Source organism: Anser brachyrhynchus, assembly GCF_964034855.1.
Source record: "Anser brachyrhynchus genome assembly, chromosome: 3".
NCBI classification, from domain to species: Eukaryota; Metazoa; Chordata; class Aves; order Anseriformes; family Anatidae; genus Anser; species Anser brachyrhynchus.
In genome coordinates this window covers 4,576,438-4,863,376 of record NC_137696.1, presented here as the reverse complement: position 1 = coordinate 4,863,376, position 286,939 = coordinate 4,576,438, and the positions used below count along the sequence as shown (strand labels likewise).

The following is a 286,939-nucleotide window of genomic DNA, read 5'->3' as shown; positions in this document are numbered from 1 at the left end:
AGGATTTGCCCAAGTTCAGCTCTTCTTTTCTGTGTCCAAACTCTATGGCAGCTGTTTGCCTTGTATATTCAAGAGAAATTGTGCTGGTCATCTCCATCTCCAACAATATTTTCCAATTGGCTTCCTGCTTTTTAGGGGAGCATTTCCTAACTGCCATCCACATCGTAGACTTTGGTCATCAGTTGATTTAGTGGATCTCTTTAATAAGTGCATCCAACACACCTGCTCTACTGCAGAAATACTTTACTTGCCTAGACACAGTGGGGCTGTGGAGTCTTTGCAGTTGTGATAAAGCCCCCAAAGGGTCCCATAAAACTAATGGGGTAAAGAGAGTGTCACCCTATGCAGGTACCCCCATTCCCAGTTTTGTCATTTGTTTCTGTTTAAGTATTATGTTTAGACTGGTAGCAATTGCTGTAGTTCAATCACTGAAATGTACCTGTGATTAATAATTGCTATAATATAAGATGTGTAAAGTTTTACCACTATGTCCTAGAGGGCTTGTAACAAGAATGACCAGTTTAAAGCTGAAGCCAGGAATGTGGTAATGAGTGCATATATTAGAAATGTTAATTAAAACACTCTAAAGGAGAGAGAGGGGAGGGGAAAGCTCAGTGCCCCATGTTATCATGTGATAACCCTGTGCCCATTCACAGAAAAAGAGAGACAGGGAAGCAGGAAAAAAAAAAAAAAAAAAGAAAGAAAGAGGTTCTTCTGCTTAGGGTGAAGCTAGCAGCTCTGAACAGGTTTAAAACACATCTCTTTGCAGCAAGATGAGCTCCCATCGGTCATGTACATAGGACTAAGAAACACATCCTGTTATGAGTGCCCCAGGGAAAGGCAGCCCTGGGTGACTAGGAGGGGGCAATTAGTCCCACAAGCTGAGCAGGAGGAACAGCAAAAAAAGGATCATTATCATTAAATATCTAAATAATGTGTTGGGTTCTTCTCTAACTTGGTCCTGTCATTGAAAATCCACACTTTCTAAAGGCATATTATTTTATGCCTAAGACTTTTCTAGTGATAGCAGTGGCTTGGAGTAATCTGACAAAACCAGGCGACAGTGTGCCTTTGAGCCCTGGGTGACCTCATGGTAGTGTAAGGCCCAAGACCCTAATGCATTTCTCGAAGCTGTATTAGAAGCACCTCCCTGAGGTGTGCTGGCTGGTTTAGGAGCTAGTATGTACGAATCACTGTTAGAGAGGGGATTTGGGATATCTGGCATTCATCAGAAAAGCCCTTTGGATTATAGAGGAAGTGCCCTAAGCCCAAGGAGCCTTAAGAAGTTTGGAAATGCTGCCATCGTTTTCTTGCTTCAGCATGGCCCTAGCAGGATGCATTGAGAAAAGCAAGAAGCTGCTTTCAGCCACTACAGAAGGCCAGAATCAATCAGTCATAGAAATTTTTAATAATTTGTAGGGGTGCAAAATGTTTTCCAAGATAGAATGGTACCTGAGAGCCTTCTGTTCCACTGATGAGATCACCTCTGAACCTCAGTTGCCAGAATTCAAAGAATCTGGGGCTTTTCAAAAGTACTTGCTTCTCAGACTGGAGAGTGGAGATGCTTGGAAAAAAAACATGTGAAGCTGATGTCTAATTTTAAACGAGTCCTTTTTTTTTTTTCTTTTTTCCCTCTTTCTTCTTTTTTTTTTTTCCTTTACTTGATTTTCTATTTTCCTGTATGAAAAAAAAATGACATCCTTTAACCATATTTAATAGAAATCCTTTCTTCAAGTAGTCTCTACTAACTTCAGGTTAGTATTGGTGCAGTTTATTCAAACTTAATTTAAATCCCATCTCAAACACGGACAGAGACTTTGAGTCCAGCAGCTACCTACACATCTTGCATGTGTTCCCTCCTCTCATGGTAGGTTCCAGTTCTGCAAAGTTCAGAACCGTGGCTCAGTTTAATGTATGTGCTAATATCCAGTTGCAGTGGATTTCAATATATGCTCAAAGTTAACTGTGTAGTTAAATGCTTGGCTGAATCATGACCTGTATAAATTATTCATTTAATTATTCTCTAGTTAGAAGAACTCCAAGTTTTCTGTGATTGCTTGCAGTTGTGTCTGAAAGTAACTGTTGTGAATCCAAACCTTACAGAGAATTGTCTAAGCCAGTTAGTAGCTACTTATCTCCTGCCTCTCCCTGTAACATCTGGATCGGTTTCTGGTAATATCATGCTAAACGAGGGTGAGAATCCTGAAGAATTAAATTAAGGGGAAGTTATAGAAGTTTCCTGGACCGCACTTTGTTGCCAGATGGTGACTCATGTTGATGAGAAACAACAACAACAATAGCAATTATGGATACATCCCGAGCCAGAAATTAAAATCTAGGCAGCCAGGTTTATATTCTCCGATGAGAATGATTTGAATGATTTGAATCAGAAAATGGGCTATTCAAAAAGAAAAGCAGCAAGCATTTCAAAATTCATGTCAGTGTACGTGAAATGTTTCTCCTGGACCCCAAATAACACAGTGGGATGTAAAACTTTCAGCTCTGTGTATAAGGTTCAGTCCTTTGTTCTCTTCCTCTCACATAGGATTTTGTAAGCCAGTTACTCAGAGAAACCTGAAAGTGTTTCCTAGGAAAAACACTGCTCGTGTTGCGCATTAGGAGAATAAAACATCTATGGTTTTCAGCTTGTGCTTACTGATTACCCGTTAAGGTTTATGCAAGAGTGGAGTGCCATAACCCAAATCCCACAGATATAAAGACATTTAAAATAGGTTTATGTGAAATTAATTTTAGTTAATTTTTATTCCATGCCTTAAAAAACTCTTCATTTCCCAGTGAGGCATGTAACAATTTAATTTAGGAACTCCCTAAGCTGGTTAGGAGACATTGGCTAAAGCACAGGTAGGATGTTTTATAGCATTCGGTACTTGATTTTATGGTACCGCTATAAAATGGTGTTTTATACTTTATAATTTTCAAATATATATATTTTTTTATTTATAGTATTACTACTAAATGGTGAGCTTCTGCCATCTTTGCACCTCATCAGTGGGAGCAGTGGCTGGTAGGACCATTGTGTTTCGTTTTCTGTGGGGTTCCTAATACTGCTTAGGAGTCATAGGCTGGACAAATGGATGGTGCAGTGGGGCTGGGTTATCATCCTGCTCCCACATGTTCGTTCTTGAAAGCGAGGAAATTGTACTACACTGAAGTTTCATCTTGATTTTTGGCAGAGACCAATGCTGTAGATTATCAGCAAGGATAAAGGTAGAAGGCAAATTGGGGCCTGTAACACAGGGGGATTTTTCCTCTTAATTTCCCAGTCTGACGGCCTTGTTGTAGTTGCATGCTGATTTATCTTCGGGGAGGAGAATGGATATGTGCCTTCTTTTTTATAATAGCTACTAAACCTTGGCCAAACATCTTAATTAGGCCTTCATTTTACCTTGAAGTCTTGGGAATGAACTTCACTGTGTCTTCCCCTTGAAAATTGCTTGGTGATGCCAGTGATTTTTTCCAGTTTTTCACAGTTTTTTGGAGTTTTTCTTCTTTATTTGCTTTGTTCATGTCTGCCTGTGTGTACAGTGATGCACTATGGGCCAGATCGTCGTCTGGTTTAAGTAAGTCAGTGAGATTTGGCTCAATGAAGTAAAATTTTGACAAAGTTTTAGAAGGAACAACTTCATTGAAAAATCGATTCACATCATCCCACTTAAAATACTATCCCACTATTATTTTTTCCTCTATTTTTTCTTCCTTTGGCTCAATTTGTGCATTATTATATTTATTATATGTGAGAAAGGACATAATATGAAGCAGTCTGAGGAAGATGTTAGTGAAGAAGTCTGGAAGTGAAAATCTTTCATGGTTTCTTTGCTTTTATGTCTGTAAGGCTGCACTTCTTCAGAGATTCGTGCTGGTCAGCTTCTTAGAGAAGCTGATGAAGATACTGAACATCGTTAAGAGGGAAATAAAGGGGGAAAATGTAATAAATACACTGCTGCAAGAGAAATGTTGCTAAGATGAAGAGGGCTTAGCTGACTGGTTTTGCTATCTCTTTTTTAAAAATGGCAAAGCTTGCACAACTCTACAAAATAGATGTGTATTCTTTCACTTTATTTCTGCTTTCAAATGTTCTGACTACTTTGAAATTCTACTCTTTCTGCGTTGGAAAAATTGAATTACAAAATATATATGATGATCTTGTAAAAATTGCTCTCTGGCTTCATGGACATCTTCATGCCTTTCACAATAACATCACAGGATTTGCAAAGATGCCATATCACAAAATAAAAAGCCTTTTTTAATTAAAAAGAGGCAATATCTAATGTGGCTGGGTTAACGCTGAGGATTTTTGTGGTCTGAATTCCAGCTGATAAACCTTTGCACTTTGCATAACGTTGGTGATACAGAGCAACACGTCTGATACAAAATGTCACCTCTTCTCAACCTCTACATGCCAGTAAGTTTAATAAGCATCATCTTTCAAGTTTTAAAAGCCAGCATGTTAATCTTTAAACTTACTGCTTTGACTAAAGTCTTCTAAAGCTTTGCATTGTGATATACTGATTGCAATTTAGCTAATGTGAATATACAAGTGCCCAAGCCTGAATTTCTTCCTGACATAGGCTTTGCTGGCATTGTCATGTGTTGTTTGTGTTATATTTTATTTCCCTACATGAAAGGATTTGGGCTAGTCCTATGGCCTTAGTGTTAGTACAGATATGGAAATAGATGTCTCAGCGATTGGGTAGTGTCAGGTTGTTCAGCAGCTCCTGAATTGTGATCCTAGCTATGGCATTTACTGCTGGGTAGCTTTGGGCAATTCATTTAAAACTAAATTATGCTCTCCTTAGATGAGTAACCTCATTTAAATACGTAAGTAATATAAGCGTTATTGAAAGAAGTGCTAGTAGGATTTCCCTCTGAAACAGAAAAGTTGTCTTCTTATCTGTAAAATGTAACCAGTAATAGTGGTCAGCAGCCCTGCAAGGATTTGGACTCTCTTTTTTTATGTAAATAAATTTAGTAAGAATCAAATTCAGTTTTAAATATCAAAAATTTAAGGGAACCACGTCTACCTTATTAGTGGCCTTGCTTGCTAGAACTTGTAATTTTGTCATCTGATTATTCTGATCCGTAAACATGACTGCTACTGACCTACTAAAGAAAATACAGCTTAAGAAATTCGGTGTTAAGAATCTATTTGTACTCCCCACAATAACACAAGTATCTGAGGTACTATACTTTAGGTTTTGCAATATTACTTATAAATTCCCTCAAAATTACATGCTTTATATGAAGGAATGAAATTGTGCAGCACACTGTTTTGGGATTTAGGATGATGTTGCACCTCATTACTGAAATATATCATAAGCCAGTGTAACCTCGGAGAGCATCCAGAACAATTCATAGCAAATTATTACCATAGAACAATTCGTAGCAAATTATTACCAGGTCAGGCTTGTGAAGAAAAGATTCATCTTTCACCTGATCAGTTCTTTGAAAAGATGCTAGCAAAGAGTGTCACAGGTGAAGTTTTATTGATAGAGTAAGTGGCATTTCCTTTCTGATATATTCCCTGAACTGTGCAGAAGTATTGCCTGTGAAGGAGGGTGGAAAAGCTCTCTTATAAGTCATGTAGACCTTGACATTATGGTTCATTTCCCCCAGGAAGATGTCAGCTGAGAGAAGGAGATGGGTGCAGGGACTGTACAGGGATGGCAGGAGAGTGAAGCTTTTATGAGCTTCACAAAAAGTTTGGGAAGCAAGTAGGAAAATCCCTTGGGCATCACTCTAATGATAATGGAGAGAAGCAGAAGGGAAATGTAGGGGACACAGGAGGGAAAAGGTTGCAGGAAAAAAAATGTGTATTGGCTGTGGTACAAGTAACCAACAGGACCCAGAGGATGAAGAGCTCAGCTAATAATTCCTGGTGCCTTCTTACCAGTGTATTTCCATTGGCGGTTTTGGGTGTTGCATGTAAGCCAAATTCCACTGTGACAAATTTATACTCTTGGAACTGCTCTAGCTTTAACAAATAATGTACCTGTCTCTGCTGGTATGCTGTAAGGGCTGTCAGCAGGTACAGTGTTGCTTTTCCACTCATCTGGCTGAACTTCATCTCATGTGGAGGAAAGATATTAAGTCTTTCCTGTTCTCTACATATTTGATTTGTCATAAGGCAAACGGCAAATCAAGTGCAGATGGTGGCTCATGAAGGGAGTTACATAAATCCGTTATTAGTATTTCTTTAAGGTTGTTTCATGTTTTAATCATTTGGTCTTCAGCACTGTCTCCGTAACTGTCCTTATGGCGTGCAAGAGTTGTTGACATTTCCCTGTCTGTCGTGGCCCATTGGACCAAATTTTCCTGTCTTCGGTGACATGCAGACAGTTTCAGCTTATCCCCCAGGCCTCTACAAAGAGTGTATGAAATGGGAACAATGCATTTATGTATCTGAACATATACACACACACATATGCACAGAGCATCAAATTCTGGCCAGTTCTGTGGCGGTTTGTGCCAGCACACAGGGCTGCCTGGCAGAAAGAACTGCTGCAACAGAAACTGGCTGCGACTTCTCAGGCTGGTAACGTCAGGGCAGGGTCATGGCCAGAGCACCAGGTAATTGTGCTGGTTCACTGCGTTGCCTCAAGAACTTTAACAAACTGACAATTGTCTTCAAACAGGAGTGGAAAGTAAAACCGGCACTGCCTGCCCTCACTATAGGTTGACTGCACCTGGTAGGCAAATAGCTAAACCCCAACACTGTGTCTCACTCAAGTAATTTGGAGCTTGGCAGTGTAGTCGTAATGTGCATCATTAAATTGTGAGTATCTGCTTATTAATACGGAAGAATAAGTAGTGGTAGTTAGTTGAGAACCCATAAGATGTGTTTCACGAGAAGAGGATGACACAGTAAAGTTTCTGAGTTCTTGCCAGAGCTTCCAGCAGCTCCAGGACTTGAAGGTATCTTTACCATTTGCTATAGAAGTCTGGCATGTCAGCCTCCTTACTAAATGCACCCTGAACCTGTATACATATCAACAATACATCATAAAGGGAAAATAGAGCTACAGATCTCATAACCCTTTTGTTAGTTATCTAACCTGTATTACCAATAGCACAAACAGGAACTATATGAAATTCGTTCACTAATATGAACAAAATCCTCCAAGCCACTTCAGTGCTTCTCACTGTTGTGCAGGCAGATCTTTGTTTCTTAGCAGAAGATGGTGTAGGAAAGTGTCTTTCATAAAATGTGCAGCTAAGAGTGTTGAGTAATGCACCTATTCAAAGAAAGTGATTAGTAAATGTCTGATCATGGATAATAATAAAAGAGGATTGCTTTTTTTTTTTTTTGACTAAGTTGTTCCAACAAACATCCACCTCTGTCTTTTCAAAACCAGCTGAATTTATTTTGATTTGGCAGAATGATTCGATTTGAAGTTAGAGCTCTTGGTATTTTTGGAAGAGGCTAAAAAGCATGTGGGTACGAGGGGTCCAAAGAATATACATCGGATGGATTCCCAGATTGCTTTTGATAAGGTTCTTCACAAAGGTTTTTAAGAGAAATGAAGCATGAAAGGGATGCTGCTGGCATGGATATATAATTGGCTGAAAGAGAAGAAACAGTAAATGGCTGTAAATAGGTGTTCTCGCAGAGAAAGTCCATAGTGGGGTTGTGGAGGGGTCTGTGCTGGAGCAATGAGATGACAAATTTGGTGATGATATAAAGTTATTCAAGTTGGTAAGGAAGAGGAAGGACTGGGTAGAACTGGAGGAGGTTCTCACAGCAGCATGTGCAGCAAACTGGCAGACAAAACGCAGTGCCGATAAATGTGAAATGGTGCATACAGGGAGACACTGTCCTACTTTCCCATACAAAATGGTGGGCTCTGAGCTGACCATTACTTCTCTGAAGCAAGCCCCCAGGGTTGTGATAGCTAGTTCCAGGAACACACCAGCTCATCGCCTGGCTGCCTTGAGAAAAGCAAATCAAATGAAAGGAGCAGAGCACAAAACCAAACAAATCAGTTTGCCATCAGTTTAGCTACATCTAAAATACAGCCTGCGTGTCTGGGACTCGGAGCTCAACAAGAATATAGCAGAACAAACAAGATTAGAGGAAAGCACGATATATGATGAAAGTTTTGGAGTGGTTTTTCATGTAAGGAAGGACTGAATAAGCCAGGGTTCCTCAGCTTGGAAATCAGGCTTTTTGGAGGGGGTAGCAGTCTGGGGAATTCCTTGCCAGGGTTTATTGTAAATTCAAAAACTTTACATAAATTCAGATTGAACAAGTATTTTTAGAACAGATCCTTTGAGGATTTCCACACTGAAAAATCACAACAGGCTCAGAAAATCACCTGGGCTGGAAAACTGTAGCAGAAAACAGAAATACAGTTTCACGTTTTTACACAATACAAAATTTTTTTCTTGTTACAGTAAAACTGAGAAAAATTGCCATGAGGCAAACAGTGTTTTCTCCTGTCTGAAGTGTTTGCTTTTCTTTTGGTTTTGCTTTGGTATTTTAAAAGTTATAGATAAATAGAATTGATTTTGTTTTGGGATACACTTTTCATTTTGATAATGGGCAGAGCTGATTTCTTTTCCCTGTCAAAAGCTAGATGTTGTCCAGGAGTGGAAAAGCATAAGGAAATCATTAAAAGCAAGGAAAATAGCCTTGTAACCCCGCAGGGCCTTCTGAAAGTGTAGTTGGGTAGCGGGGCATCTTTGTGTTTGAGTGATGGAAATGGATGCGAGGAACTCCCCGAGGTGCCTGTGACCTGCTGGTCTGGGACCTGCTTGAACAGGGAACCTGTTCTCTGTCCATCTCATCCGGCCTCGAGCAGACACGTGGGCTCCCAAGGCTGGTCGTGACTTTGTGCCAGGATGTCCAGGTTTTGTCCCCTGTTGGGGCAGGGTCTTGTGTGTGGGCAGCCCTGAAGCTGCACGAGCTCCCGTGGTGGTGGGTGGCCAGGTCACTCTGCTAGACCCATGTGCAGGTTTGCAAAACCCTAAGTTGAGGGAGTTTTCTTGCTGTGACTACAAGGAACAATCTCAGAAATGTGTGTGCTAATAACTGATTAGACCAACCCATATTTTAGGGATGTGGGGCGTCCCCAGCCTGAATTTAAGAGGCAAAATTAGGAATTGGGATGCCTGGTCTAGCTACCAGCTGCACCACAGCTCCCTTGAAGGACTTTTGTGCCTCATGCCTAGCATGACAACTAACTGCATTTCTTCAGCCTTGTTGTTTTAGCCTGTGATGTGTTTAGGGTAATGCATGGGGCTAGGGATGTCCTTGTGCAGAAAGCTGCACTCCTGGCTGAGAACTTGGGGCATAACAGTGAGCATAATGTTATGTAAATATTGAAGTCAGGAAAAGGTCTTTATTGCACTCATGAGTCTACCCTGGAGGCTTTCTCTTTGGCCTAGATTTGATGAAAGCATTATCATCTGTGTTGCACAGACCTCCAGAGCTTTACAGTAGCTATGTCTAGGGGGGAAATAAATTTCAAAAATAATAATAAAAAAAAATCCTGACTCTGCAGTACTAATAGCAGCAAAACTGTTGATGGTGTCAGTGGGAGTTGTTCCACGTGTCTGTGGTGCAGAGCAAAGTTGAAGTTGCCTGACATTAGCGGTGGCTGTAAAACAACAGCCAGTTACCTGTAAATCACGCTTGGCATTCAGACCCGCGCCTCCTGGCCCGAAAGACTGCACCGTTCACCACCAAGGGAAATACCTGCCTTCTGAAATTACAGAAACGTGGTAATTTAGAAGGGAAACTGAGCTCACAAAAGCCGAGGCTAATGCCCAGGCCAGGCTATCATTCACGGGGCAGGGCTCCCACACAAAGCCCTGCCAACAAAGGCATCCTCGCAGGGCGCTGCAGCGCATCGCCTCGCGCCGCATCCCCCAGCTCAAGGCAGAAAAGCTGCCTCTTTGTGCTGCGGAGAGGTTTAGAAGGAGGATTTGCAGAGTAACTGTAAGCTATACCAGGGGCATCTTGGCTGTAATTAAATCCTTTATTCATTTTTCTCCCGGCACGGGCCATATTAGTAGCCAAATGGCATATTCTGTTGAAGGGCATAAGCAATATTTAAACAGTGATTGGGCTTAAATGCGAATCTAGGAATTCAACAATTTGGGTTGATTTTCTTCCCATGCCCAAAAAAGAAGAGACATTGTGGCTGAGGTTAAAGGAAGGCCGATTTTGCTATTCGGGATTGCAGGGAGACTGGAGCAGGCTTTCTCCTCGACCCCAAAAACGCAGCCTTCGTGTGTGAACATCTTTCTCAGCACATGCAGCTCAGTAGGGGAGGTTCCCTGCCTGGGCTGGGCTCTCACCGTATGCCATGGCTGAGCGAAGGGGCTGACGCTTTTGTGTGTGTCCCACGTGCGGCTGCCGTCACATGAATCCCCAAATCACTCCTTCAAACTCTTTTTCAAGCACCTACTGTGGCTTGCCTGCAGAGTATTCGGGTCAGCATATGGATGACCAGGTGAAATCCTCAGCTTCAGTTATGAAGATGAACTTAAAAAATCTTGAGTTAATCCTCTTGGTCTTTGAGCCTAGGACTCCAGCAATAATTTGTTTTCCAATGGAGTTGGTGGTTTGCTCTGGGAGAGACTGTGGCTTTTGGTGAACAGCAGGTTCTCCTTCTACCTTTTCTAAATTGCCCTTAATTACCAAACTCCCTAAGTAGCCAACAACAGCGAGATCCCCAGGAGTTCCAAATAGCTGCCATGCGTCTGTCTCTCACACTTGCAGGGCTTTAGGATGTCTGCCAAAGGCATGCAGCAATAAAGAAGCTTAAACGTATTAAGTGAAATGAAGTGCCATCAAAGCTTGCAGTGGCCTCTCCTCTAGTCCTGTTGCCTTTCAGGGTTTTTCTCTCTGTCCTAGCTCACTCTGCCTTCATCCCTTTTTTCTTTCATTTGGAATCGTTGGTTCTTTGCTTGCTCTCTTGTTTCTTTTCTCCTTCTTTTGGGAGGAGAAAAAGGCAAACCGAGGGAGCCCAATCAGCTATCTACATGGTGTCCTTTGATGTTGCTGTGCCTTGTCATACATACCCATATAGCACTTTGCATTCCCTCATTCGTTGCTTCATCCTTCCTCCCCTCAGACCTACATCCCCCATGCTTCGTTTCCGCATATATTCTGTATTTCCCTCCATATTTCATCCTGCAGATATTTTCCTCAGTTTAGAGCTGCTAAATCCAGTGTCAGCTGCATGCAGGGTACACGAGAGAGTGGTTGATAGTTTTGCACATGCATTTCTTTGAGTTGTCTGTTGGAAACCCCAAGTGTGTGCATGCGTGTGTTGAGCTGCAAGTGTCTTGCCTCCCTGGCCTCACGGTGCTGCTGGTGCTCCCAGCCATGCTCTGCTGTCTGCAATTACCCTGATTACATGGGCAGTTGTGGTAATTGTGCAGTGCACAGATGACTCATTAGTTCTGCAATTATGCATTTTCCTGAAGAGTTACTGTGGATGGTGGCCTGATAATAGCTTGGCAGGCTGAAGTCTGACCCTTGCTTGTTTATCATCTCAGTATGAGTAGCTCAAAAAAAAGGGAGGCAAAGCAGTTCTTTTCAGCACCGAAAACGAAGCGTTTTTGCTCAGGCTGAAACTCAGGCCACTGACAGTTGTCACAGCTGTCCTGCAGAGCAGCTTCACACGAGGGTGCAGATAAGGGGGCCGGATGCAGCCTCTGTTGGGAGAGGTATGTGCGCCTTGCTCAGCGCACTTGAGTTGTCCCACTGAAGTCAGTGGAGCTATTTCTGTTTGTAAAGATCAACAGCGACTTAAGTACCTTACTGAATGGTGACACCTAAGGGGGGGTGACAGATTTTCTTCCTGAAACAGTCGGCTTTCTTATGACACAGCTGTTGCTGGATATGAAATCACTCTTCTTCTCTCATCCTTGTAGGAGGCTATATGGAAGGTGCCCCTATTTACCTTCCCCGCTGTTACATTGCATTAGTTGTATAGGGGAAAAAGAAAAAAAAGCTCACCACAAAGGATTTCAGAGCCTGTCATCCAGATTTCCCCAATTGCTCGCCTGAGTGCATCTCCCAGATCCTGTATGAGAGCAGGAGGGGAGAGATTAGTCAGGTTACACTCGCTTTGAAGTGAAGAACAGCCCTGCGCAAAGATGCTCCTTGATCAAAAGGATACAGTGATAAGATAGGAGACGCTGAAGTCTGGAGAGATGGTGCAGACACCTGCACCCAGATGGGAACAGAGCTAGATGTCCCAGTTGATGCAAGGGTTTGTTGCACATCTGATAAGCAGGGAAAATGGAAAACAACCGCATGCACCTATTTTCAGGCACAATTGAGCTGTAATATTATTAAGGAACTTGATTCAGTCTTTTCCAGAGTGGGGTTTCAGACTGCAGTAAGGTCAGACAGAGGAGCTCTAGTGAGGAAGTGGAAAATCAGCACTGAGTTTGTAAATTTTATCTGTTTGGAGGGAAAAAGAAAAGAAATGTGTAAATTTTCAAAACTTCTCTTTACCCTCAGCTGAAATGGAGAGGTGAGAAAATGATAAATGCTTATTCAAACAAGTTTCCATTTTACATGAATGGTCAGGAGTGTGAGAAGATTGCTGCTTTATCCGAGCTAGGTTTGTTTCAGAATACTGTGCTCAGCATTTGCAGGTTTGACAATTTCTGGCCAGAGATTTTTAGAGGACTTTGGAAGGTCTGTCTAGTTATTTTGAGTGTACTCAGTGATTTGGATGTAGGTTTCAAGTTGTCTTTTGCAATGGAGGTCAATATCTTAATGGCACAAACCAACAATAAAATTAAAAAAAAAAAAAAAAAGCTTTTCTTCCTGGTTTTGAAAACTAAAGAGGCACATTTAGGGAACCCAAACATCTATCTACACTTTGTTCTTTGAAGTTGTATTTCTTTTCATGCATGAATATTTATTCCTTTGTACATAAAATAAGGTTTAATGGTTTTGTTTGAAAATTAACCTAAGATATTCCATACCACAGCATGAAAAATAAGATATTTGGACATTAACAGAATCCCCTGCAATTCTTACTACAGAACAACATTTCATTAACTTGAAATGTTTCAGAATAGACTGAATTTCATCTCCTACTGGAAATGCTTCTAAGCTTTTCTGACCAGCTTTTATTAGCTTACATCCATTAAAAATGATCATGCTGCACTTTTCCATGTTACAAAGCTTGCAACAACTGGCATCGATGTCCTGTTATTCCAGAATACAACTATATGAAGAAAATGGAAGGAAAATAGAAACTTGAAAATAATTTGCAAGGAGAAAGCATTTGGCAAACCAAACCTAGATTTATTTTTTGTGTAAAGGGTCGGTTGTTTTATTATTATTTGTTTGTATACCGAGAAACCTGGACCAGGGCCTCCAGCAGAGCCCTCTTGTGGATGCTGGTCTGCCCAGGCCATGGTGCACTTCCAGCATAAGTCTGGTTAGAAAGATGGGGGAGAAAAATTCTCTGATCCAGAAAAATTAGGGAATCAGCAATTGCTGGCAATTATGTTAAATGAGATATAGCATTGTTTTTCCTATTAGCCTCTTCCAGATTACAGAGCCATCAGAAATGGCTTCGCAAGATGATTAGAAGTGAGAATAATAACCTGTGGACATATTTCAGAGAATATTTTGTGTATTCCTATAATAGAAATGTTGACTATTGTATAATAGAAATGACAATTATTGTTTTTGAAGTGCAGAAAGGCTTCTGCATGTTCAGTATGTTACACACACATGGGGAAAGTATACTTTTTTTTTTTATTTTTTTTATCTTCCTCAGTGTAAATAAGTGCGGGTGGTGATCCATTGACTGTTTTCCATATCTGGTCATCTGGCTTTTGCTTCCAGTTTGGGTTCTGTATTTGGACAAGGAAAAAATGATTTTTAGCAAATTCTCCCTGTCCTTTGGGAAAATTATCATAACTCCTCCATGTCCAACTGGAACAATTTTTTAATGCTTCTAGGGTTTCTCTATTAGAATTTCTACACAACAAGTTAATCTACTTTTATGAACAATTTACAGTTCCCTACATACAAATGTGAGCAATCAGGAGCTTTTCCCAAAGGTCCTCTCTTGCTTCTCTTATTACTTCTTGGCTTCATGAATCTTCCCTGTCTTCCTAGCCTTTTCTCCATGAGGCTGACTCTGTGTCTCAGTGAGTTTTGGCCAGAAGTATCAGCTCTTCCCTTAGTCTCTTCTTCAAAGAGAGAGGTACAGAGAGACACACACCACTTCTGCTCAATGCCCCAACTCCTTCTGGGCACCTGGCTAGCACCTCTTTGGGAAAAGTCTGCCTGGGTAAGCCAGCTGTGACAGCACCTAAAACTAACGAGCAATCTGTTCACTCCCTAAAAACCTTTCTGTTTCGAGCCTTTGTGTCCCAGCCTACATTCCCTCTCTGTACTAATTCTTTTGCTGAAAGCATGGCAAGATACTTTGTAAAATGAAAAGTTTTTGCCTGCATCTGGCGTTAGCCTGTCTGTGAATCACTAGGTACTAAGACATTTTCATGGTAGACATATCTTCCCTCCCATCTTTATCCCCATGGATATGTGCTAATCATTTGATTGTTGAAGCCCTGGCTTTTTGGCTCCCCCAGTATCAACCGACAAAAGACACACATTAGCATTATCCTAGATTGTGTCTGTCACCCAAGGTCACGCAAGATAAGCCGCCAGCTGTCCGCTCCACCAAGGCACGGTACATTGGACATTAATTAAACTGCATTCAATACGGTTCAGATTGATTCAGGATGCCAAGATGCCTCGGCTGAGTGGTGCAAAATGTATTAGCTCAAATCGCTCTGCCAGGACAAAATGCATTACAACAGCATCCAAATATTTTCAGAATCTCAGACATGAGGTTTAATAAATCAGAGGATAACCAGATAATTGATTTCCGACATATTAGAGAAAGGATCCAAGTGCCTAAAGGGGCAGGTATTTGACCAAGGGAATGCTTATTTTTTGTGGATGTAAAACCTGGTTCATAACAGCCAAAAGCCGAGTATCCCTGGATCATGAGAAGTCAAATAGTAATCTAGTATTCTGCAAAATATTTTTCATTTCAGTTAACTGAACACAAAAGCAATTTGCTGTCCCCTTCCTTCCTTCCTTCCTTCCTTCCTTCCTTCCTTCCTTCCTTCCTTCCTTCCTTCCTTTAATTCTTTCTTTAATTCTTGTGGAAGAATCAAATTATTTTTCTCCCTCTAAATGAACAGCAGGCACAGTAAGGAAAAAAAAATACTGTTTTCGCCAGGAAATGTCATCTTTGCTGTGGAAATGCTTAAGTTTCTCCGTGAAAATGGAATTTCCTTTCAGAAGTAATTTAGCAAAGAAAAATAACAGTTTTGTCCAGTGGCTGGAATTATACCACCTTCCATGTGAAAAGCTTTTTGGCACTATGTCTTCACTACAGAAAGCTGAACAGTGCCCTGAGGAAACCTGACAGTTGTTCCTGACATGAAAACAAGTTCCTGGTTCAAGGAAGGTTTGAGTGCCTGTTCACATCAATCTGTGTCGTGAAGTCTTCAGGGGTTTTATTTTTATTGAAAGCATAAAAGAAAGGCAAATGCTGAACAGGTATAGGTGCCATGCTCATCCCATAGGCTAACAAATGGCTTATCAATGAGGACATGCTGGGATCCGTCACGGGGCTACGGAGAAGGAGGATGTACCCTGCAGTACCCTTCATCTACCAATTATTAACACCATTACAGCTGGCTCTGAAGGCTCCAAGAGATAAAAGTCATGCCATAGTAGGAGATGACACACAAATGGTCCTTGTTCCCTAAAAACCTGGCAGACTAACAAGGCAGACAAGTAACAGGAGGAGGAAAGTATTCCTGTTATCAGTGTGTGGGTGGAAGGGGAGTGCCAAAAGCTTCATGGATTTGTCCTGGAGGCAGAGCTGGCCACAAGACCTGGATTACTAAGGGGCTGCCTGTCTCTGAGTTGGGTTCCTTGTACTTGACTCCGGATTTTCTAGTACCATCGGTTCATCTTCCTCAAGAATTGGCCTGAACAGCTAAAACATGTTTTGTAATGTCTTTTTATGCAACTAATTAACACTAAGTACCCCTGCTGCTATGCTGTCAGCCCCAGTTCCCTTGACTTTTTTTGTGTCCTTCAGAGGAAAAACCTGCAGCCGAAGGAAAGAACATTTGGGATGTTTCCACACTAAAAGCTTTCCTGAGACCAAGAGCTCATATGATAACAGTATAATCTGCACATCCTGATGGCTTTATTCCCTGCCTCTCTCCATGGGCTGTCCAGATGTCCCTACTTGCTGCTATAAATGAAGGTTATTACTCCCACCCTGACATTAGCCATTGATTGAAGTGTGGTTTTTCAAGCTGGAGGGAGGAGGAAATAGCAGAGAGCAATAAAGCCATAGTTCATGGTGTTAAAGCAGTGCAACATCTCACTAAGAACCAGGTGTGAGCTGAATGGACTGAATAATAGGCCCTAGTTAGCACTCTGTGAGCCCTCTGCATAATAAAGTTAAGACAGGAGGCTGGCAGTCAGCATCGTGTATTCATCTAGCACAGCTGGCTCAGAAAATCTAGTATGGGAGCATCAATAATGTGTCCAGAGTCCACAAACCCTTCAGTCCAAACTCAGCTTTCAACCTTCCAGGTTTTTTCAAAGCAGTAAGATTTTTCTCTGAACTAATTGCCCTGTAGGAGAATAAAAAAATCTGGAGTTTTTCTCCAAACTAATCTCATCTCCACGTTTCAAATTACAGAGTTATTACATGAAAAAGTAGTATTTTGTGATTCTTTGGCACCCTTACTGTTCAGAAAGGAAGTTCAATGGGAACTTCAGCAGTCACATACAAATAGATATGCGTAATCATACAGTAACTCTGACTTTTTTTCCACCCTAAACCACAAAGGTATTAGCACTTTTCACCACTTCAGACCAAATTTCAAGTGTAGAATCTGCCGTGGAAAGACAGATCCTGTTTACACAGAGGCAGTGAACTCTGCAATAATATTATCAAACTAATAACCTGGGAACAGGGGCATATCTGCTGCACCAGCATAGCTATTTAGGCACAGATTTCCCTATTGGAAATCTTCATCCTCAGTTTTCAGAAGGGACCGGTCCTCTGGGGATGTCAGCAAGGCAGGGAGCCCCACAGAGGCAGTGAGAGTGGTGGGGTCCCACCGAGGAGCCCCCAACCCCTCCAGAGCTGAGCAGTGGGCATTAGGGGACCCTGGCTCCACCAAGCCCATGAGGAGTTATGCTTGTAAAGCAGTCACGATGTATTCCAATTTAGCATTAAAGTCCTTAAATTTTTATGAACATAAAGCTTGAAGGACGGAAGTTTTAAACTGGCCAAGGTCTCGGCTATGTTACCATTATAAGCATAAAGTATTCATGGCTTAAATCAGTCCCACTGCTGAGGATAGGTCCTAAAGTCCAGACTGCTCACAAGAGCCTACCTTATTATTTCAGTGGTTTTGTCTTCACGCCTTCTTTCTTAGCAGTTTGTGCTCCATAATCTCCTGTGAGAATCTGCTTCTGTATGAGAACAAACTTAATGCTGACCCATGCTCACAAAGGCTGCAGTTTTACTGCTGGGATCTGGTATCTGTGCTTGCTCAAAAGAAGTATGTATTTGCTGATATTCTGGGAATATTGCAGAGATAGGAATTTTAATAGGGGTTTTGGCGAGAGCTGGAGTTATGCTTCCTGGGTGCGATAAAGATGGCAAAGAGTCTCTGAGTGTCTGAGTTGTGGCCTAGACAATTACATCAGTGCTGTTGCTATTTCTTGTTTTGATGATGGTATGGATATTTTTTTTCCATCTAATCTTTAAATTCAAGTAAGGAAAAAGAGAAAGTAACATCTTCTCTGTTCTACATCTGTACCATTAGAGATGAATCAGGTTCCTCAGGAGCTCTGCAAATCCCAAGTGGCGTGTGACAGCCATGCCCTTGTGTTAGGTTTACTCATCTGTACACACACAGTACAGCTGTTTACTCACTCTGATAATAAAGACAGAGAGTCTTAAATCTCAGCCTGGTGCTTTCACTCTCCAGTTCTGCTCATGTTATCTACAGGGAGTCACCTTTCAGACCAAGAAACGCCCCATGTGAGGGTGACGAGTTTTAAAGTGCCAAGTGATCATTTCCAAATTGCCACAAGAGGAGCATCCTGGGCCAGGGACTAAGTTTTTTAATTTTTATTTTTACTTAGTGCTGCATGTAGCACAGAGTTGCCCAGAAAGCAGAGTGAGAAGCAGGCAATTATCAGCAGACATCGGGTAGCTCTTCCTAGGTCAGAAGTACAGAAAAGGAAGGGTCATGATTAGTTCATATTTCTTTTGTCCTGGAACTAAGCAGGCACGTTCATTCTTCTGCATTTGATGCTTCCGGCCAAGGACCATGGGATTTGCAGCCGATGACATGATGTCACTCAGGCACTAATTCAGTCATCATTTGGGCAAACACTGTCTTACCAAGTGATGCGAAGCTGATGAACCAGCCCTGCACAATGCTGATACACGTGTCTGAGCAGCCAGCTGGTATTAGTTGCAAGTACTTGTGTCAGATGCTAGCCAAAACATCCCTCTCCTTTTTGAATTGCAGGCTCTGTTTTGTCTTTTGACTGCCTGTAGTTAAAAGACAAAACTATACTATGTTTCCATACCACTATTCCATATTTCACACCAAAGAAATAAAATCACAAGAAGCAAAGAAAAATAAATAAATAAAAGGGGGGTGTACATCTGTTATACAACTGGGATAGGCATGCATCTTAACTTTGTTCTGAACTTCATACCATTGGCACAAGAGATGATGTACACCTACTGTGCCGAAACTGCACCAAATGGGAAACATGACTGATTCCCTTCTTCAACCACCCCTTTATAGATAGCAATTTCCAAGTGCTGCAGCTGTTGGTAATGAAATCTGATCATCCAACAGTAACCTCATCACCTCGCTACGTGTTCTTTACAGCCTGACTAGTCCTTGTCCCTTCAAAAGCACCTACTTCTACAGTCCGTACATGTGTACATCACAGCCATCACCCAAGACATTCAGGTCAGTGTTGTATAACCTCACACATATTTGTAGCTTACAACATATTGTAGCAATTCTCCCAGCCCTTGGTTCTCTATCCAGCAATGTGTGTGCGTATTCCCCTGTACTCACTTGCCAAACCAGCCAGGACCACACTCGTGCCTCTTCACAACCCCTTTGCTGAGTGTTTATAACTTCTGCATGCACTTATCCACCCACCCAGTGCACAAATTATCTTAAGCAGCAATTTCTGTTAAATGCATCTTGGAGCAGAAATCCACTTTATTAAATTAACAAAGGTAGATCATTAATTTTTACTTCTGAGGACAACTCTGCCTCACACAACTGGCACCTCTTCCTCTAGAATCATTGCTTATATTTTTCCTGAAAACCCTAGCCAACGCAAAATGAAATTTCCTTCTCTGCTTACAATGTGCTTTATCACAGGGTACCAGAGTACCAGGGGAACTTTGTTCCAGGAACCTGTGTAGTTTTATTTCTTTACTGTATGGGGATAGCATCTAGCAGACTTTCTCATGAGTATGTCTCTGGGCAATGGCACTTGATTGACAATTTTGTTTGTTGTTTTATTTTTTGTTTGTTTTTAAAGACATTTTAAAGTATGTCACTGATTTTCATGAACCTCATCACCAAGATGACACCCAGGAAAATATTTCAGCTGAAGTGTTCAGGGATGCCAAGAGATATACACCATTATTTCCAACTTGGTACAAATTGAGTGCCTTACTTACATACTACTACTTACCTACTTACTTACATAGGCTCTTGAAAATGAATCCCAGCTTCTTGTATCAAAGCCCAGGGCAAGATAAAGGCGTAGGTACCCTCTGGGCTGGAAAGAGGGTGTGTGAAACCAGCTTTCAGCCATATTATTTTATGTGCCTGGCCTAAGTAAACATTGTTTAACTGAAAAATCTGTTCCCTGGGAACAGGGATTGTCAAAATATTAAGATTCTGCCTATATCTTCAAGAGAATTGAGTGATCTCTCTGAAGGATAAGGACTGACTTCAAGACTGTTTGGGCTATTGTTTGCCCAAAGAAGCAGTTCAAAAAATATATTAGTTCAATAACTAGAATAACTTTTCTGGTAGCAGGTTCTAATTGTAGAAAAGTAAAATATGTAATGTAGTATTTACTCCTCCCCCTCAAAACGTTTGGAGGGATCAAAAAGTAACATTGGCAGCTTAATTCAGTTGGACATGTTCTGTACTTTTTCTTCAAGTTCATCCTTCTCTAGAATCTTTTATGAAAAAGAATTTAACTGATTTCTCTGCACTGATTTCAGTAGAGATTTCTGGTGTGCATGACCTCCACCACAGTAGGTTGGAGGAACCTCAGAAACAGTAATAGATTCGTTACTCTCTTGCAAGGTTTGGAAGAGCTGCCACAGTGGGCCAGTCTTACATGAAGTTTTTCCTTCAGTGATAGCCAACAAATACAGAATGAATCTTCTGTGGTAGATCCTGGTGGGATTTTTCATTCAGCAGGTAAGAGGATTGCTGAGACAGAGGTTGCATCTTAGAAGTCAACAGGAGTGTCATTTTCTGTGAATTTTCCATCTGAATTCTTTTGGAAAAGTGTTTACAGAGCTTTCCAGGGTCACATAGGAAAGTGGTGGCAGAGAAGTTGTACACTTTTCTCCCTGATTGCAAACATGGTCAGTAGCTCTTGAGTGCTACCTTTGCTTTTGATTTCAAAGTGTGTATCTTATGGATGCATTACTGGAAATTTTTGATTTTACTGTATTTTGATTTTACAGTATTCAAAAAGGTGCCATTGCCTGCTGTGGTGCAAAACATTTCAGGTATCTTCCAAGTTTCCATTGGTTTTAGTGCAGTAAACCAAGGGTAGAGCAGCAGGTTCAGAACAAGAGCAGTGATGAAATGGTTAAAAAAAATCTTTTGAAACCTGAAAGATTCTAAAAGATCTTACTGCTTAGTTTTAAATTTTATGTGTTTTAAAGTGAGCACTGTGACTGGTAGAAGAAAACAAAAAGAAAAAGAAGCAGTAAGATTAGTTATTGAAAAAAAAAAAAACACCACCAAACCAACAAAATCATTAAAATACAAGGCTAGGTGTGTAAAAGAAATGATGTGTTAGGCCTTGGAGTTAAATGGTTCATTTCCTGATTCATTAAAACCTTCCTTCCTCCAGAATAACTGGCAATTGCAAAAGTTCTGCCCTAGAGGGATGTTCAAGTAATAAAGGAGAAAGGATCCAGAGGCAAGTGAAGAAAAGAGTTACAAGAAAGTCCTCCAAAGCTACTTTGCTTGTTTACACATTCAAAAAGGAGGTTGGTTGCTTTGCATTCACAACTCTGCACACACATGCACAACATGTGTATCAGACAATATTCAGGACGGTGCAGAGTGTAGAAAGTAATCTGAGTAAATTTTAATAGCCTCAAAAATATTTTCTTGGGCTCCAGAACAGATACAAAGAAGAGTATCATGAAGGCGCACTCTGTTGAAAGGGTCAGAAAGGAGGGGCATCATACTGCTGTTTGCTGGTTCTATACAACTGAGGTGAAATATCTAGTTTTAAAACGTTATTGCTCTTATGTATTCATTTTTATAAGTAAATTGACTTCATAGCATTTAGCGAATTAGATTAGCACTGTTATTCTGCTTGTACCTGTTGGAAATGTTGAGGAGTAATACATTTAGAGCCATGCAGCTAAGGCAGATCCAAAAGCACAAGGGGCTACAATACACATGGCCATAACAGTAAATTGAGTTAAACTTTACATCACTTAACTGTCATTAAGATGTCTTGTTATAAATAAAAATTAGGTTCTTCATCACCAGAAGCAATATTGCTTGCTAAGAGTTATTCCATGTAAATGGAAAGGGGTTATCCATGCTTTTTCCGTGTAGCGAGTCTAGATTGTTAAAGGGTTTTAGGCAGCTGAAGCTGAAATAAACTATTTAGGGATTATTGCCTAAAAGCAGATAAAATTTTGGCCTGGGTCCTTTCATGGCATTATAAGTCAGCTTCTGGGCTTGCGTATCCTTCTTGGCCAAGATGGACCAATAATGTTAACATTTAGTCTTTGATTTCTCTGTTTTCTGTTCAGCTTAAACTCTCAACTTCTGTAAACTTTCGTAAGATCCATCCACAAAATGATGACAACACTGGATGAGAACAGTGACATATTTATACTTTTGCAGGGGCCAGACCTCGCTGCCTTCAGTGGTCTTTGGCTCAGGCTTACGAACGTTTGTGGAAAACATACTGCACTAGTCACCCAGCTCCAAGAAGAGATTGTTAAACAGATTACTCTGATTTTCTCAAGGTTCCTGGTTTCTCCAGTGTGTCAGAAAACAAACATTGAGGCCTCTTGTGCGAGCAATCATTGTGTGTATGGAATGTGAAACATTTCCAATTTGTACAAGAAAACTCAGTTGCATATATTGTACAAGCATGCACACACAAACACCATGTGGAAATAATAAATGTGTTTATGATGGAGATCTTTGCTTCCTTTATTATTTTAGGATTTTGTCTGGATTTGAAACAATTGTTAAGAACATTAGCTTCAGTCTTTCATTACTAACACACTCATAATACTGACCTCACCTAATAAGGCAGCTGTATTCCTCCATCTTAAGGTATATCCAATTATTTTTTAAGCATACCAGCTGCTCATACACAAATATGCAAGATTTAGAAAGCTGAACAGCCAACTGAGATCTTGAAAATCCTTTGGTTCTTTTAAACATCAATTTGTATTCAAATTTTGATTCAAATATATTCATATACTTGAATTTATGAGTAGTGAAGTTGTCTGGCTTGTAAACTTCTTACTCATACAGGTAGAAATTATACTTCCAGTTCTGAAATGAAGGTTCATATTTAGTGTAGCTCCAAAAGTACATTTGTAATACATTGGCTGTGTCTCAGTTCCTCCACACCTGGTAAATACAGGGGTGTGCAAGACCCTGCAGCTGAACTGGAGGTGCATTGCTCATGTCCACAGTGGCTCTTTCCAGTGTTGGGTATTTCTTCTTACCTGAAAAAGTATTTTCCCATATTTTCTCCATTTAAACATAAGGAATGACTAAACCTGGCTAATATAGCTAAAACTTATTTTCTAGAAAAATTGCATCACAGTTCTTTCAGCTGGATTTTAAAATTTATTTGTAAAATGACGACATCTTGAATGTAGTGTTTCACTTTGGATTAACTGCAACACTGAATTTGCTCTGAAATTAACTTTCTTCCTTCCATTTTCTTTCTTTCCCACAAATTAAAAAAAAAAAAAAAAGTCTGGATTCCTAATTCAGACTCAAGCAGTCAAACTCAAAGCAGTTTGTAAGTTGTCAGTGAGTGAAAAGAATCAGTTACTCGCCCAGCAACAATAATTGCCTATTCTGTAAAATACTTCGATAACGTTATTAGTGTGGAGGCCTTTACAAAGTGCCAGCGATTCTATGATGAAAGAACTGCTGAGTTTTTCCAGCTAATGGAGACTTTTCACTAGCGCGAATGAGGACAATATGGGCTTTTAGATATAAAATAGTCCTTGGTCTCTGCACAAGTATAGTACCTTCCTTCTGCTGCCTGCCCAAACTCACCTGTGTGGGGGGATACGGGAAAAGCAGAGACCTCAGCCTGATTTTCCCCGAGAAATGTATGTAAAACAGATAGGACAGTGGAACTACAGGCTGTTTAGAAAGTAATCTGAATGATGCATTGGAGGTATAAATCAGATGCCTATCTTTTATAAAGTGGATATATAATTCCCCCATATAATCCACCTCCTGCACGCAGGAAACCTTGGAGGGCCTTGAAGACAAAGGACACTAAGTGCTCCTAACTGGGCACTGCTTTCCATCCGTACACTAAGCACCCACTAAAGAAACTCCATACAAGGATTGGGGAGAATGATGAAGTCCGTTTTTAGGATGGGTTTATTTTTATCTTTTTTTGGAAGAGTTTATCATCCCTTTTTTTATACCTCCCTCCAATGAAAGTTTGGAATGACTGAAATAGCACAGTGTGTTGGAGCCATTTTTTCCCCAGGAGACTGATTTTGTTTTATTATTATTGCTGAAGAGAGCAGGAATTTATTAAGCCTAGAAAAGTAGAGGAATTGGAACTTTCCTGCCAAGGTAGATGAATTCCCAAGCTTCTCCAGCCACTCCTGAGAAGCTCTTTTACTGACTTTCCCGTGTAGGGGAGAGGCACTATTATGTCCATATTATCAGCTGACAAATAAAGCAACCAAATTCAGAAAGGGGGAGGAGAGGGGAAATTTGCTCAAAAAAATATTTAAAGACATGAGCTTTCCTGTAGAGGAGTTTGTTTGGTGAGTAATGGATCTCTTGCTACAGACTCCAATTTAAACTGGCTGACCCAGAAGGAAGAAAGTGCCTGGGAAAGAAGCAAAAGCAAATAAATAAAAAGTAAAAAGCAAATAAAAAAATAGGATTTGCCTTTCCCAGTTTTCAAAATTGTGTGGGTATGATGGGACTTTTCTGCCCTACCTCTTAGAGAGGCAACAGCTTTATGTTTGTGCATACCACGCAGCAAAGGGCACAACAGGAGCCTACTACACAGCAGAGTGTGCATTACTCCTTCTCCCTGGCTGATACGTACTAATGATATAAAAATTAGTTAATACAGGCAGTTGATGTCTACCACTGGTTCAGAAAATGGAAATCTCTGAGGGTTTCTGGTCTCACAGCTACAGCTCTACCTCCATTTCCACTTCTTGCTCTCCAGATTCCCATTTCCTCTACATTTACACTCCTCCCTTTTCTTTTCCTTCCTTGCCACTTCCCCGTCCATCCATCTTTCATCCCTCAGGTTCTTACGCTTGTCTCCTGCAGTTCCTGTTGAAACAACTTGTGGCCATAGTGGTGGTGATGATGGGTATGAGGAAGGCAGAGCAAGATAAGCTGTAGCTGATGAAATATCCCTCCCCTTTGTAACACAGGAATGGAGAACTTGCTTGGCTCTTAAAATGGAATGGTCTTGACCTTAAAACAAAGCAGAAATTTCTTCTATATTTGAAATAGCTCAGATGTAATTAATGTAAGTAATTTCCCCTTTCCTCACTATCTGGATTTTCTGTTTTGTCAAAAAACACTTAAAAGACTACTCATTCATGCTCAGATCTCACGAATGTTAAAGTTCTGTTTATATCAAAGCAAATGGACCCTGGCAAAGCCTGTGCTGCATTCAGGCAGCTGGCAGGCATCAGCATACCTGCTCTGGCTTTAAATTGCCTTGCCTGGGTGTGGTGACAGGGGAATCGAGGTCTGGGGAGTTGCTCACTGGGAGCTGCAGAGCTTTTTGGCTAAATACCACTCACCCATGCATACAGATCCACACTGACACGGTCACCTCTGAACAAGCTGGATCAGGGATGTCTGTCTGATATGCAGTCATGCCTTTGAGTTGCAGTGATCTGCAGAGTTCACCGAGTCAACATCTGAATGGAAAGGCTGATTAGTGCCCTACCCGTTGGGCCACCTCATTTCAGTTTCTGCAATGAAGAATGAACTACTGAGGCAGTGATAAATATGGGGGTATGGGAATAAGAGCAATAAGGGGAAAATAGTAGCTCTGCATTTGTCTGGAGATGTAATTTTCAACCTTTTATTATTATTATTACTGAAAGCATATAGAAATTAGGAACGCAGCTCTGTTATTCTAAATTGTTGAACTTACACAGATTTTCTTGTCTGTGTGGGAACGAGGGGTCATGAACAAGGGATGGATGTGATCCTGACCAGCTTTGCAGTGATTTCAGGAGAAGCTGCAAGGCCAGCGGTAACGCTAATCCCTAAGACAGAGGGAACCAGGGCAAAAGAGCAGCACCCAGACTTGCCTTCCCTCTCTTGGTTCCTGTTACACTGGCCTTGCAGAGTGCCAGCTCTCTAGAGGACTGACCTGTGAGAGCACCTTCAAGCACAGAGAAAATATTCTTTCTAGTCATCACAGTGCCTGCAGGGGGATGGAGGGACTGGGGGGAAGCATTGCTATAGGCTTTCACTGCCCTGCTCTTTATTAGGGAGCTTTGGTTCTCTGCCCAGTGGATATAACTGTTTCATATAAAAACTGTTAGGGAAACAAAAGGGAGCTGATATCAATTATTGCTTGAGGTTTCAGCAGCCCTTCACCTCCCTACAGCTGAGCAGTGGCTAATGTGTAGATGTTGTTTGGAAGCTAGGCAACCTTCTACCGGAGTAAGACACGAGCCCTTTTCAATATGTGAACGTGAAGGGAGGTGGGAGTATAAAAATATCCTGCCTTGTGGTTGAGATGGGAAATAAAGTTGCAACATCTGCTTTGCTCCACAATTTTTTCCTATACTGTGCAGCCTCTTTCCCTTCCAAAAGAGATATAAGATAAAAGGGGAGAGATAATAAACCACATTCTCACTCTTTTGTTAATACAAATGCTTGAAAATGACCAAAGGGCATATACAAGTCAAATTAACTGGAAGACAAAAAAGACTGGAGAAGCATTTGCAGTGAGATTCAAACCCCCCCACTGAACACTGCTTTTCCAGGGAGATGCTGATGTCTCCCAGACAGAAACCTCAGCCCAGGAACAGCTTCTTTGTGAAGGGCGATGCAGTGAGGGAGAAGGGTTTCCAGCCAGGGGTAAGGATGTATGTACGAGGATCTGTGTGTCAGCTGATTACCAGCCTTGGATGGGATGGCAAAGTAGTGATGAGAGTTGTCACGGAAACTGTTAACACGGGGTATTAACTTTTTGCCTATGGAAAAATAATTCAAGCAGTATTGTTGTTTATTGCATGGGAGGAGTCTTGTCAAGGTGCTGTTGTAATTCTTAATTCATTTTTAGAAGGAGCATACTTTCGGATAGGTATCTCTGAAGCAGAGATGGGACCAAATTGGAGTTTTGTATCTTCCCAGCTCCCAGAATGAAGGGTGGATTTGTTTTGGCATGTCTGCCCAGATTTGAGCTTGTTTAGAACCCACAATGGGCTTATTCAAATCATAATAATAATAATAATAAAAAAACATCCAGAGGCCTCTTTTTGCTTGCTTTTTGGATGCAGTCCAAAATGGCAGAGCTTTTGCAAGACCAGACTGCCTCCAAATGAACTTAGGAGATTTCCACTGCTGGGGCTGAATGGTGGCTCTGTTGTTTGTGGGATGCTTATGCTGACAGACCCAAACCCGAACCTGGGTCCAGCCTCAGACCTGAACCTCTCTGTTTTGACCGAATCCTATTCCAGACAGAAAGTGGTATATCATGATTTTGAGCCATTTTAAACCTTTTAAAATCTAGCTTAATTTTCAATGTAATGGTGCCACAGGTCTTCGTTTAGCGAAGGCACTTAGAAACATGCCTTAGCTGCGTTAATTCAGCAGACTTTCAAGTGTATCTGTACATCCAGGTTTTGGCATTTGTGCTTTCTGATCTGCATACATGCTGAAATACCTGTGAAAAAGAATAATGTAGGAGGATGACAGCAAGGTAAAAAATGATACCTGGTGTTTTTCCTCAGCTAGAGGTAATAAAGCAGTCCGCGGGACCTTTGTTGTGATTTCACAGTACACGCCAGAAATTAATTTTGGTTTGCGTGTGGGTGTGCTTTTTTCTGTGCCCTCCACCCTCTCCCCCATTATTCCTCTTCCTTCCAATTTTGCTAAAGGTGGTATCGAGATGAGCATTTCTTCAGTGGCTGTTCAGACTTGCCCAAAACGTGTGTGACGGCGCACTCCTACCCACACAGCCACCGGGGCATCGGTCCCCCCCACAAGCCTCAGAGCCCAGGGCTGTGCCCTCACCCCATGCTTCTCCTGCTCCTTTCCAGGTCACCCATCCTGCTGTCTTGGCAGAGAGGTTTGGCAGCCTGCCCTGCAGCCCTTGCGAAGAGGATGGCGAGCCACAGGCCGGATCTCTCCTGCTGCAATATAAGCATCAACATGACTGGTGGCTGTCAGCGTAAGCATCCTTAGTCCCTGGTGTGAATGTATGCATGCCTACCTGAGCTGTACACTAATACTCCTTTCTCATGCCTACCATCTTTTTTCTTTCTCACATACAGCACCTAGCACAAAGGAGACAAAAGTTTCAGATTATTGAAGAGCAAATGTAATTATAATACACGGACAAAACTGCTTTCTGATGGCAGTTAACTAGGCAGTTTATTGCCTATGAGCACCTTCCTGTAACAGGCTAGACATCTTCTGGATAAATAATGCATTTTTAAAGTTGCTGTTATTTGTATTACATGTTCTCAAAACTTCTAACAGAGACCCTATAATTTCAGGAATTAGTCCAGGCATGTAATAAGAGCTAGTCCTTCTGTGGTTGATTTATGGAAGAAAAAAACACCCTCATTGGCAGTCTTTGGGTGAAGAGATTTGGATATATACACAAAGTTATTCACTTTGTGTTGCCATAGTCTTTCATTAATAGTTTGTGTGTGGTATTTTGTTATATGTAACATTTCTTTTTCAAGATTTGGGAGTACATTACATGAGAATGGTTTTGCTGGTAAAATCAGACATATCTGTGGTATTAGGAATTATTCTAGACATAGTTAAGTCTTGTTGCAGTTGTACTTGCTGCAGTGCACAGCTGGGACTGCTACATGTCACAGAGGGCAAACAAGAATGACTTTTCCTTAAAATGAGTATGGAAAGACTCCCATAGGAAATGCCTTTTTTTTTTTTTTTTTTTTTAAATCTGTGTGTGGCATAGGAAAAGAATGGGTGGAAGAATGATAACAAGAGAGAGCATGTCTGTGAGAGAGATAAGATTGAAAAGAGCTGGTAAGCAAAAGTGCTCAAAGTTGAGTCCACGTTTGCAAAATTGTGCAGCATTTAGAAAAGCCAATGCTCATTCAGTCATGTAGCTGGGTACTGAGGTCCTGAAAAACCAAGCCCTCAAAATCAGTAAAATGGAAACCTAAATTCATTTTTTTTTCGAACTCTATGGTAAGGATTCTCCTTTCTCTGTGTTAAAAGTTATGAAAACAAATGCTTGATGGGCACTGATTTTTGGGGTTTGCCCTGACTCTGCTTTTCCAGAGATTTATACACAAGCCCCATCTTGTGCTTTCCCTCCAAAACATCGCTCCGGCTCTGAGAGCAAAGTGGCCCAAGTGCTCTGCCTGCAAAAAGTCTCCTTGCCGTTAACAGCCCGGAGAAAACCAGAATGGATGATGGTGCCTGGCTGAATGACCAGCTGGCTTTTGAAGTACAATATGCACATGCTTATGTGTGTGTGTTTATGTATATGTGTATTAAATATATATACATGTATATACTTTGTGTTTGAATAGACATCCACCCTTCAGCTCTGCTTTCTATGATTAACCTCTATTAGCACTGCAATTACAAATACCTGGTCAATGTCCTCCTTTGATCTAACCTGCCTGTCACTCAATAGTCTTTTAAACTCCGTATTTCCTCTCTGTTTCTTGACGTTCGTCATTGTCTTCCTTCTGAATGCCTGCCTTGCTGTTCTCAAAAGCTGGCCAGAAAGCACGAGGAGGGTAGATTGTAGTATCAAGTACCACGCTTGAGGCCCAGAGGCAGCTGCCATGTCCTAAAAGGTCTCTTTATTCTTTGCAGGCAAAGCTTTGCAATTGCCCAAATAGCAAATATTCACTTCCCTCCCCTTTACCCTTCATGGAAAAAAATCCCCTGGAATAACAATAAGTTCTTCCCTCTTTCCAGCCTAGCCCAGTGTACATTAATACACCTTGTAATTGCTTGTCTCTATTGATTTTAGTCCTTTGCCCTTTTTCTCTCCTTCTTTTTGTATTACAGCTTCATCATTGATCCTATTCACTCTGTTCCCAGTGCTGAAATCTAAGTCCCAAATGCAAGCAGAAAATACTCAGCCATTCATGACAAATTGAATGGCTCAATTTAAGGGGAAGATAGCACCTCATCTACTGTTACTATTCACTACAATAATCTCCATCACTTGTTCACTGGAGAAAGCAGTTTGTCCTGGGTTCAAGTACAGACTATGCTGATCATCTGCGGCTTGAAAGGACTAGAAAGAGCCTTGCATATGACAGGGAGTCACCTTTCTGCCTTTGAAGGTTTTTATGTATTCACATCAATACAATGGTCAACACTACTAAGAGCCCAGGAATGCCATTCTCTTCACCCCCGCCCTGGCAGGATACCAACCCGCTTGCAGCAACACGCCAAAAAATAAGCCAAGAAGGCTAAAATAAGGCCAGATCCTCAGCTGGTAGAAACATGCTGTCAGTGTAAACACTTCTACCGTCGGACCAAGGAAGATTCAGGAGAAAAAGCAAGCTTCAGCATTTTAGCAAACGCTCCACCGAGGATGGCCTCATCAGATGTGTGTACGTGTCTCATGGCCGTCCGCTTGCTGGCTGACATAAAGTCACACATGGCATAGGACCAACCGGTGGCACAAAGACAGAGTGCCAACCTTTCCTGGGCCCATCAAAACTCCTATTGCCAGAAAATGAAGTTTGCAGCTGAACGAGGATGTTCACAGGAAAGAGACTGAACTCTTGAATACTTCTTGGTTTTGGAACTTTTCATAAGATAGCTGAAAATCTCAAAAAGTTTTCTCTGAAAACTGAAAAAAAATCCATTTGATGGTAAATTCTGCCCATAAGGATCTAATTTTGGTATCTCTGTGCTGAAAATGTTCTCCTTCTGGCAAAATTTAACTAAAAATTTTCAGTCAATGAAAACATTTTTCCATTTTTTTCTTGTTAACAGAAATTAAAACATTCATTTTTTTTTCCACGTTTGTGCTGCTGGATAACTAAACAGTTACTGATACAGGATTTGTTTTTGTTTTTCCCTGTTAACTTCATTAGCCATAGCACAATGGATAGTAAATCCCCATTTCCCTGCAGTTTGCCAGCAGTGGAACTGTGTTGCTCAGAGTGGAGATAAAATTATATTGGTTACAACAGCAGTGCAGCACACTGATTTCCTGAACCATTCAGGTTTGATGAGCTTTCACATCCCTGACACCAGGAAGGTTTGTGGTGGTATTATTCCCATTAGAGAAGGTTATGTCTTGGTGGGGTAAATTCCAGCCTTTCTCCAGAACCAGCTGTGTGCAGCTATCCAGCTCCCAGATGTTTTGTTTTACCCACAAAAGTTAGGAAGAATAGAAACGCATGCCTGATTTTATCTGTTTTTCAGGTGATGGTATCTCTCCAGGTTTTGATAGATCCTGGCTAGCCAGCAGACTTTTGGGGGGGCTGTTATTTCCTTGCTTTTCCCAGAAGAAGAGAAGCCACATCTGCCTGCCAATTACCCTATTGTAGCTCCCACTCAAATTATGGATGCTGCAAAGTGTGAAGAAGCAACCAAGTCAAAGTGCAGAAAGAAATGCTAACACGGGCCAGAGCTGACTGGAGGGCTGTCCCCACTACAGCCCAGCTCCCAGCAGCCAGGGCCTCACTGCAGAGCTTGAGGTGTCCGAGTCCAGATAGCCCTGAGCTGACCTGTGGTGGTTGGAGAGCATCTGCTATGGCCCATTGTACTCTGAGGTTCTGCAGCAAAAACTCATTTCAAGAAGTTTTTCTTCTTGTTGTTAATACTGTATACATTGCTCTCCAGGCTTCACAAAGGACCAGCTTGTGGTTCTTGCCTCTCTTTCAAAAAGGCTTTGAACTGCAGTGAATCATTTAATGCGGTGTTTTAGCTCCATGCTGCATCTGATCAGAGAATCCTGGTGAAGACTGACAATCAAACAGCCAGTAAAAGGAGGAAAATGGTAGTTTATAGTTCTGTTTAACCCAGAGATTTCTTGTAGGTCTTGGCTTCAGCTGGGTTAAACACAGCATGGAAATAGTATTTGTCAAGCTACCTCACCATCTCCAGGCAAAACCACGAAGAAGTTTTATATTTATATATATAGGAAATATTACTTTGCTGAGAAAAACAAAATAAAACATATATTAATTAAACTTTTTAAAGATTGAGGAATATGGCTTTTGGATTATGACCAGTTCTTGTTTTCTCTAGACCAACTTTATCCTCTACATCTCAACACCATTATTCCCTGTTTTGTGTAACTCAGAATGACATCTGAAATGTCAGCAATGGGAGCAAGAGGTGAATTGGTCTTTATAGATCTCACCATGGCAAGCCCTAATTTTTTAATTAAATATTGGATCTTAATGCCAATATAATGCACTATTCAGTAATACTGTTTTCTTGTTATTGTTTCTTGTTTTCAAACTTGTGGGGTAGATAGACGCTGGTCACATTTGACAGCATTTTTCTACCATTTTGAGGGCTGGAAATGTGTTTATTTATTGCAATCATGGCTAAGATTCTTACATAATTACGTGTCTCTCTTTAGTCATAAGTTCTAATGCCCTGGGTATATTAGCAGCTAAAAAAAGGTTTAAAATTTTAACTTTTGCTTAATACAAAACTACCACTTTTTCGTGAAACTTCAATCCCCCCTCCTTGGTTCAGAACTAAGATTAAGTTATTGTAGCTCCCCTGAAGACAGTTAACTTGCTATTCCTATTGAAAGAAACCCTGAGACTGCAAGCCAAAATATTAATACTGAATTACAGAAGACGTTCCTCGGCACTAAGTCCTGGTTTGCATTGCGGCTTTGTGAAAAGGGGGAGGAGAATGGCAGCCTTTTGAAGGAGATGACCAAATTTCTTTTGATCTGTTTTTAAGAGTGCAGAACTTGGTCTAAAGGCCATCCTCAGGCATCACAGACATGACCAATGAGAAACACTGCTTCAAAGGGTGTAGAAGATAAAATTATAGCATTGCTTCAGCTCCCTGTGCACTGAGTTATGCGGGAATGGGTTGCTAAAACTCATTTTATGTTGTCTTTAAATTAAAAATAAATACAAGGGATGGATTATTTGGCAAACTAATTGAGGATTTTTCTTTTGGGCAATTCCTATGTATATTGTGCTTTCTCTTTAGCTCTTTTTGAACTTCAGACAGAGAATTGTAGATTCTTGAATACAGAGCCTGGAATGACTCTCTTCTAACCTGTAGTGCTTGTCTCAAGGCCCCCAAAAAAATCTAATACAGCTTCTGCACTGAGCCCTCTAACGTGTGGTGGACGTGATGCCAGCCAGGAAGGAAGACAGCCAGCTAGATGGATGGAGTCCAAATGAGGGAAATTCCACAGCATCCCTGATAATCTGCTCTAATTTGGTCATATATGGGGCTGTTGATATCCAGCTAAATTGGCTAGTCTAGCATTAAGATGCATTATCTTTGTACCTAAACAAAGTTGTTGACATTACAGTGCTGCTAAGCTACCAAAACACCCTTTAACAGAGAAGAAAATTCTTGTATCTGAAAGTTTCCTCAAACCTGAGTACTAAAAATTGATCAAAACGTATTATTAGGAATAATTTATATTGAAAACCTTCTTGCAACCCCATTGTTGAAGTTATAGGATTCTCCACATGTCACAATCAATTTTATCTCATAACATCAGATTATTTTTCTTATTAAACTTCATTTATTGTCTTCAGAAGTGGATTGAACATGAATTGAAACAGCTAGTTTGATTATTTTAGTTTTAGAAAATTCTGATATTTCTCATCTGCAAAAGCTTTCCTGTTAGCGTTGCCATCCTCTTCATCACAGCGGTTTGGTCTACTAACTGCTAATGTGTACCATTCATAGACCTCAAGGAGCTGCAGCAAGCTGCTTTAGCACACTGTGCCTTTTGTAAACCAAAAGCTGGGGTCTCAGCTGGTGTGTACTGAGTTAGAAACAATTAGAAATGCTTTAATTGAAGTCAACAGATCTACCTAAATTCACCACATTTGAAAACCCCGCATAGACTGAGCAGCACTTGCAGTTAACAGGGCTCAACTGCTGATTATGACTCATGTGCAGACTGAGAAAATAGGGAATTTTTAAACAATATCCCTTTTTGTGTTGCAAGCAGGTCAAATGCTGTCCTGCTTTTACGATCCTATGGGGAGATGGAGTTTAGGAACATACAAAAGCCTAGAAAAAGAGTTACTGTTGAGGTCACATTTTCATACCCACATTATTGAACTATACCTTTGAAAGACAAAAGAGCAGGCGATGTCCTAACATGCAGTTGTTGCTTAATGATTGTGTTGTTGGTCTGGAGAGGGCGGAGTGGTAGGTTGCTTAACAGCTCTACATTTTCCCATGGTATAATACTGGTGATATGGTTAGCTATAATTAAAGGGTTATATAAATGAGCCATTGGGAAACAAATTAATTTATTTCCTTGGTGGGGCTAGTTATGTAATTTGGGGCTTACACGTTGCTCTGCTTTCCCTTTGAAGCACTCAGCCCCCCCCCCCAAACCCGGTCCTCCTCTCCCAATTGTTTTAAAATAATTTCAAAACATGTCAAAGGAATGCAGATGTTAAATGCGCTGCAGCTTGAACTTCCTTGAAGCAGCAATGCCCTTAATGAGAAAAAGCTGGAGAGCAGAATGAGACCTGGCTTGTAAAACAGCTTTATGGTATGTTTAGTACTTTATCAGGAAAGGCCTCTGAACAGACCGAGTGGAGCAGCACGTGATGCGGGGAGCTGTCGGTGCCAGTGGGCCACTTCTTGAAAGCAGCACAGACCTGCTGGCCTGCCCCCTTGAAGGCAGAGAAGGATCTGTCGGATCTCATTTGGGGCAGCTTTATTGATTTTGGTGGTGCTCAGCCTTTCTATATGTACTCGGGATCTGGCCTGGTGCTGGGGATAGCAAAAGGAAGGTTAGGCTGGTTCCTACCTCAGTCAGAGAAATTGCCATTTACCTAGGAGATAATAAGATGCTATTAAAAGCCCAGCTTTAAAAGCAAAGCATAACACTAGTTTTTCCTCTCATAAACTCTTATGCCCGTGCTTCTTTTATGAGCTTATAACTAACATCATTAAACTACGTCCCATTCTCTGAGCAAATCTTTGTCTTTTTTTTTTCTTTCCCTTCCCTAGATACACAAAGCCTTGAGCATTAGAAATTTGAAAATAAATTCCTGAAGTTTAATTTTGCATACAAAGCTGTAGTACAGAAAACAAACAATTTCCATGAATGCTATTTGTACTAAAGGCTATATGAGTTTCCTGTAATAGACACCATTTTGGCTTCACAAGAAAATAAAAGCGGAAAAAGTATCATTAAAATGTCTTGACATAAAGATCATGGCTAAACTTCAGACAACTCTTCCAGGCCCCAGCTGTGAGAGTCAAACAAGCTTCCCCAACCGAAGGGAAATATACTTCTTTGATATTTCTAGTGTTGAATGAAAATACACAAAGCATTAGATTAGCTGTGGAACACGCTCTCCTGCCTCTCCTCCTCTGACATACATGCCTTGTGGCAAAAGGTCTCAACCCTAACCTCTAGGACTTGTGGCTGTGGAGGACCGTACTGATGAAGGGGAAAGGCAGCGCTGGTTTTGTTATAAAAGATTTTAAGATTTTTAGTCTCAGGATAAATCCAAGTCCCAGCTGACTACAATGATTTCCTTTTAATATTTTGCTTAATGTAGTGCAGTAACTTCACAGCAGGTGCCTTATGAATGAACACCTACCAAAACTGCTGATCGTGTTTATCTTACACTACAGGGAAGCCACTGATCAAAGCAACACATATTTTAATCAAAACTCTTCCCAAAGTGGCAGCTTCCACTGCCAGCACACTGCCAGTGTGCCTCTGCTAAGGCTGCCCAAAGAAGAAAGAAAAACAGTCCTCCAGTCCTTCCAATTAGCAGCAGTCTGGGGGCAGATTTGAAGCCCTCCAGCAGAGCTTTGCATCACTGCAGTGCGTATCAAGTTGAAGTCTAGGGTAAGGTTAGACTGGGGCCCAGAGTGTGTTTATCTCTCCCTTACAGATTTAGGAGGAAGGGAATCTGGATGCTTGCTCATAAGTTGTCTGTTATTTTAGCATTTTGAAGACAAATGGCTTTGATTTTCAAATCCTAATCCCAGACTGCAAAGAAGAGGAAATTATTGTGAATTAATTAATAGGACCGTGTTGGTCTCGGCTCTTCTCGGGGGAGTTGATTAGTTGTTGGGGGAGCTTCCTACTGTTTGCAGTCAGCACTGGGTTAGGCACTGTGTGTGAAGAATAAGAGGTATGAAAGTTCAGTTCCTGATTCTTGTATCACTTTGTAGTAGTGATCAGCCAGCCCCACAGCTCTGGTGTCTAAGTTTACCTGTGCCCAGAAGTCACCTTGGCCAGCTCTTCTCAGGAAAGAAGATTTTTTGCCAGTCCATCCCAGTCCTCTCCTCAAGCTGAGGCTATGTGGCCCCATTGTTCCCTTGCTTGGGTTTCCAAAAGGGAATATACAGAAAATAGGCAGAGTGTCAATAGTGGAGCAAGCCAAACGACAAATTTTACAGCATTTGAGGGGATCAGATTGGGACTTGCGAGTTCAGAAATGGCGGTTTCCTATAAAACTTGCAAGTAAATTTATACAAATTGCTTAAACTTTCTGTCCTTGATTCTCAAAATTACCTAAACATCTGCATCAATCCATTTCTCCTCAAGAAACAACTTTAATGATAGTTAACTTCAATCATGCACTTGTGTCCCAATTATGCTAATAGCTCTCAAGCACGTACTTGAGCGTTTTGCTGACTAATGTTCTTCTGAATTACAATTGCAGTGTCTTCCATTTCCAGGGATGCTGCATTTCCCCTGGAGGAGGAGAGCATGTTAATGTGGCTGAGTAGCATCTACAGGACTGTTTATGTTCATTAAACCCTGTTTGGTATTTTCAAGAAACAGACCTTCTCATGGGGTCCAATAGCACCTTTTTTTCTTTTCTTAAAGAAAACAGAAAATAATTTTTAAATAAGCCAGTGAGGTGCTTAAAAAAAAAAAAAATCAAAACTTTTATGATTGGGCAAGGGACTGTGGATCCTCAGTTGAAAAAATGAAATGTTTTTTAAGTTACTGCTGCAAGAAAAAAAAAAAAACTATCTCAAGGTGCTAAACATCCTTTTTATTTGCATTTTGAAACTTAAAATGACTTTAATGTTTTTATTGAAGAATCTGGAAAATAAAACTGCTCTTTGTCTTAGACCTTGTGGTCACGTTTCAGCATAGACTAAATTTTGCTGCTGACTTTTGGACCCCTGAAGATGCTGCTGTGCTTGGACTCCACATGACTCTCCTCCTACAAGAAGAGTAGCATTGTAAGCCATACATACATACGATGTGTTTTTCTATTTGCTATCGAGAATCTACTTCCAAAGGAAGAGCCAAAAATATTTCAAGCAAGGTTCTATTAGTTTATATAGCCGATTAATACTTGAAGCATTATTTCTTTGTTGAAATAGTATCCACTATCCATCACAACAGCCCGCCTAAGCTGTAGGGTAAATCACCCTCTTGGCAGCCATGTTGTTAAAACTGAGCCTCACACTGAGGTGAGAAAATAAACCGAAGACCCTTTGAGGAAATTTTTGAAGACTGTAAACTTAATATCTTTATTATTTCTTCCTACAGCTGACTGGGTCTCCAGTTTTGTATGTCTGTTGAAACAACAGCACCGGCAAGTTTGCTGCTGCTGATCCTCGCTGTCACACAGGAGGAACCTGCTGGGGCAGTGAGCGGCGACGTGGGCTCTTTTGGCAATTCCCAATGAGATCTGAACTTTTGATCTTCTGACCTTTAAAAGGGGGCAGTTTTTTAAATTCACAGCAAATACTGCACACCTATTAGCCATGGGCAGATGTGACAGTGACACAAATGAGCTGCTGCCTTCCTAGGCGGTAATTATCATGCGCCTCTCATTGTGCAGGTGGCACACAACACGAGAAGATGCGCCCTCAGGAAACGTTAGCCACGCAGGATGGGTCATTGTCCATCAGCAGTAACTGAGACTCCCTCTGTGGATTGCAGGTAGGGCAAAACAGAAACAAGGCAAAGAGCAAAGCAGCTAGTTATTCAAGTTGTCTCAAAAACCTCTATTAATACACAGCACAGCAGGGAAGAAATGGGTACTGATTATAGCAAAGTCATTTGCTTCCTGTACTGCTTAATATGTATTGATGGCTTTGAATTCTGTCCTCCATTTCAGCATCAGAGTAAATAGGCTGAATATTGCCAGATTTGGTCATTTGAACATTATCCTGTTTAACCTGCCCAACTCCCTTTCTTACTCAGATAATGTTTTGCTTTCAGATGCTGTATCAGCAAAAGTCCACAGAAAGATGGTGCTTGCTGTAGAGTCACATCAGCCTCAGCAGGACCTGCAAGGAACCAGCTGTGGGCCAGTGGTGATCACCAGGGCTGCACAACCTTGCACAAGTGACAGGTGGGCTCCAGACAGAGAGACCTGCACAACAAGCAAATGCTGTCCTGGTATGCCACAGGTGAGGAGCTCAGCACCCAATGAATGTCGTTTCAGTAAGGACCTGGCAGAAGTTGTCAAACCTTGTAGGTGACATTTTCCCATGGCAGGCTCAGGTAAACGACTAGGACCCAAGTCTTCAGATATGTCTAGTAGTTCTGGATGCTGTAATGTTTTGAAATTAATTTGCCAGGTGTGGTGAACCACATAAGGCTGAAATAACCTTTCTTCTTTATTTCCTTGAACATGTTAGAGGTCTTCTCTCTTTGTCTCCTTGAATCTTCCCAAGAGATCCAGCCTGGCCACACTGGTTTTGTGCTAACTGATGCCTAGAAAAATATAGAAGCAGTAAGTAAGTATTAAGCTTTTTTTTATTTCTACATCAAAGATATTTTCAAGTCACAGTTACAAGTCTCTGTTCCATTTTGCCCTGCCCTATATTTCCAAGAGAATTCCACACCAAGTAAAACATTGATTTATTTAAAATACGACTAATGAGCTTTCTTTGTCCTCTCTCTCATGGTGGAAAATCCCACCTGATCCCTAATTAACAAATTGATTTATTAAAAGTATAGCTAATGACCTCCCTTTGTCCTTTCCTCTGAGCTGCAGAATCCCACCTGATCCCAGATTGATATGGCCACATGGGCAAAGCATTGCCCATGTCCAGTGACCTTCCTGCCTCACTCAGGCTAGGCAGCCAAGAAGCATCAGCCAGAACAAGGGGAGCAGAGCAGGACTTGCATGCCAGGGCTGGTTCACCTTGGGCTCAATCTCTTGTAAACAGTTTGTGGCAAGCCTAGCAGAGTTTGGAAGTGTGTGTGGGCATAACAAGAGCTCACAAATACCACGCATCAACAAGATCTGACCTTGGACTTGCACTGATATGAATATATCTGCAGGCAACACGAGGCCATTACGTCTTGGTACGTAAACACTGAGGTATCCTTGGCCCTCTTCCCTGTGGTGCTCTGCAGAAACAAGCAGTGGGTCATTCACTACAGACAATGCCTCCAGAGACAGGAACTGAAAAATAATAGGCTGTTTTAGACGATGCAAGACAGAAAGACGTTGTTTCTGGCAATAAAGACAAGTGGTCACAGGTTACGAGAATTTCAGGCATTAAAAGAAACAGCAAAGAAATATCCCAGATTGGTGTGCCAGCCAGATGACCTCCCTGTAGCATGGTGCAAGTAGCAGGTTCCCATTCCATGCTGATAGCTGCTCCAGCATGTATCTCCTTTTTCTTCTGACCTGGCCCTTCAGCCCTACCTTTTCTATGGGCAAGAAAAAAATAAAATCAGGTTAAATTCAAATGTGAAGAAAAAAAGTATGTCAGGTACTACTTGTCCCTTCTGCTGACAGACCTTGTCCTCAAGACTGACAAGATCCCCACATCTCAAGAGCTTGTTGAGTTCACCAGTAACTCAACGAGCTCTTGAAGCTCTTTCTGACTAGCCTCCTTCACCAGCGTTATGCACAGCAGCCAAGTTCCAAAGGGACCTGAACAAGACCCCGAGCCTCTTCAAGGGAAATACTTGAAGCAGTGTCTGAGATAAAAGATCTGAGGTGTCAGCCAGCCTTATTGAGCCCTTGAGTCATTGAGCCTTTCACTTAATTTGGTCAATGTCTCCTCTCAGTATCCTAATAGTAAGATCTCTTTAATTAATGCTGTCGACCTTCTAATATATCCCTTCCAGTCTCCTAGACCCTCACAGGTTTATTTATTTAATATTTGTAGCTGTATTGCAGTTAGCAGTTGTTCCCCAACACATTAGGAAAAAATGCCACAGTCTAAATAAAAATTAGCAACAATAGAAAAAAAAAAAAAAGTGAAATATCCTGTTTACATCTACTTTGTCACATAGCTTAGCACAGTTTGGAGCAGGTAAGAAATCTCATTTTATTTGTAAGCATGCATAACAGTGGCAATAGCCACTGCTTGTTCTATCATATTTATTTTTTTACCCCCACTCTGAAAACAATCTACACACATCACAGATCAGATAAGAGAGGAAAATGCATTTCCCATTTCATAGGGGAATTTAGACACTTGAATTCCCCGCACATTTGGCGTAATGTCTTGCGCCATTAGGACCTAGCTTTCATCTGCCTATTTGCCATCATATATCCTGCAAGGTTCCCAGCTAGCTCTTCTGGCAGGTAGCTTTTTCAACGGAAAAAAAAAAAAAAAAAAAAGTGAAATGAAGAGCTGCCTTTGTATGTAATAACCCATGGTTAGTCAACACGAGACCGGGGAGCCCCGGATCTGCGGCTTCCTTGCCTCGGGGGTTTAAATCCATATCTTGTGCCGGGCTGTGGGCTAGGCGAGGATGGGTGTTTTTCCCAGCTCCGTATGAGCTGTGCCACTGTGCTGAAGAGGTGAGTAGAGCCAAAAAGGAAAATTAATCATGGGTGATGAGGGATGTTGTCTGGGAAAGGAGGCACTGGCGACACTTTGTTTTGGTTTCTTCTCTCAGACTGTTTACGTATTTGGTCTGAGGATGATTATGCTTTAAATTCATAATCATTTTCTGGAGAAGGGTCTAGAGGCAGCTACAGTCATTCCTGGATTCTCTTCCCCTCTCCTTGAAACCTTATAAAGAAGATCCCAGGTGCCACCACCAGACACTACTTGTATGTAGGCAAGGACCCTCTCGGGTGCTTGAATTTTCACCCCAACCTCTTTTACTGTGTGTGAAACACTCATCTGTTATTACAACTAACAAGGAATAAGCTACAGCTAATTTAAAAAGTCACCAAAAGCATGAAAGAAACTGTCCCTATGAAAATTTGTTTCATCAGTTGCTCTCCTCTTCCCTTAACTTCCATCACCCTATTCATCTCACAGAAATGAATTACACAGAAAATGTCAAAGGAAACACATGACTGCCAAGCCAGTCACTCCAGGTATTATCTTATTAATCTTAATTGATGTTTCCTTGTTTGTCTCTTTTATTCTTCCTCACTGCAGTTTTGCATAGCTCTTTTTCTAAATTCCAGGTGGTAAGCCCAGAAAAAGGCATTATTTGTTATCTGACGAACCACATCTTAGCAGAAGATTGCTTTGGGCATAGTTAATACTATATCAGTGAGAAATTGTCCAAAGGAACATATAAATAATAACCAGTAGCTTTAAGGTAATGAAATATTGAATTTCTTCTTAACTTTGTTTCTAGCAGCTTAGTTCCAAGAATATGGTGTCTTTATGAGACAAACAACTCTTTAATACTGACTTCTTTTCTCAGCAATGGTCAGTATCTGATGCTTTACAGGAGAGTACATCCCTGCCATATTGGCAGTATCTATCTAGATGATATTGCAAATCTCAGCAGTGGCAAGAGACATCTTTCTCTATATGGCAGTGGATTACAACTGAAAGATGTTTCTTCCTCTCTTTTTGCTTAGCTCTAAAATGAGATGACACCGAGACAAACTTTTCTACCTGAGATATTGCTTCTTACAAAAACTGGTTTTAACACCTTTTCTGTTTGTTTATTATTATTGTTGTTGTTGTTATTATTATTATTTTATATAAAGTCTTCAGTCAGAATTTGCTTTAGTTATAAATCAGACCGTAGTACTCATGGACCAACCCTCTACACAGATTTTCACAGGAGATCGAAACTTTCACAGATTCAATAAAGTACATGTTTCAGTTTTTGTTGTTGGTCCAGACTCCCCAGAAATCAGACAAAGAAAAGCATTTTTCAACGAGTTTATTTCATCCCAATAATAATCCAACAATACTGTAGAAAATACCCAGTTACAGTCCCAGCCCTCAGAGCTTACTCATTGAGAGACAGATACACTTCAATTCCTGAGACTGAAATTGCTCAAAAGCCTGGAGACATTTGGAAGAGGGAGTTAACCTATGCTGAACAAATCCTTTATGTTACCACATCAGCAGTGATGAAAGCATGTAGGCAAAGCTGCACTTAGGGAATTATTATGCTGTAGAGGTTACCTTTTTTGGAACCACTGTTTGCTTTGTTTAAGCAGGCAGCATATTATTCTTGTCTTTGGAGGATCCAAAAAGAAAGGCTCTTTGTTTCACTTTTAACACTTTCTTTGAGCTCAGTGAAATGTTTTTGGAGTATGAGGGTTGTTCTCCTGTGTAGTCATTTAACATTGTTCCAAACAGCTGCACCTGAGTGCCATAGGTAAGAATAAGTTTCACGTACCTACTGGAAACAGGGACAAGGAAATGCAGTTTACACTGGTAAAGGAAACAATTTGTGCGTATTCAAAGCTTGCAGAAATGCTTGCCTCATTTATATAAATTGACCATATTTAGAAGCAGGTGTATCAAAGCTGAAAATACTACCTTTAGGAAACAAACCACAGAGTCTAGCTGGTAACAGTTTACTTGGATGGTTAACCTTTGTGATCTCTGTTCAAGGCTTGCCTTCAACGTCAACTTTCTCTTTAACATGTATTTCTTCTGCTGCACAGGTATTGGCATGAGCTCTGTGTCTGTGGTATCTGAATGCCTGACAGTATTTTCAGGAAGTATTCTCATTTACCAGGTGGGGAAACAGACCACAGCACTGTGGATGCCTTGTCCATGGTTGGTCAGGAATTCTGTGGTTCCACCAAGAATTCATCTCTTCAGTGCACTTTCTAGTAAAATAGCCTTCTGCAATGTCAAGGTAATGGAAGAGAGAAATCTCTGCTCTCATACGATAAAGAGATGTCAGGGAATTGTAGGAAAACAGTAAATATGCATTGAGAATCCTTTATTTTCTGTGCTCATATCCATCAGGAGTGTAGACACACAAAACATCTTTATGTTACTCCTTTGGAACAATGGTTGTTTTGTAGGTGAAACTATTTTTCTTCCCCCTGATGTCAGTAAAATAATTCAAGATCCTCAGATGCAAAGTATGTTCAGTCAAAGTATAATGAATAAGCTTCTCTCACACAAACAATGTTAACTTTGATTAAGTTAACTGGACAAACTGTTCTGTCATCATCAATGTACTATATAGGGGCAGGTCCCAATTTATTTCTAATGCTATATTTTGTTTTTCCATCTTGGATTTCTCTGGAAAATCAAATGAATGTAAGGTAATAATTACCAAGCCAAGGCCTTCCCTGTGGCATCTTCCCTAAAGAACCAATAAATCTACTTGGCCGTCTTGCAAAGAGTTCAGCTTTCTGAGGTAAAATTCTGGACCTCCTCATTCATGAACCTTGATTTTGGCCCTCCACCTTAATAAGCAAAGAAACCTTCTTCCTCAGTGAGCATTTTTAAATGAAACCCAAAGAGTTAAGTGATGTGTTTCACGGGAAAGTAAAGACCTGTTTTAACAGGATATGTTAGCAACCAGCCTTCTCATTTGCTCCAGAGTGAGCAAATCACATCTCTCTCCAGGGAGTTACAGGGACATTTCCTGGTGGTAGATGTGCTCTGACATTGCTTACCAGCAAAAAATAAAAGTGTGCCAGCATCTGGCAAAGGGCTGCTCTGGTACATGTACACTTGAAGGGCATCAAAAAGCAAGCACGGAAACTTGTGCTTTCTATCAGCAGGAAAAGACATTTCTTTGTAATCAGAGGGTAGAAACCAGTTCCATTATATTCTCTTCTCATGTTTTAAGCAGATCTTTGACAAAGGAGAGAATTTGCCTCAGAGCAGTTAAAACAAAACCAAAAACCCAAGAGGTCTACTCCACAGGCATTTTCCTGGCATTCTCTGACATGCAGATGACTGATAATATCACCATAACAGCTGTTATCTCAAATGTCTGCCTCCAGGCAAATTAAAATAAAGAAAAGCCAAAATACTTGAAGAGATGAATACAGAAGGCATTTGCCAGTCTTTTACTGGCCTTGGATTGCTTGCTGTCAAAGTTAAAATGAAGCTTGTGTGCTTTATAAGAAAATTACAGGGCTGTCATTCTTACAGCTTATATATGTAGAGTGATGAAGAACAACTCCACTGCCAGGACTAAAGGCAAAAGGATTGTTGTTTTAACCAGAATCCAAAGCATCCTTTCTCAGGGACTTGCCTGAGCCTTGCTGCCAGGGAGCAACAAGAGCAGAGCTGCTCCCAGAGGGGGGCTGAGACGGGACCCGAGGGGGACCCCGCAGCAGTTCCAAACACAGCAAGCAGATAAAATAGGTCTGGGGTCCTCCCAGGGGGTCCAGACAGGACCAGCAGGAGATGGGGCTGGGGGAAAGTGTGGATGTGAGTTCAGGTAGGCTCCAGCCATCATCTCTGGCCTCTCGGACATGCTCCTTTGATGAAGATATTCTCAGCTGGGAGATGCTGCTTGCATAGATTCCTCCCAGCCAGCTCCCATGGTGGCATGCTGGTTTTGTAGTGGGAGCCACGTAGCTAAGTGGTGTACGTTATAGTGCCAAAATATATGTGACTAAGCACTGCAAGCATCACTGAGCTGATGGATGTGTGCAGTTTACATGCTGGATAACTTGGAGGGCAGGTAGAGAATCTTGAGTCTGCACACATCTATGCTAGTAGGGGATGACAACTTTTTCTGGTGCTCTGGGGAAAAAGTGATTCATCTGACAGAGAACAGTAATTCTGAGCTGATCTGCCAGCTCAGGAAAGGTTTTCCACTCAGTAATTAGGTATCATCAAGCCTGCACCTGTTTGTTTGCACCAGACACAGATCCTCGGAGTGTCTGGCCTGTGAAATGTGAAAAACAGCATTCAGAAAAAGCTTACTGGGCCAGACTGAAGGCAAAGCCACTGAGTGCTCCTGTCAGAGCTGTCAGGGAATTAAAGTGACTAACGATAGATAACTGAGCTGTTAGAGGTAGGGTGAGAGATTAAGGGCTATTGCTTTCAGTGTCCTATGAATATATGAATATGATGACCTCCACAAAAGAAAACCCACAAGTTTGTAGGAGGTTCCCATTCTGGACCATACCGTATCTCAGTAAAACTCTGCCTTTATAAAAAATAACTCCCTACTGGATTGTTATCCATTTAAATTGTGTCCACATGTAACAAGCCTGGCTTTTGCATACTTTTGACAACTCTGGGAGTAGAATTACCACAGAAATCTGCAGTATTTTAGTGGGATGGGGGTACTACTAACTGTAAAGTTTATATTGAAAATTCATCTGTCTTCTGATTTGAATGCAGTTGGCTAAGGCAGGCCAAGAAAGCCACATGGGCCCCAGGAAGAGAAGTACCAGGGGAAGGGGAAGAGAAGGTCATCTTGGTTTTGTTGGAGAGGAAGAATGAAAGCTTTACAGGTGTTGAGGGAATAGGAACATCACCATTTCAATGATGTCAGCTAACTGTCTGTATCTCAGATGTTTACTTTAATATTAAAATCTTTAGCAGTAGAGAGTACTAACCGTAGGAGAAAAGATATCTGGAAGAGGCTATGAATTGTCAAGACTGAAGACTAAACTCAAGAAGCAGCAGTATAGATAAGACAGTAGCGAGGAAATAAGCAAATCCTGCTTCTGCTCCTGCCTCTGCTCATGTTTTGGAAAATGTCACTTTTCTTCTTTCTCTCTCAAGCCTTTAGCATCTGTTTTGCATTTGTAGCAAATCTTCCCATTAAAGGTACATCTCCACTAGCATTTTCATGGATCACAGAATATGTTAGCTCAGGAGCATGCTTTGGAAGTGAACCTCCCATCATCCCCGCTTACCATGCCTGGGTTCAGCGGCAGAGCAGGGCAGAGCCTCATCCCATCGCCCCACTGAGGGAGCTGGGCAGGACAGGGGGCAGCTGGGGACAGCCCCAGGCAGTGGTCACCTCCATAGGGATGGGGACAGGATGAGGTGGAGCTGGAGAACTCGAGCAAATGCCCACAGAAGGTTGAATGTAGCCTTGTGACGTGCCAAAATGTAAAAGTCTTTTGTGTCACCGAAGCCTTCTCAAGAACTGGAGGGGACCCACACGGTATGAGATGGCAGCCAGGGACCTGCCCTGGGATCGCCTCAGCTCAGCCCTTCCTGAGGCTGGTCCCTTGGGTCTCGCTAGGAAGGAGCAATTCAGTGAAAGGCACTTCCAGGAAAGACATTTTTCAAAGCAAAAGTCACTTCTCTGCTCCAAGAGTTAAAATTCTTCATTGTAATTCCTGGAAAGTGCTCCAGTCTAAAAAATGCTGGCGGTACTTACAGGGGTAAGAAAACAGTCATAGCAGAGGTTGTGTAAAACAAACAATAAAGTTGGAAAAGTTTTAAATTCAGGAGTATGAAATTCTGGATATTACTGGCATTTTGTAAAAATGCTCTGACAGGGTTTCTTGCAAAAGTGTTTGTGAAACTTTGGGTAAACTTAGGCCATTTGACTCTTTTGGTTGGAAATAATACAAAATTCTGTGGTTCTTACTTTTCATCTGCAAAATGAAGGAAACAATCGTGCTGCATTCCTTGTTAAGTGTTAGGAATTGCACTTTCCTAAGTAAGGCTCTAGTAAGATTTAAGTAGGACTGGAAATAAAATCTGCTTTCTCATTTTTATGACTTTTGACATGTATACAGACTGTGTGCATCTCAGCTATATTCTTGTGGTGACTTCTGGTAAATATGTGAACTGATATGTTTGCAACCTGAACAAATAGAGAAATTTAAAATTTATATACATGAATATTTTGGGAAGCACATACCATAGGTTTGCTCAAACTGTAGTTTTGCTGTTATTTTCAGTGGGAGCCTGAAATATCCCTGGCATAATACTGAAAGTAATAACTAATTGTGTCTCTCAAAATTACAGTCAAGATGCTGTTCCAGGTTAAGATCATTTGGGAACAAAGCCATTGGGATAATTCATTGTAGAAAATATAAATTTGTAACAGAGGGAATGAGAAAGCTTTATTCTCATCATCTTCTCTATTATTTCAGTGCACAGCACCTGTACAGAGCTGTGAGGGCTTGTACAACTCATGATGTAGGGATCAAAAAAGCCTGTGCTGGCTGAAGGGAACATGAGTCCACTGCAGTTTATGTACCTGGGCCAGTTCACACTTTATTTTCTCCAAAATGAAGTGAGCAGTGCAAGAAAATAGAAGAAGTTGCCCTGAAACGTTTGTTCTTTTCAGAAACAACAATATTCACTAATCAACAACAGTCGACTCCCTTTTCGCCTGCCCTTACCATCTCAGTGAGACTATAAATTGATCTTCGTAACATGGCCAGGAGATTAAAAATAATCCAGGCTCTCCCAGAACGCAGAGACACATTGCTCGCTCCAGAATTGAGAGGTCCTTGGGGAAATGCTGCTTTCAAGTTAAACCAAGATAACTTTAGCGTGAGTGTCGCGCCGATGTTGACTGTGCTGTGTCCAGGAAGTGATTCCTCGGGAATCAGTTTCCTAAAGTTTCACCAATATTGCCAAAGATAGTTTTCAGAAAAGAACAGAAGTAGACTTAGCACTGAAGTCCTTTCTTTGCATTGCAGTGTTCAGTAACTTGCTGAGGGAATGAGTAGAGGCCGCATTGACTGCAGAAGCAGAAATTTTGTTTAATATTGGTTTTTCATGCCACAGTATAACGTTTCCACACTCTCCAAGGAGGTCCTGTAAATATCACATAACAGTTTATGTGCCAGAATATCAATGCTGTGGCTGGGGATTTTCAGGTCTGACCTTTACTTTTGTCTTTTCAGATAGGACAGATCGATGTGCGTTGAGCAATTCACAGCTGCACCAAAACTCTCAGCTGAACACTGGGGCTTCAGGATTCAAACAGCCCAGAAGAATTGATCTGCTGAGTCCACAGCATCCACCCTATTCCTCAGGTGAGCTTCATGGTACAGCCTTGCTCACCAGCAAGTGGGAACGTATTGAGTACAAAGGGGCTGCCTTTGGCCCTGTAGACTTTGTACTGCCCTCTGGGAGTACCGTGACTCTGGATTGGGCCATGAAGTGCATAAAGGTTTGCGCAAAGCTCTGAGGTCAGCTGTATCCTGGGGGTAGAGGGATACCCAGGGAAGGGGCAACATGGTTGCAAAGACCCTCCTGAGTCGTTCAAACCATCCTCATACTTCTGTCATGGCAGCGTTTGGGGTCTGCATAGCTTTCTTTGAACCCAATTTCTGTCCACATCTAAGATCAGGAGACAGTGAACACTGATCTTTTAATAAAGTAAGCAAGAATTTGAAGCACTACTTCATGGTTAAAGACAAATAATTGATTTCATTAGGAAAGTGAATTCTGCCTCTCCTCTGAATTTTTTTTCCAAAAACCTACACGCACAAATTCAGCTAGCACAATCATCCGTTTGCACTGCAAGCCTTTAGACACTGTTTTCCTTCTTCCAGATGACTTTCATTACCCACTTGGGAAATAAATTACTGGGCAGTGCTAGAGTTAGCAAACCTACATACACTCATAAAAAGTTCAAACCAAAGTGTGATCATCAGGTGCTTACAGGTCAGTAATCACACTCTTAATTCTCAGAAATAATTGAGAAGAGATGGTATTATCTGGAGGAAAAAAAAAAAAAGTCCTTCCTTTTCCTTTCCAAATATCCCATTTTAAGCTAGTAACAAGTATAAAAAGTATGGATTTATTATGGCTGAATGTTTGTTGAAGGCAATGGAAAGTTTCTACTTAATCCCAGGGCATTTTGGTGGGAGCCCTTCAAACCTTTCAGTTCAGAAAAGCACCTATGTCATAAGCACTTTATGAGGTCTCAGTTATACTGCCCCATTTTGGTGGACATTGAATCATCCTTGATGTTAATAATATGCTCAAGTACTTTGCAGAATAAGGATGCACTGAGAGCCAAGTGTAAGCACACAGTCTGTGTCAAACAGGACCTTAACATTTAGCAGACCATGCTGTTTGCCACACACAGATCTTTTGCCAGTTAAGCTATGGGTATTGTTCTGATTTTTGGAAAAAGTATCTTCCAGCATGTTTTACAATAAATGATTCCGAAGAATGTATCCCTAGGCAGTGTGATGGATGCTTTGTAAAGCAGGCTGTTGTAGAAAGCGATGCAGTTATGTAGTTCTCCCAGTTTATTCTCAGGGTGTGCTGCTGCTGTGCATGAGTCTCAACCTTATGAACAAAAAGGTTGCACTGGTTCCAACAGTCGTGACAACAAAGGGAGGTGTAAAGCTGCAGTCTGCTCCTGACAGCTTTTCTTTTCAAATGTTTTTTTTCTTTCCAGTTGAAGAGTTTAAGCATGTTTCAGTGGTTCTGCGCTCCCAGCACACAAAACCATCTGCAGCAGCCCGAGTCAGAAACAGGCTCTCATAGGCTGGCTCTGGAACAGGGAGTTTCTCGCAGCACGACCAACCGCCCTTCCAGCAAATCACAGGTGTTCTCCACATGGCGTGAGCAGGTGAGAGCATGACTTTGCCAAACCATGATGAAGTTTGGTAGCTGAAATACAAAATCCAAGTTTGGCCTGAGATCTGAATCTGGCACTCTGCTTTATCCCCTGCTCCAAGCCAAATCAAACTGCAGCACGTCATGAAATCCAAACACCGCTGTGCTCCGGGTCGCTTAAGATCTGGATCCAGCTACAACCTCTGATGAGGAAGCTTCTCTCTGTGCATGTAACAGTGGTGCCGGTGTACAACACATTCCCTCGTTAGGTGGTAGCACTCTGAGAGAAATTCAAGCAGCTGAAAGTTTGCACCTTAAAGTCTATAGGGAAGGAGATAAAATGCTGAGAAGGCTTTGGGGTACAGTGAAATTGCCACTCTGTGTAGCTTAGAAAAAAAAAAAAAGAAAAAAAACCCCACACACAAGCAAGATTTATGGGTTGTTCAAGTTCTGAGGCAAAGCACCTCCTCCATCTTTTTGGCTTCTGAAATCTCTCATTATTAGTGTAAGAGCTGCCAGGCACACGGAGTAGTTCATTCAGCCCACCTATACTTTTTTGAGTGAAAAAAATGCAAAGGATGCGTTCCATATTCTTCAGGAAGTGCTCTGCACTGCAGGGCCAGCTCTGCTGCAGCCTGACAAGTGCTTGCATGACATGCAGCATGCCAAGCGGGCCATCCTGCTGCCCTGGCGATCCTTCTCTTGTGTTCCTGCTTGCACTTTTTTATTTTAATAGGGAAGGATTTGAATTTCTGTTTTAGTGTGTTTGGCACTTCTGGAAGTCCTTTGACATGGAAAAAGGCTCATCTTTCAAATGCCTGTGGCACTCCCTGTGAAAGGTGATTTTTAAAAAGCCATTTTATTTTGCTTCCTGGCAGTGATATCAAAGGAACAATCAGTGCCTGACTTGGAGCCAACAATTTATTTCCATTATAATAAACAGAAAACAATGGCATGCTGCCTTATTAGTTATTCACTTTCCAAGTCAACAAACTTAGAGGGTTGGGATGAGATCTAACCAGAGATATGCTTTGATGTTTTCAGTTTGGAGAATTGGTCTCCTAGCCAAAATGCTGAGTGATGCCAGTTCTTGGAGGAAGGAAGGAGGGACAGAGGGAAGGGAGAGCCTCTGAAAGCACAGGGCATGGGGTAGCTACAGGAAGGGCTGGAGAAGTGTGGCATGATGGTGGCTGGGTATTACAACAGATTGGAGTGTGATTGTGGTACTGGGGAGACTGACATCAGAGATGGCATGAGCAGAGCAGAAGCTGGATTGATTTCAGTGTCATTACCTTCATTTATACCCATTGGTGATCTAGTTCTTAGTGTACTACAGAAGAACAGAGCCACTTGTGTGGTGTTCACAGTGTGTGCTGCTGAGGCTAGTGCACCCAAACCAAACCAGATGTGCACAGCAGCTCTGGGCACTTGCCCTTCTCTCCAAGGAGCAAGCTCGTGTCTTCTAACACTGTCACTAAAATATCACTTTGTAGGGAATGCTGCTGAGCAAAATGAGTGTCAATATTTGTCACTCTACTAAGTTTTAGCAGTGATTTCACGTTTGTATAGTATTTCAGGAGGGAAAATTCCTCAGTGGAAAAGTACGAGTAAAAGTGCTTTAAGGTATTTTGTTCTATATGCCTATTAGGACAGAGGAGCTATGGAAAGCTATCGAACAAACAGGTCTTGTAGGTGGGGGTAAACATGGAAGATAAATATCTGCTATTTTTTTGTGTAGATAATTCTGATCCACCTTTTTTTTTTTTTTTTTTTCCCATCATGATGCCAACCAGCAGTGAAAAAATCAAAGACTCCCCATTGCCTTGAATACATTTCACCATTCCTGGATCAAAATATCTGTGGTTTTTTTTTTTCTTGTTTTGTTTTTTAACGAAGCAAAAGCCTGAACATGATGTGAAGCAATTGATCATTTCTTGGCTATAAATCATGCCTCTCGTGGATAAGCCACCCTGACCCCTTTGGATTCTTTTCTGATAAATATTCAAACACATTAAAAATACATTTTTTTCCCATAGAATTGATGCTGTAAACTGCCTGAGTGATTTATAACAGTAACAACTGAATAAAGACGACACCAAGTGGAGTAGAGTCTTTGTCTTAGTGCAGAACTGCCTGTTCGTTGCAGGAGGATATATACCTTCTTTTCACCTGTAGGTTGTTATTTTAAGGCAATTTCTGTATGGATTTTTTTTTTTTTTAACTGAGAAAATCACTGACTTTTTTTCAAAGCCAAAAGAAAACTTTCCATCCTTAGGAGGAGCAAGACAAGCTACAACCTGTTTTAGAGAAGGTATCTCATGGTGATCATAAACCATTATCTATGAGGTAACCAAATACAGCACAGAAAAACAGAAATACCTGTTAGGAAGAAATGTCTCCTCTGAGCAAAGATGTTTAGTAATAGTTTTGTGGTTGTCATACTGCCTTTTAATAGCCAAACCCATAGGTATCAGGGAGGGGAGAATCTGAAGCAGATGATAATACACAAAGGATGACTTAATACTTCATTTGGTGACAAGAATCTCTGTGACAGTGATGATATTCAGCAAGCTAAGGTATCATATAGGATCTGAGCCTGAGAGAGTTTCTGGAACTGGCACTTTTCAAAAATATCTGCCTGTAATGTCCGACAGTGGCAGTGGCAGCAATAATACTCCTTGCACAGGTCAATTATCAGTGCGGAATAGCACATTCAAATCTTGCGTGAGCAGTTTCCTCTGCTTTGAACCCTCTTATTGCCAGATGCTCAGTCACAGTCTGGCCCTCATTCTTCCAGTCCTCCCATAAATGGAAGCAAATTTCCACCAGGAGCTTCCTTGGGGGCAGAAGGAAATTAGAAAAAGAATAGACCTGGAGTCCTCTCATGTAGCTAAAAGGCCTCCAGTCAGACACTGCAGCCAATTTCTCTTTCCTGTGCTCTGTTGCAACATGAACAGCTTTTTTTCCTAGCCTACAAATTCTGGCTCCTTGCTTTATTCCAGCTGATCTCCCTTCAGTAGTGAGGCATTTGATACCAAGCCTTGATCTTCCTACCCGCAGTAATCCAGGCATCCTAGAAAATGGGTGCACTTCTTGCCCTTCTGCATTTTCATGGTTGCCTTCTGGGCAGTTATAGGTGATGCCGAAGTCCTTTCAACAGAGATACAAGCTTATCCTCCCCTCTTCCCTCCATCAAGTGCTGTTTCTCTCTTTCCTGTACTCTTCATTCTACCCCATCAGCTCAGTCTTTCTGCTGGTCCCCACTCGTTTCTCAAGCCCACAGTCCATACGTTTGTAGCTGTGAAGTCCTAGAGCACATTATAAAGTCATTTCAGGTCAGTGATGGCTGCAGCCAGCCTGGGTGCTGCCTCCCCCTTGTTAAACGGGGCTTGGTGTCATCCACAAACAGTTACGGTGAGGAAGCTGCAACTGGAGCCATCACACAGGATAAAGGAAAAAATACCCAGCTAAATTAATTCCAGAAAAGACTAAGGTTGGTATTTTGTAGGGCAATAGGAACCATCTCTGAAGTATTCATCTTTTTATCTGTCCTTACCATGAGATCAGTAAATATTCCTATTAATACAGAGAGCACGAAGCCTTTGCTGAGATAGGTACCTTGATTTATCAGTGACTGGTCTCTAAAATCTTGCAGAATGGATGAAGGCAGGCAAGGGAGGAAACTTGTTCCTTCCATCCCACAGACATGGAAGGCCCCGCGGCAAAGCCTTGGGGTGAGGTCCTCAGGGTCATACAAAGGATCTCCTGCAGAAATAGCAACTGAGAACAAGTCTTGTGAATCTTTACCTCCTGTACATCGTTTTGATGCAGAGTCAAATCCCACTGCTTTGAAATACCACAGAAGGCAGCGCAACTATGCATGGGCAAGCTAGAGAGACATTGCCTGTTCTTTTTTCAGTCATGTCAGATTTCCCTGAAATCTGTTTTATCTAACTGCCAGACAAAGCTTCTCAAATCTGCAGCCAGCGTTATTTGGTCAGGGCATGGGGGTGAAAAGCCCAGCATTCAACAGAGATTCCTTGGAGTATCTTTAAGATCTTGGATCACATAAAACAGTCCCCTCTCATAAAATAAATAAATAAATAAATAGAAATAAAGCACACAAACTTACCATTGTTGAGTGTTTCTTTAATAGAATCAGAAACAAATTTGTGACCTTGTGGCCCAGAGGTGGGAACACCATCTATAAACTTGCCCAGACATAGAAATGCATTCTGCCTGTCAGTAGGAGTTTGCAATTGAACATGTATATAAAAAAAAGCCGGTGTTACATTAGGCTAACATTTTTTAAATGCCACAGCTCACTTTATATGCTGTAAACCTTGTTAATGTTGCTAACAAGAAAGTTAAAAACTCAAAGCTATAAAAATAGGAATGCCACTGCTCACTAAATAAATATACGTGAGAACCAAATATTCCGATACAAGTTCTGGAACAGCTCATGTGTCCAGGGAGGAAGGAAGAAAAAAACACCAACTTAAGTTGTGCTGCTGATGTTATAAAGCTCCCTATAGTCAGACAAAAACATCTCCCATTCAGTGTTTGACAAAATTTCGAGTGGTTCTTGAGAATTCAAAACCGTAATGTGGACAAGTGGCAGGGCCTTTAGGAAGGCAGGACAGGCGGCTGCAGGGACAGTGGATGGGGCAGGAAGGGAGGGAGGTAAGGAGGTTTCTTTCTGTCTGACTCAACAACAGATTGTTAACATGGCAGCAGTGGGGAACAGGTTTCCTTCAAAACAGGCCACCTACATATTCTGGCCTCTGCTGTTGGCACCAGATCCGAGTTAACAGACCCAGTTTGGGCCTGTTATATGCAGTCTGGGATGTATAGTGAATCTTTCCGACAGGTTGGGCTCTAGTGATTCAGGGGCTGGAACTTCCAGGGATTATTTTTGGCATTTATGCTCTAACTTATATGTGTTTGAAGTTGCTTATTGATGCAGCCTTTTAACTATACAATGTGAGAGCTGAGATCTACTCCTACTGTTGGGCCTGCTGAATTGTGTGGGATCACCAGTCTGCTTAGCATTGGCAAGCTAAGCTTTTGTGTTTTCTAGTCTGTGCTCGTGAAAAACACCCTTTTTCTTTTCCTAATTTATTTCCTTCAGGAAATTATGAATGAAAGATCGTAAAATATATGATATTTACTCACATGATGGACCTTTGTTTACAGATTTTGGCAACACAAAACAATACCTATCTTATATTTATGTATATAAATCTAGTCAGGGATATACAGGGAAGACAAATGGGGGAGAGAGAGAGAGAGGTATTATTTCCACCTTTCTGTGAATGCAGGCTTTGGCTTTTTCTAAGAATAGGTTCTGCACTGTCCTTTTACCCCATTGGTGTGTGGAGTGTTGTATATTGTCAGGCAGATATGAAGCAAACTCGTATTTATGTAAGCATTGGTTTCCTGATCCCAACACCAAACTCGGTTTATGGAAGTCCTGTGAACTGTAAATCAGCTGCCAAGAGAGGCAAACACAACTGCTCTCCCAGTGTCATAACCCCACAAACAACAAACACATCTCCTCCTCCTCACAAGGCTCTGCAGGAATAGAAACAACTTGTCGTGACCCTGAGTGCATTAACAGGCCTTGGCTGACCTAACCAGCCTTACCTGGGGCCACCAACCACACCTGAGAGCCCCCACCTACGCACCCTGTCCCCATTGCTCTGGGGGTGCATTTAATCTCAGGCTTTGGTAACTGCTCCTTGGGGAGGCTCTATGCCTATCGAACATTAAAACTAGCATTATAGTTGTTGAGAGACCCTCAAACTTATTTGAAAGAGGTAGGTTCCTTGCTACTCTGCCTTACCCGAGAAGATTTCTGAGAAAAAAAAAATGTGAATCAGCAGAATCAGCTGATGGAGCCCTAGAATTGCAAGCTATTATTTCAAGACATACATAACATAAGGAGGCTGGTTTGTGAAGCAAGCTCTGTTTGCCTGCCACCCTGGGATACCTTACAACCACCAAGAAGACTATCACAAAGTTCTGTCTTTGCTCTACTTATTTGTTTATCCTTAGTTAAGTGGAACAAAATAGCTTCGGGACAAATAGGAGGGTTGTGCTGAGGATCTACTACATGCTAATGTACTTATTGACCTCCTAGTTGAGCGACAGAAAGATTGTGGTGGGGAGAGTTAAGCTAAAAAAGAGTTTAAGATATCCAAAGGTTTGTTTCCTCCTTTGATGTGATGAACACTAGGGTGTCAGGAAGGTAGCTCGGATGAGGAACACTTGTAAGCTCTGCCATGCGCTGTATGACCATGTCCATAGCTGTAAATAATGTTGCTGGCAGTGGTTTCATGTGCAATTGTGCAGTTGACATGCACACGAGAGCAAGATGTGCCAACTGCAGGCTGTCGTGCAGGTCTGGGGGATGCTTACAGAGGTACGTGGTCATAGCTCTTAAAAAACAAACTGGTTGATTGGCTTCTGTGTGCTACTGCACTTGAAACAATCTCTATGTAAGCAAACCTTGGGAAAGTTCAGTTAAGACTTTGTGGCTTTTTGGTTTCTTTACATATTTACTCTCTTTTCCTTTCTGACATTGGACACGCCATCTCGGGGGTAGCTAATATCCACTGAGGCTGGGCAGTTGCTTCATCAAAAGGCCAGATTTGGAAGCCAAATTTAGGGACTTCCACCAGAGTTGAAGTCAAAAGACACTGGAAGGAATATATTTGAATTCTGAGAATATATATAAATGTGTGCCTGCTGTATTAAGGCAATTATTTCTATCTAGGTCACTTCTTGACAATGTGAAACACTCACTTCAGGTCAAGTCCCGAAAAGACCTGAGCTTTCAGCATCTTCCAGGGGGTTAGCAAGACCAGAGGTATCTCAGTAGCTTGTAGAGTAAAGGCCTTATTGGTTGTTAAATGTTCAGGTTTTCAAATGTCATTATCATAAGCTTCATCTGGGCTGACTATATGTGAGTTGGCAGTGCTTGGATTCTTCTGTCTTCAGCAGCTAATTGTGAGGACTTTTTTCTATGTTTACACTCCCTTCCTCTCCATGTTCAAGTGATTATTTTTTTTTTTTTTTCCTGTGGTGAGAGCTAGCAACACGCGTTTGGATATTTTCACTCTTCTCCCTCATCTGGACCGTTTTTCATCCAGACCATTTGCCACACTTCACTGTTTTTGGTCAGACATACCAAGCCTTCCATAACGAGGCTACACAGAAAACTGTTTTCCAGCATGGCATAACTAAAGGAAAGAGTCTTTTGGGTTTTGAAGAGGATTTGGCACCAGGTCTTAGCAATGTTTAAAAATGTATATGTACTCCTACTGTACATTGTTATGTTTCCTGCTCAACCCTTGATTTTTGTAGCCACCTATGGGTCAGGAATGAGGAATGGTTGGAGAATAGCATGTGGCTATGTTCAGAGAGCTCCACGCTCACTTTGTCTTAAACATAGCCAAAAGACTGTATTCTAAAACTTTTGTACATTTATTTAACTTCCCCTCTGCAATGACAGAAAAAATTACTTACAGATACTACCCTGCTTCTTGTGAAGAAAAAAGGAAAGTTCAGGGCTATGGTAAAGCCTAAGCATTTTAAGAAGTTGGTTCTCTTTCCACAAATAGAGATTATGTGCATGATTAACAACTGAGAAGTGATTAAATTGATTAATGACTGAAAATTTTAGCTTACTTAGTAAGAGTGGAATGATACATTATGCCTATATTCTTGAGGAGTGAGGAAGGTAGATAATCCAAATGAGGAATGTATTCTTTTATTGCATGGCTAATAAGAATAATAAAAAACTACAAGCAAACAAAAATCCAGCTGTTTAGTTTGGCCCTCTAGAATTTCAATAAAATTTTATGAAACTATTTGGGCTGTTTGAAGCAGTAACTCAGTTATGTACAAGACTCAATGTATTATGCTCACAGGAGAAAAAATGGTGGGATTTTTAGCAAGAGTATGTAGTTTTCAAGGGCTACTGATTACAGTTTGGTGAGAAGTTTTCCATTTTATCCCCTCCTCAATCTCAGTCCTGACTGCAATTTATTATGCTATCCAGGATAGCATGCTGAGATACTGATTTTGTTGGAAGACCACACTCAAAATTGCACTGAAATTGGATGTAACATGGGAACCATCACAGTCAGGACTTTGCCACTGAAGTCTAGGAACAATTTTGCAGTGGGTCATGTTGCGTCTTGTCTAGGGTTTTCACAAATTAAAAATCTATTTATATATGAATTTTAAATCAAAGCACAAACATTCTGTGCTTTGATTTAAAGCACTTACATTTTTCTCTTCACCTCAAACATGGACTGTGTTCAGCATTCTCATTTGAATGTACACCAGCGTAAGTCCTGGGAAAGATGTTTTCTTCAGCAGTCAAATAGGCTTTTTGTTCATGCTGCTACATTTCTGACATAAGAAACCAGATGAGACATGAAGATGGCAAACTGTTGAACTGTTGTCATTTTAAGCCCTCCCGAGAGGGAAGCCAAGGCAAGATGCAAGACCTGAACTTTCCAAGGGGATGTACTGCTGTAGACAGTCTTTTCATCTATTTTCCCTCTCTCCCTTGCCTCGGGATTTTTCCAGTTGTGTTAGGCAGGACCAAGTATTTTTGCATTTATGGGTTTTCTCTGTAGCTTGTTACCTGTTCAGGCTGCAGTGCTAATGTAAAATTTTTATGATAGAATAATGTCTACTGTTGAGTATCAAAGGGAAAAAAAAATCTAGGGAAAGAGGAAAAATAGAGGAAATATTTTTTTTCCTGGTTGATTTATATTTCAGGAGCACTGAAATCACTTGGTAATTTTGCTTTTCGGGTAAATATTTCAACTTAAAATGCAAGTTAGTTTGCAAGCAAATTTGATGTTAAGTGGGATTTTCTTGTACATTGCAAGAGAGCCTGTGAAATTTCTTTGGTTATAAAGCCAGGGTGCTTTGTTTCATTTGGAAATTCTGACCAGTGGCACCCTGAATGTTCTCCAGGTGTTGCAGTCTTGAGTAACAATCCCATTAACTGCTAATTTATAGTGCTCATTAGCCGGGAGGTAGCAGGGGAAAGGGTAGAGTCTGTTACTGTCCCTGTAGCTCAGTACCATTTTTTGGCATGTATGGGTCAGTCATGGCTTGGGTCCTGCTCAGACCTTGTAACACTGCATCTCTTGCTTGCTATTTCTTCAGTATACATAATACATATGAATATGATGCCCAGATTCTTTCTGGAGAGCTTTAGAAGCTTCAGTCAAAATTTACAGGCGTGAGTACCTTCAGTGCAGCTTACCTCAGCAATGAGCAAATTATTATTCTATAATCTCCAAAAACTGGGTCTCTTACCTCAATTCCTTTCTCTATTCAAATAACTGCACTTTACGTTATTTGGTGGCAAACATTCTTCTCCTGGTTGTAATCTACAAACTTGCACTAGACTGATCTCATCTCTAGACCGGAGGTTCCCCCCTTCCAATGCCTTCATTCTGAGATTCATGAAGAGCTTCATTTCAACAGGTGAAATAGTATTGAGGCTAAATTCAGGATCTGTAGGCAAAGGAACAGTGAGGGAAGGCAAGAGTTTTGAATTGGCAGATTTCTTCAGTCACCTACCAGCACAGTCCAGAGTTGAGCACATAGGATGTCATTTCCATGTAGACTGAGTCCAAAGGTATCTACAAGCAGAAAAACAATATGAAAAACTTTCATGGTTTGGGTTTATCTACTGATATGGTTTTCTTCTGTATCAAGCTCATAGAACTTGGTATCTTCACAGCATTCTGGGTGGTAGATAGAAAACACTAGTTAATGCTCAACCAAGCTATTTTTCTGGTGCTGTGGATGTTAAGTTACTGAAATTCAATGATGTATTATGTTAGCGGTAATATATATTTGTGTGTGAATGTGTAGAGACATTGTGTTCAGCAGAAGGGCTGTTTGGGTAGAAGGAGAGGAAAGCCTACTCTTTATGCCTCTGGCAAACTTCCATAACTGGCTCACCCTGACTGGATAAGATTTGTTATTTGTAGAGTGGTGGCTGCCTGGAGAAATGCTGTAGCAGCGAGCTTAGCCTGTGTGTCTAGCAGCAGCCTTTATTAATTGCAGCAGTGGGTGGAAAATGCATTAGTTTCATATATTACTGCTGAGGGGTTGACGGCATCCATTCTCACAGGATTGCTATATGCTCCATGTTCCTATATGGAATTCTCTTCAACCTCTTCTTTTTCCTTTCTTTCTCTTGAGATGTTGCTTGTGGTACCCTCATTTCCTGCCTCCTTTGCTAGTCAAGGCAGGGGATGGAAGAACCCTGATACCAGCCTAAGGTCCTTCATGATGCCACAAAATGGGGAGGTTGTTTTTCAGGAGTCACTCAGTGGCTGCTTTTTTGTCTGGTTTCAGGAAAATTAAATAAAAAAGGAAAGAGGAAAATGAGAATTACTAGTAAAAGGAAAATAACATTATTCTCCATAAAGTATTTGCAGAAGTTTCTACTTTCTTCCGTCTTACCTTCCATTGAGATATCTGGAAACTTCCCTCTGTTTCAGTACTGCTCAAGCAGTTCTGCAGAAGTGTCTGCTCACTGAAGATACAGGGCATAACCTGCCAGAGCCTTTTTTATATACCTGCCTATATCTGTCCTCAGCAGAAATGTTGCTGGCCAATGCGTGCTAACATTTTCCCTGGGGCTGCCAATGTGAGTATACAGGTGATACTACAATGCATAGGGTGGGGTGGCAGAAGGAATAATTTAAAGAAATAATTCAGGCAGCCCTAGCTGGCTGCGTCATGAAGTCTGCCACTCCAGCACAGCTCATCTGGATGTATGGGAACCAGCCTCGGAATAGCAAAGCTCAGCACTAACTTCCCCAGGGAAAAGTTGTTCATGCTGCGTACCTGCGAGGCATTTATATAGAATTACTCGGTGCATAGTGCATCCTCCTGCTGTCTGGTGCTACTAGTAACAGAGAAATATTGACTTAGACATGCTGTGGGTAAGATCACACCCTACTGGCTTTGAAGGTAAAAACATCCTCTGCCCCATGCAAGCCTACAAATAGGGTGTTTTGATAAGTATAGCTGAACTTGTGTTGCCTTTGAGGACAAGGATCCACAATTTTCTTTATCTCTGAAAGTGCACAGGGAATGCACCATAAGTCACATAACATGCAAAGCTGAAGAAACTTTGCCTCTCTTTTTGGCAACTCTTCAGTCTGTCACAAACTTGTGACAACAAGCATTCTCCTGCAAGTGTAGATGGGAATTGTGCTTGTGAAGGGCAAATCTTAACTTCTGTCTATGCACAAACTAAAAAGGCTTCTGGATTTCCTTATTTTGGGGGAGGAACATGAATATGGGAGCTTTAAGCTCTGAAGTTTTGGGAGAGAATTTCAAAAGTAATTTTGAAACCTTATAACTTCCTAGCTTCCAGATCTGGCTTGAGAGCTTCAATGCCATGGGGTGGTGAGAGGCAGTAAAACTTCAGGTTAAATATATGCAAAAATAAGCTTAACTTGAAAACAAATCCTTGCGCTTCTGATGTTGAACTCTGTTATGAACCAGATAGAGTAATGCCAGTAAAGAAACCCCAGGTTCATTTCAGCCAACATGTGGGATGGTTTGCAAAGCATTAGTTTGTCGTCTGAGCCCCCAACTAATATTTGGGCTTTCTATTTCCAGTGGTGCCATGTGCCATTTCTTAACATAGGAAATTTGGCTGTTATCTTCAGAGGCTTAACCAAGAATTTGGTTTAAGAGAAGACTGTGCAGGTTCCCTTGCCAGCATAACTTGCTTTGTTTTATGAGTGCATGTGATGACCTCTGTGTCTTCATATGGGCTGTTTACAGCGCAACCACGAAGATAAATGGGAGATGGTTAAAGCTGTTAAATTCCAGTGTTCGCTCATTGCACAGTAAGTTCTGAAGTGAACAAAATAAGTTGTAAAGAAAAGTAATCTGAAGTGCATCTAATGCCCTTCTAATAAGGGCATGTGATAATTTCAAGAAATATTGTCCATTTTTATGGAACTGTATCTGTTCATGAAAACTGAATCAAAATTGCAAAACATTCTATACATGCTAACTGGAAAAAAAATGGTCCTATTTAATATTTATGGTTTGTCTCTTTTAGTTTCAGACAACCAAAAAATTATTTCATGGAATTCAGAATTAATGTACATTAAAAAAAAAAAAAAAAAACTTAACAAAGGAAAAAACCCTTCTCTGAATATTTTTTTTTAGCATCTCTTCCCCAGTTCTGGAAGAGGAAATTCTGCAAACCAAATCTGAACTCAGGAAAGGGAGGTACTAGCAAGTTTGCTGTGCCAAAAGAAAACACAAAAGGTAAAATATAGCATCATCCAGAAGACTCCCCTCAGTCACACATCTTCTTTGAAAGATGCAGCTCTTGTCCAGATCACAGCAATTTAATGCGATACAGAACACTTTTACCAAAGAGCAGAAGTTATTAAGAGCTTTTACAGATGAGCCTTTTAAAAACTGCTAATATGAAGTGTTCTCTTTGTATCAAAGCATCAATGGGTGGAGTGTTTCCTTTACGTTTTCACAGATAAAGTATTTGTTTCTTACAGTGACTCACTCAGATTAGCACTTCAAGAACTGAGCCAAGGTGAAAGAATTTGTTCTGCTTTTTCTAATTCATCTGCTAAACATGTTTATTTCTATAAAACTTGTGCATCAAGTAACATTTACTGTACTTTATTACTATATTCTGCTTAGTCTTTTTTTTCAAGCTCAGCCCCTGGCAAGTGATTAAAAGTTTTAAGTGACACCTAGTGCCCTGTTAAGTTGCTAAGTCTTACAATAGCATCTGGAAATGATATCTGTCTCTTTAGGTGAATTCTTGGAAGAGAATTTAACTGTAATTACCCCTTTACCTTCCTTTCCGTTCTTATCTTCTTTCCTTCAAGAGCTGACAGGGAAAAGTAAAGACAAGGTATGAGACAATGATATAAAACCTGTGTACATGTAAATCTAAGTTACTGCATATAAAAGAAAGAAAAACAAAATCAGAACTGCACTGGGAGCTGTGATGGGAAATAGAGAAGGTTTCTGTTCCATCTTGCATTTGTACATAGCACGAGAAAATTGCAGTTGATGGGAATCTTGATACAGGCAATGAAAAGTAGTGATGTACAGCTCTGTTCTAGGGGTGAGAAGAGCCAGAAAGAAAAGTTAGTGAATGTTTTTGCTGCTTTGAAAGGCATTAACTTCATTAACGTCCTAGAGACAAAGGCTATAGCATGGTCAACCTACAGACAAAAGCACCAAAATGAGTTAATGTTATACAAAGTACATGCATAGATCTTTGCATCAAAATAATACTTCCATGTTTATGCTTCGGAGTTAGTCATTACAGTTTGTCAGCATGTTTTGCGTGGGTTGGGATAATGATTTCTTCAAGACTGTTACAGTCTAGCTGGGAAAAGCAGCAATTCTCATGTGAGTTTTGTCACTTTAAAATTTATGCAACTGAAAAGGCCTAAAGAAATTATTGGCTGTAGATAACTATATTTGGTGATTTGGGATGGTGAAGAGAAGGCTTAATAGTTCACATTCTGTTTGTAATATGTTTGTAGTATTTACTGTACGTTGAACCCACACAAAGGTAGAAGAGCTGACATAGCTGGAAGCCGCTTGGATCCCACCACTGAAATTAAGGTAAGGATTTATATCTAATCCCCCATGTCCAAAACAGAAAACATACGCCTTCACATCAGGATGTGGGGCAGCAGTTTTCTGGTCACGATGGAGGAAGCTGGGGTGTAACAGTGTTCGAGTATCTTCTTGTGGTGTTGTAGGGAACAGCGCCAAGATGTTTTACTTCTCGCTTGATCTAAGTTGTTCTTCAGCCTTATGACCTGCATTGTCTTTCTACAGGGGTAGTGAAATCGCAAACATGCAGACCCCAGTATTAGCATAGCCAAGCTCCACATAAAAAAACTCACAGTAAAACAGCCTCGCTGCAGCCAAACCACATGTAAAAGCAAGCTGTGAAACAGACTCAACACTGCCAAACCACATGTAAAAGCATGCTGAAAACCACCCTCCGCATAGCCAAATTATGTATAAATTGGTGATGAACAGTCAAGGTCTGCATGTTTATTGGAACGACTCAAGGCTGTGGAGAATCCCTCATAAAATTCACCTTGTCCCCCACCTAATGTCCAAGCAAAGCCATCCAGTGATGCTCTGAACAGCCCCATTCCCAAGCCTGGAGTCACCAGGTAGTGGTTTGGTGGATTCGAGATCAAGCTGCTCAATATTTGAAAGTAGTAATCAAAAGAATCAAGCCCAGAAAGAAAAGAGGGATAATTTTTCTTGTTTCATTCAGACAGAACTGATATTGCTGGGTTATTCCCTCTAATATATCTTATTAACCTTTCTGACCACAGTGAGAAAATCAGTCTGTCAAGGGATGGAAAGAAGCATCTGGTTCTTGTGATTAATCTTTCTAGCTAGAAATGAGTGAGATACAATTAGCAATCCCATTTTCAGTTGTACTGACTTCAAAAAGTAATCTTAAAAAAAAAATATCATTACAAAAGAGGGGTAACGGGAAGAGTTGAGCTACCAATTCACTGATGTTTCACAACCTGAAATGCAGAGAGCTTTTAAATGGTTTTGTGACACATTTCACGTGCTATCATTGCAGTTGTTTTTCCAAGAAAAAAGTATTTGGGGGTTTTACAGCCTTTTTCTTACAGTAGGTCTCAAAGCACCTCACGAAGGAGCTCAGTATCATTATTCCCTTTCTAAAGCTGTAAAAGCTAGCAGGGAGACATGAAGGGACTTGTCCAGCGTTGTGCAGGAGGTCAATGGCAGCCCTCAGTGCAGAACCTGCATCTTCTGAGCCCACATTTCTGGCTTTTAAACATTCTTCTTAGTTATCCGAAGAGGGCTTGTGTTGGAAAAGGCTGCTCACAGAAACTGGTAGAAGTGATTTTAAGGGTGTGCTCAACCAGCGAGAGTTAGTTTTGCTTTTCTCTTGCACTGTTTTGTTTGAACATGTTGTTGTTTAATATGCCATGAGGGAGTTTGGGAACTGACTTCTGTGGGATAATCCAGGATTCCCGGCCTTTGACACACAGTGTAGCTGTTGAAATCAGGGGTCACGGCTTCCCTGGGTGTAAAGCAGAAGGGCTTGATGGGCTTAGGTGAAGAAATTTCAGAACATACAAGCTGAGGATTTAGCTAGGGGACCAAACTCGCATTCAGTGTAAGGGGGGCATTAATTTGATAAAATCAGTTCTATGTTTAAAAATTAATAGGGTTTTTATCCATTTCCAGCTGAGCAGTCTGTCAGTATGTAAATACCATAACTTATTTACACATTTTAAGTTCTCTAAATGCAATGTTAGCCGCCTTGTTTTTCTGTTGCTTGTTCCAGGCTTGCCTTTGCAGTCGTGCCTGCCTGGCGGCTACCAGCAGGCAGAGGCGCGGGGCCGGCTGGTACGGAGCAGTGCGGGGTTACAGGGAGGTGTGTGGCTGCTCACCCACTGCCCCACTCTAGTCACAAATGTTAGCTATTGCCAGGTGAAAAGAGGGTTCAGGAGCAAGCAAGTGCATTGTCCAAGCTCTCCGTGCTGCACCTGTCCAGCTCTGGCAGAAGTTGGTCCGCTTGGTAGAGACCTGAGCATCTCACTGTCAGTGAGAGACATCATGGAGGAGCTGACAATTCAAAACAGAGCAGAAACACTCTGCAGGACGTTAAAAAGCTCAGTATTGTCTCTAAGAAGTATCAGCTAGTGCAGTTAAGATAAACATGTGACATACTCGACTCATACAAAGTATTTTCTCAGGACTACACTGATGATAGTAAAAATGCCTAAAGCAGTATATGAAATAAAACAGCCCCATGTCTCAAAAGCGATCTTGTAAAGCCCAGTGACGAGTCTGACTAGAGGGGAAGAAACAGAGCAGGGCAGCAAGGGAGGAAGGGGAACCGCTGCAACATAGCATGGGGATCCAGGGTAATATCCTGAATGTCAATTTTGCTATCGATTTGAATTTTTTAAATCATCTTAAGAGCAAGAGTAAATGAATGGGGTGGGAGAGGAAGGCATGAAGATATTAAAATGCAAGGTTTGCTTTTTTATCAGCGATTATGCATTTACATTCTGTTCATTGCTTTTATGCTATTTTGCTGTTCTCTTATATCCGTATGTATGCTTTTACATCTCATTATCTGATGTACTTTAACAAAATATGTGAACTTAAGAACAAAAAGCCAAAGCCCACATTTGCTCATGCCAAATCTTATCTCTTTAAGATAGAAGGTTAATCATGTACACAGCCACAGTGTGGTTAAAAATAATCCTTCTGTCTCTGCAAAAATTATACTTTGTAATCGGCTTTTAACTAGCTCCACCACCACCACCAAATCAACATGTGTATGTATATTCTGCTTTACGAAGCTAGAGGCTCTGCAGATCATAAGGCAGATTGATATCTCCCGAAACGCTTGTCACTTCAATACTCCATCAAATCGCTGTGGATAGAGTTAGGTTTTCCCACTTGGAATTCAGTGGGAAAATCTTTCCTGGATTTCAGCAAACGCCCCAAGCCAGGGACTGACTTGGCAAGGTCAGACTGAAAACATCTCTCCACACTTACTTAGAGCAACGCACGGCTCAAACCCTGCTTTGTCCAGCTGTCAAAAGCCTGAAGTGGGAAGTTAGTTCGGCCGCAAAGACATAGAGATTGATCAACCAGAAATATATCCATCGGAACTTGGGAGCTGAGGTGTCTCGGGATCCTTCTCCCTAGGCTTTTCAGCAATCATCCCTGCCAGAAATACAACAAACACCCATTCTTTTCTTAGCTCCTTTGGTATCTAGTAAGACTCAGTTTGACAGCTTCAGCTTCTGGATTCCTGCTGCAGCAGCCCACTCCTGCTTGTACACTCTTGAGATAGGAGTCAGTGGGGGCAGGACCTGCTAAATACACCGACACTGGGAGAAATGGGTTCAGAAATACTTCCTCTTCAGTAGGAGCTGGGAAAGAAAATTTAATTGAAATACTCTACCCCTCTAAGGCCAATAGGAAGAAAACCCATTGGGATTACTTAGGACTTTAGAGCCAGATAATTTAGGAGTTCAGAGCTACGGTGTCTGTGGAAGAGCAAGACCCCTTTCTTCATGCCCTGCTTGCCTTGAACAGACTTGGAAATTAAATCTGTGCCCCTCACAACAGATCCTCCATGGTGGAAGTGAAATCTGAAAGAGAAGGGACACAGCCTGAGCCTCTCTTCTTGGGCAAGAGTCAGAGAGGACATTTTGCAGGGGAAATGAAGTCTCCTGATGTGTGAGCTGAAAAGATGAGGTGGGAATGAAATAAATAGGACAATCCATAAAAAAACAGCATGCAGACAATTTTCTGACTAGTTACAGGAGGCTATCAAAATGGCAGCAAATTCCCATTTCCACCTAGCCACTCTTAAAGCCTACAAGTGCTAGCCCTGTATGTAGATGAAAGGAGAGGCTCACTGAATTTGTCCCACTATAATCAGGCACAAGAACAGAACAAGTACAAAAACAGTTGTTAGGGGTTTCCTCCCCAGTTTAAAAATATCCTAACCTCATCAGTGACCCTGGTACAGAGAATTTCTTTCACCTTAAGCCCTCCAAATTCTCAGCCAGTCATTAATCCTTAGGATGTGCCCTTTGCCTTTATCCTTATTGGACAATCCAACCTATTTCTTGTCTGCCTTTGGGGCAGATAACCTCAAAATATTAGCTCTCAGGAAAACTGGATGTATTTGCTTCCAGGAGGGAAGATACTGAAATTAAATAGTAGTGCTTATGTAAAGTACTGACTCTAATTATCCTTGCTTCTTTTTTAATCTTTTCAATTGTTTCATACAGAATTATCATATTTCCAGAAATATTTAATGACCCCATTCTTATTCTTGAATTGTTTTATTTCTAAGTCTCTATCTTGTATTCTGGGCGCTCCTGAAAACAATTGGACCCCAGACTATCAGCTCCTTGGAGATTTCTTTATTTGCTGTGCCTTACCAACATGTATTCTGGAAAGATCATCACTGGACCCACGAGAGATAGGGGAAAGTTTGAAAGTGGTACTTCACTGTGGTATTTTTATAGTGTTCCCCAATGGTATGTTTGCAGCAGTTAGGAGAAGGAAAAAAAAATAAAAGTAATAAAGAAATGTACATCAATCAAAGCAGCTAATCAGAACAAAATGCTGATTTCTGTCTCCTGTTCTGTTTCTTTTTTGGATGGAGTATAGTTGCTGATATGTATGCTGGTCTTCTAATCCTTTAATGGGGGCACAGGCTTTTGAAGACTCCCTCTCAGAGGTGCTATTACGAAATATATGCTTCTAATTTAACTTCTCATGCCATATTACAGTAGCCTGAAGCAATTGTAGGTGTTGGGTTTGTGAGAAAAGCCCAATGTTGATGTTTATCAGATGACCTTTTAAAGGGTAATGTGGGGGTTATCCATTGGCATGATTGAGACCATATGTAGGTCACTTTTCCCAGGCATTTCTTACCGCTTTTCAAAATCCCATCTATTTTTACCCAAATTCAGCCAGGTACCTTTCATCTCTGGTATGTTTATGGGCATTAAAAAATGAGTCTGAAACAAAATGTTTGCTTTTTTGGAGTAATTTCTATCTGAAAAGTCAAGAAGGCTTGAATGTGTGAATATATTGTCAGAACATCGCTATTACAGATACCAACAAACTTTTATTTTTGAACATTTTAGATGTATACAGCAGTTTATCCTTTTTCTTCTCCTCTGTGTTGTCCTTCCTTACAAAGGTTTCTTGAAACACTACAGACAGGAAAGGAATTTTCTCCATGGGATTCAGCTGTTCGTGTTGAATCTAGGCACCAAAACCCGAGGCTGGGTGCAGCCAAGCAGTCCTTGCGCTCAATCTCAGGTCACTTCTCAGAGGTAGGGCATGTGGGTTTGGTGCTGAGTGCTCAGGCAATGACCTCGCAGTGATGTGTTGCTATAGAGATGCTGAGATCTGGGGTTTTGGTAAAATCCATTATCCCTGTTACAGAAGAGAGGGGTGGAAGATGGATCTGCCCCAGTGCTGTGCATTCGAGATCGTCCTTTCTGCTGCTTTAGAAGTTCAGCTTTTCCTTCCTAGTTCATCACCTTGGTAGAGTCCTTGCTGAAGACCAGCTGTTTCCTGCAAGTCTTCAAAAATGTCTTATTACAAAATATTTCTGTTTTTTCTTTCAAGGAGATCTTTGAGAAGAAAATCTTCTTTCAGAGAAGATCTTTGCATTATCAGGGGGTGAGGAAAAGTAGCATTGTAAGCTTTACCACAAAGCAGAGTTCAATACACTATGTTGAGGTAAGGTTACACGATGGATTGTCTAAAACAACTTAATGTTTTAGGCAGTTAATGTTGAGCACCTGCTGATATTTTGAGGTTTTGGTGTCCCAGATTTGTAGTTCATTATTGGGAAAACTTAATTACTCCACTAGTACTGAGACAGGCTTAGGAGGTACAGAGAAACATGAAGTGAAGAAACATGGACACGAAGGTTATACGTGTGCTGCCATCACGAAGAAACTAAGGGAGGAGCAGTGTGTGGTACCACAAAAAAAGTACTACTAAGTGAGAAAAGATTTTCATTCCTGTGAACTTAAAGGTTTTTCTAAGTATCAGACTCTTAAAAGCTTGGCTTACATGGCAGTGTACTTTCCTTAGACGAATTATTGTACTCAACATGAAGATGGACAGTGAAACGCTGGGCCTGTAGCATAAGATACCAAAACACAGGGAGCTCATGGCTAACTTCCACTTGAAATGCTACAAACTGGCAGTGCCTTTACATTAAAAAATGGAGCACTTGTTCCTCTAGGGTTGGGGTACCTGTGTCAGGGCCCTGTATCAGGCTGTAATGTTCCTGCTCGGCCGTATCAGGGCTTCCCACAGCCTATGACCCCATTTTTGCCCAGGCCCATCAGTTCCCCATCTCATAAACGTGTGCCACTTCGTTACTGTCAAGTGTCAGACACAGGTTACGGAGGGCTCACACTCGAGCTACTGTGCGTCAGTAGCAGCTCCCATAAGCCCTGAGCATGGCAAATGCAAAATCATGACCTCTCTACATTTCTTTCCTTGTGGGGTAGGGCAAGTGGCACTCCTGGCATGTCCTGCAGGCTGAGAACATGCACACGAGCAGTCACCACCGCGCAGCCAACATGCGCTGACATGTTAAGCCACAGGAATTCGATTGAGGCAGAGCTTTTCATCAGCTTGTACTAGAAAGATAAAATGCTGCCCCCGTTGAAGGCAGTGGCAAAACTCTGGTTGGCTTTGCAACAGCCAACATCTCACCCTTCTGGCCGCTGCCCTCGGAGCTGGAAGGCCAGGATGCGGACGGTGCTTTCACAGCTCACCTGCTAGAGGAATGGGGAGCTTTGAGATTTTGGAGGCCGTCATGGCAGCGCAGTAAGCACAGAGGCCGGCAGTCAGGCTTTGATTTTCCGCTGCAGTCACAATAGCTCCTTCTCCTCAAAAACGTTACACAGGTTGGGGGTTTTCTGGGGAGCATTAATGTATCTCCCTTTAGTCCAAATGCATGAATTACGTTCAAATAGCATGGGAATGGCTTATCCATAAATTCTCGTAATAACTGCCATGAATAATGCTATCTAGCCAGTTGTACTGCTCTCCCTGCTTTCGTTCTCCGGTAGCTTGCAAAAGCAATCAACATCAAATTTAGGGTGGATTTAGCAAGGGGATTTGGACTTCTTAATGTGAAAGACGGCTTTGAAAAACTCAGCCTTAGCAAACGGCAGCTAATAATAATGATAACAATAATAAAGATAAGCCGATTCATATCTCCCCACCCAAAACATTTATATAATGAATTAGTTAATTGTATTTTATCTGCTTCTAATGGGTGGGTTGCTAGCCTTTGCATTACAGCAAACCTGGGGGAGCTCTCATGCAGTCTGATGCCAAGAATATGTGTTATTTCATATTCTGTTATTTGCTTTGAGTTTAAGGTGGTGAGAGGAAATTCCCCTGCAATCAGCTATAAGTGGTTTTACAGTGAGCAAGTCTTTTCAGTGCTTGAACATCTCATTAAAGGAAGAAAAAAAAATCTCTTTATCTGCTTTTTGTAGTTCAGTCATTTACCATATATCTAGGTAGAAGCCTTAAAAAAAATATCCAACAGCTCAAGCATTAGAACGTACAAAAATTAATTCCTGTGTCATTTTATCTGCCTAGTTGGGCCTAAAAATAGCCTGTGGGAAGGAGGACCAGAAGCCTTGAGTGTCTGAGGCAATTTGTATCAATTATTTCCCAATGTACCAGTCACAATTGAAAGCCCTTGCCTGAGTGCCTCCATTAGCCAGGTGTCAGAGCTCTCTCTGTTTTCATTTCAGGCTTTTTGCTGGGAACAGGGTGTGTGCGGGCTGAAAAGCACTGAGGAGGAACTGAGGCCATGGCTGATCCAGGAGGGTGCCCAGAGCAGCTCTGCAGGCGAGGTTAGTGCCTTCGCTTCTCTGTCATCACCAGTCCCTGAGAGCAATCACCACCCACCAACAGTTCCTCAAGATAAGACTGAGCCAGCTGGGAGAAGAAAGCCTTTGATATTTCGCTGCCTCGCTGAGTAAGTATGCCATAACAATAATACTTTGAACTTTTACAGCACCTTTTCATACCAGGGTCTGAGTGCTCTACAAATATTCATCCACTAAGCCTCATACCACCTATTGGAGGAAGAAACTTTTTATTGAACTCCTTTTATAGGCCAAATCTTCCAAAGAGTTCAGCATCCATTTTGTCTACATTAGAAAACTTTCTTGGTTTGCATGAAGTACCTGTTAGTTTCTAGGTTTCCACTTTAGCCACCCATGCCCAGCATTGGTAAGGTCTGTACAACCTCTGCCCCAAACGGTTTAAGTCCTGGGCTTCTGCTGGTGTGCCCCCATAAAGCTGAAGATCTTGTAAACTGCTTATCTCCTGCTTACAGCTCGCGGGAACCTTCGTGAGCTCCTGATGAGAATTCTGCTGAACAAAGCAAAGCTTTGTCAAAATGCCAGTGGTCTTTCTGCTGTCTGTAGCCATATTGTTGGCTAATGTTGAATGCTACATGAAAAGTAGATATGTTTGTTTTCTTCATCATCAAAACTATTTTCTGTAATGCTATTATATTTGGAAGCAGAGCAAGAATATACTTGTCACAGTTACATACAAGCATACCATAGACAAATTAAAAAGAGATGCTACATCCCAGGTAGGCATTGTATTTTCATTTGTAAAGCATGCTACAGAATTAAACTTTGATCTTCATTTTCTGTCTGCTTTCTCAGTGAGAGAATACAGTCAAAGCCAGTTCTGGAATTGATCTATCTCTATGCGAAGTTGATTTTAAACTTGTGCCAAATGTCAATGAAGAATCACAGTTAAGGTTTCCATGCATAGAAAAACACTGGCTCATAGGGAGGATAGGCTAAGAGTGCACTCTGCAGCCCAGAGGACAATATACATGCCTTCTAGTTACTAGTCCCTTCAGGGAGTTTACACATTTACAATTCAATACCAACACTATCCCTATAGCATTCAGAGTCTTCATCTTTACCCCCTTCCCCATGGCTGGCCAGAGCATCCAAAAGGTAAAGCGTTTGAGGCATTACATGGGACTAGAGCATTTGAGTCCTGCTCCACAAGTCAAACAATCCACTCACTGATGCCTTCAGCTCTTATTTCTACTGTTGCTACTGAAAAATCAATTAATTCTCTTGGCTACTTTAATTTTGGGGCACCGTAACTGTGTTGATTGCACCTGAGGCAGTCGTCACCTGTTCCTGTTGCTGAAGTACGCCAAAGCCTTTGGTCATTCAAATCCCACGAATTCAAGGCGTGGAATTCATATGCTTGTTGCAGTGACCCTAATCTCTTAAAACTGAGAAGTAAACTTCCAGCACACAGTTGCTTTTCTGAGCCGAATTTCTAATCTTTTGAGACTTGCACATCACAAATCGTAAGCGCAAAGTGGAGAAAAAGAGGAAATATAGAGTGATAGTCCAGCTAAAATTTGTCAAATATATAATCTCTTCAAGTAAGGCTGTACTAATGTGGAAGGTGGGAGGCAGGGTGATGACTGGCTCTTCTTCCTTTATTTTATACTCCTGGGAAAAGAGAGACACACTGAAGACAGCAATATATACATATATGTACATATATATATATGTATATAAAGGTATTAGAACTGTTTGAACTCTTTGAACTGCTGAAAAGACATGCCCTCCAAATCACTTTCTTAACTTTTCCTATAATTCAAAAGCTGCATTTCTCACAGCTCACGTCTCAGAGTGGACCAGCAGAGGTGACTGGGCATATAAGAATAACACTGGACAGAAGGTATGTATGGAAGGTGCTAATCTTTTGCCATGTATATAAGGTATGTAATCACTTGGGAGATAATCTCTAATTTTGAAAAGGCAGTCATTCATTTTGCAACAAATTAAAGACCAAACGTACTGTTTCTGTGAAGCCCTCTCCAAGTTTAGAGTTTAGCTTTAGCTCTCAAAAAATCCTCTTAAGACGAAAGAAACTCAGCTCGTGTAAATCAGCATAGCCTCCCTTCCTTGCAACTCAGACTGCAGCTGGGCATGAAATCCTTGCAACTCAGACTGCAGCTGGGCATGAAATACTACAGTGTACATTGGTGTCCTCTAACCGAGCTTCTATGCCGCTGAGACCGAATGGTGATCGTCTTCCCTCTGGACAGCTGCTGCATCAATAAGGCAACCAAAGGTGAAATGATAGAAATCAATCTGCTTCTCATTAATGAGACGAATAGAACTATGCCAGGGAGAGAGATCGATAAAAGGGCGAGAAGATGTGTTAAGAATTAGTTAAAAGAGGGATTGAAGGAGGAAGTTATTATTTTTTCAGATAGTTTAGAATAAACTTTGGAGTGCTTTTGGATAAGTGTCTCACATGAGCAGTGTTACATACATTCTGAGTATACACACTTCTAGATAAAATGGGTTCAGGAGAGATGTCTCATGTCAGAGTGAAGGGAGGCAGGTGCTTTTATGTTTTCATGGTTTTTCATAAAATATAGCTTTAAAATAAGAAAGGTACATTTTTCATATAATGAAGAGCAGAATATATAGGTGTATGGAAACTGAGTCACAGAGCTTGCACAAATTTTCTATAGGTAGAAGATATTTGTGTGCTTATACTTCCTTGTGTTCAAACATACACAAGTGCACACAAATAGCATGCATATAATTGCATGAGAGCCATTTATAATTTTTTTTTCTCTTTTTACTTCTAGTTAGCGTACTCCTGTATTTGTAGCCTAAATTACTTCTTAGGAGCAGAAAGTGATTCCTCTGCTAGCAGAAATAAAGAGACGAGGAATTTTTCACTCTGGATGCAATGACAAGGATATTATTGAAGTAGTTCTGGATCATCTAGGGGGGCACAAGACACTGTATGGTTCTGCTGCTGGGGAACCATTTTTCTCAGGCCAAGCACCTTGCATTTTTCAAAACACAAATACAGTTTTGCTGCTTCTGGGACACAGGCCAGCTCATCTAAATGCAGCACTCGAGATGGAGAAAAGGCAATTTGCCACAACACCTTTTCCATCTTGCTGCCTAGCTCACTGCTGCAGTTACAGATGGCCAGCATTTGTGTCTTAAACATTTATCTTGCAAAATATAGACTTCTATATAAAAAGTATTTAGCAGTGCAAAATATTTTCCTTAAATTTAAATTTTCATCTTGTTTCAATTTTTAGGAAACATTTTGAAATTTCAGATGTTGTTTTTTCTCCTTTTCATCACCTTCCTTCTGTCTCACACTGTGAATACTGTAGATTTTTGCCAAGGTTAGAAGATTCGGGTGGGGGGGTGGTGTGTTCATTTTCTCTTTGCCACTTTATTTAAAGCTTTACCTATGCTGTTACTAGACTGTCTTCAGACCTTGGCTAACACGGGTTCTCAGTGTCCTACTACACATCATCATGAAGCAAGTACACTGTGATTAAAGGCTGCATTAGAACCGGCTTCCTTTTTTCTTTACCTGCTCTGTCAGTTTTGTGAAGCTTGCAAAATCACAAACTAGATATGAAAATACATAAGCACATTTTAAAATTTGGACACTGGGGTTTTTCTTGCAGCCAGTGGCAGATGGGAATGATTAGCAGAAAAGAAACAGAAGTGAAAATTTTTACAAATATTTTGGGCGAAAGAATGCACTTTGTCCCAGTTTGAACCCAGTGAAATATAAACTGCTTCAAAATGAAATGACTCTTTAAAAGACTCCACTAATTATCTCTGTGCCTTTTACATGCAAGTTGAGAGCAGGGTCTTGACAGGCTTTGGCTGAAAAGCAGGGTTTCAAGTTCACAAGAAACCAAGAAACCTCATCTTTTCACATTTGGGTTACATTCCAAGTCCAACTGAAGTGAGTAGCTTTCAAAATCCTGGTGAACTGGCGTTTCTGAGAATGTTTTATTACGAACACACCAGCACACACTGCTTCTGAAATAAAGCCTGGTTCCTGAGAGCTCCAGCCTCCTAGGCCTGCGGCAGTCCTCGGATAAGCAAGATACAAATGTTTTGCTGCTGGGTGCATTTGAGATGTGCCGGTTTGTTTTCTGACAGAATTCATTGCCAGACTCAGTGACAGCACACAGGATTCAAGGCCATGAGCTCCTACAGTGGAGTAAATTAGTATTTTGCAACTTAACGTTGCTTTCTCAGAAAAGGCTAATTCACCTGTCCTAGAGAGGCTGGACTTGGCTCTCAGCAATTTAGAGCAGTGAAGATATTTGTTTGAACAGCATATGGGAGCTTTTCATTAATTTCCAGGCTTGCACTGGAGCCTACACGTCTCGTGCTTTTGCTTCGTTATTTTATAGCAATGCAATCTTGTTCAGCTTCTGCAGAGGTACTGTGAGAAAAGGGACTGATTCTGAGTGTTCTTCCAAAAGTTTTGTAATATTAATGGAAAACCTTGCTAAGAGGAAGAGCATGCATCTGGTGGCGAGCATTTATCCCCATCAGGTAAACCTGCAGAGAAGTTTATCAGCTGTTCAGACATGCAAATTGAGATCAGGTTTTTATCAGGGTCTTACTGTGACACTTTTGAATGAAGTTTTCTGAACCGGGAGCAGTTCTAGGAACTTGAATTTCTTAGCATCTGCATGATTTATACTGTGCATTTAAGGTGGCTAATGACTGCTTTTGCCAGATTCTTATAATTTGTGACTACTGTGAGCAACTGACACTTTCTTGGCCATCCATTCGAGGATCCAAAATGCTGCCAACGGTCAGTTCTTTCCATGGCTACCTGCAGCAATCAGAGGGCACCCATGCTTTCTGCCAGGGTTTTTGAGGAGCGCAGCAGCAGCAGGCTCACCGAGGGCTGCGCGGGAGGAAATGAGAACAATCGGCAGGGAAATACAACCCAAAATAACAAGTTGGCCTCCAAAGAAAAAAAAGGTCACTTCTTGAAAGCCACTGTTTGAGAGCGGGGGGTGAAAAAGAGTGAGCAAACGAGGGAGACTCAATGCCTCTGTGGTTCCAAAGAATTCCTTTTTATAAGCAAAACAATGCTGGAGAACAATGCAAATACTTGCAGTGCTTTCGAGGCAGTAGATTAATTTTTTTTTCCTTATAGAAAGTAAATTGGAACTGCTTCCATAAACAATAGGCATTGGCTACAGAAGAAAGTGTGAGTTTTGCAGAGATTTAAAAATAACCAAAAGTAAGGAGCATATTGGCAAAGCGTTCTGTTTTCTCAGAATAGTAGGGAAAATGCAATGCAGCCTCGACATTTGAGAAAGAGAAAGGCTAAGAAAGCAGATTGGGAGACATAATGTGGTAAACTTTGAATATGCCAGGTTTTGTTTTAGAAGCCAATGTTTGGCGATAGATTACCTCATGATGGGAACAGTGAAATGGATTGCAGACTTTGACAGCTCTTTCTCCAAACATTTAAAATCTTTCAAAATATTGTTCTTCGGTAGACCAGTATATTCCAACTAATTATACTGACATGTACTGTGTCCCGATTCAGTTTGGTGCTGAAAGCTGCCCAAACCTGAATATTCATGAATTCCAGGCAAAATCATGGCTTGCTCTGTCTTCACACAGCACCTGGAACAGGGTGCAAGAGCACAGCACAAGTAATAAAAACAATAACCAATGCATCAACCTCAACAACTTTATCTTTGCTTTATCTAGCAATTAAAAAAAAAAAAAAAAAAAAAAAAAAAGCTATGTTAGTGGTGTTACCTGATTCCTGACCTCTGTAATTACACCGGTGCTAAAATTACGACAGCTGCAGTTCTGTTGTTGGAGAGGGCTCTTGTACTGGTAAAGCTCTTTTGATTTTCTGAATGAAAATAAGCTTCCCAGTATGCCCCTGTACACAGCAGTAAAACAATGGCTGCACTAAAGAGGGTTTGGTGCTTAAAAACAGCCTTTTTTTTTTCTTTCTTTTAGTGTAGGTGAGTCTCTAATGAGGTAATAGTCACAAAAATGTCAATGTTACAGCCAAAAAGCTTTTATCTGATATATGTGGAGAAATAAGAGACGTCAATATTTTTGTGCTGGCTATCTGGCTTGATAAATGCAAGTTTAATTACTCTGTATAGGTTTGACTTGGACAAAGTGGCTGCATGCTTCTCTCTTTCCTTGTCCCATTGGAAGTACAACATTGCTGAGAAACAACTGAAGTTTATAGGTATTTCAATATTAGTCTTCACCTTTCGTGTCCCTTGCTGCTGCCCATCAGCATGTACATTTTAGTTTTCTTTCAGCCTTTTCATATGAACTTCTTTGAAGTTCTGTATGACTTAGAATAACTCTTGGGATATATGTTTTGTCTTGTAAAGTTTCCTGGCAAACTGCTAGTCTGCACCAGCTAAAGCTCCCGGCAACTGGCCATCTGAAGCTTTACTCCAAACAGGAACGGCTGTAACTAGGTTTCTTTAAAATAAACCTCAGGGAACCAGGTAACTGAAGGGATTTGGAGCCTCTGAGGGCATGTTATACTCCACAACCAACTTGACTCACAGGCCTGGCCATGGCTGGTCTCCGGTGCACAGCTGCCCCTAAATTCAGGATCAGACCCTTTGGGCCCCTCTGGTCAACGCAGGGACTCCCTCAGAGTCCCTCCCTTGGGTTTGTATGGATGTAGCACATCCACATCCTCAGACAAGAGCGGAGAAGCTGGACTCCATTACAGTTAGCAGAAAATTTGAGTAGTTAACATCAAAATTTGTGATTCAAGCATAGGCTTCAGTGGCAATGCTGATGCAGTCTAAAGGTTTCTCTAAAATCTCCTCCAGGCTGGTACAGCATCAAAGACCATCTGTGCTGGTGGGTGGAGGTGCACAGGCCTCTGCTGGCCAGGACAGCAGCATCAGTCCAGCACCAGATGAGCACATCTTCACTGCTTGGATAGAGACTGGACCAACCCTTGATTTGTGGAAATGGTCCTCTCCTGCTTCATCGTGAGGTAAATTGTCTGGTGGCTAACGGGCTATGAGTGTGTGGTGGAGGAAATGAGAAGGCCTTCAAACCTCCGGGGCTAATGATCTCACACCCTCAGAGATACAGTACCACTCAACCTGTTCTCAGGCAAGTGACAGTATCTCAGTGTCCCTCTCGGAGGTCCCCAGCTGCCGTGCCTCACGCACTAAAAAGCCTGACAGGTAATCCAGTCGGTGTGAAGAGGGCTGCAGGTAGGTAGCCATCAGGAGAGCATGAAGGCCACAGTTGTTTCCAGAGCCTGAGGAGTAGCAAGAGGTCCCTGCTCAGACCTAAGCAAGAATGAGCACAGTTATACTGGCCTAGCGGTTATGATTTAAGGTAGTTTTAGTGATTAACTGCAAAAGTAGGATAAACAGCACTGTACAGTAAATAAACTCTTTCTGTTAGACGTGACCCAGGGCACCATGCCAGGCTATCACTGCCAGACTTGGAAGTATTCAGCTTTTTGCATGTTATGATGGAAACTTTTGAAGAATAGATTTCAGTACATGAGTGACCCCTGGCATTTTGTACCCTGCCATCATAGTAACCTGTACTCCTCTCTTTTTATCCCTACTTCTGTGTACACAACACCGAAACAGCAAAAGGGACAAGCTGGTTTGCTCCAGGAGAGTTGTGGCAAACAGCACAGCTTGTATGGATATCTCAGCAACCAGTCTGCAAACTCTAAACAGGACCAAGGTCTGTATGCACCAAGGCCTCTCAAAAATGTGCTGTAATGGTTGAGACCTAAGGGACCCAGCAGTGTCAGCTTTGAGAACAGCAATGATTTTCAACAATCTCTTCTTGTGTCTACACTTCCAACGCTAAATCAGTCTAATTACTTCTGGGTTCTTGCCCATCACGTTATGAAATGCTTCAGAGGTTAAAGAAAAAAAAAAAAAAAGAAGATCAAACCATGGTCCAAACCTCAGGAGGAAGAAGGCATCTGTCAGGACAGGCTCTTACCAGAAATGGTATAAAGAATCCTTGTTTACTAAATCTTTCAAGTCTGTAGCTAGTTCAAAGACACCTCACAGTCCTCCTCATTAGAAGAGCAAAAGAACAAGTGAAAAGCCTTCAAACTAACTAATTAAAAGCAGTAGCTGTGTGTACTGTGGTGTGGCAGGGATTTTTGTTTGATTTTTTTTTTTGTATCCACCAATGGTAGAAGAAAGTTCCTTCCAAGGTGATAATTCTGCCCCTGCATTGAAATGTGAACAAAGGGAAACTTTCTCCATTTCATTTGGATTTATTCCCATCATTTGTAAACAGTGTTAACATAAAGAAAATTCATGACACACTCACTTACTAAATGTGTTAGCGTGAGTGATAAAAGATCTTAAGAGCTCTCAGAAGGCAGTTTGCTCTTTAACATAACATGTTTTTTTTCTTGAAGGTGTGTTGTTGAAGAAGTATGTGAGAGCAGAAAAGAGTTAAAATAGCATTGTCATCCCCTGAATAGAACATACCTAGGTAAGTGAAGCACAGCTGTGACATTCACCTGCAACACAACCGAGAGCATCAGTAAAGCGAAGAGGACAGAGCGTTGCAGCAGCTCTTGCATTTAGTAAGCATGGTAATAACAATGACGAACATCACTCTTTTCCTGAGAACAGAGATAGGGATGGGGACAATAAATAACCTGCAGGATGCCAGGCAGGGACTTGACATTTCCTACAGCCATTTCTCCTGAGTCCCAGCTGATGTGCTGCCTTCCTTGGGATGACCACCTCTCACTGATTTCAGTGAAAAGTAAATTGTGTACAGCCGTGTTGCCAAAAATGCCAGCTCAGGTCCCACTGAAGCACGGTGTTGGCTGCTGCTCTTGGGCATTCCTCCCCCACTCATTCCTTGTATGATCTCTGCAGGGATTCATTACAAATTAATTCTTTCCATTCTTTTTTTTTTTTTTTTTAAATTTCCAAGGAGTATCAGTTGACATTCACAGCCATTCATAACCTCTCCTGTGCTCCCCAAGCTTCATATTACACCTGAACAATTTCACTGCCTGAATCTGGCCTGTACTTCAGCTTAAGGGGAAAGCTAACCAGTGCTTGAGTTTTGGAGAAAGACTGGAGCCTTCGGCTGTAAATTTTTCTTTTGGCGTGTCTCCTCAAGGTCCATTCACATTATACTTTGCAAGTGACAAAACAACGCTGCTATTTATTAAAAACAATGGCACTCTCATAATTTTGATTAAAAAACAATGGCTCAGGGGTGATGATGACTAAATATAACTCCCACATGTTCCCCAGTGCCTGGGCAGAGTGAGGTGGAGCTCGGCACTGGAGTCTCCCTGATCCTTCCATGGATATCGGCATCTGCCACACCTGGGGTCCAAGGCAAAGCTCTTTCCTCCAGAGGCCAAGAGCTGAGTCTACAGTTTCCACCAGGGTAATCACCTTTCCCAGGCAATAACGAGCACTTCCTAAGAGCAGCTGTTTAAGATGGCTCAGAAGTGAGGAGAAGAATGTGGTTAATAGTTAAGGCCATGAATCTGGCTTCCACGTGTGGCAGGGAAGAGCTACTTTTTGATAAAATGCCAGTCAGATGCTCGGTATTTTTTGTGGTTCCTTTTTGTGTTCAGAACTTAATGTCCCCTTGCACTATTAGTATTATTTTTTTTTTGCAAAAGGATTTACATAGGTAAATTGTGCCTGTTCAGGGAGAGCCATATTTTTAGGCTGTTTAAAACACCGAGGATATTTTTTAAGGCCCTGTAACCAGAATTAGATGAAAAACCAAGAGCTCTAGTGTTTGCACTGCAGTTAGCTGAAACACTGATTTTTTCTGCGCTAGTGAACTGTGCCTGCGGTACTCAGTGGGCATGTTACGGGGAATGGAAGGAGCACACCTCAGGAAGGTGTAGTGCACTGCACACGTTGCAGCAGAGGGCTTTTTGCAGTCTGCAAATGCTGTCCTTACTCTCCAAGCTGGTCTGCTGTTGCCATCTGCTGGATAAATCCTCCTGTTTTCAAATTTGATGACGAAGAGAGTGTCTGTTCTTATTAAATACTTGTGTCTTTTTGTGCTTTGTAAGACAGGCCTTTTTCCTGCAGGTCCTGTATGATACAGCATCTGCACCGGGTAGGTGCACGCTGAGCATGCTGTGGCTGGGCAAGGACTGCACAGATCCGGGGACAGTTTGCTATTTCACATGCTCTTACTGCACTCAGCACAGTAAAACACCTCCTCCAAGATGAAGGTAAGATCAAAACCACTCCTCCCTGAGACATCTTCCACTTAAAAACCAAAAAAATACCCCTCCAAAGGAAAATTCTCTCTTGCAAGTCTTCCATTCCCCTTGTTGCTGTATTGTGCTCACAGAGTTGTGCAATGCCCATTCTGCGTATGTTCACACAAGGATCATACAGAAACTTTACACGAGGAAGAGACCTAAGAACCCTATCCATCCCTGTATATTAAATCTATAATTTATTTCTATTTTGCATTGTTTTCATGTATTTCTTTCTAAACTATGTCTGGAGAAGTATAACTGCAGTCTGCTTCTGTGAGATTTTATATAACCTCCTTCTCCCTTGGGTACCTTTTACTTGCAATAGGAGTCTTAAAAAAATAATTTCTATTTCTTAAAGATTCTGTGGCTAAGTATGGGACAGGTAAAATCTTATGCTTGCAACCAGCCTTAAGACAGACAGGTTGCTGGTTGCCGTAGACATTCTTAACACCACGTTATCAGGTCCCAGTCTAAGCTACAAGGCGTAATTCCCACGGTGTTAAATCCGTTGCTGATGGCTGATCACCTCCAGCTTGCAGGATTGCAAGAATCTGAGCTAGTGCTAACAATGGCACAAAGGTTTTAGAAAATGTCTTTGCTGTTGACAGGGTTTTAAAATCTTGTACTCAGAGTAGAAGTCAATGGGGTGTGAATCCACCCACGCCAAAGCTGAGAATATCAGGACCCGTGATTGCTGTGTCTCTAAGCTCCACTTACATACTGCCTATAAACCGTCCTGCAACGTGCCTTTGCATACCAGAACAAGGGATATTTAAGCCCCTGGCCAGAGGTGCTATGGGCTCTTTCAGGTATCACAGCAAATTGTTGCTGCCACTTTACCAGGTGGAGGAGGTTTAAAGGCAAGACATGTTAGCCCAGACGTGAGACAGTATTATGTTTATTGGCTTCTAGTTGGCTCAGCCTGGGGACAACGATGACTTGTATCTTCTACAAAGCTATTACCTAAACATCCTCTATTAACCCGTGTGCTCAGCTTCACTGGCAGAGCTAAGCATCTTCAATTATGCTGATCCACTGATTTCAAACATCCACAGATCTCAGGCATCTACTGTGGCTTGTAGGACTCCTCATAAAATAGCAGACTTCACAACCTCTCTGTGCCGTGCCCTTCTTTTGATCCCATTGCTTTTTTCTTTTACTGCTACTTTTCTTGTAGATATCAAACACTGCATCAACACTTGTTATTTGATCCTGCCAAGAAAGCTAATGAAGAGGTACTTGCTGCTCAGTTCAGAAGTGCCTGTGACCTGTTTTACCCTCCACATGAGGACTATTTTAATCAATTACCCATCCACATCCTGAACTACATCTTCAGGGCATACGTATTTCTCCTCTGATGCCTATCTTGACATAGCTAAAATGCATAGGGAAAGCTTAGAAGTATCAGCCCAGCTGCTGTTTTCAGTCTCCTACTTTGTGCTGGGATAACAAGGTGTTCAAATGGGTTCTGACAGGCTTTCAAACATCGTCTCTCCAAGCAGACCTGTTTCTTCTGGTTAAAGGTTAAAGGAGGCTTTCAACAGTATGCCTAGCATGGAGTTACTTAACTATTTTAAGTGGAAAGTGGTCTGTCAGCTTCTGTGAGTTAGAAAGTCTCTTGGGAGCTCACTGTACCACTGGTAAGCACTCCTCATTTAAATCTTGGTGCTGCCGTGTTAGCTGAATTTGAATGGACACTCTAAAAATGTTCTTAAAGCTAGTTGTGTGCCTGCTTTGATACATCAGGTCGTTACTACAAAGATATCAGGTGGTACAGATCTAGTAGAGCAAATTAATCCTTGACACACTTCAGAAGGAATGGTTCTTTCCCCTGCACTGTTGTCTGCACTGATTTATCCAACTAGACTTCTGTGATATATACATAAACTGCACCTGGCATTTTGATCTCATTACAGCAAATCTAATTGTTCTTGTGCATAAGCAACAGCAGTAGACCTATAAGCAAGGGTTTAGGTGTGCAATCAAATATCATTTCCACTTACCAAGATTTAGTTGTTTCATCAAGCAAACTGCTCAGAGACCACATAACTAAATAAAAAAATTCCCAAGACATATTCATTATGTCTGCACTTTAAGCATGCCATTCTTATTGCTTGATATCCTTTCATTCCTGTTAGGAGGGACAGGAGATTCTTCACACACTATTTCCACCACGTCTGCCCATCTCTACTCCTACCACTGACTAATTGGTTTGGCTGCCTCAAGATGACCTCTGAAGAGCTGTAACCTTTGAACCCAGGGTAAGAACTTGATTCTCTACAGAAGACATCTAAAAGAAGAGGATGGAAAAGAATAAGCAATCATATCTTGTTCCTCCAAAAATACAACAACCCCACTCCAGCAAAATCCTGCTTTCCAACCTGACGGTGCTGGCCCAGCTCGCTTACAGATCTGCAGTCACCACATTCCTGCAGGTTATCATTTCCTCTAGATTGCTCTGCTGCAAGTCAAGGTGATTGAAGTGTGGGGGTGTAAAGCAATCTGCAATGGGTCAGTAAGCTGTTGCAAGTCAGTGTTAGCTGCTAAGATTTGATCCCAGACTCACTGACTGCCTGAAACAACGCGCTTGTCCAAGGGAACCATGAATCAAGTGCTATAAACCATGCTAAATAAAAAATCTAGCATGCTTTTATTCTTTGGTTACACTTAAAACATTCAGCTTATTTATTTGGATGTTACATTACTGAGTTTCAATTTTTATGCTTCTTTTTGGGAGTCTTAGGCTCTGTTTATTCTCAGGGTTCAATTTCCATGTCCAGAATAAGTATCAAAAATGTCCTCCCAGAATCTGAACCTGATCAGGTAGGAAACATGCACTGGTCTGTATGAATATAATTCTGCTCAGAATCTGCCCATTGTAAGTTGGAGGGACCAGTCCCCTTCTCTGTGCCCTTTGTCCTTCCTCAGCTTCAAATATATAGGGCATTCAGCAGGGTCTGCTAATTATTTTGGTCTTGTCCTATTCAGTTTAAGCTTTCATTTGCCATGATAGAAGATTTGGACAACTTGTCTGTTGTTTTGCGTAATGCTTTTTAAGGTTGCGTCCATACTACTGCTTGATGTGGAAGTTGTATTGGTGACGTTCTCAAGGCATGTCCTCAGTGTGTCTCTTGTTATCTCGCTATTTGTGATGCCCGAGGTTGCCTTGTCCTATTCAGATTCGTGATGTAGAGGAGCTGACTTGCCAACTCATATGGAAGTTTGCACTCACTGTGGAGTGACTTATCCTATCAAATTTCTGCTGTAGGTTTCTGTGGCCCTGTTCCATGAAGAAGAGCTGACATGGTCTCGTTGTTGGCAACTTTTATTTCTGCATCAGCATAAAAAATATTTTTAATACTACTTAATAAAAATACTTTTAATACTACTTAATACTAGTTTTAGATGCTGTTTTTTTAAAGTTTAAAAGGTGTTCAAAATCATTTGTTTGGTTTTGATATTTGGTTCCCTGATATTCATTGCTTCATAGTTAACCCAGAGTAATATTGTCATCACAGCATTTCTTCCTCCATAAATAAGAATTTGCCAGTAATAATTTGTCCCTTTGGTTATTTTCCTGGTGGCCTTGTCAATGCCCTGTGGAGCCACCAGTGATCTCACATAGGAGCAGCGGGGGCCGTTCTCTTGAGCTGAATGGTGACAACAGGAGGTTGGCAGAGGTCAGTGGGGCTTTTGTTGGCACCCTCAGCCTTAGACAGCGTGCCTTTGGTGACTGTTCCCCTGCACTGAAATCTTGTAGCATGCAAGTGCTGTCGGAAAGCAACCAGGAGATATCGCACCTCTGTCCTACGGGTGACCTCTCACCCCTTATAGCATCAGAGACAGAAATCTCTGTCGGGTTCAGTGTGAGCTGATTTAGGTGCCTAAATACCATGGAAAAACTGGATGCAAGCTGCACATAACAGCGGTGGCTTTCTCCCAGCCCATCAGAGCTGGATTTCCTCTGGGACAGCTGGAACAGGGGAATAAACCACCCCTCCCCAGCTGGAGCACAGGCAGCTTGCAAGCTGTGCCATGGCCTGCGAGGCAGGAAGGCCTTTTCCATCAGAGGGCTGATGGCTCCGAGGCAGCCTCTGCAGGAAAGCCAGAACAATGGGAAACCAGAGTTAACCTCGCTTCTCCAGGCAGATTCGGGGACGAAATGGAGGAGGAGCAGCGCTGGCTCGGTGCCACAGCTCTGCATGCGGTGGGGATGGAGAAACTGCGATAACATGGCTCCTTGGCTGAGGCTTTAAAAAGAAGGCGCTCACTTTTTCTGTTGTTTTTTCAAGCATTACATAAAAGTTCCCCTCAAAAGGCCAAAGGCAGCTGTTTTCTTAGGACAAGGAAGTCAGGAAGAGGCAAAGCAGGCAAAAACATCAGATAAGTCTGGGAGAGAAAAAAAAATGGAAAAGAAAAACTTGGCTAACCTATTTTTCCCCCCTCTTAAACAGCCAAACCTCTGCAGAGCAACGTCTAGGAGGAAAAGCAGAGCTGACAACTGACAACCGGTACCCGTGCTCCAGTGAGGACCGCTGCTCTCGCTCCTCTCTGGGCATCCTGGTCCAACCTGAAGCTCCAAGGTTGAGGGGTTTTGGGGTTTTGCAGTTGTAGCGCCTTGTCACAAGGTGGCAGGGACGTGACACTTTCTGGCAGGCTCCCGTTCAAAGCCTCACTGCTTTCCTTCTTGTTAGGTATAAATATATGGAGTTAGCAGCAATCCTCCGTCATTGTCTTTGAAACCGTCCTTGGGATAGCTCAAAGGGAGGGTAATTAGTTATTTCAAAGCTTCAATATTTTACCTTTTTGCACTAAAAAATAAAAATGGCTTTGGTTTCTCCTGCCTGCAAGCCAGAATGACATTGGGAGGGAAGTTGTGTTAGTTCTGGCTTCCTAGCGTGGATGCGCAGCTTTGGGCTTCTGGTAGCAAATGTCGGCACACATATAGGACCAATTCTCTTCTTTTCGTGTGCTTCCCACTGATAGCTTTTACCCTTTCAGATGCCAGGAGTTTTTGTGATTTTCCTGCTATGCTCTCCCAAGGATGTTGCAGGCTGCTGTGGCAGGGAGTGGGGCTGCTCCTCAAGCATCTCCGTACAGAATTCCACCTGCCACGATAAAATTAGGTTTGTGTTAATAAGCTACTAATACGCATCAGGTAAATATTGAGTTAATCACTGGAGTCCAAGCTGATCGTTGTCTCCTTATGTTCGCTTGCCTGGCAGTCTTTAGAGACGGGAGATTGTCAGGTTTTTTATCTGAGGTACACACAGTGAGAGATTACTTAGCTGTCATGCTGCAGAAAATGTCCCTATCATCCAGCAGGAGGTAACAATAACAAATTGCTGACACACAAATTCAGCTTTGCACAAATAGCAGTGCAAGATGCCTGCTGCTCCCTGAGTAGGAACCAGACCACTGTGAATGAGAGGAATTGGCACCGGAGAAGAAAATGAGCTGAAAATGCACCCGAGTAGAGCAGGTAGCATTATAAAATAATTATCTCTGAGCTGCTGTTCACTGGAAAATATTTCGCTTCTTGAGCACAATGCAGTGTCCCAAGAAGGTGTTTTTTGTGGGTCGGACAAATGTGCTTCCTAGCTCTGAGATTTGTTTCCCTTTGAGCTGAGGCTCAAATTTCAATTTATGTGAATAAAGAGTAATTAGAACTTTTTCCAGCTATCTAAAACACAGACTGCCAGAACCAAATGAGCTTGAGCCCTTACATCTTTATTATGCACCTTGAACTAGATGATGGGTACCAATATTAAAGTCAATCAACATTTTCCTGTGAATCCAGTATCAGCCTGAAAGGTTCTATTCATCTTCAATACAGCTTTATAATATTTAAAGGAAAAATACAAAATAGCAAGGACTGTTAGATTGCCCCAGGCTTCTACAGTTGGGAGTAGGGTAAACTGTTAAAGGGTGTGTTAGCACTTTCTTAGGAAAATGTCTTCCGTCGTCCTCTGAAGTTGGCTGCTGTCAGAAACAGGGAACTGGATGCACAAAACCCTTGTGTCCATTCCTGACTGCCAGTCCCTGTGTCCCCGAGGCTGTGCAGGAGAGTTTCCTAAGGGCTACTGAGGCACCTCCCAGGTCCCTTCTGTTGTGTCTCTTCTGGTCGCAGCTCTCAGGAGAGTCACCAGCTTCAGGTCAGGTGTTTAACATCAAAATGAACTTCCTTGGGAAAATCCCTCCCAGCCCTGAATATGCAGCCAAGGAACAGGGTCCAGATGGCAGGCAGGGCTCCTGAAGGTGATTTCAGTTTCTGGTAGATTTTGGACAGAAAGACCCACCACACCTCCTGGAAGAACATCAAAGAAATTGTCAGGAGAAAGCAAAAAATAGATCCGATAAATGCTCTAATTTCTGTGACTTTATTTATTTATTTATTTGTTTATAGGTTTGAGCATGAAGAACTTGTCTGCAGATCTCTCACCAGCCTGGATACACGGAGGTATTTATTCCTGCTCACATCCTGGAGGAAAATTTTTCCCTTTACTGAATTTCAACTATTTGCAGCCCAGCTTGAAGTCCATGATCTGAACTTTGTGCTGGAGTCTTTGTGATCTGTTAGAAAAATTGATTGATTTGAAACATTGTGCTAAGCTACCACCAAATGCTTTTTTCTCTGTTCCTGGGAACCCTGCTTCTCCGGCTGCATGGGAGAAACAACATCATAAAATGCCCTCTGCCAGCAAGTAGGAAATATAGAAATATGTGATACATAAAAGCAAGGAGCTATATATGGCCGAGCCCAAATCCAGTTCTGAGAGGAGATTTTCCACTAGAGGACAGAGACAGACTGGGGTAAGTGTACCAACGAAGTCAGGGATGTGATTTGCCTCCATGCTTTCTGACATAAGCCTTTCCTTCACACTCGTTTCCCACCCACCATTTTGCATGTCAGATTTTTGCAGGTACCAGCGCTGCTGAGAATCCCTCTGCTGGGTTTGGTGCCCCGGCCAGCCAGACAGCAGAGCTGTGTGTGTTTATTTCCATGTAACAGCTTGTCAGTTTAACAAAGACGGCGCCGTGAAATCAGAGAGAAAAAAAAATATGTCATATCTAGCCACTGCATGTATGTATTACGTTGAAGAGGAATTCATTGCTCTTTTCCTTTGACAGGACAGACTTAGCCCATAGCTCTGTTTTCACACTGCTAGAGCTATGTTAAAATCATCGAAGGGTCAGCTGCAGGCCCGCAGCACTGAGGCAGTTCACCTCTAAATACAGGCTGTCGGCTCTTCTCACTTACACGAGGGTGGAAAAACCATCTCCGACAGCAGATTTGCTGTGTTTGGTGTGGCTTTTTTTTTCTTCTTCTTCTTTTTGTGTATTCATAATACAAAAATGGGCACTGAAAAAAGGTTCAGAAAACGCACTTTTTGTCTGAGATCACGTTGCCAAGTTCCAGCCTGCAGCTATTGGCAGCTGAGCAATACAGCCCTAACTATATGCTTTGTGATAAAAAGCTGACAGACCTTTAATTTTAGCCACTTTTATTCCCAATATACTGAATGCGTTAATATGCCCAGTCCACTTACAGAAGGCATTTCTAGGCCATTTTCTTTCACATTTTAAGAGAGAGAAATGTGAGTTTGCGGGCCCAGGCTCTGTGCAGCCTCAGCAGCATTGCAACAGATTGCAGTGGCACTGTAGGAAAACCCCTCCAGATGGGTTTGGAGGTTTGGGGGATGTTGTGTCATGGAGAAGTCAGCACAGGCCTGGCTCAGAGACACAGCTGACATGCAGTTTCCAGTGCTGTCTGTTCCCTGAAGGGTATATAGCATGGCAGGCTGATTGCTCTCCACTGGAAGCCCCACAGCACTTGTGATCCCGTGACTTGCAGCAGGAGATGCACCCAGCCCAGCAGGCTGTCTGTTCAGGATAGGCATTGGCACACCATAGCTAAAGGGCATCTTGTTCCCCAGAACAGCAATGCTCCCCTTCCACACCAAAAGGAAATAAATCCACTGAATTCCAAAAAACAAACAAACCAAAAGCAGGCTCCTATTCCCCCTTGCAGGGCAGGGACAGCAGGAATCTTTTCCTGAATATTTCTGTGTCATTTCTGTTATTGCAGCTGGGTGCCTTCTCTCCTTCCTACTTGCTCCTTTGCAGCCCTTACAGGAGCAATCTTACCTCTTTTTCACAGGTGGGAAAACCGAGGCACAGAGATTAACCCAGCTGCCAAATCACCCAAGGAGGCTGTATCACAGCATCAGCCTCCTGAGCTCATACAGGGCTTCAGCAGCATGGTGAGACTGGAGCCAGCACCACCCGCATGTGCTCGCTGCTTTCTGTATGCAGTAAGTATTTTCTCTGTGATGTCCTGCCTTTGCTGAATTGGTCCTTTGTTGTTGTTGTTTTGTTTTTCTTTCTTTTCTTTTTTTCTTTTTAATTAGGAAGCCTGCTGGGAAAGCTCTGCAGCAGCTCTGGTCACAGCTGGCTGGGCATCTGGCTTGCTGGGCTTGGAGATGGCTGAGGCTGGTACCTCCAAGATGGGGCTGCAAGCATTGGCTCTTGAGGTTTTGCAGAAATGTGTTTTCCCTGCAGCTCTGCTCCTTGCCAGGCTGTACTTTGGCCAGTAAATGAAAGATAAAAAATGTTATTTTGTTGTTTTGGGTGTTCAGTGTGGTCCCAAGCCTATAGATGCAGGGAGGGGAAAGGAAACCTGTTCCTTCCTAACACGTTCATGGGGCTGTTAGCACAGACCGCTCCTCTCCTTTTGCTGGGGGACTTGCTGGTGAGCTAGGTGGTGCTGTAGGGGAAGGGGGATGCTGCAGCTCGGGTTGTTTAACAGCTGAAGCATGCAGGATCTGCTGTCCGACTCCGGCACGGCTTCAGCACTGCTTACGGATGTCAGGTTTGTCACGTCTCTTCTCCCAGACACCTCGCTGCTGTCACAGCTCAGCGTCTGCCATATGTTGCAGCCCAGTGCTCAGAGGTATGTTTTCCTCTGGGCATGATAGAATCAGACCGTTTAATTCTGGGCCTAGCGCTGTGTTCTCTGGCTTGTGCCCCTTTCCCAGTGAGGGGCTTAGGTAGCTCTCTCCAAGACCTGCAGATGCATTTAGGGTGCCCTTACTCCGAGGGATGTTGCACCCCACATGTAATGCGGTAACAACCATAATTAAAATGTTTATCGGTGATGCTTGCATGGTAAACAAATGGTAAAACCCAAGGAGCACTAAATTAGGCTGAACCTGTTGTGCCATTTCCCTTCTGAACAGTAATCCCTCTGGGAGCAGAAGACTCGACCAAGCCTAGTAAGAGGCAGAGTGGACCAGGGCAGCAGGAAGGGGGATGTGGACTTGCGTATCTGTCTTTTCCCTTGCAGCCAGAGTGTTTTACAAACTACTTTCTTCAGAAGAAATATATATTTGATGTAAGGAGAACTACTTGAGTCTCATGTTAGCAAAATATTTACTTTATAGCTTGGAGCACACAGAAAGTCCAGCGGAGTTGCTTTCTGTGCCCATAACCTTGAAGTTAGGGCTCTAATGCAGTGCTTTGCAGAAGGAGCTCAGGCGTGGGCTTGCTCAACTTGCTTTGCCATTAGGAGAAGCGAAGTAGTGAAGCAATGTGTCCAGAAAACCTCTCAGTGGCTGCATCAAGGTTATTCCCATCCCTTTGGGTTCCTCTGGGTCTGTTTCTCCTCTGCTCAGGCACCTTTTATAGGAGGGAAGGCTGTCCTGTAGTTAAAGGAGATGAGGCTGTACCAGGTCTTGTGAAACAGGATTTGTGCTCAGCATCAGGCTGCAAGAAGTATTTGCAGCACCATCTGAGATGGCAGTTTGGACCCCAGTGTAGTCTGAGGTTTGCAACAAACTCAAAACTCAGGTCTGGGGCTTCAAAGCAAGTTTCATGGGGAAATGTTTCCAAGTACTTTTGTCTCCTGTTTAAAAATAATAATAATAATAAAAAAACTTCCATAGGAAGAAGCTACCACTAATTTTAGTAGATGAATGGTGTTACATGGTGGGTGGCCAAGGTGATTTTACTTTTTTGAATGGCACATCCCTTATTTTCTAAATTGTAGTACTGAGTGGCAGTAATAGCACTCTACATAGTTCTTCAGGAAATGCTGATACATGAATGTTTGCAAGAGCAACTGCATCCAGTTGCTACTCTTTAATGTTCATTTAAAAGAAAAAAAAAAAAGCCCTCAAACAAGTAACTCGTAAGCAGATCTAAGCAAAGTGGAATCATCTCAAAGTAAAGTTTGCCAGCCTTCTGAGTACACCTGGGTCGTGCATGCTTTCATCTTCATAATTATGTATGCTTTTGATATGGAAGGTGAATCTTAGCAGTTTGCTTGAATTCAGCTTGGAAACTGGGGATTTGTTTGAACCGCTCACCCCACGCTGATCTCTGGAGCTGCAAACCTTGTGAATCTGGGACAAGCGCAGAGCGAGTGGTTAGCAGGCAAAACGTGTGCATATGCTCTTGTGGTCAGCAGCTTGTCTGCATCTAAGCTATGTAGATGCTTCAAAAGCAAAATATTTTAAAAAACAACTCCCTAGAGAATGAATGATACAAGAAACAGTGAAGCCATTCTTGCAGTCTGTGTGCATCCTGGTGTCATCGCAATGTTTGGAAAGATGGACAGGTTTCTGTGCAGTCTGCTCGGGAGAGACATCCTGCTTGCTTTTCCTTGGCAAAGACAGCATGCTGCTATTTTGCTGTGGGAGGTACAGCTCTCCCCAGGACACCGAAAGGCGGGGATTTAATTTTTTCAAGAGCTTATTTTAAATGACTGTGACTTACAGGCGTGTCTTCGGTCTGGTGATGGGTGAATGCACTCTGGGCACGTGTTGCCCTGTGACTCCCCATCTCCCAGCTGTCCCCTCCCCAGGCTGCTTCCCAGTCAGAGCAAAACCTGGCCACGCTTCTCTCATAACACATTTTGAAAGGAACTCATTAGGGAGGAGGTCAGAAGAAGCAGTACTGGGTGGCTAAGATGCTTTCTAATGCATCAAGGCGTTTTGATAATGTTGACAACATGAGCGGTGAAGAAAGTGAGCAAGCATATAGAAAACAAGAACCGAGGTATTAATACTCGTGCCAGAGTTCATTGCTCAAATGACTTAATCTGTCACTGAAATAAGGTCTGGAAATGTTGTCCACATCAAAGGAAACGTACACTTTGATGGGTTTTGGAGGGTGTTTTTCCTTCGGAAAGCAGCATGTGGTAACTGAGCTACTGACATGCCAGTAATTCAAAGGAGAGTTTTGCATCCCTGCTGTGAGGCTGAATGACAACATAATACAGTTATTAAGGGGGGAAAAGGAAGTCTCAGTCCCAGGTCTTCTGCACTTTATACTCTGTAACAACAACAACCAATGTCAAAAAAAAAAAAAAGACCCATATCTCATATATCAGCAACCTTTAATTTCTACAGCAGTTCTCAAATGGGAATGAAAGTTAGGGATTTGAAGATTTTAGGTGAGAAATGACTTGCTGGGTTTTGCCAGCCAAACTTTTGGAAATGTATGTTTGTTCCAGAAGGAGTTATATTTAACTTTTGTTTGTTTTCAGTCTTACTAAAAATGTCTAGCTGTAAATCACGGGAGGAGTAGGCTTCGAGCCTCTTACTCTCACCTTCGAGCCTCTTACTCTCACCCTTCCCACCACCTCTCGGCCACTTTCTTCCACGTAAGAATAGGAGCAGAAAAGGAAAAAGTGTGGGGAGGAAAACCCACAAACAGTGCTTTTGAAAAATCCCTGAACCCACTGAAAAGACTATTTCCTAGTCTAAATTTTTCAACCTACTTTGCTCAATAACAAATGAGGTGTGAACGCTTGACAAAAAATTCAGAGTCGCAAGTAGCAGAAGGAGGAACTGCACCTAGAGGCACTGGGCCCTGCTGTCCCCAGAGCAGCACGGGAAGGATGCGAGGCAGCTTGCTCCGACCTGTGGAGGTGAACTTGAGTCCATTGCTCGCGATGTTGGTGACAACTATCAGCGGTAGCTGTTAGTTAGAGAACATGCTGTTGGAGGAGGCGTAAAATGTATTCACCCAATCTTCCTAGGCACTTGGGAATAGTTCAGTAACCCTGGCGTGAATTTATAATCCATCATTTGGGTTTCAAAACGCAACATGCGAAGAAAAGGGAAGGACGTGATATATTCCCTTAATCAGATCTTTGCTAAGGTTCGAGTGCATCGGGTTATATTCTGCCTTATACATGTGAGAACAAAAAAATGAACAATAATGGTGTGAGCGCAGCTCTGCTTTCCTGTGCTGCTTCTCCCTCTGCCAGACAGAAATAGCATTAAGAAGTGGCAATGAATTTCAGTGAAAAAATATGCTTTTTGTTTTTCTTTAACAATTAACACAATTTGCATGAATTTTAATTTCAAAATTTAACATCTTAAGTAACAGTATCTCAGCTTTTGCTATGGTTGCCTCATTAATGGAATAAGTGAGTTACCATCTTCCCACCCACCCCCCCCATATTTCAAGAAGTTAAACACCAACCAAACCAACAACTTTGGAAAAGTGTCCACATTCACAGAATGGCAGCCAGCCCCATATCTGTATGATTGCTACTGACATATGGGTTCGGTCCTTCAGGCTTTCCCAGAGAACGTGTTGTCTTGTGGTATTTCTTGTCTAACCAGAGAGAGTAATGGAAACAGTGTGAGGAAAAGCTGTTCAGATAAGTGTTTGCCAACCATCTAGTTTTATGGTTCCTTGGAGCAATCTGCTATGTATTCTTCTTTGTGAATTGTATTTCTCCCTATAAAGAGAGTTTGGTTAAGGCACATAACTTTATGTTGCACCGTCAGCCTATTTATCCATGCCCGGAGCAAGATGTCAGTTGTCTTTGAACATGAAAGGCTCTGATTTCTTATCAGCTTTATGGAGATGATCTTTTTCTTACATCGTTTCATCAGAGCTGAGTAATGGCTGCGTGCTGACAAAAGTCATAACCCAAATGACGACAGTGTGTAGGGCTCCAAACCACAACTATTCATAGCAAATGATCCCAAACTACTAACGTCTGGAGCCCTGAAGACCCGTGTTGGGATAGACAAATCTCCTAACTAGCTGTAATGACACCAGCCAGCAGCAAATCGCCTCCCAGGAGCGAGCAGCCGTGTAATCAGCTGAGCATGGGAACCACGGGTTCAGATGTCTCTGGTTACCAGAGAAACAGACTTGGGCTCTGGCCAACCTTTTGGCTCAGGTTGGAAGTGGGGCAGTGGCTGTAGTGCTCTGGGAGTGCTGGTGGGAGGACCATGAGGATGCAATCCAGCAGTCACCGTCTGGCCCGCGTGCTCTGAGGTGGTGCCGAGTGAACCCCGGGCACGTGCTGCTCTGCCTGCTGTCACCGCTGCCTTACTGACAGGGAGGCACCTGGAGCTGGGGCCTCGTCTTGTCCTGCTTCAGAACTGTAATTTCAGGGCAACTGAATCACCGAATCTTTCCGGTGGATTTGTGCACGTTTGCTTTGCTTGGGGAAAGAACAAAACCTGGCAGCGCGTTTAATTTCAGCACTTTCAAATGAAAAATTCCACTTCAGTTCAAGTGAAATGTACTTTTAAACGCAATTAACTCTGCTTTAGTTTAGCTCCCCTCCCTCCAAAACAGAATATGTAATTTGAAGTCCAACTTAAGATGGATAAATAAATTACAGGAGTTTTTTATACGTTGCTTAGAGGTGAATTGTGCGTCCCGGACTGTGGATTTGGAGGGGAATCACTCCTTGGGACTATTTATAGTTGCAAAGCTCCCCATCTTAAAGACCCTCTGAGGAGTGTTGATACCATCAGCCAGCTGGGGGTCTGGGGCAATGTAATGCTGATTCGACATTTTTTGGGGGTTCCAGATGTTGCCAGCCCTGGGAGGACATAATGGTGCAGAACCTATAAAATTCTGATTTAAATGTGCTGTACGGAGGAAATGAACGCAGCAACTGCTGTTTCATTCCACACGAGTAAGCAGTAAACTTCACACCATCGCAAAATAATAGTTACCTGCTTGTGGCTGTTGTGCACACTGGTATTATGAAGAGATAGAAAGAAATATTTGGCAACTTCAAATATGACTGACATTGTTTTTCCAAATCCTGGCGTGTTTGCGTGGTATTCACCAGGTAACACCAGCGAGGGCTACTCATGTGATGTACACAGTGGAGCTGCAATGTATGGATATTTACATTTTAATTACGGTGATTCAAGGAGATGTTATTCTTCTGACTTAGGGGTGGATTGTTATTTTTATAAAATGGTATTTGCTGATGGCAGGGAAGAAAACTGGGAGCAGTGCTCCCTGGCTTGAGGAACTTGAGAGCAGACTTGTGCTGCGCCACTGGTTTTTACACAGCTGTGAGCAGCTGGCTTGGCCAAGTGGCTAAGGGAGAGCATTGTGTGAAATTTGGGGCAAGCGTTGAACTGTGGGTCTAAGGGCTGAGCCATTTGCACCACCCAAGTGCCCGCTTTGGCCATCTCAGCTCTGCTCTCCGTGAGTGATCCTCAAAGCAGTGAGGGACACATCTGCCTGGCTTCTGTCCCACCAGCTGCAGAGGTGTCCCTAGAGCACATCCACAGTGTCCAAAGTGGGGACACGTGCAGGAGGGGTGCTGAGCCAACTGGTGCGTGATCCCACAGGGGCACTTGCTGAAGGGTCAGCCTCTGGAGCTCTTTCCAGGTCTGTTGTCCCTGGAGCCAGTATCTGGGCTTGAGGTATCCCTCAGAACTGCCATACGGTGACTGTGCATGGTTGTAAAGTTACGCACACTTGAGTCCTGAACTGCAGCTCCCCAGCTGAAGAGCTTGGCTTGTACAATGGTGTTGCTGAGCTGCAGCTGTATTTTCCTTTTATTTTTTGACCACTACTTCAGACTCGAAGGCTGAATGCCATTATGTGAACTTGCAAAGTATTTTCAGTCTAATTCCTTTCAAGGGTGTTGACAAAATCCAGCACTTTTGGATATAAACTACCATGCTTGCACAGTGCTGAGGTGACTAAAGCAAGTAAAGCTGATTTTTAACAGAACTCTCTTTTTTTTAAGATTCTTATTTTATCCTGGCAATGTAATATCCATAATTAACAGCAGCGCCTGTTGTTTTTTAAATGCATAACCAGAAGCTGTTAATTAGGCAACTGTAGGAGAACAATAACTGAAAGTGTAGGAGGGAGGCAAAAGGATCAGTATTCCTGTTCTGTTGCATTTGAGCACCTCTCAGTAAACAGGTAGAGAAAAAGAAAGAAGATTCTCTGAATAGGGTTTGTTTTCCTGTGGCTGTGTTTGGATCTACTAAATAGACGGATTTATTTGTACCCACATGCAGGCTACGATAGCAACCGTCCTCCTTTTATAGCGTGCTAATCATGCAAAAAATGTTAATCGGGCTAAGTATTATAATGCCTGAGGGAAAAGAGGAACAAGGTGTCCTGCTGTTAGGTACCATGCAGACCCTGCCTGGCTGTGCGAGGCAGACATTGGGTGTGGGAAAGGAATATAACACCGTTCCTGCTGTTAGGATGGAGGGGGAAACTGCTGCTGCCCAATGGTACAGCATGAACGGGACGTTTTGGAGCAGGGCAGGGCAAAAAGATTGAAATAGAATAATTGTTTGTACACTTTTACACAAAAAGCCTTTTGGAGTGGACAGGCACCAGTCGGAAATTCACATCGAAGTCTTTGAGCTGTTTTAACAGGATGCAAAACCTGTTGGAAAATGAGAGCTCTCTACAACTGAGCATTGTTTTTTCAACCCTAAATGCATGAGTAAAACATACCTCCGTTCAAATAGCAGAAATGTTTCTTTCTACCTCTACTTTAGTATAATCCTCAGTTGCACTATGGAAATCTCTCATGAGATTGCTGATCTGGAATGAAAATAAAACCTCTGTCTTCAAACTGCACAACAGCCGTGTTAGAGAAAGCTTTTACCTGTAACATGGTAATGGATGACACGCTCTCCTCGAAGAAAGTAAGGGAATCAAGTGCATTTTCTCAGTGTTGTAGCTGTTTTTGCAATGGATGTTTAGAGACTCTCTAATAAGGCATAACTGTTGTGATCAGATATGTGGAAAAATGTTGTGGGAAAATTGCTAAGCTGACAGCAAGCAGGGCTTTGGAAGCCGAGTTAATAATACTTGATTGCATGAGGGGTGTTTTGAAATCTAACTTCTGCCTACAAAATGCTCTGCAGATTTAAGAGGAAAGCATGGGATATTATCAGCGAAAGACTATTGAGAAGATTGCCCCTCAGCAATTTGTCATCAGCAGTGTCTGGGCTGATGAGCTGGTGTTCTGGTCCATGAGACAAAGGCTGTCTTGGGATGGTCAGCCCCACTGAGGGACACACACAGTGTTTGTGTTCAAGCAGGCGGTAAGTCATGGTGGAGGTACTTGATTTACCGGGGAGAATCCGGATCTGCGGTCATGGGAAATGACTGAAAGTCCACTTACTTGCCTAAGAAAAGATTTCCATCAGAAAAAAAAAAGTGCTCTAGGGTGAGGAGGAGTACAAGAAGTTGCACTGCTTGCTGATCCTCTGGTCTTCACCAGTCATGTTCCTACCAGACTGCTCTGAAGGAGATATATATATATTTATATACATCTCCCCAGATGTACAGCACATCAGCTATAGCACATAGGCATCTTCGTCAGACACCGGAACCGACCTGGTGTCTTGACTTTGTTTAAACTTCTTGACACCCACCTAGCGAGCTGGCAGTAACGAGAACAGAGCTGGCATTGATGCAGGTGCGCTGCCCGGGTATAATCACCCCAATAAACAGCTCCCTTTCCCCTGACACATCCACATAGTGTTTCATTCACACAGGCAAGTCAGGTGCCAGGTGAGGGACTAGGAAAACATACTGGGGCTAGCAGTATCTTCAGATTCAGCAGTAGTTTCTGTTTTATTTTTCAGTTGTGTTTCCATTTGTTTGTTTTCCTTATAAGAGGAAAAAAATATAATTTCTCTCAGGGAAGGTGTGAAGTACATTCCTAATGTGACCAGTGGCTGACTCATCAGATGGTGTGGCCACACCTGGCCTTGCGAGTTTGGATGTTGTTTGCAGCGTGGGAACAAATGTTCCCTCTTCAGACATCTTTATTGTTGTTCCTTTCTTACATAATGCTTGGAAAGAAGCTGTGGCAAACAATCCTCCCCCTGCTTCGTTCGCTGCATGTGGAGCATGGGAAGGCAGTGTTTTCTTAGGACTTGATATCCAGTGCTGCCTGATGTTTCTGGAAGGAGGGCTCGCCTCCCTGCGTGACTGCCTTTGTTCTGGGGTGGCCTTGGTGGTGGAAATGATGCTGCCTGTGCTGCGGGTGCGTGCACGCTCCCTGCCACTGACTGAGCTTCCCCTCAGATGTCTCTGCTTTATCTTTTGTCTTTTAAATTGCACGTATGGATGATATATGGAAATCTACACTGTTGGTTCTGTAAAATTCATTACAGCATTGCCGGGAGGTTTCTGCCAGGCTTGGAGCTCCACCAGTCCACGCTCTGCTCTAAGCCGGAGCTGGTGCCAGACAGCTTCTGGGCAGCCAGAGCACAAGGAGAAAATCCCAGAATTGTAAAGGTCAGCCCCTCGAGTCACCCAGCCAATGCTGGCAAGATGTTAGCCATCTCAAGGCTATTGCACTTTTTTCCATTTTTTTTTTCTCCAATTCTCAGATATTGTAACAGAAATAGAAACTGAGCCACTCTACAACAGCAAGCAGTGTCCCATCATAAAAGCACCAGATGCACAGGAATTTCTGTGGGCAATGGCAAGAAGGATGCACAATTTTGGAGGTGAGGAGGCCTTTTTGCTGACCTTGAGCATTAAGAGATGTCCTGTCTCGCTTTGCATTGCAACATAGGCACAGAAAACAGCCGCCTTCCCTGCGCCCTCCCAGAAATAAGAGGGCAAAGCAGCCATGAGCAGCAGCATAAGTCCTGGTGCTGTTCAGCTGAAGCCTGCCTGTATGACCTGCCTGCTCGGGAGTGGTTTGGGCAGCTGGCCAGGCAGAGCTGCTCCTCTCAACTTTATTCTCTCTAATAAGTGTGCTCTGGCAATGCATCAGCTGCCTTATCTTCTGTAAGGACAGAATCCCTTGGAGAGGCAGTCTCCAGGCTCAGCAAGGATTATGCTAACTTCTCTGGGCGAGCGAAGCTGACTGTGATGCTCGACACACTGGCTTTGCCTTTCTAAGTCTCGCTCACTTTGAAATAGAGAGTGCGAGCAAGTTCAGGGGAGCAAATTAACCAAGGGAAGTAGCCTTCTATCTGTCTTAATTAAGCACTAATAAAACCTGTCACTGACTCTCCCCTGCAGTCACCAGTCAGTCAGTGGTATATGGTATTTCAGTCAATCATCTTCCCCTTGGGGTCACTGCAGGCTTGTCCCAGCTGTGCTGAAGGCAGTCGGAGCCCGTTTGTTGGCATCACCTGGGCTCTGCTTGGTGCTGTCTTGTATGTAAAATGCCTGATGATATTCAGAGGCAGAGATGTTACCCAGCAGCACATCCCCTTGTGGTTTAAGCTCAATCAAAAGGCTCTCGTGCATCTGGCTATCTGCATAGAGAAGGGCATCTGTGCCCAGAAGTCAATTAGCTGTACCTCTCCGTATGCATAGACCTGGTATCTGTCCCATCCTGCCTGTGGCTGAGAGTGATGTTCTCCTCCCCTGGGGAGACACGGCCAGGCAGAGGTTAAATGATGTGTGAAGGCATGCCCCTAAGAGCCAGAGCAAAGCTGAAGTCAGTTCTGGCACCAGGCAGTTAAATGGGGGCTGAGGCTTGGGACGGAGGGAACAAAAGGTTCATGGCCTGGAGACCTTCACACCTTGGCAATTTGGGTGGCCAGGCTGCAGCTCCAGATCCAAAGGTGGAGGCGTGTGGCCATTTCCTCTGTAGGTTTCTGTGTGTTAAGGACCTCGGCCTCTTTTGAACCAGCTCGTGAAAGCAGAGCCGTGTGTGCAAAAAGGGCTGCGGTTGCGCTTTTCTGTCCGCACAGATGCACGGTAACAAATATAGGTTGGATGCTCGTCGGTATGTGACTCAGCCAGTATATAGCCAAGGGAATAAATATGGAAAAAAAAAACCAAGTTTTTGGTGGTGTGTGAGAACGGAGAGTCTTGTACAGCTTGAGCTTTATGCAAATGTATTTTTGCACATCCTTGGACGAGTTAAATAAAGATGCTGTGTGAGCTGGGGAAACAAAGCGACTATTGAGTAGATCTGGGCATGTGCATTTGCTACCTATAGAGCATTGGCAAGACAGGGACTGCAATGGCATTACTGGGTTTGGCTTCAATGGAAGCCTGAAGAAGTTCAGTCTCTGTAGTTGTCCATTTTGTCTGTACCGAGAAATGCAGGGAGGAGCAGCCTGGTCTTCAGGTGAGAGCAGACAGGGGATGGAACTTGTGTTTGAGCAGAGGTTTTCAAACACAGACCCACTTCCTAGCCACAGGGGTGTGCACACACATTGCCCCTGCACCTGGCTGCCTGTCACGGCTTTCCCCAGCCCCTGCTTGTGGTGTACCTCAGGTGTCCCAAGCGTGGTGCGTGACCTGGGTGCTTCTGGCAGGGGGTGGCACTGTCCATGTGGTAACAGACCTCCTTTTCTTTCCACTAAAGTGAGATTTCCTCTAGCCACCTGATGTAACTTGGTTCAGAACTGAAGGTAAAACCTCTCTCATTACTCGGAGTTGTTTGTTTAATTCTCCGTATTACATAATGTTCCATTAAAAGGCATCTCCTTAAATGCTTACTGAAGCAAGCCAGGAGCGCATAAAGCTGCTAAAGTAATTAGCAATAAAAATAAATCCAGAAAACAATTACTTCATTAATATGGAGACAAGTGCAAATTTCACAGAGTAAATTTGCTTGCAGGTACAAAGCTGGTGTGGCAACATTAATGGTAATGGACTATTATGGCCAGGGACAGGGACTTTGACATGGCCCCTGCTGGAGAACCACAAATACATTCAGCTTCTGGGTGGGTTTGGGGTTGCTGTTTATTGCTTTTTTTTTCTTTGTTGTTGTTAGGGTGACATTCACAGGGTTCAAGATGATTTTTTGTTTGTTTTAATCAAATCTAGAACAGAGAAATACCAGTACTGTCTTCCCTTGATGTCACTCCATCATTCCCACATCATTGCCTGCTTTGTACCAGCAACGTCCCTGATAATCCTCTCCCCAAGAAGCAATTCCTTCTCCTCAGCACTGCAAGCAGCGCTTTTCAACTGTGGCAGCATCCCGTAACCAAGCAACAAGCAGCATCCCCAAACAAGAAATCCAGGTGTGCAGGAGAAAGCCCTGGCTGTGTGTGTTATAGTGCAATCCAGTGAAAATTGCTGCATCACGCTTACTTCTCCTTCGTGGTAAGATAAAAAAAAAAAACAACCTGCCGTCTGCCATGTCTTGAAAACAACCCCATCCTCTGAGATGTAAAGGGGATGGCTGCCTCTTTTTGCATCAGCCATCGGCGGAGTTGGTCCTGGCTTGGTCTGGACACTTCCAGAGGAGTTATACAGGCTGAGAGCATCGCTCAGACTTGCATCTGCTGCAGGTGGCAGAGGACATCATTAGGACGTGAGTGGAAATGCCTTTTGCCCTGAGGTTCAGCCCCACCTTGGAAAAGCCAAAGAGGGCAAAGCAAGGCTGTGAAAGCACCGTGAGCCAGGGCAGTGCTACAGCACCACACCTGGCAGTACTCTGGGACCATTGCTCTCAAATACTGAAATCTTCTATGTTAGAAAGAATTATTACTACACTTATAGTCATGGGTCTTGGTGGAAATTGGTTGTCTAATTTTTTCTGGTTTTGTATTTTGGCCCTTCTACTTAAAGTATTTTCTTCTGTTTGGCAAGTGGCAGTGCCAATCTACGTGGCTGTGTCTAAATAGTCCCCTTCCAATTTATTTTTTTCCTGCTCCCTTCTTGCTTGCCATCTCCCACATACACTGCCTCGACTGAATGGGCTGAAGCACAATTTCTTTTTAATAGGCTTGTGATTTTTAGCTGGTGTCTGAGTTATGGCCTAACATGCATTTCATTATGAAAGACATAATAACCTTTTCATATACTCTGCATTCTGTTTTTAACACACTTATTAATGAGAAAACAAACTTCATTTTGTTAACGGAGTAACAGCACCTAATGGGCAGAATCACTTGTGTAACCGCCTGGACCGATAGCTCATCGAGGCTACTGTGACCAGCAAATAATAAATGTATAATGAGCCATTTCTGTACCTCAAATCAGGCTCGTCTGACTTATTCTGGAGAAGATATTCAGGATGTTATTAGAGCTTGGTGCAAGGCTGTGTAAGAAGATGATTAGAGCTGCGCAGTCTTCTGTGGAGTTATATTTAGAAATTCTCCAGGAGTATATTACTGACTGCAATCAATAAGCAGGATGACCAATAAGCCAGCAACATTTAAAGAGGACACTGCATCAACAGACTCTGCAGTCAGCCAGGGATTACTTGTTCAGTTGTGTACCTCAGTGTGCGAACAAAAATCTTTGCTAAAAAACGCGCTTGACATGAAGTTCAGTCAGCAGAGTACGTCAAATAGCACTGCTCACCCAGAAAATGAATCAGTGCAAAACATCATTTGAAAAAACACGTCTAATGCAAGTGCAACACAGAGAGGGAAACACCGGATACCCACTAGCTCACTGAACGCAGCGTGATTTTGATGCTCCATTCAGCAGCTGTGCTGGGAAGGGGAGAAGCCATCCAGCAGATGTGAAGCAAGGGGACAAGGGGCAGTCCACACGCATGTCTTACTCCTGCGTGACAGCCCTCTTGAATTTAGAGGCAGCAGATTCCCATCAATGATGATAATCTGTGACTGCATTGAAGAACCACTAGGGTCATTGCAGAGGCAGGCTGGCCTTGAGGGCTGGAGGGAAACCTCATCTTAAATTTTTGACCTGAGAGTGAGCAAAAGCTTTCCATCCCCTTGGGGAGCTGCCAGGCCCCTCCATGCCACCTCCAGCTTCCCAGAGCACATCGTGTCTGCCGGTCAAGACTATCCTCATGCCACATTCCCCCTCCTCGAGATCTGCAGACAAGAAGCTCTTCATATGACAGGTCAGTGCTATTTTCTTCTGGCAATGTTGATGCCTCTCTGTGTGCCCGTTCAGCATCCACTGGTGATCTACACAGCTGTGTTGTCCATTGGATCCTGAAATTAATCATAATAATAGAGAAAAGGCCGGCAACCTTGCCATTAGGATCCCACATCATGTGAGCCGTGTTGTCTTTGAAAGAAGCGGAAAGCTTTTTGTCGCCCCAAGTTCTGGCTGGAAGGGACTTTTGTTCCTTTTGGGTTCAGACTCTGCCTGGCACCAGCCTGTTCATCAGCGGAGCTGTGCTGATTTATGCCACGTGGTCAGCTGGCTCCTGCATAGGAAACTCTTCAGAAGCAGCTAATTTCACCTTTTCTGTCTTAACATAGAGCTTTTCCCCAGCTCTGGGAAATTGCCCTTCCTGAAATTCTCCAGTTCTAGCTAGAGAGACCAGCTCATCCTTCACTTGCCAAGGCATTAAGTAGTTTCTGACATCAGTGCTGTGGAAATCCCAAATCCTCTGTGTCGTCAGAAGCTGCGCTTCTGTGTTTGTGCAACGGGGAAGGAATATTTACTTATTTACATTTTCACTGTTACCTATAGCGAAGCAGCTTTTCCTGTTCATGCATGTACCGAGCCCTTTGATTCCTGTAACACTGATTTCATCGCTGTGCCCCTTGGAAGCTGTTCCTGAATTGTTCCCTGCAGCTTAGCAACCTGAAAGCACCTGTATCATGTGAGGCTCTCATAGACGTGCAATCCTTTCCCCTCCCTCCTCACTCTTTTTTAATTCATAATTTGTTATTCTTTAAGATTTAGTGCTGACAGCTCCTTTGGGCTGCTCTGAAAATGGCTTTGCCTTTAGTTTTTTCTTGGACTTGATATATGTGAGGGGGTTCAGGTGGAAGAATGATGAGTAGTTTTGTGCAGGGGATGAGGTGGTCACCTCCGGAAGAAGAAATTGGCTTTGGGTGACCCTGGTCTCTCCCAGGGTCCACAGAGGGATGCTGGACTGGTCGTCTAATTCCCATACAGCTAAATTAAGGAGAACAGGACCGCATTGTAGGCAGCAGGGAGCTGCAGGTGCTCTGTGGTCATGGCTTGGCCTAAGTGAGTATGTAACTGTGAATATGCAACACCTGGTTTTGTGCCCTCACCGTGCCCTCGCTGGCAGCGCCAGGAACAAAGTGGGGAGAGGTTTAGGCCAGCAGGCTCCAACCTGCAGGGCTGAACTTACAGAATTATGTATTTCTTCTTCAAAGCTGTGGTGGACCTCCCTGGGGCTGTGCCAGGCTGGCTCGACCAGCGCCAGTGTGGCTGAGATGGAGAAGAGGCAGACTTCCCAATGAGGGCAAGAAAGAAATCCTGCCTGGCGAGGAACTTCAGCGACGAGGGCTTTGCAAGTTGTTCTGACATTTCTAACCTTTTAGCCAAACTGGCTTTCCTCAAAAATAGTACCGAGAGCCTGAGTTGCTTCTAGTAGCACCCGACGCAGCTGCACGTCTCGAGAGCTGCTGCTGGCAGGGTGGCCCATGGGGGATCTGTGCCAGGATCTGGGGGTTTCTCTCCAATATCGCCCTGCTGACCACCTTGCTGTTTTTGGGAACATGTGTGGGGACAGCGAAGGGGCTGGTGATGCTGATTCCTGCCAGGATTGCTGCTTCTCCTTTCACCGTGGTCATAGCGAGGAGTTTGCGTGCAGTGGGAATGGGAAGGCTGGTGGTGTTTTTACGGGGTGGGGTTGGAGACTCTTCCTTGTGGAAACTCTTTGGTCTTCTTGGGTTATCAGCAACGGGAGATGCTCTGTGGTGATCATCCTGCTCAACACTCGCAGAGACCAGGCACCGACACCAGAACCGCGCCGGGGCTGTCCTGCAAGCGCTGGTGGCATCGCCTCACAGCTGGGGCTGCAGCCTCCCTCCAGGATCGTGCCACACCAGCAGTTACAGGTGAGTTTACTGTGCCAGAAGTCACAGCTGCTTCTTGAGAGACCCCTTTTCCTCCCTTTTTGCTTCCATTTTGCTTCTCTACATCCCATCCCGTGCAGTTCCCCTGCACTGGCAAAGGGCAGTATCCAACTGCAACGATTTAGTAGCGCAGACACCTTCGACCCTTAAAAACGCTTCGTTTACTGGGACAGGACTGTGTGCCTTGGGGAGAGCACTGCCAAGCAGCTAGACATGTTGTTTTACAAAAAGCAGTGCTAATATATGAAGCAGTTTAGGTTTTGAGCACTCAGCTGTAATCTCCACTAGATGCTATTTGTCCTTTGGAGCTGGATAGAAATCGACTCTCTCCCTGGTCTGCAGCCATTCTTTTGTGTTGGCAGCAGCTCTAATTATGCACCAATTAACCTTAATTAAACCAATTCCTGTGTAACTGCACATGCAGACAATGCACTGAACAAACGGCCTGACAAATATTGTCACTTCAAAGGCATAAAAACACATCAAATCCTTAATTGGAAAGTCAGACTCTAAATTGCTGTGGATTTGTAGCTCTTTGTTCTTAAAACGATAGAGCAGGAGCAGTGGCCAAACACCCCGAATGCTCCCAAAACCTTGTTTGGAGTTAATTATCTCGGGCTGCCGAGGCCAAAATAGATTATCCCTGTAGGAAAAGAGGGTAATGGAGCATCCTTAATTGTAGCAGCAGGCAGGCTGCTCCAGAGGGCATCAGGACCACAGCCCCAGGTAGAGAGCCACCAAACTTCCCTTCAGAGCCTGGGTGACCCGGGGCTCCCCGCTGGCGATCCCCACTGGCCCCTGCCTGGCTGCTTGTCCCAAACGAGCTCCTGGAGGCCAGGACTGTCGCTTGTGCCATGCCGTGGAGAAATGGCATGCATTTTGCACCCTGTAAGCAATAGTGCAGCCAATAGATGGTGCTCGTACATGCGGTTACTCCGGGTTTCTTCCTAAAATACCGCGCAGGCTTTGTTAATTTTGTGATGCAATATATCTTCGAGGCAGCTAATACAAACAGCACAGGATTTACCTTAATTTCCCTGCGCAGAACCAGCCCCCAGGACTGCAGGGATCACGTGCTAACGTGTGGCCAGGGTCACGGCCAAAGGGGTTAAATGTTGGATGTTGGCTGCCCTTTCCCAAAGCTTGATGCAAGGGAAATAAGATAGACTGAGATGATGTCCAGGCTTTACATCACTTATTTATCCTCCAGTGGGGAAAGAAAAAAAAAAAAAAAAAAAAAAAAACAGATTGCAAGACCCCGAGATTGGTTTGCAGCAGAGCAGCAAGGAAAAAAAAAAGGTATCTAGCGCTGAATTCAGAATTTTGTCTTCCCTGCTGTTCATAAAATGTGTTTAGCTGAAAAAAAAAAAAAAAAAAGCCCTTCAAATCCTTTAATATGTATTGACTTTGTGGTGGTTCAGTTTTATGCTACTAAATGCTTTTCTTTCTGTAGTTAATCAAACAGGCTCCAGGCACAGCACTTTGTGGTAAAATATTCTGCCTTGTGAATGCTGCAATTAAAAGCAAAGCTAATTAAGCATGTAAATCATGCCCACATAAATTATTTACCAACACATTCACTTGGACACACACGCTGGCTGCGGTGGGACACAGCTCCCTGATGGGGAACCCAAGGCAATGGAGGGAGGGAGGGAGGGATGCTACAGCACCAGGTCGGGGCTGGGGATGCAGGTGAGCAAGCCACCAGGCAGCTCCATTTATGAAGGGATGAGACCTCATCCACCACTTGCTGAAATAGTTCTCCGGGCTGTAACAGAATTTGGGATCGGTTCCCATATTTTTTTTTATTTATTTTTTATTTTTTTGCTGGCCAGGTTCAGCGCTGCAGCTGCCCTGCAGAAGTTGGTGGGACTCAAGAGCGGTCACTGAAGTTTTGTGGAAATGTTCGGTGGAGATTTTCGTGGCAGGTGTGAAAGCGAGCTGCCTTGCAGCTAAGCTGGTGCAGCCTAGAGAAAACAACTGGGAGGTGTCATCTCTGGGAACAGAGAGAGCAGCAAATGGGCTGTGTGAAGGACAGAGAAAAAAGAAAGAAAGACCTCTTGCAAATGAGGTGCCAACAGAAAATGTACTTTGGCAGCTGGAAAGGTGTAATGAAAGCCTAGGCAAAATATAGATGCGGGTAAAAATTGCTCCCAGTCTTGGAGACAGCACTAATACCAGGTCTGCATGCAGAGCCAAGATTTTCACGCCATGGGCATTGCTTTGGTCATGCAGACTATTCCCCAGCCTGGGCTGGGTGTGAGGCATGCCCACAGTCTGCAGCATGGGCTGCTCTGCTGGAGGCTCCCCACATTCATGTGCACCCTGCAGACATGGCAAGGTCTGCAAAAGCACCCAAGTCCAGCCAAATCTCTCTTTGTTAAACAGAAAAAAATAAAAAATAGGCACTGGCACTGCACTCAGTGAGGCCACAGGGCTGGGGGCAGATGCTGAGCATGCAGTGAACTTCCAGCAGGTCTGGGCAAATTCACGTACATTAAAACCAAATAGCCCCAGCAGCTAGATCACAAATTGTTGCCTGCTCAAGCTCAGAAGGCACACGGAAGAGACTCTCCAGCAGCTTATTTCAACCAGAGACCCTGACAGATGAGGATCCAGTTCTGCAGTGGTGAGATCCACACATCCGTGTGGGATCCAAATGGAGGCAACGTAATTGCAAATCCAGTCATCAGGCAGGTGCCCCAGGTCTCTTCCCCTCCCACAGCACAGGCTCAGCACCCTCAGTAGTGTGGGTGGCTCTACCCCTGTGGTCACTAAAGGAGTGGTAAACACGCCAGCCCGAATGCGTCACCCTTGCTCTGCTCCTCTTGGTGCTCCCAAAGAAACTCCTGCTGCCTTCCGCAGAAGTGAATGGCTGAGCAGAGAAGAGCTTGGGGAAGCTGCTGGCACTGGCTATGGGATTTTTGGCAGTGTGTCCCAGGCCAGGGATCTGCAGTCCTTGACTACAAGCTGGAGGACAAGCCCAAGGAGTGAGTGCCTCCCCCAAAGTTACACGCTGTTCACAGGAGGAGTGATGGTCCCCTGTCTGTGCTGAGACCTGACAGTTTTGGCTTCATTCTTCTGTTCTGGAGCAGACTTTTTGGGTCACCTTGAGCAAGATACTTAACCTCCCTGTGTTTCCATTCCCCAAACCAGAGAGAGAAATAGCAGCACTGCCTTCCTTCCAGCAGAGCAAGTGCATTAAAGATTGCAAGGTGATGGGAGCTCTGGAAGTGCCTCGATGGAGGAGATTCATTTGAATACATTTGTTGTGCATTACTCACTCAGCCCTGAGTTTTAATCTTCTCCTCCTCTCCATCATTGTAATCTAAATTTCCTTGAGCTCAGTCCCAGTTTAATCCCTGCCTCGTTTGAGTGATTTCTCCAATTTCTCCTGTAGCAAATGGCGAGGCTTACATTAGCCTTCATCTCTCCTCTGAGTCTATCACAGGAATGCTGCTAACACTCCCTTTGCAGAGAGCGCCAGCAGCTTATTTGGAAGCTTGAGCAACTTCTCCAAATAATTTGCGCTCTGTTTTTCCAGCCTGGTGACTCACGTTTCACAGTCTTTTCCAGACCTGCTGAACCATCTCATGTTAGGGGGGTGGAGGTCTGCTTTCCAGTGCAGCAGAGGCAGCCTGCCCTTCCCTCCTGCAGGACGTTTCAGTGGGCACAGACGTACGGTGAGCAGCAAACCAAGTGCCCCTGCATTGCACGTGATAGCTGCTCTGCCTTTCACACTGCTGAGCATTCAGCAGGGTGCTGCCTCTTGGGTTTGGGGGGTTTGTTGCTTGCTCTCAGTCTTGGGGCTGAGACAGAGGCTCAGCTTCACAGCTGTTTTTGCAGAAAGTGTTTTTTTTTTTTACATACCCTCCGTGTCCTCCTTGCATTTGTAGAAGTTGTTCTCCTCCATGGAAAGTGCTGCGTTTGGGGATTTCTTTGGTTTGTTAACTTGCAGCTTCCTTGACTGATTTTCCAGCGGGATTATTTGTTGCTCTATTAGCAAGCAAGTCCTGTCTCACATAGGCAGGAATGTGCAGGAGGCATATAATTCCCAATTTATTAGCTTGGTTCATATGATGTTATCGAGAATTGATTGTAATGCTTAGTGGCGTTAGCAGCACCTTCCTATCCTAACAACAGTATTTACTGTCAGGAACACTATTTGTGCAGCGCTTGTGTTACACCACGAATAATTGTATTACTTACATCCAATTTGTATCATTACACCCAACACAACTGTGCCTGCTGCGTAGTATCGTGCTTCATTAACGCCTGAGGCAGAACCGCTTTGCATAAATACCCTGCTTGGCACTTTTTGTTTGAAATGATAGTCCAATAATTATGAAAATGTAGATCAAAAATGACATATCCCAACTAGGAAAAATATAAAAAGAAATATTTCCCCTGTATTAATAGATAAAGAACATCAATTAAAATTCATTGCTGTGAAGATGATTGTTCTACAAATTTAAGGAGATGCTTTCGAGTTTGCTAAACCCTGGAAATGACAGACCTTGTTTTCTTGCATTTCTCTGCAAAGTCCCTGTAATGCTGTGTGTCCTCATCAAGACAAAACGCTTAAGTGAGTTTTAAAAAGGAGTGAAAAATCAATCATTTATATGCAGCCCTACGTGACGGCTACCTGTCCTACCAAGGGCAGCAAGGGCATGGCCTTGGGGAGCCAGGACCTGCTCAGCTGTTACCGTGACCCAGCCACCGCGTCCCCTGGGCAGGCTGTGAATACGGCGGCAGAGAGGGGACAGCCTGTGGAAGAGTAACTTGGCCAACAGCTCCTCCAAGAAGGTCCAGGGCTCCCCAGGTTTTCTGCTTCAGGAATCGGGCATAGTCCTTGTAAATTCACCTGAACTACTGCGACACTCCAGAGGAACCTGCCAAAATCTCCTTGAAACAACAAAAATGCACCTTGGCCCACACAGCCAGATCTTGCTTAAAGAGGTCTTGTTGTTCTGAAGGTCATTAATGACAAGCAAAATGGGGTTTGATCCCAAGAATATCTGGTAAATAGTGTTTAATTTCAGAGCATCTTAGCCTGCTAAAGAGTGGTGTATGTTCTGGGAGCTGGGGTACTGGGTGCAACCAAGATGGTGGAGGCCAAGCTGGAAGAGCTACTGCTGGGCTCCCAGCAGAAGCAGAGAGATGCTGTGTCTCAAGGGAACATAGTCTCCCTAAGATGCTGCTCACAGGGAGACTGTGTTTAACTCTGCCTTTTCAAGGAAAGAAGAGCTTGCAAAAAAATGTTATGATATCACTACTAATAATTTCTCTGTCCTCACAAAAACAAATCTACAAGGTGCCAAATTTCAGTGAACTTCTTTTGGAAGCATTCAATGGCACGTTATGTCATCTGCGCTGTCCTGGGGGAAGAAATACATCTCAAAGAAGTTATTTGCAAAATAAGGTATGAATAGCTGCTGGAAGTCAATTGTCACACCAGCTCCTTGTGGCAAACTCCCCTTTGTGTCAGCGAGTCAACATAGGTATTGAAGTCTAACCTATGCCGAGGGTAAAGGGCCAAGTCCACTTGTAAGGCAGCTGTATTTGGAACGTTTGGGGCAATTCTGAGGGGAGTGAAATGTATTTAATTAAATTGACTTAAATTAACTTTTGAACATCCCCAGGAAGCAGGTGCGTTTTCAGCTTTCAGTGTAGCCGGAGGTGAACAGGGCAGTATGCAGATGGAAAATAACTGCATATGTAAAATTAAAGCATACATGAATGATCTTTTTTGTAAGATGTACTAAGTACATTGAGACAAGATATGACCCATCTCTAACTTGGGTAGGACATAGATTAAAAATTGCAGAGATTTTAACATATTCCTCGAAGAACACTCTAAAACTAATGGTAGTTGAAAGCCAGCTGAAGTAGCTATTTTATCTGGCAAGCTTCCATGCAAAATTTCCTGCTGATGCTGGCTCAGACAGATGGAGATTTGGGGGGAAGAACAAAGTGCCACAGGGCTTTATTGGATGAGCCTTGAAAGATTTCTGCAAGCTTCTATCGCAGGGTTTATGAACCTTAGGCTTGTTAACTTCAGTGCAGTTTTGTTCAGTGTTTTAACCCTGCTTTATTTCCTGTGGCCCAGATGATACATTTACACATCTTCTGAAAATTTAGTGGGATGCTCTTTAAACAATGTGTGACTCTGCACAAGCAAGGGCAGAAACTTGCTGTTTTTACCTCGATATATAAAAGTTTGCGAATATCACTGTATAAAGTACTTTTCTCTTGAAATGTCGTCTTTGGTTAGATCATGCAAATTTAGTGCTTGGCTGTTGCTTCTGTAAGATGAAAAGTACGAACAAAGCATGAATATTTCATCATTTGTTTCTGCACTGGTCAGAAATGGTAATTTGAGCTCCAGACTGTAGAGATTTAGCAAGAAAAGAGTTGGACACTCAGAGGATAAAGACAGAAAAAAATGCATCTGACAGGATTTTTCCTTGCCAGTGCTGGTATGTAGACAAGTTGCCTAAAGGATATGAAATTGGGATAATCTAGTGAGGACACGTTTGGGCTGTGCTATTGAAGCAATTCTTGATCTGCAGTGCATTTAATACTACAGTATTTTCTTAATTTACCTCTTGGCTTGTTGTGTTGGTTTGTTTGTTTTTCAGAGAACAACTGAAAGCACTGTGTCACCCCAGATCACAGGCAAAGCATCATACAGAAGAGAGCCTTGGGCAGGGCTCCCCTTCTTCTCAGGTTTAGTGGGCACCAACATCTCCCTCAGGACCTGAGCACTGTCCTGGAAAGGCTGTGAAGGGGAAAATATCAGCAAAGGCGCTATAGCTAAGGGTGCATCAGCTTCAGTTCTCTTGGGACTTCCTTTATCTTTTTCTGAAATGTTCATAACCAGCTGTGTTCCTCACCTTTATGTAACTGGCCATCCTGTGAGAGCCCCCAGGGGCTAGAATTTGAAAATAACATTATTCTTTGTAACCAGGGCGAACTAATAATTTGATGCCAGCCTCAACCTTTCACGAATATTCAAGCGTCTGGTTTTGAGGACACATTATTTTGGGTGTGGGATATGCCATAGCCTCCATGTTATGGCCTATTGCTAGCATTTGTCAGATTGTTGTTGTTGTTGTTCTGTTTGCTCAACTTTGAAGCTTACAGAAATGTCTTAAGTTTCCAACAGGAGAAATGGTTACATTTAAAAAAAATATAAAGATTTCTCCAAATTTCCAGCTGTCACCCTTGGCAATCAGAGGGGGAGAGATTCCGCCATAAGCAGATGAAGCCTTTTTCAGTGGTTCAGATGCCGACTCTCCATCTCTTCAGCATCCAGAGCAGTCTGTCTGCAGTGGACTGGAAGTTGTCTCATCAGACGCGTGGTGCAGCCTCACCACCTGACATGTTATGACAAGCTTTTAACTTTTGAGCGGCGATGGATGGAAACGTGTCACTGCTTTGGGAGCAGCACAGCACAGGCTGCCAAAAGTAGTTGATGTTGCAGTGGCATCAGCCCCTCCAAGGTAGACACCCGTCCCAGCCCTGGTGCTCCATGAGGGAAGAAGCCAGGATGCTTCAGGTGGCCTACACAGACCTGAGGCAAATTATTTGCTGCAAATCCCCGTATTCATACACATTTCTCAGGGCCAAATGCCAACAGTCGAGTTATTTGGGCTTTTCAGTGATTGTGTCATTTTGATTGAATATTCCTCGAGTCCCCAATTTTCTGACCAACATCAATCCCAATCAGGGCCTCAGAGTCTCCTATCAAGGCCAAGAAGCTAGTACAAAATTTAGAGCAAATGGAGAAAAAGAAACATTGGTGACAGGTCGCCTGTGGTTTGAAAGAGCAAGAGCTGTCCTTCCTGGCAGGCTGCCTTTTTCTATCTGCAATCTGTCCTACAAAGTGGATGGGAGATAACTCACTGGCAGATCCCTCCCCTGTACTCATAAAAGAGGTTTTAATTTACCGGTGTTAGCTTGGCACTACTGAGCAATATTGGAATGACAACTCCCATCACGCTCAATGCACTTCCAAAACATATTAATAAACTTATAAAAGGAAATGGAGCTGAGGATTCATTGTCCTTTGTATGAAGAAAAAAAAAATGCATGTAGGTCTTCAAGTTTAACCCGTTTAATGGTCACAAATATTTTGTTCAGATGTGTTACCTTCCATCAGAAAAATGTATAGTTTTCCCAAAGTTAACCTCCTGTTTTCTGAGAGAAACAAAGGAAAATTATCCTCTCTGTAGACAAAGTAGTGGCACAAAGAGGGCAAGAGATCTGTTCTGCAGAGCTGGAGAAAAGATCGCTGATTATGAAGTCCTTTAATTTTGAGGGCAGATTAGCTAATGATGCAATTTGCAAGAAAAATGCCCATATGCTGCTCAGAAGGTGTTGGGCTAATTTGTTGATAATTTAGTTATAGGACTTTCTACATACAGTAGGAATCAACACGAGAAAAACTTTTTGGTCTACCCATATCCTTTGAAGTTAAAAAAAACAAAACACAAAAAAATACCCAACTTAATAGCTCTTTCCCTGAGCCCCAGCATTCAGGGCAGGGCAGGATGGCCTTTGTTCTCATCAGTATGGTAGTGTTTAATAGAAATGTTAGAAAAATAGACATTCTTTTAGTCTTGTTTCCTGAAAGAAAATAATTGTTTTTTGTTTGTTTTATTTAAGTTTGTCCTGCTTTCCTGCCTGTCAGATCCTCTTTAAAAGCTTCTCCATCTGCTGGGCTGTGTTTCACACAGCACCAGCATTGCAGCCAGGGAAACAGAGGTTTGTAGTTGGTCCACATGGAGGAAATGTCCCTAAAATATCCTAAGAGGGTCACTCTGTGTTCTACACCTAGAAGAACAGGGTTAAAGATGTATTTGCTGCAATTAATGCCATCCCTGCAGTGGCCTACTCCAGTTTATAGGTGGTTGGTGACCCAGCTTAAGGCTGCTGGCTCCTGGTGGAGGCCCCTGGTTGCCTGCGGCTAAGTGCAGTTATCTACCCTTCCAAACGGGCTGATGTCAAGAACACACTGGTGTTAGAAATGAGCCAAATGGGGGAAAAGAGAAACAGAAGTAGAGCCTTTGTGTGACTGATAGCTCCCATTTCAGACTCACGAAAGGATGATTTTTTTTTTTGGTGGCCCAAACCTACCCCCAGACTTCTACTCTGAGGCCAGAGGGCTCTTCCTCTGTCCTTTGTGGGGCGGATGGACTGGAGAGAGGCAAGAAGCAATTTGTTTTTGTTAACCTTTTGTATTTAGTCACCGCAGGAGGTGGTACAAAGTGAGACTGTGTGAGGGTGGTGGCGCTGGTTTTGACTGAAGCTGTCTGATGAGTGCTAGAAAAAAAAAGGGGGGAGGGGGAGTTCTATGCCTGTGTGCTAATCCTACTACACAGCCAGAGTTAAACCTGGGTACCTGTCAGCATGAAGCTGTTCCCCAGGCCTCTGTAGCACTGACTTGTGGCAGCAGCTTCCTGCAGTGCATAGAGCGCTGTGTGATCAGGCCTCTGAGTGCAGCAAGGCCGCACTGGCCTTGCCCTTGGTGCTGCCTAGGCCGGCTCTGAGCCACAGGTGGTGACATGGTGACAAACACGGCATCAGCTTGCCGAAGCCCTGGATTGGATTTATGTGGCAAGGTTTTGGTAGCAGGGGGCTGCAGGGGTGTCCTCTGTGGGAAGAGTCCAGAACCCGCCCCATGTTAGATAAGGGCCAGTTTCAAACAGCTCCAAAGGGGCCTGCTGCTGCCCAGAGCTGAGCCAATAATTGGTGTTTGCATCTCTGTGAGAGCAGATTTAAGAAAAGGGAAAAAAAACTGCTGTGTAACAGCAGCTGGGAGAGAGAAAAATGAGGAACAGCCCTGCAGCCCCCAAGGTGAGTGCAGCAGGAGGGCAGGAGGTGCTCCAGGCAGGCAGCAGCAGTTCCCCTGCGGCCTGTGGAGAGGCCCCTGGTGGAGCAGGCTGTCCCCCTGCAGCCCACGGGTCCCACACGGAGCAGATCTCCACGCTGCAGCCCCCCCGTGGAGGAGCCCCCGGTGGAGCAGGTGGATGTGGCCTGGAGGAGGCTGCGGCCCACGGAGAGCCCCCACAGGAGCAGGCCCCGGGCCGGAGCTGCAGCCCGTGGAGAGGAGCCCACGCAGGAGCAGGGGGTCTGGGGGGAGCTGCCGCCCGTGGGGGACCCGTGCTGGAGCAGTTTGCTCCTGAGGGATGGACCCCGTGGTACGGAGCCGTGTGGGAGCAGTTCTTGAAGAGCTGCTGCCTCTGGAAAGCCCACGCAGGATCAGTTCGGGAAGGACGGCATCCCGTGGGAGGGACCCCACGGGGAGCAGGGGCACAGTGTGACTGTGAAGGAGCTGCAGAGATGAAGCGTCAGGGACTGAGTGCAGCCCCCATTCCCAGTTCCTCTGAGCCGCACAGGGGGAGAACATAAAAGAAGGTGGATGGGGGGGGGGGGGGGAAGGTGTTTCTAATTTGCTTTTTTAGTTTCTCACTGCTCTAGCTTGTTAGTAATAGGTAATAAATTACATTAATCTCACTATGCTGAGTCTGTTTTGCCCATGATGATAATTGTTGAGTGATCTCCCTGTCCTTATCTCAACCCTTGAGCTCTTTTCATCATATTTTCTCCCTCTTTCCCATTGAGGAGGGGGAGTGAGAGAGCAGTTGTGGTGGAGCTCGGCCGCCCAGCTGAGTAAAACCACCACAGGCCCATGGCTCATCACTGCCAGATCAGGTGTCAGGACAAGGAGGAGAGCTGCACCACATCCTCACTGCAGGATTTACCACTGAAATTGAGCCGTACTGTGCATATTGTTGCCTGCACATTAGCACAGAGAGGACACGGAAACCCACTGAGTACACTGTTGTCTCCTGCCTGAAGTGTTACCTGGCAGCAGATGCATTGTTGGCTGCTTTGGGAAGACTGCACTTGGTGTCCATCAGCTGCACTTTGTCTTATGGGAGTTTAAATACACTGGGTTTGCATTGATCCTGAGCAGAGCACAGTAAAGAGAGCGGCAGAACCCCCTCTGCAGACCATATGGATCAAGGCAAAGCTGGTTCTGAGAGCAGACACGTCTAACAGTGTTTTATCTTCCACTGCTAGAATTGCATCATCTCAACACATTTCAGATATCTTCCTAAGTCCCAGTGGCCTGACTGAAAGTGGTATGTTATCATCAGACCGGTTATGACCCTTCTGAAATGTGGCTCTTGAGAGCTGCTTCCAAGTTTTGTTTTGAGTACATTCTTAATTAAAGCAGATTGGGGCTTTGGGGAAGGAGGGAGTGCTAACCATTTCCTAAAGCCCTTTCTCCTTGAATTTCATTTGGAGAAAATATACCTGAAGGATGATGCAGCAACTGGGATTGAGACTTCTCAGTGTTTGTTGGGTCAATTATACCTTCACAGTATGTTTCTGAGGGACAGTGGGAAATGCAGGAAGCCCAAGTGAGCCCAAAGTTGCTTTAAGGATTTGACATGGGAAACATAAGGCATGAACGTAAAGTCGCCGTGAAGTTGCTGACAGACTCTTCTTATTTTAGAAGTGCCTCAGAGCTGTTTTCTTCAATCATTTTGGTATGTGAGCTGAAAAAAAAAAGCCACTCAGGCTAAACCAGAGGGATAAAGTGCCCATTTTGCCACTGTAATAAATACCAGTTCAAACACAAATGAAATCATCCCAATGCAGCGCTCCCATCAGACAGGCCCTGCAATCTTGTGCAATAGCCTTTCTGCTGCCGCCTACACAAGAAGCCATCAGGCAGGAGACAAGGACACGACGAGCAGGTTTCCGCAGTAGTAAAGCGGAGCTGGTTTGATGGTTGACGCAGGATGACGCAAACACGGGCTCTGAGGAGGAACAGTACGAGGCATCTGAGTCACCTTCCTCCCAGCACCATCAGCCTTAGTTTAAACATAAAACAGTCATTTTGCAGATGCTGTTTTCCACTGCTAAAACTCTTTCTCCATGGAGATCTAGACATATCTCTTGTGTAAATGATACCAGCTGGGTTCACGTTGTTGCTGGGCAAAGCACAGCCCTCACCTGCCTCTGGGTGGGGAATTTGGCTGGTCCAGGTGATGCTGACGATGAGTGTGTGGAGAGAGGATATAAATGCTTTCCCAGGAGCCCAGTTACATGGTATGGGAGTGATATAGTCTGTTTCTTCTGTACTGCTTATTAAAAAAAAAAAAAAAAAAAAAAAGTTGTAGAGAAACTCATTGCTTTACCCATGATCTCTAGCTACTCTTTGCAATTTTATGTGGTTTCTGAATACAGCCCTAGAGCTAAGGACTCTGGCCCTGTCTCTGGGAGGGTGGTGAAGCGCAAGGTGATGGCCTGCCCTAGCTAAAGCCATGGGAGAGGTTGGGCTCCCTGGCCCTTACCATGGAGCGCACTGGCAGTGTGGACCTGGGAGAGCATTGCCCTCAGCCCTGGAGGTGAGCTTCCTAACAGATCCTCAGGCTCAGAGATAAGGAAGTGCTTGCCTGTTTCATTGCCACCTTCCTTTTTTTCTTCTTCTGTGCCACCTGGAGAGGTGTGATGTAGGAAAGGAAAGGCTGTGGAGTACAGTAATTTGCGAGGTAAGCACTTGCTTCCCTTCTCCTCATCCACCAGTACATTGCCTTTACCCCTACTGCTGTAAAATAAATGTGCAGTGCCAGCTCTAGCTATTTTACCCCTCAGCACCTCCTTCTGTGTAACAGAAGCCCTGATAAACCATCTCTATGACTGTTTTGGACCCCTAATAGCATCTCAGGAGGGTGGTTGTAAAGAAAAGGAGAAAGGTACAGATATGGGCATGGAGCGCTCCTCCATCTTTGCACTGATATACCTGGAAATAAAGAGGTTCATACAGGTTAGTTGCCCCGGGTGGAAATGAAGGCTAGCTCTGGCCGAGCACAGAAAGCAATGGAGAAGCTGGAAGCCCTCTCAAATAGGCATCAGGATAAAATCTCTGCCCAGCAAAATATCTGTTGGATTATTTGAATGTGGAGAACTTGCATGGGGATGCTAAAATAACATGTTTATGAGTCTTTTGGCTGAACTGAGTAACTAAAACTCAGGGCAGGTGTTGCAACAAGGTGAAGACATTTCATGCTTTTTTGCACCTGCTGTAGGTTTGGCCCACTGCAGTAATGATAGAAAGACTGGAAATACATTTTGTTATGCTTCTCCTGCCCCCACAGCTTCTGAATGCTTTAACAGATGCATGGCAAACAGCTGTAAAGCAAAGCGTGTTCCTACCTGCCAGAAGCAGCAGCAGCAAATTTCTGAAGTTAGTGTCTTGTGAATGCCAAATTACCCTGAAAAGTGGAGAATCTGCAGCAGGTGCAGAGCACAATGGAGCAGATAAGAGAGACCAGGAGGCTTGGGGGTGATCAGACAGGTACAGCAGTAGTAACTGGTAAAGCCAGCTCAAATTGTTCTCCAGCTCCCTCCTTAAGTCGTGGTTTTCTTTGTAATTTTGTGCTACTGGTGACAGTGCAATGGGATGGAGATGGTGGGAAGGCTGAATTTCTAAAGGACCAACTTCATCTATTTTATCAAAAATAAATAAATAAATTTTAACCAGGGATGACCTAATTGGAACAACTCCTTGAATGCACTGCTCTGCCTGGGGACTGCAGCTCGCATCGAGCACTGTCTCCTGTGGTCACTGTTAGGTATGTGCTGTGCTAAGCAGATTGGGCTACAGCGCTCTCTCTGCAAGGGAGAGCCTTTGACAAAGGATTTTCATCATGAAATGATTTTTTTGTCTCTGCTGAACATCGGGTGACAAGAGAAATGTAATCATCTCAGACATCTACTGTCTGTCTCCACTGCTGGCAGTGATTTGTACCTCTTGCATGTGATGCTTCCTCTGGGGAGGAAGGAAAATGCGTGTAATGAAGTAGGGGGTTTTGGCTGATAATTTTTGTTCAGTCTTGAAATGGCTGTTTCTGGAGTATCTCATGTTGAAGCCTCATTTCGTATGAGGTAGAGAGCTAAAAATATCAGTGGTATACCTGTACTGGCTTGAGATGCTCGGTGCTTGTTGTATAGACACGTAGGCAGGTGGGACATGTTCTTGCCATACCAACTTGGAGCTGCTCCTCACAGACCTGACCTGCTATAGAAAAGGAGCACTGCCTGAGGTGTGTGCTGCTCAAGTTGCCTGAGGATGTTGTAATGGTATTTTTGGCCAGAACCCTCTTGTGGAGTGATTGATGCAGTCGGCTCTGTGAAAACCATGGGGCTAGAGGATTTGTGAAGGGGAACAGCAGCAGCCCCTTAGGGTTTCCAAAGTCCTGGGGTGGTTTTGTCCTTGCCCTGCTGCTGGAGTCCCCAGGCTGCCCTTACATCCAGCCTTAAGACTTCCCAACTTGCAGGGGACAGGTAGGCCTTAACTGATTATAAAGCCTAGCACTCCCCAAAGTGGCATGCTCTTGCTTAGGGCACACTTGGGACGGCAAAAAACTGGTGGTTCCATCTCCGGCTCGCAGAAGTATGTAGCAGCAGAGGCCATAAATAATTTTTCTCTGAGATGAGCTGACACTTGGCTGCAAAACGGGAAACCATCCAGAAAGAAGGCGGCTGCCAGCCTGCTGATATCCTTCCCTGGCCAGCTGCTTTCCAGCAATCCGTTGCTGGGATATCTCATGCGTGTGCTTCAGTTGATTATAAGAGCATATCTTTCCCAATGTTGTCTTTTAAGACCGTTGTCCCTTTTCTGGTCTCAGTGTTTGTAGCTGAGTTTCTAGGCCAGGAGTCACAAGGAAGGAGATCTAGAAGCCCCTGAGAAGGTATCTAATGAGGCAGATGTGCTCCAGCCAGGTCAAATGCCCAAGTACATCTTCCTTCACCCAACCCTAAGATAACAGCCAGTACTCCCTGAGCCAAAACAAACAAACCCCAAACTTGTCAGCCCATGCTAGATGCTTAACTGAAACAAACTGGCAGCATCTTGCTCTTGGGGTTCACATTGGTCCCGTTTCTTGAGCCCTGGACATCCTGTCAAGTTCCTTTTAGTTGCTCTTAGCTTGTTTGGTCTGGCAAATGTTAAGCTAATCCTAAAAATCTTTGCTTCTTAACAAGCACATTATGCGGCATCTCGATGGAAATTTAACGAGAGGCTGAGGAGCAGAGCTGACAAAGCAGTGACCTTTCCTCCACGGTTAGCCAGACCCAGTTCATCCTGAGGTGCTGAGATTAATGAATATGGTGCTTCCAGCCAAAAGCAAATGGGCCTTATTTATCTCATAGGGCGATTTTATTGGGATGCAAATTTCGTAGTGCTGAACTCTTTGCTTGAGAGAAGCCTTGAGCTGAGACAGCACAAAGAATCACTGAGTTATCCACTGTTCCTAAGGCAAGTGTGCTCCAAGGTCATGGCTGGAGCAATCTATCCGAGCCTGGGGTTGGCCATCTGATATGACTTAGCAAATAACTTACTGAAGAGGAGGACAAGTTTTCTGTACTTCGGTTTTCAGCATGAAGTAATCTACAGATATTTTAATCAAAAGAAAAAAAGTTTATACCTCTATATTAATAAAGAGGAGCTGTTACTACAAGGACTTCTGAGCCATCTGTGTCTTGCACACTAAAATCTTCCCATTGTTCATTAAATGCTGATGTTTAGCCCTTTGGTCTGCAATGTCTGCCCTGTTTTGCTTTAAAGATTTTTTTTTTTTTTTTTTTTTTGGTCTGCAACTTATCTGACTGGACATGCTCTAGCCCAGAAAGCAGAAAATCTCTGAAGTTCACTTGATGCTTGTATTTGCTGCAGCGTACTTCTGGGCTCAACGCTGGGAAATGAGAGCAGGGGACTTATTTCTGTGGTGGCTTCAGAGCTTCCTCATTGGCAGTCATTACCCAGCAAGGGGAGCAATGCTGCCAGCAAGCAAGAGTTGGATGGATGGGGAGGGGCATTGAATGGCAAAAAAAGAAAAAAGAGTAAAATAAAAATCCTAGCATGGAACACAAATAGGGGCCAAGAAGACAACACTAAAAACAAAGGGCAGCCCTGAGATTAGAGGCATGGAGGTGAGGTGTGGTGTGAAGGTGGAAGGGTGAATGGGGTGGAAAGAAATCTAGGAAAAAGGTCTTTGTGTACAGAGTTAGTGGGGAAACTAGCATGGGGACAAAGCCCATGGAGTGGCCCAATGGTGTAGAGGCTGCTTGTCTGGTATTGACTTGGGTCGGTGGGGCATCTGCACCAGGAAAAAAAGTGACCCCTTGTTGAAGTCCTGCTTTCTTAGGGTTAGGAGTTCAAAATTAGCCTTTATTTACTGCGTGCTGCTCAGACTTTGGCAGAGATGGCAAGAGATCAAACAAGAGGGTCAGAGTGGTCCACTTTGGCCTATTCTTCTTCCTGTATGAGTAATTATCTTCTCCAGAAGTCCTTCTTGGCTTTAGACGGGGGTTAAAAAAAAAAAAAAATCCCCTAAACATCAAAGTTAATGAAATTCTTAACACGTTTAAGAAATAAATTGTTGTATGTGGGGTCAAGTGAGGCAGGATTCCGTGTGCTGGCAGTCGGGAAGTGAAGGCAGCGGGCGGCGATGCTCTGGCGCGCGCTCTTTTGGGCGATGCCCAGCCACAGAAATTGGTGCTGTATTTCTGAGAGGCACCAAAGTGTGTCCTGAGCATGGCTTCATGTCCTGAGCGCCTAATTAAGCACAAGGCCTGTGGTTTTGCAGAGATGATCTACTGCATCATGTACCCTTTCTTTTTAATGGGTTTTACTTCCATAAATTAAGACGCTTTGGGTTTATACATCTTAAGGGAAGTCATTTAGGTGTGGCAGGTCACTTCCAGACACAGCGGTTCTTGTGGCAAGAGGTTTGTGTTTTTTTTTTTGGGGGGGGGGGGGGGGTGGTCTCACAAAGATTAATCTACCCTTTTAAAGTGCTAATCCTTACATCTAAGCTGATGCGAGGATCCTACTCACCTTCCTATTACACCCCATTACCCAGATACATAAATCTGGGCAGGAAAAATCAGCTTCCAGCAGCTAGAAGCGATTCGTTTTTGATGCTAGCAGGGTCCGCACAGGTTTGAGATGCAGCTGCAGCAAGGTAACGGGAATTAAAGGGCACATCTTAAGCTTGTGAGGCACTGGGATATCAGGGCTCTTAATGTTACAGTATAAATAATCTCTTACCACTCCATAAAATGAGAGGCTTTCAGGGCACGCAGCTATTGTTAACGATCGCCTCTTAATCCTGATGTTCATGGCTTGGTAATTCAAGGTCTCCTGGCGATTTTTTTCCCAAATGCCACTGTTTGCAAGCGAGGGCTGCGTGGGGAAAGAGGTGCTGGGCTAAATTCAAAATGAGGCCCATGTGTGCAAAAGATCCCACTGCTGTTGCTCTGTGCTTCCTTATCCTACTTGGAGATAGAAGCTGCTGCACAGGGAAAGGAGGGAAAATAAAATAAAAAGCTTTCCCCAGCTTTAGCAAGCCAGCCTTTTGCTAACAGATAGAAATGTCTCTATCATTGAGACAAAGCCAAGTCCAGGAGACCTTGATTTTTTGGTAAGATGTTGAAGTGCTCCTGTAAAGGCTTAATTTCAGGCACTATCTGCAATCCTAATAATCATTTTTCTTCTGCAAAGAAATTAAATAATGATGTGAAGACTAGTTAAATCCAGCAAATATTTGCACTGCTGTAATTCCTTGGGAGGTACTGTGGCTGAAAGCAGTGCGGTGGTGGAAGAAAGCTGATAAATAGTATTCATTTAAACTTGCAATTAAAGGAAAAATCTTCATCTGATGCTTGAAGCAGTTTCATGCAGATAGTCAAAATTGTCGGCACATCTTGTGGGTGCTCTTTGCTGTGCAGTGACCATTGTAGGGCCCTTCTGAAGGAAGAGGAGATAACTGTCCCCTTGTCATGCTAAGCATAACTTTTCACCTTTCCCCAAATCCAGCTCTCGCTGCTGTGTCCTTGCAGCAGCCCAGTTGCTGAGGTCCCTCGTGGGGCTGTGCCTGTGAGGTGTGTGTTTTACGGCTGTGATGGCTGTGTTGCTGGGGGACCCTGGTGCTGGCAGTCGAGTGCCCTCTCCTCCCCTTCAAATCATCTCCTCCTCTGAGCCAGGTGGGACAAATGCCTCCATGAAGCAGGATCCAAGTTATGTGCAAGTCTGCTGGCTTTGCCAGACCTGATTTTATAAATATATTTATATGTATGTATACTTATCTACACATCTTGTTTTGGCTCTGTGCAGGCAGTTTGAGAAGGGGGATGGAAATAGGCCAGAGATGGGATTCGGACACCTCTGCACCCAGGCAGTGGTAGTGCACTGAAACACTCACAGCTCTGTGGAGCCTGGGAGCAGAGCAGAAGGAAAACAGCTCTTTGGCTGAGGATACAAAACCCATCTCTGCTTTGCGTGCTCTGAAGGACAGGAGTATCCTGGCTATGCGTGCAAAATGCTGGACCATCGAGTATAGAAATGAAGGGATCATCAAATATAGAAATGAAAAGCTTACTCAGGAGCTGCCTTTTGGGCGATGCACCTACAGGTGTGGAGGTTGCAGCAGCAACCCCGGGGCTGGCCGTGCTGGGTGCCATCGGCCTGCAGCCCTGGCTGAGGTGCCACTGCAGGGTGTGCTTGGTCCAGAAGGTGCCTAAAATTGTGTTGCTGCAAATTCACGTGGCACTGTGTCTTGCAATAACCATAGGGATTTTGATCACAGATGTCATTAAGAACTGCGGGGGAAGGCAGTGTGAAATATGCAGGGGTGATCAGGTCCTGCGTTGGGACAGACCAGGTAACTGCAGCAGCAATTATTTTTAATCCAAATCCACTGCAAGTGTCTTACCAATAGCTGCTGTTTGATTTCTCTGCCTTTGTTCGCTCACTTCAGATGAGCATCACTGAGTCCTGAATCAATAAAAAGCTTAATTTAGAAAGCTGGGGCCAGAAGAGAGAGTAAATGCTCTGCAAGAGGCAGAAAGGGTTAGATGGAGCAGCTATGAAATGCAGAAAATTACACACAGCCTTCAGAGACATAAACGTAATGCTATGTCAACATTTTAATTACCCATCTTGTTTTCAGTGTTGTGTGTTTGGATTTAAGAAAAACCAAAGCAAAACTCAATAGGATGTCCTGGGTAAATAAGGTCAGGTCAGGAGCACATTTTCTGCTCTGCAAATGAGTACAGTATAGAAATGTGTCTTCACCTTTGGGCATTTCTGAAGGAGGAGCTGGAGTGGGAGCTCAGCCCCTGCTTGTAGGGAGCACTTCTTGTGCACATCTTCCCCTCTGCCTTTTGGTGGTCCCCCCCCCCCCCCAATGGCTTTTGAGCTCTTCTGTGCCAAATGCTCAGAAGTGATGATTCTCAAGGTCTCTTTTCATTAGGTGCTGGGGCTGAGACGGGGCCGCGCTGTAGCCTCGAGCTCCTGTGACAGATTGGATAACTTATTGCAGCAAACAGGAGGCAAAGGTCGTGCGAGGCTCATGGGCTTCTGAAATCCGCCTTGAAACACTTCCTCCCCTCACCTTGCAAAATGCCCTCAGGTCTTCGTTGCAGAAAAGAAGGCAAAAATGTTTTCCTGTAGTGAGAAATATCTGTGCAATATCAGTCTGGAGAAGCTAGATACCACCCTGGTGGAATTTATCCTGTGCTCAGAAGCTGCCCTTTGTATGTAGAAGCAAGGAGCGAAGCCCTCAGTGCTACCATCTGGGCAATTTGACCTGCTGCATGGAAATAGGCTGCTGCCTGCCTCGGCTCTCAGCGGTGTGTAGCGGACAGTAATGAAGGGGATCCAAAGAGCACGCAGAGACCAGCAGTCAGCACTCTGGGTGCTTGTTTTTATAATTGCAGGGCAAAGCACTCTGGGGTTTAATTGTGCTCAGTGATGTTACAGCACCACCACGCTGGCCAGCCATCCCTGCAGAGGGGAGCAGCTCCTGTGCTGGCTCCGGGGGAGCATTGGCAACATCATCTCCCAAAAATTGCTTTTCTCTTCTGGCTTCCTTGAATCCCATGTGTTTCAGCTCAAGGTTTTCCCCTTTCTAGTTACAAATGAGTCTTTTATGAGCCCAAATGAGTTTATTACACCTTCTGAGTTCCTGAACCTCTAAAACTTTCTTATACTGTAAAATCTCCATTACTAAAATCATTGTAAAATCCTAAATTACTGTCTGTAATTGACAGACCTTCTGTTTTGACCATGTTTTTTTGGAGTCCTGGATGACAAGCTGAATTATTTTTTGTGACTTGCATCAGAAGGTAGCAAAACCATCACCACCTCTTTGACAGGTCTGTGTTTAAGTCTAGGCTACCTAATTTCTGTTTTGTAATAAAGAGGAGCACCAGGTGCCTCTGAACAAAATAGAAACGCTGTTAGCTGCAAGTGTGGATGGGAGCTGAGATGCAGCTGGATTTCAAGCACTGGGCATCTCTGCTTAGAAAAAGACCTGCAAGGAAGGAGTGCTGCCCTCCAACCATTCCTGCAGAAATGCAGGGTGAAAGGCATCTTTACCTCTTCCACAGTTTCAGTGGAAGCATCTGGTTTAGGGTTGTCACAGTGCAATGCAGCACGGAACTGCCTGACCTAGTTAGCTGCAGACGAAGTGTGGCAGAGATGCTTTATTAGTTCCTGCGCTTTGTGGTGTTCTGTGAGATATCTCTAGGCATCAAATTCAGCAAAACAGGGTGAAATATAAAGCTCGTGATCAGTGCGAGAAGTTCTTTAACTGCGAGCTCAGTGTGCAGCTATCCTTTCTGGGCCAGCTGACTGTTTTCCTCTGAGGGAGTCAGCCCCTTCTGTGGCTGCAGCTACAGCTTGTTGGGTGCTGGTTGCTTTTGGCTAGAGCTGGAGAACAACAGGAACAGGAGCAAACAGCAATGCTCTGGTATCAAAAGCCTTTCAGACCAAGCCCCTTGCCCAGCTCCAGAGGGCAAGTTGCGTTGGCAGCCGGAGGTCTGGGACACCTACTGAGGCCGGAGACCTCATATTTAGGTAGCAAAGGCTAGGCTGGGGTTCGTGGCTTCTTACTTGGGAGAGCTGGTGGCCAGAGACCTAGGGCAACTTAAAGTATTTTCTTGTAAGTGATTGTAAATGAGAAAACAAGCTTGTCTGCCTTTTTAAACTGGTTGAAGCTTCCAGGAGTTGCTTTTCAGGCATGTACCTCCTAGTAAAGGATAAGCCATACGGCATTGAAATTTCATTTATGAACCCCGCCGAACTTGAAGGGGAGGTTTGATATGTCTCAGCTGAAGTGTAACAGTGTGAGGCTTTCTCTGCCTTCAGGATCCTCAGTTTCTCTCCTGCTATACTTTTCATTGCTGTGGGTAAGAATTCATAAAAAGGATTTGTTTCTATAGGGGAGCTGAATGCAAAGCAGTGGAGGGAAAGCTGAGCTGTGTAGATAAGTCAGGTCTCTGGTCAGATGGATGGAAATGCTATTGCTCCTACTCTGGTTGACTCTGAAGCTTTCGGGGGGCTTGATGTGGAGGGTGAGAAATGCTGGTGCACCAGCTGTGGATCTTATCTTTCACTCATTCTCCTATAGCTGCAATCTTTTTTATTAGTTTGTATATATTTTCTATGTTCCCAGGCTAATATATATGGATTTGTAAGAATTCCTGGGTAGGGATTATCCTTATGAACCTGTAGGGTGTTCATGTTTGAGCACGAATCCTACTGACCGAATGGTGATGCTCTGTGCAGCAGAGATGAGGGTCTTGGTTTTGAATCCATTTGGGCGCAGAGGCTCTTGCTGGAGAGGATCTAGTTGCTAGAGAGATCACCAGGGTTTATATTTGAAGCAGTGCCTCAGGAACTGATGGGGATCGGCAGAGCTTTGCAGGAAAGTCTGCCCACTACCCATTTGCGTTTGTCTGCCTTTAGCAAAAGCTATCAAGTTAATGATAATTTAAATTCTCACTTTGGCATCTGCAGGTATAATTGCATAAAGCACTGTGCATTAAATTGATTCCAAATCCATGCTTGGATGTAGAGCCTTCAGAAAGACTACATATGTTAGCCTATTTCCAACATACTTCGGCCATTGAAGATAGAAGGTTATTATGTCCTCCTCTTTCACCCTTTTCATTTTTTTTTTTTGTCACTTGAAGAGGTAATGATATACATTTAGAGTGGCTTGGTAATACGCTGGTACCAGTTCAGCTGCCAGTGACGTCCCATCAGTGTCCCTGGGAATTGTATCCCCCACTACTTTTATGAACCATTTTGCTGACAGATCCCAAGTCTGCGGATTACATGGGTTGATCATGCTGGATAAATGAAGCTCACAAACGAATTGAACAGAAACTACTTCGATCCTGGTTGTAACATGCTGTAATTAATCACTGCTGCTGTGTAACACCTGGAACCCAGCAGGAGCCCAAATGCTAAGCAGGTCAGCCAAAGCCAGCCTCAAACCTGCATGGAAAGCAAAGCCAGGGGCAGTTCTTACCTGCCTGTGCCTTGTTCTTATGCTGCTGGAGCTGTGCTTTTACTACGCAAAATACAACTTTTGAAAGTGCAACATTAAGGAGAAAGCTACCACTTTCTCAGCTTGAAAAGGGGAGACTGTCCTTGAAACTTTGCAAATTTGATCTTGAAAAATTACTAATTCCTGTGTTTGGCTCTCATCGCAACTGCAGCAGCACTCTGCAAATTTGGGGTTTTCCATTGAAAAGTGTTGTTTTTCCAGTTTATTTCCTGCGCACTGATAGCTGTGTCCAGGGGTTCTGCACTGCTCCAGAAAGCTTTTTGCCAGGCAGCAAGGGCAGCCCAGCCCGTGCCCTGCTGCTCCCAGCGCTGGGTTAATGCCTTCTCCTTTGTGTGCACGGGCATAAATGAAGCTCCTCCTGGGGAGGAGGTTTATGACACTAGTTACTAAATGATCAGCTGAAGAAAGCCGTGAAATGTTCTTTCACTTGGTTTAATCACCTTTGCCAAATGCATGTGCATCCCAGCACTGAGCGTGCTGTGGGAGCTGCGTCTGAAGGAAGGACCTGCCTGTATGTGCCTCCCCACTTTGGTTTTGGGGCACAGTGCTGACCTGAACCCAGTTTATCTATGCCAAAACACCCTGCGTCATTCACGAAAAGTAAAGGGTGGTTTTGACCTGAGGAAGGTGCTGTGGTCCTGGGCAGATCCTGCCTGCTGGGCACGGTATAGGTACTATTGGGGCCTCTCTGAGGAACCCCTCACCTGGGGCAGGTTGTGTCCCCTTCTTTCCAAATGTCCCCGGCCACTGCAGCTCCCCAGGAGCTTGGATGTGGCATCTCAGGATGCCCCAGGGCAGCTGAGGCAGGCAGGGACAGAGCTGCAGAGGCTTCCGAAGCGTGGGTGACGGATGCACAGAGCCGTACCAAATGGGAGAGATGGCACGTCGCTGCCTGTCGCTTTTCCCTTGTCATTCTTTAGTGTCTCCTTTAGAGCTGGGTTACTGTCCTTAAAGCCCCAGCCTTAAGGTTTCTCTGACTTTGTTGGCAAATCTTCTGCCTTGGAGATGCCTCCTCCTTTAATTCTTTCCCTGTCCTGTCAAGTTGCACACCCTTATGTATTTTTAAATCCTTCTTTGGCATTCGAAACTGTTCCCCTGCAAGGCCTCCTCCTACATCCCAGCCCTTCAGAAAGCCCCGGGGATGGCTTTGGCCGGGGATGGGGCTGTTCTGGCTCTGGCTGGGACACCAGGTGCTGATGGCTTTTGGTGAATGCCTTTTCAGAGACTCGTTCTGCTGGCTCTGCCTCTTGCTTTTGTAGGGAAGGATGAATCTGGATACAACAAATCAGCAAGTCTTCTATCTTCTTGGGATGTATTTGTTGTGCATTAATCCCCTCGAGTCATGGTAACTTTGTTCCTCTGCCTTCTCCCCAAGCTACTGCTGCTCTACAGCGCGTTCTTTCTCTCTTTTTGTAGCCTGATCTTGTTTTATTTGGTTATTTATGTTCATCTTTCCCTTTTTTAAAAAAAAATTGATATTGCCTTATTTCACTTTAGAACAAAAAAGGCAGATGCTTGCAGCTCAGCCCTGTGTTGTACAGGAGAAGTGGTGGCTGGTGTCGGAGGGGGCTCTCTGCAAGGCTGGAAGGGGAGGCCAGTCTCCACAGGCAGCTTTTGGCTGCTCCATCACACTGATGGGTTTTGGTACCAGTCTGGAAACAGCAAGTCCCTCATTCCAGGTTGGATCTGTTGTCCTTCTTAAAAATGTGCACTTTGGGGTGTACTTATAGGTTTATCCTCATGTCCTCCAGCCTTGGTTCTTACAGGGTTTCCTTCTGAAACCCCACTTTTTGTTGCCCTTTCCCTGTTAACGTCACCCTGTTGGTGTGACTGTGGATAGCCGCAGGTGACGTGATCCAGGTGCTCTTCACTGAGATCCCACTCTGATTTTATGGCACAAAAACCATCCGTGTGTTGTCCCTTCCCTGATAACACCGATGTGGAGCAACACGCGGGCACAGCACACAGTGGGGAGAGGGTTTCATCTGCTGGCGTAGCTCGATGCTGAATGCACGAGGCGGAGCCCCAAGCACTTGATCGCCGTGTCAGGGTAAGCTGTGACGGAGCACGCTGACAGCAGCACAGTGGCTACATGACAGCCAGGATCAGCCTGATATACGAAGGGCTTAATACCTCCAGCAGCAACACTGCCATGGAGCTGAGCCCCAGCCTGTGCCCAAGATAATCCCTGATCCAGGGAGAGCGTTGGTGCTTGCTCCCCGCAGGGTGCTCTCAGCAAGCATTTGGGGACGGCAGCTGTGGGCCAGAACCCAGCCTTGGCTCCGCAGTACGGGATGAGTCGATGAGGGATTTAGAAGAAAAATCGTCGCAATGTATTTGTTGGCCTTGTTTGAATAAACCCCAAGAGAGGCCCGCCTAAGGTGGCTGCTGGTGATTTGTGTTTTTAATAAAGAAAAGCAAGATGTCTTCACTTTATCTATAAATATGTTATTAAGAGGGCTCCAAAGGGAAGATAAATGTCGGGTTGATGTTTGACTAGCTGTTGCTAAATTCATAGATGTAAGATCCGTGTATGTTTAATGCCACTCACGCCTGACTTGGATAGACCATGAACAAACCATGCTGTGATCCTGTATCAGCCATCAGCATCAGGGCTGGATCTGACCAAGTGACACCCCTGACAGCAGAGAGGAGAAAAAAGGGGTTAAGCTGTAGGCAGGAAGGGGAAGGCAGGAACAAGGCAGCAAACAATTGGCATCTGGACTCTGTGGACTAAAAGCTGGGGGGAAATATGGCTTAATTGAAAAATCTGCCCATTGTGTGTGGCTGCCGGCCTCCAGAGGGAAACAAAAAGAGAAAAAACAAACAAACAAAAAAAAAAAAAAACAGTCAAAGTGGGGAGCAAGGAACTGGGAAATCCTGTACAGGCTTAGGCAAGCACTGCCAGCAGCTCAAAGAGCCCTGGGCTTCAGCAGGTGAAATGCTGTTTGCAGCCCTGTGCGGGCACTGAGCCCTCCAAGGGGTCAGTTCTTTCTGCAACGCTACAGGTGTCCCCTGTGTTGCTTACTCTACCTGTTAGCTTTTCGTTCACCCAATTACTGAGCTGCTCCTCATGAGTTTTTATAAAATATTTGGATGTGACTGATTTGCAGGTGTTTTTAAGTGTCTCTCTTTGGGGTGTCTTTCCTTGTGTAACCTTGCTGTTGGACAAAACAAAGTCTAACGTGGACAGTGTCAAAGGCTAGGCACGTAGCTAATTTTAGACTTTTAATAGTTGAAAGCATAAGACTTTCTCTTCCAAATTTGGTAAAATGAGCATGAAGCAATTGGTTTTGTCTGTTGTAAGGTGTCTCCAGCAATGGCCTCATTAGGCAGTAAATTTCTCTATTTTTTCTATAATGCTTTGGAGGGCATAGTATTTTTCTAATATATTTTTATATGCCTTTTGTAGCATGGCTAATTGTTTTAGACATTTTATGGTGCAAACTAGAAGAGATTTTCTTTTGCATTTTCCTCTTCGGTTTGTCTTTGGCTCTGCTAAAGCAGTTGTGCTGATTCCGAGGTTTTCTGTGCACAAAATAAGGTGTGTGTGTATCCCTATTATGCTGGATTCCTCTAGCTGTGTTTGGAGCTGCTGCAGCATCTTTGTGACACTCAGATTTTTTGTCTTAATCCTGTTCTATTAAGCTCACAAGCAGTGCTGTAATTTCAGAGGATCAGAAAGCCTCGGATCAGGTCAGTGCTGCCATTGCACAAGTTTGTAACCCAAGCCCCAGTCTCTGTGCCCTGTGCTATCAAGAGCCCCTTCAAGAGGCTTTACCTTGAACTTCCAGAAAGGCTGCACTACAGTACCCTACCAGGAGGATGATGTTATTAGAAAAGCTTTTAACTAATTGTATTTAAGAGTCCCCAAGAAAAAGGGCTATGGATCACATCTGCTTCAGCACCAGCCCCAGCTCACCACTGGTGCTGCTCGATGGGATCGCTCCCTCGGTCCTCAAGGCATCCTCCAGGAGCTGGTTGGGAGCAGGACTGAGCTTGGCGTGGAGGGAGGGAAGTCACCGCCAACGTGGCAGCTGTTTGTCACTTCAGATGACAAGAGTGAGCAGCAGCTCTGTGGCAGGTGAAAGCAGCCCATGTCCCGCGTGGTCCCGTAAATGCTCACACATCTGCTGAGTGCTGAAAAGGCAATTCTAGCTCTGTATTCCCCTACAAACTGATATGAATGGGGAAATGCATCGACTTGATCTCGTGTGTATTTGCATTAAAAGTTAAGGATCCTCTGTTAGGATGCGATGGTGTGCAGCGCGCAGTCTGAGCATGTATTTTTAATGCAATCTATTTGGCTGTCATTCTAGAAAGTTACACGAAGATGGAGTTAGGGTTGAGCTTGTGTGTAAAGCACACTGCTGGGATCTTCCAGCCCCAAGAAAATGCACACTGCAGATTTTAAATTGAAACCTAAATTTAAGTTTCCAACATTTTAAAGAGAAACACAGAGATGTTAAGACAAATGCAAAAATAAGCACCCAAGCCACCGTAACTCTGCCTTGGAGTAGCGTTGAGTAGAAATGTTGATTTGTGACTAATCTTTTTTCACTATTCTCCAACTAAATTGGCTTAGTCATGGTTACTTGTCTAATTTGTGATGAAGGAAGAATTATGGTGGTTGGCTTCAATCCCAAACCAGAAAAAATGAAGTTGTTCCCAGCCCCCAGTATTTGAAAACAAGCTCACTTTCCAGATTGCTGGGCTTACTTTGCTGTTGGCTGCAGCCTCAGATCAGAGGGAAGCAGAGCTTGCTCTGGAAGGGGGGTGAAAAAGGTGAGTGATGTTGATAGCAGAAGTTTATGCTGGATTATATCAGGTAGAGGCTGATGGGGCAAACTGATCCGCAGCCAACCCAAGTGTTCTGCTTTGCCACAACCTTGTTCTGGGGTCTGGGGGCACCTCTTGTGTGTGCTCCCCCCCGTGCTGCTTCACACCAGCTCCCACGACAGCAATCCTGCTGCGTCCCGCCAGAGCCAGCTTGCTCCTTGGAGAGCAGCTGCTCCTTTTAGGAGGAGAAATCACTCGTTAGCTTATTTCTCTCCACAACGTTACATTGCTCCGTAGAGTCTCTCCCTTTCAAGATACTCTCTGCTGCACTGGTACTTATTAAAGAAAAAAAAAATGAAAAATTCATATATAGAAAACTGAGACATAAAAATATTATGAATAACGGTGCAATAGTCTCTTCTTTTTTCTTCTTTTGTCATTTTTATAACCTCTAAAGGAAGGTTTAGGGAGCTGTTTTGTCTTTAGAGCATACAGTAGCCGTCTGCTGTCAGAAGACGTGTGCTGCCTGCATCATGTCGCGGAGACTTTCAGTTTGCTCTTTTGTCCTCAGTGTGAAGGGAAGGGCTGCGTGCTCTGCAAGGCTGCTCTCTGAAGGCTGTGGCAGAGAGCTGAGCTGCCGTAACCTTCCCCAGGTTGGAAGGTTGGTCCGAATTTAGATCTACAGGTGTCCAGAATTGTGGTTCTGGAGTCCACTGACCCCACAGACACCTCCTTTCTTGATTTGACACAGCCCAGGGCATGCACAGGTGTGAGTCAGGTATTGCATTCCTTCAAACCCAGGATCTGGCTCCAGTTGGAGCAAGCAATGGCCACTCTTGCTGTTAAATTCACTCCAGAAGGATTTTTCTGATTTTTACAGAATTCTCATTACTGAATCCTCTCTTCCCTGTCCCTCAACATTTTAATACTATTAACATCCTCCTTAATGTATTCTGTTTTCATGGATCACATCATGAGGTGTCCAACTTTTCTCTTTGGTACAGGCTGCTGGGTTCCACTCCAAGAACTGGGTGCCTAAATCTGAAGCAATGCAACGATGAAACCCCTGCTTGAGAGCACAGCTTAATCTCTGCCATGAAAATCATCCATGCTCTTGTCTTGCTTAATGGGAAAAATATTTTCATGAGCATGAGTGCTGCAAAAGAGCTTGAGCTGAGTGAGGAGGATCAACCTACGCATTAGTCCCTTCTAGCAACACAGCATTCAGGCAAGAGTAGGAACAGGACAATCATTCATGATGCTTCTTCCAGAATCTCTACAAGCCTATTTCAGTCGAGGGGTTCATAGCCTGAAGTGCTTTTCCAGTTCGGTAACTTCCTTGGGATTTCCAGGTGCTTGGAAGCCCCAGATCTTCTCCCTCTTGTTTGAAGAACCACTTTTTTTTTTTCTTTTTAGGCTCTTACTAGTGTCATTCAGAGGCACCTCATGCTTGTATTGGAAGAGAAAGTGAAGAACCGATGTCTCTCCACCTGCTCTGCGCCACTCGTGGTTGTGCTCTTGGATTGTAGTTGAGGAGGGCTGGGGAAATGCTTAGACCTTGATGCAGGAAAATGGGTTGCCATTGCCTTTGACCCTTCATTGTTCTCCTTGAGGAGCTACAGCTGTGGAAATGAAGAACAAGAACAGTTATAACACTTCAACAGCTGCCGTTGACAGAACTAATAAACATCATTTTTAAATGCTTCCTGGGAAAAGTAAAAAATGTGTTTCAAGCAGGATGTGATGCACAAAGTGTGGTTTCCCTGAAAAACCCATGACCAAAATCAGGATGTTAAACTTAGCAATATAATTGTGGATGGAAAAAATTTATTAATGCTCTAAGTCTGAAATTTCAACAGAGAATTAGGCAGGGCACTACTACAGGGTCTGCCTGCAAGTGGTTACTAAAATAAAGAAGACATCCAACAGTAAAACGTGAAACTGAATTTTAATCTTTAGACATTTAGTAACTTCTGAGAAAGAATAGTGTTTTTAATTCAGAAATAAGGAGTCTAGTGGTAGTTAGCATCTTTCTTAAAGCACAAGCTGCTCAAATTATAGTTGTTTTTTTTTTTTTAGAATGTCAGCTTTCTTTTTTTCTTTCCTTTTTTTTTTTTTTTTTTAGGTGAAGAAACACAAGTTTCAAAACTTATGGGGTGGAAAGCTGAAAAAATTACCCAAATATATGATAAGCTTCAAGCGTGTCAGAACATATCCAAGGCAACTCAATTAGCCGTTTCTATTTAAGTCACAGCACTTTTGGAGGCTTGTTTTGGCACTACCAATTGTTCCTCTGTGCTTTTTCACCTTTGGCAAAAGCAGTGGGAGCTTTAGCAGTACTGTTTTATAATCCTCAAACAACCTACTAATGCTTTCGTTTCCCATCTATTTGTTGCCAGGCACAAAGGGGTTTAATCACAAAATGATTGATAACTCCATTTAAACAGAGCATTAGCCTAATGACGTATGAAACTGTAGCAGAGTTGTTAGCTGATGTACAAATGTATTCCTTGAAGAGGGACCGAAGTTGCCTTGTCTTGCGTCCGAATCGGTTCACTAATCTCTCTGCAAATTCCTCCTTTGCATTAATCTTTTTGCTGATGAATGCTTGCTGGGCACATTGCAAGCGATTGCTCGGTGCCCACAGACGTTAGCGGTGTCCTGGCCCTGAGCAGTACCTGAGAGGTGTCAGAAGGGACCCGGCTGGCAGGGGACAAGAGGATGTCCACGTTAACATGGCGAAGGAAAACCACACGTAGCCCAGAGCATCAGCACAGCCTGTGTTTCTCCATACAATACACAGAGAAGCAACAGCATCCTGATGCTACATTTCAGCTTACCCAAAAGTCCCCTAGCAGCAAGAAATTTAATGATGAACTTGGCCAACAGGACAAGGTAGTGGTTGCAGGTGTATTTGGGGTACACCTGGGTTCATCTCAGAAGCAGATGTTTCTGCTTAGCACTGCATTTACCATCTTTAATGGGAAATGCTCCATGAAAGACTCGCAGCTGCAGTGGAGTCAATCTTTGCCTGAACCAGAACTCACCTGACCTCCATTTGAGGCTGCTGGTACTTTTCCATTATCACATGCTTGGAGCAAATCAGGTTTTTTTAGCCAATGCATTTAGTGAGATTATGCAGTCCACATCACCATTTTAGAAACACTTTTCACTACGCATTTATTTTTCTTCATTCCTTCTAATCAGTATCTGGCCAGGGAAAGCTCCAGCTCCATTTCTACTGCTACTTGTCCCCGGGTGACTTCACACATCACTACGTGGTTATCCTCTCTCCTCACCCTAAATATCTCACTCATGGATGAAAGGATCCCTCTAGGTAGCTGATCCCTGTGCATCCTGACAAGTCAGTCAATCCTGCTCTGTAAAATGTGTGTCCATCCCAGATACACGATGACAAACGAACTATGATTGATATTCCCTTTATATCCTACAACAGCAGCCATTAGCCCTGCCGGAGTTGTCCTGTCGTTATAAAGACTACTAGGAGGATGGTTTGCAAGTTTTTTATATCTGAAACATGGCTATTTATATCCTGACTACTGTACAGCAAGGATGGGAAGTGAGTCATCAAAGATGTTTGGATTACATGAATAAGATTCAATTTTGAGTTTATCCTAATGATGCAGCTATTCTTCCCTGGAGATGTACGCCTAGAGCCTCTTTCCGTGCTGGCAGCTGAACAAGGCAGGGCTTTGCCCCTTTCAGCTCTGGCTAATTAAAGAGAAAGACCCCATCAGTAATGTGGTGGGAGACCTCTGGCATGAGGGAGAGCCGTGACTTTTACTCATTGTGTTAACAGATTTTTCTATCCGAATTCATACCAAACCTGCAAACCGTGCTGACCAGGAAGGAAGTCAAGCCCCAGAGGGCTGGAGCTATCATCCATGGTAAGAAAGACAGCAGCGCTTCCTTCTGCTCAGCTTTCTGCCCTGCTCCTACCGTCTTCCAGCATCTTCCACCTCGGTTTCCGTGCTGGTTCAGCTGCTTGTGAAGACCAGCTGAGCCCAGCCTGGGAAGGCAAAGCCGTGCCGAGGAGCAGAGCGAGGGCTTGGCCAGCTGAGGGACCTGGGGCCACCCCGAGGTGAACCACAGCCTCCTGACATGGCCGCTGGAGATCTGGGTGGGTTTTCTGTGACTTGAGCCTTCCCAGCACTGATACCCTGCTTTAAGTGTTACTGTAGGCAGGCGCGTGCTGCCTCCCACCACTCCGACTCTCAACCCAACACAATTTTCTCCTTGTGTTTCAGTGCTGCAGAAGCTGATGAGGGGCTGAGATATGGATGCCCCACCCCTGGAGGTGTTCAAGGCCAGGCTGAATGGGGCTTCGGGCAACCTGGTCTGGTGGGAGGTGTCCCTGCCCATGGCAGGGGGCGGAATTAGATGGCCTTTAAGGTCCCTTCCAACCCAAACCATTCTGTGGATCTAGGTTTCAGCCTGAAGCTGGTGACTGCAGGCATGATTCCTATACAGCAGATGTTATCTCCCTGTATTCATAACAGTCACTTGTTATCCTCTTTGCAATAAATTAATAAGACCCCACTACTAGAAGAGATCAAAAATAGGCTACTTCAATATGCGGTAGGATGAATTCTTGTGGGAAAATCCTGAGGAAAGCATAAGAGATATATACAAGATTGCTAGAGGAGCTTGTCCTTCCCCCACCATCTACAAATAGCCTCATGCTGGGAGCTTGAGGGGGAGGTCTTTAATTAAACAGGATGATTTATAATATTATCTGAAAACATAAGTCTGGAGATGCTGATGCATCGTCTGGATATTTCCTGCTATTGTCCTGGAACTCGGTCATCTTTAACCTTTAAAATATTGAAAATACTTTAGACAGAAATAAGGAGAGGCAGGTAACTCGCTCTCTGTGTGCTCCCAGGTGGGGAACACCTATATCAAGCACACAGAGCAGGGACGCGAGCTTGAGGTGCAGCCTGTGTCCCACAGTCCCAACACCTTTGACAAACCATTTCCCATCAGTGCCAGGCTATGTCCAAGATACAAATTGATGGCATTTCTATCTATGAGGAAACAATCAAAGTTGTTTTTTTTTTTTCCTTTTAGTTTCACTCCTCCTTTCAACACGCTTGCCTATAGCAAATACTTAATTTCGTTCTTATAAATAGTCAGCATTGTGTTAACAAGATAGGGATGGTTGCTACAGTACAGCAGTCTTTTTCTTGTTTTTAACCCAACTACAGCTATGAGGATGTAACACCTGAAGCCATGTTGACTGGCACCCACTCCTTTTGTTCCTATTTTCCTCTGGCATTTTTGACACACGTCCATTTTTTTATCTTTTTTTTTTTTTTTCTCCCGGATCAGTGTTTCCAATTTGTGTCTCATTGTAGACTAAGCAGCAATGCCTCAAAGTCTGCACTGGGCTCATCGGGAGGTGACCTGGCTGTAAGCAGAAATGGAGAATTCAAGGCACCCACCCACGTGTGCCACTGCTGCACGTGTGGCAACAAGGGCCACCTGATTTGAGACAGCTCCCAAACTACTATTTTTATATATATATATATATATATATATATATATACCTGTTGAGGACATTAGTTGTCCATCATTCTGTGTTTTCTGATTTGTCTCTCTTCTACCATAAAGCTCTGTTTAGAAATAATAATTTAAAAAATAATAAAAACCAAACAAGAAAATAAAAGGAATGCTTGTTTCTGTGGAAGCGTTTACTGCATTGTGCAGGCTGCTGCAGGTCGATCAGCCTGCTTTCATGCAAAGAGAAACTGTTCTGGTGGTGATGTTTCTCCACCTGCCTGCAGGAAGAAAAGAAATCCATTTTGAACTCAGAGAATAGAAAGTCGATGTTGGTTTTACTGGCTGTAGTTCAGCCATAGAAAAACTTCAGCCAAAATCTCTGCAGGTGAAAAGTGATGGAGCTGGCACTTGTGCCAGCTGGGTTGTATTGCTTTTTTTAGCACGGGACAGGATAGTTCACTTGGAAAAAGACCTGCAGAGATCATAGAGTCCGACTGCCTGACCTCTTCAGGGCTAACCAGGAGTTAAAGCATACAAGTGAGGGCATTGTCCAAATACCTCTTGGTTCACCTCCAGCATTTACTGTCCTGTAAAATCCTGCTCATGGGGAGCAGGCAGTGATATGCTACTGTCCTGACCCAGGAGGAAAGTTCCCTGTGACAATCAGGCCAGCCAAAGCCTGTGGGGACCTTTACGGTTTCCCATTCCTCTGCAGAAAACCAGCTCAATGTTTTCCCCGAACCCAGATGAGCAAACTAGGCATTTCTTTGTATCCTTGAAAACCAAACAGAAACTGCGGTGTATCTTCCTGCAGGTGATGAGTACGATTACGATGCTTTCTTTTATTTTCTTCCAAAGCAAAAAGCACCTTTCGCTGCTGAGAACTCGTCCTTCAGGTAGCGGAGTTGGCAGCTCTTGGGAGAGGAAAGCTGCAGCTTGACAGAGGAAAGAAACAGCGAAAGAGCTCCCAGAGCATTGTGCAAAAATCTTAAGATGTTGACCTCTCACAGTAGTGTGCATAATCAAAGAAAAGCAGCAGTATAATGTCTTGGTTTTCCCTATATCACCAAGTATCCCAGCCCAAGAGTGTGAAGTAATATTTTTCTTGTGATTTTCCTCCAGAAAAGGAGATCTCACATGTTTAGAGGTCGCTCCCCTTATTCTTGAAACCCATTTCACTTTTTTTTTTTTCTCATATAATTTCTTCATCATCTTACAGTCTGTTTTTATTAAATTACTTCAGGGAGGGTAATCTGGGAGAGCTCTGGTGCACTTGTGTTAAATCTGTGACCTGCGTGAGAAAGTCTATACCGTAGCATTAAAACCCAAGTAATACAAAAAAATAATAATTTCTTCCTTCTCCTCCTCCCCTTGAGCTCCTTTAGTATTTGGATTTTTCCTCGGCTTTAATATCCTTTCTGTCTATAATCAAGTTCACTTTCAGACCCTGCTGTTCAGCTGTTACTGAAACGTTGTCTTCAGAAACGCCGAGTGGGGAAATGTTGATTTGTTTTGCTCTCAGGGGAAATAATGTAACTCGGTGACAAGCTCACCAACAGCAACTCTTAACACGTATCAAGACAACTTGCACAAAATCACCTTGCTGTTAGGCTGCATACACATATTTAATTGCATTTAATTCTCGAATGCTGATACAACTCATTTCAGCGATACGAATAATGGGTTTTCTGGTTCACTGGCTGAACCAATGCAGACTAGAGGAAAAAAAAAAAAAAACATAAAATGCTTAGTTTCGTTTTTAGGGTCTTTAAACCTCTTCAATACTTGGACTTTTAATTATTAATAATTTTGTTTAATTTTCTGCAATGCTTTTGGGGTATCAGAAGCTCTGCCAGTCAAGAATCATAGAATCATAGAATCATAGAATCATAGAATCATAGAATATCCCGAGTTGGAAGGGACCCATAAGGATCAACTCCTGGCACCGCACAGGTCATCCCAAAAGTTTAGACCATGTGACTAAGTGCACAGTCCAAACGCTTCTTAAATTCAGACAGGCTTGGTGCAGTGACTACTTCACTGGGGAGCCTGTTCCAGTGTGCGACCACCCTCTCAGTGAAGAACCTCTTCCTGATGTTCAGCCTAAACCTCCCCTGCCTCAGCTTAGCACCGTTCCCGCGGGTCCTGTCACTGGTGATAACGGAGAATAGGTCCCCTGCCTCTCCACTCCCCCTCGCGAGGAAGTTGTAGACCGCGATGAGGTCCCTCCTCAGCCTCCTCTTCTCCAGGCTGAACAGGCCCAGTGACCTCAGCCACTCCTCGTATGTCTTCCCCTCTAGGCCCTTCACCATCTTCATTGCCTACGAAGGGGTTGGCAGGATCCTGCTGTCTCATCACAAGGCTGCCTGATGACCCAGATTACTCTGAAGATTTGTAGTTTGTTTTCCAAAAAACGCATTACACTTCTCACACTGTTTTTCTTACGAATGTGCTGTTCTCAGGCCCTGTGGACTCTCAAAGACTTTGAGCTGTGAGTTTGTAAGGCATAATAGAAATGCCATTTTAATTGGCCAGGGCAGAAAATTTGACGCGCAGAGCTAGAGGCTGAAGCTGCAAAACTTAGAAAACCAGACTGCTCTTTCTAGGACTAGCTCATAGAAAAGAGCAGGGCTGTGCATGGACTAACGTGCAGCTTACCAGCTTTCTGCTCTCTTATGCAAGGATTTCACGTTATTACATGAGGAACTTCAGGAGTAATAGATGTCTTTCTCCATCTGTCACTTCTGTACCAGTTTTAGTTCTCTTTTTAACCTATTTTATACAGGGAGACGGAATAGCAGGTCCCACTTCAGGACCCCCTCCTGCACATCCTTAACACCACAAAGGCTGAATGCGTCCGGCTTCCATAGCAGGTGGAGCTGAAACATGGGCGCTTCGATACCCCTGAAATCCACCCCAGGGGCAGGTTCTTCCCTCGGGTCTGTCCCCGCTTGTCCCCAGGCTGTGGACAAGCACCGACAGCCCAGGGAGCAGCCGTGAGCTGCCAGGGAGCAGATGGGCAGGGGTAGAGGAGAGGAGAGGGTGGCAAATGCAGTGTGCAGGAATTGGAGGGCTGCAGGACAAAGACGTGAGCTGGCAGCCAGGTTCACGGACCTTGGAGCAGCTTGCTACAAAAGGAAAATAAATAAACTCAGGATTTTAATTAACGTGTTCTTTCGTTCATGCACAAAATTAAAAAACCATCCATCCTCAATCATCATCATCTTTTTTTTTATTTAATTAGGAAGTTTTGCTATACTAATTGTTACATTCGTCCAATTCCATCAAATCAAATCAAACTAATGACAGCCAGATGGTCGCGTCTCTCAAGATGCCTTACTCAGGGCTAATCCGTGCCCTCTGCTGTGCAGACACAAGGAGCAGAGGGAGCCTGTGCTCTTCATCCAGGCACCAAGAGGACAGGATTAAAGACGCAGACTTATTTGGCAGGAGGCAAAGCTGGTGAAGATCGCTGCGACCAGTTCTCCCCATGGAGCTGAGGTTTGATTATCCACCCTGTTTGTATGCTGCAGTCAAAAACACGCAGTGGGTTAACTGGGGAAGAAGAAGCTGATGTCTCTGGAGCAGAAACGAGGTGAATTTGACCTCTTCAATCAATGCAAAGGATGTGAAGATTCATACATGCCCTCTCCCTGTCGTGACGCGTAGACTTCTGCATCCTCTTGCCCACCCCCTAGCTCCTGCTTCATCCCTACCCTACACACACAACATTATTCAGAGCACGACTGGTACCCACGGTTTTTGTTCCACAATAACAGGCTCAAGATGTTGTTCCTGGCACCTCCTGATAATGCATGCGTATTACTAATTACAGCAGTTTATTTAAGAAGCGGTGGGTCAAATCTGTTGTGATCACTTGAACGATACTTGAAAATTATTACAGGGTGCACCCATTGTAAGTTAGGATAATTAAGGCTGCTGGTATTAACACTCTGCCCTTCCTTATTGCCAGCTTAATTTCCTTGAACATTTTTACATCCTACTCCTCGTTCTGCCTTGGGGCTTTGCAGTAAAATTCAATAACCATTTTCCTTTCTAATTTTCTATTAAAGCACCACCTTATTTCGCCATCACGGCTTAAAGCTGAGGTACGCCTCTCTGCTTCCGTCTGCTCAGGGCGGGCTGCCTGTCCAGAAACCAGGGCAGCCTGTGTAACTCCTCCGTCACGTCCTGCAAGCACCTCTCTTCGGAGTCCATCCCAGCTAATAAGAGCCTCTCTGCGGACTTTGAGGCAGCCGCAAACACCTTCACATTTCAGAAGGGTTGACTATTCAAGCTCTGGAGTAGACTTTTCGGAGTCATCAGTTGGGCTTATTAGTTTTGCCAGATACTTTTTACTAACTTCATCCTGGCGGACACAGCGAGCACATGCTGCCAGAAGGACACCACCAGTCCTATGCATCACCCCCGTACAAAGCCGGGAGTCCTCGATAGGGAGCACTCATCCCCGCCAGCACAGCTTACTGGGATGGGGGCTCGCACACCCTGGGCATGGCTTTGCCCCCAGCCACATTGCACTCATAGCCATATCCCAGGACAAAAACGTGCCAGTGGAGTGATTTTTCACAAAAGCACAAGTGCTTGATACAGCTGCAGAAGGACAATTTATTTCCTCATCTTAACAAGCACTTCCCATCCCTGCACAGCCCCAAAACCACCTGCCTGCCACAGCCACGTCTCATCACTGCTACCTTTATCTGGAAAACCTCATTTTGCATCTTTGCCTTTTTTGATGGACAACCCTGTTAGGAAAAAAAAAAAAAACATATGACCACCAGTCTGGTCAGAAAGAAATATGATTGCCCTCCTGAGACAGATGAGTAAGGGTTAAAGGCACCTGGGACTGTTGCATCTGGGGCCTAATGATGGGGTGCTGGAGCTATAAAAGGCCGCAGAAGGAAGTTGAGCCCTTGAAAGGGAGACTTGGAGGTGGTTTCTGGTGTAACTTGGCCACAGACAACACAGCTGGCTAAGAGGAAAGGAGGTGTGAGAAGTGACTGTGCCGCTAAAAGTAAGTGATTTTAGTGGGGAAAGGGCTGAGGTGCGATGTCTGTGTGCTGGAGATGTTGGCTGTCTGATAGGAGTCAAAAACTCCTCAGGTTGCTTGTAAAAATCTTTCTTTCCACAGTGTCCAAGGGAGGAGAAAGTCTCAGAAGCCTCTTTTCTAAGCCTTTCTGTGGTCCCTTGCCAGCAGGGTGGCAGCTGAACCCACAGCTGATCCTACAGGTGTGTGGGGTGCTGGACCAACCTGCTCCTCATGGGCAAAAGCAGGAATTATGAGACCTGTGCCATGGGTGGGATAGCGCAAGGCAGTGTTTGATGCTCCCCATTAGGTATCTTGCAAGTAAACGATGTGTGTGCTGTGGCAGAAGGCATGCAGAGCCTGCATAGCCAGTGCCTGATGAACGTTTATCAGTCAGGGACATCCTGGTCACCTGCCCAGCTGCTAAATTTGGTGTGACATAGTTTGAGAGTGGTGGCAGCAGTTGGTGTGGCTGCAGGGGAAGCTGGCAAAGGGGAGAAAATAAGCTGCTGCTTTTTTCCAGGCTTGCAAATAACAATTCTAAAACAAGGTATGGCTGCTCCATGGAGGCTACCCTTTATCCCATATGGCTCTTGAGCAAGCTGAAATTACAAGATATTAAAGCAGCCTGAGTGCAAGTCATCTTCCTCTGGATTAAGGCCATAATTCACGCTGAGGGTTCTGGTATTTCTGTGCATTTACCTCTCTGTTATTATCTTAGCAGGTGATGACAAATGAATACCTGCTCTGCAATGGACACCTGTATCTACTAGTCCATGTATTTTTGTTTTGGAAAGGCTGATAGCAACTTGCTTAATCCTAAAGGAGTTCCTGCCCCAAATCTTTGGTGGAGGGCAGAACTGGGAGAGATGAGGAAAACTGTATGTGCCTGCATGCTAGACTGGAAATCATGGTCTTCTGGCTGTAGCTCCATAGCCTGCATGTCCTGACCTTATGGGTTAAAGGGCAGACAAAATTCAACACCCTCTGCTCTTAGTGAGTTAATACTTAACCCAAAAATCAGGGTCACCAGCCTCAATGAGCTGCTGTAGATAACACAGCATAGATTTTAGAGGCATCTGATGCCTAAATAAATGCAGGGGACATGGCACTGCACTGGGGATGGCAGGATGGGGATGGCAGGATGGGGATGAGCTCCGCTGGCTCGGTTTTGTCCACATCCTTGGCTCTGGGAAAGCTGCTAGTGCATCTCCCTCCAACTGCTCCTGGCTCGGGTGCCCAATTTCTAGCCTGAATATCTGAAAAACCCCTGGGGGTTTCACCCTGTGCTGCAAGGGCCTTGTCCTGACTGCCAAAAAGAGCTAGCAGCAGCTGCAGAAGTTAATTTTACAAGTCAGGTGTCTGCCTCTGACAGGCAGTTCTTCATATCTTTATGGCTAGACATTATTATATTGTTCTTTCATTTGATAACTGCTCTAGTAATGGCTTCCACTTGCAGTAAATCTCTTGTGCTCTCTTTTCTCCCCCTATTAAATATAAGATGATAACCTTTCCGGGAAGCTGTGTGGAGAGACTCAGGGCAGCTTTAAGAGGGGAGGCATAGGGTGGGGGCATGGTCAGCACTAGCAAAGCACCTGGTGGGATGATGCTTTTGGAGAAATTGTAATTATACCCTGCAGCACTTGGGAAAACCTCCCCAGCATGCAAGCTGAACTGGAAAATGAACATTTTAAATGCCTCTTCAATTTAGTGTCTTTGGGAAGTGCTGCTTAATACCTGGAAAATATGCCTGTGACATGAGAACAGACAAGTCTGAATGTGACTCAACACAAATATTTGGTTCCGTTTTCCTACCACCACCATGTAGCAGAACCTATCCCAGTTAAATGGCTTTGCAAACACTGATGAAAATACTTCAGCTCTCCCATGCACAGCTTTACCTTTCTTGGCAGCACTGGAGCTTGCCTGGAAACCTGGATGAGAGCAGACAAGACCCCAAAGCCATGAAGGAGCAGCCCAAAAACCTTCACTGCAGCTGCTCTTGGGCTATGGGTGCAACAGCTTCAAAACGAGGAGAGGGGACATCAACACCCAGCCCCACCAGGGCTAGAAACCCCCCAAGAGCTGTGAGGGCCCCAAAAGTAAAACTAGTGTTACTGGAAGGAGCACTTCATTTAGGGACTACTCAGTGACTTTCTCCATCTGAAAGCCACCTGTGAACACTGAGTAACCTTCAGACTGCCCTGGGGAACTGAAACTGGGAATATGATCTGTACAACATATAACCTGCAAATGGGAAGCATCCAAAAGCAATCAAGCAGTTGCACTTCAGCAGCTGGCAGGCCTGCACGCTGCCAGTGCGTGTTGTACCCCCTTGGTTTACCACCAAGCCGTGACCAAGCTCTAGTAGGCCTTCGCTAGTTCTAGGGCACCAAGGCAAGAGTGAGTTTAGCCCTGGTCTGTAGTGTCCTCTGTGGTTTTTAAAAGAGGACATGTGAATCAGGTGAGCGTAATGAATGACTCCATGGCCAGAGCACACTTCCACTATGGGATCACAAATCCAGGTTGCGAAACAAAGCCTTTCTCTGAACTGGAGAACAGGGCTTCTCTCTGCCACTTGCCTGACTCAATTACCTGAACTGCAAAAGGGACTTTTCCCTTCCCTCTGAAAACAGGATGGAAAATCAGTGGTTATCTAGGCCTAACCCTGCTGTTTAAATTCAGTTTAGACAATGAATATTTTCATTAGCTTCCCAAGTCCCAATTAAATCATTGTTTGCACGCTATAATTTAAAGCATGTACTCTATTGGTAAAAAACATAAGAGCTATAAAGCGTATACATATATGGTTGCTACTGCTGCTGGGTAGCTTCTTATCTATTTTAATAGCTACAATATTAAAACAGGGAAAGCGAAGCACTGATTATCCACAGATACGCCTAATTTCACTTTGCGAAGGTATCTGTTGAAATAACATCTGTAATGTAGGTAAATGAATGTACATGAGGGACCAAAGCTGGAGCACAACGCTGATTCCAGAAATAATTGTTTCATTGGGGTGGGGGAAACAACACTAAAGCTTGAAATAAAGCCTTTTGTTAGGCTTTTAAAAATAAACGCCAGCAATACATCTTAATTTCCCTTGTGGCCTGGTAGAGCAGTGTTATGAGGAGCCCTGTATTTATGAAATCCTGGATAAGCCTGGCTGCTGACCCCGGCAATGCGGCTACGTGTTTCTGAAGGGGCTCGGGGGCTTGGCGGTGGTTTGGGCCCAAGGCCATGCTAGGCTGCCATGTCAGGGCACCCAGGGAGGGTTGCAGCCCTCCGGCCCCTCACGTTTATTTATCTCTGAGGTGGGGCTGGTGCCCTATGGTAAAACCAGCGTTTTTGAGACTCCCTAACCCGGCAGCGGGGTACTTTTCACGTGTGTGTGTGGTTTTTTTTTTTTTAATTTTACTATTTCTGTCAATTTTGTGTGTTCATTTGCTACTTTTGCCAAGTTAAAGCCGCCAGAGGCGCCCACCGCGGCCCGCCTCCCCCTCAGCCCGCCATGGAGTTGTGAGGGGAAAGAGGGAGGGGGGGGGGGGGGAGCGTGCGCGGCGTGCGCGTGCGCGCGGGGCGGGCGGGCGCGTTCCCGAGGCGGGGCCGCGCGTGGCGCTGCGAGGGGCCGCGCCTGGAGCGCCTCAGGTCGGTCGGGGTGGAGGGGCCGGGGCGGGGGGGGCACGGCCGGTACCGGGCGGTGCCGGGGGGCGGCGGCGCTGAGGGGGCCGGGCCGGGCCGGGCCGGGCCCCGGGGGCCGGGCAGGGGCCGCAGGGCCCCGGGAGGGGAAGGAGCGGAGCGGCCGCACCTGAGCGCTGCCGGGTGTGGGGGGTGAAACTTGGGGGGCTCGAAGCGGGGAGACCCCTGTGGTGTGGCACCGGGAGCGCCGCAGGGGTCCCTGTGCAGCCCTCTGGGGGTTTGGGGTTGGTTTTGGGCCCCAGGGTGTGTGTGGGAGGGGGGTGGGGGTGAACGGGGGGGCTCTCAGCTGCTTCTGGGGAAACGCTTCGCAGTGGGGCGAACCCAAAAGTTGCTTTCTCTCCTTCATTCTCCTTTTTTTTTTTCTGCTTGAAATAGTGATTTTAAATGATTTTTTAAGCAAAACTCGCTTAACTCTCCATTAAATAAAACTTGCAGAGGAGAGGTTGGTGGCAGTGCCCAGTTTGACCAAAATGCCCTTTCCCTTTCCCTGTTGGCCCAGTGTCCATGTGCTCCCCCAAAGCCCAGCGCCTCCTGTTTCTGCAAGTTTTTGGTCTGAGAAAGTCCGGCGGTGGTACGTTTCAGGTGGAGTTTGTAAACTCGTCTGCCTGGATTGTTTCCTCAAAGGTGAGGTGTTTAGAAATAGGGGACTGGGGGTTGTGCTCCCCTGAAGGGGGAAAAGTTTGAAGTTAGGGTATTTCAGTATAACTAACAGGATTGCTAGCGTGCCCACTTAAAACAACAAAGGCTACCTGTGTTATGTCTGAAAGGCTCTGGTGTCAGTTTCCTGTGCTGGTACTGGTCTTTGCAACACTTTCTTTCCAGGGTTTAATCTCTGTCCAACACTTTTTGTTTAGCGTTTGCAGAGGAAGGTGGTGTTGGGCTGTACGTGTACAGCAGTGTATTGGAGTCGACTGTAACTGTTCCATGCTTGAATCAGGCTTAAAATAGATTTTATTTTGGTATTTTTATTCTGGTCTCATCGTTTCCTGCAGAAAGGAAGTGCAGTATGTCATAATGTGTTGTATCTTGGCATAATTAGGCTATTTAACTTCGCAAATTAAATATCTTAGGACCTTATTCATTTGCAGTAAGTTCTGTAGGATTGCCAAAATCGAATGTAGAATGCAGTACTTCTTTTTTTTTTCTTTTTAAAATCCCTCGCAGTAAGTATGCCACAACATAATACACGGTAACTTTCCTCGTATTTCCCCTCCAGTGATCCTCAGCTCTGCCCTGGAGGAAACACCTTTCAGAAGCCATCCGGAATTCCTCTAGCATGCCTTGTAAGGCTGAGGAAAAGGATGCAACTTGCAGTAGTTTTTGGTTTGTTTTTTTTTATAGCGTGTGTTCTTGCTACTTAGACTGTGTGATAGATTTTTTTTTTTTCTAAAGTTACTAAATGGGTATTATGTTTATGTTGATTGCTTTAGTGCTAGGGTAGGTTTGGTTAAAGCAGAGGTCTGCTGCTGATAGGCTGTGCGTTATGCTGTCAGAAGAAATTTAGGTCTTCATCTCTTTTGTGAAGTTGTGCAAATGACTAGTTATGCAGCGAGACGTTGTTCATGCCCAGCGTTAGCGTTGTTGGGTCACTTAAGGTAGTTCTCCTGTGATATTCTCTCTACTAGCTCCTGAAACTTTGCAGGCTGTTGATTTGTTTTACAGAAGCATTTAGATACCTGAGCTGGCAGGCAAGCCCCATTTTTTGAGGCACTACATAACTAAGCAACAGTTTTCCTTTCAAGGAGCTGCTGGATAAGGCAAAATATGGAAATAAGAGATGGCAACCTTGTAAGGAAAAGATTAAAAGCTTTGTGCAGTGCAGGTTTTATTCCGTTCTGATTTATTCTGTAAAGTTGAATTCCGGTCCTGTGCCTCAATTCCAAAGTGCCTTATATGTATGCATGTCAGAAAGCTGGGGGAAAGTGTAGGTAAAAGGTCACTTCATTTGTATTTATGCACTTTCTGCTTTTCTGGCCTGGCTCGTCTCTTTTGTGATCCTACCAGCCCATCTGAGTTTGCTAACTAAGCATGTTGGAGTAAAAAGACCAAGTGAGGGCAACGTCTGCGGAGTGCTTGCTATTTGAAACACTGATGGGCAGATGGGTGATCTGTGAACGTCTGCTGGCCATCCTGGGTACACAGGGTGTAAAAATCACAGAAAACAGGTTTGGAAGGCACCTTGTGAAACCTTCTTGTCCGAGCCTGTTACCTGCATCATGAGGTTACCTGGCATCCTGAATAAATATTTCAGTCTACCAGAGGATCATGTACTACTTGAGTACACTTCTGAATGACTTGCTGATAACGTATGCCTGTGACAGGATGGATATTCATGTGCCAGGTTACACTTTGTGTCCACCCTAGCTGCAGTTTGTCTTCACGATCTGAAGAACTTAAAGGAGTCATTTTACTTCAGAAAATAACATTTTCTAGAATTATAGCTTTGCTGCCTCGTATTTTGCTCAAAGCTTGCTTGGTTGCAAGGATTTTCTGAGAGCATGAGAAGAAAGTAACTCTTCAGTCAGGTAGCACGTTTGCTTGCACCTGGTAGCTGTGGGATTTTATATGTAGGTTTATGAGTGTTGATGGAACAAAATCCCTTTAAAATCTAATCCCTAATGTGCCACACGCTGCTTTCAGTGTGTCACCTTGCTTACTTAGCACAAGCCTTACTCTTTACAGCTGGGGAGGAGCTGAGGCAAGCTGCTTGTTATTTACAGCCGAAACATGTACGCTGCTCCTTTGCTGGAGTGTTTTGCCTTACTTTAGAGTCCTCAGCATACAGTTTAACTCAGGTGAAAGAAATCCCTGCCCTGTTAGACAGCTTGCTTGGTTTCTGTTGAGGCACGTAGCTCACATGAATGCCACGTGACGTTAGGGTAGTGTAATGCACATATAAGGGTGTACAAAGTACACCTGGGTGCATTTGATTTCTTACTGCTGTTTTGACTGTCAGACTAAGGTGATACTGCTGCATATATACGAAGAAAAGGTAAAGGCTTTCATACTACGGAAGTTTCAAAATACGTAAAACTTATGTACATGTGCATAATACAATCCCTTAAAATACCTTTATGCTCTTATGTTTGATTACTTGCTCTTTCTTCATTTTTTTCCCTGTTCTACAATTCTGAGATGTCACAGGGTTAGTAAGACAGCATTATCATGAAGGAGAATAAGCACTTAGGATGCCCTAACATTGCTACACAAATGTGTCTTGATGCTTAAAAATATAACCTGAAACCAGCATTTGAGTATATACATGTCCACCTTTCAAAACTTTATTACTGCAAAGTAGCTGCCTTTTACTTGTAAAGAGGAGGAGAAATTAATCAAAATGCTAAAGCATGACTGAATTAATAGGCAAGTGTGGCTGAAGTACTTGCAGCAGAGGAAAGTATATCTGATTTTGTAGAACAGTTGATCTGATAAAACTTTGTCAATGTTTTTATTCCCCTGTGGAATCACCATTATAAATCCAAACAGAACCTGCACGTGCTGGGCAAGTCTGGAAACAAAGCTAAGGGCAAGTAACAAGATCCACAGCTGCTGACGTGTGGCCAAAGAAGGTTAGTTGAGTGCAGTGCAGTCTGATGGATGCAGTGTTTGGTTCTGTTCCTTGAAATATTTGGACACAGCTCAAGTTAGCAGTGATCGGTCCCTCATACCTGAAAAGTGGGGTTATTAAACAATTTAAAAAAAAATCCAATAGTGTTTATTCTTGGGTTTTGAGACCCACTTTTGAGAAATGAGAGCCGCTGTGTTTGAAAATGCATTTCTTATCAGATACTTGCTTTGATAAGGGACTAATCTGTTCCTCTCCCACTGTGTTTGAAAATGCATTTCTTATCAGATACTTGCTTTGATAAGGGACTAATCTTTTCCTCTCCCAATAACTGGGATAGTCCTTCTCTTTCATTAGTTAAAATGCATTGGAAACAAGAAGCTGTAGCAATTTTTCCCCTTTTTTTGACTCATTTAAAATACTTCTTCTGAATGGTTCCAGGTGTGCTCTTCTACTAGTGTGCCCAGTTACTGATCTGCTTGGGGTTTCTAAGCCAGCTATTTCATGTCTGGTGAAGCTTAGAGTCCAACGGATTGATGTAGTTTCATGATGGCAGACCCTCATGATGTTTGTTACAACACCTAACGTTTCAAGTCTCCTCTGTTTTTCTTAACCTCATTCAATTGTGAACTTGAAGCACTTTAGAGCATGGCGGTCTCAGGAGACTGAAGGTTGCAGGCTGCAGAACAGTTACTGCGTGGGTCTTGGCAATATCCTCCTCCCTCTTATGTCCCACAGGGTACTTCCACACTGTGGTTTGACATGAAAACAGGTGATCTGCATGTGAAAATGTAGTCCTTGAATTCTACGTTAACACATTCAACTGGATCACGTTCTTCCTGTGGTTATTCATGGGGTGGATACTCCTCTAGTGCCATCAGCTCTCAAAAGTGAGGACTCACTGACGAGTTGTCTTTATCATTTTGCAGACTTACTGACCTCTGTGTAGGAGAACAAAGACATCTGGGAACCACTGATGTAATGGAACAGGAGCAGTCATCTTTCCACCTGCTCTTTGTAGATCCTGTATTAATTTAACTGTTCAGTTTTTAAAAAAGTAGTTTCTGAACAAAGTTGAAATTGGTATAAAGGTTTGTCTACATAAGGGAGATCTGTCTGTGAGATAGGAAGGGAAGTCCTGTCTCTAGACATCCGATCCCAATCTCCCCGTTGAAATAGCCAGCATGTGTGTACTAATTGTAGTGGTGGTTTCTCTAAAGTGCACTAAGATCACTAGCTTCTTTCTCACAGGGCACTGAATGATCATTAAATGCTAATGACTTTTGATTACTGTTGACCTCGGTCAATTTAGAATTAGTGACCTAGAGATGAAAACCACTGTATCTCATTACCAATTTCCTGAGCTATCTGATCTTGCCTTTGTAAGTCAGTTTTGATAAGAGGCAGAATAGAATTAAAGTTGACCCCTGTCTTAGGAAAGGGTTGAATGCGTTCAGGTTTGCAATATGTTTAGAAACATACACAAAAGAGGCAGCCACTAAGAAAGAACTTATTTTTTGACCCCACAGTTTGTCATGAGGAAAAAAAACATGCAATGAAATGGGCAAGCTTAGGCAGTAGTGATGGGGAAGAAATGTGTAATTTGTTGCTTTTAAATTATTAGAAGAACAGTTTATGTCCTGTAACCTCGGATAGAATTTCTCATTTTTATGTTGAAGGTTTTCTCATCTCACACATTTATTTATAATTCTTGTTTTTACGTTGAACTATCAAGCAGCAAATGAATGTTCATAGAATACATTGCAAATTCTACTCTGGGATATTTTCTACTTGCAGTTCCTAAACTATGATGCTAGGAAATGTGTCTCGGCAGGTTGGTAAGATCACTTATTTCGTGTTGTGATGAAGCATTTCACATAATTTCTTCTCATATGCACAAAAGGGAAAGTTTCAGTGATAATTCACTAACAGGATCAAATATGTTGTTCACTGTAGGCTGTTTAAACATAAGTATACAGGTATGGTTTATATAGAATGTCATTTGTGTGGCATACACGGTATTGAATTGATAATGAAAATTCTGGGGAAACTTAAACATTTTTTTCCTTTCTCACTTTAATATGCTAGCTATATTTTTATCCAGCTGGAAACAAAACCTTTTAAATTTCAAAGCAAAACTCAAAAGTGTGAAGAAGTCTTTTTTCTGTTATATTAGTGTGTTTTGGGTGTAAATACCAAGTTATTGAACCTCTCACTGCAGTTAAATTGCAAACTTTGGGCAGCTATACAAGAAAAAAATGACAGTAGAAAGTGTTGCACTTGGTTTTGGAACAGGTTTATGGTAAGCCAATTCAAATTCACACAGAGAAAGTGGATTGCATCAGGAAGTAAATATAGGGGTAAATTTTTTTCTTATTCTTAAATACAGTGTTTTGATTTGGTTGCTTTGCCTCAAAAAGGCTATTGCTGTAAAAATCAAAAAGGGGTAATGAAAATAATTGCAGATACAAAAAGGACATTAGAAAGATCAAGGTTGTCTTGATAGGGAGACCAGTAAGAAGTGATGTGTGGAGATATAGCCTCTATGCTAGCAAATAACAGAATAATGGGAGAATAAAAGACAAAAGGAGTTTATTCTTTAAACTCCCGATTTATAAAAGTTTGTATTCACCTGTTGATTGGGCTGCTCAGGTCTTCCTGCTTTTGTTTCCTTTAAAGCATTTCAGGGCGGCTAGGGAAAAAAATGTAAAAGTTATATTTGTGGATAGAATTATGCAAAGGCTTTAAGTCCTCATTCTTTAAATCCCATAATAAGCACTAGGCAGAGTTGGGAGGAATATTTGCCAACAAGGATGTTGCTAGTATAGCATACCAGCTATAGCAAAACACAATTTAGCTTCTAGCATTAGTTCCAGATGCTTTTCTATTCTGATGCTATTCTGTTCTTGGCTTTTCTGAGAAACACTCTCTCCTTTTCTTTTTTTTTTTTCCTTTATTTTAGCTTATCCTCTGAAGGTCTTCATAATTTTATCTTTGTTCCTGCTCTAGTCTCCTTTTCACCCTAGCAAACCTTACTGAGGAAGACTCCAGGGCCAGCTTTTCCATGCAACAGACAGAAACAGTTACCAGTCCTGGTTAGCTTCAGTGCTGCCAAAAAGAAACTTGGGAGAGAGCAAGGAGGTTGGAAAACTTTGTCAATTCTAATGTGTTTTTTACTTGAGGAAGTCGAGAGCAGAGCTATCAGTCTCCTTTCCAAGTGAGCATTTTTACCAACAGAAGAGTTTGAATGGTGAAGGGGAAGGATTCTTCCAAGTGACTAAATAATTCATAAATAGGTAAACAGAATTAGGCTCTTCAGCTGTGTGGGTTGGTTTTCTTGGTTTTATTGTTTATTTGATCTTAGAATTAAACACTGATTAAAAAATTGTGTGTAAAAAGTCAAATTAAATGAGAAGTAGCAGTGGACAGGTAGATTTGTTAAACATTAACACTGTGTATTTATTTTGGTTAATAGAGATGTACCATCTGAAACGTGCTTCATTGGGGAATCCAGAATTTAAACAAAGAATTTTAATAATGCATAGGCATAATGACAGCCCAGGGAAAGACTTGGCAACTTTACAAAAAAGAAATATATGCATTTTCTCAATGCCTACTTGGAATTCATTCCTCAATTCAGGATTTGGTTGCGACAGACCATTGGGAATTTTGATGAAATCTTGTTTTTTAGGGATTTGTCTAGTTCCTATTACTACATGAAGAGCAGAGCTGTAAATATGTGATACAGGAAAAGCACAAACTATTAGAAGAAAAAACAGAAAATTTTGGGTATGCTTGCTATTGCATAAGGAGAGACTGATGTAATGTGAGGAAGAGTACCCCCATCAACCCTGGAAATTCCATGATTTCTTGAGTGTAAATTACCTTTAGAAAGGCATAATCGTGTGTGTGTGTATATATATATATATATATATATATATATATATATATATATATACACTCACAATTATTACATAATATATATATTGCACCAAGAGTTGGGCAATACGATTCCTGTGCCGGTCCTCACAATGGTTTCAAAGCATATTACTTAGAGGTCTTAGAGGATAATTGAAACTGGGATTGCAGGTATGTTATATGCATTTGGATTTAAACTTAAAAATTAATGCTTCAGTTTTTTTGTTTGTTTGTTTTTAAGAATTTTTATCCAGAAGCTGATTTCCAAGGGTTTATAACTTGTTCCCAATTTGAAAGAAGGATGAAACTTGATGCGTGGTTGGACTTTGTGCTTTGGGACATGATTTAGTGGGTTACATTGGTAGTAGGGTGATGGTTGGACCAGATGATCTTGGAGGTCTTTTCCAACCCTAATGATTCTGTGATTCAGCCTCAGAATATATTTTTTTTGCTAAATTCTTCACATCTGGCGTGAAGGATTTTTGTTAGACCTGTGTTAAGACTTAAGGATGGGATTGCCTGCACCCTTGAAGTTAATGTTTCTGGTTTGATTACTTATAAATATTAATATGTCTGAAGAATGAATTTCCTTTTTTTCAAAGTTATATTTATGAAGTTCTGTTACTAAAGAAAAATGTGAATTACTGAAGAAGATAAGGAAAACATCATAACAAGTTTTTGGAAAGGGATAGATCTTTGGGTAAGAGAAGATCAGTTTCCTTGATCCTCTCACCAGAAACAGACTGATTGGAACTTGAGACTATGACTAGCCTTTCAACAGGGAGAAGCTCATAGCTTGCTTTTACTGATTGCTAACATTGATTTGTAAAGTCATTAACAGTATGTGTATAATAAAAGAAGAAAACTTTTTTATGGGAAAATATGTGGAAGTTGTTGCCAAAACAGTAAAAAATAGCGAGTACAAGTAGCACCAGTTCTTTGCACGTTTTTTCCCCACTTCACATGGGTCTAATAATTGGTATATGTCACTTCGTTCTGAGCTAATAAAGTTCAGTAGAAGGTGGTATAAAGCTTGTAAAAGGGTCATAACCCAGCAGTTCCTATGAAAAAGTTGTGGAGTCATCAACATTTTCCATTTCCAGCAGACCAGGTTTTGATGGGGGACTTAAGAACTGACAGAGCTGCCAGTTGGGCTTTTTACCTACTGGGGTGGATTTTTATCCTTTTACACAGATGTTGTCTTGTCTACTAGGGGTCTGTCTGACTTTTGGGTTCAGGCAGAACATACTTCAGCTGCAGCTTCTTCCTCTCTTCCTTCCCCATGAGAGCACACCATGCTGTAAGTATGTGTGTTGTGTTTTACAGAAGTCAAAGGTATGCCTGACTCCTGGTTCACATTTACCACTAGTCTTCCCCAAACTGAGGTAGCCAGTGAGTCTGTCTGTCGTTCCCCTTCCCTTCTGCAGCCTCCCAGTAACCTTATTTACTATGCGTATAATCTTTGGACTCGTTTGGCAAACGAGTTTGCAAAAGTGTATGAGGACCTTGATTTCTTTTGTATTGTTAGTAAGCGAAATGGATTTGTGGAATCAAAACCAAATCTCCCATACGAATCTCCTAACCTCTGTTACCTTTCTCCTACTGCCAATGGCAGTGCTGAATTTCACTAGATTTTCTGACGAATGCATGGCTATTCAGTATCTCTAAGGTTTTTACTTTTTTCCCAGTGCAATGGCAAACAGGTTATTACTGTAACTAGAAGGGACGGAAGTTTGCCTAAGGAGGGGAAAAAAAAACTTATACAAACCCAACAAGGTCACATTTTGTGCTGAGAATACTTGCTGTGTTCCCATTGTAAATCCTTTGCTGTGAGCAATTATAAACATCCCATCTGTGGGATGAGTTTCTTTCCCTTTTACCCCTTCTTTTACTTCCACAATTTAACGCGGCTAAGATTGTTAGTTTCTGACCCAAATGAATCTGTCACATGTCAAAAAGAAAAATGAGAGAGAATAAGGAAGGGGGAAAGAAAGCTTGCTTGGAAATTGCTTCACCTGTCTCTTAATCTGTTTAGGAATGTCTCCCAGCTTTTTCAGCCACAGCACCCGTAACCCACCATCTTCTTTTACGTTACCAGCAAAGGTGATTTTGCATTGAGATGCTGGGCTGTGAAATGCAGCAGCTGAGCATGGACAAGCATCTTTCCCTGTGAGCTTCAGACAGAGGAGAAAGATGTGTGTCTGGAAATAATATCTTATCAAACCACTGCAGCCAAGCCTTGGGATGGCCGCTGGCCAATGGTTTTAGTTAGTGCTTAACGTGGAGCATCTCTTCAGGAGACCTGATAATCTTTGCAATATCTGCACTTCAGGTTTTTACAGTCCTTGGGTTTAAAGACGTTCTGAGATTACATGTTATGGAGCCGTAGCTGCAATTCAAGCAATCCCAATGGGATTTTCAATAAACAGCCTGAGTAACTTCTGTGCCTCAGTGTAAGTCAGTGGCAGACTGTCAGGGATTTCAGCAAGGTCAACTGATTCTCCACCAACTTTTGATCTTTTTTTTTCTTTTGATGTTGTATTCTTGTCCAGCAAAATTAGTTAAAGCTACATATGGCTAAGCTTGCATTAAGAGGAAAGAGGATTTTTTCTTTAAAACTTGAAAATAATTGGGATGATGTTTGAATTGTCAACCCAGCCAGTATTTTAAGGTGTGAAAAGTTGGCACCTAATACTGAGTATTTCTTCTCGGCCTTTTTTTAAGTGGCAGTGTTTTCCCATTTTTATACACTTGACCTACTATTAAGGAAATCTGTTCTGTATTTAAGTTCTAAGTAAGCTAATGACTGAAAATTAGTCTTCTTTCTTATTTAAATGATTTGGTTGGCATAGCTTATATCCTGTTTAGTTCAGAAAGTACCTGTTAATAAAATCAGGATGCGTTTGCATCTCAAGGAACAATTTCTGCCTGAGACTCGCTAAATTGTTCAGACTTTCATTTAATGCTTTGAAACATTGATGAAGTATATTCACTCTGATTTGCTTTAATCTGATTGCACATCTAGAAGTTTTCTTCTGATGTGGTGCAGCCACGTCTGGTGTAAGCTGGCCTCATTAACGCTGCTTCGTGATTTGAGACCCCTGCCAAAGGCTGTTACATTATCGAGAAACATAAGGAGTTAAAGCTGAAGCTGTGACCTCATCTCTATTCATGTTACACTGGGGTATAAACTCCGCTGAAAGGGATTGTTTAACCGCACCGCCGTCTTTTCCGCTGCTAGCTGATTTGCTTTAATTTGGCTCGGATATTTATAGCGGGCTCTTTCTGCACAACTGTTCCAGGAGGGGTTGTGGGACTACCAGCGGCACGGGGAGCCGTGCCGATAGCGATCGCACGTGGGAAGAGCTCCCACGGAAACGCTGAGGCTCAAATACGTCTCGCTACCTGATTTCAACTCTTCATCGCTTCCCCCGTGAAAATCCAGGCAGCGTCCAGGAGGGCAGAAGCTCCCCGGCCAGCCGCGCCCGGCGGTCCCCTCCTTACCCGGCGCCGCGTCCCTGCCGGGGCGCGCCACGGCTGCGGCTTCAGCGCGGGCACCGCGCGCGTTCCCATCGGTGTCACTGCGCGGCTGGCTCCAATCGCTGCCGGTGGCTTCAGCCATTGGCTCCGAGCGCCGGCTGACTCCATCCGCAGGGCTGCAGCACCGGCTCCGCTCGGAGCCCTCCGTCGCGCGAGTTGAGCTCGCGGTGCGACAGGACGCCGCGGGGCCGGGGCCGGGGCCGCCGTCGGGAAGCTGCCGCCCTACCCTGCCGGCGGGGCGCAGCGCTGTCGGGTGGCGCGCGGTCGGGAGACCCGGCAAGAAAGAAAGAAAACTGGCTGGAATGATGGGGATGCGTTTAACGGTTCGAGTACCGGATCAAACTTAAAGGCAGTTTCGTAGTCGGTATGCTGGAAAGGTCACCTTGCCTTGCTGGAGGAGAAACAAACTCTCAGCTCTGCTGCCCTGTGTTTAACAGCTTACGTGTGCATTTTTTAATGTTCTTAGCTAGTGAGGCTATCTAGCAGTACAGATAAGTACACTCATGGTAGATGAGAAAGGAAAGAACATGAAATGTCTCACCTTCTTCTTGATGCTTCCAGAGACGGTCAAGAACAGGTCCAAGAAGAGCTCTAAGAAGGGAAATAGCAGCAGCAGCAGTAGTAGCAGCAAATTGCCTCCAGTTTGCTATGAAATCATTACCTTGAAGACCAAAAAGAAGAAGAAGATGGCTGCTGATATTTTTCCCCGAAAGAAACCAGCTAACACTAATACAACTGCTGTCCAGCAGTACCACCAGCAAAATCTCAATAACAACAACACTATTCCTGCACCAAACTGGCAAGGACTTTATCCAACCATCAGAGAGAGGTAAGTTCAGGACGCTTCATTTTCGTGTTTTGGATGGAGTGGTGAGAAGTCACAAAATGTGTCCTTTTAGTTATTTATTAGCTGAGAAAAACACTGTTCTATCTTTTTTTTTTTCCATGGTGTGTGAAAAATGTATTTGGCTAATGGAAATTATTTTGATAGCTCTTTTCCAGACAATGCAGCTGTTTGTGTAAATAAAAATGTTGCTGCAAGCTGTAGCATACCCATAAAGATTTGCTTGTAGACCTTAGTGGGGGTTTTCAGTGATACATGCTCTTGACTGATTGCCACCTTTTGAAAAGTTTTTATAAGTTTGTTTTTTTTATTTCTCCCCCCTCCCCAGCTTTGCTTTTTCCCAGTACACTTGTGCACTGATGTGTAAAGTAGCTTAAAACTGTTCGACCTGTTTCTCAGTCTATTATCATGTAATTTTAACGTGTTAAGAAATTTGATTTCTTTAGTCCGGGGCAAGCGCGGAGTTACGAGGCACCATAAATTAACACGCTGCCTCTGTTTGTAGAAATGCAGTGATGTTCAACAATGACTTGATGGCAGATGTTCATTTTGTGGTCGGGCCACCAGGTGGGACCCAGCGGCTGCCAGGACACAAAGTAAGCAACAGCTGCATTATCAGTTTTTGTGCGGGGGATAGCAGGAGAGCTCCCACGGTTATGCCAGTATGTAGCAAAGGAGACTCAGCTCTTCTGAGGCAGGCTTAGTTCTGTATTTTAAAAGGCTACGTGCAGTGGAATGCTGTCCCTTGTTTTTCTTTGTGGTATCTGAGGCAGTCATTGTAAAGTTAGGAATACTGCTCGTGCTGTTGATTAATATTACTCTTGAGACTGTCTAGAAATAGTTAACTTCTGTAGTGGATATGAGCTTTTTCCAGTAGCTAATGCATATATGCCCATGAGAGTAAAACGAAGGGGAAAATGTGCAATTCTGTTTTTAACTTCGACTCCATTTCTTACTGAAGTGTGTCTATTGCCTGTCAGTGAAGCCTGGTATGTTCAGAGTGGCTCTCCCACATTGTTTTTGTTGGCAGTGCTTTCGGCTTAAAGCATGAAATAAGATTTCCCTTTCTCAACAGTATGTCCTGGCTGTTGGGAGCTCGGTATTCCATGCGATGTTTTACGGAGAGCTTGCTGAGGACAAAGATGAAATCCGTATACCAGATGTTGAGCCTGCTGCTTTTCTCGCAATGCTGAAGTAAGCATCATTCATCTGCTGGATATATTTTTGTTTATGATGTACACATACTTCAACTGTGACATTAGCAATGTATTAGAGTTGTGTGTAAACAGAACGAAAGCAATTGCTTAAAATATTCCTTTTCTTGTGTTTCAAGTATTTCAAACTTTTACCTCATGTTGGTCTCCCCCTCTACTTCCAGGCACGCATATATTAGGCTAATGTAGGCAGTTATAAATAATGACTTTGACAGGGGATCTTTGGGCACATTGTATACTGTAATGCCTATTGATTTGATTTGTCACCACACATTACACAAAGGAATGGAGTTACTAAAAAGAATTGTCAGCTGTAGAAAAAAAAAAAAACACAACAGAACACAACAGCACTGTTATACTTTGCAAGCAAAGTGAAAAGTTAAAAAGAAAAACAAAAATCAGAATTGCTGTGTTTGTATATCAACATAGTTCCAGCTCTTCTTTAAATGTGCTACATGTCTCTTGTCTTAACCACAAATTACTGAAAATTAAATTGCACTGGAAATTAAATTTCCCCTCATCTGTTATATATATGCATCTGGAAAGTGCTAAAAAGGCTGTTTACAAGAATAGGGTGGTTTTTACTCCAACTGTGTGTGGGGGGTGAGAAGTCAGTTTACATGATCATTATTTATCTAGGTCTTTGATTTCTTCTTGCAAACTGCATAAGAAATGCTATCGTTTCCAAGTGAACACAATGAAGCAGTTTCCCTGCTGAGCTGTCCTTGAATGTATCCATAAACTCTGATTTTTCAAGAGAAATTCCCAGTTGCAGAACTGCTGTGCCTCTGAGGCATTTTTCCCTTCAGCTTTAGTAACAGCTTTAGAATATACGTTAGTATCCAATGGTAATCCTTTTAACGTGCTGTGGGGTTTATTGCATGTAATGGTATAATCACTAGCGAACCATTTATTATATTCCATAGATTGTTTCGGCTAGCATGTGATTACAGAAAGATTTCTTTTTTTTTTTTCTTCTGTGTTTCCGTGGCACTGTAGAGGAGCAGTCAAAGTTGCATACAGCGTTTGTTGCGTACCGGTTTTTATAGGTTATTCTGAACATCAGAAACATTCTGTGCAAGTAACTGCAAGGAGAAGCTGAAGTCAGAGCTTTTGCATAGACCTGGAACGTAGGACAAAGTTAGGTCGTTATATCAGTAGGTGCGTTGCAGATCCCTGCTTTGGGCCTTTCTGTTTTTGCAGGTGTTTTCTGCAGAGCTCAGACTTGGGCTTTACTTTCATGCAGAATTTTACAAGGCACAAATGCAAGATACTCAGAGTCCTGTCCTACTTTCTTTTTGAACAGCAAATCTATATCACTCTGACTAAATGTGATTTGCCATCTAAAAACTGAATGCTTTTTGAATTTATCATTGTCATGAAAAAATACGTTCAGAGGGCAAACCTAGAAAAGAGAATATCAATACTGATAACCTAAGTCTTGGCAAATTATTTAGCCCATGGTAATTTGAGAAAACATCTTGGAGAGCATGGCCAGAACCACGGAATTCATCACCCTGTAAGCTTTTACTTAAAAAAGCAGAAGACCACACAAACTTTTTGTGGTCTTTGTGGATGTTGAGCTAACCTTCCTAGCGCTAACTGATGCAGTGTGTCTGCAGAGTGCTCCAGTGTCTGCGAATGCCGGGGCTGCCTGCAGCCGTGATGGTGCAGGGATGGGGAAGGGATGTTGCTCAGCAGTGCAGCATTCCCCTCCTTGCACTATCCCGAGCATGTGCTGCACTGGGCGGAGCTTGGGGGAGCCTTGTCCCCCTTCGCTCCTCAGCCCCCAGGAAATCTTTCCCACGAGTGTTGCCTGCAATTTTTGTGAGAAGTGGATGGTATAAAGCTCACGATACTGATGCTAAAGAAAGAAAAGACTTTTTGTCCATTCCAAAGCAGTCTTCTCCTTCATATACTCCTTCCCGTAGTCAGGAGGGATCCATTATAATCTTTGTAAGAATATATATTCTTTTTCCTTAGACAGTGAATTCTTAAATATTTTCTGTGTTTTACTATATAGTGTGTTTACTTACAGTGAACATCGGACAAGGTATTGCAAGATATAACGTAGGAAATATTGACTGGTGGATAGTAATTATTCTCCAAGTAAAATTGATTTTGCTGTTCTCTATTGTTTTAAAAATAGGGTTAAGAGGTTGTTAAAATTCATAATCCTGCTGACACACCGAGTTGGTGTCCTTAATGCATTATGTCTTACCTTAATATTGACTGTTGAAGTTAGAACTGCAGTCTTACTTTAACCTAGAATGAATGTGTTACTAAACCATCAGCCCTATGGTCTAGCAGAATCCTCTGTTTAAGAATAGGGTGAGACTGGGATATCAGTAATTGTCAACCAGAATCGAGGTACATTGGCAGAGTGCGAAGTGTGGAATATTGCTGACAGCTGATCTGCACTGTGTCTGTTGTAAATCAGTGATATTAGTTCCTCGCTTTCATGAATATTAAACTAGCAACTTCTGTACTATTTCAATTTAAAACAGATGTCATCATTCTCTGCTGTACTAGCAGGCAAAGAGAAGTAATAGAAGGGAGAAAAGTGTTGGAGAGCAAAGAGGAGAATCATAAAACCCAACAAACTGAAAGCTTTTGGGGACAGTAAAGGACGTAAGGCCTAAGCCCTTGTTGTTGCAAATAGCCCAGCTGAAACCAAGTAATAAAGGTGGGCTTTAAAAAAAGGGGGGGGGGGAGAGATGTCTGTATGAGTATTCTGTTCTGTGTAGCCTCTTAAATTTTATTACGTTGTTCCGTCAGTCTACTCTGAGCACATTTTCTTGGTGTGGCTTGGAAGATATCACCCGAAACCTGCAAACCATCCAAATAAAGCTATCTGCAACTACAAACAACCTACTATGTAGGTACTAGTTCCCCTTGATAAGCACGTTCTGTAGTGCCAAAAATGCATTGTGTTGGGAAACCTGCTAGCTAAAACATATTAATTAGTACAGGGTTGCATACAACTCCAACTTCACTGGAGGAAGATGTTTTTATCAACCATAACCATCAAGAATTGCTTATCCCTGTGAAGAGTAAAATTGCATTTGACATGGTTTTAACACATTGCATTCACTAGCTGCAAATGGGTCCCTGAAGCATGAGATATTAAAAAGAACAAACTGTACAATGCTTCATTTCTCCAAGCAATGAATCCCAGCAGTTTAGTCACATAAATAGAATTTCACCTTCATCTCTTTCATGACACTAGCATGGCAGTAAAAAGCATTTTTTTTTCTCCTTATGCACTGAGACTGAAACAAAATGCTGTGTTAGTGGAGCTAGGATGTTGTAAGCATTAATAAACCTGAAAATTAGTTTTCTGTGCCTTTTGCTTTTCCTGTGTGTTTCATTGCCTTGTTAAAATGCTAGTAATTACAAAGATGGGTAGCACCTGATATGCTTTGATAGCATTTCTCTTCTGAGAGACCAGCTGGTTATTACCAATAAACTTGTTCTCGCTCTTGTATTTATATATACCTCAATGAATCATCATCATTCTCCATCTTGGGACATCCAGTCCGAGTACTGTTTGTAGCACCTGTTCCAGACTATTGCCTTAGCCAAGTAAGGCAGTACTTGAAGAGCTCCCTCTTGGGGAGGATAGTCTGTCATTAGCCAAAGTACCTACGGAAGGAAAACAGAGCTGGAGAGGGGACCGTGCTTTGGAAACATAACCATTGTCTTACAGCATGTGCTCCAAATGTGAACTTTTATTCACCTTAGATTTAAGCATGTTATCTCCCATCATCTTACGTGAGTGGTGAATTTAGCTGGTACTTTCCTTATGAATTTACTAAAAAAAATTGTTCCTGAAAAGCAGTGCTTAGTTTTAACTTGGAACAATTTAAATATTCGTTGTTTGTAACTTTCAGGTGTTACTGACAAATGATCCTTGTGCATTAAGCAGCAGCATTACATGCTTGTGTTTCCTTTCAGATACATTTATTGTGATGAAATTGATTTGGCTGCCGATACCGTACTGGCCACTCTTTATGCTGCCAAGAAGTACATCGTCCCTCATCTTGCCCGTGCCTGCGTTAACTTTCTAGAAACAAGTCTAAGCGCAAAGAACGCCTGCGTGCTGCTTTCCCAGAGCTGCCTGTTCGAGGAACCTGACCTGACCCAGCGCTGTTGGGAAGTGATTGATGCCCAAGCCGAGCTAGCTTTGAAGTCTGAGGGCTTCTGTGACATTGATTTTCAGACGCTTGAAAGCATTCTCCGAAGGGAGACTCTGAATGCCAAAGAAATTGTCGTTTTCGAAGCGGCTCTGAACTGGGCCGAAGTGGAGTGTCAGCGACAAGAGCTGACGGCTACCATAGAGAATAAGCGCAAAGTCCTGGGGAAGGCTCTGTACTTGATTCGCATCCCCACCATGGCACTCGACGACTTTGCGAATGGCGCTGCTCAGTCTGGGATTCTGACCCTCAACGAGACCAATGATATCTTCCTTTGGTACACAGCTGCCAAAAAGCCAGAGTTGCAGTTTGTCAGCAAGCCCCGGAAAGGGCTCGTTCCTCAGCGGTGCCACCGCTTTCAGTCCTGTGCTTACCGCAGCAACCAGTGGCGTTACAGGGGCCGGTGTGACAGCATCCAGTTTGCTGTTGATAAAAGAGTGTTCATCGCTGGCTTTGGGCTGTACGGCTCCAGCTGTGGATCGGCAGAGTACAGTGCCAAGATTGAACTCAAACGGCAAGGAGTTATCCTAGGCCAGAACTTGAGTAAATATTTCTCAGATGGTTCTAGTAACACTTTTCCTGTGTGGTTTGAATATCCAGTGCAGATTGAGCCTGACACCTTCTACACAGCTAGCGTGATTCTGGATGGTAACGAACTCAGCTACTTTGGACAGGAAGGAATGACAGAAGTTCAGTGTGGGAAAGTGACTGTTCAGTTTCAGTGCTCTTCGGACAGTACAAATGGCACTGGGGTACAGGGGGGACAGATTCCCGAACTGATATTTTATGCTTGAATGGAAGTGTGTAGAGATAAAGCATTTTCCTATGAAGAACCTGCCTGGTTCAGACCTACTGATGCTTAGCTTTCTGTCTGCAGATATATGATCAGTACAGGTAATATGTCACAAACGCTGTGGGCAAGTTACCGGCTTGCTATACTTGTAGCATTGTTGGTGATAAAGTTTAAATGTTATATTCAACTTTAAACTGGAAGCTCCTTGGGAACACACAAATGTTAAAGGCTTTGTAAGAGAGGTGCCTGTTTGCCGGTGATGCTGATCCTTGCTTTGATGCACCTGTGAATCACCAGAGGATGCCCCCCTCTTGTATCTCATGGATTCTAGGACTCCTTCCACTAAACACTGTCTTTATTGCTCAGTTTTCTTTCTCTGTTTCCTCCTCTCTGCTTGTAATTATTAGGGGAGATAGGGGTAGAAAATGGAAAGCCTTTTTTTATAGTTCTCTTCTGTCTGCTCTTCAAACTTACGAAATTCCAATAAGCTGAGCTGCTTTTGATCATGGGAGCTGAAAGAAGTGCTCCAGTTGTAAACCGAAAAAAATATAGGTTTATACCTTTATCCTGTGAGATTCTCCTGTGGCCAGCTGTTGGGATGGCTGCAGGGGAAGAGGAGACAGTGAGCAGCTTTCAGGAAGCCACACAGCATGCTGACCGCAGTGCATGGACATGTTTACAGTGAGGAGGGATCTGGGCTTGGCAGCTTACCCTCGGAGTTCATCTTCTAGTAAACCCACCTACAAGGCAAGGAAGTACTTGAACATGTTCAAATTGTATATGCAGGTTTAAGCCTCTACTCCCATGACCTAATTTTGCTACATTGAAGTTGATTTGCTATTTAAATAGATTTTCTTTGAACCCACGCTGAATAAATGGGGGTTAATATCTAGAATTCAATGCAGGACCGTTCTGTTTGGTTTTGGTTTTGTTCTTATTTCTTCCTCCTAAATGTTACAGAGACAGATTGTAGAGGAACAAAAGAATGTACCAATCCTGACTTGGACTTTTTTTTTCCTGTAATATGAGCTTTCTTCTTTTTATAACCATACATTATCAGTGGAATTTAGACAAAGACAAGAAGATTCCCAACTGTGATCATATTACAGTTAGCCTATATCATCAGATAAAAGTCAGGAGGAGAAAGTCTTCTCTAATGTGCTAATGGTGGATCTCTTGCAACTGCCTATAGTCAAACATCAATCAGGGGATTACGCAGTGTGGAACCTTTCCCTTATCTGAATTCTTTCTCAAGCTTCCTGTCATATGTCTGCATCATTTCTGGAAAAGCATTAGGGATCACAACTCTATCAGGGAAGGAAATCAGTGTAAATAAGAGATACAGGTACTATTTAAACATGAGAAAATCTTTCACCCTTGCATTGTGACAGTTGCATCTCAAAGGGACACTACCTATTGTAATGTATCTCATTCTTATTTCATCTCTGAAGTGGGTTCTTTTTGTTGTGTACGTTTTAAGAAAATGAGAGGACCAAATGATTCTCTGGACAGTCTCAAGGTTAATGTTATGTTATATCAACACATTAATGTAGCATAACCCTATATTCACTTGTCAGTTTTATAATAAAAATGTTTTCCCATACGATCTCTTACCAGTTCGATACTATTACTTTTAAGTGTTTCTTGACAGTTGAAACCCTGGCCTTTGGCCATCATAAAGTGCCAATACATCTTTGCAGTTTCCAAAACACCATCCAAGGTAAGGAAAACAGGAGTATAGACATCAAATACATTATGGCCAAAGCTCAGCTCTTCCCTCTAGGTAATAAAGGAGAGCCTTGATGAAGAGGCAGATGAAGAACTGCTTACAAGTTCTATGCTTTTTACCCATCTTAGTGTTTAATGTTTTATATACATACATACATATATGTGTGTATGTATGTGTAAGCAACATTCTTTCTGAAATGTAAATACCCTCAAAATACATAGAAAACGTTTTGGCTTTTTTTTTTTTTGCAACAGATGTACATAATCCAGACTGTTAGTGAAATCTAAACAGAATGCTCCATGGAAAACTCCCAGAGAGATTTAAAAAAATCCCTAGTTAATTATATTTAGATGTGCAGCCTAAATTAAACAAGAATACAGTTGCATGGACTGGAGGAAGAGTTGAAGAGACTGCAGAAAAGAATCTAAGATTGTTGAGAAGTAACCGTCATCTACTTGTAGACAACGTTTTGAGCAGCAGTTCCGTTTACTTAAATACATTTGGAAGCAGAGCAAGACACTAATCAGCTGATTAAGTTTTCTTACAGCAAGAGGTTGACATAGATGTAATCATTCCGAGTGATTATCAGACTGACAAGTTGCTTGCAGAAGCAAGCTGCATTCTGAGTTGTTCAGGGGAAAAAGCAGGTGCCTCAGCTGGTGGGACTAATCAGTACTGCACTGGTAGAGCTAAACTCTGGTTCTCACTTGTTTTTTGTTTATCTGCAAATAAAGGTAAGCTATCTGCTACTGCGGCTGGAACAGATAGGAGATCAGAATACTGTATAGCTGTAATATGTAGAAAATGAGCTATTATTTAATTATTTTTATTTGCTGGTTTTGTTAAATCTTTTTGACGAAGTAGGATCAAAGCTACCTATAGCTTAATTCCTCTGAGTCCTTTCCAGGTTTTAGGAGCTGCTGCATGTAAAGTTTTTGTTTTGTTTTGTTTTATGTGGATGAATAAATAAAAGGACCACGGAACACCTTTTGATGCCTACAACGCAGCTTGACTCTGAGCCCTGCTTGATACTGACAGGTACTGCCATATGAGAAGGTGACTACTTCCAGTCACCGTAGACATCAGGGCATTTAAATAGGTGTCCAGGTGTGAATTTGGTCAGTTTAGCAGTAGTATCCAAGCTTGAACACATTGATATGGCTGATGCTTGCAGAACATCAACCTGGCATGTAAGCATAATGTTAATGCAGAGAATTTCTTAGGTTGTCTTAAGCTGTACGCAGCCACCTCTGCTAATTGTACGTTTGATTTTCCTGGTGATGGGAATCTGTGATAGAGAGTATAATGTAATATACTTTCTGCATATCTAAAATAGTATTTAAGTAAGCATTTTAATTTCTACATCCATATTGCACTGAACTGTTTTGTTGTTTAGTTTTTGTTTTTCTTTTTTTTTGTAATTAAATACAGCTAACTTCAGATCACAGCACTCATTTGTGCTGAAGCAGTGTTTGACCTTAGCAAGCTTACAGCATTATTTATAAAGGACAGATATATAAATATGAAGTACCTCATGTTGAATGTTATTGTACTGTATCTTTAATGTCACAGTGCAGATCTTGTTGGACTAATGAATGTGTATAATCGCGTTAAATATACAAATAAAAATGGTTCTTAAATGGTTGTTTCCTGCAGTACCTTTGAAGTATGAGCTGTGAAAGCCTTTACTTAGCTATCTTTTAGTGATTTCTATTGTACAGTTGGGCACAGATATTTGTTGAGCTTATGTATTCAGAGATCTTTTGATCCCCAAAGAAGTAAAAGTCTAAGGAAAAACAAGGAAGAACAATGAAAATGTTAATCAGTTACATTGTAAAAAGGTTGACGATTAAGCTAATGAGCTAGAGTGAATGAATTCATTTATGTGCTTTATGAAAGACCTTGTCTGCTAGCATTAATATTTTAATGCTCTATTAATATTATTAAGTACGTGGAGATGAAGGGGGAGGGTCTGGAGTTTATTCTAAGAGACAGTTGGCACAGGGAAGGCCATGGTTTTCAGTCTCTGATCTGTAAGAATAAAGGACATGGTTCATGCAAAGGGGCTGTTCTCTGCTGAAAAGTTAATTATGTCACGTTAGTCAGAATTCTGATTGTTTTCTTAACAATCTTCTTCCAGCAGATTTGAGTCTTCATTTAAACTTTTATTATCAGTGAAGCTGAAGCCCCACTTCCTTGATGTCCATATCCAGAACCTCTCATATATTATCAGCTAATTATAAAAAAATACTCCACAGCGCCATATGGAGACATGGAAATTTAATTGAGGAATTCTTCCCAAATAAAAACAGTAACTTCAGGTTTCATCTAAAATCCTGATTAAAGCATGTTTACAGGCATCAAGCTTGTCTCTTTTGGTAAGTTTTCCTAAAATTCTTGCTGCTGTATTTATTACTACACTGCTGTATACGTGATCCAAATTCCCTTTTGTGTCCAGTGCTTCTCATTAATTTGGAAGAGGCTTCAAACAGGAACTGATCATGCAGTTCTGTACTAATAATGCAAACTCTTAAATGTGTGGTAGGTACCGGTGTGGTCTGTTGCAGGACCACATCTGCAGCAGTCCAGCTAGTTATGTTACAGGAGATAGGTCATTATTTATTCAGGTTGTCCACTTTATTTATTTATCAGAGAAACTGAGGCTGCGAGCAGCACCTATCTTATCCAAAGGGACATTCTTCATTTCTGGCTGAAACCTAACAGAAGGAAGTGCTAGAACACTTGCTTTGGAAATTGGTGTTAGCGTGGCAGTCTCTTGCTCTGTGTTCATTGATGCAAAGAAGCGAGCGTGTATTCACGCCAGAAGGAAAGGATTTTAAAGTGGCAGGAAAAAACTGACGGGGTCTTTCAGGATTTGGGAGGAAGACGACTCCAAAAGCTGAGTTCAAGCTTTGTCACAGATAAAATCTTGCTAAGTGGGGCTCTCTGTTCCCTTTTAGTTGGAAATTCCTGAGGAGCTGACAGCCGCCACCTCTCAGGCAGACAAGGTCCCACCTACACCAGGCTCCCTGTGAGTGCTCACCTCTCAGGTACAGGACCCCAGGATTTCTTGGCCTCTGAGAGTCAAGAGACCTTGTCCATGGCCCACAGCGAGCCCGTACCTCCTTAGGGAAGCCAGTTGGTCCTGCTGTAAGCAGGAGGGTCTTGTTGGACCTCCCTGGCTCAGCACGCAGTGGAAGCCAAGGCCACAGAGCCAGCTCCTGGCACAGGAGTGGGATAGGGACTTCAGCCCATCTCAGCAGTAGTTGGCCCCTGAAAAGCAGCAGGTTTTAAGCCAGCCTGTTCTACCGTGCCTTCAAGCAATCAGTGGGAGCACAAATACCTGCTGATTTCCTGAAGGCAATGAAAGGAGCTGTTTTCTCAAACATGGCAGTGTGACTGTGTTCAAAATAAAATTACAAAAAAGGCTTTTTGGCATGCTGCTCCATTTCCAGAACTCTGATTTTTTTTTCTCCCTAAGACTTCCCCACAAAGTGGGACCCTGGCCCAAGTGAGATCAGTAGGCATTGCCCTAGTGACCTCAATGAACCCAGGATTTTCATTTGCAGTGTTCAATTTTTGTGATTATTCCCAAAGAACTACACAAGAAAGGGAAATTAATTTTGAAATCACACTGTAATCTGATTATCTAAAATATAGGTAGAAACATTTCTATCAAATCTTATCAAGAGTCCTGCTCATAAGGAGATTTTATGTGCCCCTGCCAAAGCCTTCATACTAATATGAAATGCTATATCTTCAGTCATGAGTCTACAGGCAGAACAGTAAACCTGTTTGAGGTTTGATGTAGATTTTTTGCAATCTACATTTGAAATTCATAGCACATAAGACACATAGATGGCCAAAGTATTTTAAGAAAGTGCATGTAAATTGTCCACAGTCTCTTCAGAATGAAGGAAAAACAAAAACATATTTTGCTTGTAGGCACTTATTTTGAAAGAGATTCCTGAAGTCTGCTGGGTTTGTGGATAGCATCAGAAATGCATTTATATTAAGACCTTAATTGTAGCATTTTATAATTAAATTTCTAATTGTTTTCTATAGACAAAGATAATGTAGTTCTCCTTTGGGAATCCTCCGTCCCTGTGCAATTGGGCTTACGTTTGAACGCATATTGGCATATGCAATTTTCTAGATCTCATTTTAAAGCCTCACAGCCGCGTTGAGTGCTGCTTGGGGAGCAGCAGTGCTTCAAGACCAGCCCTGACTGTTTCCAGTCCAACAGCAAACAAGGGTTTGCATGGGGGGATTTCTTCAGAGATTATGCTGCAGGTAAGTAGGGAGGAAGAGTTTACATTTCCCTGAAGGAAAGAAACACCTGATTTTGCCTCATGTTGATGGCCACCACCTGCTGAACATCGCATCCAACAATTCAGCAGCCATGTAGGCATGAACATCAATGGGACACCGCTGCACGAAGGCACCAGTGGGAGCTCCCAGATGCAGGGCTGTTTCAGGTGAGTTGATTCAATGAGCTGAAGAAATGGGATCCCATGTCGTAATGTTCCAGCGACAGAAGGTTCCAGCTCGGCTGCTGAACAGTACGTGACTGTGACTTTTCACTACTGTGACTCCCACGTTGCATTTTATTATTATTCTGAGGGGGTCTCCAGCTCTCCTCTGCTCTGGGCTGCCTGTTCCTGCTCTGTGTCACACATTGCGTGCACCAAGCCCATGCAGTGCTTGCGTGCTGAGACTGAGGGGTCTGGGAGCACCTTTTGGAAAGGACTGGCTGAGAGGGTGGGACAGCCCAGTGCTCAGTGAGCTGCTTGCGTGCCCTTCTAGGTGTGCTGAATGCTGACCACCCGGTGTGGCAGGAGAGGGCAAGGCAACTACTCCCTGTGTGTATATAAATGCATGTATTTCAGCCTCACGTTCTCCAGCCAATTGTTGGTTCTTAAAAAGTAGAAGGAACATAAATTCACCATTTATTTATTTATTTGTTTGTTTATTTTGGTAAGCCACGAGGATTGTGATTCTGACACAGCTAATGTATGCTTCCGTCTTTACGAAGGCAGTGGGCTCGGGGGGCTGGGAGACAGGACTCATATCTACCTTAAAAGCAAACATGGGAACATCTCCTTTCTTCTCTAATGCCTTGTTCTTAGGAAGATGTCATGCAATAAAATAAACTCATACAGAGCTGGGACCTGACATGTTTGGCTTGTTTCTGTAGCACATTTGTGTGTGTGTGTGAATAAAAAAAATGTATTTAGCTTAGAGATACTAAACTGCAAGAGTATGGGGCTAGCACACAATTAAAGCACTTGCAGATGTAAGGCTATTGCCCTCTGCTTGCATTGTTGAGCTAAGGTGTGCCATGTTCATACTTCTATTCTTACCCAGCAGGGCATGCCAGTAGTGGTACCCACATCAGCACCATCAGCACTTAGGGAGGAGGGATGCAGAGGGAGAGAAATGAAGCTCAAAGCTCTGGAATAAGGAGGAAATGTATCTAATCAGAAATAAAAGCCCTCATCAGGCACAGACAATAGAGAGTAAACTGGCTTCGGGAGAACTGTTCAGGCATCACAGGAGCCAAATCAACAGCCATCAGGTAGGAATACAGTCATGTCAACTACTTAAATCATTCCCAAAAGCTGCTTATGCTTGAGACCTTCCTAGACACTACAAAGGAAGAAATTGTTTTGCTGCCTTAGAAAAAAGACCATACATATTTTTCCCTTTTTCCTCCATGCTTCATATAGTAGTTTCCTTACAATATATGTTACAGAAGCTGTTTTTCCTCAGTGCCAGGGTATGAGCAGGCTGGCTGACCTTGCGAGGAAAATAATTCTCAAATATAAGCTGTAGCTGGCGTATCAAACATGCTCCTTCACCCCACTATGCACAGAGGCTGTTGGCTCATAATAAGATGGCAGAGAGCTGACAGAGAGTAGGAGGCCCCAGACATACTTGGGAAAGGAAGCTTTCCCTGCACCCACACTGTGTTCCCGAGAACGGCAGTAGCAGGGTGCTGTGCTCTTATCAAACACTCGTACGAGTTTCGTGTGAACCAGGCATGCTCTCCGTGTGCCTTTCTTTTGGGTTAGCTGGGACGCGCAGGGTGGCTGTTGTGAGCTCTGGGCTCTCTGTGTCACCTTGCTGCCAGCTGCGGGGGGATGGATGAGCCCAGAACCAGCATAAAGCCTGCTGATGTTGTGAGCAAATATGAGCTAACAGTGAGTTTGTACTGGCTCAGCGTCTCATGGCATTTCGGAGCTGGTATTAGGAGCTTTAAAAATCACTGTAATGCAGCATGACATACCTAAAATTTGGGGTTCCTCCCAGCTCCGACAGAACCAGACATGAAGCTCAATCGTTGCTCCAGCTGTCCCGGCCATTTGTCCAAGAGCTAGAATGTGCTCATTTGCAGATGTGGGGTGGTAGCACTAACGCTTATGATATGCACTAAACCACCCCAGCCTTGTGGCCAGGACTGGAGCTGACTGCCCAGAGAGATGCCAGCCCCACCTCTCATTTGCAGTATTGTCCTTGGTAGTGACAGTGATCACAGGTACCACAAGCTCAGGGGCACTGGGAAATGGCAGAGGCTTAAAACTGAAAACCAGGCCTGTGGAGGAGGGCCATGGTAAGTAAAATCAGCTGAAAAGACTGCATGGTTCTGATTCCTGCCTAACAATTTTCAGTAATGCAGCTTGTGGTCACTGGTTGGAGGTGGATTTCCACGTCATAAAATATGACGCCCAGCACCAGCAGGGCTGAGAGCAAGCACCGACTGTTTCTCACCTAGGGAAGCTGGCATTCAGCACTCTGTGTCTGCCTTTGCAAGAAAAAAAAGTAGAGTTTCTCATCAGCACCACACACACACACAAAAAAGTGAAATTAATTGAACTGTGGTGGGTGTGACTTGATCTAGGAGCAGCCTCACAAATGAAATTTGGAGCTATGCGACACAGGAAGGAGCTAGCACATTAGGTTACAGTAGGACTGACGAATTAGTAAGGAGACCCTATCCATAATTTCAGTGAGCTGGGACAGACAGGTAGGAGAGAGAAAGATGTGCACAGAAAAACCAATATTCAGGTAGGCCAAGATCCAGGGACTTCAAAGGGAAAAAAAAAAAAAGTCAGCCAAGTTAAGGGAAAAGAAATCTCCTGCCCTTGGTTTCTGCCATTTGTCATGCTGCTCGAGTGATTGTGTAGATGATGCACTTTTGCTGAGCTCCTGTTAGGACACCATAGTTAGAGAAATGAATTGCCCCAGAAGGCCAGAATGAGGTCTTTCAAAGGTCATTATCAGAACTGGTTTCTCATCAATATACTACTTGATTGGAGGAAAAGACTCAAAATTGCAGGGCTTTGATTGCTGAGGGGGAAGCTTTCAACTGCTTCCCGCTGTTCTGTCATTTTGTGCTAACCTCCAACGGCCCTGTTAAATTGATGTCCTGTTTCACATTCACTGCCCACAAATCACTCTTCTCCTGCTAATATAGGAAACAGTCACACATGATAGAAATTGGAGTGGCTAAACACGAAAGCCAGTAAAGAACTCAAAAGCATTTCCTTACTGATCATGGTGCTGATTCCCCCCCAGAGCACTTCACAATATTCACTTGTGAACTTCGTTCAAAAATACAGAGCCTCATGTCTGCCTTAACAGACTCTTTTGCACAAATACTTGCTCCCAAACAGTGCAACGTGAGGCTGATTTCTGTGAGATAGCTAATTTCTTGCAGCTAATTGGAAGGAAAAAAAAAAGGCTAGGAGTGATGCAGCTGTTCAGGCAACGAGGTGTCATCGCTGACACTGTGTGCCTCTGAGTACTGCTGCTGTGGGCTAGGTCAGCAATGAAAACAGCACAACAGCCCTGTTTTCTCAGGACTGCCGTCCCATGAGAGAGTGCCTGGAGCCAGGAAGTTATTGGGCCTGAAGAGATGCTAGCAGGCAAAGTTCAGAAAGTCTGTGGGGTTATTTCTATTTGGTTTTGATTTTTTTTTTTTATGGGTTTCTGAGCTCACACAGTCTTAGAGATTTGCACATGCTTACAGTCTTGCATCCAGAATTGAGTTGCCCTGCCACTGATGGCATTTTACTGAAGGCCACTTTCATTGCCAGATTAAGCTGAAAGAAGCAGACTGGGCATGGAGAGCCCCACTGATCCCATCTATCCCTGCTCTGATGCAGAGGTCCGCCAGCAGCAGAGGGAGGGATAGACAACTGGAGATCCTAAAACAAGAGTAGGTTATCCAGGAATACCCTTAATAAAGGTCTTAAAGGGCTTCAACACAACTGGAGAAGACAGAGTGAGTGAGCACCTTGCAATCTATAGCATTTGTTGTGAGCAAACAAGAAAAATCAGTCCATTTTCCACTGGCCTTCAAATGTTGTTGTTTCCCTTCACGCCTCCGTGTGTTTCCCCCACTGCAAAAACTGGAGGACGAAACTGAGTGCCTCTGCAAAGCGCCTTTATATCTGCTGATCAAAACTGCTTGGTTTTGGCAGCAGGTATCAGGACAATTGCCACAAAGCCCCACTCTCCTTGGGCAGCCCAGCCCGCAGGCAGGCTCTGTGACCAAAAGATCCCCTTACCGTCCCCAGACTGAGAGAAGGAGCACTGCTGAAAATCAGCAGGAGAGTGGCCTCGTATGTAAATCCTTTCTAAAATATCTGTAAGCCTCAGCTGCTTTAGTTCCAGCAGTTCTGCCCATAACAATGAACTGCCAGCCAAAAGGTAAATAGAAATGCAAAATATCCCCAAAGCAAACACGTTACTGTCTTTTAAAACAAGTCCATTTAAATAATGGGAAAATATATTAAAGAAACAGAATCTATTCGGGTTTATGTTTAAAGATGATTTAATGCAAATATCACAGGTTTATCCTGAGTTGCTCCCTTGAGAGGATTCACTGGGGAAGCAATTTGTTTCTTTTTAGCTAAGACAGGAAGCTTTGAAGTTAGCGAGTTGTCTGTCTCTGCGAGTAGCCCATTTAATCTTAAGGAAAAGTGTCAAATCCAAGTTGGAGTTGTTAACTACTTGTGTGTCGGTGCGTTGTTGCAAGCACTGGCAAGAAGTCGTCGGCAAGCTGGTGACTGGCAGTACAAAGAAGAAAAAAAGTTTATATATATATATAGGCTATTGACATTTTTTTTTTTTTTTTCAGAAGCAGTCTCCAGAGTTTTAGGGACGTTTGCCTGCTCCATCTCCCCTGGTACTACTTACTGCTCCTTTAGCTGTGCTAATGAACAGGTTTCTGGAGCTTTGCTGTAACTGGATTAGGTAAATGACCTAGGTTTAATTTCTTTTACTTTCAGCTTGGAATATTTTGCTGATTTCATGCACAGGATTGCCCCACAATGGGCTTGCTGGCACAACTGGGTGAGCGATGAGGTGCGACCAGTCGGTTGATGGAAGCAGGTGCCTCTTGCAGGCTGTTTCCCTGCACAGAAAATTTTAAAAGCTGTTGTCTGAAACTGCCATGGGATTCATGTCAGACTCCACCTTCATCCCAGAACTGTTCTTCTGAAACCAATTTTTCCACTCTTTAGCTACAAATCAGACCCTCAGCTATCAATCAGCACAGCTCCACTGAGCTGGGTTACATGAGCTCTGCACAGTGTCAACTTTTAGCCCAGAGGCACCAGCCTTGGGGCATCAGCTGCAAAGAAAACATCTGCAGTGTGAGTAGCCTATAAAGCAATCCGGGGAGGTCAGCATGCATCTGAAGATAGCTCAAAACAATAACCAGAGGGGGAATATAAACTGTTTACTGCACTTGGATTTGCACTGAAATGTACTGATGCAAAATTCATAGCCAACGTGAATTAATTCACTCCTGATCATTTCCTATAAAAACTCCAGCTTCTCCCCACTTCCCCTAATGACTTCTGCTCAACAGCTGTGGATTTGCAAACTGAACTGCAGTAGATGTTAACATTTCAAAACAGTGCTAAAAACAGTGAATTGAATTGCCTTTGAAATTTTAAAGTTGCTCCCAGTTATACCAAATTAAACTTGTGATGTTCTTTATGGGCTATACTTAATCTTTGAGCATCTTTCATCTCATTATCACCCGCATGTGAGGGAGATGCATCATCCCTCTTTTGCAGATGGAAAAAAGAAGCACAACATCTGAGAGAGTCCTGGAAATTGCTCTGATCAGTAGCATGGGCTAAACTCACAAGAAGGCCCTTGCCTTTTCACGGTAGCTGAATCAGCTGCAAGATCTCAGGTTGGTTTTCCCAGCGTACCGCAGAATTTAGGTCAAGTTCCCACTGGGGACCAGGCAATGAGATGTGCAAAGCTGTTCCTGCTTTGCAGCAGCTCCTCGGCTGGAGAGGAGAGCTGGGCGCTGCTGTTTAAGATGTTGTTGTCCCTGTTCCTCCTCTGGAGGGTGAGCTGAGGGCTGCAGCTGAGTTAATGGCCTCAACAAATGCACGGTAAAGTCAGTTTATGTAATGACCTGGAATTTATATCTTTGCTCATGAAGCAGGAGCTGGTGGCTCTTTTAATGACTAGCGTGTAGTGTAAATACCATCCTGAGCTGAAGTCTTTCCTCAGACAGTCCACGCAAATGCTGATGAAGTCAAGGAGAGCTGGGCTGCTGTCCAAGGACAGAAGGTGGTTGCTTGTGTGCTTAGGATACACCGAAAGCATTAGGAATGAGATGTGAGAACAGAAGAGTAAATAAGCCTATTTACCATGTGGGGAAGGGCTGCCTTACAGACAGTTAGGTGCAAAAGGACTAGTCAAGGACTGCACTCATTCGCCTCTCCCAAAATCACAGGCTCACCTGCCCTCTTTCCCCCCATCAGCTCAGGAGTGAGCCCTGGGATACCCCTTAAAAGGGCAGCTCTACAACAAGGAGGTGTAGTCCTGTGTGCTTTGTTGAAAAGATTCCTCATCTGAAGAACTAAAGGCATGACTGGAGATATTTGAGAGTACAGACTTGTAGTAAGAGGAAAAAAAAAAAAAAAAAGGCTGCTGTAATAATATTTGTATTTCCATGGTTCTGTAGTTGAAAAGAACTGAGATTATATGTTCATAATGTTTGCTGGAGAAGCCTCTAAGTCAAGTCAAAAGGAAATGAGGTAAAAAGATGTTTTACTGACACTTTTTTTTTTTCCCTTCAAGTCTGCTTTGCTTTATAAGCTTATGTAAGCAGCTGGTATAGCAGAGCATCCTGCTTCTAAACTCTGACTTTGGTGTGGCTTCTCTGGTAGCAGCAGCTTTCAGTGCAACTAGCTGCAAGAGGAGCAGCTGGGTTCACCCCTGGTTCTGGCAAGCTTCAAGGAAATCCATCGCACCTGGCTGCAAAGCCTGCGAGGTTGAGGAGAGGAAAGCAGGGATTTCAGTGGCTCTGTGCTTGTGTGCAGGATGTGAGCAAAGCTGGTTGCAGTGAATCAATGCAGAGGAGTACCACCTGAACACAGGAATAGAGATGAAGAGGATACATAACGTCCTGCAGAATCTTAATATTCCAGAAATAGGGTATCAGGTATGAAGTAAGTAATGGGGCTGGTTGGCAAAGCCTTGGATTATGCAAACTGACCCTAACTGGTGGCTACTTCAGGGTTAGAAATGTGTATGAATTTTGTGGCTGCAGTTTACCCTGCCGTAGTTAGAGAGCTGTTATATTAATAGTATAAACCAGGCACTGTGCAAATTGGGTGGGAAAAGAGAGCTTGTTTCTCTTGGCTAGAAGAGATCCCTCAAGAAGTGAGATTGCAGGAGCTGTGAGGGGAAGAAAAGAGTGGCACAGGGCCACAGAGTTAGCTGAAGTAGCACCTTCTGTGAGTAAGGCCTTCCCAGCAGAATTAAAAATTCATCAGGCCTAGGACCTTAATAAGCGATTTCAAAAGGGGATGTGGCAAACAGAGCTCAGCAAGGCAGGCAGATCCTGCTGGCCCAAGTGGCTGCAAGCCAGGAGCAGGGGGAGAGTGGGTCCGCGCTTCTGCAGGGAAATTATAAATAAAGGAGCAGTGGGAAAAGGAAGGGGTAAGTCATGAAGCAGCCAGAATTTGTTTAATGTTTCTCAGGATTTAAAGCTAATCACAAGCTCAGTTGACACTCATGATTCCTCCTCCCACCCCACACCTCCAGGATCTCCTAATTTATAGGCGACCAGGCTCCTGCGCTTTTCATGAGCATGATGTACGTGAAGGGAGCAGCCTAATACCTCAGCTGCTCCAGGAGCCTGACAGTGTTTTCTCACTGCTTCTCCCTCCAATAAATCAAAGTGTTCAAATCTACAGACTGCACAGCCAGTGAAAGTCCTACAGTAGGGAACAGCGGCTGTTTATGCATTTTTACAGCCGTGAATCTCCTGGATGGCATTCCTGCTGACTGGAATGCCTTGCAGCAGTTATATAATTGCAAGCAAAAATTTCATTCTTTTTGCTAAATTGCTGAACCAGAAGGGTTTGCTTACTAACGGACCAGAGGGAAGAAACTGGAAGGGAGACGCGAAGGGAAGAAGCCGTATAAACTCTTGGGCTGTGATCAGCATTTTGATCATTTTAGGAATTTGTCAAGGGGAAAAAGGGGAGTTGAGTGGTCAGAGATGGGCGAATAATTAACCATGTATAATTTAGTCAATGAATTTTGCTGATTGAGAACTATCTGCAAATGGGTTTGTGTGTGTATCAAATGTTCTTTAATAGCTCTTTTCTGTGAATAGGTTTTGGATTGTAGCTTTATCCTGAGGAGTTCATTTGGGTATTTGATAATTAAATACTGAGGAAGAAGTGAGACTACTAGCACACGAAAAGGAAATCACGGAAATGGTGCATGTGTAGTCTTATTGATTTCTGAAGGTATGAGATAGGGAAAGTTTGATTTGATCTTTCATGTCTCTCTCTCTAGCCTCTGGAGAGGTCACCTCAAGTTTTGAGAGCAGTGAAATCTGAGGCATTTGGAGTGAATTACCCAGTCCTATCATATATTTGTCTTGCATGAACCCAGTTTTAGGGGAGCTGAGTACCTGTTTGCCTGCACATGGTGATGGGTATGCAATACTCATCTGCAAATCTTGTGCAGACAACCAAGCCTATTTCATTAACTCATTATTACTTTCCCTCTTACCCGCCTCCTATCCCCTCATTAAAGTGATGTACTCCTTCTAGACTGTATTAGAGATTATTTAAAAAGCATCAGTTTTCCTGAAAATATTTGCAATGGAGCCTAAGCATCATTATTGCAATTAAAGATCTTAGTAACAAACTTTAGTATTAACTTCCAAGGCTCTGAGGAAGACACGGATGTTCTTTAACCTCCCCTCCTTGTGTAACTTTGAGAAGATAATTGCTTAGAGAAGTTTTATTATCCCCATCTTACAGCTAAAACCCATCTGAATGATAAAAAACACTCTTGGTCATGAGGCAAAAGTCTCAGACACATACATCCCCAAATCTGCAATGGGAGTTAGGAGAACGCCTGCTCTGAGGGTCTGACTACAGCACACCACCCATGAAGCTGATCTCGTAGCAAAGTACAGAACACAGTGATCTGCTGATGCTGATGTAAATCTGCAAGGCAAAATAAATAATAATAAAAAAAAATGTTATGAGAACACATTGTTTAGGTGAAAGTCTTTACTGGATAAAATGTGGATTTTGAAGTAGCAAGTTCAGAAGCTTTGCATCTTTTATTGCACTAGGTCATTTGCATTTTACCTGTTTAATTTAAATTAGTATCCACAATTTATCCCCTCCTCGGGGGGGAGGGAAGTAATTTTGTATTACCAAGTAGCTTTCTCCTGTGAAGTTCCTCCTCCAAGTAGCACGACTGGCTTTTCAGAAAACTCTGCTCAGCTTCTGTGTATGTGTTTGCAGCTCACAAGCAGATTGCTAATGCTCTTGTTTCAGTGCTTTCACTTAGTGGGTGACATTCCTGACAGTTTGATTACTTGGAATTTGAGGTGAAAGTGCCCAGGCAAAGAGATCAAGTCAAGATAGAGAAAAATGAGGAGCACGTTAGAATAAGAAAATTGGACTTTTTGTGAAGAACACAATTGCTTGTTCATATGTTGCTGAAATGCAAAGGTACTGTTAATAACTCTCTGAACGTCAGCTTTTTTAATTATCTTTGTATTTGCCACCTAGGATCACGAGGTAGGGACTTGTGGCTGCAGTGCGTACAACAGACAAAAGCAAAGCTGCTTGATGGAGCATCAAAAGTTTGTGACACTGAAGTTTCATGCAGCCATTGCTATATCTTTCATGCTTGAAACAATGATGAGAAATGATTGTCAGCTATGAAACCAAAATCATATCAATCCACTGCAGGGTTGTTGTTTTTTTGTTTTGTTTTGTTTTTCTTTTTTTTTTTTTCTTCAGTTGAAACCATGACCCAGCCTAGCACAGTTCACTTACCAACCTCAAGTGCTCTGTCAGGTTTGAAAAAGAATAGAAGTGAGTCAGGAAGGGTGAACGTATTTCATGCTTCATAAATGTATGTTGGGCTGGGAAGGAGAGAATGCCAAAAAGTAAAATCAAGCAGGTCAATGCTCGTATACCTCATTCCAATTATCTGTTGCATGTCTTATACAAAGACAGTGTATCTGCTGTCTGGATTTCCAAGGGGCATGTTCAATGTAGAGCAGCTGAAATGGAAGCTAAATGTTACTGTAGGCTTTAGTTTCCCAGCAATAGTGCTGCAGGTAATTTTTCTAGCTATAAATAAAATGATCCTTAAAACTGGATGCAAAGAAACAGAAGTTTGGGGGTGATTCGGCTTGCCATCTCCATCACAACCTAGTCTTAATGAATATCTCGTTAGTTATTTCCACACCTGATGTTTCCTATGCAGAGACCTCCAGGATGCACCAAAGAAAGGGACTAAGTAGAGAGCAGGAAGATAGATGAAGCTTAAATTATCAGCAGCAGCACTGTTTGTCAAGTAGGGTATGCACGTCTGAGGGAGGCTGCGTGTGGCTGCTGCTGACAGACCCCAGGCAGCGTGCTCTGTGCGTGCACCCCTTCCGGAGGGACCCTGTGAAAGGGAAGTCCTCAGGCCTGGAGGAGGACAAGACTGATGCTAGCCTCTTGGCACCGAAGTCCACCAGGACTGAAGCACATTGACCTGCTGTGGCTGTGCAGAAAAGCTGAACTACTCAGACCCTCACTGCTCCATGGGGCTGCTTGTGTGGTTCGTTCCAGGGGCTCACAAGAAGCAAAACCTCTCACCAGTCATGGGAAAGGGACATCAATTTTGCAGTGTAAGTAACTTTCTGTGGCAGTGTTTTTTGTTGTAGGTGAGAAATAGAAAAGAGATGGGTTGGGTACTTCTCTCCTTGGGCATGAAGGAGAGGTCCCATCAACATAGTGCCCTCAGTGGTCCTGCCGTGAGGGCTCTTTCCGTCCCCAGGCTATACCAGATGCTGATGGGAATCCGAATCTCCCCTACAGAACTCTGTTTTCATCTCACTGATGAATATTTGTTGATCTCCTCCTCCATTTGCTTAGCAAAGTTGTGTTCTAATATCCTGGTTATAACATGAAGCTGATTAGCATACATGCACCCAGTCAGCCTCAAACATATGGGAACCTCTCAAAGATCATGTTAATTCCGAGGCGATGCTGCTCGGCGATTAGTCACAAAGTCTGCAGTATAATTTCATACCTCTATCTCCCTCTGCTCTCCTTCCTGTGCCTGCTCTGTATTTTTTGTACCACCTCTGGCAGAGAAGCTGGAGGTCAGACAAAGAAAGGAATGAAATACCGTCTAGCAAGAAAAGGTTATAAAGATAAATTGTACCACTCAAATGTGAGGCACTTGCAAGTGTGCTGCATAGCACAGAGTTCTGCATGTTGATGAGCTGTGTCACTTTACCTGTTTGCAATGCTCCTTCATCTTCTGTTGTTTTGCTTTAGAGCCAGTGATAATGCTGGCATTAAGCCATTTTTATGCCAAAAACTCCAAATGCTTTATTTAGACAAGGCTTGCTTTGCTCCTTGGCTAGAGAGGGCAAACCTGTGCCAGAGCCTTGAGGATACTTATTTGAGGAAGAGAATCACTTCAAGCAGCTGGATAGGTGGGTACTGTCCTCTCAGCATTAACCATGTGTACACAACCTCTTCATTTTCAGACACTTTTTGCTCAGAGGAGGCTTCCTCAGTGCACCTCCTGTCACATATGGGCTTATGAAGCCCTGCATTTCTGCTGGAAACTTCAGGGACTGTGCATCTTGGATGTCAGATGCAGAAGTCAGCTTGCCCTTGCAGATAGCATCCTCCAAAGCCAGTCCCCCTGCAGTGGGAATGTCCTGGATGGCATGGGGAGAAGCACAGGGGTAAAGCAGCTTGACAAGAGCACAAGCCAGCAGCTGGTATTGTTTAGCTTGTGCATCTGTATTATAAGATTTTATATGATTAAATTGTTCCACAAGGTAGCTGTAACTAAGTTATAAAAAGTCTCATAAATGTTCCAGCTGGTAGGTAGCAGACTGTGAGACGCAGCTGATGGTCAAATGTATACTCTAATCGGTCATGAAAAATTATATTTAATTCACTTAGGTTTACTTGAGAGACTTGAAGCTAAAGGATCAGCCAAAATACCCTTCAATTCTGAAACTTTTTTGGCCCAATTCCTAAACTCTGAATACCCAAGAATTTCATATTTGACATTTCAAGCCAGGACACAGCTGATCCTTGTGGCTTAAACCTTCAGTAATTATATAAATGAACTAACAAAATTATTTTCTTCTACATTGATGTTCCTTTTATCTACATAACTTTCCTAGGAAGCACTGTAACTGTAAGTAAAGGACCTCATGTTATAAGCTTCTGTTTTCAGTCTCAGGGACTTTTAGTTTGGTAAGCCTTTCTTGAAGATGTATGACTTTTTTTTTTTTAATTTTTATTTAATCTTCCTTGCAAGCAGGTTTGTTCTGAGAGCTGTTTTACCAAAGATGTGTCACTGAAAAATGGTACTGTGGACAGCATAGCCTGCTGAACCTGCTCCGAGTGAGAAATAGCTTTCCTCTATCAGCACCATCTCGTCTATGTTGTATGTGAATCAGCAGCACCTAAAAGACAAGAAGCAGTGTGCTTTGGTGAATAAAATGATTTTTCTTGCTTATTTTGGTAGAGGGAAGCATCCACAGGAGCAGTTGACCTTCAGAAATTAGGTTTACGATGTTGTAACTTGTTTGTGCTTCTATCCTGGTGGTCTTTGAGGAAGCTGCATTCTCTCCTACCCGAGCACACAGCATCCCCTGCATTGCTGCCTCACCTCCCACAGTCTGGGTTCCTGGTGTTGGCAGTTGCATTTAAGCCGAACGTACAAAGAAAGCAGAGCATCTTTCAGGCACGTGGTCTCCGCCTCATTTTTGGTGGCACTAATAACCCCAGAGAAGGTGTGCCGCTCGCTGTTGGTCTCCTCTTCTGAGTTTGGTTTTGTTGCAGTGGAAATTAGTCAGTGTTGCTGTAAATATCCTAAGATTATAGTGAATAATAATGATTCAAGCCCATATTATACTGTAAATTTCAAGCCTTTCAGCAGCAGTGAAAGAAGAACTGGGGGCTGAGGGAACTGGGGAGAAGCACAGGTTTGCCCCGTTGATTGTATTAAATTCTTTGGGCTGGGTTCTCCTGTCTTCATCTCTCTCTCCTGTCTGCCTCCGTTGTGGAAACTCAATATTCACCTTGGCTATGCCCACATTAGCAAGGCCTGAAGTGCAATGGCAATAGGTTGGTGGAGTGAGACTACTGGTACTGGGACCACCGTGCTATCGGGATTGCAAGTGGGGTTACTCCAGGCTGGTAGTCTCATGTATTAAATGTCCCTTCACAGCTGGGCTGTGTTAGCCACTCTACTGGAGCGTGTCAAGAAAAGCTCCCATTGATTTATTCTTCACAAAAAAATTGTTTTCTTTATAATGCTTTTTCTTTGTGGAAATAGCCACATTTAAAGTGTTCAAATTTGCAGAGAAAATTGAATCTACTTTTTTTCTTTTCTTCATTAATGTCTCAATTAAAAATCACTTAATTTTCTGTCCTAACAAAAATGGAAGAGCAAAATGACATAACAGGGGTAGCAGATGCCAGGCACATATTCTGCCAATACCCACAGTCTTCAGGATGGGCAAATATTTTTCTGCATTTAAAAGTGTGTATTTTCTGTTACTTTCACAGGAATACACTTTCAGGCTTTATATCTTTTCACACCAGTGGACAGTCCAACATGCCTTAAGTGATTGTTCAGAACACTTTATAAAAAGAAAAATAAATCAGGTAATATGTCCTAATCAGGTCTTGTCCTGAACTCATTGCCATCTTAAGTCCTTAAGTGAAAAAATATTTTTTTCCCCTTTCATTATACTTTTTATCATTAGAGAATATAACTCTGAATGTTGTTGCTTCAGTAAAATCCAGTCCCTCTTCTAAATCCTTGGCCTCAGTTATGCTGCAGCAATGACTGCCACTTACAGTTTCTACCTCCAGTTTTGTCTAACCACTGAAAATACCTTCTTTCTTACAAAAAAAAAAAAAAAAAGAAAAAAGTGTGTGTATAGATAGATAGATAGATTTAAGAGAGTTTTTCATTTAAGACAATCATTTAAGAAAAATTAAATGAAAAATCCAGGATGGACTCTTTCTGTTTCGCGTTCAGGAAAAAGCTTAGTTTGGAAAATGTTATCCAGAAAGATGAAAGCTTTGAAAAGCTCTTGGAGTTTTTATTAAAAGCTGGTTGTTATACTCAGAGAAGCAAATAAGAATAAATGATCAAAGACAAAGCTTTCTTCTTGGAGACCTCATTGTCTAAATAGAAAAACTGGGGTAGGAGGAAAAAGTTTTGCTGCCATCACCGTTGCATCAAATTCAAGGTTAATATTCTGCAAAGGAATCACAATAGTAAGGAAAACTTAAGTTTTCATCCCAAAGCAAGGAAATTAGTCAACTAAGAATACAGAAACACTAAATGTTCAATATCAGATAGACCTATGGATTTTTTAATTCAGTATCCTCTCTTTTAGCAGAGCCAATTCCAGCTATGTCAAAGATGGTTTAAGAAATTTCACAGTAGGCAACTTATAGAAAAATGTGCCTGCATAGATTTTCTGGCCCTCATTTTATAGAGCTTGCTTTCTGCTATTCTACCTGTTATATTAAATATGTACTCATGTGTGAGTACAAACAAAAACCCCTGTAGGTGTTTTGTTTTGCGACACTTTTTTTTTTTTTTTTTCTTTTTCACACTTGTTTTGGAGGCCTGCTCTGCTGCTGACCCAATTGCTACTTTTTGGCATAAACTCCTCAGGCAAATAATGCACTATTGAAGAGAGCCTCTCTTCCAGTTGCCTGATTTAAAAATGAATGAATTTAGTTGCCTGAATTAATTTTACTGTTTTCTAGTTGTTATAGTAAAAGTTGAGTAGAGATGCTCATGTAACCTTCATGAAATTTGCATTTTTTGCTTCTATTTCCAAACTATTGTAAGAAACCTATCCTTAATTTAATTTTTTCACTTTAACTTTTTTTGTCTTGAATATTTCAACAGCTGACTGAAATTTTACTGAGAGGCATAGAGAGAAGAAAACCAAAGTTAGCCGTATCAGAGGGAAGCAAGTCCATTTTCCCCCACTAAAGAACTATCTCCCAGCTCACACCTGGCGGAAAGATTGTGAGTTTCAGCGCTGCAGATGAATGTTTCTGGCCCGGAATGATTTCACCTATCTGAAAAGGGAGTTAAGTGTTTGTCAATTTTGTCTAAACTGCCAGGTTTTCCTAGAAATAGTGTTCCAGGTTTTCATAAGCCTGGAGACATTTTTGTCATTTCAACCTCGTTTAGTTTATTATATCCTGCCAGCCATGTCTAGATAAACTGTAATGAAGGCTGCTGCCTCCATTATAAACCCACATCTACTCTATCAACAAGCTTTCAGTACCATGACCATTATAAAAACTCTAAAATTTGATCTGCCATTGATGATAGGCAAGTTTCAATTTGTGGCTACTAGCCTGCACAAAATGATCTACAAATGGCACGTTGCAGGCTGTTATTTTGTATCCTGCAGGATGGTGTGAAAGTCCTCTCCCTTCCCTTCAAGGTGAAGGTCATTTCACCAGATCAGAAATTGCTATTGCTCTAACTGACATGGGGAACTATACCAGAAGCTTAATTTAAAATAAAAATAGAGGCAGTAGAATAATGCTGCATGCCCATTACTTTCCTGTCATTTGACAAAAACATTAATTTTTCACTGAGCTAGAAACCAAGACCAGTTCTTAAGAGAGCAACACATTTGAGAATGTGCTTCTTTATTGTTCAAACTGGTGGATCAGTCCTCAGACAACAACTCCTTTGTTTTTTATAAGAAATATTTTCTCCTTTTTTCCACTCCTGCTTTGGCCTGTTTAAAGCAGCAAAGTGCTTACGGCCCACCTTTGTACAGCTTTTATTTTCACCGGGCTTTCCTGAGACTGTAACCGCTCAATATTACAAATCCATGAATCCTAATATTGATGAATCTGGTTCTTGAAAAGCATGAGTTGCAATGGTTAGCTAGCTGATTAAACCAAAATAAAGTGCTACCTTGAGGGCTTGAAACAAGTGCCCTTTGGAAGATTTAATTTCATGATCTCGCTAATGGGTGTTTTGTAAGTTCAGTGTACATCCTATGCACGTATCTTTTAAATCACTGCAGATTGCATATTGGTTTATATTGTTATCACAAATTAGCTCTACGATATCAATTTCTTTGATGCAGGAAACTCTGAACAGGAATCGTTTGCATTTCTATTTGAGTGTCCTGGAGACAAATATAATGAAATGAATAGCCTTTTAATTTAATTGGCTTCCAATGTGAGTCTGAGAATAGAAAGCACAATAGATTGCACAGTTACTGTAGAAACGGTTGAGGTCAAAAGCTCAGCATGCAGACCCTACATCAGTCACCACTGCTCTTGTGCAGTAATTTTTTTTAATTTTCACTGCATCTCCATCAGACCCCAGGAAGCCAGATAATTCAGCTTTAGTATTCCAAGTGGAAGTCCTGGGTCGTTTGTCACCGGTCAGATCATGCTATGGAATCCATTTTAAAAAAAAAGCTGCCAAAATGAGAAACTACGTTGTATCAGTGCTCTTGTATATCACCAACAAGAATACAATCAGGGGAAAAAAAAAAGTGAAGAGGAAAAATCTGTTTTCTTCTCATAGAAGAAAAGAGGACAGAACAAGGCAAGAAAAAGCGGTACAAAATGGATAATAGTCTGCCAAGAAATCCTTTTTCAAAAATGTCTTTCTATTACAGATTACAGACAGTTAAGATTTATGTGCTATTTATTGGAGCCAGCCTTACTGAAAGCAATGCAAGCAAAAATGGAGATAATATCTTAGTAATATTCAGAACTCCTACATCCTTTTGAGTGTAGAAATAAAGAGATACAGCTCTTGGAAAACTTTAGGTAGCCAGGGAACTCCTCAATGAACACATAAACCCTTCCACACAGTGCTAAATGTAGAAAAGGGACTTCACTATTTTGGGACTGGCTAGTGTGAGATCTGTGCTCCTTTTTCAGCCTGAATTCATTCACCTGTATGCAAAAAAGTTCAGAACTTCTCATCTGTGAGCCCATATGCTTATGTTGGTACATAAATAAATAAAAGGGATCATGTTAACCTCTCTTTTAATTTTTGGACTGTTGATTTTTTAAAACCACAACAACTCTTTTTCAGAACTCATCCATGAAAAGTTTTTGGCACTTTTGATGTTTCCTGTTACAGCACTAACTTATTACAGGTTACTGTATTATTATTGACTCATACTGTTTCACATTCGTGATTTAAACCCATAACTGCTTTGCCAGATTGTGTAAGCACGGAGAGCCCTCTCTTGTACAACAAAGTTTTCAGCTGCTGTGGAAAGCAGCAGCAGTAACGTGTTAAGGTGCCTGAAGGGAGATGCTTACCACACCTTTCAAACCCTTGTGTTTCCCATCATGCTAACAATGTAGGTGCCTCAGAAAAGCATTGATTTCGTTATTAACATGAAAGAATCTATGCAAATGGTTTTCAGGCTTTCCCAGCAGCAAGGCTCCTCGCTACCTGTCTTTGCTTCCTGCAGAATTTAGGTGGGACATGCTAGCAGAGAGAACTTCAGACTTGATCCTCTGAAAGATGTGCTTCAGGAGCAGCAAGTTAGCTGTGCTCCCAGGCAGCAGCGTAGGCATCCCATGAGCAGTCTGCTTATTTTGGCTGTATTAATTAGCACTAAGAGAGATGCAGTCTTGTGACCAGAGGCTGAAAGCCAAGTTCCCCAGGTAGAGACACGGTGGTTGGGACGTTTGTAACAGGGCTGCCTCCCAAGAGCGGCTACAGTAGGCAGGGATGAGCCTCTGCAGAGAAGGCAAAAAGGGGAAATGTTTGAAAGAAGTTTTTTATGATTATCTCTAGTGACGGAGTGTCTTGGAGCAGATGTGCAGAAGAGGTCTAATCTAAATATAATACTGCATTTGGTTTGATTTAGGCATAGAAGTATTTGAAGTGCTTGCCTGCATTGAGGTGAACAAGCCAGTACTTGGGGTTTTTTGTGTCATCACAGCGAGGTTGTCCTGAGCCAACACACTATTGCAGGTTACACGGAAGTTTGACAGCTAATGCACTCAGACACATTGGGTGCACCCAACTCACACAGCCTACATTGTCTGCTGTGGAAACAAACTATTTAATTGCCTTCAGGCTGCTGTAAATGTGAATGGGTAGCCATAATGTGGACTCCTGCAGGCTGAGTCCTCTGCCTTGAATTTACACCCTTAATTAATTTGAATTGATTTCTCTCAAGTACTCTCATGTAGACAACCCTCAAATCAAAGATTTTAGCCTCCAGTTTAACTCCATTTAAAAAGGTAACTGGGGAGAAAATGAAAGGAAAGCATGACAAAGGGGATTTTTAAGGCAAAAACCTTCAGTGCTCTGCTGAAAAAGTGTAATCACTAGGGTGAACTTGAGACGGATGGGATGATACTGTGCCTGCAAGGTAACGTTGCATAATGTTACCCACCTTTCAAATAGTTTCGAAGTCTGCTATGTTTAACCATGTCTGAAAAAAAAAAAAGTACTTGTCACTTTAAAACATATTAACACTACTGGTAAAACTGTGCTTTTCCCTTTAATAAGTGATATTCCTCAGACAGTACTGGAATGGGAAGCAAAGATTTTTCTTTTTTCGATATTCAGTTCTAACTGTTGAGAAATTCTCATCTTCTACTGATGAAGCCAAGCTTTGCTTAAGATTGTTTTCCCCAAACCTTGCTTAGTCCCCTATTTCTAAGTATTCAGCCTTTCAGAGGAAATCCTGGTGTAGTATCTTTGAATATTTACCAGGTGGCATCAAGTAACCCAGTGTTCTTGCCTACCTGTAGAGAAAAGCTCTCTGTGGAAGCAGGTTTAATAATTATACAGAAAAGAGAACATGTTTTCCTGCAATATGGAATGATTCACACCTGGCCTATCCTCTCTCTGCAGTATGCTAAATAATACATGCATTTTCTAAAGGACATTAAAACATAGCTGTAAAAAAAATGAAACGGAGAGGAGCTTGTATAATGCACAACATCAGGGAAAAAAGTCGGTAAGAGTAAATGGAGAAAATGGCTGTGTCATCTCTCATGGAAATAACACATTTTCCTCATAATCTCCTGGTACATGGAACAGGCAGCTCCAAAGAGCAGCTGTCCTGATACTGGCTTGGAAAAGGTAAAGCCTGTAATCTGCACAATACCTAAGCACAAGGAGATTATTTCAAAGCATGAAAGGCAGCAGTGTGCATGCTAGGGAGGTGAAGCAGTCAGCAACCAGGTTGCACATGGCAATGCTGGCTCCAAGGCACCATGCAGGCCTGGGAAGGAGCCGACACCTCAAGGGTTAAGTGAGGAGCAGGCAGCACTACCGGGAGCTGCTGCAGGCTAAGGGGAAATTGGGCCAGGTGTAAATCTCACTTCATCACCACCTGAGAGGTGGAAGAGGGATTTTTTCACTCCCCCCACCCCGTGCCTTTTAAGTTACAGTTTTTTTTAAGTCTTCTGATTTAAGGCTCTTGAAATCCAGCCAAACTACCTCTGCTGGGGAAAAAAAGAAAATAAGTGTGGGCAGAGAAATACATTCTTCTTCCAAAATCAGCTTTAAACCAGAAGACAGCACAACTCCTTTAATTTGGTAAGTCTCAAGACAACAGGTGGTGTGGTGAGAGCTGCAGTGTCATTTCTTTCAGGCAGGGTGATGCACACCTCTGAAATCTTTGCCTTGTATGCTGATGTTTATTTATTTTTTTCTTCTTGTTAGTGTTCCCCTCACCAAGTACCTCATTCTCTCAGTTTAGTAAATTTTGTTTTTTAGGATGTCTCTGCAGCTTTACGGACCTTGGGATGATTTGCCCCTTTCGTTTCCTAGGGATGAGGGGGTTCCCCAGATGGCTTTATGTCTCTGCAGCGAGTTTAACGTAGGCTGCCTGGCCTTGCTGGGAGGTGTTGTGATGGTACTGTTCAACTGCTGAGGACTGGGTGGTGAGAGGAGCAGCAGAGACTGTGATTGCTACATGAAAGTGGAGATGTAGCAGGAGAAAATATGATGAGGAGAGCTGGAGGGTGGGAAGGATGGAAAAAGTTTGCAAATAGGGTGATAGATTGGTGACTTTTGCTCAAGAGCATCTGTAGCTGGATCAATGGAGGTACTCGATAGCAGTTATGCATCTTTTATAAGTGATTCCTTCCAACTACTAAGTAGGTTCACCTTTTTAGGAAACTGGGTTATACTGACAGGCACTTCCATTTTACTTTATTTCACTTTTTTTTTTTATATAATTTGCCTGGAGCTGTTACAAAAAAAAAAAATCAGATCCTAACAGCTCATTCAGTAAGGTATTCCTATCATGCTGCCTCTCTCAGCAGTGAGAGGTGAGGAGGGACAATGAGAAGAAAAACAGGGCATCTCAGCCTCCAGACACGCCACCCTGAAACACTGAGGTTGCTTCTCACAATTTCGATGTTATTACTTTCCTAACAGGATAAATTCTGCCTTTCTGTGTTCATTACCATTCTCGGGACCAGCTGCTGCTCTCTGTTGAATGCCCGTGGTCAAATCTGCAAAAGTGCCCCGTGCCCAGTACGGTGTCTATGCGTTGTGTAGATTTGATCCTGGAACGGAGGTGAAAAATGTAACAAGGTCTAGTGCATAGTGTAATCAAAGATTTATAAGCAGCCATGCATTTTTAATGCATATAAAGTAATAAGAGCCACTCAGTAAAAGCAGAAATGTGACATTAAATGGCTGCTACTGCCAGTTTTACACAAGGTATTATCAAAGCACCATTTCAGCAGCAGGACTGCATCCTCCCAAAAGGAAGACAATGATTTGATCAGATCCAGTTAAGACCATGAGCATCCTATCCTTGAGGGCCTGCCTGGCTTCCCTGGCAAAACTTTAAAAAAAAAAAGCTCCGCTGGTCAGGCCAAATGGCTAATCAAGAGACGTTTTGTAACACTTCCTTTTATTTTGTTCCCATAACAGACAACTTCAAAGCCAGTATTTAGAAATCAATAAAAAAAAAAATACAGGTGGTTGTGATCAAAGCAGGAAGGAAGCAAGGGCTGTTAGCACAGGATGGATCTGTAACCCTCTGGCCTGGGGTACTGCTTGGCAAGGAAGAAAATTTCTGCCTCTTCTTTTCATATAAATCTTCTGGTATATTAATCTTTTTTTTTTTCAGTGTTTTCTTTTTCCTGAGCATCCCACTTTCTCCTTCTGTGGTTAGCTGCCAGGGAGATGTATTTTTCCTTACTAGCTACTCCGAGAATTTCCTAAGGTTAGGGAAACGTGTGCTTCTAGGGAATAATTGGGTTCAAATTATTTGGTGATACCTCTTCCTGCTTTTGCAAGCCTTACAGGACAGCTAAGGCATATATTATCTCATTTTCTGGAACATGTAGGTCGTTGGTTTGTCTGTTAGGCTGGCAGTGTTTTATTTTCAAATTGTATTTGAACAAGTGTAAAGATCTGGGAGTATAATAAAATCAGTGTGAAAAGAGATTAAGGTTCATCACAGGATTCCTTGCAAGTTAATTGTTAGGAGCACTGGCATACAATCTGGCTTGGTTATCAGATTGATTAAAGTGGCTGGGGCAAGAGGCAGCATTGTATCTGAATTTGGTTAGTCTGTCTTAACGAAAAAGTTGTTTTATAAATGAAATGAGGAAAAAAATAAAGGCAAACAGCTGGCATCTTGCTTTTTCTTGACCTGCCTTAAATGATCTGTTGGAGAATCCTGTTGATGGGAAGGGTCTGGTAGGTGCTGCTCTGCTGGATGCTGGCTGGTGCATCGCTTGTGGTCCCTCCTGTGGCCTAAATGAAGTTTTGGTTCAGTGGTTATAATTTGGGGAACAAATGTTGATTATTCAGTGCCCCAAACATGCAGGATATTTTCTAGTTTTGCATTGATTTCTACTACTCTCCTATTGTTTGCCTTTATGTAGTCAGTGATGTGTGGCTTTGAGTAGCTGCAGAATCAAAATTGTTAATTTTCTGCCACTCATAACGTGAGCTGCTATGCCCTCCAGCTTTTCCTCTTTGGAGCCCTGGCATCCTGCTTCGGTCACGTGTTTCCTGGGAGAGAACTAAGCCTGCCTGCGTGGCCCTGGCTTGTTTCTATTTGGCCTGAGAAGCTAATCTTCACAATTATTGTCACCAATTCAAGCCCATCCAAGTAGCTGGCTTTGAGAATATTTGAAATACTGCTTTCACTGTTTCAGAGACCCAGATGTACTAGCTTGAAACATTTATGCTATTAAAAGAGCTGTGAGAAATTTTGGATGAGGCTCCTGTTGACTTTGCAGCCAAGATTTTACCCTTTCATTATAAGACTTTCTTTCAAACTTTTGATCAAACCATGGACTAACAGATTTATTTCCTCCCCACCCCCAAAATCTGATTTGCAAATATAATCTTCAACCTGAGACTCAGACTGCAATTGCCACTGATTGGAATCACGCAAGGGAAATCAGGCTGTACAACTCTTTATTTTATATCATTAAATGAAATGCTAGCATCAGTTAAAATATCCACCAAAATGTCACAGGTTTATACCTTAAGTGCATTATTCACTAATTGTTCTTTGGTATTTCCCCGAGGGTGGAAAGTATGTTAGTCAGAGGAGAAGAAACAATGGTCTGATCAATCACAGGCTCCTTGAATTGCAAATAAGAATCAGCAACCAGCTCAGCAAACATGTTCCCACCAGCCTCTGTGATGCTGAACTGTTGAGCTTTCTGCAGCTCTGTAATGTCATTCTCATGATTCTTTACAGAACGTACACGCTTAAATCTTTCTCACTTTTTTTTTGATACTGCCAGTAAGAAAATGTAAGAACGTGTGAAATTGAGCGTAATGCGTCCTCAGCAAAATGGTGCTTTTTGAGTCGGAGAGGCTTTTGAAGTAGAGATGCTCTACCTTCACATGTGCACAGTGCCCATCACGTCAGCCAGGATGACAGGTCACTGACAGCAGCCCTGCCATTAACTTTCTAGTGCTCCTGAGTTACAAGCAGATTATTATCTTTTATATTATGATAAGACACTAGTGGCGGTCTAAGAGACGGTGTTAAGCTGCTGGTGTAGTCAGACACTTGGTGTTTTTACATCTCCTAAGAAAGTGAGCGTATAGCTGCTTGTTTTCCCCCCTCATCTGTGACTGGCGGCCACCAGTGCGATGAGCTGGGATCTTAATGCTTCAGTGCTATTGAGGCCTCTGTGACACAGCTGTCGTGTCAGGAGCTGCCAGAAGGGACTGCTTTTGCAGCTGCAAAGAGATGCTGCGGGGAGCATCTGCAGATCCCCACTGTCTCCTCTTCCATTATGGGCAAATCTCAGATGTTCCAGGCATGGTACGGCAACAAATAACGCCTTGATTCCCTCAGGTTTTCTTTTTGCCATCAGAGAAATTATTTAACAAGTTCCTGCCATGCATTTGAAACAAGCATTCAGTGAGTTATGTGAAAGTTCCCCTTTTTGTCTTGGTCTTGCCGTCAGATTGAGACTGAATGCCTTCTCTGGAAATACGCGTTAGACAAAAAAAAGCATTGAAGTCCTACCTGGATTCCTGGTGGAAATATAAGAAGACTGGTGGAAATGTAAAGGACTGGGAGAGATGCAAAGACACGTAGGATAATGTAATCTCCTGTCTGCAAGCAAGTTATTATAATAATCAAAAAAATCAATGTAACATGGTGTGTATTAGTGTAGAAGGCAAGCTTTGCTCAGTGGCACTTTCTAGTACAGATGTGCTGCTGATGGCTTCAGTTCTGCTGAAATCTGGGTGTTGGAAAGGACTAAAATACTTTACTACTCTGGTCTTAGGTAAGGGAATGCCCAAATAGAAAGCTATTTGGGACAGGACTATTCCCCATCCTTTTTTTTTTTTTTTTTTGCTTAAAATGTTTGCTAAAAATCCACTTTCTTCATCAACTGCTGAGTTAAGAATAATACAGTTAGATAGCAACAATCATGTTGTATGTAAAATGGTTGTAGTTGCTTATTTTTAAAACAGAGACATGTACGAAAACAGTTTACAATAATTTAGTTACATTATGCTTCCTGATCAGATTTTCCTAGAGATCTATGCTGTATGTAAACATGAAAGAACTTGGAAGCTGCTAGGCTTTCCGAAATGTTAATGTAAACATGTTGCATATGTAGGACTAGCGAGCATTTTCTAGGCCAAATGCGTATCAGAATGTGGTTAACTGATTAATTGGATAATAATTAATTGCTATTGGACTTGGGCGTGCCTGTGCCACGTGGGTTTGGTTTGCAGGGTTCATTAAGAGTGGTGCTTCTCCCTTCTGCAGCGGAGGTGTCTCCATCTGAGCAGCTGCTCTGTTTTCAGCAGTGAGCAATAACCACTTCTGAGGAACAATTCCCCTGACCTATTTTAGGCAATTACCACGGATAAAAAAAAAACAATAATTGATGATCTAGTAGCACCTAACCCTACATAAAGCAAACTCAGACTTTTGGTTCGTGTTTTGAAACCCACATGGATAAACTCGGCATTGCGGGACTGGTGAGACTGCAAAAGTAGAAGTAGCAGCCAAATGCACCTATTGGTAATATGAAAATTAAGAACACTTTTCTTCTCCTTGGTCTGGATGAATTCTCTTCTGAGACTTGATTTTAATCTCTTGCCCAGTAGCACAGGCACTTGCACCTTGGGAAGGCTTCTGCTGGAGTTGGGCTCATAAGGGATGTGTTTTTTATATCGAAATAGCAACAGTATTGGTGCCAGGAGGCATGTTTTGGACAGACTTAACTTACTTTCTTCCCTAGTTCATTTTTTCACGGCTGAGAATGAAAATGGTGATATCTGGGATGGTTTTGTACAGTTTCAACTTTGTCTCTCTTGCCCAGTTTTCTCCAGTATCAAGCTGTGCAGCAGTTCTTTCTTGGTGGGGGAAGTTAACAGGTTGTGTTGTATATAGCAAATGCTCAACAAGCAGCTCCTTGCTAAGTAATGCAATTAGCCATCACCAGCAAAGCCCAAGGCAGCTGCATTGGTATGTATTCATTTCTTTGGTTTACTTCAGTGTTAGGTCAAATAATAAAAGGGTAATGTGCTATTAGAGAAATCATGTAAGCTGGCAGTCAACAATATTGCTCATACAGACTATGTTGTGACCTAAAATTACTCCATCATTTAGCAGGCCCAAATTGTACTTGAGTTTTACTTTAATGTTCCTCAACTTTCCTCTGTAAATACAGCCCTTAACAAAACACGCAAAAAAAGCACCATATTGAAAGAGGGTGGCTGAGACTTCCTCTTGATACCCAACTGTGGTACAATGTGGTGGGCTACTAATGCCACCTCTGATTGCGTAGTGTTGTCAGGGCCCTGGTGGATCTGGACGTAACAGTATGGTTTTTATAACCTTGTTATAAAAAGCAATTAGGGGCAACATCCACCTCTGCAGATATGCATCACATGGAGATGCAAGGAGCTTCCAACAGTGAATTTAATTATCAGCAAACACAGAGTACTCAGTGACCTGCGGTGCAGGTAGCATGGGTCCCACCCAGCGATATTGGTCTCTTTCTATAAATGGTACATAAACTGCTCTGATGCTGGACCCGTGCATAAGTGACAGACCACCAAAGGCCTGTGGTTGGAGGCTTCCAACCTGGAAGGCTGACTCAGGAAATGTAATGCCAGCAAATCCAGTCCTGTCCCCCCGCAAAAAAAAAGCATGGACAGCCTTGCAGTGCTGAGGAATAATCCAGAAGGAGATACGTGCTAACATCAGCAGTTACCAGCCATTTCTCAAGCATGTATAGAGCAGATTTTGATAACCAAATCCCTGCTGCAGAAAGTAACAAAATGAGCTGATGCCCCTTGTGCTTTAGTGCATAAGGGCAAGGAGAGCTTACATGGCTTATAGCCCTGTATGAAAGAGTGTTGAGGTCTTGTGAGCTGGCTGGGATGAGGTAATTCCTTATTTGACATTGAGGGGACATTAAAAATAAATTAAACCAGACCTGGTTTTGTTAAGGTTTGCAGTGCTAAATTCAGATCCTCTGGTTTCTGAGGTTACTGGAGAAAGCTTGTTAGCGACCTTGCACCTCTCTGAAGCCAAAAGAACTGCTAATTGGAGCCGTGCTCAGGTTGGGCTATAAACGAGGAGGAGGCAAGACACACACAGTGGGGAAAAATGCAGTGGTGATGAAGTTTTGGAGTAGCTGGCCTTTACTGCAGGGGGAGAGCTGTAGCACTAAACACAACACCCTGACCTGGTGGATGTGGAATAGCCCCAAGCTTTTCCTAGCTGGGTGTCTCCAGCCAGCACAAGCTCCACTGAGGAGTCTCCATCTGGAGACACAGACCAGGCAGCTGCCTGCTGACATGGAGAGTCTCAGGACACACAGGTTGTTTGTCTTTCCCCAGTGAACTGCTTTATGGCTCTGGGGCTGCCTTGGAGAGCCTCGTTGTATCTCCACCATAAAGCAGCCCTACTGGTGGTCGCCCTGCTGCTCTGCAAAGGGCTGGGCAACCGCTGAAGGAGATGTCTGCTTCGGTATTTCTGTAGTCCTGTGGAAGACCAACACCTACCATGACAAGGGCTCCTCTCATTTTGCTGCTGGCTTTCTCTCCTATTGTGCTTTATGTCTGTACCAAGTGCCAGCTGGGTTCCTCAGCACTGATGCAGTCGGGTTTTCTGCCTCTTTAAATGTGCTAATATCCATTTCTCAATGAGGCTATGCCTAGTGCCTGACTTACAGTGCCATCTCCACTGTGATCAGCCTGCTGAGACACTTGCAGGGGGTTACTCGCAGGTAGCTAACTTTATCTTGAGTTTGACCTAGAATAAGAGAGTTTTTAGGACTGTTCTCAAGCACAACCTGAAAGCAATAAGTGCAGAAGATGCTGTAACTGAGCTATATGAACAGAAACAAAAGGAAAAGGATTTCAAATAATTTATTATTTATCATTTAATAAATAAATTGTTAATGAGTGGCTTCTCTAATTCCCATCTAAGTTGATTCTCATCAAAGCCACTGCTGAGCGTGCCTCTTGGAAATGTAATCCAGCTCGTTCCCATCATGGTGCACAGACTTTCTGAGGCTTGGGTCTCTCCAGCAGTCACGGAGCAGATAAGCCACGTTCAAGGCTGTAGCTATATCAGAACACTTCAATCAGTTCAGCTCCATCTTGTTGGCACCACCTCAGGAAAACAGAGCAATTGAAACCACCTCCGTGTTACTTCTATCTCTGCACTGCAGCAAGCATGTGAAAAGCACGAGGCAGCCTCACAGAGTGCTCCTGGGCCCAAACTTTAAACTTGGGAGCTATGGACAGATAAATACAAGTAGCAGGATACTAGTAGGGCTACACAAGGTTTCTCTTCAAATCTTTGGCCTGATGCAGGTTCGTTCTGTGACATTGGGTAACTTCATTTCTTTGGCTTCGTATCAACCTGTATGGGGACAGTCATGGGCCTTCATCTGCTTAGGGTGGCCAGTGTGAATAATTCCATTTTAAAAGCTTGCCCAGTGCCCTGACCCTCCCCTGGGGAGGATGTGTGCGCCTGACGGAGGAGAACTGGGCAGCGAGGCATCTCTTGTTTGGCTTCAGCAGCACTTGCCTGGATTCATCAGTCTCCCAGTGGCAGGAGGTGTTCGCAAATACATATGTGCGAGAGTGCTGGGATAAGGTGTGTCCTGCACCATACGGCATGTGCAGCTGCATGTTGGCAGGTGTGAACTGTGCAGCTCTATTTGTGTGCACTGAAGATGGCTTTGGAAGAAGGAAGAAGCTGCCGAGAACTCTGGCTAGGTACTTGCTTTCCTTGTAATGTATTACTTTAATTTAAATTCACTTTACAGTCAGTGCACATGAGAATTATTTTGAAGGTTTAATTTGCTAGCTGCTGAATGCAATAAGGTGGCTATCAACGGAGAAGAAATAGCTTGACTGTTTGTTAATGCTCTTGGGCCGTACTGTAAGTACTCCAGGCAGCCGTAATGGTAGAGTAGCAAATAAAGCACAGTTGCATTTGGAATCTGATAATTTATTGTATCAATAGTTCTCTTTCTAGATAGTTACATATACGGTATTTTCTGGGACAGATAGCTGAGGGACTCTCTGTCGGTTCTCAAAAACATTCAGACGGAAAAGCTGTTAAAGCATTTAGAAAGCACAATGTTTGCTCTCTTATTAGTAGCAAAAACTTCATTATATTTATTATATTTAGATTGGTGCTAATTTTCTGGCCATTTTGGTCAGCAGAAACTGTACTGAATTGCTTGGATTTGAACTGGGAATTTAATTTCTTAGGATGGCGAAATTTGATTTTATCTACCATAAGCAACCATCTGGAGTAAGTTTATTTGTGTTACGTGGCTTGCATGTATTTATACTTCAGACTGAGATCCCTTAAATTGAATTCTCTGAGTTTTTACATATCATATAAATGACATTTGCTTGCAACACAGTGGAGTGATTACAGTGAATACTAAAATGGCAACATTCTGCAGTAAAAAAATTACAATGTGAAATGAACATTCATTTACAACAGTGTGTAAATTTATACTATTTAATGAAATGCATTCACTGTGCAGTCAAATACTTCTTGTGCCTATAGAAATACAATTACAAAGCATTGAAACTTATAATACTTAGCACAGAGACATTCTGTTGCACAGTAAAAATTATGTCATGTTTGTTCAAATTATGTTTGATAGAGTGAAATAAACACACTGTGTGCATATGTTTATTTCTCTATATAGATAAAATTAAAAAAATATCATGGCATCAATCTGCTGTAGACCAGAAGTCCTACACATGGGCTCATTCGGTATCAGCCATGTTCCACCCCGCAGCAGAGCATCGTTAGCTGCTTGCTTCTGGTTGGGAAAGGGCCTCCCTCAAAAGGGTTTTGAGGGGACACGACTTGTCACAGACCACAAGCTGGTACAAAAGCTCCTGGAGCAGGTCTCATGTGATGGATGAGCGAATGTTTTTAGCTGGTATGTTAACCTTCTTCATCTGCAGGGGGCTGGTGAGGCTGGGAGACATCAAGGCATCTCTTACAAGGAGAAAGAGAGCTTGACCAAGGAGTTGGTTTGCAGGGAGAGTGGCCCCGTGTGAGTGGTTATGTACAAGCTGTCCCTAAGCGGTAACTGAGGTCTCTGGATAAACATTATTTTGCTAATATCCAAATACAATACGTTCATGGGTTTTGGGAATAAAACCTTATAGTCCGCATACCAAACTTCCTGCGGGGAGGCACTGCTGCAGTCCCTGCAGAAATGGCTGCAGCAAGGGCTGGTTGTGGTGACACTGATGTGGAGTTGTGCTGTTCACACAGGTGCTGGAGATAACTGAAGTGTAAAATGATTGAAGTATAAAGGCATCAGCTCTGAGCCCAGTGCCTTTCAGTGCACTGGGAGAGGGCTGATGATGCCTACAGAAAGCAGATTTGTGAGCATATACTGAGATGACGTGTAGCTTCAGACAGGTTCAGAAATATTTTTACAGTATGTGCCTGGTGTTTGCACTGATTCAATAGGCTGTAATTGCACTAACAGAGTGCAGGATTTCTTGCTAGGCCTTTATGGGGGTTGTTCTGTTCGGACAGCATCAGCCATGCTATCAAAAGTCACTCTTCATTTGTTTGCAAGCATTCTCCCTTTGACAGCCCCTGGCTGTCCTGTAAAGCATAGGGCAAACCCTCCTGCAGGTAGCCCCGGCTGCAGGGCTGCACTTGCACCGAGCCCCGACACCCATCCCTTGCTGGGGCTGCTGCTGAGGCTTCCCAGAGGGACCTGCCCCATGTCAGGCTTCCAGGGGAGGCAGGAACTCCTGCATTTCAGGCTCCATCCAGATCTCCCAAGGGTGATTTAAGATCATGTCAACAGGTGGTGGTAGGCAGGCATTGGCTCGTGAAGTTGGGGTGAATGTCGGTGCATTTGCGTCACTGATGCCAAATTAACGTTTATTTGCTGTTACCAGTGTGGAGAGCTTTCCACATACGCCAAAAGACAGCCAGGCTCTTACTCCAAGAAAGCAGATTAAACACCCCATGTTATGATGCTGATCATCAAATAGTGTGGGATGCCTTTTACCAGTGCAGATTCTGACCCTCTTTCTCTCTGTAGATGGTGTAAAATTGCTGGCCGAAGATAGCCACTTATCATGGTTCACAGGCCTCTTTCTGTTCTGTAAATGCGAGGAGACTTGGTTCGCTGGGGCTAATGACTCATCTGTCCCTTTCGGTCTTCATCTCGGCTGAGGAAGTTGTTAGGTAAAATAAATGTCGTAACGATGAAGCTGGCCATTTCCTCTCTCCTTTTCAAAGGCCATCAGCTCGTTACAATACCAAATGAAATGTTAAGACTTGATATTCTGAAATGACGAACTCTGATTTACAGTTGCCCTTTTCACTCCAAAAGAGGAAACCTTGCTATTTATTCCAAACAAAGTGTTGTTTCAAATCAAACAGGCAAGAAGTTCATGAAGTTGCCTGGCTTAACTTGTGGATTTGCTGCTACTGATTTTCTCCAAATTGCCAGTACGTTGCATAAAGCAGCTTGCTGAGGCTTCCCCTTGTAGTCTTTAGGCCCAGATATACAAAGATATTTGCTCTCTGCTTCCAGTTAATTTTTCATTAGGGATGGAAAGGGTTGGGAACAAGGTGAGTAAAGGAGCTGTGCCCCAGGAGGAAGACAGAATAACTTAGAGACCATTTGTGGATGTGGCATTTCCAACCCTCATATCTGTGGTCAGCAGAAGCAAGGATGCAGGAGGAGGGCAGGGTCCTGATGAAACCTGCTGTGGGGGCATTGGGAGGAGAGCAAACAGCCAGAGGGTTTTGCTCACCCTCTCTGGCTCTGCTGGTACCCTTTTTGCCCCAACCCTGCCTTACAGCTAAATTTGCCTTGCTCCTACGGCTGTTTCTGTACTGAACAAACTGGCTCAGTACAAATTAAGAGGACAAGATGTTCAGAAGTAGCAAATTCACACATTGGTATTTTTTTTTTTCTTTGTTTGTTTTCCTAGCACATGAAAGCAAATTTAGATTTTTGGGGGTAGGGCAACCAAGCTTGGGGGGGTGGGGGGAACTGCACAAAAAAGCATTTCAGGACTCAAAGAGCTGAGTGTAACATATCAAAGCAGCTTGTGAGTGAAGCTTTGAATTAACAAGATGAGTTGCAGTAGCACTGATGCTAATAATAAATGGCAAGTTTCTTCCCACAGAGACCTGGGCAAAACCACACTTTGTCTTGGGATAGGTCCTATTTTTCTTAAGATTTCTGCTTCTGCAAACGCAGAACAAAATTTCCCAGTAGGATTTGATTACCATGTCCTCAGTTTCCCTGGGTCAGATGGCGTTTAGCATCCTCTGTGTATCCCTGTTGCTTTGGCCTTCTGTTGAAACGGGTTTTCTGGCGTGGGGTGGGGTAGGTGCCAAACAGAAGCAATACTGAGGATCAGCCAGGGAAGGCTGACAGCAATTTCAGGCTGGGTGCTCGCTTTTCAAACCAGGTACTGCTCAGTGCAGCTAGGAGCTGGCTCTCATTTGTGAGCGGTTCTGTGCAACAACAACAACAAAAAAATGTTCTTTAACGTGAGCTCTCCCCAGAGAAATGCCAAGAACACATCTTGCTGTGTTCTGCAAGACACCCAGATTTTTAAAGCTATGCAAGAGCCCAAAGATACAGATTGGAAAATCCCCTCCGGGCTGAAAGTACCCTGTTTCCCAACCCCTTGAGCCACGGGGACCTCCACACCTAGGTGCTGCTGCAAATTCAGACTTTAAGATCAGACTCGTGCAGCTCTGCCATAGCCGTGGAGGTGTCTGTGACCTCCGTCCCTTCTCTGTGGCTCAGAAAGGATTGCATTTTATTTTAGTGCAGTGGTTAACAACACAACCAGAGGGAAAAGGCACTTGAATATGCTACTGCCAATTGCTAGATTTAATAAAAAAATTTCTTTTGACCTTATTTTTCTGAGGAAAGTGGTTTTCCAGAGGAAATGCTTCAGAGTGGGCAAGGGGGGGGAAAACAAACGAAACCTATTGACTGTGTCAAATCCAGGGAGGTTCACTGCAGAATGGAAAACAAATTAAACCACAACATTTCACATTTAAACTTAAAATTAAATGTTATTTAAACTAGAAGCACTACTTCTTTTCTCTGTTCCAAATGCACACAGGAGTTGACCTTGCACTGCCAGGGTGTTCTCCTGAGTTTCTCAGCCATCTCCAGCTAAACTGCTGCTCAGAAAAAAGGCAATGTGTTGGAAACCTGGATGTAGAATTTGAAGTCCATTCTTCAGTTTTTCCTTCCAAGGGAAATAGTGCTCATCAGTGATGTTCTTTCCTTGTGACCAGCAAAAATCTTTTGTCAATATGGTATGTGCAGAGATGCAATACATAGTCATAAATCCAGCCCAAGACTCTCTTGCAAAATAATTACACTTCAAGGGAATTTTAATCTCATGTTAACGAGACCCCCTGCAATCTTTGCTCTCTCAGTCATATTAGAAACTGATTTATAATTAATGACAACTGCAATGCCACTACCTTTGCATGAGAGATCTTTAGCTATCTCCTCAGAAGGGTTTGAAAAAATGGAAAATATGAGTGAAAGGTTTAATGATTGTATTTACAGCTGCTTTGCCATGTTAATAATAAAGATAACAAGTGGCTGTCACTCATAAGGACCTGGAAGCTTAGAACATGAGCAAGAAAATAATCTTTCCATATAGAGCATACAAATTCCAGTAGAAAAGATCTTATTTGCATGAAACAGAGTGTATTTCAGGTGGCATAATATTTAATAACTGTATTTTGTCTTTAGAGAGGTACTGGAGTTAATACTTTGACCAGCATTTGACAATTTACAGAGTTCATGTTCAGGATAAGGATGTTTGCAGGATGGATGCTGTTAAGAAGACTGTTAGATGTAGGCTGGTTTAACACTGAATGTTGTTGTTTTTCTTCTTGCCTTTTTCCTCCTTTTTTCCCTCTCTAGGGTTTACCAAATAAATAGGTCCCTAATGTATCTGCATTCTTCAACAGCATTAAAAAATCTGGGTCTGATTAATTAAAATCTCATTACCCATCATAATTGCAGTAGGTATGCAAAAATATAAAGATTTATTATTCAAGGGATTAATGCATTTCTAGAACTCTTTGGGGTTCATACAAGAATTGGAAATGAGTGCTGTATAATAATTTGTTTCAGGAGAGCTAATTAAGTCAGTTCATTTATTCAGTTATCTAAGCCTGGTCTAATCCCATATACTGTTAAAACCTTGTGATGCTCCCAACTTCATTACTGACTTGAATTAATGTGAGGACACAAACAGAAAATGTTCCTTCCATTTAGTGATGCACAGGAGGTGCCAGGCCTGAGCGTCGCAGCATAAATCCACAGCCAGCCGAGCTGCCAGAGATCTGGACTCCTTTTTATAGGAAAATACCTTTGGTCCTGCTGGAGCCTCTAGATATCTACAGTTAAAGCTGCCTATATTGCATTTTGCTGTTGAACCCCAAAGGGCCTGGGAGGGATGGAGGAGGTGTGCAAACAAGCTGTGATCACAACTCATGCTAGAGCTGGCATTTGCTTTGCACAAAGGGGCTGTGTTATGGGAAAAGAAATGGATGGTCCTTGTGGTCACACTTAGCCCTTTCTGCCTCATGCCAAATACAGGTGAGTCTACACAAACGAAAATAATCCAGTTGTTAATAAACAAAGGGTGTTTGTTTAAGATGAGGGTTTGTTTTGGGTCCATCTGACAGCTCTCTGTTTGAGGATGCTTGCTGCGAGGAGGGGGAAAAGGCCATGAGCTTGACCTTCTGCTGTATCTCTTGCTGAAAAGGCTACTAGCTCCTTTTAAAGTATTAAACCAAAATGTTTTTTTAAAAATCAGCGGCAGTGAAACAAATAATTCTCATTGTCTTGCTTTGGGGAGATCCTTTTGCTTTACAAATATCATGAGACAATAAATTAGTGAAGATGAGAAGGTAACTTCTTGCTGTTTGCAAGACAAACTGTTATAAATTGCTGTTTTGCATTTGAGGCTGCAGATCTCTTTTCTGGTGAACTGGAAGAATAGACTCGTCAGACCGATGAAGTGATGATGGCCTTCTAAAATTCCTAGAGAGCAGGTTTTCTTGGCTGTGCGCTTCATAAATTCTACATCCAGTCATCCAAGTTTTTTCTGTGGTCACGCAAAAAACTGCTTTTTATTAATGAGGGTTTGGGCTTTCTCTTCCACATTGTGAAGAATCTCCATTATTAGATGCTGACACCATTGATTATCCCACTTTATTGCATCTTAAGAACAGGTAGCCAATTAAACCCCTCTGCCTTTCTAAGGGTGAACAAGGCACGTAGACTCCTAATAGTCCCACCACAGCACGTTGTTCCTTTGTTACTAAGGCAGCAATTAACAAGTTTCTAATGGAACAAAAGCTTCGAGAGACAAGCGCAGCATGATAATAGGAAGGTGTCTACATTTTTTTTTTTTATCTCAACATGGTAAGATCTTGTATAACCCTTCCCCCCTTGGGCTGAACAGCCCCGTCAAGGTGCTCGGTGTAGGATTTTTTTTCCTTCGCTATCTGCTGCAGTGCATCTAAAAATAATGATATTTACACATGTTCAATTATTAAAGGGTTCTAAAACATAAATTTGAACTGCAGTCCTGTTAGAAGTGAGAGGTGTTTTAATGTCAGGAAAAGTGAAAAAATATCTTTTTTCTTCTTACCAGGATGATCTCCGTGGTGCAGTTGAATTCTGCACTGTCAGGTTTTGCTGATGGAGTAACTGTTTTTTAAAGCGATTTTTTCAGTATTTAATGTCATGTTTATGCAAATTAAGACACAGCAAGAGAAAGGGAGGCCAAGAAGCAGACTTGTCATCTTTCCGAAATAATCTATATGATTATTTTTTTAAATAAAAGTCTCAGTTGGGAAATAATTGCCTCTGTGCATGAGATTAATAACCAAGTAATTTGCTATTGTTTTTCATTAAGAGAGTTGGTTTTCAGCTGAGCTATTTAAAAATCTGTAAAGGTACCTCCTGAATTTCTGTTTATTTTTAAAGCAAATGATACGTTCTGAAATCTAAAACACTTTTTGTTCTTTTTTTTTTTTTCTCTCCAGTGAACTTGAACCTGTCTGGGCTTATTTTTGTGTTTTGGTGCACGTTAGTATTTTTAGATCTGCAAGGAGATGGACTGTTGCAGCTGCACTGGGGAGCCTTTCATTCCAACGTGCTCTTAAATTCCCCTTCCACATGGGGAGAGGATGGTCTAGTGGGTGGCTGGGAGAAGGGCTGGCACAGGGTTTGGTTCTCCAAAGTGATCGAGAAGCCTTGGGGTAGATCACTGACCTCCTCTATTTAGCTCATGAAAAATAAGTAATGTCGTTGTCCTTTATTTGTCTATCTTATATAAAATACAATCTTATAAAATATAAACTTCTGAAGGTTGGATCTGTCTCCCACTGAGTGGCTGGACATTGACTGCATTGTTCTCAGGAGGCAGGAGTGAGAAGGAGGAGAGTTTACCAGCCATGAGCAAAGGGATGTACTCATGGCCATTAACTTTCCTCATGGCAAGTAATGTTTCTGTGCAACAAAGTTCTGTGGTTTTAGTTTTTAAGGATAATATGTCACAGGAGATGTGTGGTATAGCCCCAAAACTGCATCCTTTGGATGCAGCCTGTAACTGTGAGAGACCTTCACTAAAACTGGAAATCACGTCAAATGTGACTAATTTCAGGCTGTGTTGTGAACCTGAATCATGTCTGGGAAGTTGTGAAGGGAATCTGTCCTGAGCTTTAAGAGGAAATTTCAAATTAAGTGTTTGCATGAACATATGCTCAGTTCATGCAACCCGAATTGTACCTGCATCTGAGAAGGGGCTGCTTTGGTTATTTCTGGTTTATTTTTCAAGGAAGTCCTGCAGGGATCTCGTGCAGTTCCTCAGTAGCTGTGTACCCATGGTTTCTTTTTCTTTTTTAAAAATATTTTAAGCAAGTAAATAGTAATAGACTCCAGAATTCGGCAAAAACTTTGACCTTTAAACTTTGGTGAATTTATATTCCATACAGAAGCTTGTGACTAGGAACAGATTTCTAAAATTCATTGAAATGGTGCTGGTAGAGCTGGTATTTGTCAATGCAATTAGTTTGGTGTGGGTAGGAAACTGGGACTCGTTTATTTGGATAGTAGCATTCTCTGTATTTGGATTTCGGACTCTTTTCTTCATAAGTAAGTGCTTTATCAGTATGTAGGGTGTAAAAAAAGGTCTTCCACTTCGGTACTGTGACTGTGAAGAAATGCTTGAAATGCTTTTTGTAGTCATGTAGCAGCAGCAAACAAAATGTTAGTACAGCGAAAGACGAGAATAAAACATCAAATATAATCACCCACTTGTAACATAACAGATGATACATCTTCACTGGGGACTCTAGCTACATTATGTCCGAAATAGTACAATGCTACAGAATGAGAGAGGATCTGGAGAGGTGAATTTGATCTGGAGATTTCCTGCTTGTCCTTAGTCTTAGTGATGGAAAAGTTGAATTTAAGCAGTAGATGTATCAGAGGGGGTGTGTAGAAATGAGTGCTGGAGAAGGTGCGCTTCTGTGTGCCCTTGGTCATAAGGTGTTACAAGGGAGTCAGCTACACTGGAGGACAACAAGTGGAAATTGGGAGGAACTGTCTGCACCATTAGCCAGTGTGACTATGTACAGACCAGGACAGTGTATCCATATCTAGAGGGACTCTGAAGAGGAACAACCACCTACATAGGTGAGGAGATTTATCTGGCACTGAGTTCTGGTTCTGTAGGGGTAAATCACGCACCCAGAGACAAGGTTCAGGAGAAAATTCCTGTATAAGCTTACCGTTTTGTGGCTGTGCATACCCATGCCTCACACCCCTGAGAACTCTACCTCCTTGCAGTAACCAGGCTGTGTTGTTCCTGCATGGGTTTGCAGCACAAAGTGGCAGAATAACCCCCAGACTATTACGATGGGGCAGGGAGAGCCTGTGGTCAGGCTAGCCTTCCCTGAAAGCTTGTGTGCAACGTATGGATGTCAAGCATGCCAACCCACCACAAAATTTGTATGCAAACGCACAATCTGCAGCCTAAACATCTCCTGGAGCATTCCCTACCATGGTTTTTCCCCCGCCTCATGCGCAAGCAGAACTGAATTGAGTCAGAAATACAAAGACCAGCAGACCTTTGTTCTTGCACTGGCCCACTGAGTGCATGCAGGTGGGATCTGTGAGCCCATGGGTAATTTATATCAGATGTTTCCCTTGCAGGAACAGTATTTGGGGTCATTTCAATAACTTGATACACCTGCGTTTTTCTAATAGGCTGTTAAACCATTTTAAACTGTCCAAACCTCCCTCCTTACAATGGGATATACAAAATCATGGTAATGCCATTTCTGAGAGGAACAAACTGCTGTCAGATCCCCCTCCATATCCTCAAAGAGCAAGTGTACAATTGCAAATCCATTGAACTGCACTCCATTATCTCTTATTAATGGGAAATTGTCCATAAATTGCTGAGGCGTGACTGGTTTCTTTTCCCCAACACAGCTGCAGTCTCTTTATCCTGCAATATTCCAGCCTCTCAAAAATGAAAAGAGAAAGTGGTGAGTGGGGGTGGGAGTGATGGGAGGAGGGTGGCTGGGAAACCACTTGCAGCAGCATCTTCCAGCAGCCCCATCTTCCAGCGGCAAGCAGGAAAAAGGAAAGAATTTGCTGTGGCATAGTGAATGTGAGTTAACACGAGGAGAAACTGCCCCACTCACATCACTGTGACCACAAACAGTGGCAGGATGCCCTTTCAGTAACACAGCCGTCTCCTCCTCCTCCCAATAGCCTGTCTCTGCAGCAGAGGGATGGGTGTGGGTGAGCTCTGAGTGTGACCCAGCTCTCACTGAGGGCCATGGCAAGTTCCCTCTTAGCTTTTATGTCAGATTTTGTAGCAGCTGGAAAGGAGAAATCAGTCTGATGGCTGGGTTTTCAAAAGGACTCAGCACTCCTTGATACAGAACAAAAGTCTGTTGCAAACTTTACAGAAGGAGGTGCCGAAAGTATCTAAATCTGGCCCCAGGCTCTTGTTATCAATGGCTCTGTGCTGCTTGAAGGGGGAGGGATGATGCAAAGTATGGTAGAGGGGGGCTGGACTCTTAAATCAGGACTCTGACACCAAGGTGTGTCAAAGTTTGGTCTAGCAGTGACCAGCTTTGCAACTCCTAGATCCTCATTTACATTCTGGATCCCCATGAGTTATCTGCCCGGGCGTTGTACATCTTTTCAAGCAGCGCACGTGCTCCTGGAACAGAGCTGCAGGTGTCAGGAGATGCAGAACGGGGCAGAGGTCCGGGCGCACTCAGTGGTCGCCCCGTCCATGTGGTCCCTTTCCTCCTGCCTCGTCAGAACGAGGAAACGAGCCACCTTGTGTCACGAGTAACAAAAAGCCATACAGTTTTCCCTCTGTTAATTACACCACAGACCATTTAACTCTGTAAACGAGCTGCTTGGCAGGCTTTCAGAACAATTACACAACTCCCTGCCCCCCCCTCCCCACATTAGCATCGAGAGCAGGCCAGCTGCAAGGCCGATGAGCCTTGGCACCGTCCACCTCTTGGTGGACACCCAACAGGAGCCTCTGTCCTGCCAGAGGACAAAGCCACAGCCACCCTGGGGCACCCTGAGCTCCCGGCTGGCTGGACTGAACCAGGCGGGGAGGATGGAGAAGGCAGGGAGCTGCGTGGTGTAAGCCACAGCTGGGTTAGGGGAGAAATAAGATCGGATTTGTGGGATGTGCTGGATTTTGAAGCAGGAAGTTTAATTGGAGAAGGGCCCTGTCACTGCTATGGTTTTGGGGGGCAGATGTCTGGGTGATGGAGGGAGTTTGGCATCAGCCATCAGCACGTGGCAGGGCATGTGGCAAGCCACCTGTCTGTGGCTCCGTCTCTTCACCTGTTGAGTGGAAAGAATGACCCCAACCTTCTCTCAGAGTGCTTTGGGATCGGCTACAGAGGAGACCCGGCAGGAATCGTTAATGTTAAGCAGGGAGAATAGACAGCAGCATCTGCCAGTGCTGTGTAAGGGACCTCAGGTCTTGACCAGGCTTGATAGGGCATGGCCTCTTAAATATAAGCTCTGTGCTGTTGAGGGGGGCAGCCGACAGTGAGTTAGGGTTTGTGTAACCGCATGGGGAAATGCGAGCAGGACTATTGCCTCCAGGTTCCCATGACAACTTCTCACTACCGTAAATGTTACAGAACACAGGGTACCTTAAGTGTGAGGTTGCTCACCCACTAATTACCAAGCTCTGAGCTCATTCCCTGAGGTCTACAATGCAAAACACGGTGGAAATTTTATTTTTATTTTTCGGTGGCAAATACAACTTTGTACAGTGAGCACCAGCTTGTCTTTCTGCCAGGAAGGTCCAGCACAGTTTTTGAGCTAGCAAAATATAGCCAGTCATCCCAGCTACAGAAGAAAACATTACTTTTCTGAGGATGCTCTACAGCACTGGAAGGATTCTAGAACTGGTTGCAGAAAATTATGCCATTGAAGAGAGAAGTGGCTCTTAATCCTTTGATACATAAGGGTTTATAATGGAATATAATAGAGGTATTTTTCCCCAAAGGATACACGGATTCCATTAAATACTATTGCTTGACAGAAATTTAATATTAAAACAAAAAAAAAAGTTATTTAGGATGACATGTAGAGATAGATATTTATGAATGAGATTCTCAGCTGCTTTGTATCAACATTACATTCATTGAAAGCTCGGTCCTTAAGTGCTACTTATCGATTTCTTTATCTTTATTATTTCTCTCCCTGCTGCCCCCCTCCATTGTCTGCTTCCTTTCCTATTCCATGAGGATTTTCCCTGTGCTCCGAGTCGGGCTGGGGGCTGATTGTGGGGAGACATCAAGCAGGTAAGTACCTGTGCCGCTAGAAACAGGGGCTTGGGCTGAGCCCAGCCGTTCAGAGACAACTGTCACTTCCCGCTTGCATTTTGTGACATATTACAGAACGCTGCTGCTCTGTGCAGCAATTTTGTCATTATTCGAGTTAGAAAGAAAAATGGGAAATCCATTACAAGCCAGACTTTGTTATGACACAAGAGAAGAATCCCCTGGGAAGTTAGATTAAATTCTCTTTCAAAATAAAATAAAAATGCCACCGTGCTTGACAACATTAGATTTATTATATGTTTATATCAGAAAATCTAGGTATAGTCCTTGTCAAAACTTCTTTAGATACTGAGATATGCAAGACAAAGCAAATCATTCCTCAAGTCATTGAAAGGGAAGTTCATTACTGAATTGGAATTAGAAGACGTGAATGGGAAGAGAACTGGGCAGCTTGGTTCCCTAGCTGGAGGCTGACAGCTAGCTGCCCGTGTGAGCTGCTCAGGACTGCTGGGCTGTGAAGCAGAGGGGCGTGCGGTGGATGTGTTGCATTTTGCAGGGGGTTGAGCGAAGATGTTTTCTCCTACAAATGGAGCGGACTTGGAGAACGGCTCAGTTAGCAGCTATGGCTCATCTAAAGGATGGCAACTTCCTATACCTTGCTAACTGAATTTCTCCTGATTTTATACCTATATCTGAAAGAGGAAAAATGCTATTTTGTATGATTAAATCCCAGGGGCACTGTGCATGCTTAACGATTTTGCAACAATTAATCCCAGTCCTACAATGAATTAGACACGTTCACCTCTGATACTGACTCCAGACAGTGGTACTGGACATATTTGCAGATTAGGCTGCAGGCCTGACAAATGGAAATTAATGGAAAGACTTTACTTTCCTCAACTGTGTGTTATCCTGGACTGCGCATCCTGGATGCTGATTCATCCCCTGTGACCCAGAGGTTAGGTGCATGCATGTGGGGAAGCGGGAGCTGTCATCAAGAATGACTGAATTTCCTGCAGGAAAGCTTTCAGAAGGAAGGGGGAATGGGTTGAGGATGACATCAGGTTAGAAAGGGAGAGCAAGATTGCCAAAGAGGGTTAGAAAGGGAGAGCAAGATTGCTAAAGAGGAATGGGCACCACCTGGAGCAGATGCATCTGTGCTGGATAACTGGCCTTTGCCAGGATGCTGGGCATGGCAAGTGTGAATGTGTGGGAAGTAGCTACGTGTGAAAAATATACGTATGTAAAATGAGATCACGTGGAACAAATATGCAAAATATGCTGTGTCTTTAGGTCAGTGGGAAATCTTCACAAACTTGTCAGTTTGACTTGCTTATTTGGGAGCCTCAAAAAGCAGGGGAGTGAGAGGTTTTTCTTGCTTCTGTAGTATTTCCCCCTATTCAGGAACAATAACGCTAGAAAATGACTGTTATTTTATGATTCCCAGATGTGTTGATTAAAAAGCCTGTGGGGGAAAAACACATGAAAATATACAAGCGGTGCTCTCCCAGCAGGCACCTGTGAAATACGACGGGAAGAAAACTGCCTGTTCTTTGCAGGAATGGGTACATCGGCTGGAAGAGGAGTCAGGGGGGAAGGAGGACGAGGCTACGCAGGTTTAAGAGAAACTTGAAGACAAGGAAAACCGATGAGAGGTGAAAGAGGTTACCAGCGTGAATAAAAGAAGACAGGAGACTTAAGGATTGTTAAAATAAAATACTTCTATTCCTGGAGTTTTTCTTCTGTACGTTCAAAAGCTTGTGAAAGATTCTGCTTCTAGCTGTGAATTTAGCTTGAAGTCCCTGACTCCAGCACTTTGAGAGAGCATTAAGATTCATTTAAAATCTTTTATTCCTTTTGATGCAATAAAACCGATATAGTACTTTCCTAAATGAGTACCCATTAAAGGGACAAAGCTATGAAAGAGTCATTTCCCACAAAATATGGAATCCAATAAGGTTTATTACGTACCATTTAGTGAATGGCAGAAGCTTATGGAGTGTATGAATAAGTTTCCAATCACCTTTTCATTTGTCTCCTAGAAGATGCACAGCACGCAGTACACCCAGCTCTTCCTCCTCCCCCATAGGTCAAACACAGCATTGGATTTGTTTATGCACCGTTTAACTTTGTCTTATATCTCCTATGACATTATAACTTGGTCTTTTATCTTTCCAGCACCATTCAAAGGATGAATTCAAAACATGGCTTGACCCTGTAATGCACTTGGCTGCTGAGCCTCCCTGCATGGTCCCAGGCTCCAGAGGCATTCGAGGAGGGCAGCAAGGGTTGGTTTTTCTTTCTCTTTTCCTTCTGTTTATTCAGCAAAGTTAATTTAAAAGCTGATTTCCTGCTCACATGGAGACATCACTGGGACTGGTGTCAGGAGGAGGAGGAGGGGTAAGAGTGGTTGTGTGATTTCCCCACCCAGAGTCGAGCTCGCTCTCCAAACTGAGATTTCTCTTCTGATGGTGGAAGCCAGAGTTTGGAAAAGCACAGGAGTCACTGGGTTTGGTGACTAGATTGTTTGTGTGGTTTTCACGGAGGTGGTGCACCTCCTTTTCATCTTTGTGAAATGGGAAAAATATTCCTTCCCTGGCCTGTAGCAGTGAGGTGAAGCTGTATGTGCTAGAAACGCTGCGAGGTGCTAAATAGTGTAGTAGCAGGGGGACCCATCCACGTCTTGCTCTGGGCAAACCATTTTGAGAACAGCCTGTCAGTGCAGCTAATGGGATATGTCCCACGGTGTTTGTAGGTTCATGAAATCTTTGTTCCCTTGTAATTGATGTTGGCACTTAGCACCGCAAGCTGTGCTCCTGGAAGCCAACCTCCCCGCATAGCTGATTTTATGGTATGGAAGGCTTGGTGCTATAGCATTCATTCTTTCCATCATCCTGAACAATGAAATTAAGTCAAACTAAAAGCATCTTTCTTTAGACTGAAATTTGCCTTTATTCTTTCGGGTCTCTTGCATGGTGGCAGAGTGTAAGAAAACCCTAAAACATAGAAATGTGATAATAAATAATAATAATAATAATAATAAAAGCTTTGCTGTTTTATGTAATATTGAAGTGATGGGGTTTAATTTTGGCAGCTAATTTTTTACTTTGCTCTTAAAAAGAAAGGAAGTTATGACTACTTCTGGATAGAAATTGGGAGAAAACACCACAAAATAGCCTTTATCTTGGCAGCTATTTTGTGCTGATTGATTGTGATTTACATACAGAATTCAGAAAAAGAAAAAAATGTTTTACAAAAGTTAGAATTAGAGGAAAAGATTTGAAATTTCTGATCAGGAAGCTGCGTACACAGCGTAATTACATTTTCTGTGAAATAAAGAACAAATGCAGTTTTATGCAGTTTTCTCTGTTTCCAGCATATTCCCCTCACTAGCTGCAATCCTGTCCTGTTGCCCAGCTATGGGCAAAGCCATGGAGCGTAGGAAAGGGGACTTTGCCTCACTAATCTAGCAGGCTATCAAAGAGCAAAAAAGATGCTTAATTCTGCATCTTTATTTTATGGAAGTGTCCTGATTCTTGGTGTGTGGGTGTTTATGTGTGTGGGTATGGCTTTTAATATTTTTTTTCATTATTTTTCTCTTCCTTTCCCCTTTATCCTGCCTTCCTGCTTTGATCTCTCAGGGAAAAAAAATATATATGCAGCAATTCACAACTTACCCTCCTGAGTAGGCGAGGCGGGTGGGCAGTCCATTCTCGACTCGGCAGGTGCACAGAAACTCTTATTACTGTTAATGTGCAAGTGACATGCACAAAAGAAAGATTTTGTCTCTTTTATATATATATTTTTTTGAAATGTTGTTTTCAGACAACGCAGTAAGAGGATTTGCATGATAATATGAAGGATAATGGATTTCTGGCAATAAAATCTAACAAGCTGCTTTATGTGGTACTTTGTGTATTTCTTATTTGTTTTATAGGAGCAGCGAGAAGCCCAGGGATATGTCTCCGTTGCAGGAAACTCTTTGTATACATGTTACAAATAGTCATGCTCTATCTGTTTTCTGTCTGTTTGGGTTGGTTTTCTCTCTTCTCCCTCACTCTGAAGTAAGCGCATATGAAGGCAACACATTTGTATGGATGTTTTTTGTCATTGTTTGTCCTGTGATAATCTGAAAAGTAAAACCACATCAAAGAGACACGTAAGCAAGTTTCTCTCCTGACAGCAAAAACTCACAAAAATGGATGTCATGTCACAAATTGACATGAAAAAGAATCCAATTTGAATAATAAAATACTTTTTCCAAAGTGCTTGTTTTCACACTAATGCAAGTAAGCCACATGTGCAAGCACTCAGCCCTTATTCTGCTTGCCAGTACCAGGGTAGGTGTGATAATTTTGTCATCTGTGCTGCTTGGTTTTCCTGTGCATTAGCTTTGCTTCTAAATTAAACTCCACACTATTAATGTCTCAAAAAAAATAATGCGATAAGCCAGTTAGCTCATAATTTTAAGAGAAAGGAAAACAAAAGACAACAGCAGATTTAACTGTAGTCCTGGTTCTCAGCTGTGTTGTATCTGCAAAACTCCAGTGATTTTTTTTTATTACTTTTTTTTTCTAGAAACTGATGCATTTACTTTGAGGACAATAGATCTATCCTGATTTACATCAGCTTATGACCTGTCTTTGGATATTGCTTTATGGCTATATATATATATATTTATGGCTCTCTCTCTATATATATTTATATATATGATATATATATTTTTAATTATATATATAGATTTAATTTTGCTTAGAAATCTCAGTCCTTCTAAATTATATGAAGAGTAGTTTGTTCTGGATAGGGGGAGAGAGGGAAGAGAGGGAAATGCAGTTTTGAAGTATGACTTAGCTTCTGCTTTCTTGCCCCAATATGTAACTTTATGGATAGAATTAGCAGGTAGGAAAAAATAAGAACCGATTCAAAAAAATAAATAAAATCTAAGGAAGATTGTGTGATTATCCCAGTAGGAAACAAATTTGAGTTAGAGATGAATTATGCCCATTGCACTACATTTAAGAAAGTAAATTTAAGGGAGTTACAGAAGTGAGTGGGCCAGCTCCACTGGGAGGAAGCGGTGAAAATGAAAGGGGTGGGAAGAAGGCTGGAGGATGCTAAATGGAGCAGTAATTAAAGCAGAAGAGGTCTTAGCTCCTTTTGGAAAAATGCAAATTAAAATAAAATAAACCCTAAAGAAGAAGAAAATCCATGAGAGGAGAGCAACATTTCACAGGGGAGGTCTCAACAGCTGAAAGCAGAAAGCGAGTGCTGGGAATTGAGGAATGGTGGCAGGAAGATGGTGGAAAGAACAAAATAGAAAGCTGGAGTAGTCAGAAAGCAGAGTAAAACAAGTGGTGAGCAAAACGGGGTATTTCATCGGCAGGTAGAGTGCTCAGCAGAGCTGCCAGGCTGTGCCCCAAACTCACGGTCCAGTACAGACCATGCAAAGGCCTCCAAAAGTTTTATTTTATGCTCTCTGTTTACTGGTCGAAGGAGATGTTAAAGGAACTGGGGGGCAAAAGTGATCTGTGGCTTTACATGAGATGCAGAGGGAAAGGAGAGCATATGGGCTGTGAAGGCAACACTGGGGACCAAACTGATATGAAGTGAGCATCTAATGGGCGGACAAGGACTTCTTCAGAAAAATTAAGCATTGAGGCTGCAAGCAGCAGTGTTTCTCCTGAGGCTCTTTTTGAGGGCTTAAATTGGAAAGGCTTGTGAAATACTGTAGTTAAATCAAGTGAACCTTTCCTGAGGGATTGCCCAGCACATTATTGCGCAGTTTCTCTTAGGGAAGGGAGAGTTGGACTGGACTGGGGACAGGAGAGGAGTAGTAGTCTATTTTTTATTTATTTTTTTTAAATTTAAACTATCATTAATAAGGCCAAATACTTGCTAAAACTAGTCAACGTTGCTGTTGGATAACACAAATCAGGATGTATTGGGGAAAAAAATTAAACAACAAAAAATACAGACCAGAGAATGTATACAAATTATTAAGAAACTTAACCTGGAAAATAGGAAGCAATTTTTTTTTTTTTAGGGGAAATTCAGTGGTACAGAGAGGGGCCTAGGGAGACACATCATTGCCCTGTAGTTTGTCTGAAATATGGCCATGCAGGAACCTTTCTCTAGCACAAATGGAAATGCCAGACGCTAAAGGATGCCTGAGCTTTGGAGATGCCCTAAGTCTCAGCACTGAGGATGGGTTTTTCCAAGGAGCCCTGTAGGAATGGTGAGAGTGGCCTTGGAGAAGTGACAGCTTGCACTGTCCTTTCGTCCTTGTGCTGGGAAATGGCTCAGCATGGTTTGGAAGTACTTGGTGCTTCTCAGGTCAGGACTTAGGTGTGTTTGTTTTTCAGCAGGATGCAGGGGGGAAACGGATGCAGAATGAAAACCAGAAGGATTTCCAAGAGGAATAGAAATGACTGAGGCTATGGATGAAGGCATAACTAGATGTTAATGAGAGAAAGTCTGACCTACAGGTAAGAATAAATAATTCTTAATTCTTTGTGTGTCATGAGTAGAAAGGACAGTGTGACTTAGGGCAGGAGCAGCACATATGGAAGCTATAAAATGGAGATGACAATGTCATCCAGAATTAGTATGGACAAAGCTCTTATGAATATTTATGTACTTCATGGGTCAGTGCTGGGCAGGTAAGGGACGTGTTTTGATCTAGCAGACGTCTGTCTTGTTTTTAATCTAAATCTATACCCTTAATATAGAAAGATAAAGCCTATATTTCATTGTCAGCTGGCAAGTAATGACTACTGTCAATGTGAGTGAGTGTCCTGAGCCCCTAGCCATCCTTCCCATGCTCACTGGCAGGCAGGGAAAGGAAAGTTCCTTCCCGCATCCTCATGGCTGGGCGGGTCCCATACGAAGCAAACAGCGTGTAAGGCTTCAGGGTGATGTGTTTGATGCATCTGGAGCTGTGATGGTGGGGCAGAGAGGGCCAGGGCACCAGTGCCTCCCATTGCCTGGGATCTACCTAAGGGGCTCCTGAGCTTTTGGGGACTGCAGGGAAGGATGGCACAGTGGTTCTGGGATATAGGTGGTAGGAGGCTATAAAAAAAGTAGTTTTAAAACTTTGTTATACGTCAACCAAAGCCCTAATAAGATAACTGTGGGAGTAATTGTTCTTCTGCACATCCAGCAGCGTTGTGCTGCTTTTGATGTTTACCTCAATTTCTCCTTCACTTTTTATTTGAATCTGCAATTAACACCTATAATGAAAAAGGAGGAGATGGCATGCTGTTGAGAAATTCTGGTGTTAATTAAAATTATTAACAATTAGAAGAAAAATAAGCGAGGAAAAGGAGGAAAATAGTTAGTTTTGAGTATTTTTTTTAATATATTTAAAGTGGACTAAAGCCCAGAGATTGTTTCTAATGAACTCACTTCAACATTAATTATGAAACTTGGCCAAAAGAAGTTACTGTGAAATTCACTCTTTTTAGGAGAACTAGCATTCTCTGTGCTCCCTTGAACAGCATTTAGGCTTGCCAAGGCCTTTGTATAGGGCTGCATTTCATTTCTGAATGAATTGCCCTAATTTACAGAAAAACAATAGAGGAAATGAGCTCTGGCAACAATGGAGTAGGAATGGGAGTGCGATTCATCTTAGCAGAGTGAGCATTTGGGCTTGGATGAAAGTCGTGTTCAGGGAGGAATGATGCAAAATGGCCCCGGGTTTCTTATGAGAGCAGTTCATCCACCGAGCTGCGACACCGTGCTTCTGTGGAGCATTGCACCGGCATCGTTAGCCCACATCTGTCATCCCCCAGGAGCCTCATGAGAGCTCGGAGCTCACATTGCGCTCGCAGCCTCTGCCACGGAAATCTTTGCCTGTGGGTTGCAAGCAACGGGTGTTTGGCACCTAATTAACCCCGTGGGTGTAGGAGCAAACCTGTTTTGAAAATGAGTGCTGGCCCCCTGACTTTGCTGTAGTGGTTCCAGAAGTTTTACCTGCTCTGTGCAAAACTAATTTCAGGTCCTGTTCAGGAATATGCTTGAAGAAGATCCAGCAAACAATGCTGGAGAAGAGCAGAGCAGCAGTAATGTGGGCGAACACAGAAAGTGACCACCTCCACCATGTCCTTCTGTGTCTTGTTGGGCACTCAGCGCCATGATGAAGTAGTCATCACTTGCTCGTTGGTATCTGTGGGAGGTTCATCCGTTAGGCACGGGGTGGGAAGCTGAGAAACACTCAGAGATGGGTTCAGCGCTTTGAAACAGTACAAGGAAATTCTCTGGAGCAATATTTCTATATTCAATTTCTTATTGAATTTCTTGCACTTCCAATATTGGAGAGTATGACTAATTACTTCACCTCTGGAGAAGCTGTTATGCAGAAAGGGTCATTAGTTTCCCAGTCGGTGTGGGTTCTGGAATGTGATGTGGGAGCAGAGGATATTTCTTGGCATCAGAGATCCTCTGTGGCTTTCAAGATACCACCTGCAATTAGGCTTTCTATGGGAAATCCCATAAAGCAAGGTTTCTCAAGCTGAACAATGCCAGACTTTGGAAGAGACTGTCAAGAAACCCTGAGAGGTTCCAGGTCTCGGATTGTAAGTCATCTCTGCAGATTTGATCCAGTCAAGCTAGTGATGGAAACCACTCTGATTTCCTGAGGAAGGCTCTCATAACTATTTAAAAGCCTCTCTGGGGCTGAAGATCGTTACCCAGCCTTATAACTTTAAGACTCTCGAGGATCAAGAGAAATAAGTGTGATGCAAACTGTCTGACCAAATTAATTGCAGTGGATGGAAAGAAAATCTATCAGAGAAATGAATCCCATGGACCTGTGATTTTATTTTTTTCTTCCCTTTTCTTAGCTGCTGGGTTCATTTCTACATTATAACATGTTGGCTTTTTTCCCCACCTTCTTAAGCTGTTCTTTATGACAAATGTTCAGCTTGTTTTCAATCTAAGTAACCAATTTCCTTCTTTTGGTGTCATGGCATCTTTCACAGAGGAATTAGACGTGACTGTTGAGAATTAAAACCCTAAATGCCCTTCCCTCGAGACCTATAACTTGGTTTTGAAGCAGTCATTTCTCAGTTGAAAAATTCTTCTTTAGTGAAAGTTCAGGTAAGGACAAGAAAAATCCTTTGAACTTGAACATTTCTCACATCAGCAACTAAATTAGTCACCTAATCTTGCCAGATCTTTCTGATGAAGAAAGGCATTACTGAAGAAGTGAAAAACTCAATAATCCCTAACATCTTAATCCTCACAGTTTGCCAGAGAAGTAGAAAGTTACTTAAGTTACTTTTTTTTTTTTTTTTTTAACTTCTCAGATCCTGGGCAAAGCATTTCAGGTCTCCTAGAGAACTGGCATTTAAATTTAGAATGTCTTAAATCTAGGATCAAGGTCAGTCCTACTGCTCTGTTCTTCTTTTTAAGATAACACTACAGCTTCAAAAGTCTTACATGGCAAGTATGGCCATGATAAAAAGTTGTCTCCATGACATTTTAGAGCTGAGTGATTCGAGATGGGGAGGGGAAAACCAGGAAAATGCAGGGTTTGTTGTCTGTGGATTTTTTTCTTCCTACACTTGAGGACTTAATTTTTATTTTATTATTATTATTTATTTTGATTTATTTTTTAATTTCTCAATCTTGGAGGTAGAGGGGAGGACAAGTGTTTTCACCCCAGTTGTCCTCATAGCAGTATCGCTGAGCATACTCTCTGGGAAGGCCATGGGAATTGCAGGCTGCGTGTGCTATGCTTCATTTTCTTGGGGATGAATTATGCAAAGAGTTTTGGGCAAGCAAAGGGTGACTGCTGGACCTGCTGCTCACTTATGCTGTCTCATAGTATCTTACTGTATCAACAACATCTTCTGGATCTGCTGGAAAACGTGGTGGTATATCGCTGGAGGTTTCAGCCTTGTGGTTATGGGGCAAAAAGCATTAGGCAATGACTCCCTAACCTGCCCCAGTGCAAACACACCCCGAGGCCGGCTCAGCCAGGGCTGCCGTGCATCACCGTAGGTAAGAAATGCAGTATTGTGCATCTGCAACTGCCTGTGAGCCTGAGGCTCTGATCTGGCTGTGGGCTAGATGTACTTTACGTATCTACTCATTTAACCAGGCATAAATATAGACAAATAGTGGGAAGGAACTGTCAGTAGCAAAGAAAGGGGGGAAGATTTACTGGGGGCTGGTGGCACTGTTGACAGCCTAGCTAAAGAGCTCATCTGCATTTCCCCCCGCCCTGATTTAATACCATTTCTGAGCCCTGCCTCCCAAGGATGATTTCTGCTTTGTCAGAGGCAGAAGCAAGAGAGGCTTCAGCTTGCTTTGCATCAAACTCTGAGCCAAAAAATAAATAAAAAGAGAAGTAAAAGGGGGTGCCTGTCAAGCTGATAACTTGGTGCATTATTAGGGGTGACCTGTCAGATGTTGTGTGGGAAAACCACCTCAGATAATAGAATATGGGTGGGCTCAGCTAAAGCTACAGGAAAGCGTGGGAGCCCAAACAGACTCGGTAAAACATAATAATAATAGTAATTAGAGATTTTAACTGACTAGTCTGTCCTGTACTTGTAAAATAATAGCTTTTTCTACCTAGTCCATCAGTCAAGTGAGTTCAAATTCACATTGCTGCAGTCCTTGATAAATGAAATTCATCCTGACAGTATATGGAAATTTACTGTGATTTTTGGTCTTGGGCTGACATCCTTCCAGGGAAGTTGCTTGCAGTTGCCAAAGGGCTGACAGCATTGCCTAGTTCTGAGGAAACATCAAAGTGCCAAAAGTGTCCTTGGGGTGGGCTTTCCTCCTGGGTGGGGCTGGGAAGCACAGCCCCCATCTCAAGGCCTGGGGGGCTTGCTACAGCAGCACCCTCTCTCCTGAGAAGTCCCAAATTATAGCCTTTTCCTGCCCCAAAGAGAGGAGGCCAGAAGGGAAGAAAGACCATGACCTTAATGCTCCATATCAGCCAGTGTTACCCAGAAAATGCTGAAACAAGGTTAGCAGGAAGGGCAGCCAGATGAGATATATGATGTGTGATATGGTCCTCCCCCAGCACAGTGCCCATGTGGCAGGTTATTGTGCTGAAAGAGCCCTTAAGTAGGTTGGGTTCATGGGGAAACTCAATCCCAAATGAAGCTGAAGGTAGGGAAAATGGCTGTATGAGCGCAGACACATGGTACGAATTGCACATCTACAGACTATAGTATGTTTCCAAGCTCTGAAAAACAACCAGTGCACACTCAACAAATTTTATATCCAACTCTACTCATAGTCAAGGACTGGATCGGGTCATCCACGATCGGTTTTGATTGAAATATCATTCAAGTGAAAATTGTTTTTCATGCAACAGGAGAAACCGTTCAGAACCTGGCTCATTGCTTGAAATGTGAATGTCTGATTTATTTATAAGACTGTCATGAAAATGCAGGGGGTTGTGACAGAGCTAAGGGGAAAGTCCCCTAGCTGACCTCTGCCCTTGCAAAGCCATTATAGACAAAATTGATATTGGCTCAAGGGCGTTGTACATCAGTGAAATGTAACGTCAGTTCAGATTTCATCACGTCATGCCATGAGAAAAATCAATCAGTTGCTCAGATCAAATTCAGTAGAAAAACAAAAAGTGCAGAAAGCTATTCAGGCATAAGCCATTTGGAGGGGAGGACATAACACAGGTATTGTTTGCTTCAGGTCTCCATAATAGCTTCTCCTTTATTTTTTTTCTACAGTTGTAGTTTCTGCAATTTGCTCCTTTTGGAATTAGCATCAGCGTATAACTGGAAAGAACTCGTGGTTGTGGGATTTTTTGTTGTTGTTGTTTTGTTTGTTTTTGTTTTGAAATGATGAGTCAAGAAAAAAGATGTCAATGCAACTTAAGCTCTCCTGCCAAATTCCAGAATAGATCTAAGCTATTAATACAGATACGTATGCAAAACATGACACACTGGTCTGAACCTGTTGTTGTTATTGGTAGGGCTTGTAGCGATACCTGTAGCTGTCTTACACTCCTCATCCCTTCTTATCAATCTTGTAACAAGTCTCTTGGGCAGGCAGAAATTTCAATTCCAAACATCTGCTTCAAGTTGTTGGGTAACTGTGGGGGCAGAAGGAGCAGAGGGGTGTTCAGCAAGAACAGCCCAGCTGGTCAGAAATACAAAGGATATACCCACTAGTAAGGCCGTACTAAAGGCCTGCATCTTGTTGTAGGAATGTCTTATTTCTTCACTCAGCTTGGAGCCGTAGTCACTTTTCATTGCTCACTTGGCTGAACTTCTGAGTAGAAAAATTGAAAAGCTTGCGATGTGTCTAAAAGGGGGTTAATTGTTTTTCATTTCCCCTTTATGTAATTTCAAGGCTGGACTGTTAACAAGGCCCGGAAGCTCTGAGCACTTACTCTGTCAGCCTTATCCAGTTTAAACTCAAACCTGCAAAAAATGAGATGTTTTGTGTATTGAGTTGTACACTTGCAAGTCCCAGGAATAGACCAGTGTGTCCCAGTTATCAGCCTTTTTTGGAGTCTGAACAGATCATAAGCCCACATTCTGCTCCAAAACAGATTGATTAATGAATCCTACAGTGGCTCTTTCCATCAGAAGAACAGAAAGCTGTTAACCTGTGAGCTGGCTGAGCATTACGTCCCTCTTTTAGGGGGAGGTAACATCCCACTTTTAGTGGGAGGTAAGGGACAGCCTGTGAAATGTGGTCCCTCAAGAGCAGAGCACACAGCAGCACTGCAGAGCGGCTTGTGGCACAGAGCAAGCAGCTGCTGTACTTGTACCCCGTGGAAAACCCCAGGTGAGTTTGCAGGAACAGAACAGGCAAAATAAATCCCTCAGCTGGCTGCACCTCAGCAGAACTGTGTCAGTGTTTCATAAGCTGACAGAGCTGCTGTTTGTCCAAGGCACCGAGTCCCGGACCCCACTGCTTGCCTTACCTAGCTGTTAATTAAGGAATCGCATCTCCAGACCAACCCTGCAGAGTTTGGAAAGTCTCGAGAGCCTCTGAGAATAGCCACAGCCATTAGCAAAGTGGCAACACTTAATTAAATTCCCTTGCACGTTTAAAAGCTGTAGGGAACCAAGCCAAGACAATCCCCTTCCTCAAAAAAAAAAAACCAACCATCTTTGGGTGGGATTCCTCTCTTCCAAGAGCCAACTTAATTTTCACGTTCCCTGCAGCGGGTGTGTTGATGAAGGGAGCCTTCCCCCAGCACTTACCAGGCTTTCTCATCACTCTGCATTTTCTCCCTACTCCAGCATTTCTGACTCTGCCTTCTCTTGTTTCTGTGGGGGAGGTTTTCCACTTTATTTTCTGGCAGTGGTGCTGATTTCTGAAAATACTTATTATCTCCGTAACCTCAGACAGCCAATTGCCCGGGAAATTTCTCCCCATCCTTTTGAGAAGCCTCTTATGCAATTACAGGCAGCAGAGCCGGTATTTCAGCATGTTTCTGCCATCGTGTGTCCCCCACAGTTCCCCTCTCGCTTACCACCAGCCCCACTCAGCTGTGGTCTCGGCTGTAGCTCAGCTAAGCTATCAGCAGTGCCTAAAAGCCTCTCCAAGCCCCATTTTCCAGCTTTCCTTTGGGGGGTGCAGAATACCTGGGAAGATCCCTTGGAGAGCTCCATGCTTGGTCCCCCAACAGGTTCATCGTTTCTGGCCCTGCTGCTGTGTTTCAGCATAAGGAGGACTGAACCGTCCCTTTTCCATGTGTGTTATTTGGGGCTGTTTTTTTTCTCTTTTTTCCCCCATCCCCCCCCTCTGCCTGGTGTGTCTGGCACCAGGGCATCAGCTGCTATCTCCCTGTCTTTCCATCCCCCAGTGTCTGTTACCTGATCTCCCTGCATCTCGTGGGTATTGCAGGCAGTGTAGAGCAGGGAGGTTTTGTAAAATTTCCAGATATCTTCAGAGGAAGAAATCTCCCTCTTTCCTGTGCACCTCTGTAGCAGTACTGAACATACGCTAGTCCTTTCTCTACAGGCTGAGTGCTGTGAAGGTGCCAATGGCTAAATAAACACCCTTGTCTCACCTGTAGCTCAGTCAGGCTGCTTGTCACTGCGCTGCTGGCTTCTATTGAACCCTGGCAGCCACAAATCCCTCTTCTGATCCTGTCTCAGGTGGACGCAGGAGAGCTCTGCTGTGGGACATCTTGGGCATCACGCTGACAGCCCTCCCCGACCCCCGTCCCTCCACGTCACTCTGAACGAGCTGCAGGACAACCGGGGGCTGTTGCTGCAATGACAGAGGGCACAGCAGTCCCCCTGCCTGCACCCAGAGCCCTGCTGCTTCCCAGTGCACTGCTGCCATCAGCCAGGTAATCTTCGTAAAACCAGCAGGGAAGAGCAGGGGCGAAGGCTCACGCAAGCACCGCAGCCCAGTTTTGGCGCTGCAATAGAGCCACATCAGCTGAGAGACACAGCTCCTCTTCTTGGCAGATGGGAATTCATCAGATTTCATTCTTCTTTCTGATCTAAAAGGAGAGAATTGTACAAACAGGAGAAACTACATAATTTTTAAAATTCTTTCTCATTTGAACAGCAACTGCTGTTCTCTCTAAACTGCCCACCAGCCTGCACCAAGAGGCACCTAGACCTCAATGTCACTGTGCACAAAGCAAAGCTTAACGCGGGAAGGAAGGATCTACACATCGTAGCTTGGTCTTACTTCAGATGGGGACAATGCTAGCACGTGGTGTCTGTGCGAAGTGCATGTGAGCAAGCTCCACTCTTCTGAGTGACATTTACTCCTGAACTTAAGCATGTGTAAGGTGGTGGACTTGTCATTCTCCTGAAACAAACCTGTCCCCCTCTGTTAACCAAAGGACAAATGTTTCCTCATCTTTTAAGGAAGTGTGACCAGTTTCTCAATCTTTTGTTCATGAAAATTGTTATTACCTACACACGGAGATTATTTTGTCTTTCATGCAGAAGCTTGCCTTATTTCTTTTTTGAAAATGTGATTGTGTGCAGGAAGGGGAAGACCTTGCCCTGACTGAAAAGAACTGAGAAGGACAATTTCTTCGTGAGTGTTGCAGGGAGACAACCAAGGGATTAAAAGGGAGAGGTAATAATACAGTTGACGAAGTAAAATGCCTGTGTCTAAGGAGCTGAAAGCACAGGGATGTACAACACAAGGTGACCTGACATGCAGCAGGCCAGGAGTCCTGCACACAGGGAATGCAGTGGCAATGTGGTGCTGTCGTTCACTTCCACTGTTCACAGGTTTATGTGACAGAAGCTGGGGTTTGTGAACAATTTTTGCCCATGCTGTTTGCTGTTGGACATGCCAGCACAGCCTTGTGTCAGATGGCAGAGCCCACCGTGACAGCTTGGCGAGGAGCCGCTGCTGCCACCCAAACCGAATGCAGCAGTTTGGCACTGGGATCTGCAGGGTGCTTAAGGTTATGGTCTGCGAGCTACCAATAAATGTTTGAGGTCTGTTGGATTTTATTTATGGCTTATAAATGTGGTCCTGCTGACCTAAATACTACTTATCGGTAGTTTTCCTATGTAGTTTTAGGTAGTTTTGTAGGAGCATGGTAGGAACCAGGAAGCCACATTCACTCATGCTTTTGAGAAAATAGGATGAAAGCAACTATTTTTGCAGGGATGGGCTTTCTTTGCTAGCTGAGAGAGGCCTCTTTTTCCCTTCCTTCCCAACACTAGAAGAAAAGACAGGAAAAGCCAGTCTGGCCTGCTGTTTAAGTATTTCTGTGCTACAGGTAGCTGTCTGTTGTCAAAACCAAAGACTGATTTGGCCAAAACGATGGGATATGACATGTCTGAAAATAGAAAGAGTGCCCATATTGAAGGGAGATAATCCACTCTGGGTGTCTCTGAAGTGCTTGTGGCTGAAAGGTCTGAGGAGGATTTTGTACTTATTGCTTTATTGCTGAATCAGGTTGTTGGAAATTAGCCTCCTACCTGGCAGGTCATGGCTTTTGCAGGCTCCCTAGCAGGCTGCATTTCTCTGCGCAGTGAGGGCTCACCTATCATCAGGCCATGACCTGTGTTGAGCTTGAATGCATTTCAGGATGGTCCAAATCAATTACTGTTACTTCAGCAGAATCAAGCATAGGATTATTTTAAAAGGGTTTTAGCTTTAAAAAAAATAAAAAATAAAATCTAAGCAGACTTGTGCTGGCTAATTATCAATAAGTCTATCTATATACGCTGGAAGTTATACATAAATGTCTTATGACTTTCCAATCTGTTTAAAATTGCAGGGAGGCTCAGGCCTATCACCATCCACGTGACAATGCCTTTTAGCTTGGTAGAAACCCTGAAATGAAGACATCCAACGACAGCAGCAAAAACTGCCTAGGAACAATCATCACATTCAGCTAAGGTGCATGAAACACATTGCAAGGGACACCAAACGCCAAAATAACCAGGTAAAAGGCAGCATGATCTGTATAGGTGATATAAAGGGAAAAATAATATAGAAAGAAGGACTGTACATAAAAGTTGTTGATGCGTACCTAATGCCTTGCTTGGGCAGAGTGAGGGGCTGGCAGGCTCTGCTCTGCTCTCCTCAGGTGATCTTCCTGCAAGCACTGATGCAGAAATGTATTAGGCCAGAAACAGGACACATACGGAGTAAAAACCACTGGGTGTCCAAAAAATAGTTCCCTTAATAAGGTCAGATATTGTTAAAAGAAAATTTGCTGAAGAAGTGAAATGAGTACACCAATACTTTTTTTTTTTTTCTAGGCAGAACACAGTGAATGAAAATACAGCTGATAGGTTACTTTTCTGTCATTATGTTGTGCTCTTCCTTTCATCTGTGGATGAGGTCTCCATATTTCACCCTAACAACTCCCCTGAGCATTGATCTGCTGCTCTTAAATCCAGTCCTTAATGCAATTAAGTTTGCATCAAGAACCCGTGTGGCTGTGAGCAGCCAACATGGAGGAGCTTTTAGCTGACCCAGCTTATGAAGGTGTAATATTAGCTGATTTGAGAGTAGAAAATCATCAAGAAATAAAAGGTGTCCATACACAGAAGAGAAACGTAAAGGAAAAAAAAAAGGGAAGAATTCTGTAATGGCCATAATTGGGTACATACCCCATTACCCAAGTTATATGCAAACAGTTCGCCCATCCCCTTGGTGACTGCTGTATTCACCACACTTCTTGGTTAGTAGGCTCTCTGTGATTTCTCATTAGCCAATTACTAATTACTTTCAGGGAAGGGGCTTGTGTCCCCCTCTCCTCATCAGTGTTTCTTACTGAGTAGCTGTGATAACAGTTGTCTTTTGTGGTTTTTCTCAGTGCATTCAAGGAAGGAACTGTGACACCTGGCTTGGGCCTATGAACTCTGTAAGGAGCAAGCACCTAAAACTATGAATCTCAGTGACTACATCTCTTCGTGGATCTACATCTAAATATCTTAACGGACAGTCTTTCATATTAACAGTATAGTGAAAACCTTAGCTGAACAGGGTCTTCAGTGTAATGGAAAGGAGGCAGCCAGATCAGTTTCATGAGGCCATTATATTAAAAGGAAAAAAAAGGCCCCTTGAGCCAGTGTATCAATGATTATTTATACTGATCAATATCTAATGCAGTAGAAAGCTGTCCTAAATCAGGCTGAGGTTGTCTGTGGTTTGTGGGCAAATCTCTCCTGGCTCCACTTTCCTGGGTCATTTCTACTGGAATAAGAGCATGTTAGTTACTGCCATGTAGGAGAATATAATATACAGATTAAAAGTACAGCAGCCTTTTGGTTAGAAATCCGAATTGCTCTGTCACCTGAAATTACAGTGAGATAAATCCTCTGACCAAAAAAAAAAAAAAAAAGTTAGTGTCAAAACAGGAACCTAAAGAGTTTTTTGATTGTTGAAATTTCACTTTGAGGAAATAGAGGAAGAAACAGATTTTTTTGTTGTTGTTGTCATCACAATGCATTACTTTAACTAAGAAAAAATACTGGATTTTTTTTTTAACATTTGTTTGCTAGAAAATTTGTTTCATTTGCTGTGCCAGCACCCCATTGGTAAGTGTAGAAATGCTGGAGATGATCCTACCCCAGGGCATGTCTATAAAGATAACAGCTGCACCAACTAAGCAGCATTTTGTTCATACCTGTATTTAGTATTTATTGCCATGAAGGTCATGACAATGGTGCCCCATTTTGAGTGATTATTTTGTTACTATCTAGGTTAAACTGAAATAGGACACTGTGCATCTGAAAAAAGCCTCCCTATGGAGATATGTACCACGGTAATGAGATGAGAACCCAAACTAATTGAGTTATTTTACTCTCAGAGCATGCGTAGATGATCCTTATTCCTACAAAGTATTCCTACACATTAACAGAAGTGAATGAAATTTAGGGCCTGATCCTTCTTTAGAAACCAGTATGAATTTTGTAATTGGTTTAAGATTAGTAAGGTTTATGATTTTAAGAATGGTCCTTCACTGCTTTTAGAGACAAAATGACGTAGAGGATCAGATCTACAGTCCCTGATCTGGCTGTACAGATATTGTCTATGAGGGTATCTCCCCTGCTGTAGGGCTGCAGCTGTTTCTACATTTCTGTGTTATCCTGCTAAACTCTTACAAGAGCATGCTCCATTTCCAGTGATAATGAACCAATTAAGAAAGTAAAATCAGCCAGCTTTCTTTTAAAAGGAATCAATTTAATTTAAAATTTTTAAATATACTAGTGCTCTCCAGATACTGAAATTACACTCTTTCGTGTTCTTAATACATTTGAACAAGATCAAGTAGCAGCAACAAAATATTCCATTTCCATGGAAATCAGCATAGTTTTCTTTGCATCTAATCAGACCACTTTGCTGAAAGCTAAACTGTTTATTTTTAACCTTTCAGAAGATGAAAGCCTGCCATGCCTTTCATGTCAGGAGTGTAGCTGCTCTTCTCTGCTTCATTAGGTCTTTTGGCTTCAGCCTCACCTGAAAGTGAGATCTGGGCTGTGGGACAGCAGATGTGTGGAGGATGCTATTACCTCTTCCTACCTATGTAGGAAGGAGCTAATGCAGAAAAAAATTCAGGTGGGGGCAAGAGCACTCAAGTGAGGGAACAGCCAGATGGAAGGAAGTAGCAGAAGATAGCATAAGGAGGGGTAGGGCAAGGGAGCAAGTAAATCAGCAGGATTTCCTAAAGTTCTTCCTTTTCCTGCCTACTCCCGCACTGCGGTCTCCTCCTTGATGCGGGTATGTTAACTTGATGCTTGTGAGCATGAGCAGGACAGTGGTGGACAGTGGTGCTAGGCTGATATGTCTTGGGGAGGTAGTTTTGGTGTTTCAAATTTCTTGGGAGGGTCTGAAGCTGGTGGTGGTTGCAGAGCTCCTGTAGTCTGAGCCCATGAGCTCCACTGCCAACAAACCCCACTCAAAGGATCACGTCAAGATTACTTGTATTGCTGTTGGTAAGACTTTTTTTTTTTTTTACCCTCTCTCTTTTTCATTCTTGGTCTCAATAGATATTAACTTCTTGATGTATCTGTTTGTCCTTGATGTTGTTAAAAGTGACGTATCTGAGCATAGCTGAAAACTAGCTATAGCACTTCTGCTTTCTTTATCCACATTCTTGTTAAAAGCCATAGCAGCATTTGAGTACGGCTTGGGACGTGAATCTCCAAGGGTACGAGTGGATATCAGCTCATCAACTTAATGGCCAGTTCCCTTTAATTACTCTCTATTTTGCACAGCAAAGTTGTGCAGAGGTTATTTATCTCTGCTGATGACACACGGCAAGGAACCAGCTCCTGCTCCCTGTATAACAGCCGTGACTGCTATTAAGAGCAACCAGCAGTGAAACTGCTTCCTTGCCAGTAAAGTCAGTAGCTGCAGCTCCTAATTCATAGGGCACCAAGCCCTTGCTCTGACCCTTTCACTGCGTACATAAGTTACTCCAGGGTTGAGCTGGGGAGAAAGCACAATGATGACCATAAGGACCTGATGGGAAAGAAACAATCTCCCTCACTTTACTGTGAGTTGTTAGCATTCAGATAAGATTCTGATTAAGGTTTTCATTTATTACCTATTGATCTGTGATATTTACCTACTATCTCTTTTTTCTTTTTCTTCTTTTGATTGATTTGATCCAGCTAGATAGGAACTAGATACATGATTAGTCTTAGGTTAGCCGAAGCTGAATAGTTGAGTTAATGAATGATCCGCTGACAATACTAATTGCTCGGTTTGTTGATAGACTCCAGGAACCACAGCAATGCAAACTGATATTTATAACAGGTGTCTGAAGCTGGCAGATGTTTAGGGAGAAGGAGCAGATAAGCGGGATTAGGGAATTTCAGAAAAAGTTAACCTTTTCCCTTTCTGGGCCATGCAGGCCTTGCCGGAGGCGTCATTGCCAACAAAATAAGGCCATTGTAAGATTTATTGGCTCAGCACAGCGTTTATTTAGTGACAGTCACAAAAGGAAATTGTGTGAGCATGTGCAGCCTGGAGTGTTTAATTGCCTCTGTGCCAGGGCTCCAGTGAATGTGTGGGGAGAGCTTCCCCCATGTATGAGCAGAGCCTTTCGCGATACATAAACCACCGAGCCTTTGCAAGCCTGCAGCATCGCTGCCGCAGGGTGATGGGAGCGGTGCCTGGGGAAGGGCGGCGGGGCGGTGTGCTGCTGCCTTCAGCAAAAAAATCACAACTCTTTCTATTCACTTCTTCCTGTCTGTTTTCCCTAAAGGGAGTTATCTTTTCTTGCCCGGTTTTCCTCCTTTATGAGCGCACTTTTTTCTTTTTGGCATTGAGAGAAGAGGAAGAAAAGTAAGTATGCAGGAGGAAACAAAGGAGGGAAGGATAAGCACAACCTGAAAAATCATTTAACTTCTTCATTGCTGCCTAAAATTAGGAGACTGTTTGCGTTTTTTGTTTGGTTTGGTTTGTTTTTTCAATGTAGAAGTCATTTAAAATATTTTTTCCAAACTCACCTATCAAGCAATAGCTTCAGTGTCTCATTGAGTGAGTAACAATGAAATAGTTTAAAAAAAAAAAAAAAAAGTGATGTGACTGAGGAAAGACTTCAGGTTTTGTATAGCTTCTTCATTACATATTACAGCACTTAATGCTGCTTTTACTGATGTCTTCCACACTTGGTGTGTAACCTGGCTGAACTGCTTGGCCTTGAAGGGGAGCAGCAGGGGCTGCTTAACCCCGTGAGGAAACAGCCCGTGTCGGAGGAGGCAACCAGCCCAGCACCCTCTATCCTTCCTCAGCAAGGGACAAACAGAAAAAGGCTGGGTTTTGTGGTGTTTTGGGGTTGTTGGCTGTTGTTTTTCATTTATTTGTTTTTCCTTCCATGTAACAGGCTGCACACAGGGCTGTGGTAGTGTGGAGGGAGGGAGCGGGGTGGGATGCCGGGGCTGAGCTGGCTCTGATGTCCAGGAGAGACCTTTTGGGGCCGTGCCTGAAGGACAAGGGGAGCTCAGCCAGGAGGGATGCTGAAGATAGCCACCTGCAAGCTGGGTTCGGGGTGGAAACTGGAAAGCACAGCACGCTGATAATCAGAAAGGGTCTGGTTTAAGGGCTAAAATGAAATGTTCTGTATTGCTGTAAAATGATGAGTCTCAAATTTTCCGGTGGTGTGTAGGATTCATTCCTGGGCCCTGCGGTTTATGAGATAATGGGCTGTGTAACTGCTCCTCATCTCTGTGACTAACGGCTCCTCTTTGGCACGCGTCCTGGAACTCAAAGCAGTGTAATTTTTAATTCTTGATATCACAACTAATTATACTATTACAACTAGCTGTAATATTACAACTAACATTATTCATCCTAGCCTTGGTCATTCTTTCTCTTTTATAAATCCTACTTGTGCGCAGATTAAATTCTGAGGCTATTAACGCTTTGATTACGGTTTAGTCATATTAAATTATCCCTTGGTAGCAAGGCTGTCCTGCCAACCACATTGATACATGCAATTAATTGAGAAGATAACCGGTAGTTTGATGTGAAGGCTGTGCCTGAGTAGGACGGCAAGCGTCGTGGAGCCTGGTGCAGGCTCAGGTGTAGCCTTCCTCCTCCCTTGCAGTGAGGCTGCAGACAAAAAGGAGTCGGGCTGTGGAAGGGGACAGGGTTTGATCCATCCTCCACGTTGCCCCTGTCAAGGCTTAGTGGCTGTATGCTGGAGCATTGCTGGTATTTAAAGCTTCTTGGGTGACACAGGAGGGAGAAATATTGGGAAGAGTGAACCAAGTTACCTTCAGATATTCTGCTTAATATTGCACCTCCATCCTTGCATTTCCAAAGGGCCTCAGGGAACAAAAATCACTGATTTTGAATGCTTCAGCCCCAGCACACAATACTGCTGCCCACCTGTGTGGGTGCCCTCTCAGGGCACTTTCAGCAGGATGTTTTAGGGTCCCTAAGGGCTGTGTGCCACGGAGCCTCCTATTACTAAGCAAAAAGCTTTGGGGGTAACTTCCAAATTCATGTCACTGCGGTATTGAACAGCCCCAGGGAAGCAGCTCCATGTATAATTGCTTTTTCGGCAGCACTTGTCTGTGGATGGGAGATGTAGTGGATGGGCACCATAGGCACAGCACAAAATGTTCCTGCCTTATTTATTTCTCTTTCACCCCACTGGGATAGACAATGAGCTACGATTTTCTTTTCCCATAATTATCAATACAGCGGCTGGTAAATGCTCCCTTGTCTTCTCACCAGTCTCAAAGGTTACCTTGTTAACGAGGAGGTTTTCAGATATTCGCCACTGGTGTTCCCTTTGGGGGGGAGCAGGGTGTCTTTTAATAGTTGTTTGATGCTGTTCACATGGGCAGGCTGCAAGATAACAAGGGAAATGATTGTCTGCTTCGCTGATCAGAGGCTGTAATAATCGCTCGTAGCTTGGTGCTACGCATCCAGCTCCTGACAAACCAAGAAGCATTTGCCATTTTGGCTGATGTTATTTTTACTCTGACACATACCAGTCGGGTATGGTTTTGTTGCATCTAATTGCAACTGATCTTTGATTATTATTTTTTTTCTTTTGTCTCCAGAGGCATATCTTTCGGAGTGCCAGCAGCAGGCGATATGATTTCAAAGCATTTGGGAATGCCAATTAAAGCTTATTTATGCAATGATTGGACTGCCTCAGAGCTCAGTGCCCACCACAACACACTGTGGCCTTAGAAGAAGGGAATTTGCTTTCCTGCCTGCATCGGATGAGGAGGGAGGCTTTTGTGATGTCGGCTACTCTTCTTTGGAGTTAAACATTTCAGATCATTTTTTTACATCTGCAAAAAGTAGTGTGTCCATCCTTATGTGGAGGTTGATTTTTCACCTTCATTTTTTCTCTATATACAAATTCATGTTCTTGCACATAAAATACCAGAAACATATGTCCCCAAAGGAAGAAACATTTTGTCTTACTAATATTTAAAGGGAATAACATTAACTCTGGTTTCTCCTGATTTGTTAATTCCACTAAACCAATTTGGGTGAAGTTGACTTGTGGTGTGTGGTGTCACAATTTTGCTTGGCTGTTTTTTGTTTGTTTGTTTGTTTGAGCACAAGTGGAACTTTGTCTAAAAAAACTGTAGGACCTAGGGGCTCTGTTTCCAACATTAAATATCCTATATTTTGGACATCGGGTAGGATGGCTTCTGTTGCTGATGCACTGGGATCTTCCCTCTGTTCTTCATCCTACAGGGTGGGCAAAAAGTGTGCAAACCCTGCTGATAAGCTTCATCCCTCCTTCTCTTTCTTTTGTTAGTTGTTACTGTTCCCAGAAAACTTCTTGCATTTGGGTTTGGCTGGTCCTGTTGCCCTCTCCTGTGCAGCAAGTGTTTTGCTGCCTTAGCACTTGGCAGCTGGGGGAAATGGTTGGCCACACTGCAGAATTGAATGAGATTTCATCCTGTGGCCCAATGTATATGAAGCTCGTGCATTCTATAAATAAGCAGGCTGCATATGTTAGGGCACCAAAGTAGGAGGACAACATCAGAAGATATTTACTGCTTGCCTGAAGAGCAGTCAGTTTAAATGAAAGCTTTGTGGCCAGATTTTTCCAAAGAACTCACTCACGTGATTGAGGTCAGCTCTCATTTAGCCATTAAAATTAGCAGCAGGGCTTCCAGGCAAACTGGCTGTTTTGGGTGCTGAACAACTTTGATGGTCTGGCCACGAAAGTCCCAGTAAGGGTGCTGAGTGTTAAGAGAAAATCAGTTGTTTATGGAATTTCTCTAACAGAAGTGGACCTCCTGGAAACACGTCCCTCACACTGCCTGCTGAGCTCTTGAAAATCTACTTCTGCCTTCTACACAGGTAATGCAAGGTGCATACAGATAAATACAGGTACATAACATACATGCATAGCTGGAGAGCTCTTCAGCTGAGCAGTTATTGCAGCTGCTGAGCTCCAAAGTGATGCAAGATTGAATGAGAGTAGTCAACATGGTACACCACGTTCAACAATAAAACAAGAAAATGGGAGTATAGCACTGTATCCCCAGAAATAGTAAGGCTTAAAAAAGACTCTTCTCTATTCACTCCTGTTTTTCTTGTTGCTGTTCTTTGTCTTTTTTTTTTAGCTCTTTGTTTTTTAGCCTAACGTTTTCACTACAATGAGTAGGGTAAGATATATTTTTAGAAAACAATAAGGGTCTCATGAGGCTAGAGCTGGAACTAATGAGAAAAAGACTAATTGGGATGGGGCAAGAACCAAATGATAATGATTCACTTATTATTCTGAAAATTTACCATGAAAAGGAAGTGATAACAACTGGGATTAATATCAGGAAGTCAAAATGCAAGTGAGACCTTTAAGTCAAACAGAACAATAAATGTTTGTTAAGAAATGAAAAATTGAAATACTCTTTTTGAACTTTTCATTAAAAAAAACACTTTATTACATGAACTATCTATAAAATATTTTTCCATATATCCTGCCGAAAGTTGTTCCTTCAGAAAATACCTGATCCCTCTTTCTTTCTCTGTGTCACGTACTTTAAGTTTAATGTAAAAAATCACAAGATTTGGTAATACAGGTGGCAGCAAATGAAATCGAAGACCTTCGCTGACCTGCTTAGCAGTGAAAGATGCCCTGCCACACGCTGCCTGGTTTGTCGTAACTCATGCACAAATGTGCAGGACAGCCTGGCTTCTTAAAAACCTGCACTCCTACATGCCGAGCTCACTGTATGCATTAACTTAACCCGTGTTTGCAAATGAGTGCTTTTTGCAGAGCGTATTTTATTACATGAAGAATAGTCACGTTTGCCAAGATACTGGGTTTGATTCACCCAATAGCTCAACTCATTTTTGAGAAATAATAGTAAGCAGAGAAGGGTAGGTGGTTAATAGAGCTTTCTGGGGCTATAATAGGGAAAGCTGTAATTACTACTTATTCCATGTTTCATAAACATGCAGTAGGAAGGGATTTGCATGTATGCCTTAGTGTAGATCCTTTAGTTTAGATCCTTTACTGTGCTCTTTTCCTTTTACTGTTTGTGTGTGGATGGCGAAAATACAGTTCAATAGACAGAGCCCAGCTGATCCACCATATTTCAGTATTTCAGGCATTTACAACAAGGGCTTTCTCATCAGCTGCCCCAAAATGTGCCCTTATGAAGCACTACAACAAGCCTGGGAGCTGGTGCTCTGCAGGCTTATTCCATGTTTTGGTGCCATTTTGATGGGAAAGTAATCAAAGCAACAAAAGCTGTCCCTAATTGCTAGCTACTATAGATATAATACAAAAAAGTATTATTCAAAGCAGAACTTTTGGCAGAAAAGACCTTGCAAGGCCATTGAATATATCTGCAGGAGAATCTGCAAGTTCATTAATCACTTATGGTAAGGAGTTTTCTATTTTTCATGAGCTAGGAAATATATTTATAATTAAGACAAATGAAGAAAGGGTGGTTCTGCAGCTTTCTTTATGGCAGTAATGGAAAGTCAGAGCTTTATTTCAAGAGTATACCTGCCATCCGCTGGGAGCTGAAGCAGGCACTGAGCGATAAGGCCATGGCCTTTGATCATTTGTCAAAATTAAACCTCACTGAACATCCTTGCTGAGTGAAATTCAGCCCTCGGATATACAGGTGGTTCTTATTAAAGACATGCTTCTAAGAGCTAAATACAGCTATAGGGGTCTTATCCCCCCAAAATCTGATCAGGACATAAAAGCATATTTTTGCTATCATTTATATGGAGGGAGTGGTATTATATAAGTGAATGAAGTCCTGCAGAGCTCTGATCAAAATAATCTTTGTGGAAACTATTAAAGTGGGTTTGGCTATCTCAGGTTTTTTTTTGTTATTATATCTCTGCCACTGATCACCTAGAACAAAGTTTTCAGGCTTTCCAGGAAATTAACTGAAGATCAGTTACTGTGCTGTCTTCCAAATTTATGGTTCTGCAACTAACTACAGACCCAGATGTACGGTGATAAATAATCCCTCTTGTCCTCTAGCCCATCAAATAGAAATTTGCTTCCTTGGGAGTCGGCAAAATGAAATTGGTGCATTACAAAGAAATTTATTAAAAGGTGCATTCAATCCTTCATGAAACATGAGGAATCGTCAGTCCTTAGTATGGAATGAGATTTTCTTATTTTATTTTTAATATGAATGTCTCTGAGAAACCCAATAGGAGAACTGTCATGGAGGAAGTTTACCTTCTGAATGTCAAAAGCAAAGGCCAAACCTGGAGCTGATTAATGGCTGCATAATCTGGCAGTTCAGAAACAAGGAGCTGAGGGTCATAGCTAAATTATTTGTAAGGTAATTTGGCTTGACCTTAATGAGGGCTAAAGTCCCACAGACCATGGAGGAGTCTATTAATCTCTCTGGCACTGGAAGCACTTGGGGATTTCTCTTATTGTGTCATTGCAAAATCATTTGTCATTTGTGAAGTCTCATGGAAGACAAGGTTCTGTTTATTTTTTAATAAATAAGACTAACAATGATAACAGCACGCAACTGGAGATTAGAGTTCAGCATCTCTCTGTTGCTGGGGGAGTTGTTTTTTTCTTTAGATAAGTTTTTTTTGAGCAGGCAGAGGAGCACATGGCGCTGCGATAGGGTGAGCAGGTGATGGTGGCAGCGTTGCTGGATGGGTCCCTCCAGGCTGCTCAAGGTCACAGTCCAGGAAAAAGCTCAGAGGTGACTCTAGTCCTTCTGGCTGGTTGCTTTGGGCCCACTGGGAACCCAGTTTAAGTGGCTAAATGGTGCCAGGACACAGGTGAATGCCCCAGAGGCAGGTGGATAAAGGGACTTTGTACTAATCAGGCTGTGAGAAGATTGATCCCGTTTCTTCCTTTGAACAAACTTTGTTTAGCACATCGCTTTGTCCATCTTGGGCCTTCCTTGAAGCAGGTAAGGTGCCATGATGGGATAAGAAACTCATGGTCACCTTAGAGAGAAGGTAACTGAGGAATGTAACTCATCTGAAAGGTTTTGCTTACAAGTAAACAGAAGCAGGGTTGTTTCACAATCTGGTAGTTAGTGAATAATAAAAGTGCTTCCTGCACATTTCCTGCCTTCACCATACAGCACAGTGCTGGTACCTTCACCTGCTCAAACTCTTGCATTTTTTCAGTTGTTCCTGGCCCTCCTGTCAGCAGCTGCCGAGGAGCTCATCTATCAGATGCCTGTTTTGTGCAGACGTTTACTGGAGAGAAAACAAGAGCAAAATGTTTCCTCCCAGCACCACACTGCCAGGGAGCCGTACCTGGATTTTTTCTGTAAGTCTTAGTGTTTGTGCAGGCGTGGATTCAGCTCCTCATCTCCTGACTACAGCACAGGCTTGGCCCAGTTTTCTTCACGTGAGTAAATAACCATGGTGATTACTAGGCATGAGCAATGCATCTTAAATTCCACTTTGTGGATTATTTTTGCATTAGTGAGAATGACATAAGAGCATCCTGTGGCTGTTTGCACACCTGCTTCCTCCTATGCTTATTTGCTAAGGGGCTGAGGTTCTGGTACAGTGTCCAGTTAAGAGGATGCAAAAGCTCCCAGTGATTTCAGTGAGCATTGCTCTCAGTTGAAATCGCTTTTGTCAACAGTCTTTGCTACTTTCCTTCAGAGAGGGAAAAAAAAAAGTGTCATTTTTTAATAGGGAGAATCATCTGTGCTCTTTTGCTGCCTATGTTTACCCTGTTGCAGATTCTGCTTTGCCTACCCGGTTTCCCTACCAATACTTACTTTTTTCATGCTTCCAACAAATCCCTCCTGGACCTGCTCTTTAGGGGCTAATTTTCAATCTGCTCTTTTATTTTCTCACGCAGCAAATCTAGCTGCTATTTTTTTTCCCCAGTCAGTTACTCTGCCGCATGCTGTTTTCCAGGTTTTGTTCTCTCCCTCTCTTCTTTGTCTTCCCTCAGCTCTCTCCATGCAGGACATTGCATGGGACCAAAGTGCTGGTGTGGTCTGTGCCTTTTCTCAGGTTCCCTTTCTGTTTCCTTCATCATTTCTTTCTGATGCCCCGCTGGATAAGAAGTAATAAACAGAGAAAGCTGGGGAAAGAGGCAGAGTGGCCATGCTCCCAGAAATAAGAAGGCAAAGGCACCAGGTGGTAGACAGGAGTTTGACATACAGTACCTGAGCTCTCCTTAGCTGTTTTGTTGCTTGTGCTAAGGATAGCTGCCATGCTGTCACAATTTTGAAGATGCAAAAAGAAGTTCAGACACTAAAACCAGGCAGGTATAATGGAAGCTATACAGATCCCTGAGTGGTGCAGGCTGCAGGAGAGCAGCTGTAAGCTACTGGGCTGCTCTTTAAGAGTGTCAGAGGAAATTTGGGGTTCCCATCCTAGGAACAGCAGGCTGAGGAACAGGCTCAAAGTCAAGGCTTGTATTGCTTGTAATGGGTTTTGATTCTAAAATAGTGGTGGATTTTTTGTTTGTTTGTTCTTAAGTGATGTTATTCGGAATTCTCTTTTAATGGTAGTGTTACTGCCTACTCTGGAAAGATATTTTAGCTGTTTAGACACCTCAATATTTCAGGGAGATCTCTTATTTTAGTAGGGAACTAATTTCATGTTAACTCGCAGCAGTGTCTTTTGCAACCTGCTTTTAATGGGAAGAGCAAAGATAAATTCAATATAGCGCAGAACATAACAATAATGTACAGCATCTTCTTCCATCCCCTTTTGGGGCAGAGCTGCCAGCCCATGTTACATAGAGCTCTCTGGTGGCGGCAGAAGATGTAGAAAGTGCTGCCATCCATCTTCGCCTGCACTTAGCTAAACCTATTGATGTTCACTGAGCGTAATGGCAAAAAGGCTTCCACAGCCATTCAGCTCCAAAAACCTGAGTTATCATCATCATCACCGATGTATCTCAGTCTGACTGGAAAAATAATTTGTTGGTCCAAGTATCTTGTAAACATGTGCATTTGATTCAATTTCATCGAGGGCTGTCCCTCACTGTGAATTGGAAAGTCTCATCCTCAGGTGAAGGAGGAATAAAACAGCGAGCAGTTTGCTACCACCACCACCCTGGCTCTGGATCTGATGGGAAGGGATCAGCACAAATGTGAGTTGCCCCAGGAAAAGGAGATGCTCGCAGGCATTGGGAGCTGGTCCCTGTTTTGGCTCAGTGCAGCTGTCTGGGCATGGACCAGGCTCAGCAAAAAACCTGAGGTTTGTGCTTCTCCATGGGGTCGCTTGGTTTCAGGCTCCCGGGGTGTCTTGACCACAGGGAAAGGGGAAAAATTCAAATTGCTTTTCCACTTGTACATCACTGGGTAGGGATAGGGTTGGCCTGGCACCAGCTGATGGCAGGCAGGGTCTCTCACTGCACAGGCATACGGGTATGAGCAAACAACAAAAAATTAGCACCTACTCGTACTAATGGCCCTGTTAAGCTCAACCTGTGTATGTTACCCATCTGCACAAAGCAAAATTAGTGTCCAGACTAGATTAGTCACCGAAGGCTGTGAATGCACAGCTGTTTGCCAAATTGTGTTTTTTTGTGTGTGTAAACTTTTACTGATAGCAATTTGAAGGCAGTCATTAGAGCCATCAGCCTTTGAATGAGAGATTTCAAGGGACACTTCAGTATAAATCTGCTCCTCTGCTATAAGAAATTATTCCTGATTTGCTCTGGGCTATGGAAAGCAATTACAGGAATTTTGCACAATAACCTGTTTCTTCCAAACAGGAGTAGCACTTCTGGCCATAAACAGACACACTCTTACTTCCAATTAACTGTGTAGGTGTGTAAACATACAGAAAAATGTTTTTTCAATCTGAATTTAATGACCAGAAAATGGTTGGAAGAAAATCAGCATGAGACTCTGGCCAGTCTTATACCCATCTGCAAAGCAGCTGGTTTTGTGAAAACAGGCATACCCCTCCCCATTAAATCATAAATAGTGCAGACTTTACTCCTTATCGGCTCCTAGGTTCCAAGATTTAGGAAAGGCTGTGGTATTCACTTTTGGAGCTCACCTTGCCATAACTCACACTGCTCCAGTTTTCTTTCAAACTTCAGCAGTGTTTTTGTCTATCCCAGAGTGCTCCAGAGCTGCTTTGTACTCCCTGACTGCTGCTGAATTCATGCCCTGGGGATATAAATGTTAGAGATGCAACTGGTAACTCAGCCCAGCCATTAAACTGCCTTGTATCGACCTATTTCTATGAGCAGCTAACAATGAGTGTGTTGCCTCTTTCAAGCTACAGTGAAAATGCTTTAATCTTATTATCATTATTATAAAAATAAGTCATTACTTATGTTCAAAGCTACAGTTATCTGCTCTCCCTGCCAGCCCATTCCACTGCATTAATACCAGTATCTCTAAAATGAAGCTTTTACTCATATGACTCCAGTGCCATTGAATCTGTTCGGAAATCCTGAGAGCAATTTCTTAAATAAAAATTGGGCGGGGAAAGCAGAGGATCTTCTTATTTACCTTCAGAGTAACATCCTTTAGGACTTTCTCACTGGGTGTTCTCAGGCTGCCTCTGCAATTAGAGGACTTAATTGGTTTTAAATGAAGGCTGAGATTCCCATACCCCCCAGGAGCGGGAGTTTTCATTAAAACCACCGCCCAATATCAGGAGACTCACAATTAAATCCCTGAGCTGCAAAACGGTTTGCAAAGCCGGGGTGGGATAAATGCAGCAGGAGAGCAGGCTCTCAGGCAGTGAGTGCTGCTGCAGCTGCCTCTGCTGTTGCTGAGCTCTGGGTATTTGCCGAGGGACACCAAGCTGCTCAAACCAGACCTACCTGGGTTTCCAACCAGGCTGGGGCCAGCATAGATGTATGTATTTGTGCGTGCCCGTGTGAAGGAGCCGTGTAATTGCTGCACAATTACTTTTGTTGGTCTGTGTGGGGAAGGGCCTGCCTGGGAGCAGGAAGAATGGACTGCAGAAGAAGCTTCAGTTGTATCTTCTGGGACTGTTGCGAAGGTTAAGCCAACAGCAAAGCTTTGCTTCCCAAGCAGCTTCCCAGCTTCACTGGGAAGGCAAAAATAATGCATCCTGTGTGTCCACCCTCCAAATCCAGCCAAGTAGAAAAACGCTCATGATTTTTTCTCCCAATAGCTTGGCCTAGTTCAGTGATCTTAGCACAGCATGGAAGGAGTTGTGGCGTGCTGGGACATGGTCTGATGTCTAACTAGCATGAAAGGGTTTAGGGTCTGGTGGGGAGAGAACTTTGCCTTTGCTTATTGCTCTTGTATCTCACACTGGGAAGAGCATCAATGTTTAAAAACACCAGCCCAGCAGAAAAGCACTGGCACATCAATAATGTAGATGCCCAACTCTCTGATCCAGATGTCCAGATGCATCACGGCTTGATGGGATGCTGAAGGGCTCAGGCCCAGCCAGGAGTTCATTTGAAATTGTGACAGTCAGAGGAAGGACTATTGGTAAGCCAGAAAGAAAAGCCACCAAGAGTCAAAATTAATTATAAAACAGACATGCAGCTTTTGCAATTTGGGGCTGCCTTCTGGCTGAGAAGGCGCTTGGAGAGGTCCCCAGTTGCAGCCCCTCGAGGTCCCATCCTGCAGGTAGTGGTCCTTGTGGCCTTGCCACACTGAAATTTTGGAAAGGTAGACGTCTGACCCCAGGTAGTTATTATTTCCCCTTTCTAGGTGCTGGAGAGAGATGGGCTCACTGACTTTCTAATTAAAACCTAGTTGAAGTGCTGTGTGTTTTCACTTGTGAACAAGCCTGATGTGGTTATGCAGCAACTGTTAGAAAACTTATAAAGCAATTTATCTGATCTGTCCTATCTTTAGGCCTGGTGAACCTAGAGACCGAGCTTTTCTCAAAGAACCACCACAAAAGCAGCAGGCAGGTTTGATCTTTTTTTTTTTTTTTTTTTTTTCTTCTCCAGCAGCCGTGCTACTTTTCCAGCTTAAAAGCAAAAACCTGTTCCTTTGCTCCACGCTGTGCAGGTCTGCAGAGATGGCGCGCAGGAAGACGGGCAGCGGCTGGGAGCGCTTTCATTTTCTTGGGGCTCTGCGTGTGTGTGAACATCCTGGAGGGAGCCCTCTCGGGGAAGAGCTGCAGAGCCCCCGGCAGTGTGCAGCGCCGATAAGGAGATGAAACAATGGCTGCGACACTGAGAGCGCCGCACAATTGCTTGGTGAGGATGTTACAGAGTCAAGTGCCTGCATGGAGAACAGCCACTTGCTCTTGAATGGTTAACTCTTTATTTTCCCATCCCTTTACACTGTTATTTAATACACAGCTTTTAAGGGCATCCAAGTTTGTGAATGCTAACGGAATAGCACTTGTGTTTCTTGCTGCTTGCAGCGGTTCACGTTTCCCTGCTTCCAGGGCTGAGTGTACATGAAGATTTAGTAACACACAAGTCATGCTCTGGAAGAGATGGGAAAACTGAGATGTCCTTCTTTGAAATCCAGAAGTAGGGACAAAAAAAAGGTTCCAAAAGTTTTTGCATTGTTGATGCCTCGTTTCCTCATTAATACAAAAAATAATAATAATAATAATTAATGTGGAGGGACTCCCACAGTGCTAATGGAATTACCCACCCAAATCTCCCATGTGCCAATGGCAGGGCACGCTCTGGTTCTCTGCCCTGGCCTTAGTTCTGGGTCAGAAATTGAATTATTTGTTTTCTAATGAAAGTAAAAATAATTTCATTCTAGGTTTGACCTTCTTTTGTTGTTGTCAGTAGCGCTGAGGACTTTTAAATACCTTTTATTTAGGCTTGAGTTATAATTTGAAATGCAAATTGAAAACACTTTGATCTTTTTTCCCATTCCGATGCCAGCGATAGTCAGTGGTTTCAGTCAATCACCTCTGCATTTCTTTGTGAATAAAACAGGGTCCTGAAGTTCACCTACCTCTACTTAACTGTGCAAAGTGTTTCCAAAAGAGCACCTCTGAAGAAGATACATTTCCTATTAGTGCTAGCTGCAATGATGTGCCTGCACTGGTGAGGTAACGCTCTTGTCTTTCATCCACTGTGCTGCTGCGTGGTATGTGTCGCTGGTTGAAGGCAAGGCAGGCTTTTACTCCAGTACACAAAAAAACGAGCTGTGTTCCTCTTGTGCACAAGCTGGGAGAAGCCCAACTACCTCATCTTTTAGGGTCAGGCAGAGATGGTGTTCCCTGAGGCTGTAGCAAAGACAGGGCACGGAGCAGGCTTGGAGGGACAGTGGTCAAAGGCTATGTCAGAGAGGTGCAGGCTGTTTTGGGGACATCCTTCACCTGGGCTGAGCAAGGTCCTGTGGATGGTCAGGCTGCGTACGCCTTCCCTCACCTTAGGTAACTCCTGCTCCGAGGAGAGGGTGCATCTATAGGGAAGGGAAACACAAGTTCAGGAAACTGGAAGTGCGAGGCTCTGGGCATTAATGATGGAAAACTGGTGTTTGTTCGGGGAGAGGAAAGCAAGCAGGAAACAGGAGACTAAACTAGGCTCCAGCTCCCTGAGCAAAACACTCGAGTTATAAATATTCTTTTGCACGCAGAGCAGGGATTGTTGCACCGAGCCCTTTTTGCTGTCCTTGTAGTGTCAGTGCACTATTTGGGCTGATATCCTGGCAAAGCCATGCGGGGTGTCTGAATACATCAGTGGGTGAGGTGCTGTGGGACAGGAGCAGTGTGAGTGTGTGTTAAATCGTCAGCTGGCCTTGTGGTGCTGGGTTTAGTGTCTTCCCAAAGAAGCCAGACCCCTGCACGAGACCACAGACTCACCTTCACCCTTCTGATCAAGCTGGCACAAGGACCCCCCAAAGAGTCACCTCTATTCCTCCTCAGCGCCAAAGCTGACAGACAAGGGGAGACTAAGGCAGGAGGAGAAAAAGTGGGGTGGTGAGACCCTAGGTGGGTGGAAGAGCTGGGGACAAAGCAACACAACACTTCTCGATGTCATGCTTAAAGCACAGCATGTTCCAGAATTCAAGAGCAAAATTGTTATTGTTCCAAGAAGTCACTGCCTGCAGCGAGCTCCACCTTTCCCTACCTCTTTTCCAAGGCCAACTTGTCAGCAGGGGTGGGCACAGAGGTGCAAGTGGAAGTCATCAGCTCCCTGACTGGTGATAAATGAGCCCGAGCTCTGGTCGGTGGTGTGTAGGCTGCGGTTTGTGGAGTCGCAGGGACCGGCTGCATTGCTGCTTGCAGTCAGCCCACTGGAAGCACAGCATCTCTTCAGAGGGATCCCAGTGGATGCGACTGCGTGCTTTGGGGTGCAGCCATGGAAAAGTGCAATCCGGCCTCTGGTTCAAATGAAAATTCATTTTAATCTGGAGTAACTCTACCCTGGGAGCCACCTCACACATGATAGCAGGGCTGCCGTGCTGGGAACGTGCACCTGCTATTTGTACTGAAAGAACTATAAGTTGAGCTTCTTTATGATAGGAATAAAATTTAGTGTAGAATATTTTCTAATATTTCATATTAGTGTAAAATATTTTTACTTCAAAAAAACAGGAGGAAGTCCAGCCTTGAAGGCAGTTATTTCAACCAATAAGGCTGAGTATTTTAGGGAAAACTTTCTGGGGCTCTCTACCTGCTCACGGTCAGCTGCGCCAGTGACACTGTCAAAGCTAAAATCTTTGTTGAGCGGGCAGACTTAATGTCGTTCAAAAGTAAGGTTTTTCTTGTTGAACTCTAGTTTTTGGCTTAGTAAGTCAATATGTTTTTGACTAATCCAGTTGTTTAGCTAATCAGAACTTTAAACCAGGCTATATTTGTCCCTTGCAAAGATGGTATGGGAGTTACCGTATAGTTATGGCTGAACTATGATTATTTTTAGGATTAGTTTTCATAAAGGGAGAACAAGAAAGATATTAAAGCATAACTGGAGTGAGTCTGGGAAGGAGCTCCCAAGGAAACTGTGGGCTGCTAAGGGACCTGGGCTTTGAGAGAGCTTCTGGTTGGGGTAATACGGTCTTCTTGGCCAGGATTGGAGACAAATAACCGAAATGGATACCTTTTCCTGTCTCTTCGATACCCCCTTAATCACAGCTCCTTTGGGGGTAAATGCATCCCTTTCCATGTGCACAGTTTCCAGTTCCAGTGAAACAATTAGCAATTTTCCTTAGATTACACTTTAAAGTGTATCATCTATTCATTGTTATCTTATTTTGAAGGAAATGGGCCATTCATGGATTTTGAAATCACAATCCTTAATGATTTCTCTCTATGTGAATTAATTAGCCTTTATTTGATCAGCTATCTAACGCACACTATGATCTTCCCAAACAGCAATTGCACAATAGGAAAAACAGACTCTGCAGACATGAGGAAAAGCACCCTGGATAGCAGTCTAGGCACAGTTCAATTCTGCAGAATCAAAAATCGGATACCCATAGTTTAGGTAAATTGAAGCTGAAAGAAAGTAAAATCACTTTGTAGACCCAGGATAAATGAAAAGCCAATATGAATACCAAATTGACCCTGCTCCAGGAGAGAATAATTTGGCATGATGTATTTGCCACCTCTGAATGTGTTGCTTACAGACAGATTAAGTGGTGTGCTTGGGGGGAAAAAAAAGAACAGGAGGCGAATATAAAGTCATGAGAAAATAAGGGTCTTGATCCAAATGCAACCCTCAGATCATTTTGGAGCTGATAAGCTTCTGGGTAAGGGGAAGCAGCATAGAAAGCTGCAAGAATTCTCCTGGTAGGAGTGTTCCTTTATGCAGAAATTATACAGCTATCAACACCAATTTTAGCATGGCAGCTCAGGGAAAGCATTAATGAGCACAGGGCAAGTAGGATTGAGAGTATGAGAAATGAAGGAAAACTACCTGGTGGGGGGAGTGGATAGTGAAGGGCATATCCTGGTTTTGGTGGAGTTATTGGAAATGTTGTCATTATTGTCAAAAAAAAAAAAAAGTATTTTTTTTGTTTGTTTGTTTTAATGGCAATCTTGTTAGACATGTAGACAAGCAGCATGCCTCAAATGCTCAGAGAGGCTGGATTCAACACCCACTGCCCTGAGACCCCCAATCAGGAGTGGTTTCATTCACGAAGCCTCACTGCCAGGGCTTGTTATTGAAGTAAGTGTTCTCTTTTCTCATAATTACGTGGTGCAGACATCACTAGTGCTCTTCAGCTTGTCCTGTCTGGCTCATGTTCCCTTTGAGCTACATGCAGGTTCCTAAAAAGCCAGCCTGTTTTGTTCAATTTGCAAGGTAGGAAGATGCAGACCTGCTGGGTGGGCACACAAATGAGATAGCTACATGGGAAGCCAGGGTGGCAGGAGCAGGAGTTTTTTACCTCTTAGTTACCATCAGGTCTCAGGGGAGCTTTGCCACCAAATTCCACTAAAACGAGAGTTTCAACCTTTAAAAGAACAATTCAACTGCTTGTTACGTTAAATAAGCTAGCAAAGATCGTATCTTAGTCTCTGACAGGGCTACATTTGGGTGAAAACCATGCTGAATTATTTATTTTGTCATTAATGTCACACAAAGCGCAGTAAGGAGAATTATATGGGCTGCAGAAGCGAACAGCGCCAGGCCAGACTCAAACAAATGGAATTGTTATTCCTCAGCGCGAGGCGTGGGCTGCAGCCTCCTGACACATCCAGGAGAGGAGATGTGAATGGGAAATCAATGGAGAGGTTCACACCTGACTGACAGCCCTTAAATAATGTAAAGGGTCCCCCAGCACATGGCAGGGTTGTATAAAGCATTAACATTTAAGACTAGGGAAAGACTTGCAGGGAAGTATTTTGGAAGTTTTGTCCTTGTAGCTGCAGATCTCAAAGATCCAGAGAGGAACATACATAGAGAGTAGGGTGGGAAGCTCAAACCATGCAGGAGAAAGAGAAAAGAGAGAAATTTAAATTGGTCCAAATGAAATTCTGTTGAAAATCAGCCTTTGGTAAGCCTGCAGTGGTCTTGTGCTGCAGGGTAGCCGATGGAAGAGCCCAGCACAGACAGGTCTGTAGGGATGCAGGCACAGAGGATTTGAGGTTTGGGTGCTTCCAGTGGTTTTCTGTTCTCAGTGATGCTGCTGAGCCTGAGCTCCTGAAGCAGGAGTCAGCAGCAGCCATGCAGAGCTGTGTTAAGCTTACTGAGGGCGGCCTAATACAAAAAAATGACTTCAGAATAAAACAGGACATGGCTAAGAAATATTTGCCAGGGAGAGCACAGAGCCCTGCGATATGTATTTTCATGTCCCCTTATATAAGGAGTTAATACTAAAATAGGAGAACTGCTATCAAGAAGACAACTATGGCTTGATTTTCAGCCTACAGTAAAAGCCTGATTTTAGAGCCTCTCCAGGGAGTCTGACAACTATCCTTATGCTTAGATAGATTTCCCTGGTAGGTCATATAAGTATTCCTTACTATCAGCATGTTCTTTCACTCCTTGCCCTTCCTGCAAAGTAAGAGTTACAGGGTTTGGATATTCCGCCTACCTCTTGTCAGCTGTGCCTAGCACATCTGGTTCGGGGTTGCAGTCGTGCTCTCTGTTAGTTCTGCAAGTCTGGGCATGGCTGTATATTCCCTTCAGATGTACACAGACTGTCTGGCCTGTGTGCACGCACTCTTGCTGAATTTGACATGTCTAAATTTGGCATTTTTGATCCCAGAAATAGGTAATAAGTGGAGCATCGATTTGTAGCTGTCCTTTGTGCTCAGAGCAACTGTTGCAAGGGAAATAGTGAAAAAGTCTGTGAATAGAAAGATGAACATGTTTCCCCCCGATGCCTGTGAGCAGGCTTTTGAATTAATTCTGCTAGATGATGGTCAAGGATGTGAGGGAATTCTTGATATGATTTTAACCCTAGTGGGGATTGCACAGGTGTGGTTGTGAAGAAGTGTAACTTTTCCATTTATACAGAAGTTGCCTATAGAAAGGGACACATGGAGGTGCTTCATTGTTATGGCTTCTTTTTAAATATGAAAATCTAGATAAAGGGAAAGCCTGTATATATATATGTATGTATATACGTACATACATATATACACATGGATTATATTTGATGTCTAAATCAATGGCAGGCTTTCTGTGGAACCTCTGGTGTACAGCAATTTATGCAGCCACATAATCTATTCAGTTTTCTGTTTTGTCATCTATGAAATTGGGAGAAGCAGCCTGAAAATTATGTAACAGTGATAAATACTTTAGTGACTATGGTGCTGAGCCACAACCGTAATAAGGTAACAAGGTGGTGAAATTTTCATTTATTAAATTATTTTCTGCTTTAATGTTTACCGTTTATGACAACAATATCTGAAATGCATCTGTTTGTTTTTTAAGAAGCTGAGGAATCCTTTGTCCTATAGTGAGAGCTAACAGCCAGCAGGAAAACAAGAACTTTTCATGCAGCTTCAGTGAGAATGTGTCTGTCGGTTCATGGAGGTCAGGAGCTTGCCCTTGCATGTCAGTCTGCGAACAGGCTGGGGTTGTACAGAATAAGCTGTGTGCTGTAACGGTGAGACACGGGCTTTGGAAAGACAAATCAGCCAGCACTGACTTCTGACAGCCAGGAACAAGGTAATGAAATCAACGGAGGTATTTTCGCAATGGTAGAAAAGTTTAATTAAAAGTATACTGGACAAAATTCTGCTTGGCTTTGATCCCGAAAGCCACTAAACAGCCCCCTAGTCTGATAGCACTCTTTGCTTTAGTCTGCTCAGTCCCTCTGACTTTCTGATGGAGCTACACAGAGTCTCTCATCTTTTCCCAGGCTTTCTTCTCTTTTATCTGCCACCCACCGGTCTCTTCACTTGATCCCATTCTCCCAGCTGGATGCTCTTAAGTTCAGGTTTGATTTTGGTGCCTCTAGGCCATGGGATAGATGGTAAGCACAGCAGCAGCCGTGCGGTGCTGAGTCTCTTGACCTTTCCAGTAGCCCCATGTTTGATGAGAAGAAGCTGCAGATGAGAGAAGCAGGAGGGTCTCTTCACTGCTACCTGTCTGGAAATTGAGAGCAGCTCCCTTTAACTATGAATTTCATGGAGCTAGCAGCTGCCTTTCACTGGATTTAATTGACTGGGTCTCATTGTTATTTATTTTCATCCTAATTTCTGTGTCACTGTGTGCATGTCTTACACCATGTGTGATGTATCACTAGTAGTCATTTGAAGTGTTCTTCCCCCCACCCCAAATCATGAACAGATATACCAAGCTGCATTGGGGCGGGGGACCACAGCCCACAGAAACCTATCAGAAATGCTCTAGAGGGTGAGGATTTCTAAAATTTGCCATGCTGTTTGAAGAGATGTGTTTTAGCATTGTTACTTCCCTGAGTAATTGCTCAGTATTCTTACAGCAATTTATTTTCCTGTCCAACAGAAAGCCTGTTTTCACAGCAACCCCAGTGGGCACTTGGCTTCTCAAGCACAAAGCGCCTTCCAGCAGAGGCACGTCGGTGTGTAGGGCGAACTTCGGAAATGTGTTTTACAGAAAGAAGATTCTGCTGTACAATAAGATGCCAAACCGAAAATAAGGTATGCCACGGGCTCATTAAATAAGACTCATTTGTAATCAACATCCATAATGCTTTGGTTTCCCCCGTTGTTTTCCTTTTCTTTTGTCTATGCGTCCACTTTTGTTTAAGGAAAAAAAAATAAAGATTTTATTGAGAAGGAAAAGAATACAGGTGCAGGTGGGTGGATATTAAAAGATATTTTTAGCCCGGTGTTTGAGGAAGATATTGTTACCATTGTTGAAAACAACTGAAAGTGAGTGGATATGAGCTGCTCTGAGGCTGGGGTGATCCAGACTTGAACAGCTGCCAGATGCTTGCCGGGGCTCTCTGCAGAATTTGCATCCAGTGACTTTGGTTCCTTCTCGTGCTGAGTGAGAATGGAGGAAGGCAAGGGATATCCCACCATTTGGCTGGCCTCTTCTTGTTTCTTTCAGTTAAATATTGCTTCTGTTGTAAAAGTCACAAGGGATGCTGCTCCCAAACCTGCTGCTTCCTGATCCGTTGGTGCATGGGGATGGGCTGAGAGCAACCCCCGCCTATGGTGGTGGATCCCGAATGCATCATCCTGGCTTAGGCTGGCTGGAGATGAGATATTGGAGTAATTTGCTTGCACTGAGAAAACACACCTTCATCTCCTAGGTGTCTTCTGGCTGCTGGCGTCACCACACAGGCTGCAGCAGTAACAGCTACTGCAATGCAAAAAGAGGATGATTCCTCTAAATAAACCTTCAGATGAGAGAATGGGAGACGGACAGTACGAACCAGTACTGTCCAGCATTAAACCAAAACCAAACAACCAAACGAAACAAACAAAACAACAAAAAACACCCAAACCAAAAAAGAAACCTAAGTGTCAATGCCTTTATGAAAGGCTTGGCCAGCAAAGCTCCAAAGCAAATCATAATCCGGTGGTGGCTTTCTGTAGCACCAGTTCTGTTTCTCGAAGCAGTAAATTTACCTTTGCATCCCTGTTTAGAGAAAAGCTCAGGGTCCTGCCTTCTTTTTCTGAAGCATAAGTAACAGCAAAAGAGGATGGCAATGCCTCAGCATCTCCTTGGGCAGCATGGGCAACAGACCTTACGCAAGGTCTTCTGGGATGCTCTGCTACAAAAAAGAAAACAAAAAAAAGCCATTATTTCTGCTTCATTTGTTGTCAGCACATAAAGATAAGATGGCGTAAGGCAGTGTTCAGAAGGAGTTAGCTTGCCTGCATGAGCACATTGCAGTTATCCTTAAAGCATTAAAGCAAAGGTCAGGGTAGGATTTAAGCGGAGATGGAGAGGAAAGCAGAAGCAGGTAAGCCCTGCTTAGTGGAGAGCCTTTTTAACTGCACTGGGGATTGGCAATGATACATTTTATTTTACAGGTGTGGGGAGTTGTAAGAGTGAAGACAGGGCCTAGGATAAGGTATCAGCCCAACCTTAATCTGGAATTCATGGAGACCAGTGGTCTGGCGAGAGTTTGCTCTTAGAAGTGCACACTGGCTTTAGCAGGACCAGTGCTGAGAGAGTTGATCCAGCTATATGTGATGTTACAATTGTCTGAGATTGCAGGAATGAGGTTAAGAATAACTTTAGAGCTTGAGGTGGGTCAAAGGAGGCTGGATAACTTTTCTGCAGTGTACAGGATTTTTTTTGGCAAAGATGGAGCAGCATGCCAGGGAATGTTGTGGGGGGAGTGAGTTCAGAAAGCAAAGAAACAAAATGCAGGCACTGTAATTCATTTGCACAGTGAATCTTCAAAATCAATTTCAGACTGAAGGGAACAGCTACATCTTGTAGTCATAATTATTTTGAAATAAGCTTTTTTTTTTTTTTTTCTCTGCTGCTGCTGGGGACCCAACCATGTAGTGATGGCTTCATTTCATCTGCGTGATTTTGGGAGCCAAAGGGACTGCATACTCCACAGCTTATTACTTGTAAGACATCTGCAGAAAGTGCTTTTCATTTGTATTCCAAAATCAGCTTCCCTAACTGCAAGACTCTGCTGTGGCATTGGCACCTGTAAAAGAAAAACAAGCCGTAGCTTTTGATTTAGTAATTGTTTTCTCTGTGTAATGGAACTGTGTCCCTGGAAGAGATGCAGGGTGTTCTGGTGTTTCCTGCCTACCCGATAGGTTGTGTTTTAAAGGAAAATTGGAAAATGGGACAGATCCCCATGCCTCCATGCTCCTGCCGCAGATTTCCAGGAAAGCTGAGATATTAAGGGGATGTTGGGCTGTGCTGGAGCCCTGTGTCATTTTGTAAAAAAAAAAAAAAAAAAAAGTTTTCCACTTTAATGCTATTTTCCTACTGATATCCCTCCCTCTTCACCTCTCCACCTTTGGCAATGTCTGCCACACAGAGGTGGCAGAACCTTGAAATGTTTCAGACTTTTTGTTCATGTGAGGTGTGGCAAACAGTGTCCATCCACTGCCCGATGTCCCATCCACGTCACTAATATTAGACCTGCCCTAATAGGAGCCACACTTCCCCACCCCGGCAGCAGCTCTGAGGCCCTCCCTTGATGCTTTCCCTGTGCAGGTGAGACACATGGCCCTGGTGAAAGTGTGGGGCAGAGGGAAGCTGCTGCCTATGGTCCCGTGGTCCCTCGTCACGCTGCTTGTTTTCTCAACGGGAAGAGTAATATTCTGGGACAAAGGCATGGCTTCACGGCAGCAGCAGCAAAATTGCTCTCCTTTCTGAGTAGTCCTTCAAGGAAGATCTTTCAGATCTCACTCTCCAGGGGCTAAAATCAATGCAGGAGTTAAGCAGCGTGGCTTGGCTATTTGGATAAAATAGCCTAGTTTTGATTAGGTAGGGAATCATAGGATAAAGGGATTTCTTTTTCTCAGAACCGGGCACAGAATAGCAATGTGAAAAGCTGGATCAAATAGCTAAAGCCAATATCTTCCCCCCAAGGCTTTCTTTCAGTTTCTTTGTAGCACATCAACTTAAAAGAGACTTAAACTCCGGTTTCTGAAGGTTGCAGAGTAGGGGGTGAAAGCAGCAAAAGAAGAAGAGTTCACAACTGCAGCCTCTTAGGAAATTGTGGTAACAACCTGTCATCCTCAGAGTTAGGGCTGATAATGCTCCCGCCTGTCCTTGAGCCTCTTGGTCTTTATCTAAATTATCAGCTAGCACGTCTGAAACATGATGGCGTGTGACACTTGGTGCAATACACTCAGTACTCTGGAAGGCAGAATGGGTAGAAGTAGGGGAAATAACACTGTTTTTCTGCGTTTTGCTCCTGATGTGTTAATCCTCTCCATCCCACTGAGCTGTTCAGTCTGTCAGCTACGTTCATGCATTCAGGACTGAGAGGCTGATGTGTATATTTTTACACACCTGCAGACATATCTGTCCTTACTGTGCCAACTTACTGCTTGCAGTATGTTTGGAATCAAAAGTGGAGAACAGGTACAAAAAAGCTTATTTTAGCATCTCCTATGTTAAGGAGATATTCCCACTGAATGGTATAGTGATATGTGCCCCTACATCCCCCAAAATAAGTGGAAACATCAGCCTTCGTGTCATCTGTGTATTAATTTACTATAGTACACGTGCTGCTGGGCTACCTGAAATATGTGGAAAGAAACAACACAAACATCCTCACAGAGGTGACAACAACAACAACCAAAAAAAAAACAAAAAAAAGAATTCCTTCAAGGGGGCAGGGGCAAGGAAGGAAGACTCAGCTATTCTGTCAGGTATACTTGGTGAGTTTTTTTCAAAAAATCTTGTAGAAATGTCTTTGCTTAAAAGGAAAAACTGTTTTACTAAACTAACTGTTTTATTATCCTACGCCCCCTGAGCTCACGTAAAATTATATGATGCTTGAGTCCCTGACTTCCTAAGTTCAACACAAAGAAGGAACATGAATGCTGCTGCAGAACGCCTGACTGCTGATGTCCAGAATATCTTATGTCATATACGACTTGGAAAGTAGCCACACTTCCCTCAGTAAAGGAAAGAAAAAGGAGGGGGAAAAAAAAAAAAGTTACTTTGCCTTCCTGCAAAGATGCAAACCCTAAGGGTTCCAAGAGGAGAAGATGCATAAATGAGCAAATTTTAATAATTTGAGGATCTCATTGTTTCTAAATGTCTTGGGCTTTGGCACCTTGTTTCATTATGTTTTGGTTTTTTGTTGGTTTGTTTTGTTTTGTTGGTAGTTTTGTTTTATTCTAAAATCACTGGATGCTGGCACCGAAGTGTGTCTATTGTGCAATGACACTAAGGTAGGAAGGTTGCTGTAGTGGGGGAGATTTGGGAGTTATATGGTCTTTCTGCTTTGGGATCATTTTCCCCCAGCCCATGTCAGTAGATGGGGCTGGTTTCTGCAAGCTCTGCAAGCCCCTGCAGACACGTGCTCCAGCCGTGTCCCCTGCTGTTCCCAGCAGGGTTTCAGGACATTCCCACCACAGATAGCAGTGTCCCTGTGTTTGTTGGGGAGATACTTTTCTATTTCTCTCCTAGGACACTGCAAAAGGCACCATGAGCCACTGCCCACCTCTCAGGGTATTTCTCTCCTTGGGGAAGAAAAAAGGTCCCATCCGGGATGAAGGATCAGCCATACATTGGTTGTGGCAGCGTTCTCAAATCACTGCCACTAGCCATGAAGCACCAAGCTGCATCCGTCACTGCTTTCCATAGCACTGCCTTTCCCCTCTCGTTCAGCTGCCCCACGCTTCTGCAAACCTTTTCATTGCAGGCAGGCTATTGCTCTCGCACTGGGACGATGCATTTTTAACAAGCTCTCCTCTGAAGACCACAAGGTACCTCTGTAGCCTTAAGCAGAGGCCTTGACGTTTTTTTTATTATATCTTTTTTTTTTAAACAGTGCAGAGAGAAATGCTCTAGTACTCTGAGCAGTACCGACAGCATGATCCTGGCTGAACAGAAGATGAATCAATGGGTAAGCAGTTCCTTTTGCAGTAAAAAGTGTTAAACTCGTTGAGCCTTGTGCCGCTTTGAAGTTCGCAGGCATGACATTTTTCGTGTTTTTATTACATTTTATTTTTTGTGTGTTTGAGCTACTGCTTAGTCAAGTAGATGCTGTCAAATCCTGATAAAGCAAACTCCAACATCCTACAGTTAAATGATGATATAATGCAACACGCACAAACTGTGAGCTTTTTTTTGTTGTTGTTATTTTTCCTTTTTTAGTCACTTAGGGCATCTTTTAAATACATCTGAGAGTTTAACCACAAGGCTGTCACTGCAGTTTACAAACAAGCTTAGGTAGTTACTTAGTTAACTCAAAATGATTGGAGAAATGAAGACAACTTGTGATTTCCAGCGTTCTGTACTTGCAAGACAGCCAGTATTTCAATCTGAAGAAATTTTGCTTTAATGTGCTTCACCTTCTCCGCGTTCTGATGGAAAAAAAATCAAATGATTTTGATACTTAGTGTTTCAGATGAGAGATTGCCTTTTCAGGTAGTATAATTTCAGCTGTATATCACAAAGGGTAATGTTTTATCTTGCTGTCTTGCTTTGGAAAATCTAGTCTTGCCTAAATTATTTCCGTGCCACATCACCTTGAAGTATTTCAAAACAGTGTGCCATGAAAAGCTCATCGTGAAGTATTTGGCTTCTGCACTACAGGCTTCTGGGCTCTCATTGCTATAACACCCAGGCGCCTTCCAGCAGTACTCTCAGCACCAGGGCTAACATCTGCCTCGTTTTGTTTGCTTTCGCATCCTCCCTTCTGGGGAAAATGCATGTGCAGTGATGTGGCTGGTTTTCATTAGATTTCTCCTTAAGGGAGTGGTTTTATATACATCTATAATTTATTTTTTTATTTTTAATGAAGATGCATTCTTCTGGATTTCAGGGAGAAAAGGCAAGGTGGAAGAAATAAGTGTAAGTGCTTGGAGTGGTACACAGAGAGGTTTGGAGATGTCTGGGCAGTGTCGGTGTTCTCAGACTGATCTGCAGGAATTGCTGACCACACTGGGAATGTTTGTGCCAGAAGAGCAGCTGTGCAAGAGCTTTAGGCTTGGTTTCATGCTTACCTGCAGAGGTTTGTGACTGTCCAAGGGGAGATTTTCTGGCTGACACACTGCAGCTGAGCGATTCAGCAGGGTAGGGGCTGAGCAGGTTCGCACTGCCCCGCGTGCCTGGCCTGGCAGTGGTGTGGGTGTGGGTAGCTGGCAAGGACAAGCTCTGTGCTATGTACAGAAGTGGTGCTGCTTGTCCCTGTGTAGGAAGGGGATGACCAGTTTTCTGGAGCCTGAAACTTCAGCTCTGATGTGTAAAGCCCATGTCCTTCTGCTGGCTCAGATGTCAGTAGCTACGTGTTGTCTGCATTGCTAACTATTGCAGTTGCTCACTATTAACTTGTCAAAGGAGGTAAGAGGATCTCGCTACAAAGAGCTGCACTATCCATTACAAATGCTGCTCTTTCAGATGAGATTCATTTTACATTGGAATTTTACACCACTAAGCAGACTGGATGGAGGCACAGCTAGTTTAATTGTCCCGAAAGTCAAATCAATTTGCCAGAGGAACGAGGAGCTTTAATAAAGTCGGTGTTAAGCTACTGTGGCTGTGCATCTTTGCTCCACACTGGTCCTCCAGCCACTGGCACACGGATGCTCTCTTATCCACTGCAACATCTTCACGCAGAAGTCACGGCTCTGTCCCTCGATGGTGACAGTCAGCCACAGGCATTGCTGCCTTGTAAAATTACCTAATGCGCAAGTTAATCTGGGCCTGTTCTTAAATCCAGTGCTGCCTTAGTAAGCAAGCTGGACACAAATTATGAGCATCCTTCTTCTTTCAAGATCTGTCAGTACACACTGGTTATGGAATAACTAGCTCAGATGGGCATTTTCTGATCAGTTCTGACAAAAAGGTAGTGTATAATGTAAAGCAGTTCCTAAACTGGGAGCTCCTAGATTCCTAAACCTTCTGTGCAATATCCAAAGCAAGTTTCTTTTCAGGATAAACTTTTAAAGTTGTATGTATTTCCCAAAAATCACGTAATGGCTGGATATCTGGTGATGATAGGACAGACGACTGTCAGCACAATTGCGAGGAAGAATGGGAACACTTCTGGATAGGCAGTGAAAGGAGAAAGACTATCACAGGCAGTCAGTCCTAAAAGACAGGGAGCAGAGGGAAGATAGGAATGAATATAAAGGCTATGCAGGCACAGGTATATCAAACCTAGCATAAGATCAGTAAGAAGGGGTTTGTTTACATTGGATGTAAACCATGAATCAAGAGTGGCTCTTGTCAGCATCCTCTGTAGGGAGCAGGAAAGGTGCCCTCTTGTTTTCTGCCTTCCAGCTCAGGGTCAGCTAGATGTCTCCAGGGATGCTTTACGATTTCCAGCTGAAGGACACATGCTGAGCTTGAACTAAAACTTTGGACTGACTCCTGCTGCCTCTCCAAAACGTTTGAGCGTGTATCAAAGAGCTTCCGAGACTGCACTGGAAACAAGAAATGGTTAAAAGCCATTGAGAAAGGAAATTGCTGGTTAACTAATCTCAATCAAAATTCACCCTTGATGAAGTGCAAATTTGGAGCCACCTGCAGTGGGCACCAAATTATCTTTCAGAGTCTCCTGGGGCTTTAGGTACTTCTGATGTGCCCTTCTTGATAGTATTGTCATGTGCCTGTTATTTCTGCTGCAATTCACTGCTGCAGAGTCTGAGTCCTCAGGTCAGGGGAGATTTTGTCACTAATGCAAGGACAGACACAAGCTTCAAAAGCTCTTTTTGTTGTTTCTTTCTCTTTTTTTATTTTTTCAAAAAAAATACTTATTAACAGAAGAAAAAAACTGAAACTTGCAAACAAAATGGTAAGAGGAGAATCACATGTGTCTTTTGATCATGATTATGCTTTCAGAAGCACATTGGCATAATGAAGAGATAATTACTAACTATGCTGGGTTCTGTTTTCACACATTTATGACGAATAGGCATGGGAGGGGGTAGGCTGTCACTGATTTTAGGCAAAGCCCTTCAGTAGGCACGAAGGAACTTAAACACTGATAGGAAAACAGTTCAGCCTTCGTAGCCTGCCTCCACATTTCCAGCAGGACTAAATTTACTGATCAGCAGCAAACACAGAGCATGGAGTTGCATAAGCAATGCCCAGTCATTATAAGGCTTTGTGGTAGCATAACAGCAAGGTGTAAGTATCGAAATACCAGGAGCCTCAAACAAAGCAGCTGCAGTAGCAGAAAGCTTTGTATCAACTTAGCTGCCTTCCTGCACATGCACACCAGGTATGAAGTCTTCTGCCCCAATTTAACTATTTGCCCTGGTTGTTGCGTGGTGGTCCCATGCAGATCTGCGGTTCTCCATCACAAAGTCCAGGAGAACTTTGCCCTGAGGGCCAGCACAGGGCTGTAATGCTTCCATTGGGTAAAAACTTCCAGCACTTTCTCTGGCTCCAACACTTTGATTCAATATTGAAAGCCATATCCTTGCACTGCTGCTGAGCAGATTTGAAGGCCAAAGACCTAAAGCCCACACCTCCCGGCACAACTAGAGCCTGATTTTCAGACCTGTAATTAGCACCGGGTAGCCTCTTGACACACAACTTGAAACACGTATTTTCTCATTTACTCGTTAAACTTACTCAGGCTGACTATTTTCAGTGATACAAGCATGTACATCCCATGACCAATCTTACGGATTTGCTCCAGATTGTGCTAATTACTATTCCAGGTGGCTATGAGTTAATTAGGAAGCTATGTGTTTCAGTGTGCACGGTAGCCATACATAAATAAATCATTATTGAACGCAGAGTGCACAGATATTTGATGTGGCAGAAATCCTTTGACTTGCACAGGACAGCTGAAATGCATGTATTATTATTGACCACATGCATTTTATTTTTACATTAATTGGCCTCATCTGGGTTGGGGTTTTGGAGGTCTGAGGGTAAGAGGCTTAATCTGGAGTCATCGGTTGTTATGCATCATGGCCCAAATTTTATTTCTTTAGGTTTCAGGCCAGCCTGTAATGTGTGAGGTATGACCTTCCCTCAGATGATAAAAGGGTGCTGTGCCTGCCTGGGTTTGGACATCTGGCAAGGACGATAAAAAGTCAGCAAGGCCTTCCATTGGTAAGGCACCACCCATGTCTTCTGGCCTTGAGCAGCAATTCCGTGCCTCTCAAGTGCTTCTTTCTTGCTCATCGCCCTCAAAGGTCGCCCTAGCACACAGACAGCCCCTGCTTAATGAAGCACAGAGGAAGGCCCCCAGAAGCGGGTGGCAGCCATACCTGGCGCTGTGTGACAGGTCAAGATCCCATGCCACTGCTGAGCAGGGAGCAAGACATGTGCTCTTTGCTCCCAGTGCCAAACCTGCAAGTCCCTTCCCTCTGGGTGCCTGTCCCCTCCACGGATATCTCATGGCCTCAGTCTGTCTTTTCTGTCCTTGTAAGGCCACGTCAGGAAAGCAGGGATCAACGTGGTCTACACAATGACTCTTGCAGGGGCATTTTGGCACGTCCAGCTCTGTGGCCACCTGCTTTGCTGCATTCAGGAGCTCCCACTGGCTGAGCAGATCCACACCACATCAGTGACATCCATCCTGTCCCAACAGACAGGTCCCCATGACCACAGAGGTATGTTTCTGAAGTGCTACCAAGGGTTTTGTGGTGTTAAATTCTGTTTTGCTAATGTATTTACTGAATCAATGCCCGCACAGCTTCCTGAAAGGCAGACTGGGACTGCTAGCATGGTCTGTAATTTCAGCATTGCTTCTGAGCCTTCTGACTGAGCCTGTTCTCTCACCAGAGTCACCATTTACTTCAGCACATTTTTAAAATTTTAATTCCTGCCCTCCCCCACGCATGCACGCAGACCTCACAGAGATTTTCATGCATTTAAATGAAAAAGCTGAACAGTTCCCTTTTCTTGTTCACATTATGCAGCATTGCCCTTCTCTGTACTTTATCCTATTTCAGAGCTGTCATGCAAATGAACCCAAATTAAAAAAAAAAAAATCATTAAAGTAGTATGTATCCTATCAGCCTTCTGTCTTGGCTCCTTCTCTTCCTGTATGTGTAGGGAGAAATCCCTTCTCCTGCTTGCCCTTCTCTTTCAGGTGTTTTGACTTTTTTTTCTAACTAATCCAATAACTTTGTGGCTCCCCCAAATGCTCTGGTCTGCCACGGTTGTCCAATAAGCCTCTGTGCCCTTCACCTCCCCACACACATAGTATTTACTACTCCAGGACTACAGAACTCTTGTTTTCTAAAGCTTTTTTCATGTTTTCTTCCTCAACTACAGCAGAATAAAAAATTATCCTTTTCTGTAAAACCTGTCCTGTGAAGCACCTTGTGCTGCTAGGTCAATCCCTTTACTTTATCCACCTGAGCTCACCTGGATGAAGTAGTCGCTGTATTTCTTTTATCTGTCTCTTCAGTTATCTCATTGTTTTTAATATTATTTCTTATTCTTTTATATCATCTGAGTCAGCTTTTGAGGAAGGCTTGGTTATAGACCTTCCACATTTATTATTATTATTTTTGTTGTTATTTGTCAATCTAGCTTATGTTAGCCACCTTCACCGTGCTGAAAAGTTACTCTCTGATAAGCCTGCCCTTTTTCATGCCCCTGCATTTTGATCAGGGACATTTGGCTTTGCTAGTCATACTTCTGCAAGGTAAGTAGCGTGGCCTACCATGGGATTTTCACCCTGGCAATGGAAAAACGTCGTCTTTAGCGGAGACTAAACACAGGAAGTGCATCCAGCCCCGGGGTTTCTTGGAGGACAGCCCCAGGAAGCATCATTTATGCTCGCTCTCAGCGCAAGTGTATGGCTCTTGTTATTGGCTCTCCTGGGCAACCACCATAAAGCAATCTCAAACAAACAAAAACCTTGCCTGAAAAGGGAAAACAACAGGAAAATGAGAGTAAATCTAACGATCATGACAGCAAGTGGAAGAGTGGTGGGGCAGGGCTCAAAGGAGGCAAATGTAAATTGTTCCCAGGGAAGTATCTTGTGACTGCAGCCGAAGCTGTTTGGGGGAAGATGGGGATGTTAGCATAGCTCTGGCAGGGAATTTGTGCTAGCTGCAGATCGAGAGAGCAAGAGACCATGGAGCAGGTAAGGCTTAACAGGTTAAGGCTTTTGCCTCTAGTTCTCTGGTCCCTGATATCCCTCTGATGGCCAAGAGCCTGCCTTTTCTGAAGAGGAACTCATAGCAAGGTTCCAGTTAGTGGTAAAAACTATTTACGACTTATTTCCAAAGCCCACAGAGGGGTACCTGCCTGGAAGGCAGGAGGCCAACAAATCACAGGTATGAAAGTGTATCTGCCAACTTTAGCACAGAACATCTAGCAATGAATTTAAGCTTCCCTATCTTTCCATCTCCCTAGAAAAACTTTGGACATTCTTGATTTTAACCACACATGGAAGGTGCAATGATCTAAATCTTAATGATTTGTGGGATGGGGGCTGCTTCTCAGTTTCCAAATATACATTAACCTCTGTCACTGAGAAATAAAGATCTATTTTGAATTCATGTTGTGTTTTTAAAGTTTCTTTCAAAGGTTTTTTCCCCTTTTCCTCTCATGCATCTCAGAAGAAACCAGCCTGCCAAACTGCTCCAGGAAGCTCTTCGGAGATAGAGACATCCATCTCTGTGTACGGTCTGTACTTGTGAAGCAGAGCACAAAGCCCTTTTCCCCATTTAATCCATATTAATTATCTCTCTACAGCTCCTCTATAGTTTCCACTCAGCCCAGGTGCCAAAACATGCACGGCTGCATCTTGAACAAACCAAAGCCTTTCACTGCACACCTGGGAAGTCAGCACTCCAAAAATAAAAATAAATACAAAGGTTTACTCCTGAAGAATTGAGGCTTTCTATGCCTGAGGACTAAACACTTTGGGACTGTGGATTAAGGCGGATATTTTTAGTGCCATCAATATCTCCTGGAGTTGATATCTCCCAAGACAGATGGTTGTTTCCCACAGAACATTGTCAAATGTTTGCTCAGCCAAGATCAATTTTGTTCCAAGTCCTTTCCCACCTTCTGGTGAAATATATTTCACTTGCCAGACAAAAAATTAAAGAAACAGCATGAAACCATGTCACTCTAGAGGGCTCTCATCCCCATAGTCCTCCTCTGTCCTTTGGCTGCATGACTGACATCTCTTTTGGTGACTGCAGAGGAACAGATGCCCTTGCAGTGGAAGCACAGTGCCAAAATTGAGGGCCAAGGCCGCACAGCAGAAGCTGACTTCCTCTGAGACCTGGGACAAGTCCCTTCTCAGCCTGTCAAGGGGTCCTGCTGCCACACTTGTGCTTAGATTTCCTGAGACAAAAGAAATCCTGAGCTTTTGTCCTGAGCACCTTGAGCGCTCTCTTAAAAAAATGAGGTGCACCGTGGATGGAGGAACAGAAGTCCTGAGGAGGAGACACTGGGAAAAGGCACGGAGAGGATGAGTTGTCCATCGCTCAGCAACAACTTCAGCTTTTATTATTTTTATTATTTATAAGTCCACATGACTCTGGAGCCGGACTCTGCTAGAAATTTATGGGGGCAAAGGACTTTCTAAAGCATGGTGTGGAGTGTATGAACAGTTATGCCTTATTTGTAAAAACGGCACCATAAAATAAAAAAGTTTCATCTATTTTCCTTGCTGATTGCTATTTTTAGCAGATCCTGACTTATGGCATAAGGGACGCAGAGTTGGTACTTTCCAAAGTACAAACTGCCTTACAATGCCTAATTGTTAAAAGTAAGAAATTTTGGTAGCCAGGACCAGTAGCAGCTTCCGAAATCTTATGATGATTCTTTCCTGTTGCACTTTTGCTTGTCACAGCTGTTTAGGCTGAAAACTTTTAATATGTGGTTGTTTTCTAGCTAGGACACTGGCAATTCAGGATCAGTAGCGTGTGTCTCTCATCTTTATTACTTTATATATCATAATCATTCTGATTTAGTTTTGTAATGCTAAATTATTTTGAAAATGCTACAAAATCAAATTCTTTCTTCCACAGACTGGGAGGTAAATTTGATCATCTAGAAAACTCTTTCTATGTTGCTCCATAATCTTCTTTGTTATGGTTTCACAGGCAAGTGAGGCTCTTATTGGAAGAGAAATCAGTGCTATGACACACAAAAATATTTTCCTGCACTAATTTCTTTAGGTTAAGATTGGTCTATTTAGAGCAGCCTAACTTCTTAAGAAACCCTACATCATCAGACTGCTTTTATGGAACAAAACATTGGGTGACTGCTAGTCTTGGTATTTCTGCTCTTGCTTGAGATTTGCCTGGTGTTTGTTAATATTTCAGTTCTGCTTTTTCTTAAGGATTAACAATTTCTGATCCTTAACTCATATAGGAGGCATTTTCAGCCTCCTCCCTCCTGTGAAATGAGCATCTTCTCCATTTTGGAAATAGAGTATATACAAATATGTACATATTACATACACATGCCCAAATTATTCCTAAATTGTTAACCTGTGGAAATCACTTTCTGTCATGTCCAAGTCTCCCTGTATTGGCCAGAGGGACTTTTTAGAGAAACCTATAAATGTTTGCAGTGCCATACTGGCTTCTGGGAGAGACGTGATGGTGACTGATCGTTTGGGATGGAGGTGGGTTTGGGGTGACTAAATCCCTGCCTTCTTTTAAGAGATATGCCCCTGTTAAAACAAACATAAACAACAGAAATGCAACAATTCCAAATGGAGAAACTAGAGAGACAAAAGCCACACCTATAAACAAATTTCTGTGGGTGGTGATGAGGATTATTAAGTCTTTTTTTTTTCTATGTTCCTACTTAGAGCAGGAGAGAAGTCAACTGCTGCTTGGGAGCTTTCAGAGCTGCTTGGAAGTGTAAAACAGAGCAAGAGCTTTCTCCTCAAGAATATTCATGTGCAAAGCCCAAGCTCCCATTCTCGCATATTCCCCAGGAGCTCGTCTACCAGATGCATTAATTTATGAACACAGGTAGAGCATTGTCATCATTAAGATCCAAATCAAGCTGCCTATCCTGTAAAGGATGGCCCTGCCTGAAGCAAAACAGAACTGTTAATGCATTTTTTATAAACAACGCTGTTAGAAGATGCATGAAAGATGTCTTGTAAATATTAAACTGGAACTATCACTTTTTTTCTTATGTCATAAAACAGCACAGAAATCTTCAGGTCAAATTCCTTCTGATGCAAATTAATCCAGACCCTTTGATTTCAACATTTTTTCCCCATTTGCTTTACTACAGTATTACAGCTCCTGCCAGAGCTCTGAAACAAGCCTTTTAGGTCGTTCGCAAACGTGGCAAGTTCAATTATGGAACCATGCAATAGTCAAGTTATAAAAACACTTGAATGTGAGCAGAGCAATTACAGAGAGCATTTATGAATATTTAAAGAGATTTTGTCGTTTCCTAAATCTGCTCTGTGACCGTGGCTGTGGCAGGTTTAATACGTAGCGTGGTGGTTTGCTTGCCAATCCCTTCCAAGCGACGCTGGCCAAAGGCTGCGTGCAGGCGGTGTGATGCGGTTATCTCCCAGCCACACAGCCCGTAAGGCTGTCATCCCATCTAGCGGCTGCCGTCCGCCTGCTCTCCCTTCACAAGAAGAAGCTTTTATTCCACGATATTGGGGAAACAATTCACTGCATGAGGAGTTTGGAGTATTATTTCAGGTAGCAGTGAAAATGCCTCCAAATTGCTTATTCTCGCGATCAAATGCGTACCCTTGCCTTAACTGTGTTACACCAGGGACAGGTTTCACTCTCGGTTGAGTATTCACACCATCTAAATACATACATCAGACATAGATGCCTGCCTAATATAGTCAGCTTTCCAGTGTAAGTACTCTGTATCACTCTTGGCCCCTAATTGGGGCACGTTGAGATAATGTGATCAAGACCCTTGTCCCTGCTTGTGGGATCAGCTTTAGTCCCTAATGGCATTTCTAAGAGTGAATTTTCTCTTCTCTACTGTCCATAAATGTATGCTCATAATATGCCTGTGCTCTGTCTAGGCACTTCACCATCAGCCCAACTCCTGTCTGACTAAAGCCAAAAGTGAAATCACAATTGCCTTACAAAAGAGAAGGGTTTAGGCCAATGTTTTGAGTTTAATGGAAATGTTCTTTTATTAAGATACATAAAATGCTTTTGAAAAATTTCTACAGCTAAACTCATCAAATCACATTAAAAAAAAAAAAAAGGAAACATATTTTGATGACAACAAGAAAAACTGGGATTTGCCAAAGCACTGCAAGAAGCTTCCTCTCATCCCAGAAATAATTTCTGTGGTAAACCTTCAAGACGGAATTAATCTCTGAAATCCTTTATTGCTTCCTTCCAAATAATTCTTCACCCCTTAATTTCTATGCCAATTTTTGCTCTGCTACAACTTTCCAAATGTTGTTTTATTGTCAAAAGAAGTGAGATCTCCTCCTTCTTAATTCTTTAAGTCCCCCAAGTCCTTAAATGTGTTCATGGCTCACATTGGATGTCCATGTGCCACTGGATGGTCCAACTCTTTAGGTTGTCTTCTGTACCCAAAGAACCTCGTTTACTTTCATGATATATATATATATTTTTTTCCTTCTTTTGGGGTTGGTGTTACTTTGTGAGACTAAAGAACTGAAAGCTGAAGGCTGCATAAGTTCCCAGCGTGTGCCTAAAGAAACTCTGCTGTTCTCTGAAGAGCAGAGATTTAATAATGAAGGTCACCATAGTAATTTAATGATGAAACTATGTTTTTTTTTTTTATACAGAAGAAATGCCTTTTCTTCAAAATAGAGAACTGCAAGAGTTGTTTTCATGCGTATTCAAAAAAAGTGGAAGTAGATGTCCTGACCATCATTTCTACTAAATAGCTGTCAGCATTTAATTTGAACAAGACATAGGACATGAAGCTGCTCCATCCTAGCAACATTTATTTAAGTGAAAGCATTCCCACCTGTGCTGTCCTTCCCTGCATAATGGAGAAAAAAAAAAACCTTAGACAAGTGAAAAAGTCACAGAAGGCTTGACAAAACTTTGATTTTCCTTTCCTCTGCTGTATTTATTTTTCTATAATTTGGTGATAAAATGCATTTACCATCAATACCATACTCAATCTAACAGTCAGCTTGTTCATGCAGAAAACCTATACCTCCCCTCTCCTTGAGCTGCTTGCTGCATGCGGCTTGGGAAGCTGTTTCCCTAGGCTCCCAATTAGCTGCCTACCCAAGCTGTCTTCTCAAACCAGATCAGAAATCCGTAATTCCCTTCATATGTCTCCCTGCCAACTGCTGCATTTTAATTTCCATTTCCAGCAGTGTCCTTTGCAGGTCTGCCTGCCTGGTCATACCATGGAAACTTTTGCTGGGCTGGTGAGCCCATCATGAGGTGCAGGGGTTCTGCTAAAGCTCCTGCATCCTCTGACCACTGAGATGTTTTGTCTCCAGTTCTCCTGGGCTGCAGGGTGCTCTCATGGGCTGTGGTCAAGCGGGATTTCCCATAGCACAGCGGCAGCTGTTGGCAGTGGCTGGGCTAGAGCAGAGCTGGGTATGGTGCTGGTTTCCCTGCCGTGACGCAGGGCAGCACCAGAGTACAGGCATCCATGGGCAAAAACATTAAAGGGAAGAATTTATCAAATTTATACCACTATTTTTCTATACCACTAACTTTTGTTATTTAGGTCTTTTGGGCAGCTGCTCAGTATCTGAAACTTATTTCTAGACAGAGAGATCCTGGTAATGAACTCCCACTTAACTGATGATCACCCTCCTAAAACAACTGCTCTGGTATTAATGATGCAGGGTTTGTGTTTTTTTGGTTTATCTCTGTACTTAGGTGCACCAGACTTGTCAGACCCACCATCATTTGCTGCCTTCCAACAATACTGTAGGCTAAGATCATGATCTTCAGACTATAGTTAACACAAAGCCTTAAACTTGCAGCGAGGAGTGGCTTTGTCCCATTGCAGTTGACACTGCCTGCGTAACAGCACATCCTGAAACACGTGAACTCTTAAATGCACCAGAAACACAAAGGAACAGGCATGGGAAGGCAAGCTGACCATTTGCAACCCAGAAAAGCCACAGGACTGCTGGAATGAGGGCAAGGCAAAGGAAAAGGGTCCACCCTGGGGACTACCGAAGGCAAGGGGAGTGTTTATTCCTCTGTGAACTCAGGAGTTTCCTGTGCTGTAAGGATTTCATTGTTTGAGCTTCTCTTGAAGAGAAAATGGACTATAAAAGGAGTTTTCGGTGCTTTTGGTGTGCTTTCTTTAAGGGAAAAAAAAAATCACAGGCTGATCCACTTTCAAGTTCAAGCCTATGAAGGGTCCAGGCATAAGAGATGTACACACGCACATGCACATACTCAAGCTATCTGCATTTTCATTAACAGACAAGAAAAAACCATTGCAGTTCTGAAGCATTTCACTTTAATCCCTTGCACAGGCCACATAGCTAGAGATAACTATGGGAAAAGGAGCAATTACAGTTAATCAATAATGCTCAAATGGCAGCAATTAAAATCCTGGGGAAAAAAATATTAGAAAGATGGCAAGGTAATGGCAAGTCATCCATCAGCCATTCAGAGCATTTTTGCAGATTTCAAATTGAAGAAAGGAGGAGTTTTTAATTAAATCATCATCTGAGGACACCATTGATCCTTCATGTTAGACAATTTAGAGTGTAAGAAACAGCTTTGAATGGCCATAATCATAAAAGATGCGTTTGTTTTCCGCCAGAACGAGCCTCTTGCCTGGCTGTATAAAAAAAAGATGATTCTGCTGAAACAATATGGGAGAGCTTTCTGCTTTTAAATGATCTAATTTCCATGTCCTTAGCTGAGTTAATTTAGTGCGGTAACATATGCATTTGTTTCCAAATACAGCCATTTGTAGATAACACTTCCTCTATAACTCTGTCCCTGCCCCAAACATATATAAGCAGTGAAAGGCACTTGGACGGGGCTCTTCTGCCACCTCCACGGCATCAGAAACTCCAGCAGCTTGACCCAGGGAGTGCTTTTCATCAGCTACAACCAGGGTACAAATTTCACTTGTTTTACATCTCAAAAGCCTTTTGAGGGCTCAGCTCTGGGGGAGCCCCCATGCCTCCACATGTCTTGAAGGGGCAGCACAGGTGGATGTGTCCTCAGGGAGGTCACTCGATGGTTTCAGCAATGATGGCTGATCAGCAGTGTGACCTTCCAAGGCTGCCCAAGTGTCTGCTCCCACCTACTGATGAGGTGGGGGTCCCAACCCACCCAACAGCTGGCCAAATGCTCGGGAGAGGTGGGGATGGCCCCAGGGCTGCCCAATCCACCTCATCAGGAGGCTGAAGTGGTCCCAGGTGAGGGGTTGGGGTATTTGCAGGGTTTTGCTGGGAGGGAAAAGCATGGTGCCTTCCTGGCAGAGCCCATAGATGCTGGAGGGAGTGAGCTCCTCTAGGAGATTTGTGGTGGCTCCTTGCAGGCTTCTTCCCTGTGTTTGTTGTCTTGAGTGCAGAGCTTGGCTAGCAGGGAAGGGCAGCAGGGGTGTGTTTTGATCCTCTGTGTGTCTGGCCATCAAAATCCACTTTTCCCTGAGGCTGGGAGCATCGATCCTCACAGCAAAGGGTAAGTTTTTTTTCTCTCTTTTCTTCTAAAGCTGTTCCCTCTGTAGCACTAGGGCTGATGGTTTAGGAGATCAGAGAGTGTTAGTTGCTGTGTCTGGGGCCTGAGATAAGTGGAGAAGTTGCTCAGGAGGTACATGTAACCTGGGTGTTAAAGCTGGAGGGCCTCGGCTCTGACAGAAAGCTGTATGACTGAAAGTAATGGGGTGGTGGTGTTTTTGTCTGGGGGGTGTCTCAGGTGGGGACAGGGATCTCTGTTTGCCTCTATCCCCAAATACTCTGAGATAGACAGCAGGTTAGAAAGCTGCCCTCTTTGTTATATAGTACCTGCAGTTGTGCTGAACCTGGTGGGAGTGCTTAGAGAAGAGACGTTCTGCATTCATGCAGATGTCGTCAAGGTGAGTACTTGACCTCTCTCTGCCTGATTTCCCTGTCCAGCTGATAGCAGAGCTGCTGGCATGACCCGCTTGTGTCAGAAGGGAAAGCTATTTGTGGTGTCTCTGGCTGATATCTCAGCTGATATCTCTGGCTGACCTGGGCCATCAAAGGTGAGCACCTCTTGGGACGCATGTACCTCTGTTTCTTGTAATCGGTGCATGTATTAGCTGCCTGGGGCAGCCTGACAGAGAGTCTGTGAATTGCCACATCTGTCACCTTCCTCCATGCTGTCCTAAGCTCATAGCTCCCAAGGTGCAGCCAGGGCACAGGTCCTGATGTGAGGGAGTGGGCAGGGATTGCAAACAAAGTATGTGCCTTCCTTTGCTTGTCTAGTTGCTAAGTAGCTCCAGCAACAGCTCCTGCTGTGACCCTTGTGCTCAGGGCTCGTGCTGCAGGAGCCATGGATTCACCTCAAGGTGCAGCCTTTGCGTTAAACTTAGCATACCTGAAATTCCCTTCTGACCAGCCAAAAAGCTTTACGTTCAGTAAGTGCACTGGGACAGATCCAAACACTGCTTTACTGTTCAGTCTCCATTTCTTTAACTGGAAACCTGTGAGTCTTCTTGTCTGAAAGAATAAGATGAGTCACTTCCAGCTGAGAGGGGACAGAATAACTTCCTATTAAATTCAGTCCTGTTCCAAAGCCTGCTGTGCCACTCCAGTGGAGGGCATTAACAAGGAACCAACAAGCTGAACCTTATGATGCAATTAACAAAAAGGCATCATCTTGCCTCAAAATGTATCCCTGTGATGGACGTTGCATCTTAGCCAGTGCTAAGTCTCCTGCAAGCCGCTTGAGCAAGGGCAAGCTCCTTAATAAAGCAAGGCTGGCAGGTAGCAGTGGGTTTTGGAGAGGAGAATTCACGAATGTGCAGGTTATTCCATTTAAGAAAGTGTTTTTCTTTTCCCTCCTGCTCCCCAAGTCTCCAGCACTGCTGACGTACAAATTATGACGCATTTGTTTGTGCTTCTGTTTCTCGCTTTGGCAGCGCACGCAGCTCTTGGCACTGACAGCCTGCCTCTGTCTAAAACACTGAATTCTCATCTGACGAGATGAGCTTTTCTCCTCTTTGAGTCGTGCCTGCATAAAGCCCCATCAAATCTTGCTGCTGGCTGCCTAGAAACTCTCCTGGGGGCTTTTCCAGAGCTGACGAGGAGTCATGAGCGGGATCAAACTGATGCTGAGTCCTGTGTCATGCTTGCAGGCAAGAAAATGTCTTCTCCAAAGATGTGACCAGAAGCAAAGAAGTTTTTCCTTTTTTTTTTTTTTAAATTCTCTAAGGTTTCTGTTGAAGCCTCTCCAGTTACCAACCACTAAACATTCCCCTGTGCTTTTTGATGTTTTTTTGGTTGCTGCATGGTTGCAGGGGGAGGAGAGAGACAACCACTCATAAAGGAAATCTGATGAAAGAGGGGAGACCTGCCTGTGACAGGTTGTGTCCTCATTACCTGAGCCAAATCAGACTGGCAACCAGAGAAAAACTTGACTTGTCCTCCATTTGACCAAAAAGGTGGTGCAGGTGTCTTCATCCTGAAAAGCAACAGGTTCTTCTGGTAGGCTCTGAGCTCCTAAAACATGTCAGGACATACTTCTAGTCTAAGGAAGCAATCAGGTTAAGAGACTTGGGCTTTTGAATAAGTTCAAGTGATTTGATTGATTGAGTCATTAACAACAATAGAGCAGGGAGATGTGTGCAGAGTGGTGGTGGTGTGTCCGTAGAGTTGGATGTGCTGGAGGAGCTGAGTCCCGGCTATGAACTTAGAGGCAGTGGCTGCGTGCAAGGATGGGTCCCAAACAGGGGTGAATGAAGAGAGGAAAGTTCAGTGCCTAGCCCAGGAAATCCCTGGCACTAACATCTTTTGGAGTCCTTTAAATGCCAGCCCCTTAGGCCCCCCAGACAGCTAGCTGGAAGAGAGCACAGGAAGACCCAGGAAGCAACGGCAGAAGTGGGGCGTGGTGTGCGTTGCATTTAGTACTTCGCAGGGCTTTCTCTTGCTGATATAAAACTGAAGTATGTTCTCTTTTCTTGGTTTCTAATTTAGCGCTCAACAGATGTGCAACTGTTGACAGTGAAATGCCCGTTAAAATTACTATATATTTCTAGCGATTCACCATAACAAGATTAATTCCCTAGCAGAGCATTTGCCTCAAACACTCAAGGAAACAAAGCCAGTGTAATAAACAGACCTCAGCATGGAGTTCACACGTGTTTGCTCACCACAGGCAAACCAGCACCTCGAGACCTGCCTCGTGAGTGTCCCGGTGCTCCCTTCCTTGCAGCAGAATGGGCAGACTGATGAGGAGAAGCTAAATTATACATAGCTTCTTCCTTGCTTCAGCCTTCCCTCCTTTAGCAGGGAAGGGCATTTGGCTTGGAGACCACCCAGTGTCTCCAGCTTGGCAGTCCCACAGAGGGAGAGCAATTCCCAGCATACAGGATTTTCCTCTCCTTTGTACACATCGGTGTTTGCTGTCCTAACATACCAGCTCTGCTGCCCTCTGGTTTCTCTGAAGCTCACAATGACCCAGAAGGCATCAAAACAAGGATGACTTTCCACTGATATTCACCTGCTCTGGATGAAGCCTGAGAGATGTTCTCAAAACACTCTCAGCGATGCTCCTTGGTTTCTACTTTTCTTTTCAGCCTCAGTGCAAAGGTTAAAGAAGTGCCTCTTCTGTCTGTAATGGATTTAAACAGGAGTGAAACTCAAAGGGAGCCTTGCCAGCAAGCTCTGCTTTCCCACCCAGCAGGAATGAGCCACGTGGCAAATTGTTAAATTGAATCTCACGTTCTCCGCTCCGACAGGAGCAGAACATGAGGCGCCACAATCGCAGCTCCATCCCCTGATTACCTGCTGCAGCGTGCAAGCAGTAAGCACTCACAATTTGCTGCGGCACAGCCAATTCATCTTTAAACTGAAATGGCGTCTTAATTGTATCTGGTAATAGCTTCCATCAAAAATCACTGAGTCACTCCTGCTAGCCTAGCTGGGACCCTGGCACTCACTTCTGCTGTTTAAGAGACTCAGATGAGATTGTTTTTTTACTTATGTATGTGATCAGCAAAGCAGCTGTACAGATGCTTGGGGGCATCTGTGTCACTTGGTATTAAGCAGGAGAGAGGGCAGCTGGGATTTATGGCTTGGTGTGTGGCTCCTTCTCACGGCTTCTGCATGGCTTGGGCAGAGCTGGGCTTGTGGCTGGCACAACTGGCTGGGAGATGGGGAGAGTCTTGTATTCTAATTTTGTGGTTTGCTAATGACATCAGTCATAAATTTCAAGGTATTTTGCAGCGTGGCTTCGGCTCTCACTGGTGTAGAGGATGCAAATGTTTGCAGGTACGGTAAGGGCGAACTTGTTTTCCAAGGCAAACGTGGGTGTGAGAGCCTGCAAGAATTTCCTGGTGGATGTTAAGCCTCTTCCCATTTTGTGGCAGGCTGATGCTAAATCTGCAGACTTTAGGGTTTGGCAGCTGAGTGCAGAACTGAATGATTTAAAAAAAAAAAAAAATCTTTCCTCCCTGTCCCACAGGTCCCAGAAAAGGACTTCCCTCTCCTGCCAGCAGCACTGGCTCTTGGAGAGCCACATCCCTCCCCAGGCACCAGGGCTGCCAGGAGAGAGAAACTGCTGAAACCTTTCTGAGCAGCAGCCTGATGAGTGCTGCTGCTCTGAATCTTTTTTTTTTTTTTAATTGACACTTTGGTTTAATTTGACAACAATTATTTGTCATGCATTTCAGTGAGGTCATTTGGATGTTGCCATGCACAACAGACTCTTAATCCTTATTCAGGGCAGAAATGGCAACAAGGCAAACAGCTCTGCTGCTTGCATAACGCTTCATCACTGGCAAATAGGGCTGCTGGGCGCAGGGACACAGCATGTCCCTGGGCTGTACCCTCCCATACCTGCTTTTCCAGCCCGTTAAATCACACTGCAGATCAATAGCAGACAAATGACTCTGCTGGCTAGTGGTTAGTTGACAAGATTTTTCTCTATTACTGCTTCAGCTCAAGTGCTATGATGAAGCGAGGGGGGTGAAATTAATTTGATTTCTCTCCTGGACAATAATAATCACCTGGCTATGCAAACCCTGCTGCCAGATGTACTCCTTAAAACGCCTCTTTGGTTTAGCATCTCTGAACAGAGCACTTCAGCTCCCTGTGCGAGTTGCGTGCTGTAAGTACAGCTCAAAGGCTTCAAAATGATCATTAGCAAGGAAGAACCTAACGTAGTAACTGGAGAGAGGGTCTGCTGGAAGAGATGTTAGAGAGTCTAGGATCTGCTGCACGGCCCTGTAAGCCATATAAGAAAATGACAAGTGCTGGGGGCCACAGTCCACCTTGCAGCAGGAAAACTGCACAAGGAGGCAGCAGAGCCCAGCTCCTAATTCCTGTACGAACCTTGATTCCCTCTCACATCACAAATGAGGCTTCCTACCTACTGAACGGAGACTTTCTTGCTGCTTGGTGCATGAGGAGCCTTTCCCTGGCTGCTCTTTCCTCTGGGAGCAGGAAAGGCAAAAGTTCTGGTGCTGCCCTGCAGGCTCAGAGCAAGTTGCTTTGCTTTGGCTCCAGCATGGTTTGGAAGTCAGAGTCCCACCAGATAAATAAAGCTGCTCAGAGATTTCCTTCCTCCCTTCTCTGCCAGCATCTCCTGAGGACAGATGATGTGTTGTAGCCCTGTCCTCTGCTAAGTTTTCTCCTCTGTGGGTTTGTCTTTGTGTGCTCCCTTCCCTGCTCCCACATGTGCTGCCCCTTGCAGCCCAGCTTCCCTAGCGCTGAGCAGCTGAAGCCTTTCTCTGCATTTTCTTTTTTCCTCTGATGAATCACTTCATACAGTACCCAGCTCCCCACCCTGTCCCTGACCTCTGCAATGGCCACAGGCCTTCAGCCTGTGATTTCTTTTGCTCCTTGCCTCCTTTCAATTTGTCTTTTATGCCTGAAACTTGACCATTTGTCAGTTGGTGAGAACTGCTGTGCGGGAAGCCAGGCAGATATTATAATAAATAGGGTTTCTTCTAGATGAGGATAAATACTAATTTTGGCACAGAACCTGACCTCCACCCTAGTGGCAGCATCACTCAGGTGCCCTGAAGTTATATCGATGCCTTCTCCAGTCTTAGAGTTTGATTTAGGCCCAAAACACCTTGTTAAAGTTAATCAAAAGAGTAAACAAACCACTTCACTTCGCAAATCCCAGCACAAAGCTGTGGGGTTTTATTTTCACTGCCACTTGCAGGAGTCCTGTTGTGGTTGTGCTGCGGTCACCTTGCTGAGCCCACGCAGTGCGCTGGGAATGGGGTGCCTTCGGTGCATCCTTTAAATGCATTGGGTGTGTGGGCAGGGTTTAACCTGCTGATGTTGGATGGAGAAAGCCAGGAGCAAGAACTGCTGGGCTTTTGCACTGCTGCAATGCAGCTGTGTGGTTTGTCCATCCCGCCTAGGGCCCAACACCTTCGGAGCAATGTAACAGTCCTGAGGTCCAGACGTTGGTGGCTTCTCCAAGCAGGCGGGATGAAGGCTCGACGATATGTGTAAGGCAAAATAACTTGGTCACCCTATTTGCATTTTTCTCATGCCAGGCACCAATAAACAGAAGAAACATTGGATGGAGACCAGAGGAGTTTGCAATTAACACATTAAACAGATCGACCGATGGCAGGATCAAAAGCGCCGCAGCCAAAAGCAGAGTAGGAAACGAACTGCACGTGTGATGTGACCGTGGCTCTGTGCTGATGGCTTGATTTACGCGAACTTTAAAGGCCCATAGGAAGCTGATGCTGACGTGCAAGTTCCTTCTCTTTTTTCATGTAAACTGCTTCCCCCGGTCTGGCACCAAGCAGATAACTTCTCTCTCCTCCGTGTCTTTTTATAACCGCTTAATCTGCGGTATCTGATTCCTGCCTGTGCTGTGTATCCACTCTCTGCTAAGCGAGCTTTTGTATGTCTGCCAGGCAGAATTTTGTTGACAAAAATCACTTTGTCACCAGAGTCATGTGTATGCCTGATGAAATGCTTTTAACTGACAGAATGCTTTTAGTTGCATGAATTTAGTCAAATATATGATATTAAATGGATTAAAACACAAATTTTAACAGGGGTTTTCCTCTGAGGAAAGAAGTTCATTGATCCTCTTTGAAGCGTGAGGGAACCATGAGGCCAGTTGTGCTTATTCTTAAAATTGCTACAGTATGTATCAGGGCATGATGAAGTAAGGGAAAGTTGCGTTAGAGCTTAGCAAACTCACCAAGGGGGGAGGTTTGGGACCAGAGGCTTTCCATGAGACGTGGCACTGCCCATGGCCTGGCTGCTGTGTGCTCCCTGTGTCCCTCACTGGCAAGGGGGGTGAAATCCTCCCCCCCCCCCCCCCCCCCAATAACTTTGAGGATGGAGAATGAGTGTCTGGCAACAATATATATATTTCCACCTTTTCTTTAAGACTTGCATGCCACTATAATAATGGCCAAATTATTCCTAGTATGCCTTTGGTAGTCTTCAGATGAGGTTCTGGAAGCCTTCTGCACAAGCGGATAAATGCCAGCCTGCAGTGGCAGAGCAGGGAATGCATGGGCAAGGGGTGCATAAGAAAGTAGTGCTGTTCCCTCCGAGCTGCGAGTTATTTGTATAAGTAAAGCATGGAAAATGCCACCAGGTATGTTTGTGAAGTAAAAACTAAAATAAGCCTTCACGGTTCTTTTAAGTTTACTATTGAATTTTTATATATATACATAAAAACGTGTGTCATGCTGGTGCTGCTTTCCATTAGGGTGGCTTTTCTTTTGCCAACTGATTTGTCTCTAAAATAAACAACCAGTGTTGAAATTAAAGCACATTAATGTAGCTGATTTGTAAATAAAAAGCAGAGTTAGCCAGGCAGAGCGGAAACATAAATAGAGAGACCGAATGTTATCATGCAAGAAGATGATCCTATTTAGGAAAAGATTATCATTCCTCTGCGTGCTCACAGGAACAGAGCAGTAGGTTCATGAGCTGGTGGTATACCAGAAATGCCACTGCAAGTATTGAGAGACAACTGATGAGCATTCAAATCAGACTAAAGAGCACTTTGGAGGTCTGTGGGCCATGGCAATTATCCACTTGGAGGATCTTCCTGGAAATAATTTGAAGACAAGTTTTTCTTTGCTCAGTGTATTTTGTTGGTTGTTTTATAATTGCATTGCAAATCCCCCTAGGAGTGGGGAGAAGGGAGTCAAAATCTCTGTCTCTTCCCCTGAAAAATGTCTGAATTCATGGAGGTGGTTTGAGGTTTTAATAACTTGTGACACAGAAGCAAAGAGGATATGCTCATAGACACCTGATTTAGGGGATGTGGCTGATCACAGTTGCTTTCCTGTGAGGAGAGCTTTGAATAGGCATTAAGGCAGATTAGTCAGTACAATGTGCTTGAGCCATGCAGGAAAGTGAGGGAAGAATTAATTGACACCTGGATGCATCAGGGATGGGAGTGGTGACAACAGATGATAAATGAAAGGCACAGCACTGAGAGCAGGTGTATGCGAGGAGGACAACATGATAAATGTGTGTCCTGGTATTTGCGGTGCCTGGGAAAGCACTCCCCATCTGAAATGAGTTCAGTAACTGCAGGGATGTTGGAGGTATGATGGTGACTTGATTGATTTAATTAGCTCTCATTAATGGCACTGAAGATGGTTCAACAACAAGCGAAGGAGAGTCTCGCTAAAGCATTGCATGTTAATTGCTTGATGATTTGTGTTATGGGACAGCTCTCTTGCATAAGTAAAAATTAGATGGGGAGCTGTTTGGAAATATTGATGCTTACCCTCATGGGGAGCAGGGGCTGCCCTTCCCCTGGCAGCACAGGTTCCGTGAGCCCCACACGTCTGCAGCCTCAAGCCAGGCTCTGGCCACAGCTCGCATTGCTCCTTCCCCGCTGCTGCGTGCCCACGTGAGTAGGAGGGACCTTGCAAACCCATATCCTTGTTAAAGCTTATGAATTATTCTTTTGATCTGCATTTTCTAGGAAGAGTGAGCAAGCTGGCCTAGGTAAAATTAAAATTGCCCCTACTGCTAAATCTACTTGAATCTGTGTGTATATATATATATAAATATATATCAAAACCTTTCTCGTAATAGTGCTTTTAAAATTCAGTTTGGTGCTTTTTGAAATGACAGACTTTAGTCAAAAGTGAATTTCCTTCCTGTGCTTTTTCTTCTGCATAATAAGTAGCTAAACCTGGTATTGCCTTACTCATGTGGGAGTTCCCTGCCTCTACCTTGGGCCTCAGAGCTGTTTATAACCTTGCACGCTTGACATGGCATTTTCTGTGCCAGATACATGCTTCGTGCTGAGCTCTTTCAAAGGTCTTTGCTGTCCTGGGGAGAGATTGGTCTGTCATAAACTGGTAGTAAGGCGCTCAGACTGGAGAGGGGCATTTGGGGCTGTACTGCAGACCCCAAGGGGTGGTATTGCCACCTTAGGGAGGTGCTGGGGAGGGAGGTTGTCTGCCGTTGCCCCGAGGTGGAGAGAATGCAGTTATTTTTGTGGGTGAGAAGAAACATGAAATGACATTCCTCTTTGGTAGAGGAAAAGCAGGTTGTGTGTTTATGGATGCAGCGTGGAGCAGACACATCTCCTACAAGTTGCACCTTGTGATTACCTAGGTCACTGACCTTCATTTAACCTGCAGCTTTGGGATCGTGATGGTGTTATGAAATTCCAAGATGTGGACTTGTTTCACAGTGAGGTGAGGCAAAATAAGTGAAAATGCTGAATTTTTGCAGAGGCAAAAAACACTTTGTCTTCATTTTTTTCTAGCTTTTTACTCAGTCAGGGTGGAAATGGTGATGGGACCCCAAGTGATGTGGGTGGATTAGCTGTCATCTGCTGGCGAGGGGCTGAGTCCGTGAGGACAACTGACTGGCAGGAACAAGGAATCTCTCCCCCATACTGTTTCAATGGCTAGACATTTGGGTGTCGTTAGGGGATTTTGCTGTGTTTTAACCAATGTGCCCTTCTTTGTGTGAAACAACAGGATCTCTGCATGAAATCCTGGGCCACTCTGGGGAGAAAGGAAAAAAAAAAATCTTTGTGACTAGCACTGCTGAGTTTCCTGAGGTGTAACCCTTTGTCAAACAATTATTTTTCTAAAATGCAGTCCCTCAGCTCATAGATTTGATGTGGAGATAAAAAAAAAAAAAAAAACCTTCAGATGTCATCTCTTACATGCTGTGCCTTTTCTACACCCGACATGAAAGCTGGGCTTTTCCTGAAATTGTCTCCTGTCCTGTTTAAATCCTATGGAGGATTTGTTTTAATAATAACTCGTCTAAAGAAGTGAGTTTCATTATCTGAGAACAAAAGGGTCCCTGGCTTTTGAAACGCACAGCCTGCCACATGACAGACACCCTCTCCAAGCAGGAAGGGTAGGAATCCTGTTGCTCCTGACCTAGAGAAGATCTTTGAGAAAGACCTTGGCCTTTAATGCCACTCAAATACTGGTATTAAAAGCTCTGACCTGATGTTTCCAGCTGAGCAAAACTTTGTGGTTGAGGAGGGGGATGTTACTTGTCCTTCTGTCAGCTGTGTCTGGGGAGCTCTTAGCAGTTTTGATAAGAAAACCAGAATTCAGGATAAGCAAGCTGTGATGGGCCAAACATAAACATCAAATCTAGATTGTCTGAGAGGTGGGTGTCATATTTCTGGTGGGATAGCTGTGATAACTTCACTTATGAAAGGATTGTGTTGTGCATTAAGCTTGTACCAAATTACAAAGAGCCTTTTGTCAGAGCTTTTTGCCTGAATTGCTAAAGTCCTTCAGTTGTCTGCAGGTGAAACCCATAAAAGAAGCCTGTTGCAGTAAAAGCCCTTAGTTTCCATTGTTATGCAGGGGAAAAAAAAATCAGGGGGACCAAAGGCCTTGGTCCACTCCCTGATGTAAACAGGAAGGCTGTATCTGCAGCATGCTCTGTCCTTCAAAAGTTGTCACGGCTTTCTTCTGAAGAATGAAGGTAACTGGCTTATTGGCTCTGTGAAGAAAGCTGACTTCTTCCAGGCTTTTACTTACCTATTGCTGAGGCTCCCTGGCCTTTTTTCTTTTCATTTAATGGGATAACAAAAATACAAAATCAGACATTTCAGTAAACTAACTCTTGGCTTGATATTTGTGAATCTGGTTACCCTGAGCATTTTGCCCAACATGTTTGTCTGGAGTTTTTTCACACAGTCCTATTTGAACAATTGTTGAGGGTTTTTTTCCCCTCAATTTCATGAAATCCAGATAAGGTTGATGCACCTCCATCATTACGCTCCACTTCCCATATTGAATGTGTTCCTAAAAGCTTTACAGATTTAATAACAGCTGAGCATGGTGGCATATGATCAGAGCAGCACAGGGGGAGGCCAATTGAAGAGGGAAGAAAAGCTAAGAGCTACAGTTCTGCAGAATGTGTTCTCCCTTTGCACTGGGCCCAGTCTTCTTGGGGGAAATCTTTTTCACTTGCTGTAGACACAAACTCCAGCTAACTCTTGTTGCGGTGCTACCAATTTTAGCGCAGCAGCGGTACTGATAGAATTGCTCAGCAGTAGGGCGATGGCTTGCCACCAGCCCCTACGCCCCAGCCATTAGATCCAATTTTCCCCTCCTCCTACTGAGCCTCAAGCCACTTCATGAAGGTCTAAAAGAAATTCATGTAGAGCTGAGCTTTAATAACACCAAGGCTGCTGTGCCCCCACGGCCTTTCCCTTGTGCATGTGAGAGTTGTTTTTTCCTGTGGAGGAAGGGCGACAAATCTTAGTCTCGTTCCTGCTCTTAGTCCCTGCAATGTTATTTTTCTGGCAGAAGTCCTTGGGACACCTGATACCTCCAGTGAGGGTGTTCACAGGCCCTCTAGTATGCTTCTCCAGGAGACTGGGATGCTCAGCAGCTGTCAGCATGGCTGTGACAGCTCTGGCTCTTCAGATGCAACTCAGCCCTTGAAGTAAGGGATGATGATGTAAGGTTCACAACTTTATCTATAACACAGAAAAGGTTAATGCTAATTCAAAATATTGCACCATGCTTATTCCACAGCTCCAGAGAAACTCATAAGAAGAGTTAAGTGTTTTTTACTAAGCCCTTTTGCATTGTCCCCTGCACGTAAATCAGAGCTGCTTGGTCCCTGGTTATATCTTGCTGAAGAAGCATTAGATCAATGAGAAAAGTGGCTGGTGTCAGGGATGCTGACAGGTGTAGGCATCATGCTGTCATCCAATTTTTGAGTAAGGCAAGACCCTTGCTAGGAGAGCTCTCTGAGAGCACTTAGGCACTCATTGCCCGCTGTCAAGAAGCTGGCTGCCAAATCAAGGAGGTGACAAAAAGCCAATTGAAAGTCACTGCAGGGCTGGTCAGCGGAGGGGGATCTGGATGATGTTTGCTCTGTGAGGCAATTCTGTGCCTTCAGTGAACCAAGGAAAAAAAGGTGCATGCTCCTGTCTTCACAGTGTGCTCTTCTGGAGCGTGGCACAGCCCTGAGTCTGCCATAATTCATGCATTGTTAGCTTGTCATTACTCAGGTCACCCAAATGTCGGTGCTCTTACCATCTCTGGCTGCTACTGTAATGTACAAAACCACAAGTGTACGGGTATTAAAGGCTTGTTTGATGTAGTACCTAGCCCTGTGTGATCATGTACCTCCAGCCCAGCTGCCCAGCAAAGCAGGGAGGTTTGGAAATCCAGCTTGGGTACCCATAAGGAGGCTGTTAAGGGATCTCTTCCTCCCAGGACCAGCATGCAGGGAGCTCAGAGGGCACGTGCATGGAATTAGAGATCCAAAGGTTCAAGCCATATATGAGCTCTTTTATTTTTAACATTCAAATCTTACAGGGCTCTGACTTTTTTTCTTCCCCCATCTCCTTCCTCATCTTTAAAATGCCCGCTGTTGTGCACTGATCACATGCAAACAAAGCTGGCCAAAACCCCTCCTTACTGTAAGAAGCTGTACCTCAAACTATAGCAACAGAAAAAGCCCCAAACTGACTGTGTTGTAGAGGTTGGCATTATACAGAGCTAGCCTGGACTTAGTTCACCACCCACGTTTTGAGTGTGCTGTGTGTCTAAAAGGAAGCCTCAGGTCTTTCACGGAGGCAGTGTGCCGTGCGGTGACCTCTAACACCTAGCTGTGTTCTAGTGCGGTCTCAAAGTGCTTCACAAAGAAAGAAGCAGCAGTGCCACTTTAAGGAGGGGGATGGCTTAAAGTTGAAGCAAGCCAGGTGCCAAACCACAAATAGAAGCCGAACCTCCAGCTGTGCCCTTGCCTGGGGGTGGCTTTTTCTTTTTTCTTGCAAAGGGTGTCTTGATTTATGTAGATTCCTTCTTTACCATTCAGATGCATAAGCCTTTATACTGTGAAAAAACAGTCACCTGCCCTGGAATATATTGTGACCCAACATCCAGACTACCACCCAAACTGAAGTGGAGTGCCATGTCTGGAGTGGCAGCACCTGATGCAGCTAGCAGGGTGGGTACCACTGCTCTGAGGGAGCAACAGTGGCAGGGGAAAAAACTTGGTGTTGAGATCTGTCTCTTTCCTTTATTTCTTTCTCTAATGAAATACATCCGTCTCAACTGATGATTTCAGAAAAACAAGGCAGGGGATGGAAAAGGACGGCAATTGTGTGGGCTTTTCCAAATAGAATGGAATTTTTCACAAAGTGGAAATGAATTTGGATTGCAGTAAAAATCTCGAGTCTCAGGCTGGGCATCAATGCCAAAAAGGCTGGGCATTTTTGATGGATGCTTGCTTGTTTTCCCTCAGGAAATGTATGTTCAGAGCTGCCTCAAAAGAAGCAAATAGCAATGTCTTAGAGTGTATCAGCATGCTGAGAAATTTCTGGCCTCACTGAATGCAGTGTGGCTTCACGAGGCAGGTGGTGGTTTGCAGTCGTGTGGCAAAATGAGCAGTTGGGAGGAACTGAGCAAAATGAGTAGGGGGTAAAGTGAAGCAGCTCAGCACCAGGGCATGCAGAGGAAGCCCGAGTGTTTGGCACAGGTCTGTGAAAGCTCGGCTCTTGGGATCACCGGAATACGCTGCCTCAGCTCTGCTTCTGAAGGTCCAGCGAGGAGCATGTGAATTCTGCATGCATCAGTGGCTGGCATAATTGAAATCTGCAATAAAATATAAATTAACAGAGGGAGAGTGTTCCTCCTTTTTCCATCTGAGCTATTTGCCTCAGCTTTATTACCCGAGATGGTCATGAGGAGTGGTCTTGTTGCTTGAACATCCTAGACAAGGTAATGGGTGGGACCCCAATATCCATGACACTGTTGAACAGAAACCTCTGGTGTGGATTCAGAAGAATGTTTCCTAAAATGGAGGACGGTTTTATTAATATATATATATATATATATAAAGAAATTGGTAATTATCACAAGCATTTAAAATTGCTCCAACAAATGGCACACAATACCTGCCTTGTTTTGCTTATAATTAATAAGGACAATGCTCTTAATTGGACAAATAAGCAAGAGGCCCTGATTCAGCAGCACACTTGTGAATTCCAGCATGCGAGAAGTTCCCCTGGAGTCAAAAAGAGGATGTTCCCTTGGCTACAGAGGGATATATTTAAGTACTTTTCTGGACAGAGGCCATCAGGAGTCAGATAGAAGGACTCACAGATGCAAAGCTATTAGAGCAGTAAAGCTGCTTAGCTAATGGTCTTACAGAATGGGATCCTCATTTTGTGAGTAAAGACAGGAATGGGAAACAGCAGGCTTGTGGTCAGAGGAACAGGGCTCTGTGTGTCTCCCAGCAGAGAGACAGGCCCAGGGTGATGACATGGCTCTTCTTTAATTAAATGTTTTAGCTTGCGGTGTGTCTTAATCTCACGATGTGTCTTAATCTTATGGGATAAAATGTCTTGCTTGGCTTGCTGGGTTCTGCAGAAGCCGTAAGAGTTAAGCCCGTCCTATGTTATTTACTGAAATGTCAGAAGTTTCTATTCTGTTATTCCAGCAGTTGTCTTGTTACGGCTCTGAGAGAGGCTCTGAGCAGCATTCCAGATACAGGCTCTGAAGAGGACTATATAATTTTATTGGTCCCATTTGAAAAATTATGTTCCCACATCTCCTTAAAACAAACAAAAAAATGTGATCTCCATCTCCTCCCACTTGGCATTTGCAATATCGCCAGCTTTGTACGCCACCTAATTACAACACCTGAGCAATAATATTTCATTTGGACTAGCAAGGGCCTGTCAGTTCCCCAGAAAAGCAAGGGAACTGTGTTTTTCCACCTTCAGCAGAAGGATGCTGCTACGCAGGCTCTTTGGGGGTCAAGGGATTTCAGCCCATCTGCTGAAATAAAGGGACTTCTCAGGTATTTGTAGCCTGCAGGCTGGAAGAAATGGCATCCGCAGCTGGTGCTCTCTGGGGATGGGGAGAGAGGGAATGGAGACAGGCATATGTGTCACTAAATTACTGTACCTGCTCTGCTGCAAGGTAGTTGCATTGGTGTCACTGCTGTCATCTGGTCCCGCTGTGGGCATTGAGTGAGGAAGTGTCTGTCGCGTTTCATTTACCAGGCTTTGATGACGGATTTGCCAAATCATTGCCTGCGCTGATGGACTGCTCTCCTGTGTAACTGGTGTGGGAGCAGGCGGCAGGACCTGGCTATTGAGGTGTGTGACACAGGCCAGTACTGTGAGACCATCGAAGGTTTGGGCATCCCCCATGCCTCTGCTGTATGTTCATGTTCTGTTTTTTTTTGGGGGGGTGGCAGTGAGAGGGAGGTGGGGAGGTGATTTTTGTAAAAATTTTTTTGTAAAGTTAACACAAAGCTCCTCGTGGATGAACCTCACTGAATCCACAGGGGAGCCGGGCTTTAAAATTCAGACCTATCAACCAGCCAGAGGAGGTGTAAATAATAGATGCCGCTGGTACGCAGGAGAGAACCTGATGGATAGCATCTGATTCTGTGAAATCACCAAGTGTGTAAGGATTGATGGAGATATGGGCCATCTCCTCTACTCCTTTGGCTTTCCATGCATACAGAGGTATATGTCCCATGCTTACCATAATTACAGTGCTTCGTAATCTAAAGTAGAAACTCACTAGCCCTTGGAAATTGGCTGAGTGGTTCAGTGGGGCTGGGTTGAACGACTGGGTTTTGATGCGTTTGGATGCCTGGCTTCCGTCCAAATCAATATCAAATGTACCCTTTGGCATCTGAAAGACTTTTAAAATGTGGTCCTAAATGTATTTATCCTGCAGGAAGTGTCTGAGTTGCAATCAAAACGTGGAATTTATGACAATGTGTCCTGGGGCAAAGCATTAATGCTACTCACACTTAAATTAATAGCGACTGCAACACTGGTTATACTGCAGAGACAACTGGGGAAGAAACACGTATTCAGATATTTATTTATTTTAGAACAAAATAGATAAGTATCCTAATCTCCCTAGAAAGTCCTTCTGGATTTATGCTGACAATAGAATTCTGTGGGCTCAAAGAATCAGTAATCCTGAATTGTTTTAAGAAGCAGCATTTGGTTACAGTGTGTACCTGGTGGGACACAGCCATGTTCGTTTAAATATTTGTTGTCCTGACCTCTTAGTGTGGTCATCACCCCTGTACCACAGGGTTTGTCTGAGATCCAAGATGAGATGTGCTTCATGCCACACACAGAGACAGGCTGTGGGGGCTGGCTTAGCCATGCCCTGAGCTTTGTCTTGCAAAACCCTCTGGTTTTGCAATGCCCTGTTTGGGGTGTTCATCTGCACTCTTACCGAATCCCGACCGGCCTCTGGAGCAAGTCCCCGTGAGAGCTGTCTGCATCCCCAGCCTCTCTCTGTAGAGGGGTGGGACTCACTTCTTCACCTTACTTTTGGTGTGGTGCCAGCAAAAGCAGCACTATTAAAACTAATGAGATAAATATATATGTATGTCATAATCAGGCAGTTAATTATGGCTTACGGAGCAGATGGCAGTCCCTGGCATTTACTCTATCTATTCATAGCTATTTTAAAGTGAAGTGTATATACATTGCAGCTAATTATGACTCAATGTAAAATACGTAGGTAATTGTGAACTTAGCTCTTGTCTTGTTGTGTGTTGTTTGTATGAAGCGTCCAAGAGGTTTGGGGAAATCTGTAGGCAGAGGTCCCTGTGACGATGCCATCCCAACAGGGGAGAGAGGCAAAGCCTCTGACTTCCTATTACTGTTCTTTCACGGGAGAGCTGATGCTATCATTTAGTCTTCTCTTTTAAAGGTTGTGAATGGTTTAACTCTGTCTTAAAATCCAGGTGGGTGGTATAGAAATAACGAGAGCCCTACTGCTGCTGGAATAATCTGGAGACAGGAGCCCTTAAAAACAGCTAAGAAACCTTTGTTTTCATTCAAGTGTCATCCAAAAAAGTTTTTTGTTAAGACCAGTTGAATGTTATATTATCTTTTTTGAACGCACCCCTAAGTTGAGGTTTCTGTCGGGGAAAAAAAAAAAGTTGCAAAGCTGTAGATTAGGAAGTCTGAAAACTAACATGGAAAACGAAGAGGCTGAGTTTTGTCATCTGACACCCAGTGCACCCTGCATACATTTTATTAGGCTCGCTTCCTCAGCACGAGAGGACCAACCCCTGCCTTGGAGCATTTGTGATCTCTCTGATGTCAGACTAGGAGAGCACCAAGTCCAATTTAATTCGAGAGTGTGAAGGGTGCTGATTTCACGAAGGGAGATCAAGGGAGATATGAATAAAATGTCAAAGGGATATCAGCCTACGTGCCTGATGAGCCCCCTTTTCCCTACCAATTAATTTCTAAAGCACTTCACTGCTGATTGAATTATACCTTCAGAAATGAAGGAAAAGAAAACCCAGCACTGTGTCCAGAGGAATATTATGGTTTCCTGCATTGGTCACAAAGCTTGAAAATACTAGAATAAATCCATAGTCGATGAGCTAAGTCCACCTACCTTTGCAGGTAAAATGCATTAAGCCTTGCAGATTGTGGCACTGAATAGCTATAAGAAACTATTGCAAAAACTGTTCTTGAAGTTCATGCTCTTTTTTTTTTTTTTAATTATTCAGTCTCTACATTCCGGTGTCAACTGTATTTCTACCTTCCTTTGCTCACTGTATGTATGAAAT

General features: G+C 43.3%; 2 protein-coding genes and 6 long non-coding RNA genes across 20 annotated transcripts in view; 7 read left to right on the top strand and 1 right to left on the bottom strand.

Moving 5' to 3' along the window:
- LOC308192693 overlaps positions 1-17,588 on the bottom strand; it is an 18,822-nt gene extending 1,234 nt beyond the window's left edge. Inside the window, exons 1-4 of one of the 2 annotated variants that reach the window (XR_013949017.1) lie at positions 17,449-17,588; positions 11,990-12,056; positions 9,640-9,722; positions 1-1,677 (exon numbers count right to left, since the gene is read on the bottom strand). The exon at positions 1-1,677 is cut by the window's left edge and continues 1,234 nt beyond it. This is a non-coding gene — a long non-coding RNA (uncharacterized lncRNA). The remainder of the gene's footprint in view (positions 1,678-9,639; positions 9,723-11,989; positions 12,057-17,448) is intronic. The other variant, XR_013949018.1, reaches the window with a different exon arrangement.
- LOC308192692 overlaps positions 1-34,708 on the top strand; it is a 195,060-nt gene extending 160,352 nt beyond the window's left edge. The window contains exons 4-5 of one of the 2 annotated variants that reach the window (XR_013949015.1): positions 27,855-27,985; positions 29,821-34,708. This is a non-coding gene — a long non-coding RNA (uncharacterized lncRNA). Of the gene's footprint in view, positions 1-27,854; positions 27,986-28,747; positions 29,660-29,820 lie in introns of those variants that run through there. The other variant, XR_013949016.1, reaches the window with a different exon arrangement.
- Positions 34,709-55,701: 20,993 nt separating this feature from the next.
- On the top strand, positions 55,702-115,765 carry LOC308192691 (uncharacterized protein). 3 transcript variants are annotated; one of them, XM_080586578.1, is made up of 16 exons: positions 55,702-56,023; positions 63,195-63,276; positions 71,004-71,230; positions 72,908-72,984; positions 77,939-78,108; positions 79,522-79,598; positions 81,185-81,330; positions 83,505-85,043; positions 85,818-85,946; positions 86,365-88,176; positions 89,525-89,678; positions 89,775-89,897; positions 98,802-98,925; positions 99,021-99,140; positions 101,431-105,356; positions 107,210-107,922. In XM_080586578.1, the coding sequence occupies exons 1-4, from the start codon at positions 55,884-55,886 to the stop codon at positions 72,951-72,953; spliced, it is 495 nt and encodes a 164-aa protein (XP_080442704.1). In that variant the 5' UTR covers positions 55,702-55,883; the 3' UTR covers positions 72,954-72,984; positions 77,939-78,108; positions 79,522-79,598; positions 81,185-81,330; positions 83,505-85,043; positions 85,818-85,946; positions 86,365-88,176; positions 89,525-89,678; positions 89,775-89,897; positions 98,802-98,925; positions 99,021-99,140; positions 101,431-105,356; positions 107,210-107,922. The 3 variants fall into 3 exon arrangements, 1 of the variants encoding a protein (XP_080442704.1); XR_013949013.1 differs by lacking the exons at positions 55,702-56,023; positions 63,195-63,276; positions 89,775-89,897 and adding exons at positions 68,753-68,952; positions 112,016-115,765 and having other exon boundaries at positions 72,923-72,984; positions 107,210-110,796; XR_013949014.1 differs by lacking the exons at positions 55,702-56,023; positions 63,195-63,276; positions 71,004-71,230; ... (1 more) ...; positions 77,939-78,108; positions 89,775-89,897 and adding exons at positions 78,743-78,824; positions 112,016-115,765 and having other exon boundaries at positions 107,210-110,796.
- Positions 115,766-117,515: 1,750 nt separating this feature from the next.
- Positions 117,516-136,723, top strand: LOC308193385. The gene is made up of 3 exons (XR_013949591.1): positions 117,516-117,802; positions 117,899-117,946; positions 133,600-136,723. It is a non-coding gene; the product is annotated as an uncharacterized lncRNA (long non-coding RNA).
- Positions 136,724-143,054: 6,331 nt separating this feature from the next.
- Positions 143,055-168,300, top strand: BTBD3 (BTB domain containing 3). 6 transcript variants are annotated; one of them, XM_080587178.1, is made up of 5 exons: positions 143,055-143,150; positions 158,446-158,713; positions 159,234-159,324; positions 159,804-159,922; positions 163,900-168,300. In XM_080587178.1, the coding sequence occupies exons 2-5, from the start codon at positions 158,571-158,573 to the stop codon at positions 164,930-164,932; spliced, it is 1,386 nt and encodes a 461-aa protein (XP_080443304.1). In that variant the 5' UTR covers positions 143,055-143,150; positions 158,446-158,570; the 3' UTR covers positions 164,933-168,300. The 6 variants fall into 6 exon arrangements, with proteins under 6 accessions (XP_080443304.1, XP_080443302.1, XP_080443305.1 ...); XM_080587176.1 differs by lacking the exon at positions 143,055-143,150 and adding an exon at positions 146,217-146,810; XM_080587179.1 differs by lacking the exon at positions 143,055-143,150 and adding an exon at positions 147,361-147,485.
- A 6,871-nt stretch (positions 168,301-175,171) lies between these two features.
- LOC308193018 lies at positions 175,172-186,084 on the top strand. Of its 4 annotated transcripts, XR_013949310.1 has the most exons (7): positions 175,172-175,921; positions 176,752-176,873; positions 178,018-178,139; positions 179,322-179,457; positions 180,508-180,684; positions 181,451-181,859; positions 183,524-186,084. It is a non-coding gene; the product is annotated as an uncharacterized lncRNA (long non-coding RNA). The 4 variants fall into 4 exon arrangements; XR_013949312.1 differs by lacking the exons at positions 175,172-175,921; positions 176,752-176,873 and adding an exon at positions 176,970-177,732 and having other exon boundaries at positions 183,524-186,082; XR_013949313.1 differs by lacking the exons at positions 175,172-175,921; positions 176,752-176,873 and having other exon boundaries at positions 177,764-178,139; positions 183,524-186,082.
- A 3,995-nt stretch (positions 186,085-190,079) lies between these two features.
- LOC308193017 lies at positions 190,080-263,651 on the top strand. The gene is made up of 16 exons (XR_013949309.1): positions 190,080-190,798; positions 213,273-213,382; positions 217,460-217,579; positions 225,194-225,390; positions 226,046-226,139; positions 227,302-227,469; positions 228,349-230,470; positions 238,602-240,647; positions 243,251-243,305; positions 243,410-243,600; positions 249,700-249,936; positions 250,738-250,892; positions 254,410-254,570; positions 255,697-255,766; positions 256,688-259,935; positions 260,307-263,651. It is a non-coding gene; the product is annotated as an uncharacterized lncRNA (long non-coding RNA).
- A 5,499-nt stretch (positions 263,652-269,150) lies between these two features.
- LOC308193579 lies at positions 269,151-272,731 on the top strand. The gene is made up of 3 exons (XR_013949791.1): positions 269,151-269,405; positions 269,726-269,799; positions 270,829-272,731. It is a non-coding gene; the product is annotated as an uncharacterized lncRNA (long non-coding RNA).
- Positions 272,732-286,939: the final 14,208 nt, after the last annotated feature.

What these genes read in the sequence shown, in the direction of transcription:
- LOC308192691 (XM_080586578.1), top strand. Translation starts at nt 55,884, where the DNA reads ATGCGCTGTATGACCATGTCCATAGCTGTAAATAATGTTGCTGGCAGT. An exon ending in TCTGGGGGATGCTTACAGAG is followed by an intron (nt 56,024 to 63,194) that starts GTACGTGGTCAT and finishes ATATGTTTGTAG; the next exon opens with TATTTACTGTACGTTGAACC. An exon ending in ATATTTCGCTGCCTCGCTGA is followed by an intron (nt 71,231 to 72,907) that starts GTAAGTATGCCA and finishes ATAATTCAAAAG; the next exon opens with CTGCATTTCTCACAGCTCAC.
- BTBD3 (XM_080587175.1), top strand. Translation starts at nt 158,388, where the DNA reads ATGGTAGATGAGAAAGGAAAGAACATGAAATGTCTCACCTTCTTCTTG. An exon ending in TATCCAACCATCAGAGAGAG is followed by an intron (nt 158,714 to 159,233) that starts GTAAGTTCAGGA and finishes CTCTGTTTGTAG; the next exon opens with AAATGCAGTGATGTTCAACA. An exon ending in GCTTTTCTCGCAATGCTGAA is followed by an intron (nt 159,923 to 163,899) that starts GTAAGCATCATT and finishes GTTTCCTTTCAG; the next exon opens with ATACATTTATTGTGATGAAA.